Source organism: Berghia stephanieae, chromosome 1 (assembly GCF_034508935.2).
Source record: "Berghia stephanieae isolate SIO BIC M18660-M18661 chromosome 1, UCSD_Bste_1.3, whole genome shotgun sequence".
In the NCBI taxonomy this organism is placed as follows: domain Eukaryota; kingdom Metazoa; phylum Mollusca; class Gastropoda; order Nudibranchia; family Aeolidiidae; genus Berghia; species Berghia stephanieae.
Genome location: NC_088360.1, coordinates 87,549,713 through 87,777,212, shown reverse-complemented (window position 1 = coordinate 87,777,212; position 227,500 = coordinate 87,549,713). Strand labels below are relative to the sequence as shown.

The following is a 227,500-nucleotide window of genomic DNA, read 5'->3' as shown; positions in this document are numbered from 1 at the left end:
TAAAAAGGTCGGAATTTTAAGGAAAATTGAAGTGAAAAGGTTTTGATTCATTAAACCAGATTATGAATTTTCCTTGGACATCATCAATCCTCTTAAAATGCTAAATTCAAAGATGACAAGTTTTCCAGACAAAATGACTGAATTCTACGAATCTTCTGGATAGTGATGTAAAGTTTTAAAATCCAATCTGTGAAATACATCAGAGACAGGTAATGCTTGGAAATTCATATTTCAAAGTCTGTTTCAACCCTTAGTGTCAAGATAGTCTTGTTACTCTGACAAAAGATTTTTTTTTCAGTTTGGCAAGCAAAATTGATTTCAAACATAGATCGATTAAAATAACCCTCAACATTCCTAAAGGTATCAACCCTGAGACGTCAAATAAGTCTCATGTTTGAGAGTGTTTGGCAGGGTAATGATAACCTTAATTGATTGACATCCAGCCAAAGTTTCCGGTCAAAATAAAAAAGTATTTTCTTAAAGTACATCAGCATTGCTTATCTAGCACATTACAACATCCAGTTTTCTCTCATCTGTAAGTCTGACCAACAATGGTCAATAGCATAATAGCATCCATTCTCTTCCACCACACCCTATTTTTCTTTAACTAAATTGTGAATGAACCAATAATTCTTCTTGGAAAGTAAAGACTTTCATCGGATCTGTTATTTTTTAATAGAGTTAACCTAAATAATTTATGTGTTATGTTAGCATTTGAGCATATCTTAAATACCGGATATCTTTTTTATAATCTCTATAAGATGGGACTTTCAGAAGTTTCAAATTAATCACATGTGTCGAGTGCTCATTGATGTTCTGTTTGAACAAGTCCATTGGCTTATTTTTGCTTGGACTCGTCTTGTTGACATTATATTTGTGACCCATCGCCTCAATCGGATATTACATCGGGGTGAAGATGCTGAAAAGTGAATTGAACGTCTAAATGATATGAGAATCTTTTTTTAATTCTTTGTTTTTCCTTTCGGTTTTCTTTCTTGGGGAGGGGGGGGGAGGGGGGAGGGGGGAGGAGGGGTTGTATGTGCTTGATCAAGGACCGACCCACATTATTTTTATTCATTCATTATTTATTTAATAAAACATATAAATTCAAAATCAGTTTCAAAATTTTGACGATCAAATCAGCTTCCATCGTCTTGCTCACCTTAACATAATATCAGTTTTAGGCATTAAGTCGCATGCAAACACTCAAATTGTTTGATTATCATCCCATCACGTTCCCCTCTCTTCAGCGACAGAATAAATTAAATCTACCAAAAAAAAGTGATAAAAGACCAGAATAAAAATGCATCTCATACTACAATTCTACATCGGATTTTATGGTTAGAGAATATTTAATGTTCTGAAATAATATGAGGATCAAATCGTGCACATTGTGTTTGGGGAGGTGGAAAAGACGATACGTTTCAATGCAATCTTCAATGGTAATCCATCTATTGCGCATTAATTCTGAGTGTATATCATCCAACTACTCCATAACGAAGAGACACATTGTCACAAGAGGTCCCACTGTTAACCTTCCAGAATTCTCATGTTTGACGGATTACATTTTTAATTCTGCCCAGCTTTACTCCAACAAAAAGGCATTAGTAAGTACGGTCAATCACTTCAATACGTTATGACCCCCCCCCCCCCCCCTACAATAAAACCTAGTGTTTTGCTGTGATAGCAACCCCCCCCCCCCCCCCCAATAACCCCACTCGTAGTTGTTCAGTCCCAGCACCAATTCAGGTCTTCGCTTTTGAAAACATGAAACCACATCGGATGAGTGAGGATCAAGTAAGTCACCTTATGAACCTGACAGTATTGAGATCCAGAGTTTGTCCATGTCTCAGGGAAATATGAGAAATGACCACTCCTGCAAAGACTGATTGCCTAAATAAGCTCAGAAGACACCAGCAAAGCATCATCTTTCAACTAAGAACACAACACATACTGCTCAACAACCATTTAAGCAAAATTTCAAAAGACACATCCCCTTCCTGCCCCCTATGTCAACACCCCAATGAAACAGTAACACGCCACTTGCTTGAATGTCAAGCTCTTGAAGACCTGAGATGCACATTCCTCCCACCAAATCCAAGCATCAGTAACACACTTTATAGTCACCTGGAATAACTACAAAAGACGTCTAACTTCTACGTCATGACACAAGACCGAAGGGCTAGAGCTCACGTGGTCGCTGGTTCGGATAAGTAAGTAAGTAAGTAAGTCCATGTCTCAGTAGTCTGATACGTGCAATGACTAACAACGTTATTAACTTACTTGGACCCAGCCACCCAATTATATATAGGTGGACGGGGGTTGGGTGGGGTGGGGGATGCGTGTGGGTCAAATGTTCTTCCAATACATTTCTCGTGCTATCTGGATCATGACAACGATGTTAAAGAAAGGTCATAATTTAATAAAAGCTACAGTGTTAATTAGAGCCGCCTTTGTTGTCCACGAGAGGTGAATATTGGTTAACAACTTCATATGGATAGAATTGAACGAAGTTGACGTCACTCAGGTTTTTGTTATTGTTTTTGTTATCCATGTTTATGAGTCATTCTCACTAAACTTTATTAACCAGACTATAAACGTTCAAGGTTACATATAGTTTTGTTTGTTTGGTCAGTTATATTTCCGGATGGCAATGTTGTGAGTTTCTTAGCCAAGCGCACAGCGTCTATACCAATAGCTTAAGATTACCCCAACTTGTTAAAAAGCGCCTAGTGTTGAGATTTATTTTAACAGGCTCCTGCTGGGTGGGGTTCCTGACCTCCTATAGAGGGCAGGGAGGTACATACTCTGTCTTCTATCCCCTTATATATGTTTTCCAACATGCTTTCTGTCTTTGTCTTGGGATGAGATTACTTTGTTTTGTCCTAACTCTGGCCGGAGTCCTGGCTGGGAGGGAAACAGTCAGATGCATAGTTATTGTTTTGGGAGATGATATTTTTTTCATTTAATCTCTCTGTTACGTATTATTATATTTGTTATTTTGAATGTATAATGTAAGCATTTTAGTGTATTCCTCTTTGTTGGATTTTGTGCTTGTGTCCGAATGAGACTAATAGGTGATCTCAAACTAAGTACATTGGTGGTATGCTCTTGGAATCTACATCTGATCCCTATTTGTTCCCGATTCCCCTATGTCTTACTTTCTCTTGGGTGCTTTAATTGTAATTCTAGAACTTTTTACTATCCCATTTTCTTCCTTTTTACTGGCGCTGATATAACCTAATTGTGTTGCATTGCCGTAAAACCCTTAAAAACAAAAACAAAAACAGGCTCCTGCTTGGGTTGCAATGAGAAAAACAAAGGACCTCAGTGGAACTTTTTGGTCCTATGACAAAAACGAATAGTTGAACGATAATAATTACTTGGGCATTCTGCCTTGGTTGGAACTTATAAATCAACAGTTTCAACACGATGCGCTACATATATACTTTGTTCCCAACGTTATAAAATAAAAAAATAAATATTTTCTTTATTCTTCGCCAAGGGAAAATTTGTCTGTAGGGTCTATTCCAAGGGGAAAATGGAATAGCCCAGGTGTCAGCCGCAGTGCAGCGCCGCAAAGTAAGCTAGGGCGAGGTGACTTGCTCAAGGCCACACAGCGCGGCCGGTAGTCGAACTCGGTACCCTCGGGTACGAAGCAAAGACCATATCGCTGAGCCACGCTGTCCCATTATAACGTAAATTAAGAATTTTTGACGAGTTGAGGATCATTCATTGTAATCGATCTGGGGAAAATGTTTAAGGTATAATTTTTCTGCCATCTTGTCAATGTACGAAAAAATTGTGCCGATCAATATCCAGTATTTCTCTAATCCCAGACATCGGACACTTGATATTTTTGTTGTTGTTTAACATTTAAGGTCTTTCTTAAGAAATGTAAACCTGATGTCTTGTTTGTCAAAACTGTCAGCCAACCTATAGGTGAAACTGGACAAACTGATATCTGAAGTGAAGTAGGAAGTAGTCCTTAGAACGATATGGCTCAGGGAGCCAAAGTTCATCCCTGTTTTTACAGCTGTAAGCCAACAGTAATTATTACTAGCTACCTTTTGGATAAGGATAACTCCATCGCATTATACTTTCCGCCAGATTTAACAGACCCTGTTACCCAATAACTGATGAAAGGGCAGAAGTGTCCGATTAAAAAGCTCTCGATTAAACCCAAGACCGATGATAATCCCTTTGCTTGTGAGTCGAGTGTACCACCAAATGAGCGATTGGGAATGCCCGAACAAACTGATCATTTATTTTGTAAGTTTCCATAGTTACGAGCAACTTTCTTATTTGGAATACAGTTCGTAGCCAGGTGAATAACTCAAGCACATTGAAACTAGTACATATCGTCCCGATGATTATTTTCTTTGTAGGTCGACTATGACACGAAACAGTTCCTCAGCTTTTCCCAACTTCAGGAAGAGATTGAATGCATAGCATCAAACCTCCAACGTCACGGATTACAACGCCATGATGTCATCACCTATTATGGTACCAACCGCATAGAACTTGTACAACTCTTGTGTGCTGCCAATCGTCTTGGTTCCATTGTATCTTTGGCCAATGCACAGCTTACAGCAGGTATTGTCTTGAAGCTTTAAGCTTTTTTTATATTGTTTGTTTTAATACACATCGAGAGTGATACTCAGTCTGAGTTCGGTTACAAACGAATCATTTGAAGACACCATCAACGAATGGAAAGTACAACCAAAATTATGTTACTTTAAAATACATTGCGAAAAAATGAGTTGACCCATTTCGAATGTAATTCAATCCATCGGATTCCTCTTCTTGCTCATAATCGCTTGACTTAATTTTTTAAAATCTTGACAATCCAAATAAGGTGGTAAATGTCAACAAAATTATAATTTTTCAGTTAAAGGATAAGCATTACTAACTCCAGCAACAAGAAATTTAATGAATTACAAATTAATACCCTACATCTTCTTTCTTCACAGATGAACTTCGAATGCAGTTAAGATTATCAGGAACCAAAATGCTGGTCACAACACCTGAGTGCGCTAATATTGCCACGGTGGCAGCTGCTTCGTATAAGATTAACGCGGTAAACATTTTGATTTATCCTTTCTACTGTATATAAATGAAATAATTGGTCCCACTAAAGTACCTTTGTGAAGAATATAGACAATAAAATCGTTCCAACTATTGGAACTCTGCGGGGTATTAGTAGCACCTTTGGTATGTAATCAGAAGGCCTGAGATTCGATTCCCAGTCGGGGAAGACTGTTTTTCTAAGATTTGTTTTTTTCCTTGTATTTTCTTTATTGCTTAGTCTGACACTGTTTCATACACACTTTTCCAGATCTTTATGTATGAAGGCGGATTCCGTCCTAGGTTTTCTCAAACAATGCATGTCAATCCGGTCAGAGCCAATTAAAGAAAATAGTACAAATTCTCAATGGACCAACTCTGGACTATGATTATTCAGTTTAGGATCCACACCACAGAAGAAAAAAAAAAGTGAAAAAGTACAAAAGAATGCAAAATGCTACAATACGAATATTAACAATGGTAAAACAGATGCATACATGTCACAATTAGGATGCTTACAACACCCGACCTGCGAGCTAAGGACTAGATTACATTTTTTTAAAAGCGATTTGTTCAAGTCCTTGACTAAAGTCAGGGACTAAATACTAGTCCGCCTTAAAGACGGGCCCTGATGATTAAATCTAAATTGCCACATTTAGATAGCAATCGATCAATACCAAATAAAAATCAAACAAAATACAAACTAGGCAGTCGAGTTACCAAATTTAACACATTCTTCCATCTTATGTTGACATCAATCATTCCACAAGCCCGTCCCGCTTATGGAACATTAAGCTTCTGAACAACATTAGAAAGTAATTATTGCACGCTAAGTACCACGAATCACGCATAACTTATCACATTATTGTTAATTGTTTGCTTGTTTTGTTTTTGTTTTGTTTTTGTTTTGTTTTGCTTTGTTTGGGGGGGAGGGGAGGGGTGTTTTTATTTTTATGTTGTTGTTTTAATTGTTTTGTTTGTTTGTTTTGTTTTTTGTTGGGGTTTTTGTTGGGATGGGGATGTTTTCTGTTGTTTTGTTTGTTTGTTTGTTGTTCTTGTTAGGGTTTTTTTGGTTAGTTGTTTTCTTCGTTTTGTTTGTTTTGTTTTTTTTTTTTTTGTTTTGTTTTTTGTTTTTTTTGTTTGTTTGTTTGTTTTTGTTTCTGGTGTGTTTGCTTTGTTGGGTTTTTTTGTTGTTGTTGGTTTTTGTTGTTGTTTTTTGTTGGTTTTTTTTTTGGGGGGGGGTTGTTTTTTGTTTTTCCTTTCTTATGTTTTGTTATATTTTGATAATAAAATATAATAATAAACAGATAATAAAATTCCCTTCATTCATCCCTGAGGGAAATTGGTCTATTCCAAAGGAAAACTGGGATAACCCAGGAGTGAGCCGCTACACAACTCCTCAATTTGAGCTTGGGCTAGGTGACTTGCTCAAGGCCACACAGCACGGGGTTTTTTTTCGAACACGGCACCTTTCCGGTACCAAAGACCATACCGCTGAGACACACTGGCCTCGTGTATTCCTTCCCTAATAAATAAATCAATAATCCTTGGAAAGATTTGAGTGAATCCTACATTTAAATATGTCTTTCTTTTTTTTTTTCTTTTTTAAATCCTTATCGAGTTTATTCTTTGTATGTTTTCTCTCACCAAAACCTATTCAGCCATTTGTAGTTGGGAATGCAGAAGGGTGCCAACCATTTTCTTTTCTAAAGGACCCCTGTGAAAGGGTGACTTTTATTGGCGTAACACCATCAGAGAATGACGTAGCGTTGATTCCATTTTCTAGTGGAACGACGGGGATGCCGAAAGGAGTCCAGCTGTCAAATAGGAACTTGATCTCGGAGATTCATGCATTAAGGTAAAGGATAAACGGCGGTTTTGGTTTTGTTTTTGTTTTTTGTTTGTCTGTTTTTTGTTGTTTTTTTGTGTTTTTTTGTTTTTTGTTTTTTGGTGTTTTTTTGTTTTTTTTTTTTGCCTTACGTTATTTAGAATTAAAGCGGAGTATGGTGACGTCCCCATTCTGTTGTCGAATACTTTCCGCTAAATTAGATACACTATCTAAAATGTGGGTAGACTAGTTTGCCAGAATAGATACTGAATTAATGGGGATTGAACCAGTTCTGACTGTGAGTGAGTCGGGCGACATAATCTTGAGCTAGTAGGTTCCATCAATACTTAAAGCAGATGCAAGATATGTATAGAACAATCCTATTTCATTATAGCATTTTCGCTACGGGGAAACCCTGTTTTTATCATATCATTACAGCCATAGTTTATATACTAAAAATAAAATTTGGCGTGAAAAATAATTAGGTATACTATTAATTGTTCTCAAGGCCAAAACAAAGTTTACGACCGAAACCAATTATTCAAAAGTAACATGGATGAGGCAATTGGAGGGGTATAATTGATAAAAGGATTCTTGAAAGCTTGTGTTTGAAATTTCTAATGCGACGCTCCCAGAGTCGCACCGCGCGGTTGGCAGCTCGTTAATTATTCCAAATGCAAGAATATAAGAACCTTATATTATTCGATTGCTTATTTTCAGACATCCATCCTTCATCCCTCTAGTGGCCGCAAAAGATGTCTCCATCTGCGTCCTTCCCATGGTGCATATCGCTGGTCTCGTCATTGGTTGCCTCAATGCTTTAGCACAAGGCGCTACCACTGTCATACTCTCCAAGTTCGCCCCGTCAATGTTCTTATCAGCTATCCAAGATTGCATGGTAACTGGTAATATGTTCACGTTATTGGGGTGACAAATTGGAAGCGGATTTAAATTAAAAGTTAAAAATAAAAATCAAGTCGGAAAGATACAGTGCGTTATAATTTAAGATTTCCCTGGAGTTTGTGGCATTTTGGCTAGAGCGTTTGCTTCTTAATGTGACGAATTGAATTCAATCACGAGTCGTGAAAATTATGATTTCATCGTTAATGTTGTTACTCTGTAGTTAACGGGTATTTGGGTATTTTTAGACCTGGCAAACATAAAGGCAACCGGGAAAGATAAAAGGATAAAGCCATCGTACCACATCATGTCATTGAATAAGGGCATTATTTCAATGAAAGGATAGTCTCCCTGTGTTACATGAAGATCTATTATATTGATACTCTGGCTCTCTCTTTATATGATTCCGACAGTCGGTTTATGCAATATTTCCTTTAAAACTTGAAAAAGTTGAATTTGACAGTTCCAAACAATACAGCAAGAAAAAAATTGCTTTCCTCGACTAGAGCTCGAACCACAGACTTCTTGATTACCAGTCAGATTGTTATCATTTCACACCAGAAGTTTTTCACAAAAAAATACGTGTGTTTCGCTATGAACTCTTAATCCACCCCTATATAGACTCGAGATACGTTAAGAAGAGTACAAAGACATGATAAGACGCTAAGAAAGTTGCATCTTTTTTATCGGGTAACTTCTATGGCGTGTTGATAGCTCATCTGACCAGTAAATAGTAAATAGTAAATTTGAGCTTTTTATATAGCGCAATATCCACAAAACATGCTCAACTCGCTTTTCAGGGGGATTCCTAGCCAACAGCAACATTTAACACGTAGGACAAGACATGACATCTGTTAGGCGATATTACAATCTTTTTTCGGACAGACAATGTTGTTAACGGCCAGGTAATCATTTACACCTAAATACGGTGAGAGGATGTGATTAAGGAGCCTTTATCAATGACTCAGCTATGCGTCGCTTAGAGCTGGACTCGAACCCAGGACCTTCCGATCCGAAGGCGATTGTCATACCACTAGACCAAATTAGTCTCAGAGTAGGTCTGAGATTTGATCCCCAGAAGGGGAAGTTTTCTGGGATGTTCTTCTCTTGTATTTTTCTTGTTTGCTTTACCGGGCACTGTCATATTCATATCGTTTTATTTTTTAAATTTTCGCCAGTGCCTGTTTCCCATTTTTCACTCTAAGAAATTTGCTAAGGAAGTGTTTGAACTTTTTATGCTTTTATTTGCTCATAATATTCGCCGCTTCAATGTTGTTACACGACTTAACTAGCTAAGTGCTTATAATCTTTGGATATTATGGTTTGTCATATTCCCCTACAATTAAAGAATGCATTCTTATTCATGTAATAAACAGCTTGGTTTGCATGATTTATCTTCAAAATGAATTTACTGTTGACATACCTAATATTTACAAATATATATTGCCTCATATGTAAAACATACTTTTACTATACCTATTTACTATTGTTATTATTATAATTATTATTATTATTATTATTATTATTATTATTATTATTATATTATTATTATTATTATTATTATTTATTAGTATATGTAGTAGTAGTAGTAAGTAGTAGTATAGTAGTAGTAGTAGTAGTATAGTAGTAGTAGTAGTAGTAGTATGTAGTAGTAGTAGTAGTAGTATGTATGTAGTAGTAGTAGTAGTAGTAGTAGTAGTAGTAGTAGTAGTAGTAGTAGTAGTAGTAGTAGTAATAGTAAGTAGTATAGTAGTAGTATAGTAGTAGTAGTAGTAGTAGTAGTAGTAGTGGTAGTAGTAGTAGTAGTAGTAGTAGTAGTAGTAGTAGTAGTAGTAGTAGTAGTAGTAGTAGTAGTAGTATTGTTATTGTTGTTGTTATTGTTATTATCATCATAACCATCCTCATCATCGATAAATCGATTTATCGTTTTAAAAGTCTTTAGAATTCGTTATTATAGGCATTAATGCATTCGTAATTTTCATTTTGGATACTGCAATTTCCATATAAAAGGTGTTTTATAAGACATTCATTGTTTGTTCTGTGATATAATTCATATTATGATAATAATGATATGCCATTCATTATTTTTATGTCAATGTCGCTTGAGATAAATAGTATAAATCACCAATCACAGGGTACATTCACGTTAATAGCACCTCCAGTAATGACAATGCTAGCCAAGGACCCAATTGTCTCAAAGTATGACCTCAGTAGTATTACCACACTCTATTCTGGTGCAGCTCCTCTGGATAAGACACTGACCGAAATGGTAGCAGAGCGACTCGGGATTGACTGCATACGTCAAGGTAACTTAGAGTGAAAGCTGGATAAACTAGAACCAACTTAACAGAAACATTGAACTGAAAACTATTCGAATCTCCTCCGGGACAAAAATATTTCCAATAATTCACTGTTTTTAAATCACTTGTCATGCTCTCGGCTCTCACATTGAACAGCTGCATTCCATAGAGTATTCTTGAACTCATTTGTCTATAATTTCGAACAGGTTCCCATGACTTGGGAGTCGCATTGGAAACGAGTTCGAAAGTTCAAACACAAGAGTTCAAGAATTATTTTATTGTGACCTTCTAATGATCTCATCCATGTCACTTTTTATCAAAATCTTATTAAAATCCTTCAAGCTGCTATGACTGACTCTCGAATTCAACGATTTAACCTTATTAATTATTATTGTGGTCATGACATCATTACGTGTCAAAACGTATTATTTTTAGTAAAACTGGATGTGTGTGGGAGAAACAAAATATTTCCTGAACGTACACATTCTTTTTTTTACAAACGATCATGGGTATGCCTCATATTTCGCTATGATGCTATTGTAAAATCGGATTTTTCCCACAAAGAAAGGATGTAATAAAAATAGGAGCATTTATATAGAGCAGTATCCACTAAACTTGTTCAAAGCGATATACAAGGAGTTCCTAGCCAACAGCAACACTTAACACGTAGACTATTAGGCGATGTTACTTTTTTTCCCACAGAAACTATGCTGTTAACGGCCAGTCACTCATTTTACACCTGAGTACGGTGAGAGAATATGAGTAAAGAGCCTTTTCCAAGGCTATACGCTGTTCCAGAGCGAGACTCGAACACATGACCTTCCGTTCCGAAAGTGAGTGTCATACCACAAAATCACATAGCTGAACAAATAACATGCAGGTTAAAGCGACGGTCTGATAACCCAAAATGTGATAGGCTCATTGTTGTAATGGAAATATGTACAACGCAAAATTCCAAGCCCAGAATTAATAAATTAAAAAAAAAATTAAAATTGAGCTTTATATAGCGCAATATCCACTAAATGTGCTCAAAGCGCTTTACAGAATTGCGTTCTGATACCAGACCTGCTAATGTGCACTGAGAGTTAACCCACATTTATGGTCTAAGGGGCACAACCCATTTAAAATAGACAATATTCGTAGTTATGTATGAGTACCATCCCTTGTTAGCTCTTGGTAATTATTTATTTATTTATTTATTTATTTATTTATTTATTTATTTATTTATTTATTTATTTATTTATTTATTTATTTTGTCTTCTTTCTCATACTCGTGTGTGCGTTTGTGTGTGTGTGTGTATGTGTGTGTGTTTACGTATGGTTGTGTATGGTACGTATGTGTGTATGTGTGTTTGTATGTGTAATTCAATATATATACTTGAACTTGGAAGCAATATAAATAGATTTTTTAAATATTTATTTCGTGTTCTGTTCTATTCATGCCACGATATAATCATTGTTTCAAACATGCAATCTGTAACAAATTGGTTTCGTTGGTACTGTCCTGCACGTTATTCACTTATTTCATTCATGTTGTTACGTGTTTTTTTTTTTTTATTTTAAAAGATTATTTGCAAAATTTCCATTAATATAGTTCTGACTCCGGAATGAGAATACATATTGTATATATATATATATATATATATATATATATATATATATATATATATATATATATATATATATATATAGCTAAATAGACAACATGAAATGAGAAATACGTATCAGAATATAATTAATGTCAAAGTTTTAAAACATAAATTTGAATGTGAAATTTATGAATGATATTCTTGTGATTTTGTATTGCAACCATAGGTTACGGAATGACAGAGACAAGCCCTGCTACACTCACGTCCCCTCTAGAGGGTTGGAAGTTTGGATCTGTCGGAGTCCCCCTTCCCAACACCGAATGCAAAGTAAGTTCGCAAAAATTACAGAGTAAAAATATCGAACAAAAACTAATTTTTTAAACTTTCAATAAAAAAAGGACAGGAATACGTAACAAGAGCTCAACAAATGTATCAGCCGACAACACCAAACTAAAATAAAAACAGAATAAATAAACGATAATAAATGTTACTTTTAGGGGGAGTTCAAACCCTTTTTTACAAAATTAATTTATTGATTAATCATATGAATTAATCATTGAACGATGATATGTTATGGAAGAGTTTGAGAGTTAAGAGCATCAGATCAGCATTGCTGATAGGACTTTGATTAAGTTGGGATGTATTTCCCCTAAATTTCGTCATGTTTATATGTTTATTTTTAAGTGCGTGTAAGAAAGAAATATAGAAAGAAAGCTAGATGTATCATACATTGTATGGTATGGATAATTGTTTGAAAAGTATTGTAAAGCGCATTGATTATGATGAGACCATAGATATGCCTCAATAAAGGAGTTTATCTTTTCAAAAAGATTGATCAATATTTTTAGGTGGTTAACGTTGACAATGGCCTTGAGCTTGGTCCCAACGAAGAAGGGGAGCTGTGGTTGCGTGGACCACAGGTTATGCTGGGTTATCATGGTAATGAGAAGGCTACTCGTGATGCTTTTTCTGTCGATGGATGGTTAAAGACAGGTCAGTTCACGAGCACATTGCCTTTGTTTTGTTGATAGTTTTTACATGCAATCAAGTCCATGTTGTGACTGCCTCGATTTTTAATTGACTGTATGGTTGTGTAGAATTTTTTTTCTACTTTTTTTTTTTTGAATAGGCTTTGCTTATATCATTCTCTTTACCATTATTTTTTTTCTCTGTCTTTCTTCGAAACAGTAAATTGTAAAATTACGGGATCTAATCAATGACACGCTTCAGCTGTAATATTTCAATTCAGCATCCATTTCATCATTACGTCTTTGAATACACTTATAATCGTAAGCAACAAGTTTCACATAGTATCAAATCATCAAAACAAAACAAAAAAAGGATCGACGCAGTCGCTAACAATGAAGGATTCCACATACTACAATGTGCTTATATCACGATTTATGCCAAAACTTTATTTCTAGTTGTTTTATAAAATATACACAAAATATATAACATAATATTATATATTTTATATATCATTAAATTAACCAAATGTCACAATATATAGATCTATGTGTTATAGTTTCAAACGAGTTTTCAATTGACCTTCCTCGTTTAGAATTCCAGATGTATGTATAAGTCCTAAAGATATCGTGTATTCACATTTCAACTCAAATGCGTTGAATCTTATATTGACAGGTGATGTTGGCTACTTTGATTCTGATGGCCATTATTTTATATGCGACAGAATCAAAGACATCATCAAATATAAGGGCTACCAGGTAATGTTTTCCTCGTCACATAAACTATGATGTAGGACGGGACATGACGCCTGTAAGGCGGTATTACAATTATTTTTTTTGGACAGAGACAACGCTGTTAACGGCCAGGTACTCATTTTACACCTGATCTGAGTACAGTGAGAGAATGTGAGTAAAGAGCCTTCTCCAAGGACTCAACTATGCGCCGAGCGAGGCTCGAACCCAGGATCTTCCGATCCTAAAGCGAGTAGTGTCATACACCATACCACATAGCCTCACATATTAGCAGGTCTGATAACGGAAAGCAATAATAGGTTTGACTATTGTTGAAATGGACAACATTTTGAGAGGTTTGAGAGTATAATTTAAATTACAACAATGGCCCAATACCAATTTTGATTATTCAAACCTACACTGTGGCCTAAAACCTACGTGCACATATCGTACACGTCGCCTAAATAAATGAATAAACATTCATTACAAGCTGATAGACTTTTTTTCTTTATGCTTTGGCATGTCTTGGTTTTCATGCAATTTTTTTAAAATCAGTATATCGACTTTTCCAGAACGATGAATTATTTGTTTCGACATTGGACTGTATTCGACAATGCCGTGAAATTATGATCTCTCTCTCTCTCTCTCTCTCTCTCTCTCTCTCTCTCTCTCTCTCTCTCTCTCTCACACACACACACATTAGAGAGAAAGAGAAAGAATGAGAGAGAGTGTGTGTGCGTGTGTGTGTGTGTGAGAGAGACGAGAGACGAGAAGAGAGAGGGAGAGAAAAGAAAATATATATTATTATATATTATATTATATTCTTTCTTCTCTCTCTCTCTCTCTCTCTCTCCTGTCTCTCTCACACACACACACACCACCCTCTCTCTCTCTCTCTCTCTCTCTCATTCTTTCTCTTTCTCTCTAATGTATTCTCTATATATTATATACCTCCCCCCCCCTGCTGAATGTCTCCTTATACCTTAAATCTCTTTCGCTCTATCATCACCCCCACCTGTAGATTTAAAGTTCTTTGTTTATCAATGCTAAATATTATTTTTATATTGCGCAGAATCCATTAAATGTGCTCAGAGCGCCCTGCAAGCGGTCAGTGCCAGCAATAACACTGAACATTTATGACAAATAATGCCTCTATGTCGCTCTTACAAGTTTGTTTTGTTTTGTATTTTTCCTTATAGAGACAATGTTGTACGATGAAAGAATGTGAATAAAGAGCCTTCTCCAAGGATTCAACTTTGCGCCCGCATAATGGGATTCGAAGTAGTAGCATACAGGCCAGAAGCCGAATATTGTACTGCAAGACCATAGAGCCGCATAAACGTGTTCAAAGCGCTTTACAAAGAGTCACAAACCGCAGCAACACTTTATGTGTAGGGCGAGACATGCTACTTGTCAGGTGATATGACACTTTTTCCGACAAAGACGACGGTGTTTAACATTTTACACCTGGATTTGATGAGAGAATTTGAGAAAAAGAGCCTTTCCAAGGACTTAACTATGCGTCGCTCAGAGTGGCCCAAATGTGGATGTCATCACACTAGACTACATAGCCACGCATGTATCATATCATGTAAAGATCGTTAAGTACATTACACACAAAAGCACACATTTCATTGTCCGAAGGTTTTTCTTCTTTTTTTTTATATAATTCTTTAAATTTATTCATCTGTTTATTCAGTTGTTTACTGATTCAACGTTTTTATGGCGACACCGGCTAACAAATCGTTCATGTTTCCATGCAGGTTGCACCTGCCTATCTTGAGTCGGTGCTGCTTACCCATCCGAGCATCAAGGACGCTGCTGTTGTAGGTGTAAAGGGAGCGGATGGTGAGGAGGTACCTTCGGCTTGGGTGGTGGTCAAAGAAAGTCGGAAGTCGGTGACAGAAAGTGACATATGTACATTTGTCAATGGTAATGCATCACTGTTATTGTTTACAAGGACAAAGAGTCATGTGTTAAAATATATTTCAATTTTTGTAGTAAATCTGAATAATAAATGCAGTTAAAGACTCGGCGACAGTAACATCGGCAGTAGTCGTAATACTACAACTTGCATCATCATCATCATCATCATCATCATCATCATCATCATCATCATCATCATCATCATCATCATCATCATCATCTTCACCAACATCGTCGCCATCATCATCATCAAAAGCTGCTATAATAGAAGAAGTAGTAGTAGTAGTAGTAGTAGTAGTAGTAGTAGTAGTAGTAGTAGTAGTAGTAGTAGTAGTAGTTGTTGTTGTTGTTGTATTAGTAGTAGTAGTAATAGTAGTAGTAGTAGTAGTAGTAGTAGTAGTAGTAGTAGTAGTAGTGTAGTAGTAAGTAGTAGTATGTAGTATTAGTAGTAGTAGTAATAGTAGTAGTATAGTATAGTAGTAGTAGTAGTAGTAGTAGTAGTAGTAGTAGAGTAGTAGTAGTAGTAGTAGTAGCAGCAGTAGTATAGTAGTAGTAGTAGTAGTAGTAGTAGTATTACTGTAGTAGTAGTAGTAGAAGTAGTAGTAGTAGTAGTAGTAGTAGTAGTAAGTAGTAGTAGTAGTAGTAGTAGTAGGAGGAGGAAGGAGTGAGAGAGGAGGAGGAGGAGCAGTAGCAGTAGTAGTAGTAGTAGTAGTAGTAGTAGTAGTAGTAGTAGTAGTAGTAGTAGTAGGAGGAGGAGGAGTAGGATTAGTAGTATGAGTGGGTTTTTTCTTCTTCATCATCATCATCATCATCATCATCATCATCATCATCATCATCATCATCATCATCATCTTCACCAACATCGTCGCCACCATCATCATCAAAAGATGCTATAGTAGAAGAAGAAGAAGCAGAAGAAGAAGAAGAAGAAGAAGAAGAAGAAGAAGAAGAAGAAGAAGAAGAAGAAGAAGAAGAAGAAGAAGAAGCAGTAGTAGTAGTAGTAGTAGTAGTAGTAGTAGTAGTAGTAGTAGTATTAGTAGTAGTAGTAGTAGTAGTAGTAGTAGTAATAGTAGTAGTAGTAGTAGTAGTAGTAGTAGTAGTAGTAGTAGTTCTAGTAGTAGTAGTAGTAGTAGTAGTAGTAGTAGTAGTAGTAGTAGTAGTAGTAGTAGTAGTAGTAGTAGTAGTAGTAGTAGTAGTAGTAGTAGTAGTAAAAGTAGTAGGAGTAGGAGTAGGATTAGTAGTAGAAGTGGTAGCAGTAGGGTTTTAGTAATACTGATACCATTATTATTATTATTATCATTATTATTATTATTATATTATTATTATTATTATTATTATTATTATTATTATTATTATTATTATTATTATTATTATTATTATTGTTCTTGTTGTTGTTGTTCCTTTATTTAATCATTTAAGTTCGATTGATTGATTAATTTATGATGTCTATTATTTTTTTTTATACCAGAGCGAGTTGCTCCATATAAAAGACTACGCGGTGGTGTGCGTATAGTGGACGTCATCCCAAAGTCTGCCAGTGGTAAAATTCTCAAAATGATCATTCGGAATAAAGAATCAAAATAATACATATCGATTTCTATTTTGAGAGTAGCTTATGCGTTCTCATCACAAATCGTCTAAATAATTCAAATCCAGCTTGACTCTTCGTCGGAAGAAAAGTGCTCAAGATTATTGTTTCAAAACTGTTCGAAAACCTCCCCCCCCCCCCCCACCCCCACCCTCGTCAATAAAAATATAATCTGACTTGCATTCCAAACACTGTATTGCTCTTTGTGTGTGTGTGTGTGTGTTTTTTGTTGGGGTTTTTTTTATTGTTGGGTTTTGTTGTTTTTTGTGTGTGTTGTTTTTTTTTTTTTTGTTTTTTTTTTTTTGTTATGTATATTTTTTTATTGTTTCTTTTTATTGTTTTTTTAAATTGTTTTTGTTTAGTTGTTTTTTTTTTTTTTATCGCATGCTTGTTTTGGGGTATATTTTGTTTTGTTGTTGTTGTTGTTTGTTTGTTTGTTTGTGCTGTTGCTTTTTTAAAATAGTTTTTTGATTGCTTTTTCTTTGGGGGGGGGGGGTTGTTTTGTTTTGCTTTGTTATTTTGTTTGGGTTATTTTCTTTTCACGGACCTTGTTCTTTTTTTTTTCTTATCAATTATAGACATTTTCAAAATTTAACATAGTATATTATTATGGTTATCCTCTATATGCGTGTGTGTGTGTTTGTGTGTGTATGTGTGTGTGTGTATGTGTGTGCTTTGCATGTCACTGTTAAAGATATATGTTTGTACACCTCATATACATGAGAACATTTAATTTGAAATACTATCTTTACCACGTGTATCATCATTGCAATCTTTAATCAATAGATTTATGGCATTACTAGTAATATTAAGGGAATTCAAGGGATTTTATCCTATTTTGCCCTTTACCATATGTTATGTTATGTCATATGCCTGAAAAAAAAGACCAATGAATTTATTCCTTTTATGGATTTTTTTGAAGGAAAAGAAAATGTGTTTCTGGCTAAAAATCCTAGAACAAAACGATAGTGATTACGTACTCATTTTGCATAAAGTAGCCACTACCGTTATAGTTGTTGGCTTAGGATGGGATTTCAGCCCGAAATGTTCAATTTTCAGTTTTAAGCTGTTATGTTCATTTATGATTAACTTTTGTGAAAGTGAAGAAAGTTATAATGAATAAATTAGGCTTTCGACGTCGAATGGTTAGGATTTTTTTTAAGGGAAACAAAAACAAAACAAATCAAACAAACACAAACAGAATTTATTTTGAACCTCCTCTTCCAAAAAAAAAAAAAAAAAAAAAGAAAAGAAATGAGATTTATAAGATTCAACCTTTACCTGAATCGTCATTGTTGTGGTGGAACCGTTTTTTTTTTTTTTTTTTTTTTTTTTTTTTTAATAAACACCAAAAAAAATTGTGCTAAATCAGGCTTTAGCCAACGTACAGGATTAGATTTTTTGAACGAGAGAGAAACAAAAACAAAACAAGACAAACAAAGAAAAACAGAATATTTTTTCTAACCCAAAAGAAAGACCAAAAAAATAACAAAATACCCCACGCCCCTCCCAGATTCTTCAGAGGTGGAAACAACTTACCATTTCCTAAATCGTCATTGTTGTAGTGGAATCAAGTTTTTTTATTTTAGTTTATGTTTTTTATTGTGCTCGCGGATACTTGTCACAGCGGCCAGCCCTCTCGATGGACGACATAAAGCCAAAGCGGCCACTCCATAACACGGCCATGGTCACTTATTTTGGGGACAGGCAGCCAGATGGTATTTTCGAATTGTCTAAATTAAACCCATTCTTACTGGTGGTGAAAGACCCTAAAGTGTCGGAATTGCTGTTAAACTCTTAAAATCGCGCGTTTTTGCATATATCAGAAGAAATCAGTATAATATCTTAAAGTGTAAGATTGCATGGTATGTATCATACATCCATCCTCCAGACAAACATGCCATAGGCTTGATAATTATGCTCAAATACAAAATGGAAAGATAAATCACGTGTTGCTAAGAAACATAAATATGATTCTTTTTAAATAAAAAAGACTAGTTATACAAGTGGACCATCTAAAAGCTAGAAATCGTTGAATGCGACCTGTCACCTTAAATCGATATTATGCTCGGGTGATTTAATGGCTAAAAACTTATATAACCTATTTAATAGTCACTTTCTCATACGAATCAGCGACCAGCTGAGCTCTAACCCTTCGGTCTTGTGTATGGCATGCGCGTGCATGAGAATCTTTGGTCTGTCCAAAAATGATAGTTGGTCTGTCTTCCCACCTTAACCTGTTTTCCATGTCGACTGCATAGCATAAGGAGTAGGTCCGCAGATGCATGCTTCCTGTATCATTGGATTATTAAGGGGTTTAGCTGAGGCAGCCTCTTGCTGTCCACCCCACAGTTTTTCTCATGATTGGCGGTCGCCCATTCCCCTTGCATACAGCTGTATTTTTTAAAATTCTGAGCGTGACTTAACTCAGCGGTACGGTCTTTGCTTCGTATCCGAAAGCTACCGAGTTCGAATACCCGCCGCATTATGTGGCCTTGAACAAGTCACCCCGCCCTAGCTCGGTTTGTGGCGCTACACTGAGGCTGTCGCCTGGGTTATTCCAGTGTTCCATTGGAATAAACCCTAAAGACAAATTTCCCCTATGGGATGAATGAAGGGAATTTTTAAAATTTATTTTTTATTTTTCCATGCTTAAATAGCCATTATTCATAAAAAGAGGATCGTTACGTCCCGAGATTCTCTCAAGAAGTCGATGCCAGACCTCTCCCTTCAAAACTCAATTTTCAAGAGGGTTATATATCATTACAGTCCAATCACAAATATATATAGTCTTACGGAAGACATGGATCACAGGCCGACCTGAGGGGAGTTTTTAAGTGTTGAAGTTACACAGCGGGTTGGGTATAAATATAAGCGATTGGGGTAGATTAAGTAAGAATAGGACACCATACTGCAGATAGAGTGTGGGATTGGTGGGTGAGGAGTAGTGCATGTGCCAAATGGGTTTTGTCTCCTGCATCTTAAGAAGAAGAGGTTCCACGGGTCCACCAACTACCTAATCCGGTTATACCGCTGGAAATTCGGTCGCAACATTAACGTCATCCATATCTATGGGTCGCATCCGTTACAAGCTCGGTGGAAACGGGAAGTTTTTGTTTTGGACCAGCGGAAATCTCTGTTTTGGACACAATCATGTACGAGAAGCCATGTGCAATAATCTCTGTGCGACAGAGAAGACACGCGCCAATCAGTACACTTGCAAATGAGACTTGTTGGGTTCAAAAAGCACATCTGTTTCATTTCTTCAACAAACGGGGCGTTGTACGGCCCAAAACTTGCAGCTTCATCTGATTTTATTGTTTAAAAAAAAAATTGGGGTTAATTCCTTCTGTATAATTGAAGACAATAGAAGGAACGAAATTGACGTCACTCAGCTCTTTGTTATTATTTATTTTTTAGACAGCCATTCATTCTGATGATTACTTCTCACTAAATAATAGTGAACGGAGATGACGTCACTCAGGTCTTTGTTAGTGGGTTTCTTTTGGGTTTTTTGTGAGTGTTTTTTTTTTTTTTTTTTTGCCATCTATGTTTATGAGTAATTGTCACTAAACTGTATCAATCCGTAGCCATTGTTATGTTATAGCCTGAGACTGAAATCCAAAAGGACTGGCAGTTTGACGTCATTAGTGAGTTGTCGTTAGAAGTGCTCATGGAAACAAGCTATTTAATTGGTTGAACTACTGAATACAACTCACGATTTGTTTTCTTTTGTGGCAAAAGACTGGCATTTTGACGTCATTTTTTGGTCAGTATCAGGCCATAACTTTACGAAGGCCACGATCAATCAGACTATACGTTTTAAAGTTACACATAGTTTTGTGTGTTGGTCCGTTATACTTCCGGATGACAATGTTGTGCGTTTCTTAGCCAAGTGCACACTATCTATATCAATCAGACTATAAACGTTCAAGGTTACACACAGTTTGCGTGTTTGGTAAGTACGTTATATCCGGTTGATGGATGTTGCGGGCATTATACCTAATGTATAGCACGAATAGCGATATATTTTTGACGTGACAAAATTGAAAATCCCAAATTTCTAAGACTATCTTTTTTGGTTTCCTGGTTCACTCCGACATTATACCTACTGTTTTGCGATGACGGGCCGCAAATGGCCAGCTCAATGGGAGCGGTCTATAGATAATATGCGCTTGTCTAAGAAGCTCACATATTGCCATCCGGAAGTATATACGAACCAACACACAAAACTGTGTGTAACCTTATACGTATATAGTTAATACAGTTTATTGAGAATTCCTCATAAACGTGGATAGCAAAAATCAATAACAAAGCCCTGAGTGACTTTATCTTCGTTCTATCTATATTCAGGTTTCCGTCCAACCAAGTCATCGTTCACATGATTTGTTGCTGTCCAACGACTGGATCTTAATAATGTAACCACGCTTCTTTTTTATGAAAGTTGTAAAAATACACATTCAGTCAAGCTGAACAAAATGACTTATCGTGATGTTAGATATTTCAAAAACTTTGAACACTATTCACTATGAATGTAGGTCACTTTGAGCACATGGAAAGGTAATATAGATAGTATGAAATTGACGTCACCCTGGTCTTTATTATTGCTTTTTGCCATCCGCGTTTATGAGTAATTCTCCCTAAAGTGTATTAACCAGACTATAAACGTTCAAGGTTAGACATAGTTTTGTGTGTTGGTCCGTTATACTTCCGGATGGCAATGTTGTGAACTGCTTAGCCAAGTACATAGCGGCGTGGCGTATTGACGGCGTATGGTGGTGCCATGATTAGAAGAAGAAGAAAAATTCTAAAACAGTGAACACGGTTAAGAGGAGAGAGCACATGTTAAAAACTCTCTTTTTTGGAAGGGTGGGGGGGGGGTCGATGGTTTCTACGAGTGGACAAAACTCACAAAAACAAATAATTCATGAAAACATCAAGCCACAACACTGAGATACAAGTTCCGTATGAAAAGGTCTTTGTAATTATTCTTTGTCCACCATTTAAAGGATTGGTTTTGGTCGATAATGCAATCAATATGTGATAAATGTAAATCAAAAGAGAAAAAAAAACCTATGACAGAAATTACTTACTTTTAGTACTTGTATAGAAAATCTGCACGGCGATGTTTCATCTCTGCAAATCTTTTTATAATGTGTTTATTGAAATTTGGAATGACATCTATTTCAGCTTTGTGAATTGACAGAATCATTAACGAATTTAACCGCTCTGTGTTTCATTGAATTTCGCAAGAAATTTTTCACTCTTTTAAGGGTGCTAAAACAACGTTCAGGAGGTTAAGAATTACGATGGAAGTGGTTAAGGTCACTATAGCCTATAGATGTCCATGATTTGTCAGTGTTTGTTGTATCTGTAAAAAGTAGACAATAAAAACAAAAGAAAGGTTTTTTTTTCTAAACTAACTGTGAGCCATTCATGCCTGTCATACCATGTCACTGAAAAAGAGCGTTTTCGAGATTTCCACACCTGTGTTAATTCAAAATCAGTTGGTTGGTGAGGAACTAGTCTTTTTATTTCTAATTTGTCATCTAGTGTCAATCTCCCAAACGGTCGGTGAAGTAAAGAGTCAACTTGATTCATTGCAATTCATTGTTTAACAAAACAAAACTTCAAAGTATATCTCAAATAATGGAAATCAGTGGACTACGATTAATGATTGCACAAATAAAAGGTAGATTCAGATCTTAAAGCATCACAAAGAAAAAATCACTCCACTTATGTACTTAAAAAATCTAAAAACACACCAAAGTATAACTGTTGACAATCTTCGCTTTCTTTCTCTGACTCACACAAATACACACGCACAAACACACACATACATACACACACAAACACACACACACATAAATAAACACTCATACACACGTAACCATCAACTCGGCACTACAAGCAAGAAAAATATAGGTAAATTCGTCCACAATGCTTCGTTGCAAAGAATTACTTTATTCAATAATCGTGGAAAAGAGTTGGGGGGGGGGGGGGGGGGTTGATATGTCATATTTTTAAGTTTTATGTTGTCTTTCTTTGCTGCTTACAAATAAACTTGACAATGATCAGTGTTTTTGACAGTTAATGTAACCCGTCCAACGGTGGAGCTCTCAGATCCTGGCACAAGTCGAGGGGTTTTCCGCTATTTGAAGATAGTATAATTCGACCCAGTTTCTCGCTCAATCAGCTGTAGCGATACTAATGGATAGAGCATTAACTGGAGCTTGGATTGCTTTGCACCACACGGTGTTTGATTTAGTCACTACTTCGCGCAGTGATGTCACCAACACACAAGTCGGCGCAGTGCGTGATTCGGAATCTTGAATAGATAGAATGCGTTTGGCCAAGGAGTTCACAACATTGCCATCCGGAAGTATAACGGACCAACACACAAACTCTGTGTAACCATAAACTTTTATAGTCTGGTTAACACAGTTTAGTGAGAACAACTCACAAACGCGGATGGCAAAAACAATAACAAAGGCCTGAGTGACGTCATCTGCATACTATCTATAGAGTGGAGACTAAAAAGGCAGTATGTTGTTGGCGAGTTGGCGAAAAACAGTGGAGTTAAAATTTCTCAGTTTTATTTTTAATTAAATTATGCTGTTAATGATTTTTAAAAGATTGGTACGGTGCCTGGCATTATTCGATCCAATGGCCCCACGCCACTGCAAGTACATACTATCTATAGATCATCCCCATTGATTATCACTCATTTTAGAGCCATCTATTTTTTACAGTGAGAAACGATGGCTGTATCCTCGATTGAAAGTTTATTGTTTGCTGTCCGCCCAACTCCAGAAAATCATGCTTGTGGGCGAAATTACGAGTTTGCACAATGCGCAGGTGAATTATGCACCTCTACTTTTTATGTCAGTATTTATTTACTGTGCGTTTAAGTAAAACATCTGCCCGCTAGATAAATCGTACCAACAAACAAAATTATGTGTAACCTTAAACATTTATAGATAGAACGAAGATAACGTCACTCCCTTCTTTGTTATTGTATTTTTTAAATATTTTTTTTTTTGCCATCCGCGTTTATGAGTAATCCTCACTTAACTGTATTATCCAGTCTATAAAAGTTTAAGGTTACAAATTGTTTTGTGTGTTGGTCGTAATACTTCCGGGTGGCAATATTGTGAGCTTCTTAGCCAAGCGCATACTATTTATAGTCTTGATTGATATGTTTCAGTGACAACTAATCACACAAATAATCGGTCCAAATACAATAATAAAGAGACGAGTGCGTCAACTTCATTCCCTCTATAGTTAGAACGAAGATGACGTCACTCAGGTCTTTGTTTGTTTGTTTTTGTTGTTGTCATCCATGTTTATGAGTAATGTTCACTAAACTGTATAAACCAGACTATAAATGTTCAAGGTTACACACAGTTTTGTGTGTTGGTCCGGTATACTTCCGGATGGCAATGTTGTGAGTTTCTCGGCCGAGCGCACACTATCTATTCGAGAGAGAGAGAGAGAGAGAGAGAGAGAGAGAGAGAGAGAGAGAGAGAGAGAGAAAGAGCGGGAGGGGAGTGAAATAGAAAGAGAGAGAGAGAGAGAGAGAGAGAGAGAGAGAGAGAGAGAGAGAGAGAGAGAGAGAGAGAGAGAGAGAGAGGGGGGGATGAAGATGGCCAAAAGCATGCAGCTGGTTGGGGTTCGAAACAGCTTCATTTACAAATTACTTTTCCGCTTTCATTTTCGTTGACCGCCTTCGAATGTACTTCCGGCTTCATATTGTGATTGTGTTTCATTCACACAGTTATCCATTCCATCTCTTATTATTTTTACGGCACTGCAGTTCACATAATACAAGTCCTTCATGTCGTGATTTATTTCCCCTGAAAAATCAATCTCTTCTCAAAGAGTAGAAAAAATGCAATGTTCGCAAACTGTGACGTCACATTTTTTCTAACCAATGGAAAACTGTATATTTTTAGTCGCAATTCATCCAAGAGAGTTTTCCACATTTATTTTCATGAGTGGTCTTTTTAAAATATTAATAAAAAATAGTAAACATGCACAACACCTATTGAAAATAAATTGAACGAACAGGGAAATATACAGAGAAATTAAGCAAATCAAATAGTATACGGAAACCATTGTGTTAAATCAATATAAAACGATTTATCAACCCCTACCCCTTATCCGAGCTCAAGTGTGCTCTCTCCTCGTGTGTTGTTCAGACTCAGATCACTAGAGAATGACCTCTTTGTGGCAAGGGATCACATTAGGGATGTTGATGTGACCAAAATTAACGGAATTTCTAAAATTATCAATCAGATTGGTATTCGTTTGGTGTGCAATGTTTGAGTTTATCAACTTTTTTATTGTAGCTTGCTAATATCCGCGTTTTTCGCGTCTGTAGTTACATATAAATCCTTTGTGTTTCCCTCCAAAACAACATGCCGCTTCTTCGAAAGCAACCATTTCGCAGGCAGAAAATACCCCATGATCTACACCCAGAGGAAGAGGTCTTTCATTGTAAGATTACGAATGAAATTTTCAGAGATTACAAGTAAGTATACTTTCATAGATTCACCCGTTTATGCATCGTAACTTGAATGTTTACATTATTCTTCCATGACTGATTCTTTCTCTCATTCCATGAAAAGAAAGTGAAATTGAAATAGAATAATAGAGTTTGAGTGAGAAATCGTTTGTTGACGGTTGCAGTTGCAGTCGTAGTTAACACACTCGGTTGTCTTCGCGTCGTACTAGACTTAGCGTAGTGGATTGTCATACGTCTCCTATGCCGGTATAATGTAATGCAGTCTTTCTTTCATTATCTTTCTCTCACTCTCAGTGCCTTCTTTGAAAGAATTATCCTCTGCAACAGTCTGGTGTGGTCTTGTGCCATCACTGGGAAGTCTGGAATGACGTTTAAAGAAGCAGAGGAGTGTGAAGAGAAAGCAAAGAAGAATCTTGCCAATTTCCAAGACAGCTTGAAAAGACCATTGTTGTTTTTAGCCTCTTTAACTCACAGAAGTAGACTCAATGATGTCAATGACGATGTATTTATGTTTGCTAAAGACCGATTCTTCATTGGGGAATCTCTGGAACACACGTCCGGCAACAAGAAGTAAGTTGGTTCCATATATTAGTATTTGAATTTTACAATACAGTTCGTGACTTCTTACTTTCTTTTTCTTTTCTATTTATTTTCTTTGACAAATTCTTTAGGGTTTTTATTTTTACTTTTAGATTTAGCGGCTTGAAGATTTAAAAAAACAAACTTTCACTGTCATTGTAATTCTGTAAATTCTCACTTCTTAGATTCTCAGTTTCTTAAGATTTGTAACCACCATTTATTTTTCATTTCTAAATATTTGGTTTTTAATTTTTATACATTGTGTTTCTAAACTGATTTTAAATAACATCATTGAACATGAAGCCCACAAAACCAGAATATAGAGACCTACATATTTCGTTGGGATTTTTGTTGTTGTTGACATTCTGTATTCTATTCTTATTTCTTTATTGTTGAAACAGAAAACAATGCAAGGTTGTCAGTGTTATTTGCCTAGAACCACAAGAAAATAAGCCAAATGGTGATATTATTGTTATTGATGACTCTGACGACTCAAACCAAGGCGCTGTCAAGTAAGTGAGGCTTCATGACTCTTTACAGGCAGCATTCAATTGATGGTTCGCATGTTACTAAGCATTATCAATCAGAATATTTCCTGCCCTTTACCACGTTACCATTTTGTCCCCTTGACTGTTTATTTCCTTTATGAAAAGGCCTGAGATATCTTTAGTACATATCAAACTCACAAATAGGTCAGGCCTAGTTAATATTTCTCACAATATTTTGACACTGATAAAGGAATTGCATCGCAAAACCTGACGACATGATTCATTTTTTTCAATCATCTGTGTTAAAATTTTGAGTGATGCTCAGGATCTGTTTACCCCGGGCGATAGACAAGCACTTAAGGTGGTTATGGGCCTTCGGTTCTCTGAAAGGGGTTTATTTCAGCGCCAAAATATACTTTATTTTAGATTTTTGAGTCAAAAATAAAAGTACTTATACGACAATTTTTAAAAAAATGATAATTGACGTAATTTTCAAAAGTGTATGCACTGTATGTTGATTGAAGAACTGAAGGCACATACTATAAGATAATAGTTGAGAAGGCAATAGATTGACAGCCATAGCAACAAGACAGGATTTTTACCTTTTTCACCAAAGGAAAAGTAACAACAATTTTGCTATTCAGGCTTTCAATTAAGCTCAGGTCCCATCCCTGATATTGGTTTCTCTATGAAAATGCTGTTTAAATAAAGAATGTGATGATATGATTTGAAATTAATTTTAATAATAATAATAATAATAATAATTATAATACTTTATTGCATCCCAAAAAGGAAATTTTTTGTACAGACATGTTATAATTTACACAATAAGATAAAAATACAATGGAAATAGGATGTATATATAAAAAAAGGGAGCAGCTCCATAACCAGAGCTGCGCTTTATAATATGAATAATTTCAACACTGTAAAATAGTTAAAACTGTCACTATAAATTGAAAATTGAAAAGATTGCAAAACAAATAAATTAATAAATTAATATTTACATTTTTTGAAAGTAAAAATGCGAAATAATTATATAAAATGATTATTGCTTGTTGTTATAAAGCCTAATACTAGACGGCAGAAAAGATTTTCGGTGTCTCTCTGTTTTCGTTGAAATAGAGAAAGGGCGACCACTCCTTCCTGACATAACTGATGGTCTTAGTGGATGATACTGGTCATTTAATATTTTAGTTATTTTATTTATACAAAATTTCTCGAATAAAAGATCTACATCGTCAACATCATTTATATAGTGTTTAATGGATTTTTTAATATTTGAATTTATTTTATGTTGATTTTGACGGAAAAGAAAATTTTACAACATTAAAATTTTTTTTTTTTTACCATTCTCTCATTCAAAGTGTATTGTCTTACTGAAATACTTGATAACTTTATGATAGTTTGCTGATAATTCCAGGATATATCTGAAATCCTGCCTGTATAATCAAAATGGGTCAAATACCATTTATATCTTTGTCATTGGAATGTTCCCAGCATTTACTCACATAATCTTGAAAATTGTTGCAAATTTTTAAAAAAATAGTACAAGGAAAGACACCGTACTTGTTTATTTATGTTTAGTTATGGTAACAATTTTTTCAGCTCTATTGTAATATCAGGGTTTTGTCATTGCACTGCAAAGATATACGATGTAAGCATGTTTTGTTTTTGTTGTATTCTGATTAATTTTATTTCAATTATTTCAGTGACATGAAAAAGAAAAACGCAATGCCTGATGCTGCCAAGTATAAATACAAAATCAAGATTGGTGGTCAGAATGATGTTTTAGTTGTTCCTTCTACTGAGTTGAGGTGAGCTTTTCCAGATTAAAAAGACAATATCTGGTTCCCCAGTAAGTGTTGTAAAATAAAATTTCTATTTACTGAAGTACAAACTGCCTGTCGGATGCTCTAGCACTTATGCAATATCAATCACTACCTATGCCCAAGTAACCTTTCTCATTTAAGTCACTTAAGTAGAGCACACCAATGCTTGAAATGGGCAGTGCTGGTGGACATTGTCTAGGCCAGTATTTGCAAGCATCCAGTCACTAACCCAACTCGTGTCCCTTCATTTTTGTTGAGATGTACCAAATCAATCATTGTGCCATTAAAATATTCCAGCCCAATTTTAGGTTTATTATACCAGACAATATCAATTCATTTTGGACCAAAAATTCATATTGATCTATTATTCTTTCCTTATGAAGTTTGAACCCAGAATCTCGACATCTGTTTATTTTAAGAGTGAGAGGGAATATCTCATTTTTCACACCAGTAAAAGGCATAGTGCAAGGTTGCCGATATTCAGTATGTTATAAACTCTCAGTATGTTTTCCAATCACCTGCTGAACGGAAGAAAGTAAGTACACAATGTATTTTTATTGGTGTTCAGCACTCAGAAAGGGTGTCTTTGTGTCTATATGTGTTTGCATAAAAGTTCAGTAAATTTTTACCTCCTGAATTGGCAACCCAGATAGTGGTGGGAGCAATTATAAGCAAGAATTGATGAATATAGAGTGTTGGCTGTTTAAAAAGAAAATCATTACTTCGTGAGTATTTAGTTGCATTTTTCCTACCAAAAGATACACCACTACAACTGTAATTGTAGGTAGGTGAAATCGGGATCAATACTTTAAACAGTGATGCCAAAACTCCGGTCTGGAGCAAAAAAATTCGGGTTCCGGACAACTTCCGTCAAATTCCGGTGAGATCAATTTGTTCCGAGGATACCCCCCTCCAACCACCACATCATCATAAATGCCATTAGAATTACAACCATCATCATTACCACTACTACTACTACAACCACCACCACATCATCATCACTACCACAACTACTACTACAACCACCACAACAACATCATCATCACTACCACTACCACAACTACCATCACTATTACAACCACCACCACCACATCATCATCACTACCACAACTACTACTACAACTACCACCACAACATCATCATCACTACCACTACCACAACTACCATCACTATTACAACCACCACCACATCATCATCACTACCATTACTACTACAACCACCACCACATCATCATCATCATAAACACAACAACCACCACTACCACTACTACTACAACCACCACCACCACATCATCAAAACCACCACCACTACTGCAACCACCACCACCACCACCACCACATCATCATCACTTCAACTACCACTACTACTACAACCACCAGCATCACATCATCACTACCACTACTACTACAACCACCACCACCACATCATCATTACCACTACGACTACAACCACCACCACCACATCATCATTACCACTACTACTACAACCATCATCACTACCACTACTACTGCAACCACCACCACCACATCACTGCAACTACCACTACTACTACTTACAATCCACCTCACATACCACATTAATCATCATACCACTACTACTACAACCACCACCACAACACTATCATTACCACTACTACTACAACCACCACCACCACATCATGATCATACCACTAACTACAACACCACCACACCACCACCACATCATCATTACCACTAGAACTACAACCACCACCGTCACATCATCATCACTACCACTACTACTACAACCACCACTACCACATCATCATCACTACCACTACTACTACAACCACCAAAACCACATCGTCATCACTAACGCTACTACTGCAACCACCACCACCACATCATCATCACTACAACTACTACTACTACTACTACAACAACCACTACTACAACATCATTATCATCACTACCACTACAATCACCAGCACCACATCATCATCACAACCACGACTACTACAACCACCACTACCACATCATCATCACTACCATTTGTACTACAACCACCATCAACATCACTACCACCACTACTACAACCACCACCACATCATTATCATCACGACCACAACTACTACAACCACTATACCACCACCACATCATCACTACAACTACTACTTCAACCACGACCACCACCATATCATCATCACTACCACTACTAGTACAACAACCACCACCACCACATCATTATCACTACCACTACTACTTCAACCCCCACCATATCATCATCACAACCACAACTACTACAACAACAACCACTATCACATCTTCATCATCACTACCACTATCACTAAAACCACCAACAACACATCATCCTCACTACCACCAGAACTACAATCTCTACCTTTAGGTTTTGGCGCTTTACTACATTTGAAATAAGGAAACCTTGGGATTGTATTTGGCAATGTGTTTATGTATCATAATATAAATCTAATCAGTTATCTATTTAGAACTATACAATATGAAAACACAATGCCGAATACCATTCCAATTCCTTTTTGTTCTGTGCGGAAATTCCTCTTTCGGCATTGAAATTCCTACGAGTGGTGTCTGAAACTCCTGTGAGCCAAATTTACAATTGGCGTCTCTGCTTTAAAGCATCTTGTTGATAGATTATTGGGTAATTTAGGAATACTTCAAAAGTAATTCATGTTTCATTAGAAACAGTTTGATTAAATGGAAATAGGGTTTTGTGTAGTAGAAATAATAAGTTTAACAATGATTTTCAATTTTATTCTTCTTTCTTTTTCTTTCTTCAGTCGTAAAAGAGGGTTGTATTCCAGGGACAGAAGCAAACTGTTTTTAAAACAGCATTGTGACCCAGTTGATGGGCTTTGGAAAGTCAAGGTATTTTAATTCAACTTTTCATATTATTCAATTTGTTCCATTATAGCTTTTTTTTTTTTTTTTTTTTTTTTTTTGGCTTCTCTTACAAATATAATTCTGTAGAAGTTTAGTCATTTTCCTTTTCAAAGAATTGTACATGATTTTTTTCTCTGTGAATGTCTTGATTTTGTTATCTTGTATCTACACTCTTTTTAGGAATCAACTTTTCGAAAACTTGCATTGAACAAAGCAGTCTTTGAGGACTTCTTCATTGGCCCCAAGCCAATTTTTCAAGTGTCTACAATCAAACGCAAAAAGAATGCAAAGAGGCCTTTGGAAGAGCCTAGTTCATATATTGAATTTGAAGAGCCTCCCGCACAAAGTCCTCCCCCCAAGAAAATAATTAAAAATGAAAAACTACAGAAAGGTAAATAATTTGATATAGTGCAGGTTTTCTGTTTTTTCATCGTTTTCTCTCTTTTAAAGAAATTAAACTTTTTTTTTCTTTACTAAAAGAAACTCAGAAATGGTGACATACTCATAAAGAGATGTAAGGATTATACATTGTCTCATTTCACTAAGTATTGAATATCTCTGCTGTTTTGTATCATTAAAAATGTCTGCAACATTTATAATAATAATAATAATATATGTAGTAGTGATAATTAAAATTATAATGATGATTATTATTGTTGTTGTTATTTTATTATTATTTTCACATGTTAAGTGTTCCGTGATTTAGAATGTTGGTAGTTGGGTAAAAAAAAAAAATGTTTTTTTTTTTAAATCACATTTTACATTGTCATCTTTATATTTTGTTCGCATGATTGTGTTTGATACATTGCAAGACTGCTATTACTGTGATACTCCTTCAATTATTTTTTCATTTATTTTCTTTAAGAACCCCAAATTGAGTTTGTACCTCTCCCCACCCCAGAGGATCGTGCTTTGATGAAAGAGAAGCTGAAACAACAGAAGATTGAAGAGAAAGAAGCTAAGCGAGAAGAAATGAGACAGCGGATTGAAGAAGAAAAAATGAGAAGAAAAGAGGAAAGAGAAAGGGTCTGTCTAGTTGCCAACATTTCCTATTTTTAATTTTCTTCTTCTTCTTCTTCTTCTTCTTCTTCTTCTTCTTCTTCTTCTTCTTCTTCTTCTTCTTCTTCTTCTTCGTCTTCTTTTTCGTCTACTTCTACTTCTACTTCTTTCTTTATGTCCATCTTTCTTACATTCTTTGTAGTACAGTGGTATGGCTTGACTTTTGCCTTTTGACCTGATGGTCTCTGATTTGAGTTAGGCTCCGGGCGGAACAAAATTGACTCCTTGAAAAAGGCTCTTTACTTGACTTGCATTCTCTCATCGCCCTCAGGTGTGAAATGAATATATGGATTACAGGCATCATTTAATATATATTTTTTAAGTTCCAATTGTTTTAAGGGGGTAGGGGGTTGTGCTGATAGCCCAGCCAGTAGAGCACTCGCTTCATATACAAAGGGACCAAGATCAATCCTGGATGCAGTCAAGATTTTTTTCTGATCCCCCAGTCCACTCACACTGATTTGAGAGCTGGGTTTGTTTGATCTGGCAGAAAGTGTTTTACAGTAGACAAGCGTCCTATCCAATAGGTGGCAAGTAATGGCTAATGTCTGTTTCACGCTATATATATAGATAAACTCTGGCTCCGTGGGCCAGATTGATTGGAAGGACTGCTTTTTAAAAATTATTTTAATTGTTCTAATGAGATGTATATTCCATTGGTACTTATGAATATACATTTTCCTCATAGACCACATTTGGCATTTGCTTGTAAATTTAGTTAGAGTGCGTATAACTCATTGCTTTACTATTATTTCAATATTAAAGGAGAGGCAAAAGAAGATGGAGGAAAAGAGGAGAGAGTTAGAATTGTACAAAGAGTGGTCAAGACCCCGTGATGATTTGGAATGTGACGATCTCAAGGTAAGCTTTGGATTTTCAAATCAATATATTGTCTTATTTTCAAGTTGCTACTTTGATTTTTCATAAGCGCTAACTACCTCTATTTAGCTGTTCTTAGACTTGCTGACTGATAATCCTTACAAAGTCACAAGTTCTGATCAGTTTTTTTTTCTTATTGAAAAAAAATGGTCATTTTTCTGATTATTTCCCCCACTTATTTGGATCTTCTACCCATTAAACAATTTGAAGAAAAATACTTTTATTGATATTATTGATGGAAAAGATCTTTAATGTGGGATCGGGCCCTATCCATAATTTTTCAAGGATGTCCAAACAACTTTTTTATATAGTTGATAGAGTCTTCTTGTTGGTTGTAATCAGTCCAGTGCTATTGCTAGCGGATCTTATACATACAATTATCACTTTATCGAGAGGTAAATTGTGAATATTTATAACATCAGGCATGCCTACAGTCCTGGAATTTACAGATTTGTCCAGGAAATTAAATAAAAAATCAACCATTAAATTGTCACAGCTGGAAAAATAAAAAAAAGTTCATGCATTGTGACCCACTATGCTAAGACTACTGTGACGTCATCAACATCATCGTCATCCCTACCATCATTACTACAATTACCACCGGCACACCATCATGAATCCCACCATCACTACTACATCTTTCCTATACTACTACAACAACCACTACCACCATATCAGCCCTACCACCACAAACTACAATCACCATCACATCATCATCCCTACTACCAGTACTACAACCACCACCTTCACATCATCCCTACCACTAATACTACAGCCACCAACACCACATCACCATCCCTACCACAACTACTACAACCACCACATCATCATCCCTACCACCACTACTACAACGACAACCACCACACCATCTCCCCAACCACCAGTACTACAACCACATCATCATCATCCCTGCCACCTCTGCTACAACTTACAACTACCACCAGAACATCATCATCATCATCATCCCTACCACCACTACTACAACCACACACCACTACATCATCATCTCTACCACCACTACTGCAACCACCATCACATCATTATTCCTACAACCACTACTACAACCACCATCAGCTATCAACAAACCATATAATTTAGAAATTTCTAATTTTGCCTAAAATGATGATAATAATAATAATAACAATGATAATGATATTTTTATTATTATTATTATTATTATTATTATTATTATTATTATTATTATTATTATTATTATTATTATTATTAAGGTGTATAGTCATTAGACTCTTGGTGCTTATCATCATAGATGATATTTAAACCAAAGTATTTTTTGTAACCCTCTTGCCTTCATAGCATTAATGTTTTCTCATCTCAGGAAATGCCAGAATTTCTTCCAGTGCGAACTCGTATTCCTTCAGAGCTATTTGGGGATGCTGTTATGATCTTGGAATTTACTCATGTCTTCAAATCCATTTTTGACTTCAGGCAATTTTTCCCAAAAGGATTTACGTGGGGTATGTTAAGAATTTTGTGTTTTTATACATAGTGCCTATCTTCCTGTATCGCTTGGTCCCCTTTATGTACCTTTCTGCCTTTATTCAAGATTGATACATTATTGCCATCGTTTTTAAATACTTCTTGGCTGGACAAGAGAAAGATAGAGTGAGAACTGAACGAATTCGAAGGTTGATTGAGTGAAGAATGTATCAATAAAGATGAGAGAAGATATGTAAAGAGACGAGAGAGGGAGTACATGGGAAGGAAAGTATTGGACTTGCAATTAGCAGGAAAGAGGAAAAGGGGGCCCCAAAGACTAGATAGTGGGATAAGGTAAAGGACGATATGAAAGAACTGGGCCTGGAGGAAGATGATGTTCTGAACCGAGATGCATGGAGATGTGGCATTCATTATGGCAACCCTGCAAAATGTGGGATAAGCTGAATGAAGATTTCAGTTGTAAAATTTGGATTAAATAGCTAGATTTTTGTAGCTAAACTTAGAACAGTTTCAGATCTCACCACCTCCATGTTTACACACCCAACCCTATCATGGTACAGCATAACCAAACAATAGCGTCTGCGCATGTCTAGATTCCAGGAATCTGGACAGGCAGTTTAATCGGGTCTTGTTTATGTTGTGAGCCCTAAATTCTACTTTCCTCACATTACAATCTTATTGAATGTTATCTTTTTACATCGCTTACTGCATTTCATTTATATTCATTTAGTATACATTATTTATTACCCCGGAAGATTTACGTCTCTAAGGACAAGTTTTTTAAGATGACGAATGCTAAAGTTATGGCCCACCTCAATCGACTCAGTTGATTCGGTTTGGACGATCTTGCTCCAGAATCTCATCTCATTCTATCGCAATAAAATGGAAATAATCTGTATTTGTCTCTTCAATGTAAATTTAATATCAATACAAAATACTATTTTAAATAATCTGTCACAGCGTTTTTACTTTGACCGTAGTCAGTGATGGTCTACCTGTTCAATTGTTTTCGGTTCCCGTACTTTTAATTAATTTTTTGCGGGTGGTTGGATGGGAGCATCACCCTTGAATCATATACCTATGATGTTCGCATGGGTGTACGATCCGATAGTGATGTCGTTTCTTCTTCTCTTTACTAGCCTATCCTGCTTCTTTGGTTTGTGATTGTATTTTTGACAGGGGATATTTTTTTCCTGTAAATCCTCTGCCTGTTTGTTCTTGGTTATTTATAATTTAGCTTATGATATCTTTAGGTTATGATTTTGATTGACATTTGTACTATTTTTGTTAGATTGCTTGTTTTTTTGTTTCAGCGGTCTCTCATATAACCTCAATTGTGTTGGAAGAGACCTAAAGCAACAAACAAAAAAAAACAAAAAAAACATTAATTTTTTTTGCCAAGGATTAATGAAATATAAAATAATTTTGTTTATATCTGAGAAAACATGGTATATAAGGGTTACTTATTAGCTCATCATGATGTGTATGAAATATCATCTTGAGAAATCAGAACTATTTTTCTTATTTTGTCAGATCTCTGTGCGAACGAGGAAACTAATCTGAATGTTTGTATCTGAAATTTAAGGAAAAAAACAACTTTGTTTTTAAAAAACTATTTTATTATATTTTATTTTTCATTATGTTTCACCTAGGGTGTCTATTCTATCTGATAGTGTAAAATATGCAGTATCTGTTGATGATCTGTAAATGATGAGAAAGATGTGATCTGCACCACCGCATACATAACTCAATTATGAAATTTGAGCATCCGTCTGGGTTTTCTCAGCCAGCCACACAAATGTTTTGAAATTTTAATATGCTAATCTCAGTGGGTGGGGTTTTTTTTTTTTTTGCCTCATATGGGTTGAGAATTTTATGTTGGATCAAACTAGACACATTGATGTATTATTGCTTTCATGTTCTACTGTTTTAATATTATCATCCTTGTCTCACAATTTTTAAAGATTTTTTTGGGGGGGGGGGGGGGGGCTTACAAAGTTATTTTTTATTGTTTAACTGTCCCATCATATCCTTATAATATATGAATATATATTAGGTGTTGCTAATTTGAGTGAAAATATTAAAAATGCTTTGTTATGATGTTTTTCTCTTCTGTGTTTGCAGGAATGATTGAGTCCGCTTTGATGGACCATGAACCGGACGGTCCTCTTTGTGATCTATTGCAAATGTTGTTGTGTGCTCTTTTTAATCTTCAAGAAGAAGAAGCAGAAGAATACCAAGAATTGGAAAAAGAGGAGAAGAATGTTAGCAAAAGTAAGTAATGAAGCTGATTTGGTATTTTTGTTGTTTTATTTTATTTTTTTTTTTTTTGGAAGATGACATCTTTTCTCAGCTCAGACATGAGGAAATGATGTTGATGATGGGGAAAATATTTAATGTTGAAAGATGAAAGGCATGGATGTTTATGAAATTCATGGTTTCTTTATTCAATCAAAGGATTATGTGTTTTATTTTTTAAAAAAATAAAAATTCTTGTCTGCAACATTTGTTTATAATATTTGTCTTGTTGATTTCTGCAATTTATCCTATGCAGGTGAGGATAAAGATGACGACGTGGATGAGGAGATTTCCAAGGATGAAATGATAAAGTCTGCCACAATCATGGCTCAGTTTTCCCTGACACACCTTGGTAAATATTGTACTTTTCTTGACATTGTGATGTATATGAGATAAGAAAGGCAGAGGTGAAATATGGCATTGATATTATTTGAACATTACATGGCTCTTGTCCTGCAATATTTGACCAGAATAGGTCTAGCTTTTGGCAAAGCTTGCAGCTGTTTTGAGCCTATTAATTTTCTGCATAAAATTATAATCTGATATCTTCTATTTGACTTGGTTCATTTGTACTGTTTTCATTTTCAGGCATGCCATTACGTGACACCTTGTTAGATCAATTCACCTTATCTGAAATTTTGAGAATCCATATTCTCTCCTCGGGAGCAAAAGCCAGTAACAGAAATGCAAGGTTTCGCTATCAACAAAGAGGCGGCTACACAGAGCATGATGACCCTGGTCTGCATATGAAGATAGAGCATTCTGCTGTAGTCAAGTCTCTTTCAGACGTTAATGTTTTTGATTTACCTCCTGGTATGTTTTAATTAAATTATTTTATTGAACTATTAAATTTTAATAATCACATTAATTTTCACCATAAGTCTCAGCTATGCGATCCAAAGAGTCATGGTTGAGAACAAAATGTTATCATCACTTCCAGTCCTGTGAGGTGTACCTCAAAGAACATTTTAGGCCCACTTTTTTATTTTTTATTTACATCAATGATATCCCAAGTAAAGTATCAAAAGGATTTTTTTTTAATTCGACTTTTTGCAGACGCTAGCCTTCTTTATAGGGTAATTCAAACATCAAAAGATTGCAATATACTTCAAGAAGATCTGGATAGGCTACAATCACGGGAGAGAGAATGGAAAATGGAATTCCACCCGAAGAAAAGCCAGCAAATTTGTATCGTGAACAAGAAAATAAGTTCAGATTATTATATTCACGAAGACAATGCAAAAACCTGATATCTTGGATTAATTCTTGGCAGCACCACATCGATAAAGTTTTAAAAAGGCCAATACAAAACAGAGCATGTAGGTATGTTTGTAACAACTACGGGACTGAAAGCATCAGTAAGCTGTGCAAGAGCCTAAAATAGTCACCATTACAATGAAAGACGCACTATACAAGGCTAATCATGGACTGACAATGATCCCAATTGATCACCTTACCTCAAACAAAAGAAAACAGCACTCATACCAGGTCCCCCAGTCATGCCCATCTCAACTCGTTTTTTCCGAGCACCATCCAAATATGGAATTCTCTGCCCAAAAATATTGAAAAAATTAATGGCCCAATTGAACTTGACAGAGAAATCAATAAGATCAAAACAAAAGCCTGGGCACGTCCATTTGTCCTCACCACACTCACAGTCGCAATTATCTTCGATGCACTGAGTTACGACTTAATGATAAGACAAGAAGAAAGTCAAGTTATTGTTTGAATTTTGGTTTAATGTGAAATTCACATTTCTTTCAAGTTAATACAGTAATATGAAATAACACTTAATAACAAACAAGCAACTAGATTATTGATTTAAAAATTATTTTTTTTTTAATTCTATATTTATCTTTGCTCAGTAAAGTTGTGTGTGTGGGTTTAAAAAATTATGTTTCAATTGAAAATGCTCATATTTATTTATATCGCTTTTTTTTTTCTTTAATTCGCCATTTTCTTTCATTTTCGTTCAATACAGCATTGAATTATGTTTTTTGTTTTTTTCCCAATGAAATATTCAGGGAATAAAATAAAGATCATTGACACACTCATTCAGCAAATCATGACCTATGCTATGGTCAGAGACATGATAGAAGAGTCTGGTGAAAAGTTGAGATTGAGGAAATATGACTTAAAGCAAATGCAATGGGCAGAGCAGCGTAGGGAAAAAGAGGAGCAAGCCATCAAGTAAGTAAATTAAGTGGATTGATAGTTTGTTTGTAATATGCATATATGTTTTTATTGTGCTGTACTATGTGGGGAGAAACTATTTTATAACCATCGTGTTCTTGTATTGAAATAAATTAATCATTAATAGTTAAGATCAGCACTGATATGAATGTTCAGCTGATAACATTTTGCAATTTGAAGTTATTTGATAGAGAGTTTTGATAACATTGTTTGCAGAGCCTTCGCCCCATAATCAAAGGAACTGGTATGGGTCCAGGGTAGAGTCAAGAATTTTTCTGATCTCTCTGTCTTGTCCTGTAGTGATTAAGAAGCTGGTTTTGTCAGATAAAGATCTGAACAAGTGTGTATGAAAGGTGCCAGACAAAGCAAGAAAGAAAAATACAACAAAGAAACCATCCCAAAAAATCAGTCTACATCGACTGGGGATCGAACTTCAGACCTTCTGATTACCAGTCAGACGTGCTACCATTACACCACAGAACAGAGGCTCCCGATAGTTGGGACAATTTTAGTTCATATATTCTTCACAAGGGTATGTATTGCATCAAACAACTCATACATTGAACACATACCCTTGTACACACTTGTTCAGATCTTTATCTTATACCGGTGCCTGCTCCTTAATTTCTTAATTTGGTTTTGTCAGATCCAGTGGAGAGTACTTAAGGTTAAAACTAGAACCCTGTCAAACGTGTTTCAAGCAACTGGCTGTTTAAAGCCACAGCAACTTGGATAAATCTGGCTCTTTTGTCCCACACCCAGGACCAGATGCAAGCAAAAACCACAATTATAAACAGCCTCTCGGAATCAATTGGTCTAAGAATTCACCCTGCAAAGTCAAAGGTCTTGAGGATAGGTACGCGCCAAAGGGAGCAGATCAAAGTAAAAGATCAGGAACTCGAAGATATAGACACTTTCTGCTATCTCGGAAGTATAATTGACAAGGATGGAGGCACGGAAGCAGAGGTGAAAGCACGAATAGGAAAGGCACAGGCTGCATTCACATCTTTGAACAGAGTTTGGAGAACTAAAGATATCTCCCTTCAACTAAAGCTAAGACTTTTCAACTCAAACGTGAAGTCTGTCCTACTGTATGGATGTGAAACTTGGAACGCATCACAGGCATGTATAAGGAGGGTACAGATTTTCGTAAACAGGTGCATGCGTAAGCTACTCAGAATAAAATGGATGGATAGAATAAAAAATGAAGAAGTATGGAAAAGAACACAGCAGAAACCAGTGGGAGAGGATATAGGAAGAAGACGATGGAGGTGGATTGGACACACGCTTAGAAAGAATGACTCAACTATAACAAAGAAAGTATTGGACTGGAACCCTCAGGGCAGAAGATCAAGGGGAAGGCCACGAGGAACATGGAGAAGAATTAAAGAAGCTGATATACAGAGAAGTGGTAAGACCTGGAATGAGATAAAAAAGTTGGCTCAGGATAGAGAAGGATGGAAACTGTTTGTCTGTGGCCTATACCCTGACCCAGGGTGAAAAAGGCAATGATGATGATGAACTTGGATAAAATCCAACTCCATTGGCTCTCTTGCTCCATAGGACTACTTTTTTTTACAATGTTCAATGAATGGATAAGCTTTTTCAAATATTCATCATTTTAAAAATGAACATTGTATACAGGTACAGGAAAATGATGGAGGACAGGATTAAAGAGCAGGCTAAAAGAATGCAACAGCTGATGGCTGAACAAAATGGGTGAGTCAAGCATTTTTTTAGGTTTAGAGAATATGGTAGTTTGGAAAAGCAACTTAAGTTATGTTATAGATTATTGATGATCTTGGTGATGATGAGGGAAAATCTTCTTGATTTTTTTTATTAATACTTTTTGGTAACAGTCTTCTTTTTCCAAGTTTGATCATTGCTATTAAAGTGAATTCGTGTAATCAGATATTCACTTATAAAAATTATCTCACATACAGCTTATTAGAATAGCTGATACTATGTACTCATAAATGAAACATTTCACATTTAGAGTTTAAAATTGGACAGTTTTTTAAATCTCCAATTATTAAAGATATCTACAGAAATTTTACTCTACAATAACTAAAACATTAGCTTGAAATTGAAATATGCAAAGATGTTTATTTTTACATTTTTTGACAGAATGCCTGTTGACATTCCACCACTTGATGCAAGTGACAAATCTAATGAGGATAAAGAAATCGAAAAGCAGAAAGAGCATGAAATGGAAACCAGAAAGAAAGCAGAATTTTCAAAGAAGGAAACTGAAATGATTGAAGAGATTCTATCTTTACAAAAAATGGTCTCGATTTTTCCCATAGGACGAGATAGAATGTTCCGTCGATACTTCTTTTTTCCAACTTTAAAAGGAGTTTTTGTAGAGGACCATGAAATGCATGTTCCTCCTGATATGCTTAAACCTGGATTGGCATCTGCTGATCCAGGGGAAAAGGTAGGTACTGTTACTGTTACTCCTTTTCTGTACTCTATATTTATGATATAGCACAGATATCAGATATTTCAAACTGATTGGGAATGTTGCGAGTGTTAGGGATTTTCATGTTGCAAAAACATACAAGTATAAGAAATTAAAACAATGAGGAAGAATTATTTTTCATTTTCTTGTTTGATTTCTATTCTCTGTTTGATTCTCCATCTGGTTTTGGGAGACAGATGTCCTATATCCTCCCAATATTTTCTTTTATAGCCTTGACATTAGGCTGATGAAATCCAATGACAGCTCTTTGTGTGCTTTTTCTCTCTCTTTCTTTCTTTCTTTTGCTCTCTCTCTCTCTCTGTCTCTCTCTCTCTCTCTCTCTCTCTCTCTCTCTCTCTCTCTCTCTCTCTCTCTCTCTCTCTCTCTCTCTCTCTCTCTCTCTCTCTCTCTCTCTCTCTCTCTCTCTCTCTCTCTCTCTCTCTCTCTCTTTTTTTTTTTTCCATGTGCATGTTGCTGTAATACAATTGTTAAAAAACACAACTTTTATTTAAACACTTTTTTTTTAATCCTCTTCTATTTTCAGTTAAAACTTTTACCTCAGCTTACATTCCATGGAAAGGATAAAGAGGGAGGGGATGATTGTATAGTTATAAGTGATGATGAGAATGGCAATGGGAAATCTGGGTCTCGAGAAACTAAGAACAAAGACAGTGACACGACAGATGTAAATATGCCTGATGCTAAGACTCAAAATGGTCACAAAGACGATGTAGATCCAAATAATATAACGGATGAAAAAGAATCAGAAACAAACAGTACTGGTGAGCCATCAAATAAAGTTGAAAAGGCGGAGGAAATTGGAAATAGTCAAGATACCACTAGTCCAGGGGACGAGTCCCCACCGGTGTTGGAGGAAGAGACTAATACAGAGGATTCTAAGTCAATACAGAATCCAACGTGGTCTTTCATTGACACACCAGAATACCTCAATGCTCTTCTAGCTTGTCTCAACAGCAGAGGATTTAGAGAAAGTTCTCTAAAATCAGCTCTGATGGAATTGAAACCTTTATTGGCAAAGTCAATTCAGGATTGTCCCACAGACATGCTCAGTTTGCCTGAGGATGGTGGTGAGGAAAAGGCCAGAATTCAGGTGAGTATAGTTTACAGTAACGAACTTAATAATTTTGTTCTAAAGCAAATCTTAAGAGTCTAAAGGCTTTGATATAGATACCCAAAAGAAGCAGTTAAAACATCAAGGTGGATATTGGCAGCCATAGGTGAAATCTAGAAACAAGGGATTAAGATTCTACTTGGGACTAGAGCTGTACTCCCAAGGACTCAAAATTGTTACTTTTTTTCTTTGTTGTTTTTAAAAAATTTTATGTTCATTTTGTTTTACAATTTTACAATCCACAGCTTCAGGCAGTCTAGTATTTACTTTTATAGGAACGATCACTGTGTGTCTACTTTTAGTAGACTCTTGTGTAATTGTTATCTTTTTACTCATTGTACTCAAAGGAAAGAATAATTTGTTCTGTAATTTTACAATGAAGTTCTGTAATTTTACAATGAATATATGATCAAAGAATGTTCCATATTGAAACATATCAGAGGAATCTCTTGAATCACTTTGTTACTTTGGTGGTTTCTGTTCCCCTTAAAGTTTGATCTTTTGGTGTCAGATAGTAAATATTGAACAGAGTCAGTTACTTAGTTACAGTGAGAAAGAGTTAATTGTCCGTGGGGCTTATTACAATCCTCTTCAGGCTCAGTTGTTGTTTTTGCTGGTAATCTAATTTGTATTGCTAACATATTTTTAATACTTTTTTGCATGTCAGGCTTTGGCTCTTACTCGTGGCATATCAAGCAAAAAGGCAGCTCAGGATCACCTCATGTGTGTTCAAGAGAAAGCTGAGTCGACCATGGAACTCAACTTGAGAGATGCTCTTCTTGACATGGAGGATAGGATACATGTTGGTGGTCTAGGCTCTCTCAAGGTAAGTATTCAACACTTCTCAAGTGTTAAGACAACTGAACAAATTCAGTATATGATTGGACGACAGATTATCACTAAAGATAAGATAAACTTTATTGATATGGGAAAAATTACATACATGTGATTAATATACCCCAACAGGCAGATATAAACAAAACACAGTGAGGCATATGCTTCTTAAAGATATAATTATTGTTCATTGGACACCAGTAAATAAATGAACTGATATATTTTCTAAAATAATAGGGGAGATTCAGCACCAAGAAAATGTTATTTATTTACCCCTTGGTAAACTGCTAATTTCTGTTAAAATTTTTTTTGCATCTGTTTTCTGCTATTATGGAATTTGTAATTAATAATTGTATACAAAAAATATTGATGGTCACATCCACAGAGTGATCTTATGCTGACAATTATTATTTTGCATCAAATTCAAAATCAACTAAAGGAGCATGTTTTAAAATCCCCCCTACCTTTGATGTTTAAGTCATAAATATTTCACTTTTAAGAAAAAGCTTGATGCACTATTGGTGTATGTTAACATGTTATTCACTTTTTATTTTAATTTGTAGATCCCAGATAGAGCAGCCTGGCGTGAAGCAATATTAAATCGCAGCTATGAATCTCAGAGTGAGGATCCCAACCTTAACTCATCAAGTAAACCTCGAGTAAATGGGTATGTGTTTTTTTTTTTGATTACTCAAAAATCTTTGCTGTTAGTAATTAAGAATGTTTTTATCAGGTCCATATTGAAATTATTATTATTTTTTATCAATAAAATATCAGATTTTACTAAGCATAATTTTGGAATCCTATTCTCGATGATCTAACTTTTTATTTTCTAGTCCTTTTTTATATCTGGCACACTTTTGGGTTATTGTTTCAGTTTTCAGAGGTAAATCTTCCAATCAACCCCAGTCAGTAACATTTATTCTAGAGAATATTTAAACGATATTATGTGTGTGTGTGTGTTTATTGTTGTTATTTCTTTTTTTTTTTTGTCTTTTTAAAAATTTGAATTTTGATTATTTAGAAAGACATTTTTTTTCACCATTGTGGGCAAGTGGATTTGTGTTAAGAATCATTATATTCTCTTTATTGGCTGCTCAGGGGCTCATTCATTATTAGCCAACTTTGCTTCTCAAATCAATGCACGTCTCTATTTAATGGAAATAATGTCTTATTTCTCATATTTCACCCAGTGTTGACGAGAACAGTTCTATAACTTCTGATACTGATTCAATGGCCAGGGACTTGGGCAGGGCTTTGGTACAGATTGCAAGGGGAGTGGAACCAAGGTTTTTGAAAGAGCCACTTCGTAAGCTGATTGCTTATTTGATTATTTTCTGGGTGGGGTCCCTTACCTCCTATAATGGGTAGGGAGGCTCTTACTGTGTCTTCTATCCCTCTATATGTTTTCCAACATGCTTTCTGTCTTTGTCTTGGAATGAGATTACTTGATTTTGTGCAGGCCCTGGCAGGATACCTTAGCTGGGAGGGAAGCAGTCAAATGTATAGTTAGAGTTTTTGGAGATTATATTTTTTGTCTTGTAAATCATCACTCTGTTATGCACTGTATTGTTATGTTTACATATTATATATGATTTGTAAACATTTGAGTGTATCCCTCTTAGTTGGGACCTGTGCTTGTGTCTGGATGAGACTTTTTGGTGATCTCAAACTAAGTACTTTCAAAGTGTGCCCTTGGAATCCACATGTGTCCTATTTGAATAACTTCCCCTTTGTCTTACCTTTTCTTGGGTGCTTTAATTGTAATTCTAGAACTTTTTACTATCCCATTTTCTGTCTTTTTACTGGCGCTGATATGACCTTAATGTGTTGCAAGCACTGTAAAACCCTTACAAACAAACAAACAATTTTTGATTAATCGTTTATAATTTGGTATTTTGTTAATTTGGGCCAATATTAGTTATTGTACTGAAATTCAGCCAGTGTTGACAATTGCCATTTATTTCATTTTTAAAATTGAAAATAAGATGAGTTTTAGATTTATGTCAATATAAAGTAGTGCCGACTCATTGCTGGTGTTGGAAAAAAAAGAAGCAAGATTTGGGAGTCGTGTTCAGAACTTTTCCATTTTTATATTTTATTTTTTAAGCTTCCATTCTGGATTGATTCCTGGCACGCTTTATGGGAATGTGAATGCAACTGAATGTAATATAGAAAATAAAATAATCATGCATTTATAGTTATTTTTTATTGTTTGTTTTTCAATTGTTTCTTTTATCATTAAACAAAATAGGTGAAGATGAAAATAAAAAGAAGAAGGGTTCCAAGAAGAAGAAAGATGATGGTGATGACTCTGACGGTAAGTTGTTTGTGCCTTTTGTTTGTTAGTGAAGCAATAATAAAATGAATTAGAATAAGATATTCAAATTTCGGTAGATATAATAAAGACCTTATCCATGGTGTTGTGCAGTTGAATTCTACAACTCATTTTTTTTCCCTTTCAGGTGAAAATTCTGTCCCCAAAAAGCAAGTCACAATATTTGAGCGCTGGGAAGAATCTTTGTTAGTCTGCACCAGCCTTTCTCAAGTCTACCTCCATCTTGCCAGCTTGGATAAGAGTATTGTCTGGGCTAAGTCCACCCTAGAAACAAGATGTCGGTTATGCAGACGGAAAGGAGATGCTGAGAAAATGTTATTGTGTGATGGTTGTGATCGGGGCCATCATATGTATTGTCTCAAACCCCCAATGGAGGTAATAATTGATTGTCAGACAATCTTGATGTTTGTTGGTTTATGACAATGACAGTATATTTTATTAAAAGATGACAGTGATGTTTGTGATAACCTTACAAGGTTTATAAATGGGACTAATGCTAGCTGTCTGCCTGCAGATGGATACTTTCAAACTACATTTGCAAAGTAATGTATCAGTGAGATCTTAGCAAATAACAATCTTAGTAGAAATAAGACATCGTCATTAAATTCTTAATTAAAAATTCTTGGTCACATACATTCTATCCATCAACAATGAGACTCTTTAAAAAAAGTCCACAAGGGACACTAAAAACCAGACAAATACAAAAGTCTCATGAATCCCTGATCAACATCTTGGACACTGAAGCTGCGGCCGTAGGGGATGAAAAAGAATTTAACTTTCTTAAGCGTGCTCTCAACAGCTCACTTGATATAGCCCTCGTCTCATAAGCAAACAGCGATATCAATCCTAGGTACAATCAAGAAATTTTCAGACCCCACCCCCATCTTGTATTCCCAGCCCTCAACAGTGATTCAGAAGCTAGGTTTGTTAGATCTGTTATCCAAATGGTGACAAGCAATTGCTACAGACCACATAAGGCTACAGACTTCATGTGTTTTTTTTTTTTGTTTTTTTTTTCTCTCGAAAGGACTAATTTTTTGTTTATGTGCAATGTCTTTTAATACAAATTAACATGTTTTATTCCATTAAAATTGGTCTGATTTAGAAATTAATTCATCTGCTCATCATTGTTTATTTCAGAAAGTACCAAAAGGTGAATGGTTTTGCCCTGACTGCAGGCCAAAGCAAGTACCTAGAAGTCCTGTTAGGAAGGGTAGACGGAAGACATTTACAGAGGAGGAAGAGCCAGAACCGGAGGAGGAGGAGGAAGAAGAGGAAGAAGAAGAAGCAATGTCTGCTGATGACACCATGTGAGTTTATTTTTCCCCCATATTTTCCTTTAACAAGAAAATTTGCCCCTATCTCTTACTTTTCAGCAATCTCTTACTTTTCAGCGCTGTCCTTTAGCTGATGCAAGGATCATCTCAGGTCTTTTAAAAAAATTTTATATAGACCTTTAGATTAATTACGTCATGGGTGAATGAAAGCCAATTGATAATTTAATCATCTCTTTCCTGGGCTCATTGTTCGCCACACTTATATTTTTCTCACTTGTTTAAGATCTTTCTCTCCTTCTCTCAGGCTTGTGGCCTGGAATTCCTTTTTCCAGTCTTCTCAATTATTTTATCTTTCATGTGGCTTTCAGTTCTTTGCTGAAATGCGTAATTTAGCCAGGCCCTGGCTGAGATCTTTTGCTTGTTTTTATAAGCCTATGGAGAAAGAATTTATTCCATTCTCCGAAGCCAAAAACTGACTAACAATTTCTTGCTACGACTTTCATTTTTGTTTATGCAGGAAATTATATTTAGTTTTCTCATGTAAATAGTTCGTTCCTATGTTAATATCAATTGTGTTCAAGATTTGAAAAGTTTTAGCTCACCCCATTAAGTAAGGGCTCTGTTGTTTTCTGGATGAGTTTTTTAAAATTGTCATTATATTGTCTTATTGCTGGAGTCAACTTGTTCTTTACTTTTGTTAGACTCTTGTGACACAATCTGAAATCTTTCAACTTTCCTAAATTCTGTCATCTTTTTTTCCTAAAATGTCAAAATAGCGACTTGCTTTTCAAATAAAATGAAAGAAGGGGGAAAAACCCCAACAAAATGACTCTTTATTCTCAGAATATTATTGATGTTTTTTATTGTCATGTACAGGGAAGACGATGAAGCTGAGGAGGACACAACTCTTGAAGATGACGAGGAAGAGGAGGAAGATGATGAGGAAGAAGAGAACAGTGATGAGGAAGTTGAAGAGTTGGAGAAGAACGAATTTGGCGAAGAGGTTTGCTCAGGATGCAAAACAAGTGGAACTCTCATCTGTTGTGATTGTTGTCCCAGGGCATTCCATATGCATTGTGCAAAACCTGTCCTGAAGAAGGTAGTAATATTTTTTATTTCCTTCTAAATTCACCCAAATATAATGTTTAAATGACCTTAGTGATAGCCTTTTAAGATTCTCGGGAAGGCTTCAGCTAAACGAATATATTTCTGCTTGGATCTACATTATTTCTTTGAATTAGACCTCTCTGATTTTGTTCTTTATTAATTGTTACAGGCCCTGATAACTCTAAATCTGTATTCAGTGTCCTATTTATTAGGGATAGGCTTGCATCTTCCTTATCCTTAAGCATTGATTTGACCTGAAGAATATGTTGGAAGTTCCACATACAAAGTTTTTTTTTTAAACCACTGTTAGAAATTTAGTAATATTTTCCTTGATTCTGACATCCATCCACTTGTTCAAGGGTTCCAAGGGTAGTTGATTGTAATGATTTGACTTTCTTAATAATTTTAGTGGTTTATTTACGTACAATAATTGTTGATTTAATCAGCAACAAAATGATTTGGATTAGTTTACCTTCTTTATAACTTTAGTGTTCTGTTTCTTTAACAATAAATAGTTAATATTTAATAGAAATGATAGTAGAAAATTTACCATCTATTACTTTTTAACATATGTTTACCTCCAAATGTATAATCTTTGATTGCTTGCTATTTATGCCTTTATTTTATATTTTGTATGTTATAAACAATTGTGAGATTGGGTTATAATATCCAAAAAGAATTAATAAAATTTATTCAGTCTTACCATGTCACTATTTTCTGTTCATTCCCTTATAATACGCTTTAATCCCAACATAATTAAACGTGTAATAAAAAATGTTGAAAATTCTAACCAGTCCATTTTTAGAAAATTTCCACCAATTTATTTCGTTCAATTTTTCATGCTGTTAAACTCTGGGGGAAAAAAAATATTATTAAATTTTATGTGATTAAGAAGTAAAAGTTCAGTCTATGGATAGTAGTACATTTCATTCTGATTTATGAATTATTAATTTTTTTGTTTGTTTTTAATTAGATTCCTAAAGGAAAATGGATGTGCCAAGTATGCATGGGTATTGATAGTCGAGGTAAGATCAAAATCGGAGCAGCTCCCACAACTGGCAAAAGTGGGAAACAAAAGGGGAAATTTGCAGCAGCTGTGGCTCCAGCACCAGCAAAAGGTACCTGTCAAATTCTGATGTTCTTGTTTAGGCAGACCTGCCAACTCTCCTGACTTTATCTGAAATTTCTGATATTTGTCCTCATTTACAATTTCTCTGATTTTCAGCTGCTTTTCTGATTTTGATTATATTTTATTATTCCAGAAAAACCATTCATCATTATGATCATCATCAACATCATCATCATCATCAGTACAACCACTATAACCTCCATCATCACTGCTATCACAATACAGTTATCACATCTTCATTTAAATCCCTAGTTTGCCCTGTAAATTTCATGAATTTTGTATCTGGAAACTGGGTGGGGTTCCCTACCTCCCATGGTGGGCAGGGAGGTACTTACTGTGTCTTCTATTCCCCTACATCTGTTTTCCAACATGCTTTCTGTCTTTGTCTTGGAATGAGATCACTTGGTTTTGTCCTGGTCCTGGCCGGATGCCCTGGCTGAGAGGGAAACAGTCGAATGTATAGTTTTGGAGATAATATATTTTTCCTTGTAAATCATCTCTCTGTTATGCTCTATATATGTTTTCTTTATATTATATATGATTTGTAAAACATTTGAGTGTATTCCTCTTAGTGGGGAGCTGTGCTTGTGTCTGGGATTTTTAGTGATCTCAAACTAAGTACTTTGATAGTGTGCTCTTGGAATCTACACCTATTTCTTATTTGAACCAATTCCCCTTTGTCTTACCTTTTCTTGGATGCTTTAATTGTAATTCTAGAACTTTTTACTATCCCATTTTCTTCCTTGTTACTGGCGCTGATTTGACCTTAATGTGTTGCAAGTGCCGTAAAACCCTTAATAACAATAACAATTGTATCTGGAAAGTTGGAAAGTCTGAATAGGGATTAATAGATACAGGCCCGCTACTAACACAAAAGTTCTAAATATAGAGGAAGAGACTTGATTTACACCTTTTCAGATTTCTACATTAGCATGGACTGACTTTTTGCTTTCATAACATGATTATTTTTATGGGTAGAGTTGTAAGCCCTATTCCAACTTATTTATACTCCTAGGGAGTTGGTCCTCATTTAGTCTGGCCTTTCTCCTTTGACCTGTCCAGCATAGGTGACCCCACTGAGATCCAAAGCTCTCACTGGCATAGTTCTTGGGATCATTAAGACACACTATCTGCCTCATCATGACAAAGTAAAGAACCACAAGATGGACAGTTTTTTGTTGTTGTGTGTAGGCGCTTTGGTGCTAGCATCCGTGAATTTGCTGGCAAGATTATTTCTAAAGGAAAGAAGGGGACAAGGAAGGCCATGTCGACATTGAGATTTTATATAGTAGATGGACAACACCGTGACTAAACGTGATGGTGTGCGACAATATGATCCAGAAGGCACATCAAACTGAACTGAGAAAACAGCCAATTATTTTTTTTAATTGACCAAAAAAGTGAAAATACATAGATTTTTATGTTGGTGTCTGTGGAAGTCTGTGAATGAATAATAAGTTGTCATCTGCCTTTTCATTTGGCAGCTGTGTACATAACAAAGTGTTTGACTAGACCTGCGATGTAATCAAGTCATGCTTGAACATTTTCATAATTGCTTTGCTGAAAGGCAGCTTGCTTATAAGTTTGTTTCAACTGTGTACCAATGAGTATTATTCTTCCAATTCTTTTTGCATAAACACACACACATATTTCCTTTAAGCTATACCTTTTATTGACCGCTGGATTGTCTCTATTACAGTGAAGGACAAGAAAGGGACTCCTTCAAATTCTAAGCCAAACAGTCGACCCAATTCTCGACAAGGCAGTCCTCGGGATAGTCCTGTTATGGGTAAGCCCAAAAAGCATCAGTTGTCATCCCTTGCTATCGATGATGCTCAGCCAAAGATGAAGAAAAGCAAATCTACTTCAAAGATTCCAGAAAGCCCTGCTAATGGTAAGGGGGAAAGCTTTCTAAATAAAATAAAGTTTGGATTTTATATTATATCCATTCAATGTGCTCTAACATTTTACAATGTGTTCTGAGCCAACATTATTGGGACAAGACATGATACCTGTACAACACTATTTGCTTGTTTTGTTTTGTTTTGTTGTTGTTTTTTTCTCTGACAGATAATTCTGGTTTACATTTTACACATGAGTAAATTGATAAATGAGTTGGAGCCTTTTCCACGGACTCAATTATGCAATTATGCACAGCTCATGGGGACCTTGAGCTTTTGAACTACAAGTCATAAGCACTCGGCCGCATAGTTGCATAAAGCTTGGGTATGATTTTGTTGTTCTTTTAACAAGAGTGACTTCAAAGGGGAAACAACATAAAAGGATTGATTGTCTTCTTATCCAAACAATCGTAGTTTTTGAAGCCATAAGCCACTGTGGAGCTGCAATTTACCATGATTACTAGAGAGGATAGTATGTTTGCTTATTTTGTTGGGGGTATTTTCCTTTCCATGACAGAGTTGATTTTTCTTTAAAATTTACCTCATATTGAAATAACACAACCTGTTGTTACCTCAGGTTCAGGGAGTCCAATTATCAGGTTGATGAAACCAATAGTCCCCAGTTCAAAAAGGTCTAGTAGTCATCAGCAACAACTGAAGGCAGCTGAGGAAATTGTCAATGAGCTCATGAAGCAGGAGGGAGCTTGGCCATTCCTCAAACCTGTTGATAAGAAGTTGGTAAGTGTTTGGTGTAAAGCGGGTTAGACGTGTAGCTGTAATAAATTAGTAAATCTTTATTTTGCAGATGTTCAAATCTAATTATTACCATTTGTTGTGTTGTGTGTTTGAAGTATTTATTTATTCTCCAACTTTTGAATGAATTAAATTACATTGAAGTTTGTTTTTACACAATATACATAAGATGGAGAAGGAAGTAGTTGGTTTCTTTGGAGGGAGAAATTGAAGGGACACTTGAATTTTGACTCATGCTTTGGGTAAAAAAAATTAGTGTATATGTTTGCTTATCGTGAGCTTATAATTTTAGATTTTTATCTTTTCCAACTATACATAATGGACATTTCATAAAAGTGAAGGGAATTTTTTGTTTGTTTTTTTCTTCAGGTACCTGATTACTATGATGTGATCAAAACTCCCATGGATTTTGGTACAATTCGAAACAAAATCCATGCATTTTCCTACTCAAACCCATCAGAAATGTTGGCAGACGTTAGGAAGATTTTCACCAATTGTGTCGAGTACAACAGTAGAGGCAGCCCGGAGTATAAAGCATGTCAAAATTTGTCGAAATATTTTGAAAAAAGGGTGAAAGAGAAAAACCTTGATATTACCACTGGAAAGGCAAATCATTCACGCCTTTCCTTATAATTATAGTTTGTTGTAAATACATATTTTCCCTCCACTCCCCAACTCCAACCCCTGCCCCAACTCAGTCTCCTACTAATACTTATTTTATGTTTTCAACATGTTGCCTAATGTGAGATTTATATAAATATAATTCCATTGTTGTTATACACTCACAAAGACACCTGTAAATTTCTCTGGGTTACTTATTTATTTGTGGCCAATGACAAAGTTTGTCCTTTTATCAGGTGCAAACAATAGCTGAAATGACAGTCTAAATGTTGTTTCATTTTGAATGGATTATTTATGTCATTATTTTATTCTTCCACGTCCATTTTTTTTTTTCATTAACACAATTATCACTTTCATCATATGAAGAAAAAAAAAAGAGAGAGAGAGAAAGAGGAAAAAAAAAAAACCCAACTCTTTGTAAGCTAGGATTCCATGGGACTAAAGGACCAACATCTCTCAGACCTGCCAAAATAATTAGTTTTTAATGAGTATTTCAAGACCAGACTTTTTTTTTTAGGTCCGGTCCCTAATTTTGATTTTTTTGGGGGATATTTTTTACCACCTCCAGATTCAGATTTTGAACAAAAAGACAATGAAATTCTCTTTTTTTTTGAGAGAGAGAGAGAGAGAATCATTAGGCAGTATCAGTGTGAGACTTTTAATTGGCTTCAGGCAGGCTATAAGGATGCATTGCCCTTGGTTCTACCTCTGATGTTTGTTGAAATCATCCCCTTTGTCTCTCTTTTTTTTTCTTATTAGCTTTTACTAATTCTTTTCTCCTCCTTTTTATAGGCGCGGAAATTACCTTTTAAAAGGTGTAGAAAAAAAAAAGCAAGATACAAAACAACATTGGCTATGCTCTCATACTTATTTGTGGATGTATATTTCGAAATTGATCATTTCACTTCTTTTTTTTTTTTTTTTGGAAGAAGAATATTAAAGTTGTTTTATGTAAAATCAGCTTGAAATCTCCTAGTGTTGGTTGACGTAGATTTCTCTCACTGGATTCAGGGTTTTTTTTTTTAAATGTTAAAAATTAAATCTTTTATACAGTTGAATTACAGATTTTATATTTGAAGTCTTTGGCAGGTTTAGGTGGGTCCTTTGTCCTTTGTGTGTTTGTTTTTAGGTGTTATTTACTCACTTATATACTTTTAGATTTTGTTATGCTATTAAGAATATAATATTTGGTTAAAACAAAAGACAGGTTGAATTAGGGGGGGGGTATTCTTTTCTTTCTGCTTTTGTTGAACCAGTCTCTTCTATCAATGGGTTTTGTAGAAGAAAGATAGTAATTCAGTCCTTTAAAGGTTCAGGGTCATTATATGATTTGTTACACTTGCTTAAATCCAACACTACTTGCACCTTTCCTTGTTTCATATCATGAACAATATTTAATATTTTACTTGTCACATGATTTACAGGCCTTTGGACTTCCCGAAATGTAATCTTTTCCAGTTTTGCTCAGTTTTTTGGGTTTTTTTTTTTATATGAGTTCTTACTGGGCAGACAGTGTTAGGTGAACCCCCCCCCCCCCTCCCCCCTTTCATTCACCTCCTGTCAGGTTGCTTTTTTATATATAGAAAGACACTGTTCAGAAGTCTGTGAATGTAGGACATTATTTTTCTGTTAATTGTTGATTATCCCTGATGTGTTAATTTGACTATTCCAGACAGTTATATTTTCCTGATGGTGCCAATAGCTCTATCAAAATCTATGTGTGTTATTAAAATTCTACTGTAGCCCGTTGCAGGGATCTTTTGTCTATGTCTGGGTGAGATTTTTATGTAGTCTTACACCAGACACACGTAGTAGTAGTCTTTCAAAGCAATAAGGCCCATGGAGCCGGTATCTTAAGTGTAAAATGAACATTAGAAATTGTTTGATACCCTTTGGATAGGTTTCTAGTCCATTGTTGTAAAGTGCTTTATACCAGATCTAGCAGAGTTCATACACTGAAGCAACATTACACACTGTAAATGCATGTACTGATATATAATTATAATTTGCCTGGATTTTATTTTAGTTTTGTTTCTATTTTGTCGAATTTGAATCAAGACAACAGTGACCATCCCCTGTGTAGTGTACTGTGAGACAAAACTTTCAATGTGATTTTCTCAAAGGACTGAGTACTCTTGTACAGAAAAGGTGATAGAAAATCTAGAATTGGGATCACAGCATCTTATTAGGGCCACTGATCTTAAAATTATTTTTATGAGAGGTGATTTTTTGTTTTCTCCCCTGTAAATCATCTTTCCGTTAGATATCTTTAAGTTTATCTGCCAATTTATATTATATATTCATTGTTTTCATTTTCAGTAAGATCCAGGTGAAGCAATGATTTTTGTCACAGAATAGTTGACGAGACTCATTTTTTTCTATCATCTATCCCTGTTTTCCCTTTTATGTAAATCTATTATCTTACTTTTTCAGGCACTTAAATGACCAATGTCCGTTATACCTCTAAGAACAAACAAAACAGACCAAGTTAGCAATCTCCTTTGGGTGGAAAGGGTGTTCAGAATAACAATCTTGACTTTACACATGATTGATCCCTGTCCCTTTACACGGGAAGCTGTCCAGCTGAGCTATTGGCCGTCTCCCAGGCCTTACCTTTTCTTAAATGCTTGAGAAGTCCAGCCAGATATAGATCTATAGTTGTACTTTCACCATTTTCAGATATGAGCTTATTCATTAAACAGTAAACAACTGAATTACACATGATTCTTTATGAAAGCAGCTGCCTCAGTAATGCTGATGGTTGAAGTGGGATATTTTTGTGGTGATTTACACTTTTATAAGGTCAACAAAGAACACTAGGTATATCTTGAACCCAGGCCAGCTTTGAAAAGGCCCTCAAATTTTTATAAACAGAGATAAGCTACTGTGTGCGTTGTGCCCCATATTTTTTTCCCTGACATAAAGGACTACTTTTTCTTGACTGGGTTGTTCTTTACTTATCTGCTCTACAATACATTTAAATGTGTAAAAATTAAAGGAAAAAAACAACTCATAAACAGCACTCTTACATAACCGAATAAATGAAAATGTAATTATATGTGAAACCAGCCTATTACATAATACTGAGTGTATAAAGTTGTCATTCCAATCTATTATTCTGTTTTTCTTCAATTAGCCTTTTGTAATGTGATAATTTGAGTTTATTTACTCCTTGGTTTTGTAGAGGTAGCTTTTTTTAGCTTTACAATCCATACCAAACGATGGGATATTTTTTTGGGAGCAGTTAATTTTCAAGAATTTTTTTTTCAGATCTATCTATTATTAATTAAAAGATTATTGTCCGTCTCCAGTATACAAAACTGATTTATTTACTTTTCACTTTCTCTTTAATTTTCATTCAACTCATATGTATATAAAAACAGGGTCATTATTATTATTTTAATTATTAATTACTGTTATCATCGTCATCATCCTCATGTACTGTTATTCTATCACTCGTCTACATTTTTTCTATAGTTAGATAAAACTGTAATGTTGGATCAATTTTTGTTTTTGCATGAATTCTCTATGTGGTACCCTGAAACTGAAAGTAAGGAAATTGGTTTGAATGACTTCAGATGTTGAAGTTTTTGTTTGTGAGAGAATGTGATTTGATTTTACCTGGGTTTAGGGATAAAAATATTTTACTTGTATATTGATTTGTTACAAATAAACTGTTGTACATTTTTGATAAGTTAAATAGTATATTGTTTTGATATTTTTGATTTGTTGAATCGTGTTGGTTTATGCTGGCGGTTGGGTCCTTTATCTGTTCCTTTCAGCTTGTGGCCTAGAATGACACAAGTTGTTTTGTTTTTAAAATTTTTGCCCAGTCCCATTGGATTCGTTTTATGCGATGGAGACAGCCGGATGCGAGCATTTGCGCTTTTCTATAATATATGCTTTTAAAAATTCCATGTAAATCAAATACTATCCTTAGTGTTAGAAACCATCCGATCTCACTTCATGAACTGGGTGGGGTTCCTGCCATCCCATAGCGGGCAGGGAGGCACTTACTGTGTCTTTTTCCCCCTATATCTGTTCAGTGATGCCAAAACTCCGGTCTGGAGCAAAAAATTCCGGGCTACAGGCAACTTCCGTCAAACTCCGGTGAGGTCAATTTGTTCCAAGGATATCATCATAATTGCCACTAGTATTAAATCCATCATCACGACCACTATTATTGCAACCACCACCACATCATCATCACTACTACTACTACAACCACCACCACATCATCATCAGTACCACAACTACTACTGCAACCACCACCACCACATCATCATTACTATCACTACCACAACTACCATCACCTTTACAACCACCACCACCACATCATCAACCATTGCCACATCATTAACATCACGACCACAACTACTACAACCACTATACCACCACCATCATCATCACTACAACTACTACTTCAACCACCACCACCATATTATCACTGCAACCACCACCACCACATCATCATCACTACCACTACTACTTCAACCACCACCACCACCACCATATCATCATCACTACCACTACTATTACAACCACTATCACATGCACATCTTCATCATCACTACCACTATTACTACAACCACTAACACCACATCATCCTCACTACCGCCAGTACTACAATCTCTACCATTAGGTTTTGGCACTTTACTTCATTTAAAATAAGGAAACGTTGGGATTGTATTTGGCAATGTGTTTATGTATCATAGTATAATTCTAATCAGTTGTCTATTTAGAACCATACAATTTGTAAACACAATGCCAAATACCATTCCAATTCCTTTTTCTTGTGTGCTGAAATTCCTCTTTCGGCATTGAAATTCCTACGAGTGGTGTCTGAAGCTCCTGTGAGCCAAATTTAAAGTTGGCGTCTCTGTCTGTTTTCCAACATGCTTTCTGTCTTTGTCTTGGAATGAGATGACTTGGTTTTGTCCTGGTCCTGGCTGGGAGGGAAACAGTCAAATGCATAGTTATTGTTTTGGAAGATGTTATGTATTATTATATGTTATTTTGAACGTATAATGTAAGCATTTGAGTGTATTCCTCTTTGTTGGATTTTGTGCTTGTATCCGGATGAGACTTAACGTGATCCCAAACTAAGTGGTATGCTCTTGGATTCTACATCTGATCCCTTTTTGTTCCCAATTCCCCTTTGTCTTTCTTTCTCTTGGATGCTTTAATTGTATTTCTAGAAGTTTTTACTGTCCCATTTCCTTCCTTGTTACTGGTGCTGATATGACCTAAATGTGTTGCAAGCGCCGTAAAACACTTAAAAACATTTCTTTTTGTCTTTCCCTCAAGCATCCTGGGAGTGGTTTCTGGACCTCCCATAGTGGGCAGGGAGGCACTTACTGTGTCTTCTATCCCTCTATAGCTGTTTTCCAACATGCTTACTTTGTCTTGGAATGAGATTACTTGGTTTTGTCCAGGCCCTTGCTGGGAGGGAAACAGTCAAATGTATAGTTAGTGTTTTGGGAGATGATATTTTTATGTCTTGTAAATCATCTCTCTTACTTTTATGCACTGTATTGTTTTGTTTACATATTATATATGATTTGTAAACATTTGAGTGTGTCCCTCTTAGTGGGATCCTGTGCTCGTGTCTGGATGAGACTTATAGGTGATCTCAAACTATGCACAATGATAGTATGCTCTTGAAATCTACATCTGTTCCCTATTGTACTATTCCCCTTAGTCTTATTTTTTTCTAGGGTGCTTTAATTGTAATTCTAGAACTTTTATACTATCCCAATTCCTTCCTTTTTACTGGCGCGGATATGACCTTAATGTGTTGCAAGCGTCGTAAAACCCTTAGAAACAAACTAAAGAGGAAGAGCTTCGCCGGTCAATAAAAATCAGTGGTGAAAGAACACAGAATTGACAGGCTAAAAGCGAAAGAAATATCAATTTCACCAGAATCCCAATCTGGAAAAGACATAATCCGCCACAAATATGTCCCCCTATCCCACAAATCGAGAGGAAAGAAACTCAGTCCCACGATGGGAGAAGACATTGCACACTGCAATACCTGGACACAAAATTTCTAAATGTCTGGACTAGAGTGTACACAGACGGCTCTGCTGAAAATGCTATAAGAGTGGAGGAGCAGGGATATACGAGTACATAAAACTATTCAAACAGCACAGAGGACAACTTCCCTACAGCAACAGGACTACACTCTACCAGCTACAGAGCTGAAGTAGGGGCATTAAGAGAAGCTACAATTTCTTGCAAATAATCCAAATACAACACAGAAGATAGTAATCCTGACTGATGCTCTGTCAGTTCTTCAGAAGCTACATACCTCTGAGCTCAAAGTCAAAGATCTCCCATAGGGCTGGGGGGTACATACTGTGTCTTCTATCCCCTTATATCTGTTTTCCAACATATTTTCTGTCTTTGTCTTGGAATGAGATTACTTGGTTTTGTCCTGGCCTGGGAGGGAAACAGTCATATGCATAGTTATTATTTTGGGAGATATTTTTTTCATTGTAAATCATCTCTCTGTTATCTATTATTATATTTGTTATTTTGAATGTATAATGTAAGCATTTGAGTGTATTCCTCTTTGATTCCTCTTTGTTGGATTTTGTGCTTGTGTCCGGATGAGACATACCTATAGGTGATCTCAAACTAAGTACATTGGTGGTGTGCTCTTGGAACCTACATCTGATCCCTATTTGTTCCCAGTTCCCCTATGTCTTACTTTTTCTTGGGTGCTTTAATTGTAATTCTAGAACTTTTTAATATCCCATTTTCTTCCTTTTTACTGGCGCTGATATAACCTAAACGTGTTGCAAGCGCCGTAAAACCCTTAAAAACATTAAAAACAAAACAAAGTCGAAGATAAATTGAAGATCTTGTCGCATCCCTAGATCTACTATGTAGGTCCCATCATGTCGTCCTTCAATGGATACCATCTCACTGCAGCACTAGAGGTAATGCAGTTGCAGATGCACTTGCTTAGGAAGGAACCAGATTGCTACAGGATGATGCTTCATCATATAAAGAAACAAGGAACATAAGCTCTCTATTCTTGACTTGGAATGAGTAGCATCCAGACAAGAGCAGGTCATAATCTTTAGGATGCGAACTGGTCATAATAGATTAAACCACCATCTCCATACCGAATTAAGGTGGGAACAAGTCAGTGGCCCTGTGGAACAGGAAGTATGACAGGTGAACACATCCAACAGAATGGCCAAACCCTCTGGAGAAAATACTGGCCACCAACTGCCCCAACCAACCTAAAGAGTGAGCATCACAGGAGCCTGGAGGATCTCCAGAGGACAGCAGCACATCTGGTGGAGAGTAGACTTATCATCTGAGAGAACGCGAAGATATCAGCACCAGTAAAAAGTAAGAAAATGTTTTGTTTTTCTTTTTGCTTTTAAGGGTATTACAGCGCTTGAAACACATTACGGTCATATCAGCACCAGTAAAAAGGAAGAAAATGGGATAATAAAAAGTTCCAGAATTAAAATTAAAGAACCCAAGAAAAGGTGAAACAAAGGGGAATTTGTTCAAATAGGAAACATGTGGATTCCAAGAGCACACTATCAACAAAGTACTTAGTTTGAAATCACCCAAAAACACAGACACAAGCACAGGTCCCCACTAAGAGGGATACACTCGGATGTTTACAAATCAAACATAATACAGTGCATAATAGTGAGATGATTTACAAGACAAAAAATATAACCTCCCAAAACTATAACTATACATTTGACTGTTTCCCTCCCAGACAGTGTATCCGGTCAGGCCCAAGACAAAATCGAGTAGGCTCATCTCAACCCAAGACAAAGACAGAAAACAAATACATTGTATAGGGGATTGAAGACGCAGGAAGTGTCTCCATGCCTACTATGCGAGGTCAGGAACTCCACCCAGAAGGAAGAAAATGGGATAGTCCAAAAATCCTAGAATTACAATTAAAGCACCCAAGAAAAAGTAAGACAAATGAGATGTTTTAAATAGGGAACAAATGTAGATTCCAAAGCATACCATCAATGTACGTAGTTTGAGACCACCTTGAAGTTTCATCCAGAGACCAGCACAGGATCCCAGTAAGAGGAATACTTTTGTTGTTTTTTTTTTTGGTTTTTAAGGGTTTTACGGCGCTTGCAACACATTTAGGTTATATCAGCGCCAGTAAAAGGGAAGAAAATGGGATAGTAAAAAGTTCTTGAATTACAAGTAAAGCACCCAAGAGAAAGTAAGACAAAGGGGAACTGGGAACAAATAGAGATCAGATGTAGATTCCAAGAGCATAACTACCAATGTACTTTGTTTGAGATCACCTATAAGTCTCATCAGGACACAAGCACAAAATCCAACAAAGAGGAATACACTCAAATGCTTACATTATACATTAAAAATAACAAATATAATAATACATTACAGAGAGATGATTTACAAGGAAAAAAATATCATCTCCCAAAACAATAACTATGCATTTGACTGTTTCCCTCTCAGCCAGGACTCCGACGAGGGCCAGGAAAAAACCAAAGTAATCTCATTCCAAGACAAAGACAGAAAGCTTGTTGGATAAGATATAACTTATATCTTATCCAACAAGCTTTCTGTCTTTGTCTTGGAATGAGATTACTTTGGTTTTTTCCTGGCCCTCGTCGGAGTCCTGGCTGAGAGGGAAACAGTCAAATGCATAGTTATTGTTTTGGGAGATGATATTTTTTTCCTTGTAAATCATCTCTCTGTAATGTATTATTATATTTGTTATTTTTAATGTATAATGTAAGCATTTGAGTGTATTCCTCTTTGTTGGATTTTGTGCTTGTGTCCTGATGAGACTTATAGGTGATCTCAAACAAAGTACATTGGTAGTTATGCTCTTGGAATCTACATCTGATCTCTATTTGTTCCCAGTTCCCCTTTGTCTTACTTTCTCTTGGGTGCTTTACTTGTAATTCAAGAACTTTTTACTATCCCATTTTCTTCCCTTTTACTGGCGCTGATATAACCTAAATGTGTTGCAAGCGCCGTAAAACCCTTAAAAAACCAAAAAAAAAAAAAACAACAAAAGTATTCCTCTTACTGGGATCCTGTGCTGGTCTCTGGATGAAACTTCAAGGTGGTCTCAAACTACGTACATTGATGGTATGCTTTGGAATCTACATTTGTTCCCTATTTAAAACATCTCATTTGTCTTACTTTTTCTTGGGTGCTTTAATTGTAATTCTAGGATTTTTGGACTATCCCATTTTCTTATATTATAAGGGGAAAGAAGACACAGTATGTACCTCCCTGCCCGCTATGGGAGGTCAGGATCCCCACCCAGGAGGAATACTTTCAAATGTTTACAAGATATGTTCTTAACAAATTTTCAAGGAAAAAAAAGACCACCTCCCAAATCTAACATTATACATTTGACTGTTTCCCTCCCAGCCAGGTTTTCGCAAGGGTCATTACAAAACCAAGTAATCTCATTCCAAGACAAAGATAGAAAACAGCTCGGGGGGAAAAAAGAGAGAAGACAGCAAATAACTTCCTGCCCACCATGGGAGGTCAGAAGACTCACCACAAAAAGTATGGTGGTCAAGCAGTTTGGCATTGCACTGTGACCCAGAAGGAAGTGGGCTTGAGCCTCTCTTCAGGCAATTTTTTTTTCTACCTAGCGTAGGATTAATAATTTATTTATTTGAACAACATGGATGAGTCCCGTTGACATCAGCATTTTGTTTACTGGTTATTACATATTATATTCCTTCATTAGTGGCTTGGCAATGGCATCGGAAGATTCCACATGAAAGAGCATGATTTAACGTCCCCTCCAAACAAATTCCTTTATTGCCCCAACACCAATATAAATACATTTTTTTTAAATAAAAAAAAGAAGATATCAATTTTTTAAATATTTTTAATTCATCACTGTGTATACTTGGCAATGACACCGACAAGAGGTAAAATCCTTGATACAAATTACACTGTACCATGAAACTTGATTGCTCTGAGGTAATAATTTAATACTAATGCCATAAATCACATAACAATCAACAATTGAATCTATGGCAATAATATTGATAGAAAGATGGGTTTCTTCTTCCTACAACCCAGGTCTTTATCGAGCTACTTATTGCTATGAGTATGAATACTAACATTTACTTAAATGCACAATGAGAGGTATTATAAAACTAAATTTTCAACTTTTCACAAATTCTATACTTTTGAAAACGGTAACAACAAATAAGTTAAACGAAACATATAAATAAATAAATACAATAGAGTAAAAGAAATATTTTAAAAATAAATAAAATACCACTCTCCCACCCAAGAAAAAAAACAACACAAATCCTGTAAAATGGATACCAATATGCAACCAAAGTTATTTGGATACTCAGACCATGAATAAATGGTAAGGGTTCAACTTATTTTTGTGAGTACAATAGTGCTTGGGACACTTTGGATCACAAAAACTGATCAAATTCAGATGAAAACATCATTCAGTAAATACAATCAAAATGACTGGATGGACAAAACCTTTATATTATTTCATATTATCACATAGAGGAACGGGATCATTTCTGTACCATTCGGTTTGTATTCGTTTGTTAATTTGTGATAAAACGTTTTCTATATCACTTTGGACATACAATACGTTGACAACAGTATTCAGTCTGAACTAGTCTTATATACAAGGAGGGTAAGGCAAAGGACACCATAAAATGGGCCATCTCACTTTGCATAACATAAATGCATAAAACATTTTTGGACCCGGAGTTTAAAAAATAATAAAGTAATAAATAAACCAAAATAAAAGATAGGAAGAACAAATGAAGGCCAACAGCAAATGATTGAAAGAAATATAAATTTTTTAAAACCCTTTGTCATAACATCTCATTTGACACCAAATGCAAATTTTTTATGTTTTAAAAAATTTTTTTTTTTTTTATCAATCTTCACTTTTCACTCTAAACCCTCCTCCCTCCACAAACACACACAAACCTTTCCATGTTTTGTACGATTTCAAAAACTTAAAGGAACACCCAGCATTCGATTGTATTTGACTAATATTGGCTTAGTTTCTAAATATAAATTGGTTGGTTATATTGGAACGACATTACCAAAACTTTATTTCATGACAATAATCAATAAAATAATAATACCAATTGTGGACACCTCTAGTGCCATACACGTGTTTTAACCAGAAAGAGAAAAAGACAAAGAATTTGTGCATTACTTAAAGAGTGAATTTAATTATAATCATATATCTATAACTATAAGACAAATTACACTGAGTAAATAAATGAAAAAGACTTGCTTTTAGTCGATATATGATATAATTCTGTCCCTCAATCTATTTATTACAGTGCCCACCACCTAAATGCACGATCACCAGGAGACTATTAGTGTATGTATGGACAAAGCATAAATTTAAGAGAAATAATCAACATGTAACATTCAATTAACCTGTCATAGACTAACAACAATATTACATGTGATATTATTACTAACCATCCAAGCATATGAAATTCAACAACATGACTGTGTATAGTAAAGTAAGAAAAGGGACTAGGCATTGAACGAACCGTGAAAATAAATAATTAGAAAACGTTAAGTTTCAAAGCCAGAGAAAAATCAAACTTTATACCTCTTTTTGTTTTAGGGATTTTACGGCACTGGTGACACTTTTAGGCCATTGAGACGGAAGACGACAGGGGAAAAGTTGTAGATCCGAAGTTAGAAGCATCAAATACGTGTTTCATTTCAAATACAGGGGATTCCACAATCAATGTGTCTATTTTGGTATTGGCTTAAAGACACATCCATCTACAAGCAAAGAATCCCATTATGAAGGATACACTCAAATGCTAAGTACAATATATTCAAAACTAAAAATTATAATAGTCTATGAATATCATCTCTCAAAAAAAAGAGCTATACAGACTATATCCGTCTCAGCTAAGGATCCCTGCAAGGACAAGGAAAATAACAGCAATATCAATTCAGAACAAAGAGAGTAAATGAAAAAAGAAAACATAAAGAAGGATAGAAGATATCAAAAGAGACCTTCCCGACAAAAGATCCCCTCATATTCCAGGTTATCATTTCCAATTTTTGAATTTAGATTACTCATAACTATCAATATTTTCGTCTTCATTTCATACAATAGTCAGTACGCGATTAAAGAAACAAAGATGGAAACTGTGCAGACACATGCTCCGACGAGATGAAAATATTTGAGCACAAACCTCAATGGATGACTATTTCAAGCAAGGAGCCAAATACAGAGGGTGTACACCAACTTCACTTCCAACAGCATTGAACCAAGATCTCAAAAAATATCAAATATATTTAGAAACAACAACCGAAGAACTGATTTCAACAACACAAGGAAAAATCCAATTGCCTCAACACCTTGACACACATGATGACATTCGAAAACTAAGAACACTTGCAGGGGACAGAAATGTATGGAAACAAATTACTAACTAGATATTAAAAACAGACTGACACACTCGATGTAACACACACATTCAAGGCAAGCGTCCACAGAGACAACACAGCCATATTCATTCATACATTAAACTTGGGGCATAGGATTACACTGATTACAGTCAGGTTGATTCGTTTGTCTAGGGGGCGTGCACTATATTATCTGTCAAATGTTAACCTAGCTAACCCTGAGCATAAGTCATTGCACATGTTTCAGCATTATTGTCATAATCTTTTTACAGATAAAATATTTTGCAATATGCAGATTAAAAAACAAAACAAAATGAAATGAGTATTAATTCTTTGCTATTTTAAATTAAATATTATAAACAATTCAAATTCAACCGTTTTCACTTTGTCACTTTGGCTCTTGACACACATTCAAATGAATAATCAATTTTTTTCTTTCTTTTTTTTTTTTTTTGCTTTATGAAAACGTTCAGAGAGTACATTTTTAGATTTAGATTTACAAGCGTCCGTATAAAATACTGTAATAAATATCCTATACATTGGTGAAGTATCATGCTTATCCCATCACCAAAAGTACACAAGTCTGCTCGATAACAACATCATCTAACTCTCACTCTATTTTCATCACAGACTATTTCAAGGGTTTTTGTTGTTTTTCTCTTTTATTTTTAAAATATATATTTCCTTTGTTATATTAACATAAACAACATCACATTCATATATAAATAATATTAATCACATGTATTCAAACAACCATTTCAGGATAAAGGTACAAGGCCTATTTTAACATATATTAAAACATCTTTTGCTTCATGGTCACAGTCTCAATCAAGATTTATTCTATACATAATTTAAATAAAACGTAGACACGCTTTCAAATGATCTTAGCTGGTGTGATATAAATAAAATCTTTGAAGATGTAGCACCGATGACCAGATACGATATGAATCTCAAATGAGCAAACTGAATAACACAACCAAGGATCACTGATATTCACATTAGAATCACAATTTTTACATAGTCTCTACTGTTACGTCATTAAATTAATTAAAGTCACATATTTTGCGTATTTGTAGACAAAATGTACAATATAAATTCATGGATTTAAACCAATACACTTTCTTATGTTCACCAGGTCATGATCAATGAAACAAGATTTAAAATGATTCATTTCTTACTATTTTTGGATTTTGGACTTTCTGATCTGGACTTGCCATGCTTTGTCTTTGGGCTTTGCTCAGCCCCTTTACTAGATTTGGGCTTAGCAGGCTCCTGGCTAAGCCCGTTGCTAGGACTAGAACTAAGGCTGTTTGAACTTTTATTGTTGTTATTGTTATTATTAGTACTTGTACTATTACTGCTAGCACCCCCTCCACCACTGCCTTTTCGGCCATGTTTGGATTTAGGACTAGCGGGTGGTGACGTGAAAGACGAGTTTGGGCTGGCAGGCTGAGAGCTTTTGGAGGAGGAAGCACGTCGAGACTTCATTGACAATCGTCTGGCTGTTCTTTGAAGCATAGTCTGTGTACTTGGACTCTGGACATCTAGTAAAGCTGAGTCGCTTGCTGTGAAAACAAAGAAGAAGAGGTTTGAGTTGGTTTCAAAAGTGAAAGTGAATTTGAATTTCAATGACAAATAACCGTTAGATTGAATAGGTTGGACTTTAAATTAAATCTTTAAAGTTGAAGTCTTTGAAAAACTGTACAAGCAAATCTTGAATTCCAGTTTTGTAAATCAAATACTATCCATCTTTACATGTGAACCAAGTTCATTATTTTAAGAATTTATTAAGTGAATCTTTAGTTTTTTTCTCTCAAAGTTTTCAGGATCCAGTTGATGAATCCTATATATAAATTGTAGTGTTTTTGTCAATGAAATATGATACCATTAATCTTCATATTATGACATAAATTCTAACATGGACTCTTCAGTCATCAGATGGGGACTCATTTCATATAAAAGTAAGTTAGGAGCAATGACACATCAAGAATTAAAGGGGGAAATTAGCAAATGGTCAGTATAAAACAAAAAATAGTGCCATGCAACGCTTAGTTATCTTACTTTCATTTAACCCTTTGCATAGCGTTCAATTCATAACACACACATATACTATCTTTCACTCTCACTCTCTCTGTTCATCCCAACAAATTTTCATTTTTTTAAAAAGCACACTGGCTACTGTCTCCCCACCCCCCACCCAACCAAAAAATATAAACAAAACAAAAACAAACAACAAATGAACTTAACAAAAACAGATGTTCTGAAATTCAAAGAACTTAAACAAGAATAGAATCATTTTTTAAAACTATCAAAGCAAAATATCAACATATCTCAAATTGAAGAAAAAAATAAAATCAAACTGAATCCTTGCTAGAGTTACAATCAAATATTGCAGCAAATCACAAAGTTGATACAATACAATGGTGATGATATGAAGGAGACGATGCGAAAAGATTCATGATGATTAACAAAATTAAAGGAAAACAATCACAAAGATATTATGAAATTAAATGAAACAAAGCTTATTATTCTGCCATTCTACGTAGCTTCTTGTTAGCATGCAGATGTTCTGTAACTACTAAGCTCTTTAAACGATTCTAATATGCTCTAAATCCATATGATGGAACAAATGCATTAAAGTGTAAGGTATATACATTCATTCGAAATTGGTCAATTACTTTGACGATGTGATAAAACTCTGCCTCATGGCAAGCGTCTTGATGATTATAGAATAATATGGGCACTGTTACTTGAATACTTGAAGTGATGACGAGCATTATTCCAAAATTATACATTATGAACAATAAACAATTAAGGAGAAGTATTAAAGCCTGAAAAAGACCGGAATTTTAAAATAAATCTATACATTGTCATTTATTAATGAATTCATATTCAATTACTGTGGGGTCTGAGCAAGAAAATAATGTTTAAGAAAGTCTTTACCATATGATATACTTCCAAAATAATTTCCATTACTAAAAACGAAATTTCAGCTCAGTGTATTTAGATAGATATTATTCTTACTTACTTATCCGAACCAGCGACCACCTGAGCTCTAGCCCTTCGGTCTTAATATTATTATTCAACAGAATTTTGCATTGATAATTTACTCGTTTAATTATGTTTTTAAAAATAAAATAAAAGATATTCATCATATTGCAGTGCTCAACCCAACAAACCCAGTGATACAATTTGTTAAAGACAGAAATATCAACGATCTCTTCACATCCAAGCAACACATTTCAGAGAGCAACAGAAGTTGAGAAATGTAAATTATCTTCACTTTGACAACATCTGTTAATGCAACTTACCACATCACGTCCTATCATCTAGTGTGAACGTCCAAGAAAGCGTTAAAAAGAAACAATAATCCTATTTAAATGTGTGTCATTTTGCAAACAACATTGTAATAGCAAGGGGGGGAAAATGAGAGAGAAAAACAAATACCAAGAGAAGCATGTTATTCTGTTAAGGCAAGAGGGTGTTCTAAATTTTTTTTTGTTTCCTCTTTTTAAACGAAGAAAGAGATGTCAGTATCATTTGTTGGATGGGCAAGATCAAAGAATGGATCTTTTAAACTACATTTTTTAAAAATCAAAATGAACTGTGATAACTTGTCACTCTGTAACAGTGACCATGTTTTTGTTTTGTTTTTTGGGAGGGGGGGCGTTCTCTGTGAGTGGGAGTGTGTGTGTGTATGTGTGATTTCTTATCTATTGCCTTTTCTTTTGAAGATTTAGAAAGAGAGTATACAAACATTTTCACTCACCAATTAAAATTTTATTTCACACTTGATCCACGAAAGAGAAAAATTGTAAATTTATTTTTGACTCCCATTCTCAAGATGTTAGTATCTTGACGTCTTTTAATACTTTTCTACATTTCTCACTAGTGCTTCTAAAACCTGGATGGCAAATTATTTAGCCAAAACCCACTGTTAATCTTTACTTTTTTTTTCCTTCTCTGTATTCACTTGAGTAAAAAATAAACAACGAAATCGAAGCACAAATAATAAGAAATTGGGATGGATATTTTTGTAAAGGAGAAACAAGAATTGAAGAAACAAAGGTTGCAAACCGCCATTGAGTGAGACAGTCATTATTTTCTTATATATTTGTTTTCATCATAATACTTATGAGATGAGAAAGAATTAAGACTTCACACCCCTTAAATCACTTCTATGCATACAATATAATAATGCCTCTATTTGGGCAATCACTGTGGAAGATCTACTTTTTCAACTTGCAATTTTCTTCTCTTCTCGTTTCAATATGAAAACAATATATATACACCATCTGTGCAGCTGTCACCTAGTATTCCATGGAGAACATTGATGACTCATGAAACGAACATATAACGTCAACAGGAATCATCAATGTCCATGTGAGCAGATTGGGTGGGGGCTAATATTCTTGACATAGGAAATAAAGTAAAGTGCCTGAAGAAGGGCTCGAACTTGGGACTCCCGGGTTACAGTGCAATGCCAAACCACTTAACCACCTCATCACTCAATTTTCATTAATGTGTTATTTTTCCTCTTAAATATGGTTATAAACACTCTCTCTTGGATTCATGTAAATAAATTCCTTATCAAAGAACACCTAAATCCTAGAAAGTTTTCAGCAGGTTATCAAAAAGGGAGATTATTCTACAAATTTGAAATAACGAAAGATTCAATTATAATATGATCGTTCATGCATGTATATTGTTATCATGATTATATTTCTTTCAATTTATCATTGGATATAATCAGATTCCATGCATAAATATGTGATACAATGATTGGTGTTGAATTTCTTAAATGGTTCCTTTCAAATGGTGACAAAGATGCTTAATTCCTTAAAAATTCCCTTCCATATGTTATTAATAAAATTAACCAATGTAATCCAGACTTTTATTCTATTTCTTCAAAAATGTCCAAAGGAAATATTCATTCACTTTTCCTGTAAAGCTCTGACTCTATTATTTTACCAGGTAAATATACTTAAAGTCAAGTCTATTATAAAGTTAGCCATTTCAGTCGAAACAATGAATTCATATCCAATGAATTGTCAATTACGCAACTTCCCTTTATTGTTAAATAAAAAATCAAATCTTTTAATAAGACTGATTTAATTTTTGATGTTAGAGAGATATAACCCATATTTGGGAAAATCAATTATCTAAAAAGCAATGTTAATAGCTGGAATGTTTTTTTTTACTGTATAAAAGAGATGAAAAATAATTTTTACTTTGATTTTTTAAAAACTTCTATACAGTGTATTTTATTTTTTTAAATCTATAATTGAAAAACAAGAAAAAAAACAAAACAAAAAAAAAACAGGAAAACTTCTACAAAGTCTCATGAATTGAGAATAAAAATACAAAAAAAAATATACTTTCCTTTCTGTTTTCAAGATTAGTTTGGTGAAAATGTTATTGATCTAAATATTTGGTTTCTTTAATTCAAGCAAAGAATAGATGTGATTTGTTTTGTTTTTAAGAGAAAACCAAACAGAATATCTCCAAACGTGTTAAAATCAGACATTACCCTGCAGACTGGATACGATTAACATACCAACTGTTGGAAACTTTCCTGTCATTGAAAATAAAACAAATATTACAACTGGAATATTCTACATTTCTGAATATGACTAAGAATAAGTCAGTCAAAGAGATAGCATATTTACATAATATAATAAGATAAGGCATAACTCGGGATTGTATTTTTTTATCACGCATGAAATTAACTTTAAGATCAGTTAAAATCATTATCACTGTTATAATTTAATAAACAGCTTTTTCTCCAAATTAATTCCATTAATTGAAAGCTGCAATGCAAATAATACAAATGTAAAACTTGAACTGTATACTTAATCGAAATTGACTCATTATGAGAAGTACTTGTGGTTAGGTCTTGTGAAAGTGGCTCTATCATGTGTATTAGTGCAGGCATTTGCATGTCTATGTCTGAAGTGGGTGGGCGGGTGAGAGAGAGGGAGAGAGAGAGAGAGAGAGAGAGAGAGAGAGAGAGAGAGAGAGAGAGAGAGAGAGAGAGAGAGAGAGAGAAAGAGAGAGAGAGAAGAGAGAGAGAGAGAGAGAGAGAGAGAGAGAGAGAAGAGAGAGAGAGAGAGAGAGAGAGAGAGAGAGAGAGAGAGAAGGATGGTAACTGAAAACAAACAAGATGCACAGGGTGAAGGGTTCATATTAAACTTTGCTGCATTCCTTCAAAGCTTAGTTTTGTGTATTTGTAGTAGATGTAAAAATAAGTAATTAATCTACTGTCCATACTAAATGCCAGCACATGTGTCTAAAGCAGAGAGAAATTGTGCCCCAGTCTCCTCATCATTCAACTATAGATGCAATATATGCCATAACAATAAATATATATATAGAACTGAACTGAAACTGAAACTGAAACAAGAATATCAATGATAACAATAAACGAAAAAGCTTAAATAAAAGCATTTAAAACAATTAAAAACAATTAATAATTTAGTTTGCTGATTTTGTTTTTGTCTCTTTGAAAGTCCGACCTGCTTGATGAAAATATAGCACCATCCCTGAAAAAAGTCAGATATTAGAGAGAGAGAGAGAGAGAGAGAGAGAGAGAGAGAGAGAGAGAGAGAGAGAGAGAGAGAGAGAGAGAGAGAGAGAGAGAGTGAGAGAGAGAGAGAGATAGAGATAGAGGAAGACAGAGAGGGGGGAGCAGGTTCAAGTTGTTTCAATGCTCAGCAATGGAAGAGGATGGAAGCATGAGGAAAATTATGAAAGAAAATCACAAAAGCAACAAGCATTAAAGTAAGTGTAAGTGTGAAATAAAAAAGATATGCGACATCATATGCAACAACACAACATTCAACGTTTATCAGGGGCATGCAGAAATCAAAATACAGTGCAAGCTGTTCAACTGAAGCAACCAAAATACATCACTATGGTACTAGATACATATTTACCACTGCCGCTCCCTATTTTCCACCATTAATCAATTACATAGAAAACATCGTTTATCCAGCCATGAGGTGTATAATTCTAAATGCAGTATAACAGCTTGCACCATATATAACAACGCAATATTGAACAAAATCAATGCTCAAGTATAATATTAAAAATGTGAATGTTAAGATGTAACCAACGAAGAACAAAAATGCAAAGGAAAAGACTCAAATGAAAAAAAAAGACATCTGATAATTATATGATCACAAAACCCGGATTTTATAATAAAATCAGCTAACATAAATTCTTCCCCCCTTCTCTCTGAAGAGAAATTATTGAAGTATACACTATCAGTGCTTAAATTAAGGCATTTCTTAATTATCTCCGCTTGCTTACAAGTTTTAGAAAGCGAAGTAGAAAGAGAGAAAAAAACGGAAATAAGAACCAAAATCAAAGCCATACAAAAGAAGAGAAAACAAACCATATTAAAAAAATCTTACTTTGTTTTAACTCCAAGAACAACAATGGTCAATGACATCTTTGAAACAATTCTCATTAAAACAATCAAGCAACTTATTTCAAAGAGAAAGCTAAAAGATATAAAGAGATGATTTACAGTTTACTCAATGAAATTGAGAGAAAATACTGAAAAGCTGTTTTTCTCATGGTATGCAGTACACATCTGCAGCAGAGCGTTTCAAATCTTCGTCGCATGCATAAGCAGTCAGTAAGACGGAGCATATTCCGGTCAAGATGTTTTGTTAACAAGTTTGATTTCCATAATATATCAAATTGAGGGCAAAATGCCTTGTACAATACATGTTTTTGTTTATTACCAGAAAGTTCTACATGGGATCTACAAAGTGTCAAAGTCAGAGCTGGCTGTCCGTGATGATTGCTGAGTCTGCTGCTGCTGCTGTCTGCGAAAGCCAGACGGCCAGAAGATGGCGCCTGGGGCAGTGTGGTAATGGCAACCTGATGACAACCAGGGTAGCTACCGTTATTCTAAATGTTTATTTGTCTTCGAAACCATATCAGACCTGCCACAGCCCCCAAATGCAAATCTTTTTTAAAAATTATTCTAAGAAAAAAATCAATATTGACCTAAGATCGAAACTTTTAATTTTTAAATCAAGGTTTTCTTGTTTTTGAATAACCGAATTTCTATAATTGTAACTTCAATATGATTTAAAATGAATTTCACTCTTGACTAGAGCATAATGAGGTAAATTCACTGAATTGTTTCTCATTGGTAGAGTAGTACAACATCTAAGTATGAATCGGAAAAATCTGTTCACACCTTCCCTCCCCCCCCCCCCACCACCTGCGTCCAATATTAGCAGATTTCTATAGATTTCTATTTCATACTGTTGAAGTGACAGGCCTGTTGAATATTATTTAAAAAACATAATAGAGTGTCCTCAAACATCACTAAACTGACCTATTGAGAAAACATTAAAATAAAACAAATATGCCACATAATACCATAGGTAGGGAGAATAAATTCAATTCTCTTGCAAAGTCAGAACTGTACAATAAGAGTGAAGCTGAAATTAACATGACAAATTAGAAGTCAGAAAATACAAGAAGAAAAATATTACACGTATTGATGCTCAACAAAAAATAAGTATGACTAAATCTTTCAAAAGCATATATTGGGAGGCGAGTGCATAAAAATGGTTTTACTCATTACCTCAATCCTACTAAAATCCTTCATACAACCGTTACATTAAGCACCTGAACAAAATTTGTAAAAAATATACCCCCCCCCCCCCCCAAAAAAAAAAGGTACCAAAAAAAAAATCAACCAAAAACCCAAACACAGCCACAATTTTCTGGAAATTTCACCCTTATCGATCATCATGGGGATATCAGCCTAGAAATCAGTTTTTAAAATCGACTTTAGCAATCAGAACAGGGTGAATTCACCAGAAAAATTCATCCATTTAAACAAACATTAAAGGTCTTTAAATGATAAAGTAAAAAATGAATTAACAGTTTGTGATGCAATATTGAATTCATTTTATTTGTTCAGATGACTTCTTGTGATAACAAAAACTGTGAGATTCAGAGAGGATGGTTTCAAATTCAAAATGTATGTACAATATAACACTGTATGACATATAAATACAAGGATATGCCTGCTGATATTATACAAATATACAATCATTGTACCATAAAAAAAATACATTACTGTATAATCCCTATTAATGACGCCCTTAGGAATTTGCTTGACTGCTTCTTTAAAGTTACTCTTAAAACAAACAAACAAAAAATGAAAGGCACGGAAGTAGGGATACAAAAACATCATTATCATAAGCATCACAATTTCATGAATTTTTAAGGGAATGATTGCATCTGTGTGTGAGTAGGGACATGAAGGTTAACAATTGCGCACCACACATATTGTGGACCCCTCTCATCCCTCATCCCCACCCCCACTTCACTTACACAAATAAATGGTAACCAACAATCCTTTTGTCAGCTGATTTTGTATTTGCTTAAATAAAAGACGAGTATCTGGCCAAAAAAAATTCTAAGCACATTGCGCAATCAATAGGGATTATACAATTAAATAACAGATGCAAGTCATTTCCAGTGCATGAATAAAGATTTATCATATTCCAGATCTTGTATCCAACTTTTAAAAAAAAATGAATTAGAAAGGTTAACTTTTTGATTCAAATCAAAACATTTGTGAAAAAAAACCATTAATAAAACATTGTGTAACATAAAATGAGTGATAAAAAATAATTCAAAATGAGTAATGCTATACCCTTTTTCTACAGAGTCCGTTTCACTGTCATAGAGAAAATAGAAATTCTCAATTAGTAATTTAGTGCTTTGTTTCGGAGCATGTAATACACATTATGGATATCAATATAAAAGTGTTATTGCTAGCAAGATAAAGATCTGAATAAGTGTGTGCTAGACAAAACAGAAATAAAAATTAATACAAGAAAAAAAAAACCCTGCTTGCTTCAATTGGGGACTGGCCCAGTTTTGGCAGGTGAATTTTTTTAGATCGTTTTTTCCCTTGCATTTTTCTTCTGCTTTGTTTGGCACTATTTCATAAACAATTGTTCATATCTTTATCTTACACAAGTGCCTGCTCAAATATTTGTCAATAATTCTGATAATTCTGACATTGGAGACTTGTGCAGAATTGAATGACAGGATCAGTGACCATAGTGGTGAAGAATTCCTTCATCATAGCCATCACTTTTGTTTGCAATCACAAACCTATAGTTTATTATTTTACTTCATGCTTTTGTTTGTGTTTTTAATCTAAATAAATATGTAACGTTAAATTTACCTCATTAAATATTTTGCATTATTATTTACTCCAATAAGCAAGCAAGTAATAATAGTTCATAAGCGCTATATATTTAGGTGTCATTGAGGCCACAATGTTCATTTGAAATCAAAATGCCAAATTTATATTTTTATTTCAGTGATGTAGCCAAGTAACTTGAATCCGTAAATAAAGTGAAGAGACTGCATTTCGTTTTGAAATAATATATGATACAGCTTATTATGGGGTTACATGAGTGAATCTTTACCTTATACAATAACAGCGCTTCAAATGTCTATGGCCAGAGTGTATAAAAAAAGGAAAAAGATCGAGGGGAGGGGGGGGGGGGGGGGGGACAGACCAGACACTATATTAGGGACGGGAATGGATTGGACACACCTTGAGGAGACCAGCAATCAATACCACAAGCAAGGCATTGAACTAGAATCCTCAAGGGAATAGGAAGATAGGCGAGCCTCAGAATGTGTGAGAAAGGTCTCAAGGAAAAGGGAAGAGGGGGGAAGAGGATGGGAGGATCTGAATACAATTTTTGGTGGCCTAAGCATTATCAGGAGTGACATGAAAGACAAAAGAAATTCAGAAAGCGACTAAAAAAATATTTATTCAAAAAGTTGCCTTAGAACCATGAGAACCATTTAGCCCGAATTTATTTTAAAATGATAAGTAAAGGTAGCTTTTAAACAAAATACTGGTCTATCAATTAGAACTTTCAACAACACCAGCTGCCCAATTATTGTTGGGGGGTGGGGGGGGGGGAATCAAAATTCGAAGAAAAAATCCATATAAATTCAAAATGCATGATTCTCTTCATCATTTTTATGAATCACCACTTTAAAATAGTTAAGGATTGGTGCAATGTAGTTCAATTTGATTATATATCCATTTTTTTTTAAAAACACATGTTCATTTATTTTAATCTAATAATCACCTTTTAAAATAAGATGGAGAAAAAATAAGAATTTAGTCCAATTTGACATGTACACCCAAAAACTGTGTATATCGATTACATCTGTTTAAGTGGCAGGTCTGTAGACTACATTTTGGCTGAGTTTTTTGGACAGCCCATGCAATTCTTCTAGATTATATCAGGGCTTAGGAGTTGTGTAAGAATAATAAAGTCTAAGTTTATGGTGGACAACAGATCCAAAATTTAAAAAATAAATAAATAAATATAAAATTAAAAATTAAAACCTTTGTAAAAACCGTATTGAATCAAGCTATTTTCATTGAACAAATCATTTAGCTATTAAACTAATAGTTCCTTGTCGTGATCTTTTTTTAAAAAGAGGACAATTTCATAGATTGTGCACCATTCGGTTCATAAACATTTGAAACGTTTTTAGCACTCCCAAACCCAAATGACAACATTCTGGACAAACATTCACAATCCTGAAATGTGAAGCCATTGTTGGGATTAAGTCCAAATTATTTGAAACAATATTGTTGGTTAACATTAATAGCATTTTGAAACAATAACTCATGGATGAAGATGATTCCACCTACAAAAAATTTGTTATGTTGCCCTCACCAATACAGATAGCCTTTTCTGAAAAGCAATAATTTCCACCTACAAAGCAAAATAAGCCAAAAATCAATGATAGACTTTTTCCCACTGCCTGCAAGCCGACATCTTTTTTGGTCAGGTAATTCAGTTCTGTCATACCTTGATATTTTCTTGCAAAAAGTTGCTGGTAAAAAACTTCATCCATTCCAGTCACTGAATGTCGATATACAGAAACCAAATTTTGTTGTTATCAAACTAAAAACTATGAACTCATTAGGCCTGTTTGTCAATGATATGCAAAGTAAATAAATAAATAAATGAATGAATGAAAATAAATAAATAAACACATAAATCAATTAAGTAATAGATAAATAAATCAATAAATAAATAAATATAAAAATATGTCAATATATATAAATAAATAAAATGACTAGAATTTTTAAAATCATTTTTAGAAATAGGAGAGCTGACTGCTATTTCTCAAAATAATGATATTGGAAAATAACAACCAAGAGGGATCGTTTTTCAGTCAACTTTTGTGTCAAAAATCATTGAGAGGGAGGAGGGGGCATTTTAAAAACTTTCCTTAGAAAGTGTAAAAGAATATCATTAGTATAATTAGAAAACGTTAAAATTCTTGAGTAAGACCAAAGAAAAGGTGTGAAATCCCTCAATGGAGTAAAATATTAGTTTAAAAAAAAAAAAATAAATAAAAATTATATGAACCAGATAAATGGAAAGATAGATGGAGGGGGGAAGATAAAGATATATCAATAATTCAAGTAATAGAAAAGTAAGATTTCCTTGAGTGTACATTAGACACAGACCAGAGGAAGAAAGATTTGATGAAATGCAAAAAAAAAAAAAAAAAATTAAATGTATGTTTTGTTTCGTAATTTAGCAACGTCTTATTTTGCGTACACGTTAGACCATTTTTTTGGCAGTATTAACTGGGCAGTGTAATAAAAAAGATAAATCAGTAAACATAGTAACATCACTACAGCATATATGAGATTTAAACTATACAATACCAGCTGTGGTCGATTTTTCACTGAGGGCCGACTTAAGCATGAGTCCATATAAAATTTCAGTTTTAGATAAGCGATACATTTTGGCTTCAATTCCGGGTGGATTTATTTCTGTATATATGTTTTTAAAATCTTTCAAAATATCAAGGCTAAAATAATCTTCAAACGTGAACTAAGATAATTGGTTGGTACCATCGTGGTACCACCAGGATTTACAGATATTTTGCAATGTTTTAAAATTACAGAAGTGTGGTATAATTCTAACTTTAAAAGAACACATGAAAGTAAAGCTTGAAAATTAAATTTTGGAGCAAAAACTGAAACATACTTTATTAATCCTTTCTACCAATTTTGAGATATATCCCTTTGATTTACCATCATGTTTTCATGTGTTTTCTATTCAAAACACAGATTTAGCAATTTCCAAAAATAAAATTAAAAAGTAAATAATGCCAATTTCCCTTCAAGTCTAGAAAATGTATAAAATAAAATTACAATAAAATATATGACCAGTTAAAATCAAATGACCAATAAAAATCCAATCACACAACCAAACGTAATTATGCATCAACATTGTTGTAAAATGGTTTAAGGAATCAAATCTCTTCCAAAACAAAGGTCAGCTGTCTTCATATTTGTCTGATGAACAACATTGTAAAACATAATAATAATGATATAGATTGATAGATAGAATATTTTGCATCTTATATAAAGACCAAGTTGTCAAGTCCCTTTTGCCAAAGGGCAGACTGAGGCTTCCTACCTCTCTTTGCGGTGTTTGGAGAAAGTTGGGTATGTCCGATATCAGAGTGTCCTTGTGTCAGCAATTCATTTAGACTTGAGCTACTTGACTCTGATGGGAGACTCACATCAATGACTGCAATGAAAGAACAATAATAAATCAAAACAAAGTTATATCCATGCTAGTATTATAAACGTTTTTTGTTTTTTTAAATAAAGATAAGAAACAAACAATGACAACTAAATAAAAAATTTTATTTAAAAAACCCAGAAAAGTGATATGATCTTCAATTTTCTTTTTGGTCTTAATTTCATTTTTTTTTTTCTTGTAAAAAATAATGTATCGGTCTTGAATAATGATGATGATGATGATGATGATGATGATGATAAAGGTGGACCTACTTGTGGCATTTGCGGGTAATACTGGTGCAAAAATGTTCTCTGCGAAATCTTCAAACATAGTTTGCTCAGTGTGCTGCTGAATTATTGTTTCCAGGCATTTGGCCCGATCCTCGTAGCTTGAAAGAAAGGTCAAGGAAATATAAAAAATAGCATGACAAATTATTTAAAAGACAAAAAACAATCTCTTACAATATAAAAATCAACAAGAGCAGACACTGATGCTCATAAGAGAAAATGATCAGAGTTAAATTCCTGAGTGGGGTCTTTTGACCTCCCACGGTGGCCAGGAGGTCACTATATCTGTTTTCTGAGTTGCTTTCTGTCTTAGAATGGGATTACTTGGAAGAAGAAGAAGAAGAAGAAGAAGAAGAAGAAGAAGAAGAAGAAGAAGAAGAAGAAGAAGAAGAAGAAGAGAGAGAGGAGAGAGGAGAAGAGGAGAAGGAAGGAGAAGAGAAGAAGAGAAAGAAGAAGAAGAAGAAAAGAAGAAGAAGAAGAAGAAGAAGAAGAAGAGAAGAAGAAGAAGAAGAAGAAGAAGAAGAAGAAGAAGAAGAAGAAGAAGAAGAAGAAGAAGAAGAGAAGGGAAGAGAGGGGGGGGGGGGGGGGGGGGAGGAAAAAAAGAAGAAGAGGAGGAGGGAGAAATCTCGATATTCCCTTTTGTGCACATTTCTGCACAATCAAATGCCAGCCTTTTTTCAAATTCTTGTAACCAAAGGATACAAAGCACGGTAGAGAGGCATAAGAGAGCGTTTCAGGCGGCTGGCATTGACTGCAGTAGCCCTGACAAGCCCTGACAACACCTGACCATCCACAATGGCTCCATCAAATAATGGCCCGAAGAATGGGATCTGGTGAGGAGACAAATTGAAAGTTATTATAATCATATAATGGTCAATTTACAGTTAAAGTTCTAGACTGCAGTAATTCCAGGTAAAAATTAAAGACATGGCCAGAGGATTTTAAAAAAAATATTAAAGAGGAACTACAATCCCTTATGACGATACTCAGAATTTAAAAACTTTAAATATGACTGCGCCTTGCCAGAAATGACATTAACAAAATATCTTTAAAACTTCAATTTAGCCATCAAAGCTATTATGACATTTTTGGGCAATCTGATAGTAGAAGAAAAAGTTATAATTTCAAAATATTTAAAGATACTTGAAAAATAAAACCCAAAAAACAGATGAAATTTCTTTCTAGCACACTTTGACATCAATCTTACCTCTGGTTTTCTATTAATTTGAATTCGATACAGGCCTGAGGGTAAGGGGTAGATGATGATCAAAATGTCTCCAAACTCTGTTGGGATGATGCCTCGTCTGTAGTCTCGACTGTGTTCTGTCCACACAATGTGAACTTCATCATTACCAAGATGACGCATCTGAGGATAGGAGTGAAATCACATGACATTTAGTAATCAAAAAGAGCAGAAAAAAAGAAGAAAAGAAGGCCGGAGGGGGGGGGGGGGGGGGGGGGGACAATCCCATTAACATTTCATTTGTTGAAATGGATTAAAATCAAATTAAGTGTGACATTATTTATGTAATAAGAGCAAAACATATCATAATTGAAAACAACAACAAAAAATTTTAAAAATTGGTCAACAAAACAGAAGCCAAAAAAAAAGAAGAATAAAGGAAAGAACATTGAGGAAAAATAAAATACCGAAGCATTCTTTACCTTTATATGCCAATCACTGCCAGAACTAGGTATTCGTGTTGACACATGGAATAAAACTTCACAAGTAGAATCAGCCCAGTAAGGGGCTGTGTTGCCAGTAGTCTTATTCTGTTGCAGGCCGCCCATGAAACCTTGGTGTGTCTCCAAGTCAACCTTTAAATGAAAATTGAAAATTATTTTACTCTATTCTATGTCTAATTGATACTAAGCAACAATTAATCATAAATTTTCAAAAAGAAGAGCTAGAGTTGGAATTTGTCCTAATTTCTGTAGGAAAAAATGGGATTTTGTTGCCGTTTTGCTCTCAAGTAAATTATACCAATTTAACCATAACTGATTATAAAAATAGAACATTACTCGCAATAAACAGCTTTTACTGTCAACAAAATATGGGGAAACCCACTGTTTAACTTCTGAAGAGTTTGATTTCTAATAAACGTAAAACATTATTTTTCAGAGACAAATTATAAGAAAAGACAACAAAAGGTGATCAAGAAAATTTAAAAAATCATTTTACTTTGAATGGTCCTTTCAAATAAAATGATGTACTTTTTTCGTATTGGTAATAATTTAAACATAGTTCTAAAATGCTGAATGAAATAAAACCACTACAGAAACAATTTTATAATATAATCAATAATAATAATGATAACAATAATAACTAAGAATGACGATGACAATAATAATAATAATAATAATAATATCAATAATGATGATGGTGATGGTAATGATGATGATGATAAGAAATAAACAACCAGATAAAGATCAAAAGAAAACAAACCTCCCAGCCTAGTCCAGCAACAAAATTCTCGAAGTCCCGACTGCCAGCATTATTAGAAAGGATGGAGTTTTTGTCTTCCTGACCTTGGGCTACATATATTACAGCAATTTTGTGAGTTTCTCGGCTACAATCACAAGGAAGAAATAAAAATTTAGGATATGATTGTTTCATGATTTATTTATCAATTTCTTTTTATCAAAAGAACAAAAAAGAAATATATAATTTGTATGCACATTCAGCAGTAGATATTGTAAATAATCAATCAAAATTATCAAATATCGCCAAGCTGGTTTATTTTATGGCTCAGTTCCTGACAAATCGTCCCAGTTGAGCAGTGTCCCAATTAATCAGCAGTCATAAAAATGAGCAATTTTTCAGATTTACAATAGTCCTTTCTACATATATCCAGACGTGACTGGCCATACACTTGTATGACTAACTTTGTCAGCAATTGTAAGGTTTTTTCTTGTTGATGAAGCCAGTTTCGTTTATGAATTTTCCAAAATATGTAGAATGTATGATTGGATATCAATGCGGCCAGTTTTATACAGACTGCCTTCATCATTGTTTAAATCTTGTTGTAATCACTTTGCATGTCAGTTATTGCAACAACATATATCAGACAGAGCATTTCATGCCTTAATGAAAACAACCACCTTAATCTACCTCTTACAATAAGAGACAAATCTAACAGCACAAAACAATTAATAAATATGCCACTCACAACGGTAAGCAGCATATGAGGAATGCATTGTCTACCCAATCGTCTCTCTGAACAAACAAACCACTTGGTAGTGACAGCCTTGAACAATCAAAGCCATTGGTCAGTTCACTTACGAACCATGACCATGAATGTGATGATGGCAGTCGATGACATTGACAAGGGATACATGTAATTTCTATTGTTCCCATGTCTGTGGTGACTATGATGAACAGTTCGACCACAAGGTTCAAACCTTTGTGATGAAAGGTACAGCCACACACCTGGTTGACTGGCCCGTTAGACTAATTTGAATTATATAAACCTTCGTTTTAAATGATTGAAGACAATGGGGACGGTCATTGTCAAATTTCATCCCCATTAAACTGCTGGCCGTCCAATTAGCGCCTGTGAATTGGAAAGTGTATAACTTTTATATAGAAAAAATTCTGTTCCCAATAAAGCGTCTGTCCCAATAAAGCAGTGTCCCCAATGCTGGCTTGGACTGTATTTACAATTTTACCTAAATTTATGTTTTACATCTTGCATGCCATTTAATTTCTTCATGTATGTGGTTTATCTTTACCTTAATTATATTTTTAATACACACACGTCTGAAGATAAATTTCCTTTCTTTGGGATAAATTCATCATCAATATTATTATTATTATTATATTATTATTATTATTATTATTATTATTATTATTATTATTATTATTATTATTATTATCATTATTATCATTATTGTTATTAATATTATCACTATTGTTATTAATATTATAATTATTAATAATCATATATTATAATTATAACCATCATTATCAGTGTTGTGCTGATGCTATTATAAAAAAAAAAAGGTACTTAACAACACTTCTATTCAAATCATCATTAAATTGCATTTATTCGGCGCAATGCAAATGCCAATTATGGCTTTCCTTATCCTTGTAATAGAATTTAACTTATGGCTCTTTCCCGTTACAACAATTACTGCACAAAAATTGGTAACATTCACACCTGCATATGTGCATAAGCTTAAAAATACTTCAAAAGATACCAATGAAAGCAGCAATGATGATGATGACGATGATGGTGATGATGATGATCATGACACAGTGATCACGATGATGTAAATGATGATATAGTTCTTAGCCAGCATCCAAAGAAGAGTCAACAAGTCTTTAAAAAACACTATTAAACACATACCATTTCTGGGCATCCAGATTCTTCAACTCTCTCAATACTTTGTCATTCTTCTTTAGCAGATCAAAGTGACATCTGTGACACAAATAAGAAATTTGATAGAAGAACACCATTATCTATGTTTTTAAAAATCACATTCCAATACAGATTAAATACATCTGATGCTCTATATATATATATATATATATATATATATATATATATATATATATATATATATATATATATATATATATATTATATATTATTTATTTAAATTCCGCTTTTGAAGAATATATTACCAAAAAAAAAAATTTTTTTAATGTTCAAGCTAACAAAGCACATTATCAACAATAACACAATTCCCTGATACCTTTTTTCCCAAGACAGGAGGCCTATTTGATCTAAAAGCAACCTGCACATTTGGAAAGGCGATACTGGATCCTGGCTTTCTGCTGGCATTTCAGGGGGAGCAACCATACTGTTTCAATTATAAAGAAAGAGACCGTGATTCATTTAACTTCTCCATTATCGAGACATAATTCATTTAAAGTTATCTTCATGTTTCTATTTAATATATAATTTCCTAATGAAGAGATACGACGTTTATCACAATATCATTCATGTCAAATCTTTGAGAACTACTGGGAAGATCATCAAGTTATATGATAAATCTAAAAACTGAGTCTGAAAATTTAAAGTCCAGAAATGTTTAGAATAACACTTTATTTTTCATTGTACCAACACTATTCCATCAATATATTGCAAAATAGATCCACACATATACAAACAACAGTAAAGCAAAGATGAAATCACATTGTATTATCCTTAACTCTTTTCCCAATTTTAATGAGGAGAAACAATTTAATAAAAATCACTTGATGAAATGTATGGTACGCATGGTTTTTACATCAGAAACGTATACAGCAAGGAAACTGAGCTTTGAAGAAATATTTAATAAATATTGCCTCTAACATAAGCATATTAAATTAAAAAGTTATGAGCATCTTAGATTACCATAATGATTGCAGAGTATAACGCTGAGATACACACTTCAAACCTAAAGCTATGAAAGAAATATGAATGAATATCAATTTACAGTTCATTTGGAAAGTATCTAAAATAATGAAGATCATCACACCTAAATAAAAATGCTTTTGTTTTCCTTTTGATGAATATAGAGACTATGTGAGTTTCCAATTCCATATGCAAGAAAGAGCAAATTATAAAAGATATCATAGAAAAGAATGAAAACAGATTTATTCTAAACCAACCCCATAGATGACAGATGTTTATTGCGTTACATGTAATTCAACTTATCATAGCATAACATTTGTAAAATAACAAAGGCTTTCCCAAAAATATAAGGTGAGGATAGTCATAACTCGAGCAGTGACCCAATTTTGATAAAATTTGGATAAAAGTTACTCCATATAGTCTACTTTTTGAAATAATCACCATGAGGATGTGAGCATTTTTACGACCAGTGCACAAGAGAATAGATGTTTTCCTATAGGAAATTCTCATCGTGAGAAAAGCCATTTTGTCACGATCAAAATGAAGCATAATTATTGATGAAGCCTTGTCCCGCCAAATGTCTTTTCAGGGGTCCAGATAAATAATCCGAGGGAGGAAGGTGTTGAATGAGTGGAAGATATGGAAGAATCTCACAACGGTATCAGTGAATCAAGTCTCTTGGGTTAATTTTGAAGTTTGTAGTTTTTCATGTTCCAAAAATCATATCTTCGGTTGAGTGACCAGGTAGTTTTTAATGGATTCCGTCTCTCAGTCTGAATTAATTTTTGTTGGAGAGTCACTTTTAGCATGCAAAAATCAGATCTCACCTCATATTTCTGACTTTGACCAGTTTTCAATTATGGTAGTTATCTTTCTTCTGTCATCATTCATTGCTTCCTTCAACAACAGTGCTCTATGTTCAGAATTTGCATAGTGCATTGACGAAGGTGGTGTGCACAGCTTAGTCAATGAAAATGGATGTAATAAGTTTTGAGTTATGACCATATTCACCTTTTTTGGGGGAAAGTTCAAATATATATTAATTTTGAAACCAGAACAGCTAATGACAGAGAAATCATAAAAGTGGGCGCCTGAGTATATCCACTGTCATTGAGGAATGAAAATAACTAATAAAAATTTGTATTGATCGATACACGTCCAACGTTATGCCAGATATCTGCCTCACTTACTGTTCTGACTCCCTTCGCCTTTTTCAAGGCATGGCAAGCAAAAAGATGGTAAAAAAATGTGGAGAATAGAATAAATAAATAATGAATGGTGTGAAATAAAATATTTGATGATAAAATAAGTCTGCATTGTCCTTTTCATAAGTATATCCCTGTATATGAAACAATGAAAGAGAAAATAATGAATCATTAACAAGTTTCCAAGTTAACATTAACTATTTATCTTGAAGAGTACCCATCATTTGACTATGTAGGCTCAAATTAAAAAATGTCGATGGAAAAAAAATGTCCTATTAACGAAGACTCAAATCCAATAACAGTATAAATTGATGCATGACAGCCTAAAGTAAATTGAAAAAAAAATTAATCTAAAACTCCTTTTATTCACATTTTATTTCTCCTGTTTTATAGAAAGATGAAAGATTTATAACTAAATTACTTAAAAAATAAAAAAAGGAAATTGAATAAAGGTTGTATTGTACTAGATGAACAACATGATATGAAAGGTGTCCAGTTCTTTCTATGTCACCTTTACTACACAATAGGCTCGTCCTAACGTGTGAATTATTTGAGTACATAACTCAAATAAAGAAATAAAGTAAATCTTCAGAAAATGCAAATCATCAATAAATACAATTCTATTTTTCTTCCTGATGAAAAAAGAAACTGTGTCAGTTTCCAGTTATATAAGCAAAAAAAAAAGTGAACTATAAAAGACATTAAAAAGAATGATATCTCTATAAAAGTTTTTGGCTTATGGTGTTTAGAAATGTCTGCTAGTCCTGGTTAAAATATGACTTTTTTTTTTTAAATTAGGCACTTCAATCGCAGAAGTCTGATAAACATATCAAATATTTTGTTATGAATCTACCAGATACATGCAGACAGCTTGTCATTAACAGGGTCAAGAGATAGAATATACTTACTTATAATCAGTTCGATGAACTTCTACATAATCTTTTTCCATCTTCTCTTCATTCTGAACTATGGCAGTGAGAGTAGCTTCTGCTTCCTCCGTTAGGTCCTCTGGTACTGCAGCTGAGATATTCAATGGCTTCCCGGGTTTCAGGAGACACTCGGAGCTTGTTTCACCAATGTAAGCCAACATCTAACAAGGGGATAAAATAAATTAATATGCAGAAATAGTGTAAATATTACAATATATCAATGGAAAGGTTATCGAAAATAACTGCTAAAGGGACAAACTTTAACAAGTCTCATCTTACTATTTAACTAGTGTGATCAAGGTACCTGGATACTGACGCATTTTGATCAATAATAAAACTTGATCCTAATTTAGCAAGACTGGACAAATATGGAAAAGCAAGAACATGACACTCAGTTCCAAACTTAAATTATATATTATTTAAGCACTTGTAATATCAATCCTTTAAATTGGACATTAACCCCATAAATCCTAGAGGCATACTATCATTCGAAAACAAATGCTATAGGCGCATTTTGGGCATTATCTGGACAGACCACTTGTCAAATGAAGTGGCTTACAGTGGAGTTGTCTCAATAACAGGACCACAAGAATCTCTCCTGTCTATAGTCAAAAGAAGAGAATTGTCTTGGTTTGGTCATGTGAGACATTGGCAAAAATCATTATGCAAGGGATCTTTTATGGAGGCAGAAAAAGAGGATGGCAAACAAAGTGTTGGGTGGATCAACACTAATGAGGAAAGCTGACAACAGATTGGACGGAGGACCCTTACTGCAAAGTCACCACTTATGTCTACTCCCGATCAGGAGAATGAGGTGATGTTTGTTTTTAAGGGTTTTATGGCGCTTGCAACACATTAAGGTCATATCAGCGCCAGTAAAAAGGAAGAAAATGGGATAGTTAAAAGTTCTAGAATTACAATTAAAGCACAAAAGAAAAGGTAAGACAAAGGGGAATTGGTTCAAATAGGGATCAGATGTAGATTCCAAGAGCACACCGTTAAAGTACTTAGTTTGAGATCATCTGAAAGTCTCATCCAGACACAAGCACAGGTCCCAACTAAGAGGAATACACTCAAATGTTTACCAATCATATAATATAATATGTAAAATAAACATAATACAATGCATAACTGAGAGATGAGTTACAAGGAAAAAAATATCATCTCCCAAAACTATAACTATACATTCGACTGTTTCCCTCCCAGTCAAGGAACTCCGACAAGGATCAGGACAAAGCTAAGTAATCTCATTCCAAGACAATGACAGGAAACAATTGGAAAACGGGTATGGGGGGATAGAAGACACAGCATGTACCTCCCTGCCCACTATGAGGTGAGGTGAGGTGACGTTCAAAGATGACTATGTGTAAAATAGATATTTCTTTTCTTCTAATAATTCAATATCAAGTTTTTTTTTGCACATGAACTCACATTGTAGAGGTTATCGCCTCCAGCTTTTGTCATCTCTGAGGACATAAATCCTCCTTCTGACTGCTTCGCTGCTCCTGCCTCTTTCTTTGGCAAATCGGACTCTTCTTGTATCAGCAGTGGTTCCAGTTCAGATCCAGTAGCCAATCCCAACAAGGTTTGGGCATCTGTGTTGGAAATATCATTATATTCTTAGTTTGGTATAAAAATATGTTAGTGCATAATTCTCTCAAGTATATCTCAAGATTGAACAAAAATAATAGTACAGATGAAGCTGCTTTCATGGAACAGCGCTGCTACACAGAAATCATTCCAATTAAAGAGCACTTCAATTTGTGGTAATTTAGGTAAATAGAGTTCAGCTTCTTTGGTTTTGTTTTCCTCAAAGTCTGCCTTTTGTTGTTTTTAACCATGTTCAACATTGCATATGTGTTGCCATGATGAGAGGTGTAAAGAGAATGACTGACCATTTAATGACCACCCTTCTAATATAGAACTGTCATTACAATGATAGACTTTTGACATCCAATATAAATAAAAGATACACAAAAAATTATTCCATCACTGCAATCTGTATTCCAAAAGCTTGGCCTCAAATTTTTCACTTTGCAATTTGCATGCATATATATATGGAGAGGTAAAAACAAGAAAGAAAATTACAGAGGGATGAACAAAGACAAACATTAGGAGTGAAAATGGAAGCATTAGGTCATATTATTTTCGCATAATTATAGAATTTTGATTGAGCAGTGTACCAATGTCTGAGGCATAAATTATCATTTTTTTTTCTAATAAAAAATGGAGTCAAAAGCAAATCTTGAGTAAAGACTAACAATAGCAGAACAGACAGGCTTTTAATAAATGGAAAGCACAGTGCAAAAGACCCATTAATTGTATTCAGGTACTGGATGATTGAAATTATATGACATTTGGGATGTATTGAACACAAAATGTGATAAGAATACTTACTGTGTCTGGAACTTCCTTTAGTGCACCAAGGTGGACTGTACAAAACAGAATTTTCCCAGCAGTACTTGCCACACAAATCTCTAACTATGATACGACAGACAGTTCGTGCAGTCATCAAGCCTGCTGTGACACCTCCCCCTGGAGCATCCTAAAGAGTGAAATAATCTTCATAGTTAATGGCATAACTACCTCATACTAAATTGATTTACTTAAAGATAGTTAAAAGAGATATATGTAAAAGGTTTCGATTTCATTGTCCTTGACTAAAATGTTTCTAATGGGTATTCTTTTTTTAAAACTAGATCGATAAGCCTAAATGAGCATACATCAGGCTATCAACATAGAACATAATATTGTCAGTGACCTCATACTTTATCTTATTATTTGACAAAAGGATTTTTAAAAAGTGACACGCGAACTCCATTATGACCTTGCAACAAGAGGAGTATTCCAGTTGAATGGATGGTTAATTATTATACTGCAGCACTGGCTGCTATTATATCGGGCATGTTTTTTTCTCTCTCGCAAATTTAACAATCATTTACCCCCAATTTGCTAAAATGGACAACATGCATAACTGCTGCTGACATCTTGCATTCAACCTATATACGTAATATATCTGCAATGCATTGCAAAAGACTAATTAAAACAAGCAAAGAGGAAAATTATGTTGGGACTGTTATGCTATTATTCATAAATTGTTGAAATTCATTAAATGAAAAATAAATTCTCAAACGGTCCAGGAAAAAGCACATGTTAAGAGTATTAGTATAATTATTGATAATCGTCAAGAATCAAAAGACATTTTATAATTTACAACAACAAAAAAAAACATTTTTTAATTCTTACCAGAGCAGGAAGTTCGATGAAAGATATTAGGCAGCGGTGGTTTAATACAAAAAACTGAAAAAGAAAAAGGTAAATAAAATTATAAAATTTTTCATGAAACATTCTCTTCATGAAAAAAAAAAAAACTACTTATGATAAGGTAACACCATCAATACATAAATTACAATCAAGTTTCATCTAATCGATACATCAATATTAAATGCAACTAACATCATCAATGGGTTCAAAAGGTAGATAATAAATGGTAGCCGTTTAGACAATCTTAACAATTCAGACAGATCCCAATACCATGACTGAATAGAATTTTCTATTAATATGAGAGGTGACCAATAATAGTTCTATCTTAAAAATTTTACATCAGCAGCAATTGTGAAAATAACATTACTTTTGTATTATTTAATTAATAAATTCAAAACATTTAACTAATTGGAAGAGTCATAAATTATTTTCTTATCTATCATTAATTCGACCATTTACAGATTGCTTAGTAAAGCTACGACATTAATCCCTTTTAACCACTCAAAACATTTCTTTGTAAAACTATATGTAAAGAAGGAAAAAAAATATGAAAAAAAATATTACCTTAATTGTGAACATCTTCAAATAATTTCTGACACACTTACTTGCACATTAGGAGCATCAAATATTTCTGTCTTCAAATCTTCCTCTACATATTCTGGCAAATCATGATGCTCTTGGACAGTGGTGTGTAGACGTGCAGCACCAGAGCCCATAGGAAAATGGGACATATGGTTGACTAGATGGGACATCATCTACATAGCATAAGGGATATGAATAGATAAAAGCTTACTGTAAGGATACACAAATCAGCCAGTGTCCTCTCATTATTTTTATTTCATTTACAATATCCGAGGACTGGCAGTTTCCACTTTTAAAATAGCACTTACAGATGAAAAAGATGTTATGATGTTTGAAGGAAACATCCTAAGACTTTGAACTCAACCAAAGGTGACATTTTATATCAATTGAGATAACAGAAAAATCTTTGTTTATGTGATTTTCTTTTTTTTTAAAGCTATATGTAATAAATAAGAACATGTAAATTTGTGTACAAATGTTGCAGAAATGAAATTTTTTTTTTAATAGTTTAATAGAGAACAAACTTGTGCCGATATGACCTATATGTGTCGGAAGCGCCGCAAAACCCTTAAAAACAACAAACAAATGTAAAGAACAAACTACTTACCACAGTTGCTGAAAGTTTTACAATATCAGTGTCAGATTTGCCTCCAAGATCAGGAACCGCATCATCTGTCTTATCCGGTGAGGCATCCGTCAAGGCAGCTTCCATACTAAATGGTCTCTGGTTAGATGGAGGACCCTGGGGTGGGATTAGTCCCTGGGACTCCCAGATATTGGTGAAATCTGAATCCAGCAGAAAATCTGACAGAGACTTGCTGACTCGTGTGAGAGATGATGAACTATGACCTGTGACTGCTGAATGGAGAACCTGAGAAACATTGTGAGAAAAAAAGGAATAATCTGATATACTTTAGGTTTTCACTTTATGATTTATGATTTAAAAGAATTAAAAACAAGTAACTGTAGATAATTATCAAATGCAAAATTACATTATACAGTTTTTAATGTAATGTAAATTTATTTTTGTACTGTGAAAATGTCAATGAGCAGTTTGAGAATATAATTGTAATGATTTGTGTAAAAAATGGGGGAAAAAAATAAACAGTAGTTCATCATTCCAGCCTTCAGCAGCCCGCTATTGCTCGTAATTTGTTAGAATGGTAGCAAGAACATTTAAGACACCTTAAGATACCTTAAACTTACAAATGAAGTCCGATATTAATTCAAAAATGTATGACTGACATAAATGATCAAATATCGAGATCATCCGATCCTATCCTTCTAGAAAAAGGGACAATCATTTTACCCATGTTTTGACTCACCCGAAATACTTTATATATACAACTTTTGTCAGTATCTGACGTTTCCATCAGAAGTGACATGGGCATGCGTAGACACCATTCAACCATACAGAACATCAAAGACACGATTAACTGGAAAAAAAATGAAGAACACATAAATCATCAAATTTCAGGAAGCATGAAATCATTACATTCTTAAATAATAAAACCATTTACAAAAATATAGTTTAAAACTATTGCACATCATTGCGCACTGTGTGGAGTGTTCTCAGTGATGATTAAGAAGTGAATGGTATGAGGCACTTTGAGAGCTCAATGAGAAGTGGTTTATAATGACACTTCTTTCTCCTTCCTCCTCATTATGATTTTCATCATGATTATCTTTATTATATTATTATTAATATTAATGTCATCATCATCATCATTATCATTATTATATTAGTCCACTCCAGATAATCGCAACACCTTGGGATCAGAGAAATTGTTGCAATTAACTGAAGTTGCAATTAACCAAAGTTGAGTTTCCTGTCCACCATTGCAACATTTTACACATATATGGTAAACTAAAACCAGTTATTGTAAACATTGTTCCTAGCCACCACAGACTGAGCAATTGATTGAAATAAAAACCATATGGCGGCCCTGCATAGATTTTGACAAGCAAAAGCAGCTTTGATGCAACCCGACATCTTATTAAGATTGGATTCACTTTCACTCTTTTATTTTCAACATTTGTCAGAGTCAAAGAGATTAGCCGTGATGAGAGACATTACGCTCTCACCAAACTTGTTGGTCACAGTGCACAGTTGTCAATCCCAAAACAAAGAATATCCCTGTCATTATCTACCTGTTGTCAAGACTATAGTCACAGATGATATCACAAACCCATACTGCAAAGCCTTGCACTCTTTTGTCTCTAATAGAGCGGTGACACATTATACATTAAAATCCGCTCACTCTCGATTCTTCAACCTGTCATAATTTCACCCATGATGAAATTTAATCATGACATTTTGTTTGATTGGTTTCTTGAATTTTCCACTTTTTTTAAGGTCGAAATGTTTTTGCGATTAACAGAAGTTTGTTACAATTAACCAGTGACTTTTATATATAATTAATTATGTTTCTTGGGAAATGTTGCTTTTATATATGACTTTTATATATAATTAATTATATTTCTTGGGAAATGTTGTGACCAAAAGTTACGATTAACTGAGTTGCGATTATCCGGAGTGGACAGTAGGAGTAGTAGTAGTAGTAGTAGTAGTAGTAGTAGTAGTAGTAGTAGTAGTAGTAGTAGTAGCAGTAACAGCAGCAGTAGTAGTTGTAATAGTGGAAGAAGTGGTGGTACCATTAGTAATTTTATTATTATCATTATTTTTATTATCATTATTATTGTTCTCATCATCATCATTATTATTGTTACATTAAACAGTAAAACCTATGCTAACAACAAGATATGAAGTGAATAGAAAAGTGCCAGAAGACAATAGAGAATAAAAAAAATTTTTATTCTCTATTGTCTTCTGGCACTTTTCTATTCACTTCATATCTTGTTGTTACCAACATAAGTGCCTGCTCCACTAACTTTTCTGAATTAAAAATTCACCCCATACACCGGAGCATACTCAATGTCTCAATCGTTTCTATGTTATATGTTTGTGTTGAGAATATTGGCTATTAAGCTTAACTGCTGGTCAAAATTACTTCGCGATGGTGGTGTACGAACGAATCGGCGGTCTCTAGAAGTGGGTGAGAGAGGGATCTAGTAATGACTTTGGGTTTGAAACGAATATTTTTGTGTTCGTGGATAGCTCACACGGTAGAGCCACGCTCTCACCTGCCAGGCGGAGTTGTCGTACCAATAAGGTCGCAGGTTCAAACCCCACCACCGCCGCGAAAAATTTTTTTATTCTCTATTGTCTTCTGGCACTGTTCTATTCACTTCATATCTTGTTGTTACCAACATAAGTGCCTGCTCCAAAACCTATGCTACCAACCTTGCTGATCACAAAGTTATCATTCGTGAGTGATAATTCTATAAATTATAAATGAACCCAGACATGCTGGTATATCTGTTTCACTGAGCTTGCAATGATCTTTGGTCCACTTTGGCCTACTGTTTTTGTTGATAAAACTAATTATTCCAGTGTTTTTGAAGATTATCCAGGAATATCAAATCATAAAAAGAATGGTACATTCCTCAAATCGAATTTAGATATTTTAAAAAAAAGGAAGTTAAGAATGAAACTGAAGCTCAACTAGATAGTTACCCTCTTCTCTTCGTCTGAATTTGAAGCACCATGTGAAGGGATGAGAGACGAGATGGTAGATGCAATGGCCTGTAAAAAAAAAAAAAAATTAAACGTAATGAATTGGTATACTTCACTTAATTACAAATTGTGTGGTCAAAAACTTCATTTACTCTAATCTTTAGCCTAAGCAAGATTCACATATCATGGAATTTCCATGGTTAAAGATAGAAAATAGAAATTGCCAGAATCTAATTAAGCAAATGCCTTGTGCCATTTCCCAGTTGCTGTAGATTTTATTTCTATGTTAAATCACAAAAAAATAGATTGCACATAGATTAAGACAAAAACAAAAGATTTTTTGTTTTTTTTAAATATAATTTAAAAAACAAAAGATATGAGGAATATAATATTTACATGCTCTATCATTATAACTCGATCTAAAAAATATAATATGCATTAGCAAAATTCATCACTAATAAAACAAACCTCTGTGATTTTCTTGGGCATCTGTGGGTGATAATTTAAGAGTTGGTCCATGTGATCACAGAGCAATAATAGCATATCAGATGCAACCTTAGCAACTTTCTTGTTGACACACTGTGATACAAAGATTTTAAAAAAGGAATGTAAATGGAGAATAACATTGAGGACGCTTTCATGAGTAAAAGAATGAAAATTGAAAAAATAACTGTGGGCCGGTTTGTATAAAGCTAATATAGCAAGGACTATCCAGCACAAATCTTTGGGCCTCTTTTTCGCTCACGAAGTGCCCAAATTCGAAACAAAATATGGGACGAAGCCGTTTGGTATATGCTATTTTAAAAAATTAATTACGACGCTGTTTATCGATGAATATGACTGAAAGTTGGCACACAGTTAGAAAAAAGGTCATTTTAGATTATGTCAAGCGACAAAACTCGTACGATTACCAGAAGACTGTTAAAAATAGATTTTTAATCTTTGGAGTAAAATATTTCTAAAACTACCGGGCGTGTAGGTTTTGTCGCTGACAAGGTAATACATGAACATTTCTTCTTTTTGGTTGTAAAATTTCATAGGAATATGACAAGTACTTTTCCCGTATTTTTCAAAACACCATCCTAATTTGCTCTTCATTCGTAAAAGACAAAGCCATTTTGCCCCCCTACAGCCTGAATCACAAGTTCAAAACGATTTGGCACCAAACAGCGGCTGAGCGAGTCGTGGCAAAGCGCTTTCTGATTGGTTGACCTCGTTTTAAAGTTCATGACTAGTCAAAATGTCTGCGCGGTCTCACTGGCAGAGGGGTGTTTATGGTCTGCCATTGCGTTTGGGTTCAATAAACAGCTGATAATTTGACTGTTTAATTTACAAGAATTTAAGAAATTATAATGTTAAAAACTTTCGATTGCAATATGATCTACAATCTCAGCATGGGTTTAATTATTGTGTTCCAAGTCACGTTCTATCAGTAACCTTTGTCCCCTTGTCCAATTTCTCTTTTCCTTCTATACTTCTTTTGTTTACGTACGCAATCTCTCTCTCTCTCTCTCTGTGTGTGTGTGTGTGTGCGTGTGTGTGTGTTTATATATAAGTTAGAACTCTTCTAATGTTTTCATCATATTCTCTATCAAATTTGCCATAAAATTGCCAAATTTCAATCTTTTAATCCACTTATTACGCAAGATACAACCAAAGGTCGAAAAAAATGCCGAAAAAGCGTCCCATATTTTCGCGTTTTTTTCCTCTTTGCGGGTCATCCAAATAAATGACACCTTTGAAACTGCATAACTTATTTATGAATGGATTTTCAAAATTCAAAAACATTTTTACTCAGTGGAGATAGGGCTTTGATTTCAGACAAAAATTTTCCTCAAAAAGAGAAAAAAACATTTTTCATAGTCTTTGCTAGCTAATATTAGTCCTCAGGATGTAAATATTTGCCAATAGGTGTGTCAATGTAATAAATTGATTTTGTTAAGCAATCATAAATGATTTAAATAGAATAAGCATGCAGTCATTGATTTGAAACTCTTCGGTGCTGATCCCCTCATTTCCTTTTTCCTCCCTCCCTACAGCTACTATGCTTTTTCATGAATTAAAAATAAAATTGAACAAAAAAGAAAATCTTGCAGTTTTGTTTTTTTTATTATTGGGGGGGGGGGGGGGGGTGTATTTGCTTCAACAAGTATTAGAGTTCAGGTAGAAAAAAAAAGTAACCAATGAATCTAAATAAATATCAAAAAGCGAGTTTCTATTGGGCATAACATGAGCATTACACATTTTTACGATCACATATTATTACAGAGAATAATTCAGTCAAGACCACTTACCATCAGTGCACCGAGTAAAACGTTGATGGCTTCATTTATTTTTGGGTGCATAGTTTCATGGACTAACTCTCCATATAGAAAAATGCAAACACTGCTGACAGCAACACACCTGAAATAGGCATTAATTAAATAGTACAGGTTACTTTCCCTAGCAGTGATTGAGAATTCGAGACAAGTCATCACCATTAACTGGTTTGAATTTCAAAATCAATTTGATAAATAGTAACAAATTTGATAAATGTAATATAGCGCTAATATAGCGCTTCACCATAACACCAAACTCAAGGAGTCTGAAAATAGAAATAAGAACATTATACAACACAGAAAATCAATAATGTCAATTTACATCTATAATGTAAGTTAATATTTGGTTTCAGATATAAATGTTTCAAGAGGAAAGTTCCAAAAAAGGGGGATGAAAATTTTAATGTTCACAAATTTGTACGACACATGATATTTTTACCAAAACTTTTTTTTCTATTTCATCTAAGATTTCTGATGAGACAACTGCCGTTCAAAAGATCACTACTGTAAACTGGCTTTCTCATTAAAAGTTCATAAGCCATATCATCATTGCAAGTAATTACCTGGCCAACCCAGCAGGCTCACGTCTTCCTGCTTTGAGCAGAAGATCTATGACGGCATCTTTAAGCTCAGCTGATGAAATATTGCGAATGTTCATGGACTCAGGCTCAAGCACAGGGATTTCTTGCAAATGATGGGGGAAACACAGAAGGGACCCAAGCACAGTAACTGCTTCACACCGGGGAGGCTAGGAACGGTTTTTTTTTTTTTAAAAGAGAGAAAAAAAAACAAGAGCAAATAAATAAATCTAAAAATCACACTTTGAAAATTATTCGTTAACCCGGTTTTGATAGAGCATTGACTTCAGAGAAAGTTCTATTCTAATTTTTGAGATGCAGTATTGAATATTCTCCCTCCTCACATTCTTTATAAAATGCAATAAACTATGTCACAGCCTCAATTGTTTATGTTTTGGTCAATTCAGCACAGCAATTAATTTTATACAGCACAAAGAATCCACAAAGTGCTCTAAAGCACTACACATAAAAGACAATAAGTAACACAAAAAAACATGTACGAGGGCTCTTTCATAATTAACCGAAAAATGCCTGTAAAATCCGCGTTTTTTATGCTATCAACAAAATTCTTGCACGTGTTCATACCTTGACTCGTCCTTCATTTCTCTACGTAACAGCCAAGTCTGTCGACACACTTCTGCCAACGCCGCACCATGGAATAGATACCCTCTCGGAAGAATTTTCCGTCAAGGTTTTGTAGCCATTTCCGCACATGGTCAACAAGCTCTTCATCGACATCAAAGCGCTTTCCTGTCAGCTCACGTTTCAGTGGCCCAAAGAGGTGATAATCAGATGGTGCGAGGTCTGGACTGTGTGGTGGGTGTGGCAAAATCTCCCATCCATATTTCTCTAGCCAACCTGGCGTCACTCGTGCTGTGTGGGGTGTAGCGTTGTCGTGTTGCAAAATGACCCCGCTGGTCAACTGCCCTGGGCGCTTTCTGCGAATGGCCTCCCTAAGCTTGTCAAGAGTTTGGCAGTACCTTGCAGCATTGATTGTTTCTCCAGGTTGTAAGGTTTCGAATAGAATAACACCACGACTGTCCCAGAAAACAGTTCCTATTATTTTCTTTGCTGACCGCATGACTTTGAATTTCTTCGCGACAGGTGAGGATGGATGTTTCCATGTCATCGAATCTTGCTTTGTATCTGGGGTGCAATGGTGCAACCAAGTCTCATCACCGGTGACTATGCTGTCAAGAAAAGTCACATCGTACCCTAGAAAGTCTCCGCCGGCGTTGGCAGTATGCCCGTGAACCCTGCGTGAGCTCTTGCTTCTTCTCAAAAGTTCCCTGCAGATGTCCAATCTTTGTTCTTTATGATTGTCTGTCAATTGCTTAGCAACCCATCTTGCGCTGACTTTTCTGTAGCCAAGTTCATCAAATACAATTCTATGGGCAGAAGTTTCCGAAATTTCAAGACTGCTTGCGATTTTATGAAGTTTCAACCTCCTGTCTTGACGAATAAGCTCATCAACTCGCTTCACATTGCCTTCTGACGTCGCAGTTATCGAACGCCCTTTCCCTTCCCTGTCTGTCAAGTCGGAATGGCCGGCTTCAAACAAAATACACCAGTGATAGACTTGTGTACGGCTTATAACATGCTCACCATATACACTCTGAAGTTCTTTATGAATTTCGGTAGGATTCAGACTTTTGGCGTTCAAAAAACGTATGACAGCTCTGATTTACTCCTTTGACCAAGTTTCAAGGTGGGCCGCCATCTTTAAAATCGTCTAGAAATTCATTGTGCAAAATGATGCACTTCATAATTTCTGGGAATATCCGTAAGGAAATAAGGAATATCATGTCGTTTACAGAATTAAAAAATCTCCACTGGTTGCTGAGCAATGGGCATTTTTCGGTTATTTCTGAAAGAGCCCTCGTACTATCATTACTACTCAAAAACCTGCTTAAAAACGAAAGTTTTCAAAGGTTTCCTAAAATTTAAAAATTACTGAGCTCGGGAGTGCCTTTCATTTCCTAATCTAATTTGTTCCATACTTTTAGGGCCCAGACAGAGAAAAAGTAATTGGCTAGAGATAGTTTACATATGATAGTTTAATCAGTCATTAATTTTGGGATTGTGTTATCATTAAAAATTATGATTACATACCTCTTTTGTATCCACAGCAGAAATAATCGTGCCTGCAGCTCTTATGAAATCCATTGTGAGAAGCAATGACCCAGGTAACGGCAATGAGAAAAACTTTGGTCCACAATCTCGGACTAAAACATTCACAATGTCTTGATCAGTGGATACGAGACCATTGTGCAATACGAGGTAGAATTGAGACAGCAATTGCTGTGTTGGCATGACTTCATGACGACGTAAAAGGGACTGACATATAAGCTGATAGGCCATGAGTTTGCCACGTTTAAACTTATTATTCATTTGAAGACACTGCAGAGAATAGAAGAGATTTCTAATAGCATTCCATAGTATCCATCTCGAAAAATCGAACATTTAACTACCATCAGATTTGAAGGGCAATTCTTCTTTTTAATCTCAAAACTGGTTTCATTACATTCAACCAAATATTTTAAAAATACACCCTATAATCAACTCATATCATACCAGAAAGAAAGTATATTGAGGGACATGTTATGACACCTAAAAAGGAAACCTTTCAGGGTAAAAATCAATTTACATGACTTTTTGTTTTTAGAATGTGTGTTTGAGAGAAAACCAAACTATGTTGTTGAAAGAATTAACTTTTCTATAAAAATTAACAAGAACACTTGCATATTTATTTTTACAATTTACCTGAAAGAACCATGAGGAGAAAAAATGCAATGGAGGGATTAGCTCTGGGGGTGGAGGGGATGACAGGTTATCTTGAGTCACACCGAGATTGTCACTCATCTGAAAGTAGAAAGATATTTCACTAATATTTTCCCCCTTCCATTTTGAGAAAACACAAATTTCTTTAAAATGAACAAGAAAAGTTATGGTAAGCTTGATAAGATGATGATGATGACGATGATGATGGTGATGATAATGAAAATGAAATGCACATTTCAAAATAGGTGGACAGGCATAAGAGATAAAGTGAAGCATTTAAAGGCAGGACTGCAAGGTAAACTAAGACCACAAGATTAAACAAATTTTTTAATTTACGACTCACCCTACACAAAGTGTCTAACAGTTCAGCAAGGGCTTCCATGACCATGGCATGAATCTCATGATCCTCAATAGAGTTGATATCTCCAAGGCATCCCAGCATTCTCTGCCACAAGACCACAGCTACATCTGGCGTCCATCCTGGCACAGTTCCACCTGCCATTATACTTTTCAATTCGTCTATAGAATCTACTGATACATCCATTGCTGGGTAAAAGAAATTATATTATACTTGAAATAGAGGCATAACTATCCGGATTCCATAAAATCCACTGTATTCATGAAAATAAAATAAATAAATCTTGAATTGTAATTCAAAAAGGAAACATCCAGTTATATATTGCTGATTGAATTATATAAAATTCTTTCACAAGAGAATGCAATTCTTTTTCATAAAAAATACCAAAAGTTTTCCTTTTGATTTTTGGTAATGGAGACAGTTGAGGGAGACTGAAGTTTGAGGTGTGTATATTTAGGATATATTTTTGAAGATAAAAGTAAAGTTGCACAGAATAAATAAATGTGCACAGATTTGTATCATGCATTTTGATTTTCGACATACTTGGCGTGTTTCACAATTCTTCCTTCATTCCTGTTGCAAACCACATAGAACCAAACTTAATTCTATACAGCACAATTCACCTGTTAAGTCTTTTTCTTTTGGTATAGTTGAAAGGCAATTTTTTGGGCACCTAAATCGATATAAATGTATTGAACATCTTGCTCTCACAGGAAAGATAAAAGGTAAAAAGAGTAAAGGTAGACCAAGAAAAACATATTTGAATAGTTTGAACAGCTGGGTGACAAGGAAAGAGAAGAGTAATATTAGTTTTCTGAGGTTATCTGATCAAAGAGATGAATGGCGTACCATGATCACTGATGTCTGGCACAGACTTGGTACTTGAAGAAGAAGAAGATAATTAATTTACAAAATCTTCCTTCCAACAGCTAACCACACTTTAGGCAAGTCAAAGTAACAATAGCAAAGGGCTATCTAGAAAAGAAACAGAGAGAAAGGGCTATGAAGATGAAATTGTTTTATCTGTCAACCTTCAAATTATGGAATAGCCTGTTCTGTCACAAGAAACAGAGTGCATTGCACCCTTCGAAAGAATTATTTCCCTCTGTATGTCAAATAAGATCACAACCTATATTCTTCTAATCTCACTATTGTGAACCAAAGATCGATACAGAAGAGAAAATAGAATGAAAGAAGATGGATAGGATGGTTAAAACTATATGAAGAAAGAAATATTATTACAATTTCCACAGACAGTAAAAATGAGCATGAAGAAATGTGTAGTAGCAATGGAGAGGTCAGGCTAATTAACATTTATTACCTCTGTTGACATTGTTATCCTCTGGACCAGTAATGTCTATGTGCAATGAATCGCGGTCTGGAGTTGGACTGTCTTTATGATGTTCACCCAACACAAGTGGGAGAGGGGGAGTAGGGCTGCGACTTCCAGATTTAAACTGTAGGGATCTCATGGATGTAGGGGATGGGGAACGGGAATCTGGTGACAAAATTGTGAATCTTAACTTTGGACAAATGACTTGGCTTCTTAAGCCTGATGTGGCAACTCCTACCATACGTGGAAAAGAGTGAAATTCATAATAATAGTGACAAAATACGATGGCATTTTTTACCATGACAAGAGATAGGTCTGCAGCCAAATAGCCCATAGGATCTGAATTTGTAAATGGACATTCTGCTTAAAGCATAAACACAGAAAATATTATTTTAGAAAGATAGACCTGTAAATGAGCTCTACAAAAATTGACTGAAACTCTTCGACAAACTGAAGATTCAATTTTTTTTTTTTTTAAATAAGGGCATCATTGGAAAGGAGAGTGATAAATACAACACATTAAAATAGTGGGTGTTATTTCTTACTGGAAGTATGACTGCCATAATTTGATGTAGAAGGAATGCTAAATAAGCATGTCATTCATATAGGTAAAGATTATTTCATCAGTCATATTCCTGTCCCTGGAATTTTTCTGACATAGTCAGAAAAATAATCACCATTATCATCTTTAACTTCTAGCCATGACCAATTGAATTTATTCCTCACATCTTTATTGATGCTCGACAAGTCTGAATTGCGATCCACGAACAGCTCAGACTCAGGCATTGTGAGAACATTAGAATAATGTAGCAATGAGCAAACTTGATTTTCAATCAGTTAATGACAGAAAAAAAAAACTTAAATAAATATGACTTCTGGCCAATACACTGAATTATTAAGTAGAAGTGAATTATCATCACAATGAAGAAACTTCCGCAGGCGTAGCGGAAAAATTCAAAGAATCGAAATGAAGGTAAATCGCCACAAAACAGCAAGCTCGCTTGGGCTTGAGCAGAAACGTCCTGATTTGCACGGGAGTTAATTAGGCTACTTACCATTGTTCCTTATAATCAGGTACCCAATCAGTGAAGAAACAGTCAACCAGTTTGTTTACAATGTGAGGCAATCGAAATGTGCTTGTAGCAATCTATCCTAATCTAACTTTCGATTTAAAGGTGTCGACCATTATCATCTACTAGAGATGTTACTTCCGGCATTCGCATTTTACTTTTTTTTATACTTTTAAAACCCAGCCTGTAAATGTGGTCAATTTTGGCTTAGATGAAACAGTGAAATTTATTGCTCTGTGGTTCAGTTAAAATTGGCTACCGTTGGGATCACGACAGGTTGGAAAGTGAAAAGATAATTTAACGAAGGATGTGTGAAATTACACTGGGATGTGTTCAGTCACGCCAATTCTAAAAAGCGTCGCTTAGCCTTAGCAATAAATCCATCGTTAATATAGACGGTCCCATGAGCTATGCGTAGCGGTATGGAACACTCCTAATTACTTTACAGTCATTCGACAACGATTTGTGAATTCTTTCTTTCTTCACTTCGTTCTTTCTTTCCAATTTTTAAATATTTGAATTTGACAAATTGACTGATTTCAGTTCATTGACTGAGAATTTACAGGTCTAAAAAGAACACTTTTCTTTATCAGATTTTCATAATATTCTTCTGAGATAAAAAAAAAACGAAAAAACAAAAAGAAATAAACCTACAAACCTCTATTATTGGACGGCATGCCTTCCTCATAACCACCCTCTTCCATAACAGAATGAGGACCCATGATGCTGCTTAATTCGGCTGTGCAAGTAGTTGTTATTTCAGATATTTCCAAGTCCTCTGCACCACTAGTGGATGCACCTAGAATAGACAGATGTATAGTTTGTTTATCACATGAAATAATATTCACAGAAGTTCCAGTATAGATACTAAATTTGGTCAAAAGTAACAATCGCAACTAGTGTTTTAAGCACTTTTACAATCAACCTAGTAAGCTGCCAAAGCATGCCAATATGTAATTTTTTTTCCATCTCTTTTATACTTTCGTCACAGGGACATTGTCTTGACGAAAGATCACACCTTCTTCAAACAAAAAGAAGTCTTTATTCTGGGTAAAGGATCTCAACTTGTTTTGAAATACCATTTTGTAATAGCTGCCATTACCAGACAACCCTTTGGAAACAAGTCACAAAACATGATGCTCTTGTGAAAAACAATAAAATAATAATAATAATAAAAATAATAATAATAATAAAATAATAATAATAATAAATAATAATAATAATAATAATAATAATAATAATAAATAATAATAATAATAATAATAATAATAATAATAATAATAATAATAATAATAATAATAATAATAATAATAATAATAATAATAATAATAATAATAATAATAATAATAATAATAATAATAATAATAATAATAATAATTTGCATGACCATCAATGCACCCTGCCTGCAATAAACTTTCGCTAATTTGTTCCAGCTTATATTTACTCCCTCTTATATTTACTATAACAATTTTAGATCTTATATTGGAGAGATCTTATTGGTAGATGTCTCAAGTTTGTTTATTTTTCCCCTAAAAGAACAAAAACTTTATGATTATTCTGATATCATATCTGGAAAATGCATTTTTCAAATTTGTGACATCCAATTTACTGAATTAAGCCTTGCTGTAAGGAGCAAACAATTATAATTTCATATACATTCAATACAGTGAGTACAATTTTAACACAGATTTTCTAAAATGTAGCCCTTTATGTGTGCACATTTTCAGATGTATTGGTCTATATTTGTAAAGTGTATAAAGAACTTAACTTATGAGACAGACCTTAGGTGTTAAATAAATTCAGTTATTATCCATACAAGAGATAAACAAATAGAAATCTGCATGACGGAAAGTGACAATTAATGACAGTAACTTATTCATTGGGTATGTTTACGACATTCCCTTACAACAAATTCCTTGATTACCATTTCCCTTTCGACAAATCTGTCAAGAGCCCATAGATAATAATTTGAACAAAAGCTCTATAAAACATAAATATCCATAAAATGGAAAAAAAAAGTTAATTTAAGGTAATTTAAGTTATAACTTGGTGTGGTAAAGTTGAGGTAAAAGTAAACTACATAAAAAAATGCCTTGTATAGTGTTGATTTAGTGGTCAATTCAGGACCAAAAAAGTCTTCTTTCTAAAAATATAATTCAAAAAAATGATAAAGCACATCAAACATTAGTTCCTGCTCCTTTATAAGAAAAAATATTATTTTTTTTTTTAAACTTAAGTCCCACCACTATCTACATGCAAAATCAAAGCAAAACATTAAAAGGGGGCCACATACCATCGCCTTTACATTCACTAGGATTGTTAGATTTGTTATCATCATCATTTTCTTTCTCCTGTGGTTCCATATGATCAGGCTGGAGGTCCACACTTGTTTTCTCTTCTGGTTGGATATCTATATTGTTAGTTCTATCCTCAGGCTGGAGATCTAAATTGTTTGTTCTCTCCTTCGCATTAGAGGATAAAGCAAGACGATTTGGAGAGCTTGAACTACTTGAGACTGAAAATGGGAGGGAGGGGCACATAAAAAGGGCATGCTACTAAAAGGCAAGACGCAAATAAATCTTTTTCAGGATTTTCCCTCACCTGTTAAAATATTGCACAGGTAAAGAAGATGAAAAGAAGAAATTTGTCTTTTTAAAATCAATTATTTACAAGCCATATTCAATGAAAGTAATGCATGACTTTTGTCTAAAGGTTATTGTTGGCAAATTCTCAGAGATTAAACAATCTAAAGGCAACACTGTGAAAGATGTTTGTTTTTTAAAAATCTGCGACTAAATATTGAGCTTAAATATGGTTGTCTATTACTAATTCAACAATGCCAACAAAATCAAAAATGAAAAGAATCCTTTAAATAGCAAAAAAAAAAACAAACAAACAATTGGAATGGAAACCACGTAACATTAAAAATTGCAACAACTTATATTCTGCTAACAACTGTAAATAATAGATCAGTCTTGAATTTATATTTGATGCGACATAATCTTTTACCAGGTTCTAAAAATTAAGAATTAGTAGAGAAAGAAGGGAAACATTCGTAGTGAACATTAAGGGCACAAAGTTTAGGAAAAGAGATATCTTTGGTTTACTGTAGGTGGACTGAAAAAGCTTATATTGAATGAGGATACCAAGTTCAACGTTTTATGGGATCAAAGCATTTGATGTTATCAACGGGAGCACAGCGCACACAAAAATGTGACAAATAACCTCTCTTAACTGTAATGGTCATTAACATTAACATTCAACATTTACAAGCCTCTGTCACATGCACAAAGCTTATTAGCTGTTAAATCCATGAAGTGTCTTAATTGATTCTTTCATATAATTTTGTCCAAAGTCTGTTTAAAACTTGCCTCCTTTAGGCAAACTTATAGAAGCACCATCATCTTTCAAACATGCAATATTAGTAATATAATAAAATTAGTCAAAACCAAGATCTCCGAAAATTGAAACCTTTTTAGTAAATGATGCCAAAAAAAAACAAACAAACAAAATAAAACTAAAAGACTCCAGTATTTTAAAACGAAGGTACACAGTGGATTCTACACACTGATTATTTTCATTCATCAATTTTCTTGCACTTCCAGGATAATATGATGAGGACAAAACCACTTTATCAGGGAGACTTTCAAGGCTTTCATAGACTTTGTAGCATCCACGTATGCAAATTTACATGAGAATCTTTAAAAAATACTCTGATTCCTACTGCTGTAAATCTGCTTATGATTCTCAAACTACAGGCATGTTGAATAAAAAATTCTAGTTTGTACGTGAAGAATAAAAATATAAATAATTGTGATGTAATATAAGTTCTGATGACGGGCCAAAATGAAAGCAAATCAATAGCTTTTTGACATAATGAAGTTTTAAAACAATCTTATAAATAAAAAAAAATACCCCAAAAGAACAGGGTTACAAAGAGTCAAAGTTCAGTCTATTTCTTTTCTTTTTTTTTTGTTCATCCTGTATTACCCTGACTACCAATGAAATGTTTAAACAGGAAGCAAAAACTTAATAGTTCTGTATCATACACTGAAAATCAAATGAAACTCACAGAGGATAAATTTTCAAAGATTATGATCATATAACAACTCACCCCTCAATTTTTCCAGCAGTTCATGTGGATCAGCCACCAAATTACCTTCACTACTGGACCTGACAAGGCACTCTGACGAAGTAGAGGGGCACCGAGAATGGGCTGGAGACGGTTCTCCACTCAGTGACTTTTGTTTGGAGAGATCTGATCTAATTTTATTACCAGCACCTTCAGAACAAAGAAAAGATTTTACCAAGTGAAAGTTAGAGATTCTTGAACCCATAACAGCTCATCTTTCAAATGGATTTTACATGGGAAATCTATTACATATGTCGTCATCCTCACCACTATACATACACACATCAAAAATGGGCTTAACAGTTAGAGTAAATTAGAGGGGGATGGCTGAAAGATAAGCATTTAATCAACTTTTATCCTTAGTCAAAACCATATCCTCCCCTCCCAAAATCAACTAAGTGTAATTCAAATATGACACAATTATGTATTTTGCGGTAAACCAGCAACCAAAGATAATTTCAAAACAGGTATTCTGCGAGTCAACTATTTGCTTTTAATAAATGTAAACCATGCTAAAGAATGAACAATCATTTTCAATTACAGACATGTTACCCATAAACCTTAATAATATCAAGCCAAACTGTGCGATCTAATCTTTCTTTTTTCAATGATCATTAATTATTTATTACCAATTTTAATCATAAGGAAATCATTGATAAGTTTTTAATGACTATCTAATATAACATCTAATACCTAAAACACAACATATCGCAACAAAATCTCACCATCACTTCTGTAAGTGGGAGTTCGTTCAAAGGATCTCGATACATCTGGTGTAGGTGCAGAGTTGGTAGAGGAGCGTAATGAATTGACTGGCTGACCATCACTTGAACTCCAACCTCTAGAAAAGCTCTTGTGTAAAGTCACGCTGTTTTTGTGACCTGTTGATTTCCCTTTGGTAGATTCTATTTAACACCCAGAAAAACGGGGAATATAATTTTATAGTTTTCAAAATTTCAATTATGTTTAACCAAAAGAAATATTAAATTTATCACATCTAGGCACAAGGAAAAAAATAACACACACAAAACAAGACCAACAATGATTCAGTAATGGAACATATTTAATTTTAAAAAAATTGAAATGCTGATGAAACTATTACCCAAAAATCTTACACAGAGCCAACACCTACTTCAAGTCTTTGAAAAGTTAATACCAAAAACATTTGGTTTATGTCACCGGTAATAAGATACATCCCATTTCAGTGTATACTTTTACGGTTGTTTTCATTTCAAATAATTTATAGTCACACGACACTTAGAAAATGAAGTTGGTATGTGTCAGTTCTTGAAATTGACCATAAAAATTTTCATAAGTTTGATCATCTCAATATTTACCTGTCAAATGATCAAACAACATAAATCACGATGCATGTGCACGCTTTTAATGTGGTCTTGACTGCTCCTGTGTTTTCAACATGAAAATTGAATTGCTTGTCTAGTCAAATATTGTCATAGCATGTTTTGCAGGTGTGAACCAAAAATAGAAGTCTCTAGAGATATGTTATTTTCTAAAATATGTAATCCTACCTTTGCCCCTCCTCCTCTTTTCTTTCTGCTCACTCAGCCTTTCCAAGGGGAGATCATTCAAATCTAATCCATAAACCTGACGACCTAATACCCGTGTGAGAGTTTCCATTGTTTTCTAAACAGAAGAAAATAAGCAAAACTCACGATTGAGCACAATCATAATGTAACAAGTGAAATTACATTACATTAAGAATGACAAAACAAAGAAATATAAAGCCTTCTTGGGTTTCTTCAACATCAATTTATTTTATCCATTGCTATTGATGATTTGACATTGATAGATTGAAATTTTTTACAGTTATTTATACATTAACGTGAAATATTTTGTATGGACATTATTTTAAATGTCAGATTGATAGTAATATTGTTGACTAAAAAAATATAAAATTATGGGAGAGAGAGAGAACGAGAGAGCAAGAGAGGGGGAGAGAGAGAGAGAGAGAGAGAGAGAGAGAGAGAGAGAGAGAGAGAGAGAGAGAGAGAGAGAGAGACAGAGAGAGACAGAGGGAGAGACAGAGAGAGAGAGAGAGAGAGGAGACAGTACTCACGGCCCATTCTGATATCAGTTCCTTCCAACACGTGAGAGATGAAAGGACAGCAAGGAATTCATCCCAGAGTGGTGACGATACAAAAACATTAAGGTTGGCTTTGGTCCAGGTCACTATCATGGTCTGTGAGATAATAATCATATTATTCTAAAATCATTGCACTTAAATATCACTAACTCAATTTAATCAACATGACAAACATAACCTCAGTCAATTAATGTTGGACCCCTCGGCCAGAGATATGCTATTCTTCAAGCAACTCTGAGGCAAAGACCTTTAATGTAGGTGTTCACAATAACAATAAAAATATGGAAAAATACAGATAGCTCTTGGATTGCTGTATGCCATATTTTCTAAAACATCAACACCATGTCACATTAATTCATAGCATATTGAAACTGCAATCATAAAATAGAAAGGAAAGAAAATATATGTATCAATAGAAGATGCAAAGAAAAACTGATTGATTAAATTCTTTTCCTATTTTTTTTTTTCAAATGCTTCAAAACAGAATTAGTATGATTCAATATAAATAGGTGAAAATTTGATAGAATGGGACACAAAATATCAAAATTTGATGTTAAAATTTTTTATCATTTAATCAAATCACATAATAATAATAATAATAATAATAATAATAATAATAATAATAATAATAATAATAATAATAATAATAATAATAATAATAATAATCATAACAGTAATAATAATAATAATAATAATAATAATAATTATTATTATTATTATTATTATTATTATTATTATTTTTATTATTATGATGGTGATGAAGATGATGATATAGTGGCCCACTTCATGTAATAACCTGCTACTCTCGGGAAACAGAATTTCTTCTGTCTAAAACTTTACTTCACTATTTTTCACTGAATACAAAATGGAGCAAAACAATTTTAATTGAATTCTCTTGTGAATATAGAACATCTGAATCAAGCTTTGGTCCATAGACCTGCATCTTAATGTTTGCAATAAAATCATATATCTTGCATGTGCAATTAAGAAATTCATATAAATTCCTTTATAAGACACCGTTTAACTAAGTATCATAAATGTCCCTCATTTCAATGAAGTATATATGTGACCCTCCGCCTCGAAACGGTATTAAGTCGGATTTTTCAATTTTGGGTTTTTGGTACCCAATCATAGCTTATTTTATGCTTTAAAATTTGATACCAAATTTATACAATTGTGATTATTCATTGCCGAGATATGACCGTTTGAAGTAGGGAGAGTGTGAAAACCCAGTTTTGAGAAAATCGACTTTGAAGTGAGGCACCATTTTCACGCACAGTCAAATCAATGGGTTAAGATAACTCCTTAGATACGGGCATCGAACATTTGACGACAATAGTGAAATTTGGCATGAGCTTAGATTATACATCTAATAATGTACATACAAATTTTTGAAACAATCCAATTATTACTTTTGTAGTTATTCATTATAATGTAAGATGTTCTTAAAACACGTTGAAAAAAAATGCCGACAATTGCTCACTTTTTCAAGAATTTTTGATATTTAAATAAAGAATCAATGAAATAAGAATTAATAATGTGAAATTTTTGTCTTATTTAATAGAGAAAATACGATTTCAAATGCCAAAAGTTAAAGAAGGTTTTATAATTTGAAAGTACAGTTTTGAAACTACGTGAAGCCGGGTGGGCAGGGAAAGAATTATCAAGAAAGAGGATTAGAGAGGAAGAGATGGAATGAGAGAGTAAAATACACACACACACACACACGCACGCACACACAAACACAAACACACACACACATGTGAGAGAAAGAGAGAGAGAGAGAGAGAGAGAGAGAGAGAGAGAGAGAGAGAGAGAGAGAGAGAGAGAGAGAGAGAGAGAGATATAGAGAAAAAGAGGAGCGAGAGGGGGAGGGGAGAGAGACTGCATTAAGAGGACGCGAGGGAAATAGAATAAAGATTGAAACCTGTATGTGTGTGTGTGTGTGTGTGTGTGTGTGAAAGAAACAAAAGGGAGACGGAGAGGTAGACATGAAGAAAGGGATGGAGGCGGAGCAAAGAATTGTAGGGATAGTTTAAAGAAAGCATTTTGTTACAAAGTAAGTCATAGTCAATCAACTGGAAACATATTGACCAAATAGATTGCAATTAAAGAAATGGGATGGTCAAATCAATCATTGCATTGTTTCCATTTTGAGTCAGATGACAGCTTGAGGAGGAGGGGTGGGGCTTATTGTGTAGTGACTTACATGAAAACATGTTATTGAATCTCTCAAGTTTTCCTTAGCGTTCACCCACATTGTTCATTGTCTAAAAAGACCCCCCCCCCCCCACCCCCCTTTCTTTCAGTATACAAAGAAAGCACGACAAAACGAACATCTCTCTCTCTCTCTCTCTCTCTCTCTCTCTCTCTCTCTCTCTCTCTCTCTCTCTCTCTCTCTCTCTCTCTCTCTCTCTCTGTGTGTGTGTTTGTCTCTCTCCGCTCTTCATCTATCTATCTATCTATCTATCTATCTATCTATCTATCTATCTATCTATCTATCTATCTATCTATCTATCTATCTATCTATCTATCTATCTATCTATCTATCTATCTATCTATCTATCTATCTATCTATCTATCTATCTATCTATCTATCTATCTATCTATCTATATCTATCTATCTATCTATCTATCTATCTATCTATCTATCTATCTATCTATCATCTATCTATCTATCTATCTATCTATCTATCTATCTATCTATCTATCTATCTATCTATCTATCTATCTATCTATCTATCTATCTATCTACTCTATCTATCTATCTATCTATCTATCTATCTACTATCTATCTATCTATATCTATCTATCTATCTATCTATCTATCTATTTCTATCTATCTATCTATCTATCTATCTATCTATCTATCTATCTATCTATCTATCTATCTATCTATCTATCTATCTATCTATCTATCTATCTATCTATCTATCTATCTATCTATCTATCTATCTATCATATCTATCTATCTATCTATCTATCTATCTATCTATCTATCTATCTATCTATCTATCTATCTATCTATCTATCTATCTATCTATCTATCTATCTATCTATCTATCTATCTATCTATCTATCTATCTATTTCTATCTATCTATCTATCTATCTATCTATCTATCTATCTATCTATCTATCTATCATCTATCTAATCTATTCATCTACCTATCTATTTATCCATTAATAGGTTTGTCATTCTGTCTGTTTATCTATACATCCATTTCATTTTTTAGTTACACGTATTTCCATCGGGAGTTCATTAATTGTTGAAGGCTCTATTTATTATTCTGCTTTTGTACTTAAAATTAAATGTTTATCCTACAACAATCTCTGTACGTGTAAGATTAGGCAACTGTTGTCCTAATAAGTCTTAGCATGTCCTATAATTTCAAGAATAAAAAAAGAGGGACAAAGGAGGACCTTCACCTCGATCAAATGCAGCTAGACAAAGACATGATAGCACGTGGTGTGTATCAAAATGCACAAACACACACATATGTAACACACGTATGCTGACGTCATGAAGCATCCCCCCGAGCATTATGGCCGACAGCCACAGCGCATGTGATGAGCGTTGACCAATCAGAATCATTTATTTGTAAGGTTGTCAGGGAAAAACCTAGACTTGTTTACAGTTTTTAAAGTTCATTATTGGTTGAACCATGAAATTGTGGAAACAGCCATGCTTTCTCTGAGATAGATAAAGACACGCCCTTTGCTGTGATATCTTACATCTTATTGGTGGAGAAAAAGACTCGGTATTACTAAGCTTTGGAAAGGGTGGCTCTCTGAGAGAAAGTCAACTCTCGTTTTGAATGTGTCACTGATAGTTGCATTTTTAAACTTGAAATTTATATAACTTATCGTCATTGTTTATGTTGAATTATTATGTTTTCATGTAGAAAAATGATTGTAGTTTCTGAAACAACCAAAAACTGAAATTTGATAACTTTGACCATTTCCACTTTAAAACCGGTTTTCTTCGTTTTCCAAATCCCGACTTAATACCGCTTCGAGGCGGAGGGTCACATATAAAGAATCATTGATAGACTCGACAAGTAATATATTTCATACTAAGTGTTAGTTGTTGGTTAGGAGAGGGGTTTGACCAAATGGTTTACCTTTCAATCTGAAGAAAAAGTTATAAAAAAGGAAAACAAAACAAATTAAATGTTTCACATGCTCTTTAAAAACTTAATGAGATTAATGGTCTAAAACTTAAATGTTTCCTCAAAATTTGTCACCATCAACCCCCCCCCCCCCCCTCCACTCCCCCCCATACCGCCCCTCTATTGCTCTAGGATGTAATCAGCTTATATCCCACCCCAGCTAATAACCCATAAAAGCTGTCACGTCACCCAAGAGACAGGTCATTAAGTATTGACCACTGTAATAATAATAGTAAATTACTAATAATGACAAATATCAAAATCCAATCCTATAAGCATAAAAGGGAGATCTATAAATAATAGTTCTACCTGAAATATTGGCTGGGCTAAACGTCCTCCTAAAGTTCTGTATCTTTCCAAAGGAGGTGGTCTCTTCAAAACTCCAGATGTAATGATCAACAATATTTTCAACATCTGTTCCCTGAAAACAATACGAGCAAACAAAAACAATATATAATCTAGGATTCCATTATCAACAAACCTATCTGAAAAACTAGGTAGTTGGGATATCCAACCTTTAATATCTTTCATCTGAGGCTGATAGCCATCCTTACTCGTTTTCCACTGAATATGTTCTGTTTATGCTGGTATCAAGTTACTTAACAAGCAGGTTATAGAACAGGGAGTCACTCTGAAAAGTTTCAAATAACAAACTCAAAAAAAGGGGTCACTGCCAGTCATATTTTCCATTACTATTTTCCTTTGGAGTAAAATACCACCAGAAATTATTGAAACAACATGTGTAGAAAAATTCAAGAGCAATGTGGTACAAATATATCTTTAGCACCATGTTACTTACGATAATTCACCTGATGTGATATGCAAGGCAAAAAACAAGATTAATGAAAACTTTAAAAATTACACTACAGACATTCTGGCAAATACCAGTTTAGTCCACTTTTTCGAAATGTTATAGAAATCTCTCTATAGCGACATGGAGTCCAGATTTTTTCCCTATATATCATTAGTATAGTAAAACTCACCATTATGAAACACGCTTTAGTAAAAACCATGTATATCGACATTGCTATGGCAGTAATCGCCAACTTCAAATCAGTCAAGGCTAAAGTTCTGGTCCAATGAAAACGTTTGCTTTGTTTGTTTTGTTTTTAAGGGGTTTACGGCGCTTGCAACACATTTAGGTTATATCAGCGCCAGTAAAAAGGAAGAAAATGGGATCGTAAAAAGTTCTAGAATTACAATTAAAGCACCCAAGAGAAAGTAAGACAAAGGGGAACTGGGAACAAATAGGGATCAGATGTAGATTCCGAGAGCATACCACCAATGTACTTAGCTTGAGATCACCTATAAGTCTCATCAGGACACAAGCACAAAATCCAACAAAGAGGAATACACTCAGATGCTTACATTATACATTAAAAATAAATATAATAATAAATAACAGAGAGATGATTTACAAGGAAAAAAATATCATCTCTCAAAACAATAACTATGCATTTGACTGTTTACCTCCCAGCCAGGACTCCGGCCAGGACAAAACCAAGTAATCTCATTCCAAGACAAAGACAGAAAGCATGTCGAAAAACAGACATAGGGGGATAGAAGACATAGTATGGACCCCCCCTGTCCGCTATGGGATGTCAGGATCCCCACCCAGACATTTGCTTTGTGACCAATGAAATATAGTCATAGCAAATTTATCACGTGAGGCAAAATCTTAGCTTACCTGCTGCAATTTTCATTACACAAGCTTTCACTAGCTGGTTGATAGCCACGTGGGAATAGACATCACAGCAGTTGACCAGCTATTGAACACTTCACACTTACGGAATATGCTCTGTATAAGATACTGCACTATTGACTCATTATAGATATCTCTAATCGCTGATCATGCGCAAGAATATGGAAATGAATCCACACCACTCCTACTACCAAGTTGCAGAGAAAAGTGCTGACTATAATACCTTTGCTGCGCAAATGACATGGCACTATTTTCAAGGTATCTTCTCTTTAACAACATTGTTTCCAGTCCCAATGATATTGTTTTAGAGAGGTTGCACTGTACCATAATTTTTATTTTTCTACTGGATATGCACATCACCGATTACACTCAGTCTCACAGAGTCATTTTATATGAAGTAGATTTGTAAAATACTCACCATGTTTGTTGGTCCATTTGCACATTCATAACTACATGTCTGTATATATTGAGTACTCTTTTGCATAATTCCACCTATGGGATGAAAAGAATGAAAGTTGCCCTTGTTTGATGGAATTAAAGATTTACATTAAAAAAAACAACTGTACAGAAAAATGATACATGGTCATGGAATGTCCAATTTAATTATCAATATTTTAACAAAGATATGCGCAATAGGATACTCTACAGTCTTACAAACGTGTGTATAAATAATAAGTAAATAATAATAATATGTCAAAATGAATATATCTAAAACTAAAATAACAGCATTTCTCACAAAAAGATACATCCACCTGACTGATCTACGTATAGAGAAAGACCTAGGCAAATCCTTGTCAAAACTAAATGGCCTCTTTCCAATACAAGTACAAAAAGCTATTAGAAAGGGCACATAAGATGTAAAAAAAAAAGATTGAAAACCCATTAAGCGAACTCCCTTGCTCACAAAGGTATAAAAAGAAGTTATGATTAAATAATGAATTACAAAAATTACCTGATCTTGCAAACTGATATCCTCATCAGCATCCAAAAGAAAGATGTTAGCTGCATTTGTGATAAAGACTTGTAAAACTTTCTGCAAACCCAGTCGAACATCCTGTTCTTCTCCCTTATCAGCCAAATCATCAACAGCACCAAGATAGGAGCGATTGCGAAGATATGGCCGTCTGACTCCCCCTTCACCTTCAACAGGAACATTCAAATGGTGAAGAGAAAGAGCACTCGTGGATGGGCTTTCCTGCAATTAAATCAATCAATTACACAATTATCTTTAATAGAACATTTACATATCTGTAAAGTGGAAAATATGAGAAAAGGGAAATAAGGAGAGCAAACTTTCTTCTTGAAATTAACACAAGTACAAGTAAAATATATAAGATTATTTTTTAAAAAATAACAATAAAGATAAATATCAAGCTTCTATTAGTGCAAATTAACAACAACAAAAAAAGCGTCAGCTTTTATATAGCGCAATATCCACTAAACATGCTAAAAGCGCTTTACAAAGGGTCCCAGACCAATAGCAACACGTAACATGTAGAATGAGACATGACGTCTGTCAGGTGATGTTAGAATTTTTTTCCGCTGGAGACAATGCTGTTCATGGCCAGGTACTCCTTTTACACCTGAGTATGGTGAGAGAATATGAGTAAGGAATCTTTTCCAAAGACTCAACTATGCGCCGAGTGAGACTCGAACGACCTTCCAGTCCTAAAGCGAGTGTCATACCACAAGACCACATAGCCGCACAAATAAAGAGACTTGTATTTCATATAGAAATAGAGTGAATAAATATTTTAAAATGGTCAATTTCAATTATTCCAGGGTTTCAAAATCATGATGAAATGATTCCAAGCAATTTCTAGACATTTTGCAAATTAAGTATGAGCTCAGGGTAAAATAAGAGGGGCAAGAACGAAAACAACAAAAAAGGTAATGGTTCATCAGAAACAACATAAAGCAACAAGGACCTTGAACAGTAAGGTATGTTTGTGTGAAATTTGATTAAGACATGCATTCAATAAGCAACAACCATAACAGCAAGCAACAGTATATTTGGAATCGTATATCTTGAAAACAAACTCTTCAAAAAATCTAAATGAAATCAATAAATCATATTTAAAGCCTATTGCACAATCCCAATGTATTATACGATGCAAATCTTTCAACTAGGTATGAAATGACCAAATTGTAGACACAATCAATTACGTCATAAACATGGCATGCAATTTGACCAATAAAGACTTTTTAAAATGAGATGGAATAATGAAAAAAACAATTTTGACATGTAGTAAAAGCACAATTTGCTCATGAAAACTTTCGAAGTCTCACTTCAAGCATTTTCTTCAATAAAATAAATGGTTGCAAAAGAAATATGATAGACCAGCGTGGTAAAAGTCAAAGAAATCAAAAAGAAAGAGACAACTTTCAACACACAAAAAGACAATTAAAGAGTAAGAACAGATTTTTTTTTTTAACTCAAGGAATATACCTTTTTATACGTTCAACCTGATTAACTTTCAGTCTATTTCTGCATGTGTGCAGAGTGACAAAATTTTCATATTTGGTGAATTTAGCTTATAATCAATTTGGAGACAATTTTCAAGAATATCAAACATTTCAGGATTTTTGCTTTTGATCTTCCTGTTATTTAATCTTTTACTTCTCTACAAGGAGAGCTGAAAACTTTGCAAAACAGAAAACAAGCACTACAAAAAAAAAACAAAAAAAAACAAACAAATGAGATGACAATACATACATAGATTTAACAAGTGATAACATACATCAAAGGAATTGCGATCTTCCTCCACAATATCAGACAAAGAGCTGTGATGGTATTGTGGCTTCTCCTCTTTCAGCCCTGATGAGACATGATTCCTCGTCACTGTAGAGTCAGCATCGTATTCCTTTATAATTGGCTCTTTCATGAATACTGGACGCTTCTCCTCATACTGGTCAAAGCAGTTATCAATAGGGTATCATCATATGTCTACGATCTATGAACTATTTAGAGGATGAACTGATTGTGTGCGAATGAAATATGTGCCAATTCTCAACGCTGAAACCTTCTTTAGCTTTTTTCTTTACTGTTTTGTTTTTTTAAATATTGTTTTCATTTACAAACGAAACCTTTTGACACCATCAGAGTGAAAACTGTATGGATTAAAAAGCTGTTGATAAACATTTGTTTCTTTTACTTGATCCTTGTTCATACCTTATGAGAACTTTTTGAAGGTTAAAGCACTACTTTTATTGCATGACCATAACTTCAAACTTTGCAAAGCAGGTTTGAATATTTTTAGTCCTGATTGACCTGTGACATGCAGGTTTTTCATAAAAATAGTGGCAGAGAAAAATGAGGACTGACATAGCCTCTGTTTTACTTAGAACAGTCTACTGTTCTAAGTCCCATCCACAGAAATTCAAACCTCAAAATGACTGGCATTATACTCTAGCTTTTTAATCAAACACCAGCTGATGAATTTTAGGCAAATTTAATATCTAAATCATTGCCACAAAAAGCTAGGTAATAATTTAATAATGGAAAGAAATGCAAAAGGAGACTATTCCCACAATAGCTAAATCAGTTTTAAAATCAAGCAACGAAATTAAAAGGCACCATTTGAAGTGAAACAAATTGATTGAGGTGGCAAAGACTTGTTAGAACGATTCTTAGTTCATATGCATTCAAATAAAACAAGCAAGTAAAACATATGCATGCTATTAAAATAAAGTTCAGCACAATTCAACGCTAACATGCTAATAGCCCTTGGTCAAACTATTAAATCCATGAAATATAAATCGGATTATGGCAATGGTAAAATACAATGCTAACAAATTTGACATGAAGGGGTAGGTAAAGGCCATGCACAAGTGCTGACAAATTTACAACTGGTGGTTGTTGTGTGCATATGATAAGAATAAAGACGCGTCTGATAAAATCATTTAATTATAGGCACCATTTGCGAATCTCTTAATCAAATGAATTTATATTAATGTCCATTTCTCAAAAAATAAAACAATTTTTACAAAAATAATATATAGATTGACAAATTTTACTATGGAAGCAGGTCTTATACTTATTGACAAAAAAAGTTTCCATTTATGTCATTTGACAATTGTGATAACCGAAAAAGGATTGCAAATGAAATAATAAATCAAATAATAGCTTTGGTAGGGAACATATCATGCCAATCAGAGAAAAATACTTACTTGAAACCACTCTCTATATACACTGATAACTTTCCTAATTGCATGGGTATGACGAAATGACATGAGAAGAGTCTGTAAAGCAAAAAGATAAAGAAATACAAAAATAAATAACAATTGGAAAAAAAAAAAAGTTTAAATCAAAAGTACACCACCTGAAGAGACTTGATTGGCAAAATCGTCTGATTTTTTTCATAGGTTTGATTAAGGATGAATTAGAATATTTATCTTTTGACTATCCTATACAGATACAGCTAAGGTTGGATCGCCCAGTCTAATAAGAATCTGGTGTAAAGTGCTTCTATTTTATCCAAGACCCTCATGAATAATCCTCACTGATCATTGAGGACGTACCATTATTTCACTTTTAATATAGATAGTGTAATTTATTGTATCATATTCATATTACAAGGAGACTGTGAGACAAACAGTTATTAATCAATAGCTTACCTGTCTGAAACACTCATGAAGAATATTAATATTCTCTCTTGTTGAGTAGAGAACTGAGAGGACAATTTCATATTCTGATATTGAATGATTCTCCTTTCCACCTGTATCTCCTGTGGTAGCAACAGAATCAGATGACCAGTTACTTCCTTTACTCCCTGGTTCTGGAGATGCCAGATCACCTTCGTCTGTTCCTTGCTGTTCTTCATGACTGTCTTTGGCTTGACCCGCAGGATGTGTCAATAAAGGAGATATTGAACTACCCCTGGAAAAAATCAGAGACACATAAAATGATCAAAACTATTTTCAAAAGAATCACATGTGACAAATATTTTCTCTCTTCTACATCATCATCATATTCAAACTGGTAGCCTTTTATTTTTATGGCCTCATTAAATTTCACATTCAAAATCAAACTTAAATTCATTCTTCACAAACAGAATGGAGACTGACCATTTTCTTCCACAAATTGTGAAAACAGTAAAACAATAATTACATCTTGTAACTTACTTTATTTTTATCAAAACTGAATTTGCAACAAATTATAATGCTTTCAAAAATGCCATAGATAGGGATCTGGACCCTTTAAAATATGATTTTGATTGTTAAAGATGATTTGTTATGATGGTTAATACTTCTGTGTGTGTCAACATGATCGATGAAATCTTTTCTTTCTTTTTTTTTTTTTTAGATTTTTTCTCCAATTCTAATCATACAATTCCATTCATCTCTTTCTCATTCATCATTATGCTTTCGATTAATATTTGTTAACAATGTCGATTTGATGTATCTTTAAAGGGTATTTAAAGGCCAAATGGTCTAATTAACCCTTAATTGTTATATATTATAAATATCAAATTACTTTTGTAGATCAGAATCTGTTTTCTGATTACTCAAAGTAAAGTTAGATAACCAGAAAATGAAGGAATCTCGACATTCAGAAACAGCCAATGGTTCATCTTTTTGATTCATCATTTCCTTACTTCTGCGAGCCGGTTTATCTGCAAATTCAAAATTTCATTGAAAAGCATGTAAATAATGGTTTTTAATAGAATCATTAGTAATAATCAAGGAAGGGTCAATCCTTTTATTTAAATTGTTACTCTTATTTGTGAGGGTTTTTGTTTGTTTTTAAAGATTTTATCGCGCTTGTGACACAGATAATTTCAGTGCCAGTAAAAAGGAAGAAAATGAGATAGTCAAAAATTCTAGCCCTGTAATTGACAGAACACGATAAAAATTATAACAAAGGGGGAGGGTTCAAATAGGGAACAGATGTATATTCCAAAAGCCTACTATCAGTGCACTTAGTTTGAGATCACCTAAAAGCTTCATCCAGACACCAGCACAGAATCCCACTTAGAGAACACACTCAAATGCTTACATTATTCATTATACATTCAATACAACACAGAGAGAAGAGTTACAATGAAAAAAATATCATCTCCCAAAACTTTAACTATACATTTGACTGATTCCCTTTCAGTTAAGGACTCAGACTAAGGAAAGGACAAAACCAAGTAATCTCGCTCCATGACAAAGAGAGAAAGCAAGTTGGAAAACAGATATAGGGGTATAAAAAAACACAGTAACCTCCCTGCTCACTATGGGAGATTTGTAAGAGTTCAAAATTCTCAATTATTGGAAATGCAAACTTAAGACTACATTAATTTTATTGTGGCTTAAAGACCATATCTTACAAACTGCCATAACACACTGATAACTAATGCTGAAATAAAGATAAATACAAGACACTTTCTTACTTTGGCACAATCTGACAACAAACTGGTAAAATTCTATCTCTTACCTAGAACAGGATTGTATATGTCTCTGTATACAAAGTCAGGTAATAACCAGTATAAATATTTTGATTTGAATTTGGAGAAAAGGAAATCAAAGCTTTGCTGCCTCATTTCTTTGTTCATCCATTCAATTTGTATCACCTGCAAAAAAAATTGTAGCATTGTTAGGGGAGCTATAATTTATTTTTTAAAAGAAGAAAAAAAAAGAAGAATTAATAAATAAAAAAATACATTTATCCCTAGTTAATTTAAAAAGAAAGAAGCAAATGTTCTGATAACGTTTAAAATTGTAAATGTTACCAAAAAGAAAACAAACAAAATTTTTTTTAATGGAAACAATCTAAATACACAACAATTCTTTTTTTTTTTAAATTTAAAAAAAGGCTGCTTCATTAATTTTTTTCACCACTTAAATTCTTTAATATTTCCAATCTTTGCAGTTTATTATTCTCAAAGTCTTTTATGGATAGTTACATACTTCTGTCACCATGTAATTCAAGAGACTATCCAGAAAAAATTTGGTCAAATTATCAGGCGCCTTCTCAGACTGGCCAGGCAAGATGGCAGTGATTTCTCCAGCAGCAATGATTCCACCTGTATCTCCTGGGATGATAATAATATGGCATTAGCACAATGACACAGCATACACTCAAATGTTATAAGATCCATCACTAAAACATTTCTCTCTGTCATCAAACAATAAAGGGTTTCGAATAGTACAATTCTTAGGTTATGAAAGGACATTGCCATGTTAAGCAAGGTGCCTTTTCTGAATATAACACTATAAAATTAAGAACAGTCTAACAATTTCATACACATGTTAAATTGAAAACACTACGAGGAACTTACTATCATTTGAAGAATTGTCTGTCATCAAACTCATTAAATCGTGACTAGAATCCCCCAGACCTGGGACCAAATTTATGAAAATTTGGTGACATTCCTCACTTGCATTCTCTTGCAATGTTTGGTACCATATAAGAAATAATCTGACTCCTTCTCTTCTCACCTAGAGCAAACATTCAGGAAGATACATTTAAAGAACCAATAAATCTGAAACGTTTTAATCTAAGTTAAAAACATTTTACAATTCATGAGCATTTAAGAATTTTTTTAAAATTTCATTAATACACTTTATCCTCGGCAATCGGACACGACCACAGCTCAGAAAGGACCGTTCATAAAAATAAGTAATCCAATTTTTAATCTTGAGAAATATATTCTATATTACAACAGAATTACAACCTGAACATTATTCACCCAAAAGAATGGGCTGGTCACATAACTAAAAGCATTTAACAAGTGATCATTTTTGTTTAAATACCAAAAGACGTTCATGACTCACAACAATGTAAATGAAATAAGACAATTCAACATGCAATGTTATTTTTGAAAACATTGTATCTGACGTCTTGGGTGTTAATGATTTGCTCATGAATGGCAGTTTTGTCTCCATCTGACAAAAGTAACAAGCTCGAAAGATCATATGTAAAGTTATCATGAAAATGAATAGGTCAGTTGTGAGAGAGAAAGGCAACACCAGTGGGTATAGGTGATACCATCATAACGTTCAGCTCTAATTTGGAAATCTTAGCCCAGTCAAAGCATTTATGTCTTAGGAGAATAATGTTTTTACACTAATTTGTATTTAATCAAGTTGTCTTGAGCGTGTATTTTTGAGGTGGTTTTGGCAACTAAACTGTGCTTTTGACAATATTAGGTCATTTCAGTGCCAAGGAAAATCGTAAATGTGCACTACACAGGTAACAGGCATCTTGCAAAAGTGAGATAGAAAGAAGAAATTCACAAAAGTAGACCCAAGGAGAGTTATCTACCCCTGGGCTAACCCAAGCCTGACACAGATGGTAGTTCAAGATCCAAACAAAGACAGAGATATTCAGATGGATTACAAAAAAAATGTTTTAAGATATGTGACTTACAACACATATCAATATAATAGTTTCACTCACGTAAAGACACATGTTAACAACCCATAGCTCTTTCCTCTGCAGATTCCATCTAAGGCTGCTAAAAGACATCACATTTCAAGACAAGGATGGAAAGCCAAAAATAAAGGGACAACAGATTAGAGGCACACAAGAAACTACTACCCCTTGCCCATTCATTCCATCTTATACAGGTTGGACTGTATTTTCCACGATTTCAAATTTTCATGGGTCATAAAAAACCTATTTACAGCCTTGCAATATATTACAGAAAAAAAAAAAAAAAGATCTTACTTGTAAACTGTTCCCTGGGTGTAACAGTTTCTTGATTATTCGACCTGTGAAAAATAAAGTTTGCAAACCTCTTCACAATTATTTTCGTATGACATATACAACAATAAACAATAACAATAAAGTAGCACTTCAAAATTTACTCACAAAAACACAGAAGAAATAACATTATATTTTAATAACTCAATTAACCAAATCTTTACCACAAAATTGGAATACAAATCTAAAAGATTAGAAATTTTTTTAAATTACCAATGCTGTGAAACATCCATCGTTTGTGAACAAGCTCAGGTAAGAGGAACAGAATTTTCTGAGGACAGTCACATAATGCAATTGACAAAAATAAGCATAAAACGATGCAGTCAAAAACATTAATTCATCAATGTAAAATGTTATGTGTCCCACTAAAAGTATGTTCAAGCGTATAACTTTGCTATTGAAAGTTTTAATGAGGGATTGATAAAGAAATTGGATTGCAAACTTTTAAACTGAGAGAATCAAAATAATTAAATAAATAACTAACTACAATAATAATAATAATAATCATAATAATAATAATAATAATAATAATAATAATAATAATAAAATGAATTCTATATTACACACTCATCTATAATATCAACTTGAACACCACCAATATATGGCAATGATATAGTTTGTGTAAAGAAAAAAGAAAAGAAAGTTTAAATATGTGTTCAAATTAAACTATATTTGGTTCTTAGGAGCCTATGACGATTTAGACATTGGTGGTTCAAATCAACAGCTACATAAAATCAAACATCAGTTATAAATACTCTTTCTCGAATACCAGATGTTATTTCTTAATCATTTCCTCACCTTGAAAATGAAAGTTATTCCTTCCAATTCTTCTCTATGAGCTTTGTTGGCTGAAATTAAAATACAAAATATTTATTTACTTTAACCATTCTTTTGATGCATCTCCATCGATCACTACCAGGTGCTTAATAAACATTTTTAAAGAAACAAAACAAATATAAATTAATACATAGGTGAAACATTTTGTAAAAATGACAAACCTCTTTGTTTTAGGTCGGCTTCAACTGTACCAAAGTTGTCATAAAAGATGTAATAGATATGAGAGTAGTTCTCCTGAAAGAACTTTTTGGCTTCCTGGGTGTCATAATTGTCTGAAAATTAAAACAAAAAAACATATTACTTCTATTTTACAGGACCTTCACTGGCTCCCTCTTCAATACAGAATAGAGTACAAAATTCTTTTATACGCCCATAATTGTTTTACTGATGTGGGTTCTTCTTTACAAGACCTCATTGAAGTCTTTACACCTAGTCGTGTCCTAAGATCATCAGAATCTCTTTTAATGAAAGAAATATACTGCATTAATAATTTTCACCAAAAAGCTTTTAACTGTATAGCTCCATGCCTATGGAAGTCTCTCAGTTTTAGAACATAATCTACTCCTAATGTTCTAGCATTTAAGAAGCATCTTAAGACTGAATTATTTTACAGGGCATTTTATGATGGATATATTTTCTTTTTCAATCTGTATCTGTGTGGGCCTGTTTTGTGTGTGGGTGTGTGTGTATGTGTGTTTGTGTGCGTATGAGTTAATGGTAAAGCACTGCAGAGCACTTTTAAGTGGATGCTTAGGAGCCATAGAAATATAATAATAATAATTATTATCATTAGAGAGAGAGAGAGAGAGAGAGAGAGAGAGGAGAGAGAGAGAGAGAGAGAGAGAGAGAGAGAGTGTAATGAAATAGAGAGAGTGAAAAAATAAATAAAGAAGAACATGGGGGAGCGAGATAGATAGCTAGATAGAGAGAGAGAAAGAGAGAGAGAGAGAGAGAGAGAGAGAGAGAGAGAGAGAGAGAGAGAGAGGGGGGAGAGAGAGAAAGAGAAAGAGAGGGAGAGAGAGAGAAAGAGAAGGGGGGGGGGGGGAATTTGAAAGCGTGAGAGAGAGAAATATAAAAAGAGAGACTGATAGAGAAGAGAAGAGAAGAGAGAGACAGACAGACAGACAGACAGACAGACAGACACAGAGAGATAAGTAAAGAAGGAATTAAATATAAACAAGTTAAAATAATGTAGGGAGAAATTTCTGAAGAGACTACAAAGTTAACACAAAATAATGACAATAATATGCCCATAAAAGTATAAGACCAATTCTTAGAATTTGGACGAGTACATTTTGTTTTATTGAGAAAGAGTGGTATATGATAACATTAGACAATTACTGTATTTACCATATTTTATTTAACAATATGAAAAGTGTAAAACAAAAACATATTTATCTATTGTGTAAATTTAATTTTTTTTTTAATATGTTTATTTTATTACAATCAGGCATGTGACAGGTATCCTATCATCCTCTGGCATTAATGGGCTTGTTATGCCGGCAATCACATAGCTGAGCAATGTGTATCAATGTCAGTGATGGTCCTGGTGGAAGGGGAGAGGGAGGGATACTAGGCTCTTTGTTCTAACATTTTACTGGTAGATGGTTTGATGTTTCGATGTCCAACAGAAAAGTACTAATGCTACATGTCTATAATTTGGAAATTGTAGAGAACACAATAATTTACCCTGCCACTGCACAAGTTGCATCTTGAAATAGTTTTCGAAATATTGGAAAGAGTTGCAAAAAGTAGGTGATTACTACTGGTTATATAAGTCGTAAGAACTGGGTAAGCTGGAATGAGGATAGATTTATCATTTTTCTAAAATCTGTGCTAAGTTTAATTCATTTTATGATCAAAGAATTTTCCCGTTATCATTAATAGAAAACACCCATACCGCTCCCGTAACGGTCCAAAATAGGCCAGATCGGCAGGCTATTTCTGTCAACGTATGCCGCTCACTGTGATTGCTACACAATACAAAGGGATCTATCAACGGATGATATGCATGATGTTTCTGGCAACAAATTTGTGAATATGAGACACCTGGGAAAGTTTCAGTTCAGAAGCATCTTCAATTTGCCCCTGCATGGGGGGGGGGGGGGGGGGGGGGGGGGGGGGGGGGGGAGAGAGATAAGGTCCACTTGAATAGTAGGTTGTATTTTTTTAATGAACGATTAAGATTTTTAAAACCAAATTATGATATTGAGCTTAGCTCACAGTGCGCGCTTCTAGAGTCAGGCACTCTCTTTCTCTGTGCATATATATGTGTGTTTAACATTGTCTCCCATCAAGCATTTAAATTAAAATTGTTATTGAAATCAGTTAAGGATATTTGGTCAGAATTTTAAAGTTGTAATCCATAATCTAAATTGAATTCTCAGAAAACAAGATTGTTATTAATTAAGCTGAACTGTTTTTTGTGATGGCAGCTTTGTTCACAAATCTACATTATCTCCACTACTTATATGTACACATCGATTGTTATCATTTATATTTGGCACTTTGATAACTCCAGTCCAGTGGCCGCCGATAGGCTCACTGAAAGGTGAAACTCGTTTTTTGGAACTTTATTTTTGACCCTTTACTGTGTTGGTCACCATGGCGTTATTTGTGAACCTATGTGACTAATTTTGGTATCATTATAAAGGGCACAAAACAAGCTTTCTAACGGTGTATTTCATTCTCAATTCCTGATTGTATTTCTCAGAAAATTTATGTAATAAAAATGTATAAATTTTTGAATTATAACAACTTTTTAAATTATGGATACATTTTAATTATACTTCATACATCGATAAACAATTAATTGAAGAATATCTCTGCCAAATTTCATAAAAATTGATATATTCGCTCATTATTTTATTTTTCCCGCCACCAACCCTACTTTTTAGGACAAAAACCTCATATTTTTTTCCATTTTCGTTTATCATTAATTTTTTTCCATACTTTCCATACATGAAAATGATTTATATTAAAATAAAGCTTATTTTCTGACCTTTAAAATATCTAACACTTGCCATTTATTTTTTAATTGAAACAAAATTACTGAAAACAATAAGCGGGGCCATGTTGACTGCAAAACTCAAAATTTCCCGATCGCCGCGAGATGCTTTGTGAGGCAGCAGTGAGATCACAGATTCTCTCTGTAAAGTTGACAAAAAATTTCAGTAGAAAAATATAAATAACTCTGGAACCGTAGGTCGTAGAGAAACAAATAAGGTATCAAATTTTATGTTTTTTCATTCAAGTCCCATCCCCCTGACTGAGTCAAATCAAGATATTTTGAGTTTGAAAATTTTATCAGTGCCTATTTATATTTTATCATTATCATCAGTGTATTCGTTTACCGCCTTTGTCTTTTTATTGTTTCTTTCTTTTTGTTTTGTTTATTTTTGTTGCTGTTACTTTTCAAAAACTTTTTATCATGTTAAAACTTCCATTTTAATTTTCTATAAATTTTTATTTATTTATATTTTTGGCCATATTGTGATCAGTATCGTGTGCCGTGTTTCTTTTTACCTTTGATGTTCTAATTATTATTAAATTTTATCATTGTATAAACCTACATCGGTGCAGCGTGCGAAACTACAATCTAAAACTCATGAACGTACATGGGCACGGGCATGGGTCTATTCACAGAAAATAAGATTCTAAGATTCCTAAAACTGAGGGCGACATCAGAGACTGTAGATGAAAAACTGACACTCAGATATAGGAAGGCTGATCTAGAGAGTATGAAAGAGGAACTGGGGCATATAAAATGGGAGGAAATACTAATCGAGGACACCGTAGGAAACAACTGGAGTAGATTTACCAGAGTACTTAACCAATGCTTCGAGAAAAACATCCCGAAAAGCAGAGGGAACCGGGTTGGGAGAAGAAATCAACCTTGGATGACGCAGGAAGTGAGAGGGGCATTACGGAAGAAGAAGGCAGTAAATAGAAGATACTCTAGAAGCAAAAAGGAAGAGGATTGGGACAAATACAAAAGAGTGAGAAACGCAACTACTAAAATAGTCCGACAAGCGCATCAAAAGTATGAGAACAAGATAGCAGAGGAAACGAAAGAAAATCCTAAAGTATTCTGGAGTTATGTAAACAGTAAAATGAAGACAAGACAGGGAACCTGTGACATAAAAAAAGAAGATGGCACTTGGGCATCTGAAGATGAAGACAAGGCAGAGGTGCTAAATCTCTTCTTTGCAAGTGTCTTTACAGTGGAGAACCAGAAAAACTTGCCAGATATTGCTAAAACAAGTAATATAGATACTACACAATGGCCGATTACTGAAGAGAGAGTAATGAAGAGACTACAAAACCTAAAGGAGAGTAAATCACCTGGACCTGACAAACTTCATCCTTACATCCTAAAAAACTTAGCAGAGCAGCTAGTAGAACCCCTAACCAAGATATTTAACCAGTCGATGAAAGAAGGAAGACTACCAAGGGAATGGAAAGAAGCTAACATCACAGCCATATTCAAGAAGGGAGACAGAAAAAATCCAGAAAACTACAGACCAGTGAGCCTGACATCTGTCGTCTGCAAGCTCATGGAACAGCTGATTAGAGAAGAAATGGTTGATCATATGACCAAGAACAAACTATTCAGCAAAGATCAACATGGTTTCATGGCGGGAAGGTCTACAGTAACAAACCTACTTGAAACAATGGATGACTGGACGAGAGACCTGGAATTAGGCAACAATTTAGATGTCATATACCTCGACTTCAGAAAGGCATTTGACAAAGTTCCACACTGGCGCCTAATCAGGAAATTGGAACAGTATCAAATTAATGATCAGACAGTCAAATGGGTCCGAGATTTCCTCAAAGATAGAAGACAAAAAGTGATAGTGAATGGAACAGCATCAACAGAGAGACTGGTAACAAGTGGAGTTCCACAAGGAAGTGTACTGGGACCAGTTCTCTTCCTGATTTATATCAATGACTTGCCAGACAATCTATCATCTAAATGTAAAATCTTTGCCGATGATACTAAGCTCTATGGAGTAGCTAATACAGAAGAAGAAAGAAACACCTTACAACAAGATTTGAAAAAGCTTGAAGAATGGTCCGAAATATGGCAGATGGAGTTCAATGTAGATAAATGTGCAGTTCTTCACCTAGGAAAAAACAACAGAGAAGCAAACTATATAATGAAAGAAAAACCCCTGCAGAAATCCAATGGGGAAAAAGACCTAGGAGTATTTATTGATAGGAAGCTAAACTTCAAGAAGCAAACTAAAGATGTTCAATCTAAGGCTAGTAAAACACTCGGAATAGTGAAAAGAAATTTCAAGAATCTGAAAACAAAACACATGACTACCATCTACAAGACTATGGTTAGATCAAAGCTGGAATATGCTAACTGCATATGGTATCCGAAGTTTGAGGGAGACAAAGACTGTTTGGAAAGAGTGCAAAGGAGAGCAACAAAACTTATCACACACCTGAAAGACAAAACATACTGTGAGAGATTGAAAGAATTAAATCTCCCGACCTTAGATTACAGGAGAAGAAGGGGAGATATGATCCAAACATATAAAATAGTAAAGGGAATAGACAGGGTAGAGGCAGGATTCCTTAAACCAAACAAGAACATTCAGACACGAGGAAACAGCAAGAAACTGAAAAAAGAACGTTTTAAAACAAATGAAAGAAGGAACTTTTTTTCATCTAGAATTGTAAATAACTGGAATAAACTACAAGAAACCACAGTATCAGCAAAAAATTTGAATAAATTCAAAGCAGAGTTGGAGATAAGCAACACCCTAGGAAACAAGTTCAATTATAAAAATTGGTCCAATCATTAATAGATGAGGAGGAGCGAAGGAGACTACACCAAGTCTAAAAGCTCTATACAGAGGTATCCAGGTATCCAGCTAAGATGAGAAGCGTCTTTTTCTCTTCTGTGGGTCTAGGCCTCTCTTATGACTTTGCCTCCTCCTGCACTCAGGTGCATCATTGGAAAATATATAATGCTCTACACTCCAACTGTTTCACAGAATTCAGTTTTTAAAAGCGTAATGTATAGTCGTGACAAGTTTTCACTGGGAATCTCAGGTCACTCACTCATTCACATTCATCATACTCTTGAACTCACCCAAAACAAGTCTGAGATGTCTCAGACGAGTTACTGTATCCTTCTTCGTATCCGCGACTTTCTGGGCCGATTTCTTTATATCACCGTGTCCGGCCGTGCGTTTAAAAAATGGCAGTGACCCAGACATTTGGCTAGTCTAAGTTTGCACCTGTATTTATCATTGTTGGTGTTCTACATTGTAAAAGTACATCCCTTGACTTTGTTTCTTTCGTTTCCATCTCAGAAGATGAATGGCGGAGAAAGTAGGTAATGCGCATGCTCAACATTTGTTTCCGTGTTAGACAGAGAATGATTGTAAACACAAGAAAGTGTGGAATGTTGACCTGACAGTAAAAATAGAATCAGCCACCGCCCTCTATGCACGACCTCATTTTAGAATACTAACGAAAGAGTGAAAATGGAAAGGCTTCGTATGGGAACAAAACAGACAATGGACGTTTCGGGTACAAACCCTTCGTCAGCACAACAATACACAAATAAACGTGGAAAACAAATAAAATATAATGGAAAATAACTTGTGTCGTCTGTACTCAATGGTGGTTGCAGTATGAATGAAATGTTAGCGTGGCGTGGGTAGAGGATAGTGTGCCCCAGGGGGTGATCTAATTGATAAGCAGAGGTCAGCGTCAGGAAACAGAACTTTCCAGACTATAATGGAAGATAAAAGACATATTGGTAGTAGTAGTAGTAGTAGTAGTAGTAGTAGTAGTAGTAGTAGTAGTAGTAGTAGTAGTAGTTGTAGTAGTAGTAGTTGTAGTAGTAGTAGTAGTAGTATAGTAGTAGTAGTAGTAGTAGTAGTAGTAGTAGTAGTAGTAGAACGCTGTAGTGGAACAGTAGGGGGGGGGGGGGGGGTGTTGGAGGGGGCGAGGTGAAAGGGTCACGGCGGAGGTGGGGGGGGGGGGGGGGGGGGTTGTTGGATGAGCGAAGGTCGAATCTTCGCGAAGGAACGATGCGATAGTAAAGTGGAATACACCAATAAATAGATAGATGGATAGGCAGATAGATAGGTAGATGGTCAGAAAAGAGGGGAGAGAAGGAGAGAGAGAGAGAGAGAGAGAGAGAGAGAGAGAGAGAGAGAGAGAGAGAGAGAGAGAGAGAGAGAGAGAGAGAGAGAGAAATTAATAAAAGAAAAAAATTTTTTAAAATTAAAATTAAAAAAAAAAAAAAATTATTAAAAATAAAAAAAATTAAAAAAAAAAAGAAGGGGGGACGGGGGGGGGGGGGTTGGTTTGAGGCGGACCGGTAGAGAGGGGGAATCAGAGAGAGAGAGAGAGGGGGGGGGGGGGAAAGAGGGAGGGGGGGACAAAGAAAGAAAGAAAGAAAGAGAGAGAGAGAGAGAGAGAGAGAGAGAGAGAGAGAGAGAGAGAGAGAGAGAGAGAGAGAGAGAGAGAGAGAGGGTGGAGGGGAGGTGAGAGAGAGCGAGTAAACAGCCGAGTGATAGCTGGGTCTATATGTATATTGATGGATGAAAAAGTGGATGATTGGACACAATGAGAGAGAGCTAGGAAGGTAGATGACTATGAATCGGTGGATAATCAGTAGATAGATTGCTAGCTAGCTAGCTAGATAGATAGATAGATATAGATGATAGATAGATAGATAGATAGATAGATAGATAGAGTATGAAGATAGATAGGTAGGTAGGTAGAGTTGTACTTTTAGTAGTATGAACAGTAGTAGTAGTAGTCGTAGTAGTAGTAGTGGTAGTAGTAGTAGTAGTAGTAGTATAGTAGTAGTAGTAGTAGTAGTAGTAGTGGTAGTAGTAGTAGTAGTAGTAGTAGTAGTAGAGTAGTAGTAGTAGTAGTAGAGTGTAGTAGTAGTAGTAGAGTATAGTAGTAGTAGTAGTAGAGCAGTAGATAGTAATAGTAGTAGTATAGTAGTAGTAGTAGTAGTAGTATAGTAGTAGTAGTAGTAGTAGTAGTAAGTAGTAGTAGAATATGTAGTAGTAGAAGTAGTAGAAGTAGTAGTAGTAGCAGCAGCAGTAGCTGTAGTGGCAGAAGTGAGAGCAGCAGTGGTGATGAATATGGGTGACGTTGACATCTAGTGGTGGTCAATCCTGGTGTTGAGTCCGCGTGGAGTCAGCGTTCCCAACAACTTGATCAGGTGAGTTTCCCTACGTCGACGGCGGAAGTGTCCGAATGGCAAAAACTGAGCACACACACACGCACACACTGTACATCGCAGTGGTCTGGCAGATTGAAGTGTCTGGCCACTGCTGTGTCTGCACAGTTCGATATGTCACGCAAGTGCTGCACGAATCTGTCACCCAGCCTCTTTCCGGTCTCACCAACGTAAGCAATCCCACACAGGGAGCACGTAATCGCATAGACTAGATTACGGTCAGTGCAAGTAAACGGCCGCCTGATGTCCCAAATCTTGTCTGGAAAGCTGACTCTGTCATACTCCCACAGGTGCCCACAAGTCTTGCATCGGGGTCGCATACACGATCTGGCTTTAGGTCCATCCCTAGGTATGGGTTCCAGGCGGCTTCTGACAAGGAGATCCCTCAGGTTACGATCCCGTCGATATGCTACCAACGGGGGTTCTGAGAAAACTCTGTGGGTGTCTTCGCCCGCCTGGAGGATCCCATAGTTCTGCAATAGGATGTTCCTCACTTGATCGGCATGGGGGTGATGCGTGAGGACTAAAATGGGACGCTGTGTCTCCTGCTTCCTGGCATTGCGAGGCCTCATTGCTGCTTCTCTCGACACGAGGCTGGCTTTCCGGACAGCCTTAAGCAAAACCCTTTCGGGATATTCCCGTGCCCTAAAAAAATCGAGCATGCGATCACGTTGAAGCGCAAATTCATCATCTTCCAGACAGAGTCTCCGTAAGCGGAGTATCTGACTGAATGGGATGGAGTCTTTGCACTTCACCGGATGGGATGACCGATAGAGCAGGTAGCTGTGACTGTCCGTTTCCTTGTAGTGTACAGTGGTCCGTACTCCCGTGCTGGTCAATACAGCCTTGATGTCCAAAAAGTTCACCTCAGAGGTTGAAATCTCATAAGTGTACTCTATGGACGGGTGGAAGGAGTCCATCGCTAGGATGAACCCTTTCAACTGGCTGTGGGTCAATGACGTAATGCCGAAACAGTCGTCAATGTACCTTTTGAACAGCGCGGGGGCAGGTCCACTGTACTGATGGAAGAAGGTTTCCTCAAGGTAGCCCATGAAGAGGTTAGCATATGAGGGACCCATCTTGGTGCCCATCGCAACACCTGAGATCTGATGGAAAAATACATCATTGAACTCAAAAGTGTTGAGTGTGAGCACAAGTTCGGTGAGCCTCACAATGCTGTTGCTGGAAATCCCTGGTAATGGATGGCGGTCGACGAAATGCCTGATGGCACGCAGTCCGTCAGGATGCGGTATGGATGTGTACAGTGCCTTCACATCCATGGTGAAAATTAGCCGTGGACGTTCATCCTGGAATCGAATTTCGTCAATGACACCAAGAGCATGGTTAGTGTCCTTGATATACGATGGCAGGGTGGGAACTATACGTTGAAATACCGCATCGAGGAACTGCGATACCTTCTCAATGGGGCACGAGATAGCCGACACAATCGGCCTTCCAGGTGGAGTGTCAGACAATACCCGGATCTTGTGTATCTTAGGGAGCATGTAAAAACATGGATTACCTAGGTCGCTGGGGTCGTGTTTAAGGACCTCTGCTCTACTAGGTAATTCTCCCTGCGATATCAAAGACTGGATTGTCTGGTGGACTCTGGTGTTGTTAGCAAGTGTTGGGTCCGAAGTCACTTTCTCATAAAATATCTGGTCACTCAATTGCCTGTGGCCCTCAGCTCTATAGAGCTCAGCGTCCCAAACAACTACGGCCCCTCCTTTATCAGCCGCTTTGATCACTATATCACGACGTGATCTAAGTGATCGTACGGCAGCCCATTCAAGACGGGTGAGGTTAGACCTCTTGATAGGTGTGGGTCGTAGTGCCTCTATCTGTCTAAGACAAGTCTGGATAAACAGGTCGAGTGTAGGGGACTTGCCAGGACTAGGAGTCCAGTTTCTTTTACGTCGTGAGAAAGCGGCAAACGGATCCTCAGGGTCACGGTCATAGTCATGGTCACGTTCATCATCTTTGAAGTGATACTTCAAGCGTAAAATACGCATGAAGCGACGTACATCCGACTCAATGCGGGACTGGTCGGACGTTCTTCGCAGTGGGATGAACTTGAGACCTTTCCTTAAGACCGATTCCTCTGCACTGCTCAACTGGATGGTCGGGGGGACAGAAACCACCAGCCGGTGGTTGTTGTGGTTCCTACTGGGGGGGATAGCTCCAACATTATCCATCACGTGGGTGGGTTCGCTGGTGGGTGGGGTGAATTGATCGCTTCCAGACTGGTCCCCGGCTGTTGGAGGGACTCCCAAACCACCAATGGTGACTGGCTGGTTATGGGTGCCATTAAGAGCAGTGGGGCCAGAGGAAGGTTCAATGGGTGAATCCACCGATGGGAGTGTTGCCGAATGGGAAGGGAGGTTATCGTCAAGATGTGTAATTCTGTTAGGAAAGAGAGCATCTAATTTACTGGTTTTGACATAATTTAAGCATGCATGGTAATGTTGATTACTTAAATGTATGAATAACCTAATGGCTTTGTAAAGTAAATGATTATGATAAGTACGATGCCTCAAGCATGTGGAGGATGTGTCGATGGTGTGTGTTAATTTGGATATCTGTTTGCGAAGGATGTCTGTAGTAAGTCTAAGTCGTTGCATGGCACACTTGGATTCTAATTCCAGAAACAGGGAGAACTGGGATGAGGTTAGAGAACCTAAAGAAGGGTGGAAATGTGAAACGAATCCTTTAGGGGCCGTGCGTTTCCTAAGGCAGTACATTAAGAAATTCAAGTGGCTGCTAGCTCGAGTTTTATAGAGGGTGGCGTGGGCGAGAGTGTAGCCTACTTGAGATAGGTGGATAGGGAAAGAGGAAAGAAACGTACGAATGTCCCGTAAGGAAGAGCGCAAGAGTTGCTTGGGAGATGTATGAGGCATGGTGAAAATAGGGAAAGAGGGCGAAAGGCTAAAAGGATGAGTAAGGTAATCAATAAGTATAGGTAAACTGGAGAGGCGAGTGAATGAGAGAAAGAATTTTTATTTTAAAAATTTTTTTCTTTTATTAATCCTCCTCTCTCTCTCTCTCTCTCTCTCTCTCTCTCTCTCTCTCTCTCTCTCTCTCTCTCTCTCTCTCTCCTCTCCCTCCTTCTCTCCCCTCTTTTCTGACCATCTACCTATCTATCTGCCTATCCATCTATCTATTTATTGGTGTATTCCACTTTACTATCGCATCGTTCCTTCGCGAAGATTCGACCTTCGCTCATCCAACAAACCCCCCCCCCCCCCCCACCTCCGCCGTGACCCTTTCACCTCGCCCCCTCCAAACCCCCCCCCCCCCCTACTGTTCCACTACAGCGTTCTACTACTACTACTACTACTACTACTACTACTACTACTACTACTACTACTACAACTACTACTACTACAACTACTACTACTACTACTACTACTACTACTACTACTACTACTACTACTACTACTACTACTACTACTACCAATATGTCTTTTATCTTCCATTATAGTCTGGAAAGTTCTGTTCCCTGACGCTGACCTCTGCTTATCAATTAGATCACCCCCCTGGGGCACACTATCCTCTACCCACGCCACGCTAACATTTCATTCATACTGCAACCACCATTGAGTACAGACGACACAAGTTATTTTCCATTATATTTTATTTGTTTTCCACGTTTATTTGTGTATTGTTGTGCTGACGAAGGGTTTGTACCCGAAACGTCCATTGTCTGTTTTGTTCCCATACGAAGCCTTTCCATTTTCACTCTTTCGTTAGTATTTTACGATCACCGGCTTCAGGCAGCCCTTACCGTTTTCGACCTCATTTTAGGGTCGTTTGTGAGCGCTAGGTCGGGTTTCAGGTCAATCTTCTCCTCCTTCTTCTTGAGCGTCTAGAGCTCATATTGCATGAGATGGCAGTATATAAATGTACACTATTATTATCCAGCAACATCAAAACATAATTGCGTTCGGCTATTAGACCTGCAAAGTATGTGGATCTGGGTATGGTCATACATTTTGACGACTTAATTCCCATCTTGGAATAATATTTTTATTCCAAGATTCCCATCTATTCTCGTGAACATAATATCTTCTCCAGGCTGTCCTGTCGCCTGCAACAATGCTTTTCTCTGGGCCTCCCTTATGGATGAAAATCCCATTTTGCTTTTTTCCTTCTCAGCTTTCCGCTTTCTTGTTTATCTTGATCCTCTTCTTCTTCCTCCACCTCCTCTTCTTCCTCCATCTCCTCCTCTGATAACCTCAAATTGTTTTGGGTACATTGTAATGGCAATATTCTTAACCAACCCATAATATTGCCCATTATAAGACTGTTACATCAAGTCCATAATTGCGCTCGGTACCTGTAAAGTATGTACACGTTGATATGGTCAAGATATTGGAAGGCGCACCAATGCGCATACTTTTGACTTGACTTATTCCCCTCTCTCCACATGGAGAATAGGGCCATTAACGTATCTTTTCATAGCTCCTTTGTCGGCTGCTGCCCTCCTCCTCTGATAACTGATAACACAATAGAATTAAACGAATGAGAATACGTCATAGAATTAAAAATACGTACGGAGCGTAAAAAGTGTCCACCAATGAAAGCATTCAGCGCCATTTTATCGTTGGCTGGGAATGTAAGCATTACCATTCATTCGGTCTCTATGTCAACATAACGACACTAGAAAAACAACAAACAATATCAAAATCCACAATAAAATGGTTCAGAACTGTTGCGTATATTTATGCCACAATAAAGCTGTCAAAAATTTAAGTTAGAGAATGTGTGTAACCATGTATTATAATAACGTATAATGTGTTTTCCAACCACCACATCTTCAGACATTATCTACTACTACAACCACCATCACCACTTCAATACTACCACAACTACTACAACCACCACCACTACATCATTATCATTACTACTACACCACCACCACATCATCATCACTACTACAACCACCACCACTCCATCATCATTACTACCACTACTACTACACCATCACTACCACCACTATTACAACCCCCACCACCACATCATCATTACGGCCACTACAACTGCAACAACCACCACCACATCATCATCACTACCTCTACTACTACAACCACCACCACAATATCATCACTACCACTACTACTACAACCACCAGCACCACATCATTATCACTTCCACTACTACTACACCACCAGCAGCACATCATCATCACTACAAAAAAAAATACAATACAATTCCCTTTATTCATCCCATAGGGGAAATTTGTCTCTAGGGTCTATTCCAAGTGAAGACTGGAATAACCCAGGCGTCAGCCGCAGTGCAGCGCCGCAAATTGAGCTAGGGCGAGGTGACTTGCTCAAGGCCACACAACGCAGCGGGTAATCGAACCTGGTACCTTTCGGGTACGAAGCGAAGACCGTACCGCTGAGCCACGCTGTCCCATGATCACTACCACTACTACTACACCACCACCAGCACATCATCATCACTACCCCTACTACTACAACCACCTCAACCACATCGTCATCACTACCACTACTACTGCAACCACCACCACCATATCATCATCATTACCACTACTACTACAACCACCACCACCACTACTACTACAACCACAACCACATCATCATCACTATCACTACTACTACAACTACAACCACCACCACATCATCACCATCATCATCTAAAATATTTCAAGAGAAAGGTCTTGACTTGAGGTTGTTCTCCAAGCTCTTGAGAAATATGTGGGCGAATCATATTCATTATTAAAAAAAATATAGATTGGTTTCTATGCGCCAGTCTTCTAACTACTCTCCTCTTTTATCAAGATGATCTTCTCCCCAGCTGTGGGAATAACGTTTGAAGTCAATGAGAACTAGCCGTTTTGTGTCTTTTATTTCTATCCTGTCTGGATTTAAATTTTAGGTAGATGGGGAGTTAGCAATTGAAGACCATATATATTTCCTAGTTGATGGTGATTCCGACTTCATATATTTCTGAGTCAGTCTGTGGATTCATATTGGTAGTCTTTATTTTTGAGAATGGGTATTTGTTTTTAATTATCATTGGTATTCCTCCTTTACGTTCTTGTCTATGGCACTGATATCCTGTTATTGTAAAAATATCATAAATTTATTGAGATGCTTTTTTTTTTTAATGCAGGACTAATTTCTTTTATGACAATGCCTCTGCATTCGCTGGAGCAAGTTGAGTGAACTCTTTTTACCTGCTGTATAATGGTTCCAGACAGAGTACCCTGTCCCTTATCCATGGTTCCACAAATGACAAGCTTCCACCAGATCCCTTGGGTGGGCTTTTAAGGCCCGTCACCACATTCATCTGGTTGAATCCACAGGTTTCACTCCACTTCGAAATTTTATTTGATAGTTTTCGAGACATCGTGATTGAAAGGAGGTAGGTGCATGTCGCTGCAGATTGTCGGATTCAGTAGTTACATATGTGCGTAAGTCTGGGCTATTTGCGTCTTTCAGCCCAAGGCTTTTGCTTCGGCCTGCTTTTCTGGCAGAGGTGGTCTTATTCCAGAGTGTCCTAGATAGGTTGCCATCCAAGGCTTACGATTCCTGTCCAACTTTTTTATTTTTTATTCGAGTGTCCTTTTGGATTGGTCACAGTCCCTGTGGACCAGCTTCATCTACCCGAAGAAAGATCCAGGTTGGGATTATTGGATGTTGCCATTTAACTATTTGTAGGGGTCAGTCCCTGTCAACCCCTCACGCGTCATGGGCCAAAGCCACACCAGTGAGGTCTCCAGTACAGTTCTCCAGTTCAACCTCGCGTCGAGGTTTTGATCCATTGAAGAAGTCTCCTTCTTACCCCCCCCCCCCTCCCTTCCTCCTCCTTCTTCTTAATATTGATAATAATAATAATAATAATAATGATAATAATAATAATAATAATAATAAAAATAATAATAATAATAATAATAATAATAATAATAATAACAATAATAATTATTATTATTTAAAAAATAAATTATATATAATAATAATAATAATAATACACATTTATATAGCGCTCATTCTCGTGTAAAACACAAGCTCTGGGCACTTTACAATATAAATATCAATTTTAAGTGAAAAAATAAAAAAATAAAATAATAACAACAATAACAATTCATAGCCAAATCAAGGATTCATATAGAGTCAAGAAAAACAAATACAGTAAAAATGTGTCTTGAGATTCTTTTTAAAAGTAGGTAAAGACTTGCACTCCCTCAGACCACGTGGTAGTTCATTCCAAATCTTGGGGCCGAAACAAGCAAACGATCTATCACCAAATTTTGTTCTTGATCTTTTTTCCGAAATATATATATATATATATATATATATATATACTAGTAAGAAGCCCGCATTTTCGCGGGGAAAGAACTATTTTCATTCGATATTGTACCCACCATCATTTAATGAGGGCAGATTGGTAAACAACGTTGTCTGTGTAACTTGGTACATCCTCTGTTGATTTTTCTGTGTGGCCCTCTTTTGTTGAATTGCCATTAGGTTCAAAAGCCTAACTACACACACACCCCCCCCCCCCCCACACACACACACACACAATTACAATAAAGTGGAAATGAAATGGCATGTCAATGGTAAGTTGTCTACATCCACCCCACTTAGTGTCGTATTGAAAATCCAAAGCATCAACACACGAGCGAGACCATCTCGTCTGCATGATTCTACACCCCCACCTCCCCCTCATTCCTCCATTTTTGCCTGCCAGTCACCCGTTGTCTTCCTTTTCCAGTCTGTGCGATTGTGGTGATGGCCAAGCCCCAGTGCAGTGATTGAAGCCCCCACCCCACCCTTACCCTCATCTTATACTTAGGCTCTTTGCCGAATTTTTGAAGAAAAATAGAAAGAGAAAAAGGGGAGGTGCTCTCAAGTTGTTTCGGTTTAAAGAAAGTCCTGCTTAGAAGTATTTCAGTTCATAGTGAGAGTTAGTACAAAGATAATGAAGAAACTCGCACAATTTATTAAATTCTTTACGGTTTAAGGTATTTTTCGGTTTAGCTTCTTTCGGTTTAAAGTAATTTTACTGTTATATATATATATATATATATATATATATATATATATATATATATATATATATATATATATATATATATATATATATATATATATATATATCGCCTCAAGTGGGTCTGCCTTGACTTGGCGGGGGAACCTTGGTGCTTGCAACGATCCCATGGAGCTATGCCAGCGGGGACTTTGTGCGCCATGGCAGGTCGAACCAAGCGGAACAGGTGCGTGGGGGAGGATCCAGACCAAGGGATTAACAGGGTAGGTGGAGCCCATTTTGTCTCATTAGGAGACAATACATCTAGGAGAAGAAAAATTCTGATTTCAAACCGGGGTAGGGGGACCTCGTTAGTCTCTACCGAAACAATTCACCTAGGAGCAGGAAAACTCTGATTTCAAACCTGGGTAGGTGGAGCTCATTAGTCATGGAAGATGGAAGACAATCGTCTAAGGAAAAATAGAAAACACGGCATGTGACCTAACCGCCCACCATGGGAAATCAGAGGACTCCATCCTGAGAAAAACAATAACGATCAACACATGTAAACGTTAAAAAATGAATGTATTAAAATTCAATTGAAAGACGATCTCTCATATATTTTTTTCAAGAGATAAAAAAACATTCATATAATACAGACAGGCATATAACAATAATAATTTCAATCAACACTATTCATACATGAGACTCCACACACATTTCTACCACTCCCATAATACCCATAATCTAATCCAGATTGTGCTACTTTTTATTCAGTAAAACCTATACAGCCAAATCTGTTTGCTTCGTTTTTAAGGGTTTTATGATGCTTGCGACACATTTAGGTAATTTCAGCGCCATGAAAATGGAAGAAAATTATATATTAAAAAAAATTCAAGATTTACAATTAAAAGCATACGAGAGAAAATAAGACAAAAGGGAAAGGTTCAAATAGGGAACAGAAATAGATTCCAAGAACACACTTCAGTGTGAGATCATCTAAAAGTAAAAGATTCGTCCAGACACAAGCACGGTCCCCATATTAAAGGAATACACTCAAATGTTTACAATTCATGATGCTAACATTCAAAACAAAATAAAATAACAGTACATAACAGATAAATGATTTACAATTTTTTTTAAAATATCATCTCCCCAAACTACAACTATATATTTTTACTTTATCTCCCAGCCGAGGATTTTGGCGAGGTTCAAAATAAAACCAAGTTTCAAGACAAAGACAGAAAGCATGTTGAAAAACAGATATAGGAGGAGAGAATTCACAGTAAGCAACCTCAGCTTAGTGTACAGAATAATGAGTTGCAGTTAAAAAGTTAATGTATCACATACACAATTTTTCTTCTACTTTTCTACTTCTTCTTCTTCTATTTCTATCTCATATTATGTAATGGTCATTTGCGCTGAAATTGGATTGCTAAGGAGGTAAACACCCGTGATTTAGTATTTAAATGATTATCAGTCTCCTATACATATCTTGATTCAAACACTGTTGAGGGAATAATATTGTTCCCAGTATAATCTACCCTTCAAACAAGAAATGGGGCTTTCAAAAGATGAGTAATTACAGTAAATGAGACATTCAAATGAAATGAAAACGTCTGGCGATAAAATTTGAACAGATGACATGACTCTCCATGGCGAATCCCTTGTGTCCTCTCAAATCGATGCTTTCTCAATAATTCTTTTCTATGAGATGAAAAAAACAAACATACCAGAAACCATTATTTAATCAAACACTTATTTTAACTCGCTAAGAAAATAACATACACACAGCTACACATATACATACACTCTATCTAATAAAAAAATTAGCAAAGCAAAAGGGGCACTCCAAGAAAAAAAACGAAACCAAATAAAAAACTTTATTTATGACAAACTTTATGAGAAAAGAATTATATGCTTTAAAAAAAAAAGAAGACAAAATGACATGTCATGTCTATTTGGTTTTCAATTTTTTTATTTTCCTTCCAGAGTTTATGTCGGCTTCTGACTCTCCACGATGAAATTGATATTCTGATATCATTAAATGTCCTAATAGGGCTGGTAGAGTACTTGTTTCACAAGCAACTGAACCATTATTGACCCCTCAACCAAGTTATATCTGACCCTACCATCCACCAAGCAGTGAGTGGGTAGCTGGGTCTGTTGTCTGGCAGAGGTTCTATTTAAAGGGTAACAAGCAACACTGGCTCCACCGGCCTTATGGCTCTAGAGAACTACATAAAACTTAGTTCTCTACAAATGGAATATGTCCCAAGTGTTGACACACATATTACAAGGATGCCCTTTACTAAAATTTTTAAAAAACCTGAAAATTTTCTTGTAAAGAGTATATTATATGAAAATACAAAGCTTCTCTCCATCAAATGATATCACCCTTAAATCATATAAAAGGATACATATCTATCCATTTTCCCCGTAACCAGTTCCATTAAATAACCAATACTTTCATCTTTAAAAAAGACAGACTCACCAAGACTGACCAAGATCAGCTGGAAGATTTTTTTCTAAAACAGTTTTTCGGCTTTAGCTGGATAATGGGCATCCTTGATAATAGTTGTATATATATAATTCTGCTCACCTTTAAGAATGGCATTGAATGTGTAGCATGAAGTCCAAGGCTTCGAAGGATTACTAAAGGAGTGGAAGCTGTGCCATACAAGCGCTGAAGACCATCAGTTGCAAACATTACAGGGACATTTTTACGCTGTCTATCTGTTTCATACTGCAGAAGATGTGTCAATGAACCTAAAGAACAACAAAACATAAATGACGACCATTGCAAACTCTATTTGCCATGAATCATTGTTTCTAACAAATTAACTTTTTAAATATATTTTGATATATGTCAACTTTTTTCAGGCTCTTCTGTCCAATCATTGGTTTTCACTAATACCAGAGATGATTTATAAAAAGACAATCTACTCTAGTTTTTCCCCTCTTTATGGAGTGATGTAAATTTTTAGTTACATCCCCTGGATTCCGCAAGGCAGTCGTGTTATTTTCTACAGGAATGGTTTACCTCATATAGTAGTTTTTGCCAGTCAATATTGATTTTCAGATGTGAAATTGTGCATTAATGATAACGATGTGGTGGTAGTGTTTGTTGTAGTGGTGGTGGTGATTGTGCTGGTAGTGATATGATGATGATGTGGTGTGGGGTGGTGATTGTGGTAGTGGTAGTAGCGATGATGATATGGCACTGGTGGAGTAGTAGTAGTAGTAGTAGTAGTAGTAGTACTAGTAGTAGTAGTAGTAGTATTAGTAGTAGTAGTAGTGGTGGTGAAGGGTGTAGTTGTGATGATGATGTGGTGTTGGCTGTAGTAGTGGTAATTGAAGTAGTGATGATGATGCAGTGGTGGCTGTAGTAGTGGCAGTTGTGATGATGAGGTGACGATGGTTGTAGTAGTAGTAGTTGCAATGATGATGTGGTGGTGGTAGTGGTAGAAGTGATGATGATATAGTGGTGGTGGTAGTGGTAGCAGTGATGATGATGTGGTGGGTTATGGAAGTTGTGATGATGATAATGTGATGGTGGTAGTGGTAGCTGTAGTAGTGATAATGATGTGGTGATGGTGGTTGTAGTTGAGGTGGTGGTGGTGGTTGTAGTAGAGGTGGTAGTGATGATGATGTGGTGGTTGTGGTGGTGTTGGTTGTAGTATTGATGATGAAGATGTGGTGGTAGTGGTTGTAGTAGTTGTGGTTTTGATGATGATGTGGAATGGTGGTGGTTGTAGTTGTGGTAGCAGTTATGCTGAAGATGCTGCATGCAGTGCTGCTGTTACTGATGATGATGTGGTGGTGGTTGATCGCAACAAATTTTCAACCTCAAAAGGGGGCAAATTCATGGAATCAATCAAACAAAATCTCATGATTAGATTTCCTCATGTGAAATCATGACACGTTGAAGAATCGAGAGTGGGCGGGGTTTAAGTTTAATACTACATTAGTGTGTCACCACCCTATTAGAGACAAAAGAGGGCAGGGCTTTGCAGTTCGGGTTTGTGCGGTCATCTGTGTCAATTAGACATGAGTGGGCTGGGCGTGGTTTAGACAACAGGTAGACAATGACAGTTGTGAGGAGAGACTGAGCGATGATATCCTTTGTTTTGTGATTGACAACTGTGCATTGTGACCACCGGGTTTGTGAGAGCTCTCATCAGGGCTAATCTCTTGGACTCTTACAAATGTTGAGAACACAAAATGTGAAAGTGAATCCAATCTTAAGATGTTGGCTTGCCTCAAAGCTGCTTTTGCTTGTCAAAATCTGTACAGGGCTGTCATATATTTTTTATTCCAATCAAATTGTTCATGGACTCAGAACAATGTTTACAACAACTGGTTTGAGTTTACCATATTTGTATAAAATGTTGCAATAGTGGACAGGAAACTTAACTTTGGATAATTGCAACTTCTATTAATCACAACATTTTCGCTGATCCCAGGTGGACTGTAATAGATTCAGCCAAAAGTGTCAGCAATCATTTCCCTGTGTTCTGTCCAAAGATGAAGATGTTTCATGCAGGTTTGACAAAGCCACAAATGTTTTTCAAACCTGACCTCCAATGGGGAATGTATGTTTTAATGAAACTTTTCTAAACTAAGCACTTTTCAACAAAATGTAAAAAATTTGAAAAGAATTGTTTCAATAAGAGTTTCTGTATCCAAACTGTCTAAAGTGCTTTGAAGTTATAGATGGAATCAATTTTTGATTTGAGCAGCTCGTTTTAATGTTATTGCTCTCCAAAAATGGGTAAAAATGAAAAATTAGCTGGCCGGACTGAGACCATCGTCACAGGTAAATACCGGCTTAAGGAAGGAAATAACGCTTTTTTACGATACAGCCAAATAAAGTTGGAGTTTTTTCAATACTCGGGCGGGCAAAGGATATATTTCGGTCACTTATCGTAGAATTCTTTCCCAATGTTAAGAATGGAATATAGTTAATTAAAATTTTAATAAAGTGATTGTATTCAAAACAATGAGAGAAACCACTTCAAGTATCGATTCAATGCAAGTACTCCCACCTCATTGTCATACTCGCTAATCTGAAGGTTGACACACAACCCCCGTGCTAAAAATGATGGTGTCTGTTTTTGATGGGATTGGTGGATGAAGCAAATTTGAACTTTAGATAAAATCATCGCAATGTCAGATAAATCGCCTGATACATGCAAACCATCTTCATGTCACTTGTAAACACCATGCAAAATTCAATGGTTTCAGAGCCTTAGTGAAATAAAAAATATAATTTGCCAAATAAATAATGAGATGAAATAAACAATAAAAGTGTAAAACAAAACAAATAGCACACACACAAACACACACATGGGCAAAGAAATCCCAATAAATTTTATATATTTACCTGGATCAGCTCCATTTTTAGCAGCCTGTCTCAAAATTGATGTGAGACATTCAACATCACCAAAACCTAAATTGACACCTTGACCAGCGAGAGGATGGATACGATGAGCAGCATCTCTGAAAAGACATTGTCATCACACCCATTAATCACAATCATTTACACCCTCTTGATCTTTTTTTAAAGAGTACACTGCATGCAATGGAAAAAAATAAACAAAATACTGTAAATAGGTAACATTTGATTTTTAAAAAGGCAGGAATTGTAAGACCAAACCTCGGTATTTTTCTGTTACATCTAATCTACAATGAACCTGGTTCATACAATTATCCAGTGCAATTTGCACACCAAAGATAGCAACCCAAATAGTTTTTTCAAGAGTGAGAAAAACAAAAAACCCAGCAAGATTAGATGCACCCTTGAAATTATACCAAGATCCACTAAAATTCTGAAAGATGTGAAGTAAAGAGCACAAAAAACATTGTGTTTTCCCCAATTTATATACCGCAATCAAGTTATTTCTCTTACCCAATAAGCACAACTCTTGGTTTGACATACTGAGTGGAATGTACAAGGGACAATGGAAAAGACGCTACTGAACCTTCCACAACATCAATCACAGTTGGAGGAAGTTGGCGAGCTTGTTCTGCAAATCAATGATGATAAAGCCATAAATAACACTACAATCACTTCATCATCGATTCCTTGTACAAAGTCATGTCAATGCTACTGGGTGAATGGTGTGGATATATTCTTCTTTTCAAAAGTAAAGTAAATTTTCAATACAAACTGCATTTAATATGAATCCTTTATTAAGCTAACACAAATCTCACAAGGAAAAAAATAATTTTAAAAAAATAAACACACACACACACACACACTAATATATATATTATTATATAATATAATATATATATATTATATATATATATTATATATATATATATATATATATATATATATATTATATATTATATTATATATGAATGCAAATTGTCACTCACATTTTTTGTGGCCGAGACGATTCGTTTCGGCCACAAAAAATGTGAGTGACAATTTGCATTCTATATTAGCTCTAACCATCATTATCGAGCACTTTCGTACCTACGAGTACCCACCAACACTCATAATATATATATATATATATATATATATATATATATATATATATATATATATATATATATTATATATATATATATATATATATATATATATGATTATAAAAATAAAAACCATGAAATAATAGTGCTCAACTTTATGATAAAAGGAGCTATTTATAAAATATTTCAAATATATAATGATGATCAACCTCTACAATATTGTTTCGAGCATTTGTTCTAATCAGAAAGTGAAAGTAGATTGTTGTGTTTATTTCCGTTGGCATTGCACGTTTTCGTCTTCGCAGTTATGGTTGTTCATAATTATATAAAAGGTTTTTGTTTCTATGTCTGCATGAAGATGTAAGTTTATTTCTTCTGTTCAGTGTTGCCAGGTTCAGTATTGTGATGATGTAGAATTTTTCTTCCAAGCAGAGGTTGCAAATCTTAGATAGGGGGAGTACAACTGTGCTCTGGAGATGGTTTTCCATGTAATGCTGTGTTGTATGTTTTTTTCTTTGAGGTTCCAAATGTGTTCGCTTAGTGTACTGCCGTTTTATTAAAGAACACAGTATGTACTATTTGGTTAACACTGCATATACTGTGTTTTTAAAAACAACAGCAGTGTAGTAGAATGTTGTTTGTATATGTTTTTGAAGGAAGATTTATGCAGGTTTTTATCTGGTTTTGAATGAACACTGTGAGGCCTATGTATATTTCTTGTTTTGATGTGTCTGAGGTGTAACTGTCAAAAAAGTAAGATGCCAACCGAAATAAACACAACAATCTACATTCACTTCCTGATGAGAGTGAATGCTCGAAACAATATTGTAGAGGTTGATCATAATTATACTTGAAATAATTGATTTATATATGACATAGTGTGGACAAGTCGATCAACCCTTAAAGTTGACAATTGCTCGCTATGATAAAACAATAATTTGATAACTAGAAACAAAAACATTCCAAAATCGTTTCTGTGATAGTGATTTAAACGCAATTCACTTACATAATGTTTCCAATATCCTTTTGGCACAGCCTGATAGGCACATTTGTAGCTTAAAATTCCATGTTTTCACCATGCTCAGTGTTGTGTGCTAATAATAGCATCATGTCTCCTGTTTTTTGTTGTTGTTTTTTTTTTGTTTGCTACAAAATTGTCACTATGAGGTGTGAAGTTGACTAGTATCAATGTCAATCCTTTCAATACCTTGTTAGCAAAATCATTTCTGTCCTTGTCATGTCCCCTGTCATGTCCCCTGTTTGTTTTGTTTATTTTTTTCTAATAAAAACATTTTAATGGAGAAGACGAGCTACAAAATTGACACTCACGTGGTGTGAAGTTGACTAGTACCGATCTCAATCCTTTCAATACCTTGTTAGCAAAATCATTTTTGTCCCTGTCATGCCACTGAACAACAAACATATAAAAAAATTTAAAATTTCAAAAAAAACAAAAAGAAAATAAATCTAGTTTTCAAATGTACTGAAAAAAAGTGACCAAATATTCCAAATTTATGACATAGTAATTGCAAAGACCAATATATATAATAAATGTTATAATATATGTCGATAGATGAGTTGTTTTTAAACTCTGCCTTTATCAAAAGCTTTTCCTGAGATAGAGACAAATATGCATAAAATCAAGACTTTGGTGAATTAAATATATCTGCAACAATTAGGGGGAAAAAGCAAAACAAGAAAGAAAAAAAAAACAAAATAAACAAAACAATATATATATATATATATATATATATATATATATATATATATATATATATATATATATATATCTATATATATATTTATATAATGCTTACATTAAAAACTGCATTCCTCAGAAAATTTAACATCACACTATAATAATAATAATAATAATAATAATAATAATAATAATAATAATACTTTATTGCATCCCAAAAAGGAAATTGCTTGTACAGACGTGTTATAATTTACACAATAAGATAAAAATACAATGGAAATAGGATATATATATATATTTTTTTTAAAAGGAGCAGCTCTATAACCAGAGCTGCACTTTATAATATGAATAATTTCAACACTGTATTATAGTTAAAAATTCACTATAAATTGAAAATTGAAAAGATTGCAAAACAAATAAATTAATAAATTAATATTTATATTTTTTTAAAGTAAAAATGAGAAATTATTATATAAAATGATTATTGCTTGTTGTTATAAAGCCTAATACTGGACGGCAGAAAAGATTTTCGGTGTCTCTCTGTTTTCGTTGAAATAGAGAAAGGGCGACCACTTCTTTCTGACATAATAATTGATGGTCTTAGTGGATGATACTGGTCATTTAATATTTTAGTTATTTTATTTATACAAAATTTCTCGTATAAAAGATCTACATCGTCAACATCATTTATATAGCGTTTAATGGATTTTTTAATATTTGAATTTATTTTGTTCCTTTCCACTGCTAAGCAATTGCCTCCCCAAGCTGTTATACAAAATGACAAAACACTTTCAATTACTGCTCTATAAAATAATGTGCAGAGGGTTTTATCTATTCTAAACTGAGAGAGTTTTGATAAAAAAATATGTACGTCTGCACATCTTATGCTTAATTATTTTCAAGTGTTCATCCCACTTGAGCCTGTCATCAATCGTTACACCAAGGTATTTGTAGCGAGGAACTCGCTGGACGAATCGGTCCTTTAATTTTAACGGTTCTATCGGTTCCTTCACTCTCCTAAAGTCAATCACTAGCTCCTTTGTCTTGCTTATGTTAAGCTCTAGGTGGTGGGCATCACACCAAGACACAAATCTATCAATTTCTTGCCTATAAGCCACTTCGTTGCCATTTGTTATGAGGCCTTGAAGAGCGGTGTCATCTGCAAACTTTATTAAAGGTACACTCAGGTTTTGACTTCTACAGTCATTCGTGTATATTGTGAATAATACAGGGGACAATACACAACCTTGAGGAGCACCAGTATTTGTAGTTATACAGGAAGATTTGTTTTGTCCTAATTGAACATATTGTGCTCTCTCCGTAAGAAATTCGAGCACCCAAGCAATTATATACTTGTTTAAATTCAGACTAGTCAATTTTTGAACAACCAACTGAGGTTGCATTGTATTGAACGCTGAAGAAAAATCCGCAAAAAGCAATCTGCAATAGCTCCTAGCGTGATCTAGATGCCTGTAGATGTTGTTTGTAAACAGCAAAATGGCATCCTCTACGCCACGTCCTGGTTTGTAAGCAAATTGATGACTATCACTCAATGGCATAAACTGATTCCTAATTTTAACAAGAACAAGTTTTTCTAAAGATTTCATGACTATTGAAGTCAGTGCAACAGGTCTGAGATCATTCATAGTTTCAAGTTTTTCTTTTTTTGGAACAGGAATAATTTTTGAAGTTTTCCAAATTTCAGGGATCGAAACGCATTGGAGCGACCAGTTAAAAATATGTGTATAAATGGGGGAAAGCTGATGGGCACATTCTTTTAATAATTTTCCTTTCAATCCATCCGGCCCAGCAGCCTTCCTCTCGTTTAGTTTCGAAAATACGAATCTCGTTTCTTCTTCACTGACCTCAATAGTCATTTCATCTTCCAAAGCCCTGTCTAATTTATGTTTTTCATTTTCAATATCAAATTTGTTTGCTGTGTCGAAACGTGAATAAAATTTATTTAGAGTTTCAATTTCGATGTCTTCTGATATAATCGTGGGCTTTGGATTATAGTTAACAGCAGTTTTAAGCCCCCGCCACGTGTCCCGTATATCCCCAGAGGAAAATCATTTTTCAATTTTATTTTTGTACTTGTCTCTACAACTAGATATTACTCTCTTTATCTCTTTTTGTTTTGTTTTCAGATCTTTTTTGTTTCCACTAGTAAAGAGAGTTTTCTTTTGGTTCAATAAAAGTTTTAGATCTTTTGTTATCCAAGGCTTGTTGTTAGGATAATATTTTATTTCTTTTTTACAAGACACTAGCTGTTCACAGAATTTTAAATACTCACTCACACAGTCATTCAGCTCATCCACACTATCACATGATTCGATAAAAACATTCCAGTCAGTGCATTCAAAACAACCACGCAAATCTTCACACACACTTCCGTTCCAGATCTGTACACTTTTCTTTACTGGTTTTACACGTTTAAAAACAGGGCGGTAGGTGGGGAGTAGCAAGAGCATGCAGTGGTCAGATAAACCTAATGGGGCACGGGTAAACATTTATAACTATTTTTAATATTACACAGGAATAAATCTAATGTTTTTTTGTCCCTTGTCTCGCAGTCCACGTATTGATGAAGTCCCGATGAAATCAAAGACAGACATAAATTTGGAAGTCCCACGCATTCATCTATACGTGTAATCATGATGACTGCAAACACAATTGATCCTTACTTTGCACTTTCATTTCACATATTTCTATTCTATATATCACTATTTCTGTTCATGCTCAATTTCATGAATCTTTGGACACACTATGCTCATTTTCGCACTGATCTTTCCCAATGAACTAACAAAATACCATAATTATTTCCTCCATTATTAATGCTGACAAAGCATAAGTCCTCCTCTACCATCTCTCTGGATTCTGCATACCATTTTAGTGTTTTTTATTGCCTCTATTATTGATTGGCAAAGGCTATTGAGCCCAAAATATTCCTCCATTTTAAGTATTTTGTTCTAGTTTGAAACTGTTATATATTTACTTTTATTTAATAAGAAAAATCCTGTGTCCAATTCACTGCGCATTGAAGAAATGAAGACGTCAGGGAAGAGAAACATTTAGCAGTCCAAAAGAACCTCTCTTATCAATTGTCAAAAAGAAGAAGCTCTAGTGGTTTGGTCATGTTACCCGACATGATGGGCTGAAAAAGGCCATACAATAAGACATGGAAGGAGAGGCCTGCTAAAGAAAATATGGATAATAGTAAATGAGGTTACTCGAGTATGGACAACTTACTAGTGCATCATTAACAGCATCAACAAAGCTTTCGTTTGACAATTCTTTTAGATGGCTGGCAATTTCCCTTGTAGTCGTCCAAACCATGGATGAGTGTGACTCATTTATCTGAAATTGGTATAATCAAATCTTTTGTAACTACTTTTTATTTTGAAAAAAAAATGTCAGTATTAAAAAGAAACAATGTAACTTTGTCAACTGAACAGGCACAATCAGATATATAAATGAGGGAATAGCCAGCATTTCTTTCTCTGAAAATACAAATCAAAATAAAATCAAGCCATTTCATCACATTTTGAAAAATTCTGAAGTCACTGAAACAAAACACTCTTCAACAAAGTCCCTATTAAGAGGGTGTAAAAAATCTGCAGTAAGGCGATGGTCAAAGTGGTATCTATTATGGATAGTTCCAAGTGCGGAAAAAAAAATGAAGAAAGAAAATCAGCAGTAAGAGGAATTGATTTCAAGCTGCACCAGTAAGAAGGTAAATGATGGAATGGACAAAACATGTAAATCTAGCTGACAAACAACTGAGAAAAACTAAGACAAAGAGGACAAGCTCAACATATATCAGAAGTAGATTCAAGAAAAATATATCTTGTGTCTGAAAGCACTTAAGTCTTACACTGTTGCTGTCACAGGATCCCAGTCAAAAGGGATACAGTCAAATGCTTTAAAAATGTATAAACTATTAAAAACCCAACACTATTCTAAGAAAGAAAAACTTAACACTATCATAAGAAAGAAATGTAATCCCTCAGAAAAAGATAATTCCATGTGTATTGTTTCCCTCTCAGAAAAAGACTCAAGGCATGACCCAAACAGTCCCACTCCAGAACAAGGACGCAACGCCAGAAAGAAGAGAAATTAGAGCAGTGAACTGATGAAGGCGACTAGCCCACACACACACAAAATCACCCCTAATGGATCTAATTTAAAAATAGCACACACACAAAAAAAAAAAAATACAAAAGGAGAAATCCACTTACAATAATTCAGATAATGTTTGATACACTGCACACTAATTATAAAAAAAAGTACTCACTGGTAAGATAGCTATAGGACCAGTTGGTAAAAACCTTTGCCATGCTGTGTTGTTGACAGTTGTCTGATAATTAAAAGAGCAAAATTGTTATATATATACAGTAGAATTACTTTAAACTGAAATTTTGGGGACCTTCTAAACCATTTCGGTTTAAAGACATTTTGGTTTAAAGCAAGTTCCCGTTTTGCAATGTTTTTCAATGGTAGTAACTTTTTAAGGAATTTGCACATTTAACGGTATCATGGGTTTCCCGTTAAAGGGAGTTGTTGAATAAATGCCGTCTTCGTAACCATTATTATTATATTTTTTTTTTGTGTTTTAAAAATATTTTTGGGGGTTTTCGTTTTCAATTCAAAATTGTTGAAAGAGTTGGGTTCGGGATGCCGTGTAATTTACATATCTCCGTCTTGATCAACTTTTTTTTCATCGACTTTACATAGTATTTTGATTTTAAACTCAAACGTATAAGCACAGTGCTTTCTTTTAGACATCTTTTAGTAAAATGCAAAGCTAAAATAAGATCGAAAGTTCTTGTGCGATAATTGATAATGAATGACGCACAGCTACTCAGAGGTGGAGTGAAATGGAAATGAAAAGGAGTGTCAATGCTAACCTGTCCACTACACATCTCTCTTTTGTTGAAAAGCCATTAGGTTCAAAGGCCTAATTTCATAGAACCCCCCCCCCCCCCCTCACACACACACACACTTAAACAAAGTGGAAATGAAATGGCATGTCAATTGTAAGTTGTCTACCCCCCCCCCCCTTCCTTATTCTCGTGTTTAAAATCCAGTCAGTTCCAAAGCATCAACACACGAGCGAGAACATCTCGCTTGCGTGATTCTACACGCCAACTCCTCCTCTTTCCTCATTTTTCGCCTGCCAGTCACCCGCTGTCTTCCTTTTCCAGTCTGTGCGATTGTGGTGTTGGCCGAGCCCAAGTGCAGTGTTTGCCCCCCCCCCCCCCCCCCCCCCCCCGCACCTCACCCATCACCCTCATCTTATACGTACGCTCTGTTTAATATCGCCGGGCATAATTACGTGTGGCCACCTTCCCCATTTTTTGAAGAAAAATTGAGAGAGAATAAAGGAAGGTGGTCTCAAATTGTTTCGGTTTAAAGAAAGTCCTTCTTAGAAGTATTTCGGTTCATCGTAAGAATTAGTACAAAGATAATGAAGAAACTAGTACAATTTATTAAATTCTTTGCGGTTTAAGGTATTTTTCGGTTTAGCTTCTTTCGGTTTAAAGTAATTTTACTGTATATATATATATATATGATGTTTCGTACCATATTTGTATCAAACACGATTATATATATATTATTAAAAATAATACACTCAAAAATGTTATTAAATACTTATGAACATCCAAAAGGCACATTTGCAGGGTTTAACATTTCTTAATGTGCTTCACTATGTACCATTTTTATTATTCCAGCAGGCCAATGGGAGCCATATTTCCATTTCCAAGATGCTCACCAGCTCTGCCTGCCAAACCAATCAAAACAACATGCAAACTATAAATAACCTTAAACGTTTAGAGGGAATTTATTGAGAACTAATCATGTCTCTGGCCGTCTAAAATTAATGTCCAAGGACAATCAATTTCACTCATTCAATAATCAGGTACTCCTTCACATCTGAGTCAATTGAGGTAATGTGTGCAAAGTGACCCACTTCTTTTTCTTCTTCCTTTTTAACTTGTAACTTCAATTTTGAAGACTCCACAGACCACAGTATTGCCCTTTCATTGGAAATTTGAGACTATTCCACTGCCTCAAAGTTGATGGTATGAACGAATACAAGCGGGCATCTACTCTTGAGTGGTGAACCATTCACTTGGATGGCTTCCTCTTATTTTGTTAAATATCACTGAGAGGTAATTTCACTAAGTCGTTCAGGCCTTTGCAAAATAATGTCACTTTGTTGCGCTTTCTTCTCTCTTATAACACAGAGGAACAATCTTAGGGCCACATTTTTCTGATCATTATCATTCATCCAGTTACTAATAAACTCAACATCACTCCACTTTGCCACAATAAGAGACAATGAACCAATGAGAATCCAATGTCATATCAACAGAACACACTTTAATGTTCTCAAACCCATTAATCATAATCATAACTAAATTTAAAAGATTATAGGTGAATTGAAATCAAAACCTTTCACAAAGCAGTATACTGACCAGACATGCACAGATAGCTACCATCTTGAGTCTTCCGACATGTGTACTATTTCATGACATTAAAATGAGACTTCTGACCTACCTTTTGAAACAATTAAGAAATGTGTCATATGTAGACACTAAAATCAAGCAAGCTTTAAAAAAATACATACATCCCCAAGTTTCAAAGTTGCAACGACTCCCTCTTGTCGATAGTCTCTGCCAACAGTCTTAAAACCAGCAGTCTTTCTCACAGCTGAATTCATCCCATCAGCTCCAATCTATACCATAAAACATTTAAAAATAAAGATTGAAGTTAATGCGATCATCTTCTAAAATAATTTTCATGAGCACCAAAATCTGTCAAGGGAAGTTAAGATTGATTTGAAATCATATAAAAGGAAAAGCTTATATCATTTATCATTAAAATTGTCAATGAATTTTTCAAATTTGTACCTAAATGCATTTCCTAAATAAATTATGTATTATGAAAAAGACATTAAAAACTGATGAACTCTCTATTTAACCCTTAAGCGCCACAGGGGCCACGCCAAATACATATAAATTCTCCACATGCAGGGAAGATAACTGACAGAAAATATACCCCAGTTCAGAAAAAAACAACTCATTTATTTAATTAGGTATCTTGATGAAATAAAAACTGAAAAAAAGCTGATTAATTGTTCTTTCCATTGATATATCATATATATTGATTAAAAAATATTAATAAATGAAAAAAATATTATCAAAGTCAAAATTTTGAAATGTTCACATTGTTTTTATTTGTTTTTGCGTTATTGTGTCAATTTGAAGATCTTATCATGAAATTTTATGAAGCAATGTTCATCGCACAAGTGTGTCGAGCATTTTGAACATCTAAACACTGTCTCTGTGTATCTTCCAGACTCAGTACGGTTGTTTTCCTCACATCATACAAAACACTATTTTTTTCCGCCATGGAAGCCGCACATGCTTGTACTTTTCAGGATCATGGCAGGATATTCCTGCAACTGTTGGTTGTTCCTGTTGTGTTCTTTGCCTTGTGGGTTCTGGAGATAGGAAAGATCTAGCTAACTCCAAGTGGAAATCAAACATTTAACCCTTAAGCGCCACAGGGGCCACGCCAAATACATATAAATTCTCCACATGCAGGGAAGATAACTGACAGAAAATATACCCCAGTTCAGAAAAAAACAACTCATTTATTTAATTAGGTATCTTGATGAAATAAAAACTGAAAAAAACCTGATTAATTGTTCTTTCCATTGATATATCATATATATTGATTAAAAAATATTAATAAATGAAAAAAATATTATCAAAGTCAAAATTTTGAAATGTTCACATTGTTTTATTTGTTTTTGCGTTATTGTGTCAATTTGAAGATCTTATCATGAAATTTTATGAAGCAATGTTCATCGCACAAGTGTGTCGAGCATTTTGAACATCTAAACACTGTCTCTGTGTATCTTCCAGACTCAGTACGGTTGTTTTCCTCACATCATACAAAACACTATTTTTTCCGCCATGGAAGCCGCACATGCTTGTACTTTTCAGGATCATGGCAGGATATTCCTGCAACTGTTGGTTGTTCCTGTTGTGTTCTTTGCCTTGTGGGTTCTGGAGATAGGAAAGATCTAGCTAACTCCAAGTGGAAATCAAATTGTGACATTAGTTTGACGCCATCCAGGCAGGGTATCTCTTTGTACACAAAATAAACCTTCCATAAAGCAACTTCCACCAAATACCAAAAACAGCACCTCCACCAAATGTGGCTCTTTCTACCAATGTTGTAGTATGACCTTAGTTGATCATTAACATCAACTCCTCCCATATGTGGATTATAAGTAGCCACAATAGAAGGAATCTCCTTCTGAACAACACCAGATTTCGTGCGTCTTTGTATATTATCAAATCCTGGAGAGCTGTTGGTTGAAAGGATGGCTACCTGTCTTTTGTCCTTCCACACACATGCAAGAAGGTTATTACACTGTCAAAACTTGGCAAGAAAAGGTTCTTTAGGTCAACAGGCCAGAACTTTCTGCTGGTTCGGATGGTCCCACATGCACAGGTGTCCCATCCGTAGAGGTCGTGCGCAAATTCCAACGATGAAAAGAATTTTTCATAATAGAAATGGTGAAATCTAGCCATAAATGGTTCACTGAGACCAAACAACGTGATGTCCAAGGCCTTTGTTCGTAACAACATTCCTGTCCTTTCCTGTGTAAAAGGAGAAGTTACACAGATAGCCATTAGAAGTGTGGCTGCAACACCACACCTTAGGGATAGGTTGTTTTGTTTGAAATATATCCTCCCGGGAATGGGATCATAGCTTTATCCAATGACAAAGCTGCAACTGGGTAGTAGTAGTTTTTTGGAGCAGTAAGAACCAGGTCTATCATGGGATGCATCTTGTGAAGGGGGTCATATCCAGGTTGTCCATGGGGGTGGCAGATGTGCTGTCAACGAGGTGACGATACCTGCAAACTTCTTCATATCTTCTCTTTGGCATTGCATCAGAAACAGCTGGCACATGAAGCAATGGATCTGATGACCAGTAGTTTCTATAGTATGGCAAGTTATGTATGCCAAACATCATGTTGACATGAAGAAATAAACGTATATCATTTGGTTTGATTGGTCGCAAAGATGGTGGCATGTTTTTTTGATGCAGGTACAAGTACAGTTGTTCAGCACAAAGCTGACAAAAGCAAGAAGGCAGGAATAGTTCAATAAAAAAGAAACTCAAAAGGTTTGCTTCCATAAGTAAGATTGCAACCAACTAACACTTGTCCTTTACGGTGTGTAAAAATGCCTGTTTCAATGTCTCTAAATTCTTCAGTCCAAAGAAACCTGCCACTATCACCAGCGTTGCTGGGCACTTCGTCATCATTAATTTCGTTTTTAGACACATTTTCACTTTCATTTCTTTCATAGTTAACTTCTACATCACTTTCATAACCACAGTCTACTTCACCATCAACACAACTCTGCGAATTGTCCACCGAAACTGCTTCATTCATCAAATTGTTGAGAAAGTTGAAAGCCATTGTTGACAATTTTCACTTGTTTTCAAAAAATCACACTTCAAACCCAAAAGAACGAAATAAGCATCTTTCTTGCTACTTTCAATTTTCGTAATCGGAGAGTAGAGATATACAGGCTGGATTAAATTAATTCGGTATTTACAAAGGGGTTCAGTACACTTTATGAAGAGGGCAAAGGCAGGCGATAGTGGTGAATATAGTAGAGAGCAATGTGGGTCACTGGTGACTTTAAGGGTAAATATCTGCATAAGCTAATAAAATTATGGTTGTAATATTAATGAGTGTGGTCGAACACTTTCAAGATTTATTTTCAAAATGATGTATCAATTATACATTACTGAAAGCATAAAACCCCCCCAAAAAAAACAAACAATCACAATGAGATATGATTGTAAAAAATGAATATGATAATATCAAAATTGTAGTTACCAGAAGTTTAGTCTTTAGCACAGTTTGATCTGACAATGTCAGTTTCACATAAGGAAGCTTGGTTTCATCTGAAATATCACTGCCAGGTATGATGATATGATCTGCTTTTGTATTGTAACGGACCTCAACACGACTTCCAATGGCTTTCAATGCTTGCATTATGCCAGCCAGTGTCACATCATTTTCCACCATGTAAGCCAGACTGTCTGTCATGCGTTCATTACTGAATGTTATCATGGATTCTGAACAAGATTCCCAAACCTAAAATACCAAAACAAAAAGAAAACAAATGAAACGAAAAAATGTATACATACAATTTGGAAAACCTTGCCATTATAACAATGTTATTTAACAAATAAGCTGACGTCAAATCTTTAAAAAAAGAATCTGGTTTGGCAAAGAAAGTCAAGATTTTTCTTCAATTCTCAATGGTCGAAATTAGTCTTTTTAAAATGTTATATATACAACAATAATCAATAACCACTAAAAGAACAAACAGACATACAATCACCATAAGGCACTGAAGGTAGTCATGTTGATGATTTTTGTACAACATTCATGGATTATTCCAAACACATTTTTAAAATTTTTCTATGCGTTGGCAAATACTCATTGAGTTTAACACTAAAACACATCGCCTAAAGTAATCAGGGTCAAGGGTTGAAAGTGGAGATACCTTGCTACGACATAATCCAAGTGGAGTTGTCTGATATTAACTTGAGTTCATAACTAAATAACCAACTCCATGAGAAACAATGATTGTATGAGGCATCCAAAAGTTAAAAAGTTATCTAAAAACTTACTTGCATTCGTAATATGGGATGACATCTCATGGATTCAATTTCCTTCCATGCTCCAAAACCTGACGAGGGAAATAACAATTTAATTTTTTATTTTTTCAGACTTCTATAATCCTGAAAGAGTAAGTCTTTCTTTTCTTTTCTGAAATATGTGCTGTAAATTCCTAAATATATATACAGCCTATGAACAATTTTTACTACATAATTAATACATGTTTTTTGTTAGGAGTCTTCAAAACATTTGGAGGAATATAATATTAAAATATAAAGCAAAAGAAAAAAAAATCTATTGGGCAAAAAACAAAAACCTAATTGCATCCGTGACCTCTTGGAACTACGACAAAATATTTCCTCGAAGCATCATGAATCTATGAGAAATGTGCTATATAAATATATTAATCAGATATTTTTTTAAAATAGTGCTGATGGTGACAAAATGTGAAAAAGGAGAAAAATTTTGAATGATTGCCTTTAAGTCCCATTTTTACTGCCCTCACCCACACTTTAAGAGCAATTGAGATTATCAACTACTATCGATACTCTAACTTCTCAAGAGTGGGAAACTGTACCTATTTGTACCACCACACACCAAGTCTCTCACTGCCAGTACATTTGATTGGGGGGAAATGTAATCTTTCAAAATTGCGGATTTCCATGGATCCGAGGAAAACCATTAGCACTGAAAGAAAAAAAAAGAAAAAGAAAAAAAAAAAAGAAAGAAAATCCACTAATTCTTACTTTCAAGGAGTCTCACAGTTGCAGGGTTAAGGGCACACATTCTATTACTATGCTGTTGAGGTGGAGTGAAGTGTTTTCTTTCAGAACCAGATTCGAGAAGAATGATCCTTTTGCCCTCAAGAACTTTGCAGTTTCCTAGAGAAATAGATATCATAAAGTTTGCAAATAATAATGGATCTGGGAGTTTTGGGATTGTCTCTGGTCAACCACTGAATTTATGTAAATTCTTTTTCCGGAAAGGATGGATGAAAATCAGCGGTTATCATAAGTTTTAAACAGACATATATATTTCCTTAAAATGGTCATGTGACATCATCAAAATCACTTAAGAATTTAAGGAAAGCTCAATTTCAGAACTGATCTCGTCAATAAGAAATGGCTGAAGACAAAAAGGCCATATCTGATTTAATGAGCAAAAGTTTTGAAATAAGTATTTTTAAAACAGAAGGGAAAGTTGAAAAATTAGATCATTTTCAAATACAAGAAATTTTATTGTAAAATGATTTCTCTTTTAAGTGAATAATTCAAAGTTTGCCGAATCATTGACTATATAATTTGACAAGACTTATCCTTTAGGTACCTATATAGATTGCTTTATTTTTCTTTATTAAAATATGAACTTTGCTGGGGTCTGATTTTAATATCTGCCATCATCTTCCACTAGGTAATAATGCTTCTCAGTCTCTCATCTATTGCCTCTAAAGGTAATTTGTTTACATCATAGCTGTGGATCTGCAATTGCAACAGCCCGGTTATGACAATTGCTATGTTTTGTCATAGTATGATTTACTGTAGAGTTATGATTTTTACTTTTGATTAATAACTTACAAGAAACAAAGTAAAGAGGAGAGAGCTAGAGAAAGTTAAGACGGAGGGAGTTTCAGACAGTTGTGAGTTGGAAAGAAAGGGAGAGAAGAGAAAGAGATAGATAGATGTTTCTCTAAAAGACACAGTCTCTCATTTAGGCCAATTTTGATATCAATAAATCTCCAATTTATAACATAAAAATATTTTTGCAACCCCCCCCCCCCTCCCCCCACTCAATTTCTTGTATTTCAAAAACTTACATGCTGCTGCTTTCTGATTCTTCAAAACAGTTGTTTCTAAGAAAAATAAATTATGGCCTTTTTAACTCAATAAATCTGGTCTCATCAGCCATTTCTTGCTTACAAGTAATAAGGTCAGTTATAAAATTAAGCTATCTTGACATTGATGACTCAGTTCCATTATTTGTTTGTTATGGTCAATAATATATTGATGGTTATCGTTGACTTTATGATCAAGGTGATAAATAAATGGAAAAATAAAGAGTGTGCGAGAGAGAGAGAGAGAGAGAGAGAGAGAGAGAGAGAGAGAGAGAGAGAGAGAGAGAGAGAGAGAGAGAGAGAGAGAGAGAGAGAGATACATATACTAGGTAACCTGATTACAGCCCACAAACAGGTGCCGATAAGCCATTGGAAAAGTGAAACGCTAGTTTGGGTAAAAATTTGAATAACACAATTTCACATAATCACTGTTGCATCAATTTTCGCAGTATCTGAACGGATTTGGTATTATTTTAAAGCTTCTTCAATGTAGGCCTGTTCTGTAAAAAGTTAGTTTGATAAAGAAATTAGATTAATTTAAAACTTTTGTCATTATTTTCAAAATTAAGAGTGCAAAAACTGTAATAAGTCACAAAATAAAAGACACCTCATCTAGATAGTTCATTTATCCATGCTAAGACTGAATTTCATTGAGATTTAAAGGTTCACAGGATGTTTAATTTTGGCCACAGGTGACCAACCCTCTTCTCCATGCTAACGTCCCGTTTCAACCAGTAGTCAGCTTATCGAAAGGCTGTCCTGTTAGGAATTCCCAGTCACAGATTTTGAGCTTTTTGCAAAGGTAAAGTTTGAGTAGTTAAATCATCATAACTTTGGAACCGTTTATCCTACATCAAAAGGTGAGGTATCATATTAAATGTTTCGAAATGGCCTATTTATCTACATGAAGACTGGAACCACTGCTTATAACAGTTAAAAGACAGAAAAATCATGGTTTGGACATGACAGCTTGTACAAGAAAGTTCTGGCACGGCACAGTGGAAGGTCAACAGAGAAGTGGAAGACAAAGGAAAATGGGTTTTATGGACAGTATTGGCGTTGTACAAGTTGATGAGAAGGCCAATGACCGAGATGGGGCAATGGTTGAAGGCTGCATCCCTTGCCACAATCCAGCCCCCCCCCCCCCCCCTCCCAACACATCCCGTCATGTGAACGAGTGAGTGAATTTAATGTAAATATAAATTATTCATCTTTAATACCTACACATAGAGAGAGAAAGAAAGAGAGGGTGGTGTGTGAGAGAGAGAGAGAGAGAGAGAGAGAGAGAGAGAGAGAGAGAGAGAGAGAGAGAGAGAGAGAGAGAAAGAGAGAGGGAGAGAAAACAGGACGGGTAGGTGAGGAGAGGATGTAGATATTGTTTACCAAGTGAGCAAGTCATGACAGCTCCAACCATCCCCCACCAGAAATCTGGTAAGGCATAACAGCTTGTACAAGACAGTTCTGGCAAGGCACAGTGGAAGGTCAACAGAGAAGAGAAAGATTAAGGGAAATGGGGCCGGATAACACCAAGGACATGAATGGACAGTATTGACGTTGTACGAGTTGATAGAGAAGGCCAATGACTGAGATGTGTGGCACTGGATTGTGAAGAAGGCTGCACCCCTCACACCTGTGAGACAGAGAGAGAGAGAGAGAGAAAGAGAGAGAGAGAGAGAGAGAGAGAGAGAGAGAGAGAGAGAGAGAGAGAGAGAGAGAGAGAGAACAGGACGGGTAGGTGAGGAGAGGACGTAGATAGTGTTTACCAAGTGAGCAAGTCATGGCAGTTCCAACCACAGACTAGGAGGCAGACCGGGCAACAGCCAATTTTTAGTGGCTAATCGTCCCTGGTTAAAGAAAATGGTGGCGCTCAACCTCTCGTGTTCAGATTCTTTATGGGAGAGTAGATGATATAAGCCGACCCTTTGATGTCTGCAGTCGCCTTTTCGTTTTCTACGGTCACTTATGGCTAAACAGCCGTCAACAATGGACTGAACCATCGTTGAAAGACGCTCATGGCATAGTTGCGTCACAATTACCCCGTTGCTGAATATATTATCCAGGCACGGTTGATAGGTAAAAACGCCAAATTATGTTCTAGTTACATTTGAAACAAACAAAGTATATCACTGATCTCGTCTCACTGTGATATAAAGAAAGATATAAAAATCAAGAAAATCGGCAGATAAATAAAAAAGTTGCTAAAAAAAACTAAAATAAACAAAAGCAATTTTTAAAATCAAATTTATTCGTAAAACAGTTGGTTTTCAACCGATTTTTCTGAAATAAGGACCAATGTTCTTCTTTTTTCAAGCTGATTTCAACAATGTGACTTTCAAATTCCTCAGAATTATAGTTTTTACTTTTAGATTTTAGCTTTTAGGACTACTCAAAAAGATGTTATATTCCTTGCGTAACAATAGCGTAATACATCGACGGTGAGATTCACAATTCTACACGAATGGACGGTGGCGGCATATCAAAGAGGTGTACCAAATTTATTTACCAACTACTTTTCTTAGTGCTATAATTACAAAGTAATAATTTCGCGTCAGAAAAAATAACTCTCAAGTTCCTATCTCTTTATTACAATAAAATTGATACCACGAATGACAAAATCGCCCCACAAATAAGGGAGTTATAAATTATTCATAATATTATTTTTAAGTTATTAATATAAACCCGATCATTGGAGCCAAGTCTAAATGTACAAGTAAAAGTGTAGTTTAATATGTCTAATTTGGTTTATCATCATAAACCTGGCCTTTTTTTTTCTATTTTCCGTCCACAAATCAAGGTTTAGCGAGCTCAGTCAAAGACATTCATTAGAGATTAAATCGCACAGCGTCCCTGGTTTCATATCCAAGAAAATGGCGGCACTCGACCTCTCACTAGCCACTTTTGATGACGTTTTCCTACCTGTTGTCCCCTCTAGTCCTGTATTCTCTATGGCTCCAACCATCCCCCCACCAGAAATCTGGCAAGACATGACAGCTTGTACAAGACAGTTCTGGCAAGGTACAGTGGAAAGTCAACAGAGAAGAGGAAGGGATATGGGGCCAGATAACACCAAGGACATGAATGGACAGTATTGACGTTGTATGGGTTGATAGAGAAGGCCAATGACCGAGATGCGTGGCACGGATTGTGAAGGAGTCTGCACCTTCGCCGCAGTGGAAGAACAACAGAGAAGAGGAAGACTAAGGGAAATTGGGCCAGATGAGATCAAGGACATGAATGGACAGTATTGATGTTGTACGAGTTGATAGAGATTGATAGAGAAGGCCAATGATGGTCGAGATGCATGGCACCCCTCGCCTCAAATCCCCCCCCCCCCCCAACCAGCGGTCAAGTGACTGAGTGAGTGAATTTAAGGGAGGCCTTCCGAAAGCTCCTCCATCCCCAGTATTCTTGTTCTCGTAGGGGGTTTGGGAGGGGGGAAACTTTCTTTTATAGGAAGTGTCAATTGCCAAGGAGTGAGTCCTTGGTAATTGACGGTTCATCAACTGCCAAGGAGTCAAATTGGAACTCTTCAGCTGCATGTGGTGATGTCAGTCGAACCTCAATTTGCGCGCATACGAATCTCGAATCCCGTCACTTTCTTCCATTCCTTGTCAATCGTTGTGGAAATGATCAAGTCAACACTTGTTGGCATGTGTTTTTAATTTTTGTCTTTTCACAAATTTCAAGATGAGTTAAAATAATATCAAAACAAAAATTACTGTTAATTTCGGATTCAGCGGGGGAAAAAACCCCAGAAGGACGAAGTGGCAAATCCTGCCAAGTCCTATCTAGATTAAATAGAAAAGTAAGATTTCCTTTATTTTAAATTTAAAGGAAATATACTGCACTTCGTCTTAATAAGGAACTATTAACATAAAACTTTTGTGCAACAAGATCAATCTGTGGTAGTTAATAGTAAATAGTTGACGATCTACCAACTGGCAAGGTCCGTGACAAAAAGAAGAAATATGAGAGAGAGAGAGAGAGAGAGAGAGAGAGAGAGAGAGAGAGAGAGAGAGAGAGAGAGAGAGAGAGAGAGAGGAGGAAATGACAGAGAAATACACGCACAGAGGAAAAAATGGCAGAGAGGGAAAAGAGATAATGACAGTAAGAGTGTGAGATTAAAAAAAAAAAGAGAGAAAATGACAAAGTAAGAAGAGTAAAAGAGAGTATTATTAGATAATTAATATAAATATTAATAACATCACTCTGTGGCAATACATCACTTCGTGACACTAAAGAAGTACTCCGTGGCAGTTAAAAGTACACATGCGTAGTTGATGGACTGACACGGTCCTTGGCAATTGACGATTTGACAATTGTCAAGGTCCTTGGCAATTGACGATTTGACAATTGTCAAGGTCCTTGGCAATAATTGACGCTACCTTTTTATAATGTTCTTGAATTGTAGGCTATGACGACCAGACTACCTAGAGAGAGAGAAAGCGGGAGAGTGAAGGGGGATAAAGAGAGAGAGAGTTGGAGAGAGAGAAGGAAAGAGAGAGAGAGAGAGAGTGAGAGAGAGAGAGAGAGAGAGAGAGAGAGAGAGAGAGAGAGAGAGAGAGAGAGTGAGTGAAGTGAATGAGAGAACAGGACAGTCAGGTAAGGTGAGGAGGACGTAGAGTTTACCAAGTGAGCAGGCCATAGCAGCTCCAACCATCCCCCCACCAGAAATGACAATGTCTGCGTATTCTTCATCTCGTTTCGCTTCACTATTTGATGAGTATGAAAACGAATTTATTAAATAATTCCCTCTCGCAACAAGTATCCTTGAAAACTTCTTGACTATCAATCGGTACGCCATTTCCTTTGTTTTGGGTTACTTTCACTTTTGATTTCGATATTCTCTCCGATCTTTTTACATTTCCAAAAATATTTCAAGAAAACAATGACATTTAAAGCAAAATTATAATGTTATTTTAAATCGTATAAGAATATTCAAAGCCTCTAAAAAATTAATAATGTCAATTTTATTCTTGTAAATATTCTCTCCGTTCCTATTTGTGTATGGCAACCATGGCGTCAACAAGTCACGGTTTGTCTGTTTGGGCTAATTCGGGCATTAAAAATCCAATTAATCCAAAAACAGGATTATCAGCTTCCTTAAAAGAGCGCACATCAATTAATTTTAACGATGTCCTCACAGACTTCAATGGTTCAAATGAATATTTCGATAATGAAAGATGTGCACAGGGTAAGCTCACGTCATCGATTGATGAACTACAAGCGGCAAAGGAGGAGGAGTTTTATGACAAGTTGCAACAGCTAAAGGCTGAGAATAAGAAAACGTTAGAAGCATATGAGAGACTTTACAAAGAGCAAATGTTTATTACTGGGACCCGAAATAGCCAAACTGAACTATTTCAGTATGACAAGTCGGGTGTTGATAGGGAAATTGATCCTGGCGTTGATGGGTTGATCGTCAATGGTCAAATACAAGATTCAGATCTAAATTCATCATTATCCAAGAAGCCCCCACCAGGTAAAACAAACAGTGCCTTTAAAAATGTCCCGACTACAAGCAAGGGTACTCCCAGAATATCTCAGCAATCAGTGAAGATGCAGCGCCCAAGCTCTGCACCAATTGAAAGATCTCAAAGCTTAGATGATGACAGATGGAAAGAACTCCTCTTTACTTCGAATATAAACCAAGACGATTCTGAAAATTATATCATTACCTCAAAAGACACTCTAACCAATGATTATGATAATATGCGTGCTAAAATTAACAACATGTGGGAAGATTTTAACATTTCACAACCTCTTCAAAGAAGACATTCTTTTTCATCATCTCGTAAAAAAACGTCTAACAAAGTGGATGAGAGCAAACCCAAGAAAAAGGAATGGAGACATAGAATTACTGTACCCGAGCCTTTTAGGATGTCAATCCGTGACTCATTGAAAGAAACAAAGAAAACTTCAGCTCAACAGGAGCTGGAAGCCAGAAGATTAGAAAAGAAGAAAGAAGAAGAAGCCGAATGTGAGAAAAAATTCAAAGCTCAACCTGCACCATCACACATTTACGTCCCTTTGTATGAAGAAATAATGGAAAGAAATAATTCTAGACGCAAATATGTAAAGCAGATCAGCCAAGAGCTTCTGAAATCACAAGTGAAACCATTCAATTTTGAATTAAGGGAACAAGAGAAGCATCATCAAAAAATGTTAACTACTCAACAAAAGCCCCCCAAAAAATCAAAGAAACCAGTTTTCAAAGCAAACCCTGTTCCAAAGCATATTTTTAATCATGATGTTGATGAAAAATTAAATGAGGATGAAGAGCTCAGAAAAATTAGGATAAAGATGCGATCAAAAGAACTTCTTAGAGAAGCGTCTCTTCCTCCAAATATGGCAGAAAGAGAAAAATTGAAGGAGCAAGAGCGCAAAGAAAAAGCAAGAAAGGCAAAACTTTCTACAAAGAAACTCAGGCCAAAAAGTGCGCACACTGTTCCAGATTATGACGCACTTTACAGAGAATTTCGCAGAGAATTATCCCAGCGTAAATCAACAAAAGAAGGAACTGTGGTCCAGCCTTTTGAATTAGAAACGAATTATATTAGGTCAAGTAGGGATAAAATAATGAAGGACATTGAAAATGATGAGAAACAATTAAAGGAGAATAGATGGCCATATTCAAGCTCAAGAGAGACACCACGTAGTTCTTTGAAGTACTTGGGTAAGTTTTCTAATTTGTCAATCTAGACATATCAATATATTGTAAAGTTGATCTATAGGAAGCTTAAGTACCTTTAAAGAAATCCGGATTAGTCATTTAGAGTGATTTTTATAGTGAAATTAATTTACTTCACTATAATGATAAGCATCCAGGCAAAACAAACATGTGGGTATTTAATTGTCACCTCTATTCTATATTGTATATAAGCTTGATTTTACCTTTGTCAATGAGCATCACAGTTTTTCATATATACCCCCAAGATCCTTTATGGAATCAAATTTTCATTTCATACAGTACAAGATATATGTTCAATTTAAAAAAATTACTTGCTGGTATTCAGAGTGACTTTTTATGGTGAAATTAATCTCCCTTCCAGTAATGTTTGTCAGCTTACGGTATTGGTCGATAATATTAGCAAAAATGTTTTGTTTTTTTAATTTGAGAGAGTAAAACCAGAACCCCTGAAATGTTCATGCTACTAGTTTTAATAAAATAAACGATTACCGATGTACTTTTCAAATGTGTAAGCACAGTATGTTGATAGAATAACCCAATACTCATAATATAAGATAATAGTAACAAAAAAAATGAATCCATGTCAATAGATTGCCAGGCATAGCAACAAGAGGTCTGGCGGAAGTATGAATTATTACTCTTACAATATCCATCACTGCCAAGTCAGGTAGTCATTGACATCTGAATCCAAGTGACATTAATTGCCTTAACCTATACATTGTTAAGGTCAGAGTATTGTGATCTTGTCAATCATCCAGTCACTTGCCATGCTCAACATTGCTTGACACAGTTGCTAGACAATATACAGTAAAAACTGGTTAAACCTAAATTCAAGGGGTATTCTTCTATTCCGGTTTAGGAATACCTCAGAAGGCTATCATGATTTTCAAGGGGTATTCTTATGCTACTGCTATCAATGTATCATTCATCCCACTGTCACACACAATGCATCGCACCAAATTGTTCATCTTTATGACTTTGTGATTGAAGTAGTGTAGTGTGTTTGTGTGAGTATATGTGTGTGAGTGTGTGTGTGTGTGGGGGGGGGGGGGGGGGCAGGAGGCATTGTTTGTACGTAGTGCTCCAAAAACGAGGTCCACGTAGTGCTAGAAGGTGACAAAGAGAGCAATAGTGTTATAACTCCAACATCATCTTTGCAGAGTTACAACATTACTGCTCTCAACCAGCACATTGTGTTCTCACCATCAAGTAAGAATGGACTGGTGTGTTCAAGGTGGGATTGGTTGGGAGGGGGGGGGGGGGGGCAACAGACGAATAAGGCATTGTGGATTAGTGTGGACAAGGGGGAAGGAGTTGGTGGCAAAGTGAAGAGGGTTTCAACAGAGGTGTGTGAGCAGTCTTGAATTGTTACAGGAGAGAGCATTGTAACGGCTGTATAGGGAAGTTTTTTTCTTAGTTTATTCAGTTATTCTGCAATTTCTTTTCAGTTTAAAGATATTTGGCTTTCCTTTTATCGATACTAGGGTAACAGAAACAAAGAGGGGAAAATGACAACATTTTGATTTCCTTTCGGTTTAGACATTTTTGGTTTAACTGGTTTTTACTGTAATATACTTTATCACAAGACCCCTGATACCTCATAAATAATATAACGGTTTTTATCAAGCCCTTTTAAATTGTTTACAGAATTATTAATCACATGTTAAATTCTAGATTATCATTCTAGCTGAGTCCAGTAACTATAATCCACTACTAAAGCAGGGCTAGAAACTTTTGCACAATATTATATTTAATACCATATTGATATATTTAATTTGTGTATTTATTCGATATTGATGTGAACCTTCATAAAACTCTCCTCTGATTAAGATATCATTGATTTTCTAGCAATCATAATTTCTTCTTCATCTGTTAGGTGCATTATCAACCTCAATGGATTCTATTCCTACTATTTCAACAAAGGCAGCAGATCTCAGGAATATTAAAGTGAAGTAAGTTACATTTTAGTTTACATTATTACAGAAAAACAAAACCAATATTGTAACATATTTAAAAATTGACAAACATATGAATATCCTTTTTCATTTTGTGTAAGATTTTAGAAATTTTGCCATTTGGGAGTGGGGTAGGTGATATAGAGGTAGGGGTCAAATAATTGCTTTGTTTATTCGAGGATTCTGTGTTCAATGAATTTGTCCTGAAATATCTTAAAAAATTGATTTATATTTCTATCATTGAATTTAAAAAAAACAACCTTCTCAGTTTTCTCCATCAACAAAAGTTATAGGCATAAATTGTAAATAATCAGATATTTCTGAATGTTAAGTTGGAAAATAATATCAGCTTCCCTACAGTTTTATAAATTTACAAAAATGTGACTGTAGTATGTCGGGTTATGTGCTTATATCTTGTCATTATTTGTGAATGTTTGTCTTCGTATTGATTTTGGTTCTTTGTTTATTTAAACGACTGTATTTGCTTAAACTTAATTAATGAGACTCAAGGGTAACCATGACATAAATAGAAAATTTTATCTTCGTTGTTATTACCCTGCTGTGTAACATCAATAACCTTTCTGACATTTCCCTATTTACAAGCACACGTTGTTAAATCTGGCATACCTCATGGGTTCCTAAATATCAGAATATCAGTTTATTTTTTTCTGCACAATGTCTATTCTCGCTGTACTGTTACTCTGGGAGCTTTCCCCTTACACAGCAGATCACTCCTTTGGGCCAAGGAATTGATACCTGTCCATTCACTCTTTCATCCCTCAGTGACTCTTTCATCCCTTAGTGACTCTTTCATCCCTCAGTGGGGTCCCATTCTGGCCCGGGTAAAAATAAGATAACTGAGACTGCTTCTATTGATCTTTTATGAAAATTACATTATGTTTATGTTTGCAAAATCATTAGTCATTATACGGCACAAGGTTGACTGTTTTTCTTATTTTTGCAGTGAAAGCTCTTTATCTATGTTTATTTTGTTGGTACAGTAGAACTCGGAAATAGCGAGTTCGACGGGTCCACTCCTGATTACTCGCTATTTCCGAGTTCTCGCTATTCCCGAGTTGCCAGGAAAGGTCACTCGGCCGTACAAAAATATGGAAAGACAATGTGTGTGGGTGTGTGTGTGTGTTTGTGCGTGTGTGCCGCGCGTGCGTGCAAATGACTGTGTGTGGATAAAGTGGGGTGAGGGCGGGGTTGGATACGACCTTCGTTAACTACGTAATGATTAGTAGGGGGAATTAGGCTAAAACCGTGCAAATTCGGGTTGAAAGCATGAAAATTTACATACAGGTTGCTAAGACCCATAGAAAAAACATCTGATATAGAACCACTCTGGCAATCAATCATAACGTATCGGTTTAATGCCTTAGATTTTACCTATTACAGCTATATTAAACAAGGGAAATAACTGCGTAAAAATCTATATTTTCTTCATATTCATTGTATTAGGGAAAATTAGTCTAAAACCGTGCACCTTGGGGTTGAAATCCTGAAAATTGGCATATAGGTAGCTAAGACCCGTATAAATAACACCGGATATAGAACCACTCTGGCAATTTATCATAACAGTGCGTTTTTAGCACTTTTATTTTTTCCTATATAGCATTACTTATTTGAGGAAATAACCACGACAATACAGTGCGTTCTAAAACTTTAAATACACGGGCACCATTTACGGTAGCTAACTGATGGTTATTTCGTGTTGTAACTAGTAGATAAAAGCGGGAGAGGGGGGAGAGGGAGTGAGAGAGAGAGAGAAAGAGAGAGAGAGAGAGAGAGAGAGAGAGAGAGAGAGAGAGAGAGAGAGAGAGAGAGAGAGAGAGAGAGAGAGAGAGAGAGAGAATTTTACTCATTACTGTACTAACCTAACTAGTAGATAAAATAGAGAGAGGGGAGAGGGAGTGAGCGGGAGAGACGGAGAGAGAGAAAGAGAGAGAGAGAGAGACGGAGAGAGAGAGAGAGAGAGAGAGAGAGAGAGAGAGAGAGAGAGAGAGAGAGAGAGAGATTTTACTCATTAGTGTACTGACCTAACACCCCCCCCCCCTCCTACACACACCCCCCCCCCCCCGCATCTACACAAGTCCGTGCAAGGCAATCCGGACCTTAAACACTTGCATCGGGTGCCGATACATTCTCTCTTACATGATCATTTGATAAGTTTTGGGACACTTTTGACAATTCTGGAAATAAGCTCCACAGTGGTTCATGTCGATCGTCACATTTGTTGCAGGGTTCTCTTCTATAAAAGATATGTTAGAAAAAGCTCGAATTCTTTCAAGAACTGTGACATCATGATTATCATCAGCAGTGACATCTTTTCAAGCTTGTTTTTTTAAGTATCGTGCATGACAAATTTTATGGTATAGGGCGGTAGTGTGCCTCCTGAACGACTAAATCTCCTCCGGCAATAAATGACAACATATCAGAATCTTTTATAGATAACGCTATTTCACGAATATTTTCTTCCATATCTGTTGCCAGTACAGAATGGAGTACTCCCGATTCCACGAGTTTACAAAAAAGCACGTTTGTTTATTATAGCCAATCTCTAATTTTGAACGTTGTCTCATTATTCTCGTGGGTTGCGAAATATATTCATTCGGTGACTCCTCCAAGTCAAATGACGAAGTTTGGAATTCTTGTAGGGCAATTCTTTTAGATTTCTTTAATTCTAATCGCCTAATTTTGTTGGCATTAAATTTTACACGACAATACTTATGCCACTTAGCATTATTTTGTTTTAAGCTTTCAATAATCTCAATTATTTCTGATGAATTAAAAAAATAGATACATCCAACTTGTTTTCATCACAAACCAAAGAATTAAATTGTGTTAAATCTTCAAAAAGAGTTTCATAGCCTTGCCCTTTGTCATACATCCTCGACTTAGAGGGACATTATAAACGGTCTGTGTTATCTTGTTGGCATATCAAACACTTGTCCCAGTCTCTGGGAGCAGTTCTTTTTGCTATTGTATGTGTATCTGAAATCATGCAAACACATTCCTTTATTAGGCATTTGCAATATTCTTTCATAACTCTCTCTCTCTCTCTCTCTCTCTCTCTCTCTCTCTCTCTCTCTCTCTCTCTCTCTCTCTCTTTCGTTCTTTCTGTTAAAGACCCCTCATCATCAGGCAAAATGTGTGCAGTGCCTTACATAAGGACACAATAGTAAAAATAGAACATTCTCCCATTGTCCCTTTGCGGTAAATAACGTAAAGTAAATAACTTGCCACAATACAGCATCATAGTGGTTGATGATGATGATAATGATGATAATTATAGCAATGTAAGTGGTATGCTGACTCTTTACTGTCATCAAGTTTGACCGAAATAGGTTTTAACTCACGTAAAATGATTATATCATTTTTTTGGAAAGAAAAGAAAACAGGAGGAGGGGAGAAAGAGCACTGTCCTTTGTCAACACCGGTTATCGGCATTTATTGAGCTGTGTTCTGCTAGTCTGTTTTGTCTACCCCTCTGCTCGTCTTCCCGTCTGTTTAGAGCAATTGATTATACTTATTAAATCAGATGCAGAAAATTTCATATTATAGAATATTGCTCGCTAGACGTCCTTTAAAACAAGTGAAATTGAATAATATTTACGATTAAATAATTTGAATGGTTCGTGAATCGAAAGTAAAGGGAAAGGAAAACTTCCGCTTCGACGCTAAAAATAGTCACCAATGGGAATCCAAAGGATGACGTAAAACAACCTTTGGTCGGCTTGCCTCGAATGTTTACACACTAAAAATGAAAGAAATTATTGTCGTCCATTTCAAAATTTTCTAATCTTAAAAACCTTGTATCTCAACTAATACTGATCTCCCAGAGTGGTTCTATATCATAAATTATAGGATTTTTCATATTCTACAACATATGTGATTTTCATGCTTTCAACCCTGTTTGCACAATTCAAGGGTTTTTTGGGCCTAATTCCCCCTACTAGATGGCCACAGGTTGAAGTTGATCCACCCCTTCCATTTCCATCAAGATTTCGTGTGTGTGTGTGTGTGTGTGTGTGTGTGTGTGTGTGTGTGTGTGCGCGCGCGTGAGTGTTTGTATGCACTTGGCATGTTTGATGAGGTAAGCAAGCGCATCACTTAGTGTTGGGTTATTTGATCGCTTTTACTCGATCGACGACCGAGCGCCAAGCCACGAGTCAGTGCTCGATCTCAATGCCGGAAGAGCGAGTTAGTAAAACGATCACTCGATCGTAAAACGATCAAGCGGGTTGTGAGCTTGAGACGATCTTGACACGTGAGACGAGCTTGAGACGATCAGGATTCGAGCGAGCGGAGGGGTAACGAGTGTTTCGAATCATTTCAAATTCAAACGATCACAGTTTGCCATCCGATACCAATCGCCAATGTTTGCACACGGTAGTCTGTGGTTCTTCCACAGCCCTCACTCCTTGTCAGATGTTAGTGTGTCTGGGTGGCAGTGGCAGGGAAATTCGTATAGGTGTATCACGCGTGTGTGACAAGACTTCATTAAACCTACTAAAGTTTGACTATCACACACACACACACACATACACACACACACACACACACACACACACTAAGGCTATTTCTATGACACACACGCATCCCTCTATCAATGAACACTCCTACAGTAGTGCGGCTATGTGGTCTAGTCATGACGTAACTATAGGTAGTACTCTAGTCGACCATGGCTCTCGTGCATTATAATGGTCTAGTGGTATGACACCCGCTTTGGGATCGGAAAGTCCTGGGTTCGAGCCTCGCGCTCGGTGCATAGTTGAGTCTTTGGACAAGGCTCTTTACTCACATTCTCTCACCGTACTCAGGTGTAAAATGAGTACCTGGCCGTTAACAGCGTTGTCTTTGTCTGAAAAATTGTAATATCGCCTAACAGGCGGCATGTCCCGTCCTACATATTAAATGTTGCTGTTGACCGGGGACCCCTTTACAAAGCGCTTTGATCACATTTAGTGGGTATTGTAAAGCTCAATTTTTTAAAGTAAAACATTAGCTTTGAATATGGAATGTTTCAATTTTAGATGCCTGTGTATTCTTTGTTAGTTCCCATCATCATCATCATCTTCATCATCATCATCATCATCAGGGGCAGCGGTACGGTCTTTGGTTGGCACCCGAAAGGTACCGAGTTCGATCACCCGCCGCTGAGTGGTCTTGAGCAAGTCACCTTGCCCTAACTAAATTTGCGGCGCTGCACTGCGGCTATCGCTTGGGTTATTCCAGTCTTCCCTTAGAATAGACCCGAAAGACGAATCTCCCCTATGGGATGAATAAAGGGAATTATGTTTAATTTATTTATCATCACCATCATATCAGCGGGATCATCATCATCACCACCACCACCACCACCCTAATAATAATGGATAAAATAAATATCAACACATTTCAATGTAATAATCAATCTAAAATCAATCAGTGCTCCTAAAAGACCCTTTGATTTCTTTGTCTAATTCGTTCCATACTTTTGGAGTCCCGACAAAGAAAGATTTTCAGCTAACTATAGTTTATATATGGGAATATTAATCAGTCGTTTATATTGGAATCGGAGTTGTCTAGCAGGTGTATTAGTTCAAAGCGCATTTCCAAGGATTTACCATGCTCAATGAACTTCACAATATTTTATTTAATTTATTCCTCCGGCACGCCATATCGACCATACATCCATTTCGTACAGTAGGCACCGATCGCTGTTTGGAGTCTTTTTGTATTAAAGCTCTTTACAATACCCGTCATTGCTTATAAGATAAGAATACATTCACACCTGAGTCAAGTGCCTGACACACGGACTTAACGTCTGGATCACAATTTTCAACAATCACTGTCACTCATCCGGCCATTGACAAGGCTTGATTTTGTGACAAGAGACACCGTACCACTGAGCGACCGAACAAATAATCACCATCTGCGCCATCGTCATCATCATCATCATCATCATTATCATCATCCTCATCACAGCCGTAACAGCCAGCAAAACCACAATCATCATCTTCGGGTCCGGTCTATCCGTGTGGGGGGTGGGGGTGGAACCTGCTAAAGTATTTCATTTTTTAAACAGAAACACGATAATCATCATCATCATCATCATCATCGTCATCCATTGTCGTCGGCATCGTTATCATCGTGTCCGGGCAATCCGTGTGTGTCTGGGTGTGGAACCTGCTAAATATTATTATTATCTACCTACCTAATAAAAACACACCATTCTTGTTCATTTATTTTTCAAATAATGAAATGAAAGGCACGACCTTTCCCGCACACACAAGAGGCGATGACGACCAGTGACAAATTATGGGAGGTGGGGGCGGCCGACAACTTTTGGCGCGACATAAATATGAAATGTTAAGGTGACAGCGGGATGATGGTGGTGGGAGGGGGGGGGGGGGGTCTCAACCCTTCACCATCAACAACTGTTTGATGGCGTGTGTGTGTGTGTGTGTGTGTGTGTGTGTGTGGTGTGTGTGTGTGTATGTGTGTGTGATGCGACGAACGATCATAATCAAGGCTGCCAGACAGCCAGATTTCTTCTTGCCCAAGTAGTCAAATAGACCCCAAATAGCCCAACACCACAAGCATTCTGACTCCCTTGAAAAACTCATTTGTTTTGATTAACAAAACAATCGACTACAGTTGGATAAACTTATCTTTTCATTTTTTTAAATAAAAGATTTTTTTTTTAAATGAATAATAATAGAAAAGCGTTTCTTAGTAACCAATTTTGAATTTGGCCATCTGGCAGCCCCCATCATAACCAGCTGCAGTCAAGCCAGCCACAGACATAAGAGAGGGAGGGGTATGTGAAGTTTCCTGTGGCAAACGAGTTGCTCGTGTTTTTTTTTTTCAAACGAATCACTGCTCGATGACGTCACTGACTCGAAACCCGCCCGAAACCGACTCGATTTTAGAGGACTCGATCGAAAACCCGCTCGATTTGATCGTTTCAAACTCGACCCAGCACTAGCATCACTCAATCACTGACCCACTGAAAATGATGGTTCCACGCTCCCCTCTCTCGCTGATCGTGTCGTTCGTTAACGAATGCTACTCGCTGACCGATACTGCTAAGTGTTGACATCTTGGCTGCCAGTGCTTACCTCGCGTGTCGCGTGGCACCGCACTGGGTGAATAATTGACCCCCACCCCCAATACACACACACGCACACAAACACACACACCCAATAAATGTGTTTCCCCTACTATGTACTACTACAGACTAGGCTACTACTACTATGTAATATTACTCGTAACGAAAAATAAGAAAAGAAAAGAAGCTAGGCTAAAAATATTTAAATCGCCCTTGTCTGTTGTTTTGCTTTACTTCGTTCGAAGTCCTAGGCTGGGCAGGAAATGCTCGTTATTTCCGAGTTGACCTCTTTTTCATACTCGCTACTTTCATGCTAATTTTATTGACTCAAATAAGAGGAAAAAACGGGGATTTAAATTTTACTCGCTATTTCCGAGTACGTTACTTTCATGTTCTACTGTATAGTTCAGACGTTTATTGACATTTAATTATTTGTGGTCAGTAGAACACTTCATTTTATTTGAAAATTAGTATATCATGCCTTTGTTTCTGTGAATTCTTCACCTTTTCAAACACTTTAATACCCCTATAAACTACATGCTGCACGCATTTTTGGTTTAACCGGTTTTTACTGTAATATACTGTATTACAAGACCTCTGGTACGCCATAAATAATGTAACGGTTTTTATCAAGCCGTTTTAAATTGTTTGCTGTTGGTCACAAGGGTAGGGGAGGGGTTGGGCTTTAATTTAAGCTAAAGAAATAAATAAATTAAGGCACATGGCATTGTACGGTTAGAGTTCCTAAGTCCTGTAATTCAATTATTGTGAAATTTCTGAAGCTCTAAATTTGAACTGCATTAGAGAAGATCATTTTTATTTTTAAAAGATATTTTCACAGCATTTTGATAAAGTTATATATGTTGATATCTGTTTTTGCTATACTGTATTTAAATTCATATTTTTTCTTCAGGAAAGAGAAGGAGAGGATGGAAAGTCGTCAGGCACAAGATGAAGAAGCTGAGATCAGAAGGAGAGCCAGGGAGGCCAAGCTGAGGCGATATTTGAATGAAAGAACAGTCAGTGATGATGTTCCGAGGCCTAAGGAATCCATAGCTGCCAGATTGAAAAGAATTAAGTAAGTGATGAGCTTTTGGCAAAATTTTATGCTTCATCATTCGAAGGACACCTAAAAACAGAAGTCAATAGTTTGAAAATAACATTTATTTATGAAATGATATATTTTTCTTGTCACCTGCCAACATGCTCTGGGACAGAGGCCACTGTTTAAATTAAGGAAATTTCAAAAATAAAAAATGTGGTTCCATAGTGATTGTGACAACCATCTTTTAAAATATTTAAATGAGACGTAAATGCAAAACCAAGTCCTATTTAATGTAATAATAGCCTTAGTAAAGTGAATCAACTTACACAAATTTAAATAACAAAGTCGTTTTATTCCACGCTGCTTCATGTTTTCTGTTCACTTTTTCTCATTCCAATTCCTGTGCTGTGAATAACATTTTACTTTAAAATCAGTCATAAAGTTTGATTCTACTATGTGCAAATTTTATTTATTATTTTGTATTCGTTTATGATAACTCATACAGACAAGAAGATCGAGAAAGACAAGAGGCATATCAAAGAGATTTAGATGAAATGAAAGCCCGAGTCGAGTCTTCTCCATTGCTGGTAGAAAAGTTCATGAAAGTAAGCATATTAAGGAATTAGAGTACAATGTCAAAAACTATTATTCTGGTTTTCGTCTTTATTATTTTATAAGGACTAAATACAGTAGTTGATAAAGATTTTTAGATTCTTAGTAAAATTCTGGCCAGGTAAAAATAAGCCATTTTTATATTTTTTTAATACATCCACAATATTAGAAATTATCAGTTTGTTTGATTAGCTGATAGAAGAAGAAAGAAGAAGAAGAAGAAGAAGAAGAAGAAGAAGAAGAAGAAGAAGAAGAAGAAGAAGAAGAAGAAGAAGAAGAAGAAGAAGAAGGAGGAGGAGGAGGAGGAGGAGGAGGGGGGGACTAATAAGAATTTTCCTCAAAATACCACTCTCATAATTTTACAAATTTTATATTTTATTATTCCAGGAAAATGCGAAAAAAGAAGCCGAGAGAAAGTTCAAGTCCACGATGAGAGATGTGGGACTGAACGAGACAGAAATCATAAACAGTCACAGAGCATCTAGTATTAGAAGTGGAGATGGGTACAGGTCAGGAGATGGGTACAGGTCAGGTTCAAATGAAGATCTTTATGCAGGAAGTGCAGACATGACATACACCAAGGCAGACTCAGAACGAGAATATAGTGCTGAGGAAGATGATGAATACTAAGAGAAAAAAAATGGTTGCTTTGAACGTCAAATCAGTCAACTTCCCAAAAAATGTTTATTCTTGGTATAAATTGAAGTAAGTAAAAAAAAAGTCATCTGTTTTGGGGATGGGGGGTTGTTTTTTTTTTCTGCTCTCATCTGATTTCTTGAGATTTTGTACATAGTTAACTTACCTTATTGCATAAATCTCACAAATCTGCCTTACCCTATCATCCTCTGCATTTATTCATAACTATATTTAGATAAGGAAGATATTTAGATTACTTTTGCTAATTGATCCAACGGCGTCATTTTTATACTCAACTTTCCTGTTACTAATTTCTGACTTTGCAGAACTTACTGGATTTTTGGAGTTTAGAAATATGTATGTTATATATATGTATATACATACAATTTTTAAGGTTGCTTATATGGTCTTTAATGTACATTATTGTGATCTTGGCATGTCATTCTTTAAATAATATATTGGCTCTAACCACAATCAAAACTCTTTATTATTTTTATTTGTATTCTGATAGTCATTCCATTGCTTACTTATACATTGTATCATTTGATGTAATCAATATATTTATACACTTTACCAATGTTTTAATCTTTATGAATATTGTGTCAGTATCTTTTGTGATAAACTGGGGAGCAGGCATTTTTACAATATAATTTTCAGCATAGTTAAGTTAAATAAATAACTAAAACGTCACAGTATTTTCCTAATTTATGCAATCATTGGATTTTTTATTCTCAGTTCAAGTTTGATTAACTTAATAAAAATATTGCTGTAGAAATGACCCCATTGGAATGAGTGGGTTTATCTAAAATTAACTTGTAAATGTATCAGTTGTTTTATTGCTTGCTGGACTTAAAATCAGCGTAAACCAGCATGTTTTATTTTTGTTCTCCCGGTCCCCTTGGACATTATAAGTGTTGTTAGAATGTGGCCACTGAAAAGGTGTAACATTTTACTTGAAAATTGTAAAGACCTTATAATGCTTATGATTGTTATTCTGTGATAATCACTGTTTAACATTGATATAATCTAGCTAATCATAAATATTTTTTTCATGGTTACGAGATTGAAAATTTTTTACCTGTTGGAGTGTTCAACTACCACAATGAGAATACAAACAATATAATTTACAATCGATTCAGACAATAAAACTTCAGAATAATTTATGAAAATATTGTATGTACTTTAGTTTTGGACGTATACTTTCTTTTAGTATGATGTGAGTCTCTAACAATGGTAAAACATTGCTATTTAACTAAATTGCTTGTTTCTAGACTAAGAGTAAGAGCTCATTTGAGTAGTTGACTTTCAAAATATGCGAAGTCCCATTTTCATCATTCAAAGAGAACCGCAATTTGTTGTCATTTATTCATCGACTTAAAGAGGAGAATTCTTGTCTTGTGTGCCTCATAGAACAAGACCCCGAGTGTTTTGGAATTCCAAATTTTCTCTAGTTATTCTATGGGGTCCAAAAGATAGCTTGAGATTGTTAACTCATTTCCTTTGTGGATGTGACTTAGGACGTTTTGAAAGTAAGCTACTCATTTATCGAAGAATATTATTCTGGCCTTTTGCTTCCTTGTTGGCTGAATATACCTAAAATAATTCAGTTGTTCCCGTTTCTAGACTAAGAACTTATTTTTACAAAGAACAATTATTCTGGCCTTTTGCTTGCTTGGTGGAAACCTTGAGGTAGCAAAGTAACTAGATCAATAAAACGGCATCAAAACGAGACTACACACTAAGACTAGTCAAGCAGCTTGTTTTTTCAAGATTCATTCACCAGCATAGCTCATAACTTTGAACTGGACACAACTGTATGAATATTTTAAAAAATCAGCGATTTTGTCAGACATTAGGTCTTTTGGGTTTTTATCTTGCTTTATATTTCATTTATTTTATAAATTTACTTTTTTTTTCTTGGTTTTGTTTTGAGCTTTCATGGAGGGAATGGGATCTTAAACATATAATTCATTACAATCAAAGTTCAATCAATTTTTATTAACTGGCGCTCACAAAATTGCACTAATTATTCTCACTTATCACTGCCTTATTGTAACTTCATTTCCTCTAATTTTGCAAAAGTAAACTTTTCCAGTCATAGAGATTTGACATGGATTGTGAATTATCAGTAATAAAAGTATGCGTGAATCCAGCACTTTAGTAATTAATTCCTATCAATAAATAATTGCATACAGTTGATTTGTGAGAGAAAGAATCCCAATACGCACTTGGTAGTTAAAGATGAATTGCATCTTTTTATCTTTCTTCTTTTTAAAATAAAATATATAGTTTTTTTCAAGGGACAAATATTTCTTTTGATTTACCATGTATTATAAATTACCATATTAATATTAATTAAGCTTATTATGAACAAACTTAGATATTAAAGAAATTTTTTGTTTTGTTCAGTTCTTAGATTTTAGGATTCTCAATTTATTATTACTTGCATATATATTTATAAATAAAATAATAAACATTGATTTAGTTCAGGTCACCTCCATGTCTTGTTTATTGTTCGTTTCAGTTTCATGGAATTTAATTCAGAATCCCCCCCCCCCCCTCCTTTCTTTTACTCATAAAAGATGTTATCAATCCTTCATGTGTCAGTTGATAAAAGTGCTTTTACATCTTCAGTCTCAACATCCCTTTTTGAAAGTCAAAGGAGTTGCAGAACCAAAGTAACATAGATCCAGGGTGGTCATTAAAATAAATGTTTTCACTGCTGCTGGTTTAGATCTATGAAAACACAAATGAAAAGAAAAACATTCAAAGAAGTTATATTATTTATGCTTTCCAATTGTTTTAGTTTTACCTTAGAATGTGAATGCATCAAATCCCATTGTTGTTGGTGTTAGGGGTTTTACTACGCTTGTGACACAATTACGTCATTTCAGCAGAGGTAAAAAGGAGGATAATAAAATTGTTAAAAGATTTTGATCAGGCTAATAAGCCCCTAAAAAAACAAAAACCAACAAGTTCAAGAGAGGTCAAAAGAAGATCCTAGAGTAATCTATCCTTGTTGCTAGTCCCATACTGACACTGCCAAAGCATCTTTGTCAAAAGGGATACACTCAACTGTTACTTATGTTTGTTTTTAAGGATTTCACGGCGCTTGGAATTGCAACACATTTTGGTCATATAGGCGCCAGTAAAAAGGAAGAAAATTGGATAGTAAAAACATTCTTGATGTACAATCGAAAGGACTTGAGGGAAAAGTAAGACATAGGGGAAATGGTTAAAATAGGGAACAGATGTAGATTCCAAGAGTACACTATCAGTTCAGTGTACTTAGTTTGAGATCACCTAAAAGTCTCACCCAGACACAAGCACCAGATCCCACTAAGACAAAAGGAATACACTCAAATGTTTGTTTACAAATCATACAAACATAAAACTACATAACAGAGAGATGATTGACAATGAAAAAATTATCATCACCCAAAACTATACATTCGACTGTTTCCCTCCCATTCAAGAACTCCGGCCAGGGTCAAGACAAAACTAAGAAACCTCATTCCAAGACAAAGACAGAAAGCAATTGGAAAACAGATACAGGGGGATAGAAGGCACAGCAAGTATCTCCCTGACCGCTATGGGAGGTCGGGTACCCCACCCAGAAATGTTACTTAAAAAAACATAATTGAAGAACCCAAAAATGATTTACAACCAAAAGATAAAGAAATAAAGACTCCAGAAAGGCATGGATGAAACTAAAAAGTTTCATTTCAAATCAAAACAATGAGATGACAGGACACCAACTTTAAATTTGGCTCACAGGAATTTCAGACACCACTCGTACTCGTAGGAATTTCAATCCTGAAAGAGGAATTTCCGCACACAAGAAAAGGGAATTGGGATGGTATTTGGCACTGTGTTTACATATTGTATAGTTCTAAATAGGTAACTGATTAGAACTATTGATATAATATAAACACAATGTCAAATACAATCCCAAAGTTTCCTTCTTTCAAATGAAGTAAAGCTCCAAAACCGAATGGTAGTGATTGTAGCACTGGTGGTAGTGAGGATGATGTGGTGTTGGTGGATGTAGTAGTAGTGATGATGATGAAGTGATAATGGTTGTTATAGTAGTGGTAGTGACATGATATACTGTCAAATTGCATTATCATCCTTCACAAAGATAGTTCCAACTTATAGACTCCAATGGTTTAATTCTATCCCGTGTTCCAAAGGTTCTGTCACACCCTAAAAAAGGTAAATATTTTTAGTGCGGATTGTTTTATTAATACACAATTAACAGCACATGACTGTTTAATAGTGAGTAGCAATGCACTCGATACGAAGCAGTTGTCAAATTTTGAAGAAAATTCTCGCTTTCCCCATCCCAGAAAGCCAACACTTACATCTGTCCTCAATGTCAAGGAATGAGTTTATAAATATAACAAAGCGAACAATATAGAGGATTCATCATTTTCAAATGCTGTTTTATTCCTAACTGTATCATCAAAATTGTTGGGGCAAATCAAATCTATTTTCACCACACATAATCTGTCAAACTAAACATCTCACATTACACAAAGCACAAGTGTCAATTGTTCAGCATCAACATAAGGAATGATAAATATTGCTCAAATGACACAAGTCTACAAGGATCTTGATCTAAGTGTGAAGTGTGAATGGCAATTTTCATTTTCACTTTCTAATGAATATTCAGATCACAAATCTGATGACTATAAATTGTGTGAACGCCATTTTCCAGAGAAAATTAAATAATACACTGTCAATTTTTCAAATTGTATTTTTGTGACCTTTTTAAGTCAACATCACCAAAATATAATTTAAAATTTTAATTTAAAAAAAAACTAAACTTGACCTCAACAAGATTTATGGATTGAACAATTTTCAAGCAGAAATATAAACCGGATTTACATTTATGACATGAAAAAATAAAATTCACTGACAAAGTTTGATTAATTATTTATACCGAGCTGTGATTACAATACAATGAATGGCTATAATAAACCAATGGCACTACGAAAAATTTTTTTTTTAAAAATGATTCAACCAAACACTGTGTGTAGCAGCTGTTTAAAATATGGAAATGACTTCAGTCATTTCACAACTTACTCTACCTTTTCTATTTCAACTAGTTTTAGGCAAACCAACAGAATAGAGGCTTAGAAAATTAATAATTACTAATTTATTAGAGAGGAGATAAGGAAGTGAATTTTGTTTTAAAAGGCCATTCTGATTTCACGATGAAAAATAATCAATTTGCTTACACTAATTCAGTCAAATTTTTTGGGTGACAAAAAAAATATGAAAAGAGTTCATAACCCGTTATCAATTAATCAAAATAAAGTGAGTTTTTCAGTTTAAATAAGTACAACTTAACCTGGGGCAGACTACCCGTGCCTGCAAGCTATAAACATTCCTCTGCAGCCAACCAGAATAGAGCTGCATCAGAAAACTATCTTCCTTAAAGACATGAAAATAAGCTAAGTTTTAAATGATTAGCAATATGTAGCATAGCCATTCACAGACCTCACCTTCCAGTTTTAATGAAAAAAAAAAAAAACCTTTAACTTTTCTTCAGGTTACTTTAAAAAAAAAAAAAAAGGCACACAATACCTTTATCTTTTTCCCATCTAAATGTATGATTTTATTTTCAAAATTTCTTAATAAATCAGAAATAATGGATATGGATAAGGAGGAATTACAATCAAGTGAACTCATAACTTTCAATGCAGTCATTCTGTCATGGTAAATGGATACTACATGGTAGTTTACAATGATATTAAATATAGCAAACATCGTCAAGTATTTGAACTTAATTTTAAACAGTGTATTGGAGAAAAAAAAAAAAAAAGGGGGGGGGGGGGGGGGGGGGAGAGAAGAGGAAATGGCTGAGATTTCACATTTCTAGAAATTTCAAAATTTTAAAGTTGTTAACCATCTCCAGCACTATTATTTGGTCGTTTGAAAGGGGAAACTTATTATTATCAATTTCCGGAAAAAAAAAAAATGTATACAATTCAAAATCATGCTTTGAAATGGTCTGGATCAACATTGAAAATTAAACTTGTACTTACTCGTGTTATTACCCGAGAGAAATATGAGGAAATATTAATTATTTTTCCATAAATAACAAATATTTTTGATCACCTTGTTAAAATACAAAATATGATGTAATTGGACCTTCTCTACATTGCAACATCATCTCTTAAAAAAAAAAAAAACAACACACAAAACAAAACAGATTATAATGGCATGAAAGTAATTATTAAAAAATGATGCTGATGAAATGAAATTTAATCAAATTTTGGCATTAATTTCAACTGGTCTAGCATACGTAAATACTTCTGTTCACAGATGTTTATTTACATTCAATGAAATACAATTAGAAGATTCATTATGAATCACAAAACATTGCACTGAATTAAAAAGAGGCGGCAATTCAAATTCATGTCTTTGAGGTTGAATTTAAAATCACTGTTTAAGAGCCCAGTAAATCAGAAATGGGCATATATTTGTCAATCCACTTTACTCTTGCATTTGGACAATTATGCAAAATTGTTTCCACAGCTGATTGAGCACCCCCAAATAACGTTTTTTGAGGGAAGTGAAGGTTAATTCCCATCCACGAGTTCATAAATCTGAATTAATTAAGCTTAGCCTGTTATTAATGCCTTTTCGCCACATCTAAGGTATCGAAAAGCTAGCACCTCCGTTTAAAAATTGGTCTGCAATAGGACTAAGTTGGACAAAGTGTTTGAAACTGCAGTCATGAAAAAAGATTTTTGTTTTGTTTGTTTTTAAGGGTTTTACGGCGCTTGCCACACATTTAGGTTATATCAGCGCCAGTAAAAAGGAAGAAAATGGGATAGTAAAAAGTTCTAGAATTACTATTAAAGCACCCAAGAAAAAGTAAGACAGGGGAACTGGGAACAAATAGAGATCAGAGGCAGATTCCAAGAGCAAACCATCAATGTACTTAGTTTGAGATCACCTATAAGTCTCATCCGGACACAAGCACAAAATCCAACAAAGAGGAACACACTCAAATGCTTACATTATACATTAAAAATAACAAACATAATAATACATAACATCGAGATGATTTACAAGGAAAAAAATATCATTTCCCAAAAAAATAACTATGCATTTGACTGTTTCCCTCCCAGCTAGGACTCAGGCCAGGGCCAGGACAAAACCAAGTAATCTCATTCCAAGACAAAGACAGAAAGCAAGTTGGAAAACAGATATAGGGGATAGAAGACACAGCAAGTACCTCCCTGCCCACTATGGGAGGTCAGGAACCCCACCCAGATGAAAAAAGAATTCATTGGTCTTCACCAATATTAAAATTCAAAACCATCCAAAATATTAAACGACTCTTACTACCATGCAATCAATTTGTCATTCAAATACCATGTATGCTAAGGGTCAAGTCAATATTCAGTCATAGGTTTTCAATTTCTCAATAATAAAAAAAAAATACAATTGATACCAAAAGCTGGTGAACATATTTACACCTTAGTCGAGAGAGAGACCACCATAAATGCGTAACATCCCAGTTAACGGCTACAAAAATAAGAGTATTTCTTGATGCAAGAAGCATTTCTCAAATAAAATAAAGACAAAAAAAAACAAAAAAAAAAACCCATTAACATTATCAGGCAGTGTGTTTAAGCTAAATTTACAAAAAAAACAAAACCCACAATCTCACCAATATAAATATCATAAATGATACAATGGTGTTTTCACAGATTATTTTATAACAAATGATATCAAATGAATCTGTGGTCTTTCATTATACCTCCATTAGCTTTCAAAGAGGTACTTAACAATAAGAAACTGAGGTTAAAAAAAAATATTAAAAAAATAAAAAAGGGCATTCAAATATGGCATTGAAAAGCAAGATCTGAAAATCTGGACCATTCATTCAAAAAGAAACGACCATGGAAGGTTTAAGACTTTGTGGAGCAACTAATCACAATTTATTTGTCAACTCAAAATCCGAACACATGAAAATTTATGAGATATCTACAGTGTTTCTATAATTTCACATTAGCACCTGCAGTACAGATTAAACGGACACAAAATTACCTAACAACATGGCAATATTTTCATATATAAACACACAAGTTTGCAATTCTGGTAAATTATTAATTCAATTTAAACAAACAAAACAACAACAACAACAAAATTTTAAAAAATTAAGCTCCAATGTGGCCATATCAATTTTTGAGATGATATATAAACAATATCGGTTTTTATTGGAAATAGAGAAAACATAAATTCAACAACAGGCTGACATGAGGTTTTCAATCTTGCATTTCTTCTGGCACTTCATGTGGTCCCACGATACCTGGCACAGACAACTGTTGTTTCCTTTTTTCTTCTTGTGCATGCTTGATAGTGTTCTCTCTCTCTTCCAGGAAAAGATCCTCCAAATCTTCTCCAGCAAATTCCTTTGGGAATAAATAGTTAAAAAACAGAAAGAACAATAATAACATTAGAAACCATGAGTTAATCGAGAGAAAAAAATTTATATATATAAAGAACAAGGTAAATAGCATATTCTTTCAACAACAAAAAAACAAAAAAATGATGTCATTTTTATAAACAAAAAAAGAAAAAAAAAAAAAAAAAAAAAAAAAAAAAAATTTTTCAAAAGCCAAAAGACCCACTAAAAACAAACAAAAACCCCCATTTTTTTATGTGTTGAGCAGCTATTGGAAAGAATGCAGCACATACAAAAGTAAAAACCGCTCCTAAATCAATGAAGTGAAAGTTAAAATAAAAACTTACCCTGATTTGTACTAAGAAATCTCTGACGTGTTCCTTAAGAGCATTGCAGTCTTGGTTGAAACTAAACAATCCCCTGATGAAGATTGTAATTTGCTGCCTATAAAAGGAAGAAGGGAGAAAGAAAAAAATTATAAACATAACATGATTGGTTATATATCATTTTATCTGTGTGTGTGTTTGAATGAGTACCCCCCCAAAAAAACCACAACACAACCACCAGATCCTTGCCAAATGGTTACAAGAGAGCTGCCAGACCATATGGCCAATGAAACAAGATTTTGACCAAGTTTTTCACCATTAACTCAAGTTCAAGACAGAGAGACACTGTTCAAATAGACCTCATTTTTTAAATGATTTATGAAAAAAAACAAAAATCTTGTATAAGGGAAGAAAAAAAAAAACAAAAGCAGGCTTTGTTTACATGGATGGCGCCTTCAGGAGAATGAGAGACTGTTCAAAGAGACCTCATTTTTGATGATTCGTGAAGAAACATTCACCTATTAACAGCAGTAATTTGGGATACCTATTATCATTTTCATAATCAACCCCCCCCCCCCCCCCAAAGGTTTTTGTGATAATGATGATCAGTGTAAAATGCCTTTACACTCATTAATTTACTGATTGAAAAAACTTCATCTAGAACTTCTAATAAGACAAATCTAAACCTATATTGTTATTTGTTTACTTACGACAGTCTATAGAATGACTGAATGCAAATATTTGATCTTGAATTATTGATACTCTAAAATATGCTATAGAACACATAATATGTAAAACATTTATAAACATACAACAATTTCTAATTATTTATTTTTTAAAGGGAAAAAATCTAGAATTTCAGACGATAAGGAAAACAAATAAAAAAACATAAGCCACAAGCAAAATAAAACACATAAGCCACAAGCAAAAGAAAACACTCAGTAATTAAGAAATAAATTATGGTGAAACTTACTCATTCAAATGTGGAAAGGCCGTCTTCAGCAAAGATAAAAGGAACTCTTGAACATACTGAACATTTTGTGCGGCTGGCATATTAGGACTGAGAGCTGCTGTGATTTTTCCATGTTCAAGTAAATAAAACATGTACGCTAGGATTGTTGTCTGAACTGTAAGACCTATTCATGGAATTTAAAAACAAAGAATTGATAAATCAAATTCTGCAATTCAATTATCAAGATATCTTATAAATAATATACATTTAAAGCATGGTTGTTGGAAACATTGGGAGTAATACACTTGAGATAGTCGTGAATTGGAGATTACAGACCAAACTGCAATTCAAAATTAATCAACTCAAATACACACTGATAAAGTTAGTCTCATTAATATGACATGCGAAATCACATCATTGTATTTGTTAACATTTATATCAGAAGTTTCATTATCGTTTTACTGATTTGCTTTGTGCTGCTCAAAACTAAGAAACTGAAATAATTTTTAATCAGGAAATGATATGGGTTCCAAAATCTTGAGACCAGTGAGTTATCAAATCAAATAACCAACAATGATAAATTTACAGAGAGACAGACCTGCCAACCTTCCCAGGATGAAAAGTGTATTCTATGACCCTAAAAAGTGTATTTTTTAGCAAAAAAGTGTATTTTGTCTGCGTGAGTAGAAAAAAAGTGCGCACTTTACACAAATTTATATAAAAGCTAACACCAAACCCAAATCAAAATAAACTCTGATCTTCATCATTCAAGCAATCTCTAGTGATTACAAAATTATCGATTTATCAAGAAACTAAAACTCAATGACCATTTTAAAGTAGCATAAGGCTTAGAAATTGCAATATCTAAGGAAATTGCTTTCGAAACACTCAAAGAAATGACCAAAAGGCCCCAAACATGTACGAAGTATTGATGCTAGTGTCAGTGGAAGAAGTGGTGGTTGTTGTAGCGATGGTGCTTGTGGTGGTGGTGATGATGATGAAACTGTGGTGGCGGTGGTGGTAGAAGTGATGTGGTGGTGGTTGTGGCAGTGACAATGCTGTGTTGGCGGTTGTAGAAGTGGTGATGCCATGACGGTGGTGGTAAGAGATGATGATGTGGGGATGATGCTGATGTACCAAATGAACTTGTGATGGTGATATCTGCTAGCCCAATAAATCAGTTATGAGTAAGTTTTGAGATATAATATTTGAGAGAGTGGTCTTCAATTCAATACATGACATTTTGCAAAAGTGGCAAGATATTTTCCACGTATGTTATCTAATGATCCATCTCTCTCTCTCTTTTTGTCTTTTTTTTTGAGCATTCACTCCTCCTCTTCCTACTACTACTACTAACTACTATTACCACTACTACTTTTACTACTACATCCTACTAATACTATTACTTTGGTCAAATGATGGGAAATTCCTAAGTATGTAATATGCAAAGACAAGTTAAATACTTCTAAAACGGTTATGGAGAATTCATTTTGAACCAAATACTGTTCCTAAAGCTGCCCACTTTGTAATTCAAGACTCGTACAAAATAATTAAGGAAAAAAAAGATCATTATAAATTTTATCAACCAAAATAGAGTAATCTTAGTTATTATAAAGGGAAATAACCCATTTATGTTTAAGTTAAGTTGCAATACAGTTTTTAATTGAAGGCTTCAAAGTCAAAGATGTTGGTTCAATTAAATTTTCACTTAGAATTTTCTATTTAATGAATGGCAAAAGTTTAAATGTGGTCTGAGACTATTTAAAGTATAAAACAAGCTTCTATACATAATCCTATGCAAATCCTCAAAAATGTATGAGAAAAATATTGGTGAAAACCGGCATCATATAAGCAACTGAAATGATAACTATAGCATTAAATGTGATGCATCATTCATTCAGAAACACAATCAACCGTTGGTGTACGACACGACGCGTGTGTATCAATGTATCATCAATATCATTCACATCACATATCTTTTAAAAAATCGTATTAAATCCACGAAAATCGTATCCGGGTATTTGGGGTCCAAAATCTCTAAATACGATTATCGTACTGGTGGCAGGTTGGAGAGAGAGAGAGATGAGAGAGAGGAGAGGAGAGGAGGAGAGGAGAGAGAGGAGAGGAGAGGGGAGAGAGAAAAGGATGGGGGAGAGAGAGAGAGAGAGAGAGAGAGAGAGAGAGAGAGAGAGAGAGAGAGAGAGAATAATTACCCGCTGTATGAGAACTGTCAGTGATAACAGAAAACAGGTGTTGCAAAATATCTGTGAAGTAAGTCTGGTAGAAGCTTTGAGCTGTTGATTCTTCTCTGGAGATATTTTGTAAGAGTACATACAGGATATCCAAGCCTGTGTCGGCCACATTACGCATTGTATGTTTAAAGGCCCAGATGATGGAATCCAAGACAAGTTTGAACTGAGCAGGTGGAATATTCAATAATGCTGAAAAAACATTTTTTTTAAAATAGAAAATATTTTAAAAAAATAAAAGACATAAAACTTTGTATAAAGTACATCAATGGGGTAATCATATCATTTGTGATACAGTAAAAAGATCATTAAAATAATCTATTTAAATGAGTGTATTAAAAAAGCGTGAATTTTCTTCTCGGCAAGATATCAGCTATCCAAATACCAAAAAATGACATGCTAATACTTTGTTTTTTATCCCTTCCACAACTAAATGAACAGGGAAGAAGACTGGCAAAAAAAAATATTTTTCAGCAGTCTCATTTCCAAAAGCTGACCAAAAAAAAAATTGTTATTGTTATTTCAACCTAACAGAAACATGATAAATTTTAGCTCCTTAAATTCTGATGCTTTGAAATAGCTATTTGATAATCATAGAATTTTAAATTTGTTACATACCCTGGAAACTGTGAGACGTGACTGCTTGTAATAACAAGAAGAAATTTGTCCGATGCTCTGGGAATTCTTCAAAATCCTATATTTAAAAAAAAAAGAACAGAAAACAACGTTTTTTTTTGTAGGCAGTACAAATCATTTAGATGTATTTATTGAATTAATTTGATTTGACATGAAGCAAAATCTCCATTTTTAAGTTTAGTGAATAAAAACAAAACTTTTGGGAATGGAAAGCAATAAAGTAGTCTCAAACAAATGCCTTTTTCTTTAAAAGTTTCTTTTTGGTTTGCTGTTTATTGTTGTTTTGTTTTTTTTGGTTATTTGGGGGGGGGGGGGGGGGGCGTGGTTACAGCGCTTGCAACCCATATAGGTCACATTTCTGCACCAATAAAAAGGAACAAAACTGGAGAGTCAAAAAATTATGGATTTACAATAAAAGCACCCAAGAAAAAGTAAGACAAGGGGGACTGGTTTAAATAGGGGCCTGAAGCGGATTCCAAGAACCTGCTATCCACGTACTTAAGTTTGAGCTCACCTAAAAGTCACCCAGATACAAGCACAGAATCCCACCAATTGGACCACACTTGAATGTTTATAAAATATACTAAAATCTAAAATTATAACTACACAACAGAGAGATCATTTAAAATGGAAAAATATCATCTCCTGAGACTGATACTATACATTTGACTGTTTCCCTCTCAGGAAAGGACTCCGACCAGAGGCCAGGACAAAACCAAGTAATATCATTCTAAGACAAAGACAGAAAGCAACATGGAAAGGGAAATGTAGGGGGTTAGAAGAGAAGAGACAGCAATAGTGACTTCTCTGCCTACCATGGGAGGTCAACCAAGCCCCACCCATTTTTCTGAAAAGTGCTAAAGATTAAATATTCACCACTAAGAACCTACTCCAAGATAACCTAAACCAAAAACAAAATTACTCATCCTACCAAAAGAAATTAGAAAATAAAATCCTGATGACTGGATAAAATAGTAATTATGAAATCATACTTACTTTATTTATCATGGTAAGGGTGCACTCGAACACTGCATCAAATATCTGAGGGATATCTTTGGTAATGTGCAACTAGGTAAAGAGAAAAAAGAAAAAAAGGGAGGTGGGGGAGGGGGAGAGAAAAGATCATCATCAATGAAATACACTGATAAAGTAAAGATAGAATCTAGTATTTATGGCTCCATTTAAAACAATACAACTCGTAAGTGAGCCCTATGAAAATTGACAGAAACTTCTTAGACCAACCAAAGACATATGAGTTTTAAAATAAAAACGGTCTGGCCTATACTATTCTAAAAAGAAAGCAAAACCAGCAAACCTGTTGTTAGTTTTAAGAAATCAATCAATCAGTTGTAAATTACGGTAATTCTAATTCCCATTTTAATAGCACATTATACTAATTTCAAAACAAAATCAACATCGAGGTATAGCTTAAAAATTCAAAAATGTCTAAAAGTACCTCCAAAAAAAAAAAGAAGAAGAAGAAAAGTCAAAAAGGCTATTGCCTTCAATAAACCTTATTTAATATGCAAACCATAAAAGAAAATTTTCAACATCCTTACCTTTAATTTATTTACAATTGTAGCCATTGTACTAAGGACTTCAGGCTCTCTTGCTGCTGGAACATTACGCTGATAATCCAACAACACTGCTTCCAGGAGTGGATGAATAAAATTTTTAGCAACCTGAATAAAAATTTCAAAATTATCAATCACAAAGAAATGGTGAATCAAAATCAGAAGAAATAAATAAACCTAAAAACCTGGATGACCAAATTGATTGAAATGCATTGTACACCTTAGACTGACTTCTATCGAACTAGATGTAACATTTGAATACCACATAAAAGGTGAAGAACAAGTATCACAATAATAAAAAAGTAAACCACCCATGGAGTGATGTGACAACCAAGTCAATGTCTTACCATTTCAGAGTCATTGGATCTGATGACCCATCCAGAGATAAGCTTCAAAGTTTCTTTCTTTACTGTCCTCATTGATCTAATGAGAGGCTGCTTGGTCACACTTTCTCCATTTGTTGCAATCGCACTACTTATGTTTTCACTCATTACCTGTTGAGACATATATATATAATAACTGAGACACTTGAAACCTTGTTAGAGTAAAACATAGCAATTATAATAATAATAAACCTGAGAGAAAATGAATGCATTACATTTCATTGTTTTCTTAAATCAACTATTTCTTTTAAATATTATGGAGAAAACAAAACATTTAATAAACTGCAGCCCACTCAAATCAATGATTACCTTGTACACATTAAGCATGTCCAAATATATTCTTCCAAGTTGTACCACATAAGGATGACCAAGAGCTTTACAGGCCCTGACATTGGTTTTCAGGATATTAGCCAGTTGTTTGACAGCCTCAGGATCTTTTAAAACTTGGACATTCTGGGTGGCTTGATTGATAATCCCATCCCATACCTGCAATTGTCAAATGGTTACTCAATATATATATTAAAAAATTATTGTAGAAACATCAGGGAATTAATACCATTTTACTATTGGTGTAAATTGAGTTCATTGCTACTTTGTACCCGAAAGTCAAAACTCTGATGGATTACAACAATGTCTATCAAAGGCTCTCATATAAAACATTGCTTTCATACCAAAAATCATTGTAAAAGACCGTCAGTCAGGCAGGACCATTTTTATTACTTTGGATCTCTTGATAAATTTTTATAAATTCCATTAAACAACCAAAATAAATCACGAAATACAACAAAAAAAGCTTAACATTAAAACAAAAACTTACTTGATTAGGCAGAAGCATGTAACGTTCAATGAGATGATCTTGAGCAACTTGGTCAGTTTGTGCCCCAATCATAAGACCAACTGCTTCATAAAATGTATGGACCTGCTGATGCTGTAAATCACAAATGATGGTGTTTATTCCATTGAGAATCTCCTCAATGAATGGCATAACCTCTCCCACCTGAACCTGCACAAAGTGACGTCTGCATTTTTGAGCAATCTTGATAAAAGTATCACAGGCCATGTCTTGAACACCATCGTGCGTTTCTGATTCAAACAGAAAAAAAATATGTTCCATTTCAATACCAACACAAAATATATACCTACTATTAAATGTGAGTCCTTCTTAGGAGAAAATCGAAATTGTTTAGTTTTGATATAACAAAATTTTTAAGACACCATTAGTAATTTAGGTTTTATGATATGTTTTTTAAAATTCCAACAACACAAAAACATTATGCTAGAAGAGACATTTAAGTCTCACTCATTGTGCAATAAATGAATTCATATTATACCATGGAATGAAAAAGGTTTCCCTTCTTCCAGATTTTAAATATTCCATATATTTTTCAAAGTAGAAATCTGACAGACAAAATGGAAATCTGACAATATAAGCAAATGGAACAAAATATTTTATGGGAAGGGCTTTCATTTCTGAACCCCTTAGTCCGTTTAGATACAGAAATTACATCAACAAGCTTTTAACTGAACATGACTTTTAAAATTCATAACAGTTAATGTACATATAATTTGAAAAGTGAAAACTTACCATGCATGAACTCAAATAATTTATTTACAACAGTCTTCAGGAATCGCCAATGCGCTCGCAAAAATCTTGGGTACTGTCCCACAACATACATAATATTGGATGCAATAATTGCCTTGTTGTCTTTGCCACGCTTCTGTTCACACAAGCCTAACAAATCCTGTGAAAATAAAATGTCACAACTTCTTTCAAATAAGAAAACAATGGTTTTCATATATTGTTTACATAGATGATGAGATTTGATGATGTGATAAATAATAAATATATAGAAGCAATATGTATTGCTTGAATGGAAACTATCTGTTTATCATGGATAAACTGTTCATGGCTATTTTCAGCAAAGATCAAATTTAATGATTTGATTTCAAACAAAAGAGCAGAAAATATTCCCCTTTTTAAATAAAAAGCTGAGCAAAATTATTTTTTCTAACGTCTAGATTTTGAAAAAATAAAACAAACACCAAAAAAAAAAAACAACAACCCTATGTGGTTATGAGAAAGAAAATACCTTAATAACAGTGACTAGAAATCTTTTTTCATCATCTTCATGCATAGCCCCACTAATAGAGCCAATGGCCCAACAAATCTGGAGAAAGAAAGAGAAAAAAATATCAGCACATGAAGTTTTAATTTTTTGGAAAAAATCGATAGGACAAAAAAAAAGGAAGAAAAGAAAATAATTTCTGAGAAATCTTTACAAAAAAAAAAAAAATTATTGTTGTTTTGTTTTTAAGGATATTACGGCGCTTGCAACACATTGAGGTCATAACAGCACCAGTAAAAAGGAAGAAAATGGGTTAGTAAAAAGTTCTAGTATTAAAATTAAAGCACCCAAGAAAAGGTAAGACAAGGGGAATTGGTTCAAATAGGAAACAGAAGTAGATTCCAAGAGCACACTATCAAAGTACTTAGTTTGAGATCACCTAAAAGTCTCATTCAGACACAAGTACAGATCCCCACTAAGAGGAATACACTCAAATGTGTACAAATCATATATAATATGCAAATAAAATAAAATACAATGCATAACAGAGAGATGATTTACAAGGAAAAAAATATCACCTCCCAAAACTAACTATACTGTTTCCCTCCCTGCTAGGGTATCCGGCCAGTGCCAGGACAAAACCAAGTAAATTCCTCCCAAGACAAAGACAGAAAGCATGTTGGAAAGCAGATAAAGGGGGATAGAAGACACAGTAAGTGCCTCCCAGCCCACTATGGAAAAAAAATGTATGGAGTGGACATTACCATTTCTGTAATGTTAGTTTTGGTTGATTCAATGAAAATGTTAAGTAAAAAAAAAATAGTATCTAAAGCTATTTAAGGTTGTCTTATACTACTTCTTACTGTATTCAAGTTTTTCCATGACCACTCTGTGCCATTTACTTGATTATGCAGTTTTTCTGTCATGATGTTTTCAGTATCAGTGTAGTCAAGATGAGTTAAATAAACTGAAATAAGAATTTTTTTAAATATATTTTTTAATGAAATCATACAAACAGTCAAAACTACATTCACATGAGTAAAAATTCTTACATTAAATTCAAAGATACACACTTTTTAAATTTTTAAAAACTTCCTATGAACAATCAGTTGGCAATTAATGACTAGAGAACTGACCTGAACAACTTTTGATGTAGCTCATGAGGCAAGGGCAATATCAGATATTGAAAATAAATGAGTTAAAGGCCAAAGAAAGTTGCCTTCTCACCTAATGTTTCCCTCATGTTTTTATACAAATTAATGGAATCTGTGTCTTTCATAAATTCTCTAACAACCTCCCCCTGGTCATTTTCAACAACGAGAACTTCCTCTGGTTTGGCCATGCGTGAAATCATCACAAGTCGAACCTGAAATATACACAATGCAAACTGAAATTTATCAAAACCAAGTTTAAATTGACCTTGATAAACATGTTTTGTGATTTTGCAACGCTTGCTTGAGATTGTTTGTTTGTTTGTTTTTAAGTGTTTTACGGCGCTTGCAACACATTTAGGTTATATCAGCGCCAGTAAAAAGGAAGAAAATGGGTCAGAAAAAGTTCTAGAATTACAATTAGAACAACCAAGAAAAGGTGAGACAAAGGGGAATTGGTTCAAATAGGAAATAGATGTAAATTCCAAGAGCATACCATCAAAGTACCTAGTTTGAGATCACCTAAAAGTCCATCCAGACACAAGCAGAGGTCCCCACTTAGAGGAATACACTCAAATGTTTTACAAATCATATATAATACAAAGAAAACATAATACTAATACAGTGCATAACAGAGAGATGATTTACAAGGAAAAAAATATCATCTCCCAAAATCATACATTTGACTGTTTCCCTCCCAGCCAAGGCCAGGACAAACACAAGTAATCTCATTCCAAGACAAAGATAGAGAGCGAGTTGGAAAACAGATATAGGGGATAGAAGACACAGAAGCCCACTATGGGAGTTGCTTGAGATTATTTCAGTTCCAATGAACAGGAAAAAAAGTCTTTAAAAAACCCCTCTAGATTTACAATTAAAAGCATGACAGGAGGCTAGATCAAATAGGGAACAGAAGTATATTTCAATAGCAAATTATCAATATGCTTAGTTTGAGACCACCTTAAATTCCCATCCAAACACAAGTACAGGATCCTGCTAAGAAGAATATACTCAAATGTTTGTCATATTACCAAAAAAAAATAAATAAGAATAAGAGATGATTTACAGGGAAATAATAAATAATATACGCTTATTGTATCCCTCTCTGCTACTCATCCTGGCAAGAACCAAGACAAAACCAAGTTAGTAATCTCATACCAAGACAAAGACAGATAGCAATCTGAAGAAGGGAAAAAAAAGCACAGCAAGAGTGATCTCTCTGCACTTGTGATGAAAAACGATATTTTATTATCTTAGAAATAATATAATTGAAGTCCAAATTCTTAAAGTAGACTATAAAGGGCATGAAAAACACAGTCGAAAAGGGTACAGGTAGTAAGAAAAGTGTGAAAAATAGGAAGCTATTTTGCTATTTTCTCAATATGTCATTTTTCTAAGGGTATGAGTATGAGATACTGTGTCAAACGCTTCTCAGAATCTATTCAATGAAATTGTCTGAAAATTTTCAGTTATCACAGAGATAATGTATTATGTCGCCATAGAGAGATTTTTTTGATAAGATATGTGAACTTTGAGTTATAATCCAAATTATGAATTTTTAACACCAATTTTGTCATAACATTTTGATTCTCAACTTTGTAATGCTCTGATAAAAATTCCATAAGGTAAAGCCGTAAAATCTCTCTATGGTGACACAATATGTTACAATGTTGATAAGAGGGAAGAATATGGAGGTCATTCCTTCATTAGTGTTTGTGGAAGAGATTGTTATATTTTTTTAATGTCAGAACCCCCAATTAGGTCACAAAATGGGTATCAACACAGATAATTAAAAATTTTCACCAAAAATGTTGTTTTTTATCCTATAATGACAATACAGAATGATTAAAACCGCCCAATGTAGGTAATTCAATTTTTTTTAGAAAAGATCCAAACTGCCACTTAATTAAGAAGTACTTTTGCAATTGTGTGTCTTCATGAAGGTCGAATTATGAGTATCAAAAAATAATGCTGTTTTGTGGAAAAAGGCTATGCTCGCATTATGTAGTCACATCTTTTATAAAATACAGTCACATGGTCTTTTCCTATATAATTCAAAAATAGATTTTAAGCATTTACTAAAATTATACTTTGGCAGAAATAAGTTTAAAACAAGAACTTGGGCAGGAAATTACACAACTTTATAGTTTACCTTTGAAAGAACAGGATTATACAATTGCCGTCTTGCAGGGACATCTTGGTTATTTGTGCGTAATGAAAAGATGATGGATGGAGATGAATCTGTAAAAGGGTTTTCTCTATACAACTCAGACGATAATGAGCTCCAATACTCTAAACAATGATTAAAACCGCCCAATGTAGGTAATTCAATTTTTTTTAGAAAAGATCCAAACTGCCACTTAATTAAGAAGTACTTTTGCAATTGTGTGTCTTCATGAAGGTCGAATTATGAGTATCAAAAAATAATGCTGTTTTGTGGAAAAAGGCTATGCTCGCATTATGTAGTCACATCTTTTATAAAATACAGTCACATGGTCTTTTCCTATATAATTCAAAAATAGATTTTAAGCATTTACTAAAATTATACTTTGGCAGAAATAAGTTTAAAACAAGAACTTGGGCAGGAAATTACACAACTTTATAGTTTACCTTTGAAAGAACAGGATTATACAATTGCCGTCTTGCAGGGACATCTTGGTTATTTGTGCGTAATGAAAAGATGATGGATGGAGATGAATCTGTAAAAGGGTTTTCTCTATACAACTCAGACGATAATGAGCTCCAATACTCTAAACAAATTTTGAAGATTTCTACTTCTTCCACATTTGAGATGAGTATCAGGTAATGAAGAGCCTGAAGGAGAAAGAAAAAAAGTTGACTTAAATGAGAGCGTTTTAACAAAATAAAACAAGCACATGAATAAACAGTGAAGAAAAATAGAAAAATATATCCATATATAAATCAAACAAGATTAACACATACATTCACATGATTGTAGACAGATCAAACATAAATTTCAACATTTCCCATAATTATTCTGACAGTTTCCCAATTTCAATGTATTACCTTCTGTGCAGCATCATTAGAAGGCTTCACCTAAACTTTCCAGGAAGGAATATAGATAAACCATCAACCAAAGATCTGATGCCAACAGGAATCACCTTTGTTGTCCAAAGCTGTCAATGATCACACATTGTATTTGATTGGGCTTGATGGTATGGGCTACATTTTGTATCATCAATGACGTCTGATATTCTCCAATCCGTTTTGTTTTTGGAAACGATGAGTCAAAAATTTAGCTTGCTATCTTTAGAAAATAGAATTACGCTCTTGTACAACATAAAAGACCATCTTTTGAGAATGGCTCATAAGCACCAGTCATTACTAGTGGGTACTCATTAAACAGCTTTGTAGATATAATTAACAAGACATTGTCATTTACCTGACCAGAATTTAAAAGAAAAAAAATGAAAGAGCTGATTATGCCTATGACTTAACTTACCTCCATTAATAAAGGATGCAGCTCCGTCTTTTTTTCTACAAGCTGAGCATGTTCCTTCAAATATGTACACAAGAAGAGACTAAGATTCTGAATGAAATTTTGCTCATCATCAGTACCACCTTGGTAAGCTTCTTTAATATTTGTTTCCACAGGAAGCATCTAAAATAAAAGAGAATTTGACATTTAAATTTATCGTTACAAAATTTTGGAAAAATTTTCATTGCAAGAAGTAAAATTTGATTGATCTGACAGCACATGATATTTATCAAGTACTTTTAATATTTTGATTTCAGAAATACTAGCCAAAAACAAATGAAATCAAAATTGTGATTAATCACTGATTGAAAACAGATTTTCCATAAAATATATGTCCTTGACAGCCGAAACCATACATACCTGTTTCAGCTGATTTAAACCTAAAGTGAAGAGTTGCAAGAACTGTTCGTCATAAGTCTGAGATGCTTGAACACCAGCTGTAAATAGGAAAAAGATAAAGAGCCATAATAAAAGACTTTTTTTTTTCTTAAACAAGGGTAAAATAAAAATGAATTGCTGAAAATGACCTTAACCTAGTTCTGAATCATTGTGCTAAACAAGTAAACAAGGAGAAATTAACACTGTTACATCTCTGTTACTACTGATTTAATGGGGCATCAAGCAGAGCTGGGTCTTTGTCAGACATTGGCAATCATGACTCTCCAATCCTACCCCCCCCCACCTCCCCCTTCTATTCGTTTCAGAAAGTCGAAAGCATTATAATAGCTTACAGTATATCAATGTTGAAAATTATGCTAGCTCTTCCATGAAAATGAGTTAAAAGTATCGTAACCTGTATCTGATTGTTTTTGTGAGTTAATAATTAAGATCAATATAACAATCAAAAGAGATTTACCAATTTCAGTGAGACATTTCATTGTTACATTCCGGAACATTGGGACATTGAGGAACTGAAAAAAAAAATTAAATAATTTTTAAATCGTCATCAACTCTTTTAAAAAATGAACTATTATTGATTGGTGATTGCATGTTTAAATCAATAAATTCAGTTTCAAACAACTAAAGATGACAATTCATTCATTCATAGTAACAACTACAACTCTGAACACAGATCTTCATAAGGGTCGCTTCAATTTAAACAAATCAATATTTATTTGGGAATTCACTGGGATTTTTTAATAAAGGTTTTCCCTCAGATTAGATTTCTAAAAATCAATTTAAGTGTTGAGATCCCATAAAAGAGGTGATATAAAAAAAGTATTGTATAGTCTGAATCAATCATCGAGTTAATAAGTGCACCTGGGACTGGAGACAACTGAGGTTTCGTTGAATCCAAGGTTTTGCTTTTGACATTACAATGGATATACTTTTAAGGTACTTAGTAAAAATAATGGGATTACCCTTCTTGCCACTTTGTTGTTTAGTTAATCATGTCATCATATTTTTTTTTTTTTAATGTTACTTTGTACTGTAAGGAACAAAGAAAAATAAAGCTTTTCCTTTTTGTGGATGCTATTGTATAAAAATCAATTAAAATTTAGACGAAAAAGACAAGTTAGTCCAATGAGTGTAAGAGCAAAGAAATCGTCTGAAGATTAAAATCACCAAGACATGCCAGTGCTTGCAATAAACTCACACAATGCCCCACCATTGTGCTCTGATTGTTAGTGTATTCAATGTGAAAACGGCCAACTAGACAATAACAGTTAGAAATAAAGCTCACTGATTTCAGAAAGCAATGCCAGACTTTCCTTTTATTAATTTTTTAAACGCTAGTCTTTTTTATCCACTCTCCTTGCGGTTTTGATTACTTTCTTGTAGCCATGTTGTGAGGCTATGAACCTCATTGGGAGCAAGGTGGCTTTAGAGTGTCAATTAGAGAGAGAAAAAACCCCAAAAAAACCCGGGAATTTAGAGAGTTTCCATTGATTAAGTCACTTAATACGAGGTGCACTGTATTATGATAATAGATTTCTTTAAATAGAAGGTGGACAAAAAAAACCCCAACAAAATCCAATGACCAGTGCTCTGTTTAGGAAAGTGATCTGCACAGATTACATCCATGATTAAATGTACCACTATGGATCAGCATTTGTCTGGCTCATATTGATATAGTCCTGAACCTTCACAGCACCCTTTAGAATCAAAACTTAAGAAATTGAAAACTATTTCAGTGTTATGCCCTATGATATCTAAGGGACGGACTGAAAATAAAAGCTTTTATATGTAAAATTAGAATATGTTTAATCAGGACATGGACAAGTGTTTGGCTCTAATTTAAATAAAAAAACAAATAAAGGAGAAAGAAAACATCCCCCCCCCCCCCCCCCCCACTAAACAAACCAAAAAATAAGAACAAAATTGAAGAAACATACCTTGTAAATGAGAGTGGTGATAAGCTTTGTTTCAAAGATATAACCAAGAGGAATCCAATTCAAAAAGCGAAGAAGTGTTTCCAATGTAGCACCAACAAGGGGAGCATTCTGACTGTTGTCCTGGGGAAAATAATATATCAAAGAGATAAATAAAATAATTATGACTTTATTCATTACTACCTGAAATTTAACTTATCATAAACTTGTTCGTATGTAAAAAATAAAACAAAAAGGTAACTCATGATCATAATATAAGACTTTGTAATATCAAGTCCAAAAATATTTCATATTTCCATCCAATAATCAGTATGCCCAACCTCACGATAGAGAAAATAAGACCAACCCTTTTTATTGGATTTTGATCAAATATCAATTTTCACTGTATTGTGCATTATGTAAATATAGGAAATGAGCTAAATGTATATATGGAGACACACACATTTATATAAATATCAATTTCACAACACAACCTGTTCTGAGCTTTAAATCTCTTAATTTAAAAAGCTCTGACACATTTTAATTTCTCAATTTCACCATGATTGAAGATTTAATAAACTTATTAGATTTTCCTTTCAAATGAACTCAAGAGAGTTAAGGGTATAAAATGAAAATTCTTAAAATTAAATTAAAATAAAAAATTAATACAAACTTACCGTGACATACTGGCAAAGCTGAAAAATTTGAGAAAATTCACTGCACATAGTATCTTTCAAGTGTTTTGCTTTTGTTTGGGTCATTTGGCCACTGGAGAAGTCAAAAACTTCCTCACTGAAATTAAAAATCAAATACACACATAAGTATCTTGACCACACAAAATACAATTATTATTTTTTAAAATTAGAAATGATATTAAAAGAAGATATTAGATTTTTCAAAGATTTGATATTATTTGTTGTTAATAAACTTGTTTGAGCTGTGCTCGAACTTTTCCTAGACCCAGTGGTAGCAAGCGATAATTGACACTAAAACTGCAGCATTTGGGGCCCATCCAAACAGCAGCTCCCTTTTCCAAATTTGTCATAGATTACCTGTCCTATCCAAACAGCATCTCATCCACATTTGTCATAGATTAATTGTCATATGTAAACAGCATCTCATCCAAATTTGGTATTGATAAAATGTCCTATACAAACAGCATCTCACCCAAATTTGTCATAGATTCATTGAAAACAGGCCACATTTTAAAACCTAACCATGTCCAACCATCCCTATATCTCCCATGAAAGAGGAAATTTTGTTTGCTTTTGCACTGTCAGTGTGTATTTGTCCATGTCGCTCACGTTAATCAATGTTCTGTAGCACAAAAGAATGTTATCAATTATTGACAAACGTTTATATGAGATGCTGGTCTGTTACAAAATACAAATACAAACCAACCACAAGCAACAAAATAAAGAAAAGATATGAGAATTCATATTAGATTTCCAAGATAAAATCTGATAGATAAAAACACAGGTATTCCATCCTTAATCTTATGAATTATCACTTTAGAACAAAAAAAAAAAGGATTATAAAGATATATATTCAAAAAACTGTATTAGAAGAAGGATGAAGTCTCCCCTTCAGCAAGAAATCTAAAAATAAATTTATTCCACTATAATGCAAGTTGCCATCAGGTGTCAGAAATATCATTATTACCTGAGCAGCTTCATTATGGCCATGTTGTTTTGACAGAGAGATTCATTCGTTTTACTGGCACCGATGATATCACTAATGAAGGTAGGCCAATTACGTGGCCATTCATACTTCAAAATCTAAAGAGGGGGAGAAAATGAAACAATAATATAAAATAACACGAAAGAAACAAATATTTAGCTAGAAATTTTTTAAACATTACTGTCAGCCATAGGTTCAGAGGTGCAATAAGTACCTTAAAATTGAACGCAATTTTTCATCACATACTAACAATAATTACTCCTGACTCCTGGCATGGACATTTCATTCAGTTGAAATATTGATATGCCACAATTTTTCTTTAGAAGGGCAACGACTTTGTTAAAACTTTGAAAAGCTAGTGAGTATAATATATGGGGAGAATGTTGGTAAGAACCAAAAAAATTCAGACTATAAAACAAAATTTACAACCTGAGAAACTACAATATTTAGATTGCAAAATTCTCTTTTGCAATCATTGACATTCGTATATTTGTAAAAACTTAATCATTTCTTTCATTCACAATTTTGCCATCCAGGATTTAACTTTTCAATGTTTTTTTTTTAAAAATGCAATGAATCTTCGACTATTTTTTTTTTTTTTTTTACGGACCATAGGTGCAAATTTATGACAGAAACATCTAATACAGGACTTATTTTTGACTAAGACCTTGTACTTTTACGCGAGCACAGCCACTGACCACTATCTGAGCGTTGAACCCCAGTAAAAAGACATTTAGTTCCTAGACTTGACTTTAATACAGTAGACTCCGGATAAGACGTTGCCCAGGGGAACAGGGGAAATAACCAACTTAACGAAAATCAACTTAACTGGAGTGTAGAAGGGGAGTAGTTGTAGACTTGACTTGAATTCTTGATAAAATTTATATCAATTAAGAGGGCCATTATATAGGATGGCCTGGGATTAGAACAAAAAAAATAAAATCTTGAACTTGAACTTGCGGCAATGTAAAATTTGAGATGGAGAAAGCAAAGTTATTCGATACTGCTTATGTTATTTAAACACGGACGTCAGGCAAAGCGCCTACATCACATCGATGTGCGCCAATCGTTCGCGGATATTCTTAACCACTGAAAATTCTTACTGGCTTTTTTAACCAATGGAAATACTTGTTTATTTGTGATTTTATTGTGGTCATGAGTGATGAGAACACCGACTTAAGCGAAATCGACTTATGTGGAGTTTTTTTTTTTTTACTATTGTTATATAGGAAGAAGGGAGAGGGACCAAGAAAAAAAAAATCGATTTGGGTAAAAATCAACTTAGGCAACGTCGACGTATCCGGAGTGCACTGTAATGTGTTACTGTATCAAAGAAGTATTGACACACACACACAGTGAGATTTTGGTCTAGCTTCTTACAGGCACCTAAGTCTAAGAGATGAGAGGTCGATAGAGAGCAATTGAAGAGCCTACTAGTGTTAAAATTAATTAAGTCACAGAAAGTTAGTTTTTTAAAAATGGAGGTTAACATTCGGATTAGGCTATATAAACATTCGGATTAGGCTATATAGAGTATACAAAAAATTAAATGTGTAGTATTGAGATAGGGGATTTAGATTAAGATTATCAAGAACAAAATTGGTGAGCGAACCAAGGCGATTATACTTAAAAGTTTATCATTGTTGTGCTAAAAATTAGAAAAATGTGACAGAAGTACTTTTAGTATTGAGGTCTTAAATTTATCCTTGTAGCAAGCCTGAAACCATCTTGAAAACCCATCAGACACCACCCAAATGGCTACACAAATAGTCACATAAAAAAAAAAACAATCAACAACCCTAACAGTGACAAAATACATATTGGAGAGATAATCTATAAAGAAAAATAAAATGTCCCTCACAAAAAAAAAATATCAACAAATCGACCTATTTCCTTCTCCGTTAACACTTCTGGACAAGACACAAAGGCATAAAGAAAGGACAAATGATATAGGAAGATAGAAGAGATTGCAAAGCTGTGACTGGTGAAGAATCCATTTACTCAAAGGGAGTCAATTTTCTCCCATCCTTCTGGGAATTTCATCCACCACAGCAATGTCTTGGTGAAAGTGTTGAAGTCTACGTTTAAGAGTTTCAAAACAATGAAACTAGGGGGAGGGAGGAAGTGATTTAAGGAGAAAGGAGTTGAATTCTTATTCCTCCATTTTAATACTCTGAATAGCAGAAAAATCTGACCACTGACTATATAAAAAATACATACCTGAACCAAAATCATATTGAGCTTTCCTAAATACACTTTCTCATTTTCTAACACAGTTGAATCAGATGAAGTTTTGATGATCAATCCAACAATGTATTTTTTGATACCTGAAAATTTTAAAAGCCATAAGGCATTAGACAAACATATCACTTTCATTTTAAAATATTATATATATCTATCAAAAAAAGAAATTTATTTCCATATTTACAATGAAATCTGTATATAGTCAATACTCAGTCAACTTCTACTTACCAACATCTCTTGTTGGTCTAAAATTTTCTGTTTTTTATCTAAAAGTGTGTTCCATTGATGATGGATAAAGTCAACTTCAGGGTTGTCAATTCAAGAGGCAAAAATTTACTGAACTTTTACACGAACACAGCCACTGAGCGTTGAAGCCCAGTAAAAAGACATTTAGTTCCTAGTTGCTTACCATTCTTCAGGATTGGAAAAATATACTGAGGTTTTATAACACACTAAATTCAGTCAATATACTGAAAATCGGCAATCTTGCAACTTTACTTAAAGTCAACCGATCTTTCTGGTCCGGCTTTATCAGTAATCCACTTTATTTATAAACTGTCAGTTTAAATTGCAGATTGCCTACATGAAAATTTGAAATTTCGTAATTTTTAGGAGATAAAAATTGTTGTCTTGATATTTAACTTATAAATCAACAATTTACTTTCAGGATTAAATAACACTTTTAAATCATTTAAATTATGTACTAGTCTGGCATCAAATTTAATTTTCAATAGGTTTTAATGAATTAGAGAAGCTCATAAAGTTCTGAAATTGGAGCCAAAATTTTGTAATTCAACGAATTTTTTGTAATAGAAGGCAGGTCTGATATTGTTACAGAATTATTAGAATTGATGAGGTGTGGTTCAATTTGGACATTTATAAACCCCTGAGTAAAACTAACATTTTTTAAAACAGAAGTTTTCCCCTAAAATTCAGTTTAAATATCGAAATCTAGAGGAAAAATTCTATATTTTATAGACCTGTAGATGAGCTGTATAAAAATTGACTCTAGACTGAAACTGAAACTCACGGATACTCTTTGTATCAGAAAAATCCAAAGAATCGAGATGAATAGTAAACAGCAAGCTCACTTGAGCAAAACAATGGCAGAAAACTAATTTACTTGGGATTCAATTAGGCTACTTACAATTGTTTCTTATAATTAGGTACCCAATCAGTGAAGAAACGGTCAACCAGTTTGTTTACAACGTGAGGCAATCGAGCTGCTTGTAGCAATCATATAACTTTCGATTTGAAGGTGTCTTCATAACGCACTTGTGGCTTTCGCATTAAACTTTTTCATACTTTTAGGTTCCACCAAGTAAATGTGGTCAAATTTGGCTGAGACGAAACAGTGAAATTTATCGCTCGGCGACTCAGTTAAAATTGGCTACCATTGGGATCACGACAGGATTGGAAAGTAAAAAGATAATTTCATGAAGGCTGTGTGAAAATACACTGGGATGTGTAGAGACACGGTAATTCTAAGAAGCGTCGCTTAGCCTTGGCAATATATCCGTCGTAAATATAAACAGCCCTTGAGCTATGCGTAGCGCAGTGGAACATTCCTAATTACTTCACAGTCATTCGACTATGATTCATGAATTCTTTATACCTTCCTTTCCTTTTTTAAAATATTTGAATTTGACGAATTGACTGATTTCAGTTGACTGAGAATTTACAGGTCTAATTTTACCAAATTTACCACTCAAAAATTTGTTCCAAATCAAAGGTCTGAATTAGATCACAAAATTTAATGTGATAAAATACTTTGTCATAAATTATTATAGACATATATAGACAACTGAAGCTGCAAGACGTAAAATATTCTAAATTACCTTCACATTGTGTCCTTGGTAAAACCTTCCACCTTGTTTTGATGACATTTTCTAAAATTTGAAGAGCATAATATTTAGTCTGTTGGTTGGTGGAATACTCTAGAATTGTGTCTACTCTTGTCCAGGCATCTGGATGCTCCTTCAGAGTAGTCAGGACTTCCTGAGCCATTCGTTGCTAGGAGGAAAAGATATTCGATTTCAAATCAATTGGAAAGTGGAAATTTCATTTTAAAATCAAAACACAAATACTATTCTATTATAATTGGACAGATTTAACAAAAACCTGATGATGTTTGAACCTGAAATTCAAACAAATAAAGCACTTTATGGAGAACGTGAGAACTGAATGCTTAAAACATTGTAAATTGTATTCATTTATAAATTTTCTGAATCTCTTTTCATAAATATCAATTTCAAATTGTGAATTCTTAAAATCGGCCCGCAAAAGATAAAACTGATTTAACAAAAAAGAAACCAAAAAAAACAACACAAAAACTATACATTTTATAAATATAAAATAGTCAAATAACAAATACAAACCTGCTGCCCATTTGATGTGTACATGCATGATACTATATTGTCAAGCAATGGTATGTCAAGCTTCTGATTAAAGTCAAGAAGTTTTTGAGCTTCATCTGTTAAAGTTCCCATGGTTATAGTTATGATTCCACCATGAATTGAAGAAATCTATTTTTTTTTTAAATGGAAAACAAAAAAATTATTGATACAAAAGCAGAGACAAATTACTCATATTCATCACAAATCATTAATTTTAATTGAGACACAGACCTCTTGTATTTTAAAAGATTAAAAGTAAAAAGCAGTACTACATTACTTTGCCTTAACTTTTTTATGATGATAAGAATGAGATAAGTAGTAGTTCAGTAAGTTAAAAAATACAAAATGACAATCTCCTCTCATGCACAATAGTTACTTATAGATACTTATAGTAGGTTTCCGATACAGGACCCTTTAAGGCTCCTCTTCACCGGACTCAATCATCTTTGACTGCATTTCTGCCCCATAATTTAATTTTGGCTTTGAAGTTGTCATATAACATTTCCTAGTCTGATCTCTTAGGGCAAATTAATTTTTTCTGGTAAATTTTCAGTGGGTGACCTCTATTCCCTGTTCTTGGAACAACATCACTTGACATCTTAATAAATCCACCTGTTTCTTTGTCATAATATATTCCCATCAGTATTTTGTAAGTTTCTATCATTTCCCCTCTGGCTCTCCTAAAACTTAGTGTTGGTAGTTTCAACTTCTTCAATCTCTCCGCATAACTTAAGTTCTTCATCCCAGGTAGTTGCTTGTTGATCTTCGCTGCACTCCTTCGATTTGCTCTATCAAGTTTGTACTCAATGGTGACCAAATGGGGCTCGCAAAGTCCAGGTGGGATCTCACAAGTGATTTATAATATAAATTAAATTTATATAGTGAAGGAAATTTCTTCTCATCCAAGTATTGAAATGATCTAATAACTGCAAACATTTGGTTGGCCTTTTTTTTTAACCTTCTTTCCAATATGTTCCTCAAATTTCAACACATCATCTATATAAACCCCAAGATCATTCTCTGAGTGAATTTGTTCAAGCGCTGTGATTATCCCCAGACACCTCTTGACACCTGTCTGGGGATAACGAATTTTTATTATCCCCAGACGCATATTTGAAACTACGCTGTTTTAAATAATTATTTATAAATGTTTCCAAATGCACACAGAAATAAGGAAAGTTAATAAAATATATATAAAAACATAAAATTAACCAACATTAAAATCAGTTGTTACTACATATATACACAATATGCGTCGACTTCGAAGTGGGTGTCATGGCCGAATTGTTTAGTCGTCTGCCCCGGAAGTTTTACCAGAATCAACGTTGCGGGTTCGAATCCTGGGTCCGTCACTTTTTTTTAAAAAATAAATTCCGTCTTCTTTTTACAGAGAAAGGGATGAATGTCCCATCCATCCTCATTAAAAAAAAAAAATCTCTCTCTCTCTCTCTCTTAGTTCCTTTCTAGTTTCTAGCAAATTGCAAACAAACAGAAATATTCAGAGAGGGACCAAATGGTTAGATCGAGGAGAAAAAAACAAACAATATTTTTTTTTTAATAAAATCAATTTTAAGAGATTCATGCTCAGAAACGGAACAAAGGATCAAACAAAAAGGGGAAAAGAATAGACTCGCACAAAAAAAGAAGGTGGGGGGGGGGGGGGGGGAAAGGATGGATGGGACATTTATCCCTTGCAACGTTCTGTAAAAAGAAGACGGAATTTTTTTTTTAAAAAGTGGCGGAACCAGGATTCGAACCCACAACGTCGATTCTGGTAAAACTTCCAGGGCAGACGACTAAACCATTCGGCTATGACATCCACTTCGAAGTCGACGCATATTGTGTATATGTAGTAACAACTGATTTAATGTTGGTTAATTTTATGTTTTTACAGATATTTTATTAACTTTCCTTATTTCTATGTGCATTCAGAAACATTCTATATTCTGGAATGTGGATAAATAGTTTAAAAGAGCGGAGTTGCAAATATGTGTCTGGGGATAACGAAATTTGGTTATCCCCAGACAGGTGTCTGGGGATCACGAATTTTCATTATCCCCAGACAGGTGTCTGGGGATAATGAAAGCCCAGCCTTTTCGTTATCCCCAGACACCTGTCTGGGGATAATGACAGCCTTGTTCAAGAGTTGTTAGTCCAAATTTGTAGTGGTAGGGCTCAGTAAACTCAGTATCCTTTTTTCCTTCCTATTCCAATCTTCATATATTTGAATTTGCATTTTTCAGGATGAAACCGAAGAAGCCAGGTGTCACTCCAATCAGACATTTTATTAAGGTCTTCTTGTAGGGTAAAGTTGTCTTATTCAGATCTTATGGTGTTGAAAACAATTAGTATAATCAGCAAATAAGTATATATCTGAGTTGGTCAATTCTGGAAGGTCGTACGAGTACGAGTCGGTCGTACGAGTACGAGTCGGTCGTACGAGTACGAGTCGTAGGTCTAAGTATTAATTAAGTGAAGTAGTTGTAGAGTAGTAGTAGGATTAGTAGGATGACAAATACAATACAATAGTAACAGTGACAATAGTTCAATAGAGTAATATTAGAGTTAGAGCAGTAGAATTGACAGAACAGTAGACAAACACGAGAAGAGAAAAAGAAAGGATAAGGAGAGAGGAAGGAGGAGAAAGAAGAAAATGGAAAGAAGGAAAAACAAAGAAGTGTCCTGGGAAGTAGAAGCGAAAGTGAAAGGAGAAGAATAAGAATAAGAAGAGTGTGAGGGTATGCATCCTCCCAACATTTCATTTGTTTACATTTTTTCTCCCTCCCTTGTCCATACAATGAGTGAAAGCTGGCATGAAATGACCTCCACTTAAAATCCCTTGTTGTTCATATAACACATGCTTCTCTTAGTTCGGCACCCAAGGACCTAAGGAGTGAAAGTACAGAAGCTTCGTCTGTAGACTGTAGATACATGTGTGTTTACAACTCGCGCGCAATCACATGACTAACATGCAACCATCGTTGAAAGGGCTCGGCTCAGAATAAATTCTCAAGACTTCCGCCGTTTCATACTCGCAATAACATGGCGGCGCCCATTTCGAAGCTGTAAATACTTAAAACAACCTTACTAATACGTTCAATTTGATTTTAAAAATTAATAGAACGAAAAAACATGAATAACTCACATAGATAATCCACCTCGTGAACCAACTCTACGATCTGAAAAAGGATTCTAAATGTATAAACCGGTTGAAACTGGAACATGTTCGCCATGTAAACCTTCGACTCGGGCAATTCCGTAACGAATTATAAGCACCCTCTTTTGCAGATTATATTTATTATGTATTAAATAAAACTTTGAATAATATGCTTTCCTGCATGTAACAATCACTGCAAGATAAAAATATCAAAAGATTACCCAAATGAAAAAATCACAATATTCGTATCTTTCCGTTGTCTTTATTATTCTTGAAACCTCGTCAGCCATTGGACAACTATGAACATGCTTAGATCAATTGCTATTTCTATTTATCCTATTTTATTGCACATTATCCGCGATTTTGAGTGGTACCCTTTCATTTTGTAACGTTGAGAATATTGTAAAGCATCAAGATGATTGTCAATGTCAGTTTGATAGAGCTTTTGTTTTCAAAGCACGAAGGAAAAATCCGCACAATCAACCAATGAAAATGAACGTCACAACATCTTTATGGCAGGGATTAACCTTTTCAAGCTTATGTTTGGGTGGCATGGCTTTCCAGTGCACAGACTGACGCTTATAATTTAACCTATAATATAATTTGGGGGGGGGGGGGGGGGGGGGTGAGGCTTTTTATCACATTTAAGAAGGATAAATGAAAGTTTATATCAATCAAAATAGTAGACCATGGACCCAGGACAATTTTTCTGTCCCTCCATCTGCGGCCGCATAATTTTGCCTTTCGCATGTTTATTTTTATTATTATTATTATTATTATTATTATTATTATTAATTGGAGATTTGACGAATTTTTACGATTTGTGGCTTGGAAAAGTCACCAAATTTGAGGTTTCTGCGTTAAAAATTGGTCGTTTTGTGAAAGAAAGAAATAGGCCTGGGGCCAGATGAACAGAGCCTGGGGTCATCGGCATCTTTATTAGATGTGCAAAGTCTCCCCAGGGACTGAAACAGGGTTTAATTAAGGATGTATAATTCTGCTATTTTCCCTAGTTGTCGCATAATTAATCAATCAAGGGTTTTTATAGAATGACATATTCAACCAGCAAATGAAGTACGATAGGGATAGATTTTTTTGACGAAATTAACTTGATTATTAAGTTGCTTTATGCTGAAACCACGCCAGAAGATTAGAACATAATCTAATTTATGTGATAATATGCTTGGTTTGGAAATGGCTTTTGTATTGTAAAATATCATCATTAAAAATTAAAGATTAGAAAATTTAAGAACATTGAGGTAAACGTATTTCGTTTGTTTCCTTCATAGAAGTGTGAAGAAAAACTGTTCTTTTTTGTTTGTTTTTCTTGGGGTTTTTTTGTTGTTGTTGTTGTTGTTTTTTGTTGTTTTTTTTTTTTTTTTTTTGGGGGGGGGGGGGTTGCTGCTTTTTTGTGGGGATTTTTTTAGGTAGGCCCTTTGTGAACTTACTAGTTCACGTCGGGTAGGCATTATAGCATTGTAAGGTTAAGAGAAATATATTAATTTTTGTTTTAAATTAGGTGTCTTTATAAATTTCATATGAATTATAATTTTTATTATACCTAATAATTTTTATCATTAATGCTAATATTGATAATTGTTGCATAACTTCGTGTGCCTTTTTTTCTTCTTTCTTTTTTGATATTCAGATGTGGATTGCGACAATTTTTATTGGCTTTCAATGTTTTGAGTTGAGATCTGGTTATAGCCTTCTTTTTTTTTTCTCCTCCAACTTCTTGCTTTTAAATGTGTATATTCTTTGCTTGTATATATGTACAAATTGCATCGGCATCACAACAAATATTCGCATTTTTGAGCGCATAATTTGTCGTTTTTGGCATAATTTTGGGTAGTGGGGCAGATTGAGATCTGTCAATAGGAGTAGTAAGGCGTCTCCTTCCTCCACTAGCCTGCGGGAGGTCCTTGGGCAAGACCGAGTACCCGCAATGCCCCCCGAACAGGGTTACATGAAGTCGCGCCAGGCAGGCGATGGATGAGGATGGAGAGCAGCTGAAGGAGCTTCAGAACTGGTCTCTTCTTCAATGTGCTAGGCAGAGGATATCCTATGGATACAATGGCTGGGACACACGTCCTGTAAGGACACTGCTCTCTCACAGAAAGCAATGGCAAACTACTGTGAGTAAACCTGCCACGGAAACCCGAATGAAGAAAAGCAAAACAAATAACGATATGAGACCTGGTAATGAGACCCCCAAGTTAGATTGGTCTCCAAAGCGTATTGGGGAAGAACCTGACGCCGGCGGGAGTACCAGCCTAGTTGATGAAGGCATAACGCCTGACTGTACAGACCTGGGAAAGAACCGGAATACATGGTTAAAGCGGAACTACCTCATAGGAACTTGGAACATAAGAAGTATGGCAGCCGGTAAACTCAACACCATCATCAATGAAGCAGAAGAAAACAAAATAGACATTCTGGGACTGTCGGAACAAAGATGGGCTGGAAGTGGACATTTCACAACCAGCTGCGGAGGAAGGATAATTTACTCAGGAAGGGAAAAATCTGGACAAAGCGGTGTGGCAATCTATCTCGCAAAAACAACAGTCAACAGCCTCATTGGATACAAACCAGTGAGTGATCGCATTGTTAGCATTAGACTCCAAGGTCAAGCTAAAAACATCACGTTTATTCAAGTTTACGCACCAACAACTGCTGCAACTGAAGAAGCAATAGAGAATTTCTATGATGCCCTACAAAAGGAAGTGGACAACAAAGATAAACAGGACATATTAATAATCGCTGGTGACTTTAATGCCAAGGTAGGACGAAAAAAGAACAGTGAAGAAGATGGAATCATTGGAATATCTGGACTAGGGGAAAGAAACGAAAGAGGCGAGACACTCATAGATTTTGCACTGGCAAATCAACTTGCAATAAAAAACACCATGTTCAAAAAACATCCAAGAAGACTATTTACGTGGACATCGCCAGATGGAAGAACAAAAAACCAAATTGATTACATCATGATTGAAAAAAGATGGAACACCATAATTCAAGACGTCACGACCAAACCAAAAGCAGACTGTGACACAGACCACGAACTTTTGATATCAAAACTGAAACTGAAGCTTAAAATGAAGAAAAAAGTTACAAGACCTATTAGATACGAAGTTGACAGTATCAATGAAGAATTTGCGATTGAAGTAAAGAATCGTTTCCAACTGCTACTTCAAGATATCGAGGAAAAGGAACCGGAAGAGATCGCAAATGAGACAAGGAAAATATACTTGGAATCCGCTGAAAAACACCTTCCTAAAAAACGGGGCAAAAAACAACCATGGATGAGTGAAAATACACTAAACAAAATCAAAGAGAGGAAAGACGCAAAGACGACTCATGGCACTCATAGCAATGTATACAAAGAGATAGCTAAGGAAGTGAAAAAGCTGTGCAGAACGGATAAGAAAGAATATCTCATGAGAAAATGCAGAAAAATAGAAGACCTTCAGAGAGAAAACAAGACCAGGGAAATGTATGATGAAATAAAAACCATCACAAAAAGTTTTCAATCACGAATAGGGGTGATAAAAGATGAGCAAGGTAAACCCCTCACAGAAGCAGAAGACATAGCAAATAGGTGGAAAAGATATTGTGAAGATATGTACACAGAAGACCAAATAAACGAAATCCAACCTTTGCAAAACAACATGCAAAAAGAAAACGAAGAATCTAGCTTACCACCTCTAAAATCTGAAATAGAATGGGCAATTAAATCACTTAAAGATGGGAAAAGTCCAGGTTGTGACAACATTCAAGCTGAGATGATAAAAGCAAGCGAAGATGAAGGAGTTGAAGTATATCTAAGACTTTGTACGAAAATTTGGGAGAAAGAAATTTGGCCCTCAGATTGGAGGAGAGCAATTTTTATACCATTGCCTAAGAAAGGAGACTTACAACTATGCTCCAACTACCGAACAATATCACTCATCAGTCATGCAAGCAAAATCCTTCTAAAAATTATCATGAACAGGATTGAACGTAAACTGGAAGAAGAAGTCAGTAACACCCAGGCAGGTTTTAGAAAAAACAGAGGGACAAGAGACCACATATTCAATTTGCGTCAAATTATTCAGAAGCATCGAGAAGTAAATTCTGGCCTCCACACTTGTTTTATAGACTATTCGAAAGCTTTTGATTGTGTTAATCATGAGAAACTATGGGAAACTCTCCTGGAGATGAACTTTGATCCTAGAATTAGAAACCTGATAAGATCCCTCTATGAGAACCAACAATCAGCGGTACAACTAGAAAGCGGAACAACAGAATGGTTCAAAGTTACAAAAGGAGTAAGACAGGGATGTATTCTATCACCCCATTTGTTCAGCATTTACACTGAAGGTATAATGCGAGATGTGGAAAACGATGTCAGGAGAAGTAATTACAACGAACCTAAAATGCAAGGTCTACCCATAAAAGATCTGAGGTACGCAGACGACACTGCACTATTGTCCACAACACCGGGGGGACTAGAGAATCTAATAACATATGTAAAGGAACATAGCGAGACCAAAGGCCTTAAGCTGAATATAAAGAAGACCAAAATCATGAATACTGACAAATGCAAAACAGATGCCATCATAAAAATCAATGGAGAAGAAATAGAAAGAGTAAAGAATTTTGAATATCTTGGAGCCAGGATTGAGTACAACGGGAAATCGGCCCCAGAGATCAGGAGGAGACTAGCAATGGCAAGATCAAAGCTAGAAAAGATGAATCATATCTGGAAAGGGCAGTGCATTCAAACAAAAATCAAAATCCTCAAAAGTGTTGTTTTCCCGACTGCAACATATGGATGCGAAGCATGGACTATCAGCAAAGCAGAGAGCACAAAGATCACAGCTTTTGAAATGGCATGCTACAGAAAAATACTCAGAATATCATGGACTGAAAAACAAACAAACAAAGAAGTCCTGAGAAGGATCGGAATAAAATCACCAATTCTTCTTCAAACTGTAAAGAAATTGAAACTAAACTATTTTGGCCACACGACTCGCCACGAATCATTAGAAAAGCACATTCTGCAGACAAGGGTAGACGGCAAGAGAGGAAGAGGTAGACCAACAAGAAGCTGGGAACAAGATATATGTGAATGGCTGGGAATGACAGCAACTCAAGCAAGTAGACTGGCGGAAAACCGTAATCTGTTTCGCAAGAAAGTTCGGGAAGCAACGTCCTACGCAGGATCAGCTGACTAGATGATGAATTGGGGCGTGGTGGGGGGAGGGGCTTTTTCCTGGAAAGACAGATTTTTGACGTTCACTTTTCGGCCCCTGCAATTTTCAATCCGTTCTAGTTGTAGTGGTAGTAGTAGTAGTAGTAGTAGTAGTAGTAGTAGTAGTAGTAGTAGTAGTAGTAGTAGTATTAGTAGTAGTAGTAGTAGTAGTAGTAGTAGTAATAGTAGTAGTAGTAATAATAATAGTAGTAGTAGTAGTAGTAGTAGTAGTAGTAGTAGTAGTAGTAGTAGTAGTAGTAGTAGCAGTAGTAATAGTAGTAGTAGCAGCAGCAGCAGCAGCAGCAGTAGTAGTAGTAGTAGTAGTAGTAGTAGTAGTAGTAGTAGTAGTAGTAGTAGTAGTAGTAATATCATCATACTGGAGTCTCGAGAGCTCGGTTGGTAGAACACTCGCTTGACACGCAAAGGGACTGAAACAGATCTATCCAGAGTGAAGCCCCGAATCCCCCCCCCCCCCTTGCCCACAGTGATTGAGTAGCTGAATCTAGAGGAACGTACTTTGCGATAGCCTAGTGTCCTATACAAAGGGTTTTTTTTTTTAATTAGGATTGTCCGTTTCACGTTATAGAAACTGGGATATACTCCGGATTCACGGGCCTAATGTAAACGTCGCTCTGAAGGACTACTACTACCACCACTACCTAGGTACTACTACTGCTGCTTTTATCATTATTATTATTATTATTATTATTATTATTATTATTATTATTATTATTATTATTATTATTATTATTATTATTATTATTGTTGTTGTTGTTGTTGTTTGCTGTTGTTGGTGTTGATATTATCATTATTATTATTATTATTATTATTATTATTATTATTATTATTATTATATTATTATTATTATTATTATTATTATTATTATTATTATTATTATCATTATTATTATTATTATTATTATTATTATTATTATTATTATCATTATTATGTGGACAATTTAGATAATAATTACACGTCGATTATTACCCAACTACGTTGATCTTATTCATGTTTTAATTACCTATGTGCAGACTGATGACTCAGAACTAAGAAAGATCTAATTTATTTCGGTGGGTAAATAAGTACAAAAATAAATTATTACGAACCTGTACTTCTTCTCATTCTGTTTGTATTTAATTTTGAGGAGAGAGATGAAGACAACAAAATTATGTGTTTGATTCAAAGCGAACAACTGTGTGTATGCCCTGGTTTGATTCTTTAAAGGATCACTTTATTACCACAAAGGGTTAAAACTATTTTGGGAATCACTTCTTCGAGTTATCGTCTATTTTTAGAACCAGTAATTTTCCATCCCCTGATTCCAGGGAACAAGTATGAACCACTTCCGGCAAGTTTACTTCATTGTACATTCATTCTTGTTGAAAGGAAAACAGTAAACAGTAAACATGCCGATTGCTCACAGATTACTCATTGGCAGTATATAATGATACAACCAACGTCTTGACAAACACTGACAATGGCAGATGAAGATTTTCCTATATTATGATATTATGTACGGGTCTTTTTTTTTTAAAATTCGTTTGAAAAATGTATATGTAGACTTTCTTTTACTTTTAGTTTTAGACATATTGCCATAGTCTAGAGTCTACTAAGAAAGAGGACCAGGCCAGAGGCTTAAAAAAAAAAAAAAAAAAAACAATCCCAGGCCTGAATGAATGAGAATGTGTGTGAGAAATACAAAAGGCCCCGTCTCCGAATTAAGAAAATAAAATCATAAGCAAAACATAGAAGCATGTTTGAGTCATTGACTACATTGCTAAGACAAACTCGAGTAAGAGTAAGAGTGTAGGCACTTTGATAAAATTTTCAAACTCAAAATATCTTAATTTGACCCAGTCAGAGGGATGGGACTTGAAAAAATATATAATTTGAGGTACTACCTCAAACTCGGGGACCCAAATAATTTTGGGGGTTTGGGAGGGAGGGATGGGTAGTGGGGCAGATTGAGATCTGTCAATAGGAGTAGTAAGGCGTCTCCTTCCCTCCACTAGCCTGCGGGAGGTCCTTGGGCAAGACCGAGTACCCGCAATGCCCCCGAACAGGGTTACGTGAAGTCGCGCCAGGCAGGCGATGGATGAGGATGGAGAGCAGCTGAAGGAGCTTCAGAACTGGTCTCTTCTTCAATGTGCTAGGCAGAGGATATCCCATGGATACAATGGCTGGGACACACGTCCTGTAAGGACACTGCTCTCTCACAGAAAGCAATGGCAAACTACTGTGAGTAAACCTGCCACGGAAACCTGAATGAAGAAAAGCAAAACAAATAACGATATGAGACCTGGTAATGAGACCCCCAAGTTAGATTGGTCTCCAAAGCGTATTGGGGAAGAACCTGACGCCGGCGGGAGTACCAGCCTAGTTGATGAAGGCATAACGCCTGACTGTACAGACCTGGGAAAGAACCGGAATACATGGTTAAAGCGGAACTACCTCATAGGAACTTGGAACATAAGAAGTATGGCAGCCGGTAAACTCAACACCATCATCAATGAAGCAGAAGAAAACAAAATAGACATTCTGGGACTGTCGGAACACAGATGGGCTGGAAGTGGACATTTCACAACCAGCTGCGGAGGAAGGATAATTTACTCAGGAAGGGAAAAATCTGGACAAAGCGGTGTGGCAATCTATCTCGCAAAAACAACAGTCAACAGCCTCATTGGATACAAACCAGTGAGTGATCGCATTGTTAGCATTAGACTCCAAGGTCAAGCTAAAAACATCACGTTTATTCAAGTTTACGCACCAACAACTGCTGCAACTGAAGAAGCAATAGAGAATTTCTATGATGCCCTACAAAAGGAAGTGGACAACAAAGATAAACAGGACATATTAATAATCGCTGGTGACTTTAATGCCAAGGTAGGACGAAAAAGAACAGTGAAGAAGATGGAATCATTGGAATATCTGGACTAGGGGAAAGAAACGAAAGAGGCGAGACACTCATAGATTTTGCACTGGCAAATCAACTTGCAATAAAAAACACCATGTTCAAAAAACATCCAAGAAGACTATTTACGTGGACATCGCCAGATGGAAGAACAAAAAACCAAATTGATTACATCATGATTGAAAAAAGATGGAACACCATAATTCAAGACGTCACGACCAAACCAAAAGCAGACTGTGACACAGACCACGAACTTTTGATATCAAAACTGAAACTGAAGCTTAAAATGAAGAAAAAAGTTACAAGACCTATTAGATACGAAGTTGACAGTATCAATGAAGAATTTGCGATTGAAGTAAAGAATCGTTTCCAACTGCTACTTCAAGATATCGAGGAAAAGGAACCGGATGAGATCGCAAATGAGACAAGGAAAATATACTTGGAATCCGCTGAAAAACACCTTCCTAAAAAACGGGGCAAAAAACAACCATGGATGAGTGAAAATACATTAAACAAAATCAAAGAGAGGAAAGACGCAAAGACGACTCATGGCACTCATAGCAATGTATACAAAGAGATAGCTAAGGAAGGGAAAAAGCTGTGCAGAACGGATAAGAAAGAATATCTCATGAGAAAATGCAGAAAAATAGAAGACCTTCAGAGAGAAAACAAGACCAGGGAAATGTATGATGAAATAAAAACCATCACAAAAAGTTTTCAATCACGAATAGGGGTGATAAAAGATGAGCAAGGTAAACCCCTCACAGAAGCAGAAGACATAGCAAATAGGTGGAAAAGATATTGTGAAGATATGTACACAGAAGACCAAATAAACGAAATCCAACCTTTGCAAAACAACATGCAAAATGAAAACGAAGAATCTAGCTTACCACCTCTAAAATCTGAAATAGAATGGGCAATTAAATCACTTAAAGATGGGAAAAGTCCAGGTTGTGACAACATTCAAGCTGAGATGATAAAAGCAAGCGAAGATGAAGGAGTTGAAGTATATCTAAGACTTTGTACGAAAATTTGGGAGAAAGAAATTTGGCCCTCAGATTGGAGGAGAGCAATTTTTATACCATTGCCTAAGAAAGGAGACTTACAACTATGCTCCAACTACCGAACAATATCACTCATCAGTCATGCAAGCAAAATCCTTCTAAAAATTATCATGAACAGGATTGAACGTAAACTGGAAGAAGAAGTCAGTAACACCCAGGCAGGTTTTAGAAAAAACAGAGGGACAAGAGACCACATATTCAATTTGCGTCAAATTATTCAGAAGCATCGAGAAGTAAATTCTGGCCTCCACACTTGTTTTATAGACTATTCGAAAGCTTTTGATTGTGTTAATCATGAGAAACTATGGGAAACTCTCCTGGAGATGAACTTTGATCCTAGAATTAGAAACCTGATAAGATCCCTCTATGAGAACCAACAATCAGCGGTACAACTAGAAAGCGGAACAACAGAATGGTTCAAAGTTACAAAAGGAGTAAGACAGGGGTGTATTCTATCACCCCATTTGTTCAGCATTTACACTGAAGGTATAATGCGAGATGTGGAAAACGATGTCAGGAGAAGTAATTACAACGAACCTAAAATGCAAGGTCTACCCATAAAAGATCTGAGGTACGCAGACGACACTGCACTATTGTCCACAACACCGGGGGGACTAGAGAATCTAATAACATCTGTAAAGGAACATAGCGAGACCAAAGGCCTTAAGCTGAATATAAAGAAGACCAAAATCATGAATACTGACAAATGCAAAACAGATGCCATCATAAAAATCAATGGAGAAGAAATAGAAAGAGTAAAGAATTTTGAATATCTTGGAGCCAGGATTGAGTACAACGGGAAATCGGCCCCAGAGATAAGGAGGAGACTAGCAATGGCAAGATCAAAGCTAGAAAAGATGAATAATATCTGGAAAGGGCAGTGCATTCAAACAAAAATCAAAATCCTCAAAAGTGTTGTTTTCCCAACTGCAACATATGGATGCGAAGCATGGACTATCAGCAAAGCAGAGAGCACAAAGATCACAGCTTTTGAAATGGCATGCTACAGAAAAATACTCAGAATATCATGGACTGAAAAACAAACAAACAAAGAAGTCCTGAGAAGGATCGGAATAAAATCACCAATTCTTCTTCAAACTGTAAAGAAATTGAAACTAAACTATTTTGGCCACACGACTCGCCACGAATCATTAGAAAAGCACATTCTGCAGACAAGAGTAGACGGCAAGAGAGGAAGAGGTAGACCAACAAGAAGCTGGGAACAAGATATATGTGAATGGCTGGGAATGACAGCAACTCAAGCAAGTAGACTGGCGGAAAACCGTAATCTGTTTCGCAAGAAAGTTCGGGAAGCAACGTCCTACGCAGGATCAGCTGACTAGATGATGGGAGGGAGGAGGGGGGGGGAACTTCTTTTTTTTTTTTAAGTCTATCTTAGATAGTAGGGCGTTTGGGAGAGACTTTATAAAAAAGAAAAAAAAGTTTCCCCCCTCCAAACCCCCCAAAATTATTTTTTTTAAAAAGTTTCCCCTCTCCCAAACCCCCCAAATTATTTGGGTCCCCGAGTTTGCGGTAGTACCTAATTTGATACCTTATTTAACGACTAATGGTTCCATTATTTATATTTTTCTGTTGAAATTTTTAGTCAATTTTACAGAGAGAATCTGTGATCTCAATGCTGCCTCAAAACCAGCACCTCGCGGCGATCGGGAAAGTTTGGGTTTTGCAGTCAACATGGCCCACATATTGTTTTCAGTAATTTTGTTTCAATTAAAAAATAAATGGCAAGTATTGGGTATCATTTTAAAGGTCAGAAAATAAAATCAGAAAATCATTTTCATGTATGGAAAGTATGGAAAAAATTAATGTTAAATGAAAATGGAAAAAAAAAAGAGAGATTATTGTCTTAAAAAGTGGGGTTGATGGCGAGTAAAATAAAGTAGTGAGCGAGTTTATCAATTTTGATAAAATTTGGCAGAGACATTCTTCAATTAATTGTCTATCGATGTATCAAGTATAATTAAAATGTATCCATAATTTTAAAAGTTCTTAAAATTAAAAACATTGATAAATTTTTACTTCATTAGTTTTCTGAAAATACAATCAGGAATTAAGAATGAAATACACCGTTAGAAAGCTTCTTTTGTGCCCTTTAACATGATACCAAAATTAGTCACATAGGTTCACAAATAAAGCCATGGTGACAAAAACAGTAAAGGATCTAAAATAAAGTTTTTTAAAAACGATTTTCACCTTACAGTGAGCCTATCGACGGCCACTGTACTGGAGTTATCAAAGTGCCTAGAATAAGAGAGTGAACTTTGACTTTGATTTAGGTCTTTACAACTTCAATCACTTGCGTTTTTCTTTTACTTACTGATACTTCTCTAATGGAGGCATTCAATCGAATGTATCTTTTACTTTCAAGCCCAAGCGTAATGTCTTCTTAATCTTAATCTTACAATTTTTTTTTACCAAGCCTTTAAGTGAAGGTATTTTCCTCCATTTTATGCGGCAGGACTCAGCCAAATTATGATATAGATCTGAAACTACAAATTACAATAAACAATGGGCTTGATTGTAGATGTACTACAGTAAAGGTTACAGTTGACAGTACTAGCAGAAGCAATGGTGATGGTGGAAGTTGAAAAAAAAACTCGAGCTTTTAAATAGCGCAATATCCACCAAACATGCTCAAAGCGCTTTACAATGGGCCCCAAGCCAACAGCAAAACTCTACATGTAAGACAAGACATGAAGCAGTACCGTAAGGTGATATTTATAATTTTTCCGACAGAGACGACACTGTTAACGGCCAGCTACTCATTTTACACCTACGTATGATCAGAAAATGAGAGTAAAGAGCCTTTGCGAAAGACCCAACTATGCGCTGTTCAGGGATTTGAACCCAGGACCTTCCACTTCCAATCTGAAGGCGAGCGTTATATACTAGACCACATAGCCGCCTAAAGTAGTAGTAATGGCAGCAGCAACCGTAGCAGTAGTAGTGGTGGTGGTGGTAGTATGTGGATAGTTGTAATTGTAGTTGTGGCATTAATAGTGTACTAATAGTTGTAGTAATTTTGTTGTTATAGTAATGGTGGTGGTGGTAGTTGTAGTAGTGGTATTAGTAGTATAATATTAGTTGTAAGAGTGGTTTTAGTAGTTGTTGTGTTAGTAGCAGTAGCAGTAATGGCAGCAGTAGTTTTAGTATTGGTAGTAATAGTAGCAGTGGTGGTGGTAGTTGTGGCAGTAGTTGTAATAGTAACAGTAGTAGTTGTTATTTTTGTGGTAGTAGTGTTATTAGTCGTAGTGGTGGTGGAAGGCAGCAGTAGTAGTACTTGTAGTACTGGTAATATTAAATTGACTCATCCAATCATAGGGGCAATGCAATGACCACAAATATTAATAATAATAATAATAATATACTTTATTCATCCAAAAAAATGGAAATTCGTTTACAGACATTTCCATGGATTAACATGCTCATGCACTTCATACAATGCTTCATTTATTCCCCCCCAAATTCTCATTTCATAATGTACCAGTTGCCTGTTAGGCTTATTTTTAGTACTAACAATTAAAAATATCCACCTGTCCAGTGGGGTACTGCACAGATAGTGGCCAACTTTCCTGATAAAATTGGGACTGTCCCGTATTGGCAATCTGGAGAAAAGTTGTTTTCTCAAAATTGGACTGTTACTGTTATTTATATGTATGGATTAGCCTTGCATGTCCCAGGATTGTGCTTTTATGACCAGCAAATTAAAACAAGGACAATAAAGGCTCTAAATCTAGATTATATTATATAGTAGTCCAAACATGCTGTTGTTTTAGGTCATGATGGTATTGTGCATAAGGGTGAACCGATTTTGCTCTTTGAAAAGTTGGCCTCTGTGGGTAATGTGTTTAATCCAGGGACACAACATGGGGACCAGAATGTTCCATGATCACTGTCACCCATTCAGCAACTGATCATGATCAACATTGCTTTACTTTTTTTACAAGATGAGGCACTGTACTGCTGGGCTGCCGAACCACACACATATATAAATATATGAGAGGTCATGTCTTAGCAACCGATAAATATGATCCATCCCTTTGAATCAATATTATTGTCATGTCAGGGTAAACTCGATGCTGATGATTTAATCTCTGGTTAAAAATGTTTAATTTGGGTTAAGTGTTTGTTTTACTACAGAGAATGAGTAGTTTCTTAAACTGAAAAATACCTGCCCGCTCCATCCCCTATATGATAGATTTAAACTGAAATTCACTATTTAGCATCTTCACATAACCTTGAGACCTTAGGCTTATGTCACAAAGTGAGATAAATATGCTCATGACTTAACTGCTAGTTTTTTGTGTGGTTTAGCTGTCAACTTCAGTATCTCCATATACTGGGCTGTTGATGCCTCTTTGTAAGTTGTTAGAAAATCAGAAAACACAATGCAAAATGGTGTAGCTAATGTAGGACATGTGATTTGATAGTTATATTCTCATTATAAGTATACTGTTTAAAATGTGCTGATTACTATTTGCTGCTTGTAAAAGTCCATGGTGTTTGTTTCCCCAGGCGAATTATTTATTGTGTTCCCATTAATTTATTTCTATGCTTTGACTGATTTAGAGCATACAGTTTACCTTATTGAACCAAATTTTATTTTCACAAAGTACATTAACACCATTTTTGTAGTTATCGACTTATTCCTCTTCATTCCTAATGGAGCATAGAGCCCCTAAAGCAGTCCTCTATCTTTTTCTGTTAGCTTCTTCAGGTCTATCAGGAGCACCCTCTTTTCCTCTTGCCCTGGCTTTCATTCAAATGCCTGCATGATGATATTGCAAGGATCTTCCCAAAATGTATTTTCAGCTAATCCCCACTTTGTTCTTTTGGCCTGGGCCTCAATTTGGCAGCTGTTTTACTCTCTTCCAAAGGTCAAAGTATGGACAATTTTATACCATTTAATGCGAAGAATCACCATGCATAGTAGTATTACCACTTGTGTAATACCTGTCATTGTCTACAGGTATTGATTCGCACATGAATAGTGTTGGGTAATGTATGTGAAATGCATTGTTGGTAAAATGTCTTATCAAAGGCTTTACTCTCTGTTCCAGAGTTTCATGATCATTATCATTCATCCAATCACTGAACTTGACTTTATTACAATAGGGTACACTGCTTGGCTGTTGCCATCTCATAATTTGCCTAGTGTCAGGAAGAATTATCTCTGCAATTTTTGGATGGTTTCTATCATTTGATCTTTTCATAAATACTGATGATAAGGTCAAAATATCATCATTGAAGTCAAGTTGTATGTTGAATGATATTATATTATCAAATCAAATCTATTTATTCACGTCGGTAGACAATGAGAAACAACCAAACAAAATACAAAATAAAAACAAAAGTATAGATCTTTTTCTCTTTTTCATTTAATCATGCATCATTTTTTTTTACAGAATTTGGACTGAATTCTGATAGATCTGTCAAAGGCTAAATGGATGGAGAAAGAAATTGCAGTTCCAGCTCCACTAAGACATCGAGTTCCTTAGGAGACAATCCCATTTTAAATGCCGTTTCCACTTTATTATCAAAGCAACACAACATATCACAGGTGAGCGAGATAAACATACCAAAATGCTTTTGGTGAAATTTATATTTTCTTCTGTCCTCTTTCTCTCCATTTAAACATCAATATGTTGCTCTACTCATAGCAATTATTGGGCTGAATATGTTGAGGAATCCTGTTACTGCACTAAACTAATATGAAAGTTGTGATTACTAAAATAAAATAAGTACAAAACTGCCAATGATCTTATCAGGGCTGAGAATCTTCCGCCTAAAGGCGGATTTCCGCCTAAATGGTGGTTTATCTCCACCCATCACCATCACTATTCCGCCTTTTAAAAAGGCTCACCACAGCCACAACATCAACATCCCTATCACTATCACCACTACTTTTACAACCACCACCTGTACTACAACAACCATCACATCATCATTCCTATCACAATTACTACTACAACCACCACCACATCATCATCTCTACCACCACCACCACTACAGCGACAACCACTACTACTACAACTACCATCACATCATCATCCCTACCACCACTACTACAAAAACCACCACCACATCATCATTCCTACTACCAATACAACTACATCCTCCACCACCACATCATCCCAACTATCACTACTACTACCACCCCACATCATCCCTACCACAACTATTACCACCACCACCAAACCATCATTCCCAACACCTCTACAGCTACAACCACCATATCATCATCCTTATCACGAC

At 35.1% G+C, this 227,500-nt stretch overlaps 8 protein-coding genes across 26 annotated transcripts in view; 5 read left to right on the top strand and 3 right to left on the bottom strand.

Annotated features, from left to right (window-relative positions):
* Positions 1-1,146: 1,146 nt before the first annotated feature.
* Positions 1,147-16,957, top strand: LOC144964774 (uncharacterized). The gene is made up of 11 exons (XM_078899382.1): positions 1,147-1,607; positions 4,389-4,596; positions 4,974-5,080; positions 6,729-6,925; positions 7,616-7,793; positions 9,930-10,101; positions 11,911-12,011; positions 12,533-12,677; positions 13,326-13,408; positions 15,145-15,313; positions 16,776-16,957. Exons 1-11 carry the CDS (start codon positions 1,371-1,373, stop codon positions 16,889-16,891), a joined length of 1,713 nt encoding a protein of 570 aa, XP_078755508.1. The 5' UTR covers positions 1,147-1,370; the 3' UTR covers positions 16,892-16,957.
* Positions 16,958-24,838: 7,881 nt separating this feature from the next.
* Positions 24,839-53,465, top strand: LOC144960567 (bromodomain adjacent to zinc finger domain protein 1A-like). Its single transcript, XM_078893781.1, has 27 exons — positions 24,839-25,428; positions 25,717-25,992; positions 26,403-26,513; positions 28,199-28,303; positions 31,092-31,179; positions 31,375-31,585; positions 32,060-32,220; positions 33,019-33,114; positions 34,469-34,607; positions 36,715-36,864; positions 37,145-37,240; positions 37,477-37,701; positions 38,913-39,078; positions 40,726-40,800; positions 41,209-41,518; positions 42,087-42,653; positions 43,342-43,500; positions 44,072-44,175; positions 44,702-44,817; positions 45,763-45,828; positions 45,974-46,221; positions 46,987-47,156; positions 48,000-48,222; positions 49,204-49,348; positions 51,059-51,253; positions 51,838-51,998; positions 52,383-53,465. Exons 1-27 carry the CDS (start codon positions 25,316-25,318, stop codon positions 52,644-52,646), a joined length of 4,740 nt encoding a protein of 1,579 aa, XP_078749907.1. The 5' UTR covers positions 24,839-25,315; the 3' UTR covers positions 52,647-53,465.
* A 9,034-nt stretch (positions 53,466-62,499) lies between these two features.
* Positions 62,500-130,320, bottom strand: LOC144960493 (ral GTPase-activating protein subunit alpha-1-like). 16 transcript variants are annotated; one of them, XM_078893654.1, is made up of 47 exons: positions 130,068-130,320; positions 124,120-124,230; positions 123,920-123,969; positions 123,335-123,392; positions 123,086-123,129; positions 121,695-121,854; positions 121,324-121,448; positions 120,851-120,986; positions 119,906-120,044; positions 119,047-119,308; positions 118,600-118,671; positions 117,171-117,338; positions 115,382-115,624; positions 114,848-114,921; positions 113,037-113,148; positions 108,531-108,653; positions 107,983-108,097; positions 107,179-107,358; positions 106,436-106,603; positions 104,615-104,836; positions 102,980-103,120; positions 101,240-101,416; positions 99,904-100,106; positions 99,543-99,641; positions 98,892-99,179; positions 96,765-96,949; positions 96,178-96,286; positions 94,352-94,462; positions 93,884-93,952; positions 91,632-91,742; positions 90,914-91,177; positions 90,330-90,479; positions 89,707-89,760; positions 88,858-89,005; positions 87,892-88,055; positions 86,440-86,621; positions 85,517-85,534; positions 83,683-83,790; positions 83,334-83,405; positions 81,431-81,554; positions 80,650-80,802; positions 80,192-80,350; positions 79,687-79,814; positions 78,970-79,085; positions 78,590-78,703; positions 70,594-70,638; positions 62,500-66,628 (listed from the first exon to the last, which is right to left on the bottom strand). In XM_078893654.1, the coding sequence occupies exons 1-47, from the start codon at positions 130,192-130,194 to the stop codon at positions 66,231-66,233; spliced, it is 6,579 nt and encodes a 2,192-aa protein (XP_078749780.1). In that variant the 5' UTR covers positions 130,195-130,320; the 3' UTR covers positions 62,500-66,230. The 16 variants fall into 16 exon arrangements, with proteins under 16 accessions (XP_078749780.1, XP_078749806.1, XP_078749822.1 ...); XM_078893680.1 differs by having other exon boundaries at positions 70,621-70,638; XM_078893751.1 differs by lacking the exon at positions 70,594-70,638 and adding an exon at positions 68,375-68,392 and having other exon boundaries at positions 65,749-66,628.
* A 10,431-nt stretch (positions 130,321-140,751) lies between these two features.
* LOC144960486 (ubiquinone biosynthesis monooxygenase COQ6, mitochondrial-like) lies at positions 140,752-165,755 on the bottom strand. Its single transcript, XM_078893641.1, has 12 exons — positions 165,555-165,755; positions 159,841-159,975; positions 159,106-159,164; positions 158,303-158,563; positions 155,000-155,107; positions 152,663-152,725; positions 151,618-151,725; positions 147,999-148,077; positions 146,095-146,212; positions 145,570-145,685; positions 142,786-142,952; positions 140,752-141,890 (listed from the first exon to the last, which is right to left on the bottom strand). The coding sequence occupies exons 1-12, from the start codon at positions 165,727-165,729 to the stop codon at positions 141,861-141,863; spliced, it is 1,419 nt and encodes a 472-aa protein (XP_078749767.1). The 5' UTR covers positions 165,730-165,755; the 3' UTR covers positions 140,752-141,860.
* Positions 165,756-165,927: 172 nt separating this feature from the next.
* On the top strand, positions 165,928-181,455 carry LOC144960485 (protein FAM161B-like). The gene is made up of 5 exons (XM_078893626.1): positions 165,928-167,601; positions 169,493-169,568; positions 177,584-177,748; positions 178,221-178,320; positions 178,715-181,455. The coding sequence occupies exons 1-5, from the start codon at positions 165,933-165,935 to the stop codon at positions 178,955-178,957; spliced, it is 2,253 nt and encodes a 750-aa protein (XP_078749752.1). The 5' UTR covers positions 165,928-165,932; the 3' UTR covers positions 178,958-181,455.
* A 1,936-nt stretch (positions 181,456-183,391) lies between these two features.
* Positions 183,392-212,348, bottom strand: LOC144960476 (exportin-1-like). Of its 3 annotated transcripts, none has more exons than XM_078893591.1 (25): positions 212,238-212,348; positions 208,842-208,988; positions 208,302-208,476; positions 206,440-206,546; positions 204,202-204,317; positions 203,217-203,331; positions 202,564-202,683; positions 201,084-201,138; positions 200,588-200,664; positions 200,192-200,350; positions 199,339-199,542; positions 196,805-196,943; positions 196,441-196,544; positions 195,602-195,679; positions 195,097-195,253; positions 194,329-194,594; positions 193,821-193,997; positions 193,476-193,622; positions 193,114-193,236; positions 192,551-192,622; positions 191,537-191,612; positions 190,883-191,110; positions 188,691-188,853; positions 187,739-187,835; positions 183,392-187,398 (listed from the first exon to the last, which is right to left on the bottom strand). In XM_078893591.1, the coding sequence occupies exons 1-25, from the start codon at positions 212,304-212,306 to the stop codon at positions 187,252-187,254; spliced, it is 3,318 nt and encodes a 1,105-aa protein (XP_078749717.1). In that variant the 5' UTR covers positions 212,307-212,348; the 3' UTR covers positions 183,392-187,251. The 3 variants fall into 3 exon arrangements, with proteins under 3 accessions (XP_078749717.1, XP_078749725.1, XP_078749736.1); XM_078893599.1 differs by lacking the exon at positions 212,238-212,348 and adding an exon at positions 212,005-212,117; XM_078893610.1 differs by lacking the exon at positions 212,238-212,348 and adding an exon at positions 211,630-211,821.
* A 1,656-nt stretch (positions 212,349-214,004) lies between these two features.
* Positions 214,005-218,299, top strand: LOC144957858 (uncharacterized). Its single transcript, XM_078889377.1, has 2 exons — positions 214,005-216,460; positions 218,281-218,299. The coding sequence occupies exons 1-2, from the start codon at positions 214,005-214,007 to the stop codon at positions 218,297-218,299; spliced, it is 2,475 nt and encodes an 824-aa protein (XP_078745503.1).
* Positions 218,300-218,559: 260 nt separating this feature from the next.
* Positions 218,560-227,500, top strand: part of LOC144960462 (uncharacterized) — a 19,644-nt gene continuing 10,703 nt past the window's right edge. The window contains exons 1-2 of one of the 2 annotated variants that reach the window (XM_078893576.1): positions 218,560-218,762; positions 226,651-226,805. In XM_078893576.1, the coding sequence (XP_078749702.1) occupies positions 226,689-226,805 (117 nt within the window). In that variant the 5' untranslated portion in view covers positions 218,560-218,762; positions 226,651-226,688. The remainder of the gene's footprint in view (positions 218,763-226,650; positions 226,806-227,500) is intronic. The other variant, XM_078893583.1, reaches the window with a different exon arrangement.

Bases quoted from the DNA above. Each gene is read 5' to 3' on its own strand.
- LOC144960485 (XM_078893626.1), top strand. From the start codon at position 165,933: ATGGCAACCATGGCGTCAACAAGTCACGGTTTGTCTGTTTGGGCTAAT. The intron at 167,602-169,492 runs GTAAGTTTTCTA...TTCATCTGTTAG, and splicing joins TAGTTCTTTGAAGTACTTGG to GTGCATTATCAACCTCAATG. The intron at 178,321-178,714 runs GTAAGCATATTA...TTATTATTCCAG, and splicing joins TGGTAGAAAAGTTCATGAAA to GAAAATGCGAAAAAAGAAGC.
- LOC144960486 (XM_078893641.1), bottom strand. From the start codon at position 165,729: ATGGCGTACCGATTGATAGTCAAGAAGTTTTCAAGGATACTTGTTGCG. The intron at 158,564-159,105 runs GTAAGTTTTTAG...TTGGTATTTTAG, and splicing joins ATCCCATATTACGAATGCAA to GTTTGGGAATCTTGTTCAGA. The intron at 146,213-147,998 runs GTGAGTGTCAAT...ATTGATTTGCAG, and splicing joins ACTAGTCAACTTCACACCAC to AACAAGCTCGCCAACTTCCT.
- LOC144964774 (XM_078899382.1), top strand. From the start codon at position 1,371: ATGAGGATCAAATCGTGCACATTGTGTTTGGGGAGGTGGAAAAGACGA. The intron at 12,012-12,532 runs GTAAGTTCGCAA...CAATATTTTTAG, and splicing joins TTCCCAACACCGAATGCAAA to GTGGTTAACGTTGACAATGG. The intron at 15,314-16,775 runs GTAATGCATCAC...TTTTTATACCAG, and splicing joins CATATGTACATTTGTCAATG to AGCGAGTTGCTCCATATAAA.
- LOC144960476 (XM_078893591.1), bottom strand. From the start codon at position 212,306: ATGGCTGACGAGGTTTCAAGAATAATAAAGACAACGGAAAGATACGAA. The intron at 196,944-199,338 runs GTAAACTATAAA...TGTATATTTCAG, and splicing joins ATAATCCTGTTCTTTCAAAG to GTTCGACTTGTGATGATTTC. The intron at 196,545-196,804 runs GTGAGAAGGCAA...TTCTTATTTCAG, and splicing joins AAACATGAGGGAAACATTAG to TTTATTTAACTCATCTTGAC.
- LOC144957858 (XM_078889377.1), top strand. From the start codon at position 214,005: ATGGATGAGGATGGAGAGCAGCTGAAGGAGCTTCAGAACTGGTCTCTT.
- LOC144960493 (XM_078893654.1), bottom strand. From the start codon at position 130,194: ATGTCTGGGTCACTGCCATTTTTTAAACGCACGGCCGGACACGGTGAT. The intron at 121,855-123,085 runs GTAAGATCTTTT...TGTTTGCTCTAG, and splicing joins ACCCAGGGAACAGTTTACAA to GTGAGAAGAGAAGGAGTCAG. The intron at 99,180-99,542 runs GTAAATTGTAAA...TATTCTCTGCAG, and splicing joins TCTCCTCATGGTTCTTTCAG to TGTCTTCAAATGAATAATAA.
- LOC144960567 (XM_078893781.1), top strand. From the start codon at position 25,316: ATGCCGCTTCTTCGAAAGCAACCATTTCGCAGGCAGAAAATACCCCAT. The intron at 39,079-40,725 runs GTAAGTAAATTA...CATTGTATACAG, and splicing joins AAAGAGGAGCAAGCCATCAA to GTACAGGAAAATGATGGAGG. The intron at 42,654-43,341 runs GTGAGTATAGTT...TTTGCATGTCAG, and splicing joins AGGAAAAGGCCAGAATTCAG to GCTTTGGCTCTTACTCGTGG.